The 288,358-nt window shown below is 37.3% G+C and overlaps 1 long non-coding RNA gene across 1 annotated transcript; it reads right to left on the reverse strand.

Moving 5' to 3' along the window:
* Positions 1-93,252: 93,252 nt before the first annotated feature.
* LOC129145444 (uncharacterized) lies at positions 93,253-199,649 on the reverse strand. The gene is made up of 3 exons (XR_008550981.1): positions 199,533-199,649; positions 194,171-194,288; positions 93,253-93,339 (listed from the first exon to the last, which is right to left on the reverse strand). It is a non-coding gene; the product is annotated as an uncharacterized LOC129145444 (long non-coding RNA).
* Positions 199,650-288,358: the final 88,709 nt, after the last annotated feature.

The raw sequence follows: 288,358 nt of genomic DNA on the forward strand, positions 1-288,358 counted from the left end.
TGCACAAGCTGCAGGCAGATTTGTCACTGACTTATGATTAGCATGAAACTGTTGAATAAATGTTGAATAAATACACAGATGGCTGAAAGGATAGATGGATGGATGGATGGATGGTCTAAGTCATTTTCAATCTAATCTTTAGGAAGGGAAATTAGGAAAGTGACCCAATTTATCAACTAATAATTATCAAGAGAAAGACAGGAGAGAAAATTGCAGATTAAAAAAAAAAATCAAGAGATAGTTAAACTTGTTGAATCACAATTCAATTAAACCTTCAAAAAATCCAGTGATAAGAAAATATGAGCACTCCTCAGGTATTACCTAATGAAGTTGATTTAGGTATGCTAGTGGTATTATGTGCTATCTTTAAGATGTCTGCTCTACAGTTAACCCAACAAAAAGATTTCCTAAATGGTATTTCCTGAGCAACTGACCTATGAGACTTTTTCTATCTATGATGTCTCTATAGTCATCTATAAATCAAAAATCATGTATCTCTATTATTTATATTTCTGACACAAAACCTGCAGCAGACGTATATATTATGCTTTCGGTATGCTAATAAATCAATCACAAGAAAACATTTTTTATTTGAAATAGGATACATGCAGTTATTTTTATTATTTTTAAAATATTTCCAGAAGCACCAGATATTGACCTAAAGTCATAACTTGAGACTGAATGGCAATTCACTTTGAATGCTCTCAGGGTGATTTTTTAAAATAAATCTGCTGACAGAATTTCCTTCTCCGAAGTTCAAACACATTACAGTGTCATTATTTATAATACTCTGCTGATTCACTGTCTGCTTTAAAGAAATTGGGACTTATCTAAAAAACAAAATCCCCACAGTCAAGCAGCTTGGAAGAACAAAAGGGGAAGAGGCAGCCAGAACTTCAGGGGGGTTGCAAATCACACTGATTCTAAGAGGAGAGATAGGAGACTGAAAGAGTCAAAACAACGCAAACTCCATGCCAAATCCAACTAGAGCAAAGTCATTTTGCTCAGTTCACAAAATAGTCGTCTTGATCATTTTTCCTGCTTTCTTTTTACCTGCTTCAGCTCTTCTTAGGTAAGGAAAAAAAAAAAAAAAAGCACTGACAGACTGTGAGGCTGCACCTCCTGACACTGGACACTCTGTGCCCACAGCAAAGTAATCAGAATGGTATTTGGAATTTTCCATCCAAATCACCCTACCCGGTGACTATTTATATAACTGACCTCATTTTCCAAAGGAGCCAAGTAGAACCTGTTGTGCCCAAGATCAGCAGACTCGGCGAGCATAGCCTCCAAGAATCCAAAGACAGCTGATGTAAATGCAAAAGGGAGTTTATTACCAGCTCGAGTCCGGGCCCTCGACACGCACCGATGCAACGGCAGAGGTCGAGAGCCCCGAACAGAGGAAGCAGGGGCATCTTATAGGGTCACGAGTGGCGCGAATTTTGAAAGAAGCTGGCAGTTACTCACTGGCTACTACAAAGGCATTTTGGCGCGCGCAGTTACAGTTTCAAACTGATTGGACGGTTAGAGATGCTGTCCCATTCATGGACAGGACTGCCCTCATTGGCGGCTGGGGTGGTCTGCTTTTTCTTCACCAAGTGGAGTGAGGGTTGTGACTGCTGAAACTATCTCCGGAATGCGGCTGGACAAGGACTAATATATCAAGGTGGAGGATATACAAAATGGCGGAACCTCGCGGCCTTCCGCCCCCACTCTATTCTTCCAGTGCAGAATCATTTCTACCCCATCTCATTTTCTTCCTTCTTTTTTCTCCCTAGCTAGAGATTTGTCCCCATATTTAGACCTGTATTGCCAGCTGCACACTCTTTTCATTTATCACATTCACGATAAACTTCCTACATTCCTTAATACGCTAAAAATATATAGTAAGTCACCTGATTCCTTTCCTGAAATCCAACACAAATTTTAAAGATGTATTTCTAGCATTTCCACTAAATATCTCACCCTCACCCCTGATCAAAACACCCGAAACTTGTCTTCAGCCTTAACACCACCACGCCATAAGTCGTGTGCCCACGAATATTGCATCTACTGTAGTGATACACCACCCCTGGACTTCATGCACTCAATCAGGCATTTTCTTTGGCAACTTTCTTTCCTTCAAACTCCTGTGTGCCTTCAAGTCAAACTCCTGCTACAGCTGGTCTTGTTGCTGTTGTTCCGGGTGTTATTTTCAGTAATCTAGAGCACTGTGCACCTAGACAGCCACACTCCACTCACCAGCAATACTGACAGAGCTCCAACAACCTGCAGGCTGCATGCTCAGAAAACACTCATTACAAAGATGGATAAAGCAGCATTTTCTGGCCGCTTGTGTCTATGCAAGTGTCCTTTAGTCTCCTGTCTCCCTCCCCTAACAAACCTTGTAGGGCAAGTAAACTGTCAGGCTTTTCTGCCCTCCCGCCATTAGGATTGATGATGGATCTGCAGTCCTGAATGCATGCCTGAGGGCGGCACCTGGAATAGCGTGTGGGCATATGTAGGTGGGTACACCTGGGCTGAGACTGGGCTTATAAGGGTGGCGTCATGGGGATGCCAGCAGAGCAAAAAGAGCAGAGAAGCAGAGGCCACAAGAGAACACTGGAGAGCCCAGGAAGAGTGAAGACTTGCTGGGGGCTAGGAGGCCTGCCAGCCTCCCTGCCCACCCCTACCCCACCTGCTGTGTACCTGGTAAACTCAATAAAACACTGCAAAAGCCACCAAGGGCTCCAGGACTCCTACTTTACCCCATTTGCTCCAATCATAGAGAAACCTGCACTGTCCCTTCCTGCTGCCACAAACCTGCTCTTTAAATATTAAAAGCAAACAAAAAACAAAAACAAAACAAAAAAACAAAAACAAAACAAAGATGGATAAGAGGCTTGAGCGCAGGTGCTCATCCTGCCCTCAGAGAAATACGGCAAGTGCAGGGCGCTGGGAGTGCGGAAAAGAGGGACCTTCCTGATTTCTTCTTAGCCTCATTCTCCTCAGTTGGCCCAGGGTATACAGTGAGCAGATCTATACAGTGAGCAGATCAATTGTTTTTCAACTGTTCTAGAACAGGTTCTAGTGAATAAAGAAGAGGGTAAAAACTGGAGGAAACGACAGCGACACAACATTTTAACCATATGAGAATTGCCTGTGTCAGGCACATTAATACGTTTTTAAAAATTCATAGCTAAATTACAGTATCTCAGAGATAAGAGAAGAAATATTGCTGTAAACAAATATTGAAAGTTCATTTTTCTCAAACTTAAAATGCCTGTTCTTTATAGAACAAAGATTATCCAAATTAATTGTATCATAAGATATGCTACTGTGTTGAAATAATTGTATTTATATTTGATTTTTTAATGAATTAGCAACCTTTCATTTCATCTTTATTTGACATTCCTTGAGAGGGTCATCTGTCATTCACATTTCCATATCTTAAGGTGAGGGCTCGGTGTTTTGTAGTAAACATCATTTCAAATATTTTTTGCTGTTTTTCTTCTCAGATCTTCTGGCCATCACATTTCTTTCACCCAGTTTGAAATCCTAGCTCCTTTCAACAGTTCTAAATGGGTGCCTTCCAAAGTCATTATCAAAGTGACTATGTTCTTAATTATCCTTTTTAAATAATGTCTAGAAAACACGTCAAAAGTTCAACTAACTTATTTAAAAGAGGAACTCAAATTCTGAACTCTTACAGGGAGGTATGAATTGTGATTTTTTTAAGAATCGTAAGTTACATATATCACATGATGCTCAGCTTGAAGGATGGATCTCAAGTCTCCTGGCTCATGTTGTTCAATGTTGTGGTCAAAATAATTCTGACTATCACACCTGGTGTTAACAAGTTTTAGTTAAAATATACACTGCTCCCAGGATCACCTTCCTGCCGTAGGTTCTGACACCTGCAAATGATTATTTGAGTTAATTAAGATAATTGTTTTCCCAAAGACTGCTTGGCCAAAAAAGGGAAGTCACTGGGGCAACTTCTATTTTTGGACTTATCTGTAAAATGCCATTATATATCAATTACAGTTCAAATAATTTGAAATTTCTGACTATGCTGTTGGAAGGAGAGCTCTCCTACAATGAAGAAGTGGCTGATTATTCCTAAATTTCACAACAAACTACTTTATTATATTTATACTTGGGGGAGAGTTACAAGTTTCTTTTCTAAAGACAGCATTTCAAAAAAAAAATAAAGATAGCATTTTCTTTAGCAACAGGAGATGTGTTCTAATTATCCATGAAATTATGTTTGTATAAACAACTGGGGAGATGGGAGATAAAGATAGTTAATGCCAGAAGAATGAGAGAATCCAAGGAATTATTATACATCCTATAGATTAAAACAAAAAAAAAATCAAGGATGAGGCTTATACCTAATAGATAGATAAATGGATGGATGGATGGATGGATGGATAATCTTATAGATGAACTTGGACAGGTTCATATGAGCACTAAATTAACTTTGAATTAATTCACTCCCTTGGCAAAAATTTCAACAAGCGCCAACAAATTCTTCCCCATTATTAATTATTCAAACCTGCAAAATATGTAGGAAAATAATTTTTTTCTGAATTTATTACTCACTACTTCCTTTTATAACCTCCAAATTCCAGTCAAACTTTTCTTTTTTAAAAGGATTTTTTATTTTTTATTTATACAAGAGTTGGGGTACAGGCCAGAGGTGTGGGAGGGTGAGAGCATTCACCAGACAAAGTGGGGAGCAGAACAGGCCGACTGACTGAAAGCACTGTTGAGGGGAGCAGCAGGCAAGATAGGAAAGGTCAGCCGCGCCATGTGGGTATTTCCCTGGCCTGCTGGGAATTGAACCTGTGCTGCAGAGGCTGCGGACAGCTTCATAGGGCTGTGCTCAACCCGCTGCGCCACCCCGCAGACCCCTCCAGTCAAACTTTTTAAAAAGTCCTATGTATGAACCATATTAGAGACTTTCATATCTTTACAAATCCTCTTCCCAGATTTTCACATCCTCATTTTCACAACCTTTGCACACCCAACACCAACTAAAAGCAGTATCCATAAAGCTTTCCCTAAAAGTCTCTCCCCATCACTCTCCTCTATAGGGTTATATTCATTTCACAGTGTTTCTTTAATGTCACACATCATGTTCTATTAATTCAAGCACTGAGCATCCTTTAAATGCCAGGCACTTTCCTAAGCATAGAAGACAGATCAGTAAGGATGAGTGTGCCCTTGGGTTTACAGACCTCACATCACAGCATGGAAGATGCACACTGGACATAGAATACTGAAGTGTGCTTGGCATTACGCTAAGGGAATTAAATTATGCAAACGAAAACCTAAATATTTAAAGCAAGCAAGAAACTTCTCTCAGCACACCTAAACCATAACTTGGTGAAAGGAAGGGTAAATTATAGTTTCGAATGGTCATTACCTTGTCAAAGAAAAAAGAATTTGCTGGAAGACGGAGGTTTGGCTGTGAGACCGGTGAGGTGAGCAGAGAGGCTAGAACACGCGGGTGGCCGGAGGCAGTGCAGAGTGACAACATGGGGAGCTTGACACAAACGACTGTTTGAAAATTCCGAGCAACTGAAAAAATTGAATGACGTGATGAAAATTGTAATTTGGGAACTCTAATTGTTTTTTTCAAGTTTATTAAGAAAAAGAAAAAAAAGGAACAAGACTCTGCACTGACTCAGACAGGCGGTCTTACAGAACAAGGGCTGCAGAAATCTAATTATAGTGTAAAGGAAGAGCTGGCAACGAGCTAGGGAGCCTTAAGACATGGGAATGAGGATGAAGAAAATTACTGCGATTTTTGTACATGTCTAAGATGTGATTTGTAAAAATATTCTTGGAGATTTACAGAATTTGGCAATAGTATAAATGTGAAGAGAGAGAAGGAACAGTTCGGGGTATTTGCATTTCTCTGTTGAGCAAAATAGTGCCATAGTCAGAGAACATAAATCATCACACAATAAGTGGAGGGGATAATTGGAGTTAATGTGTTTAGAAACAGTCAGACTGGTTTAAAAACGTTTGTGCTAGATCAAAGTGAAAATATTTAGTAGAGTGTATATATATATATATATATATATATATATGTACGTGTGTGCATGTAAATATATTTCTGTGTGTATGTGTATAGAGAATTATATACATAAAGAGAACTATATTGATATGAGTAATAATGTGTGTATATATCTTTCTTCTCTACATATATACACACACATACATATATACACCTAAATATCACAAAAGAAACCCGTAGAATTCTACCAAAAATTTGGTTAAAAATAGAGGAAAATATGGATACATTCAACTATACGCATATAAGAATATACGTATATAATGCAATGTACACACATTGATATGAAGAAAGACAAACAAGTTTAAATTTACTTAATACAATGAACCACAAACTAAGTAAGTAAAAAGCAATTCACATAAGAGGATTTCCAGGCAAATCTTTCTATGTTTGAAGTTAGATGCAGGAGCAACTTTGCAAAACCTTATGCAACCTTTTATGTGTTTAACACGGTTATACAAACATATGTAAAACGTATACAACCATTTATGAGTTGATATCAAAACAGGAGGAGTAATTCCAATTACAGAAATATAGATGCAAAAATTCTTACAAATTGTTAGGCAGCTAAAGCCAGTTACTTCTACATAAGATAATTATCACGGAAGCGTATTGTTCCCTTATCTCTCACAGAGAATTAGAACGACTTAGCGTTATGACAATTTATTAAAGTTTCCCTGCTGGTTGTTTGGCAGATTAAGTATTTGGGGATTTGACCTTATCTAGAACTATTAAAATTCTGCAGTGTTTTTGGATTGCTGCCTGATTACTTTTAAAAACAAAACCTTACATTTGAGAATAAATGAGAAAGAATCAGTTCATTTTATTAGTATTGATTTTTCAATCCCAAGTATCATGGAGTTAAAATTGAATAGCAAAATCGGTACAGTGTTAGAAGGCACATTGGACACCAGCAGGGTGGCAGGTGAGGTTACCCTCTCTCCTACTGGAATGTATATCCCCAAAGGCTGTAGAGGAAGATACTGGAGACATTCATCTTAATTTGGTTTAAATATTTAAATTCCTCAAAAGTCAAGCTGAAAATTGAGTTTGAACTAACATAAACTCTACAGGTTTGTTGAGTCTACCAGCTGTCTGATGTAAACACACATACACATTATTTGAATGAATGTACATTTAAAAATTAGAAGATTACTTCCTGAAAATATGAAGTAGCAGGGGCGTGCTATATTGTTATTACACCTTTAAAAAGTCTAAATAACCTTGAAAATGCACAAGAACTTGATTTTCCAGATTTTGGGTGTCAGATATGGATGCTAGCAGTCATTGAGAGACAGAACACAAAAATTCGAGACCCATGATGCCCAAGTTCACAGCCTGGAGTCCAGATTGCAGTGCAGGAAGATTCTAATCCTCTCACTGAGGTAACAAGCCAAAGATGGTGGCTGTTGAGACCAAGAAGGCTGGGAGTACAGAAACAAAGTACACAAAAGCAAGCTCCATGGAACTAAAGCTGAAGAGATATAAAAGAAATCCTCCTCATATCTCAGCCACATCTATAATCACATGAAATATAAGTAGTTTAACCCTGAATGAACTGGGAGAGAGGATCAGGTTAGATTGCAAAAAAGCAAAAAATAAATATATAAATAAGACCACCCAGTCCACAAGAAACCCACTTCATTTTTTAAAAAAATATTAATTTATTTATGTATACAAGAGCTGGGGTACAGGCCAGAGGTGTGGGGGTGAGAGGATTCACCAGAGACAGAGTGGGGAGCAGAACAGGTAGATCTACTGAAATTCAGGAGAGGTCTGCAGGGCCTATGGGTCAGGGATTGAATCTGGCCAGGGATCAAACCCATGCTGCAGAGGTTGTGGATAGCTTCATGGTGCTGAGACTTAACCCCTTGGGCCACCAGGGAGGCCCAAGAAACCCACTTTAAATATGAAAACAGACATAGGTTGCAAGGGGAGGAGATAAACAATCTCTACCATAGTAGCAATAATGAAAAGAAACTAGTAGGATCCACATTACTATTGGACAACATAGATGTCAAAGAAATAATATTACCCAGGGGCAAAATAGGCATTTAAGAATGATAAAGGAGTCATTTCATAAAGACATAATAATCATAAATATCAATGTCCCCAGTAACAGAGCTTCAAAATGCATACAGCAAATATTAGATGTGCTAAGTAAAAGAGACATATTTACCGCTTAATCAAATACCTTAATACTCCTCATTAAATAGGCCATAGGACGATCAGAGAGAAAATCAGAAAGTATATTGAAAATTTGAAAAACACTATTAATCAATCTGATCTAAATGAAAAGTGTCAAATATTTCACTTAGCCTCATTCTTTTCAGCATTTGGAATATTTAATAAAATATTCTGGGTCACAAGACACGTCTCAATAAATTGAAAATAATTAATGGTATACAGTTTATTACATGACCACTATGGAATAAAATATAAATTAACAACAGAAAATTATGTGGATAATTCCCAAATAATTCAAAACTAAACAGTACAAAAGAAAATGGGACTAAAACACATCAAAATTTTTGGGATTTGACCAGATCGGTACTCAGAGGAAAATGTAAATATATAGCAGCAAATGATTATACTACAGATCAATGACCATCTCAACAACAAACAAGCAAAAAAGCACAACAAAACAAAACATGAAAGCAAATACTACCACCACCAGCCTTGCCCCAAAACAGAAGTTGGTCAAAGTCAGCATTGAAATTAACTATGTGACAAAAGCTACATGTGGGGCTACGATAGTATTTCCAATTCGATCAAAATAGATAACAATTCAATCAAAATAATTAAGATTATTTTGGATTAAAATATAAACTAGGAGTAGAAAGCAACTTCCTCAACTTGATATAGTGCATCTACAAATGCCTTAAAAGCTATCCTCACATTCAGTGGCAAAACAATGAGCATTGTATTGCTAGAGTCAAAGCAAGTCCTTTCTATTCAGAGATTCACTGGAGGTGCTAGTCAATGCAACAAGCTGCAAGTACACACGCATGTGCATTCACACACACACATATCTCCTTTATAATTTTACGTTAGAATACACACAAACCATGTGTCATATCATATACATATCAAAACAAAATATAAGAAGAACCAACTGCTTCCTAGTGTGCTATTTATATTCCAATATTTTGTTCCTACTGAATGATACAAAAATAAAGTGAACCATTATTGTTATTAGTAGGCAGTTTAAAATTCCTTAAAATTACATTTGTGGTGTCTCCTAACAACAATGCAAATACAAACATAAATCTCCTGATCCTTAATTGCTTGTAGATACTACTGAGTATCAATAGCAAATTTTGACACAAAGGTAATACAATTTCAAAATATTTATATAAATAGACTGAAGAAAAGTGAAAAGAGAAAAAAATTACAAAAATAGATTTATAGCATTTATATTTTTCTTTTTTAATTCTTATACTGTTTAAGGTAAGCATGCTATATATAAAATTGCAGGGCCAAGAAAAAATACACACACATTTTCCAGTTTCTTTGGAAACCAGGTCAGAAAAACTATAAGTAACCTGTGTGCCACCTGTACTGAAAGACAGAAATCTCACTTGCAGATTTTAATTCTAACTACTTGCTGGAAGAGACAGGTGCCAGGTCCCAGGCCTAGTCTATTATTGCTCAGTCTTCAGAGAAAAAGCAATAGAACAATGTATTTAGTCTTTGGGAAATGCCTGAGTACCCATAATTGCAAAAGGAAGGTAATGTCACAATTATAGTGCTGTTTCCTCTTTGGCTATTGCAACTTTAACTACCAGAGAAATAGCAGACTGGTAAGAGCACCCAGTATCCATGGCAACAGTTGCTTCAGTATTCACTTTAGCCACATCTGCAAAGGTCATCCTTTGTTTTCATCGTTTTATGGTTCACAATAATGACTTTTAAACAGAGCATTTAATACGTATTAATGACAAGCCAGTTTCAACTATTATGGGTCCACATGGAATCTTTCCTTTGTTCTTTATTATATGATAATTTTGGTTCTTTAATATAAGTCTCAGTTTCACTTGAAATAAGTGAAGACTATGTAAACATTTGCTGTGTAAGGTGTATACCTCTCTGAAGTATCGGATTTTTGCTTTTCTTTTTGGCCTGACAAAAATGCACAACCTCAAGGAATGGAACGTAACTGTCTAAACAGTAAGATGCGAAGTCTACTGAAAATGGGGACGACTATCAAGTCAAAGAGGCTCATGTCATTCAGGGTGGACGGGATGAATAAGAAATTACTCAGAAGCAAACACATCATTAGCTTTATGGAAATTTATGTTTACTTAAAATTAATTTTTGACAGGAGTAACTTGGAGTCGCATAATGTCATCCATTGAATACTGATCAATCTGAAGATCCTTGAAGATACACTTTAAGCACATTAGCTCCTGCAATTATTCCCTACCATAACCGACTGGTAGGTAGGCCTTCTACCAGCATTTCTCAGTCAATGAACATGCGGTGTAGAATAGATAAGAAAGTGGACCAATGGGAGATAAGTAAAAGTTGAGTCAATGGTGAAACCAGGATGCACATTTCTGACCCCCAAACTGTGCAGTCAGCCCTTTTACATCTTTGCTTTCTTTGCTCAGTTTCTTCCTTGGCATAATCTTTCATTCATCTCCCTTTGCCAGTCAAATTCCATCTCAAAATCTTAATTCAACCTTTTGCCCTATTGCTCACTGTGATCACTTCACTGTTCTTCTCTACTAATTCAGTCTTCATTTCCTCTCTCCCCAACTTTTGAAGTCACCCCAAATTATCCCTGGTCCTTGACATTTTTCTGATTTATTCAAGCCATTGCTTTTTGTACAAATAGCAAACCTTCTTGATCCCCTGCTCTTCCCCTCTCAAAAACGTATTCCTTTTGATGCTTTTGATGTAATAAGACACACAAATTAATTCAGGAGAGATTATTATGTGAAGGAAAAAACAGAATCACAAATTGTGAAGAATACACACTTTCTCTGGGGAAAAGGAAGCCATTGAACTATGGCAGGAGTATATAGATTTAGACATATACAAAAGGAGCAGATTTGACTCCTAATCCTATTTTCAAAAATAGTTTCTAATACTCCACTCAGTATTGAGAGAGAGAAACTCACCTCACAATTTTAATGTACTGTTTTATCAACCTTATCCTTTCTCTTTTTATTTTTCTCCATCACTGCAGAGCGATACTGAACCTCACTGACAGGTAGCCTGTTAGCATGAAGGAGCACACATGAAGGGCAGCAAGTCAACAGGTTAAAGTACATTTAATGTACTAGTACACCACTTGCACTTTGACCAGGGATAAAATCGTAGCATCTTATGTGTAAAGGGAAACACTTTACAGGATTGACAATGCTCAGGTACCTCAGGAAAGGGAATGTGGCACAGAAAGGGTCTTGGAAATCAGGGGGTTGTCCACAGTTTACTTCTTTTGTATGGCAATCAGAGGAAGGATTATTAAATATTCTATTAGCAGCTTTACACTTGTTTTGAATTTAGAGTTTCAATCTCTCCTCTGCTGAGCCCTACTGGTGGTTGCTTTTAGTAAATTCAAAATAGCTACCAAAGAAAAGAAATCACGAATAGGTATTTATTTCCCAATTGAGATTTGAGGGATATTAACAGATACTAGTATTCCTTTAAAAATTCATAAATAGTTTAAAAATTACACAGAAAACTTCTATTATATATAATATACATTATTTATATATGTCATATATTCATGTCCTATTCATGACAGATAAAATACATTACATTCAATGTACTTACTTTGCTATGTATTTGCAGAATGACATTTGGATAAAGTATTTGAAATACAAATGAGAAAATGCATATAATTATAAAGCTGAAAAATGAATAATATTTAAATTATATTACAGTATTTTATAAATAAAAATGCACTTGAAATATTTGTGTTTTGGCATTTCAAAATATACGTACCTATATAAAATTTACCATCAAATATTCATTTTAGGTAGCATGCATTTGAGGAAACAATAATAGTGACTATTCAAAAATACAGTCATAAAAATAGTCTACCCATCAGGGAATGATTTCACTATTTGACTGACAATCTTTATTTTAGATGTTTTTCCTTTTAGTAGAATTTTTCTTTTCCTTGCATCTTTTACTTAATTGATCTCTGCTTTTCATCCACGACCTTTTTACCCAGTGGGATTTTTTTTACCACTTATCAGCTTCCACTCCCCTGTGTTAGCATTGATCATCCCCTTCTTTGTGTTTTTAGGGTCCCTTCATCACTAAACTACTTAGTGAAGAAGGTCACTGACCTGCTGAAGGGCAGAAATTGAAGTAGAATTTCAGAGAGGGAAAGAAGCTATTTCTTTTTCCAACTTCTCCTGCTATTTAAAATAAATATTTCCACTATCGCTTTCTTAAACATTCTGTAGGTTCTGTTCCACGAGACAGCAAATTAAAGAAACTAGCTTGTCAAACAGATAAAATACCACCTCTGCAAGAGACTTCCTTAAATGTGCTATCAAAAATGGCAAAAGTGAACTGCCTTATAGTTATCCAAACGGGTGATTTGTTACTTCTCTGATAGTTATTATGAAAACCATCATCTTTAGTTTACAGATTCTCATCATAGATGGGGGAGTCAGGTGTTGTCAGGTGATAAAATTTGGTTGAATCTAGATTCACATTGGTCTCATGTGTGCATACAACTGGATTCAGAGTGATTACTAAGAGATTAATCTTTTTCTACCTCAAGTCTGTAACGTACTATGAATAAAATGTACTTTAATCTTTTTGAACAAATATTGAACTCTGGTTATAGAGTTTTTTAAACATATGCCACTCATTGCAGTGGTATATGTTTTAAAAAATTACAAATCAATTTCTTGGTTCTCTGTGTTATAACGAGTTAATATACTGAGGTCAAAGTCATATTTCTCACTGGTGGAAAGAGATACTGTAATTATGGAAAGGACGAATACTCAAAGGTACCTTTAGTTGTCAAACCAGAATCAGAGGTATTAATTAATGTGAAATCATGGTTTTTAACAAAGGAGCTTTTGTAAACATCTATCAACATGACTCTGTCTGTTTCTACCTGTTTATCTATCTACCGAAGGTGTTAGATAGATAACACCTACCACTTGTAACATTTTCACTTGTGAAAGAAATAATTCTCTAAGAGAAGAAAGCAAAACTCCTTGAAGAGAAGATTGATTTAATGTCTGGGCCAGGAAATGCCTCGGGTGTGTCTGGACGCCCCTGTTCTGGCACAGGAGGAGCTCAGAATGAAGGGTGTACGGGAGGAACCAGACAGAAGGGACCCCGAGGCTAACATCTGGAACAAGTGGAGCATCTATAACAATGGTGGTAATGGATGAAAACATACTGAAAAAATGAGATTTCATATAATATAGTCAATAAAAAATGAGGAAGAATATAACTAATAAATAAGGAATAAATGGAGTTAGAATATATTGAGTGCTGAAGGGTGTGGTTAAAGATTTGAGGTAAAATGGGAGCTCCATTTAATATTAATTTATGAGTGGGCGGAGCAACATGGCGGCGAGGAGACGCTGCGAGTAAGATCTCCCATTAAAAAAAGTTAATAGGGAGGAAAAGCGGCAGGTCCCAGTGAGAACTGGGACACGGAAGATAAACGGACGACTCCAGCAAACTGCCCGAAGAAGAAAGTTGCCATAAAAGAGGACGAGAAGGGAGGGAAGCACAGAACCCTGCTCCCCTCCCCCGCCCACAGAGGCGGCACTCTCCGACCAGCAGAGGGGAGGAAACAACAAACCAAAACAGCCAACAAGAAAAACGGACACAGCAAGCGGGACTGTGAGTGGAAAGGAACTATTGCAGCCACCACACCCCGTGAACGGGAGCTGAGGCGAACCCTGCAGGATCCGCCGCGGAGGTGAGCTCCAGGCGCCATTAAAGAGAGCCCCGCCCAGGAGGAGACCAGCCCCAGCACACAGCCCCGGCCGCCCGATGACTCCTGGAAGAACCGGAGGGGAACAGAGAAGCCCACCCAAGATGCCGGCCAGTCCCAACAACACAGTGTCCCAACGCATACGGCAAATTAGAAAACAGACAGTAGGGAGGAGAAGAACCACACGCAACCTAGCAACTCTCCAGAGAAAAAGCACACCACAAAAAGAAAGCCAGCCCCCAGATTGCAAAGACAATAACTTGGAAGAATTTCTGAGCCTTCCAGAAAGAGAATTTAAAATTGCCGTGATTAAAAAACTGACAGAAGTCATAAAGGAAAACAATGATAAGGGAAAAATAATCAACGATCAGAAGAATGCAATTGAGTCCCTAGAGAGGGAAAACAATGGTCAGAAGAAAGAAATTGAGTCCCTAAAGAGGGAAGTAAAAGAAATGCAGGAGATCAAAGAATTAATGGAAGAACTAAAGAATTCTGGGAAAAGCAATGAAAGCAGAATAGATGAAATGGAAGAACGAATAAGTAATCTTGAAGACACAGAAATAAAAAGAACCAAAACAGAAAAGGAAAGAGAAGTACGAAGGAAAAAGAACGAAGAAAGACTTCGGGAACTATCTGACTCCATGAGGAAAGGAAATATAAGAGTTATAGGAATACCAGAAGGAGAGGAGAGAGATGTAGGAACAGAGAAAATATTCAAAGAGATAATTGAAGAGAACTTCCCAAATGTGAAGAAGGAGCTGAAAATTGATATACAAGAAGCAAGAAGAACACCAAACTTCCACGACGAAAGGAAAAATACAGCAAGACACATAATAGTAAAGCTCCCAAGAATCCAGGACAAGGAAAAAATAATGAAGCTGGCAAGAGGGAAGAAACAGATAACATTCAAAGGAAAACCAATCAGGCTGACATCAGACTTCTCCGAAGAAACACTACGGGCAAGGAGAGAGTGGAGGGACATAGTCAACAGACTCCAAGAAAACAGATGCCAACCAAGAATACTCTATCCCGCAAAGCTCTCCTTCCTCTTTGAAGAAAGAATATGGACCTTCCCAGACAAACAGAAACTCCGGAATTTCATTGCAACTAAACCCCCACTCCAAAAAATACTACAAGGAGTCCTAAAGCCAGAACCTCAGAGGGACGAATAACAATGAAAGAAGGCCAAAAAAAAAAAAAAAGTTATTAAAAGAATAAATAAATAAAATCAAAGGAAAGACAAACACAATGGCAAATACAGATGTTAACATATCAATATTAACTCTAAATGTAAATGGACTAAACTCTTCAATAAAAAGACACAGAGTGGCAGCCTGGATTAAGAAACAAAACCCAACCTTTTGCTGTCTCCAGGAAACACATTTAGCTACAAAAGATAAAAATAGGCTCAAAGTTAAAGGATGGAAAACAATCCTACAAGCAAATGGACCAAAAAAGAAAGCAGGAACAGCTATACTTATATCAGATAAAACAGATTTCAAACTCAAAAAGATAAAAAGAGACCCCAATGGTCACTACATTATGATCAAGGGGACAATACTTCAAGAAGAAATAACACTCATTAACATATACTCACCAAACGAAGGAGCACCAAAATATATCAGACAACTGTTGTCCTCTCTGAAAACAGACATCAGAGAAAACACATACGTAGTGGGAGACTTCAACACACCACTATCAACAATGGATAGATCAACAAGACAAAAAATAAGTAAAGAAACCAAAGCTCTAAATAAGGACCTAGAGCAATTAGGCTTAACAGACATCTATAGAACACTAAACCCCAAAAAACGGAGTACACATTTTTCTCAAGCGCACACGGATCATTCTCCAGGATTGATCACATACTGGGGCACAAGACAAACATCAACAGATACACCAAGATTGAAATCATATCAACCATCTTTTCTGACCATGAAGGCATCAAACTAGAAATAAACCATAAAAAGAAGGCAAGGAACTTTCCTACCTCATGGAGATTAAAAACCACACTACTGGAAGACCATTGGACTAATGAGGAGATCAAAGAAGAAATTAAAAAATTTTTTGAATTGAACGACAAGGAGGACACTAATATCCTAAATGTATGGGATGCAGCAAAAGCAGTAATAAGAGGAAAATATATAGCAATAGAAGCTCACATCAAGAAACAAGAAAGAACGCAAAGAAACAACCTCATCTCGAAGCTCAAAGATCTAGAAAAAGAACAACAAAAAAACCCAAAACCAGTAGAAGAAAAGAAATAATAAAAACCAAAGCAGAAATAAATGAAATTGAAACTAAAAAACAATCCAAAAGATCAATGAAACCAAGAGCTGGTTTTTTGAAAAAATCAATAAAATAGACAAACCCCTAGCCAGGCTCACAAAGGAAAAAAGGGAGAAAGCACAAATAAACAGGATCATCAATGAAAGAGGAGAAATCACAACGGACACAGCAGAAATCAAAAGAATAATCAGTAACTACTATGAACAGTTATATGGAAACAAGTTTAACAATCTAGAGGAGATGGACAAATTCCTACAACTCTACAATCACCCAAAGCTAGATAAAGAAGAAATAGAACACCTAAACAGACCAATTACAATTAGCGAAATTGAAATGGTAATCAAAAACCTCCCCAAAAACAAAAGCCCAGGACCTGATGGATTTACAAATGAATTCTACCAAACATTCAGAGACGAATTAGTGCCTATCCTTCACAAACTCTTCCAAAAAATTGAGAAGGAAGGGACAATACCAAACACATTTTATGAAGCCAACATTACACTAATACCAAAACCGAACAAGGACAACACAAAAAAGGAAAACTACAGGCCAATCTCCCTAATGAACACTGATGCAAAAATCCTCAATAAAATTTTAGCTATCAGAATCCAACAATGTATCCATAAGATAATTCACCACGACCAAGTAGGATTCATTCCAGGGGCACAAGGATGGTTTAACATCCGAAAATCAATCAACGTTATCCAACACATCAACAAAAAGAAATATAAAAACCATATGATAATATCAATAGATGCTGAGAAAGCTTTCGACAAAGTGCAACACCCATTCATGATAAAAGCCCTTGAAATTCTGGGGATACAAGGAACATACCTCAACATCATAAAGGCCATCTATGACAAGCCAACAGCCAGTATCATTCTCAATGGTGAAAAGCTGAAAGCAATTCCATTAAGATCTGGAACAAGACAAGGATGTCCACTCTCACCATTGCTTTTCAATATAATACTGGAAGTCCTAGCCAGGGCAATAAGACAAGAGAAAGACATCCAAGGAATCCAAATAGGAAAAGAAGAAGTCAAACTATCACTATTTGCAGACGATATGATATTATACATAGAGAACCCCAAAAACTCCACAGAAAAGCTAATTCAACTCATCAATCAGTTCAGTAAAGTGGCAGGATACAAAATCAACACGCAAAAGTCAGTAGCCTTCCTATACACAAACAATAAATCTGAAGAAGAAGAAATCAAAAGACCATCCCTTTTGTTATTGAAACAAAAAAAATCAAATATTTGGGAATAAATCTAACAAAAGAGGTAAAGGACCTATACAAAGAAAACTATAAAACACTGTTAAAAGAAATAGAAGAAGACACAAAGAAATGGAGAGACATCCCCTGCTCATGGATTGGAAGAATAAACATTATTAAAATGGCCATCCTACCAAAAGCAATATACAGATTCAATGCTATTCCAATCAAAATTTCAATGTCATTCTTCAAAGAAATAGAACAATTATTGATGAAATTCATATGGAATCACCAAAAACCCCGAATAGCCAAAGCTCTCCTGAAAAAAAAAAAGAAGGGAATGGAGGCATCAGACTCCCAGACTTCAAACTATACTACAAAGCCATAATCATCAAAACTGCATGGTATTGGAACAAGAACAGACATACAGACCAATGGAATCGAATAGAAAATCCAGAAATAAACCCACAGATTTATGGTCAACTAATCTTTGACAAAGGAGCAAAGAATATGCATTGGAGCAAAGAAAGTTTGTTCAATAAATGGTGCTGGGAAAACTGGGTCGCTACATGCAAAAGAATGAAGCTTGACCACCACCTCACACCATACACAAAAATCAACTCAAAATGGATTAAAGAACTAGACATAAGACCTGAAACCATAAAATATATAGAAGGAAATATAGGCGAAACACTACGTGATTTGCACATCAAAGACATCTTTACAGACACATCACCCAAAGCAGTGATAGTGAAGGCAAAGATAAACAGCTGGGACTACATCAAATTAAAGAGCTTTTGCACAGCAAAAGAGACAATAACAAAAACAAAGAGAAACCCCACCAACTGGGAGAACATTTTTGCACCCAACACTAATGATAAAGGACTGATCACAAAAATCTTCAAAGAGCTGATGAGACTCAACAACAACAAAGAAAATAATCCAGTCAAAAAATGGGCAGAAGAGCTTAAAAGAAACTTCTCTGAAGAGGAAATGCAAATGGCCAACAGGCATATGAAAAAATGTTCAACATCACTTGTCATCAGGGAAATGCAAATCAAAACTACCATGAGATACCATCTTACACCAGTGAGAATGGCACATATTAAAAAAACTAGCAACAACAAATGTTGGCGAGGGTGTGGAGAAAAAGGAACTCTTCTGCACTGTTGGTGGGAGTGCAAACTGGTCCAACCACTGTGGAAAGCTGTACGGAGATTTCTGGACCTACTAAACATAGAGCTTCCATAGGATCCAGCAATTCCACTCCTAGGTATTTACCCAAAGGACACAGAAACATCAATTCCAAAGAACACCTGCACCCCTATGTTTATAGCAGCACTGTTTACAATAGCTAAGCTTTGGAAACAACCCAAATGCCCAAAAGTAGATGACTGGATCAAGAAGATGTGGTACATATATACCATGGAATATTACTCAGCATTCAAAAAAGATAAACACATGCAATTTGCAGCAACATGGATGGCGCTGGAAGGGATCATGCTCAGCGAAATAAGCCAAAAAGAAAAAGAAAAATACCGGATGGTCTCACTCATAGCAGGAATCTAGAAAACTTAAATAAGGGACCAGGAAAATGAATAACTATAAGAAAGTGAAAATCAAAATCAACAAAAAACTATGAACCAGAGACACTTTTAGGGGGGTGGGGGTGGGAGGGGAGGGATTGGGGTCAGAATGGGGGGGCTGCAATTGTGTGGGGAATATAACAATAAAATTTATTAAAAAAAAAAAATAAAAAAAAAATAATAATATTTATTTCTCTTCAAATTATGTTGACAAGTTATTTATGACTTTATGATAAATTACTATTTACAAATAAAGAAAAGAAACAGAAATACATGCGAGAAAGCAAATAAGGCTAAACCTAAACAACTGATGAGTTTTGGGGGAGAGGGTTACTATTACTAGAATATTCCTGTTTATATCAAATAAAATATTATATTCCAGGTTCTGACAATAGCAGATTATTTGTTTCAGATAATTATCCATTTAAAATAAAATTAATAGCAAGGTAACATCCCACAAGTGTCATCAATCCATGTCCTTTACCATGACTCTTATTGAGCCGCCTAAAGATTTGAAATATTGTACCTGTCTTGACATTCACTTCTGAGTGTATCTCATCTCAATTCAACACTGCAGCATTTGCTATATAGAAATAATATTTTAATCTTTTAACATTCTAACATTATGTGTGAAGTGATAGTATTAATTCAGACTTGATTGTGATAGGTTAAAAATAGGCAGTGTGTAGAGTTACCAGTTAAAAAAGGACAAAATGGTAAACTACAAAATTAAGAGTATAATTAGAATGGGATCTATATATATATATATACACATACACACCTATATATAGATATATACATATACATATGTCTATATATACATATATAGAGATATATACACATATAGAGATAGCTATAGAGATATCTATATACATATACAGATATATAGATACACACACACACACACATATATATATATATATATATATATAGAGAGAGAGAGAGAGAGAGAGAGAGAGAACTGCAATAGAGTTTGGCAGACATGCATTAAGTGGGAGATTAGAGGGAAAGAAATATTGGACTGTATAGTGTCCTCCAGGCCAAATTCACCTTTACCCAGAACATCAGAATGTTATCTTATTTGGAAGCAGGGTCTCTGTAGATCTCACTAATAATACAAATGAGGTCCTGAGTGCAGTAGGGCGGGCACTGTGTATACAAAAGCAGAGAACAAGTACTTGCAAACTACAAGGAAGACGGAGGCAGTTTTGGGCCACCCCAGGTATTCGAGAACTTTAGGTGTTTGACCCCCATTTGTCCATATCAATTCTAAGATTCTAAACATCTCCTGAAATGGTTTCTGTGTTGGCATAGCAAATTTCCCCCAATTAAATATTTAGCATTTGCTGGACGTTCACTACCCTGTTAATCAATTGGTTCTGGTCTCTAGTATAGGAGCTCAGTCTCTTGCATGCTGTTAACCACAGTCTATAGCTTATTAGTCACTCATACTGTTTCACTGCATTTCTTCAATGAATTGATAACATCCCGCAAGTGTCATCAATCCCATTTCCTTTACCATTACTCCTGTTGAGGCTCCTAAAGATTTCAAATATTGCACCTGTCTTGACATTCACTTCTGAGTGTATCTCATCTCGATTCAACACAACACTGGAAGAATTTTTAACAACTGCATCGGTAGAGCATGCCAAAGACAATTACCACTGAAATTTGACCAGTGATGGGGTTCTTCATTAACACATGAAATTGGCAGTGTGTCCTGCTTCAGAGTCCTATTTTAGAATCAGATTGCTAGGATCATGTCCAACACCAACAGACTTAGGACATGGTCCTCAGGAAACAGAAATTGCTTACAGAAATTTTGCTCACGCTTGCCATATGTAAAGGGATGGAAGGGCAGGGATTGTGCATAGAGAGCAGTTGAGTTGCATTTTAGTGGTGCCCGAGGCATCAGTCAATTCTACGGAGCTTTGGGGCTGAGGTCTTCAGAGGTAGCCTGCACTCATAGAAGTAGACGGCCCCGCTGGTCCCCCTCATTAGTCAGTCATGGAAGGTGCTCTGCTGCCAGGTGAGGGCAAGAGGTTTGGTGAAGCAATTCCCATCAGCCCAAGACAACTGCTGGGAAGGACTTGACTGTGATAAGTCAGCAGGCAACACTCTGGAGCAGCTGCAGAAATCAGTGATGAGGAATTTAAATGGCGAAGTGGGAAATTCTCTACAGCAGTCATGAGAAAGGCATTAATCCTCATGTACTTCAAGCATATAAATGGCTGTGGCCATGCGGAGAGAGGACACATTTATCTAGATAACCTAGAATTCTGAGATCCCTCTGCACACTTACTGATGGGGGTGCAAATGGCAGGGATGAGGGGTGGTTGCTAGAAACGATTTTCTTCTGGGGAAATGCAGATGCAGTGAAAGAAATGAGGACGTTACTGCACTGATCCAGGAAATCATGAAAATATTTTACTGAAATTAGTGCAGCAACTAAGTGCTGTTTCTCTCATTTTAAAAGAAAAATAGGGCCTCCCTGATGGTGCAAGGGGTCAAGCACCGCACTGTGAAGTAATCCACAGTCTCTGCAACATGAGTTCGATCCCCAGCTGGCCAGGGAGAAACCCACATGGCACAGCAGACCTCTCCTGTCTCGCCCTCTGCTCCCCTTAGCAGTGTATTTCAGTCAAGCTGCCTGTTCTGTTCCCTGCTCTGTCTCTGGTGAGTCTTCTCACCCCCTGCATCTCTGGCCCGTACTCCAACTCTTATATGCATAAATAAATAAATCTTTAAATAAATAAAGAAAAAATCATTCTATATCAAATTAGAGTTGTCCATGGAAATATAGCTCATTCATCAGCTTCTCAGAGGTAACAATCTTTTCTTGAAGATTAGACTCAAATAATTCATTAAAGATGTATATAGACGTGTGGAAAGGGAATATATTTTTCATCTGCTGAAATTCACTCTATCTAAAGCAGGTTAGAATGCATCTGTTAGTCATTGGTGAAGAAAAAACAGCTACAGCTATTAGGAGGGTGTGTTTTGTTGAGAAATGAGCTAAACTTATTTTTTTGAGACATGAGATAAACTTTACTTATATTTCACTGTTCCACATTATTGGTAGGTAGACAAGATTGAAGATTCTAGTTTTCTCAGACCAGTGGGAATTTGGGTGCGTATGTATCTTCTTTGAGTAAGACAATTCCAGTTTTAACACCAAAATACATACTTCTTAATTTGTCTTTAACTAATGAGAAAGAAGGAGGTAGTAACTTTCTCAAATGTGGTGTGAGAATAAAATCATCTCGTTTAATCCTACATGGCGAAAGATCTAACTAGTTGAGTCTCCTCCTAAGCCCCTTTTATCATTCAGATACACTTGGGAGTAACAAGCACTTGTGACGTCAGCAGGTTGGGAAGGGTGTTACGTAGTTATTATCTATGCTACTTCATTGATTATTTCCTTATAGGCTCAAAGATGCTGACATGGGTTCCTTCATTTTGGTGTTTCTGAGTGCTGTGCAGAGGGTGTGAGTTTGCAATACACTTTGCTAGTTCTGTGTTAATTTATTTTGAGGACTTATTTTGTTTATGATGTTTATTCTCTGGGTCATTTGCCCTGTTGAAATGTGATTAATTTGCACTTTTGATGATGGGCCAAATTAAACACAATAAAATGCCAAACTAATAAATATATAATACACGTTGCAGGAGACTTGCACATACTCTAGCTCAAGCTACATTATTAATAGAACTTAATTAAAGTATTGATTGGAGAATGACTGTAATTTATTATTTGTGGATCTTATAAAGAGGAATAGTTCTCAAGGTCGTGTTGTGTTTCTTTATCCTTTCTTTGAACAACAAGCCAAGCAATCTCTGAGGATAATAGATTGCTTTAAATAATGAAGGACAATGATGGAGGCACATTTAGCCTCAAGGTCACTAACTTGCACAGATGACATCTGAGGCCTGGAAGGGGGCAAGCAGTTGGGCTTAAAACACCTACTGTTATGAATTTTCTGAAAGTAAGATATTTTAGTTGACTGAAATGAAAGTCTTAATAATAGCTAGATGAGTTGATCAGATAATCAAAGTGAGGATTTGAATCTGGGAAGCAGTCCAACAGAGTTTCCTGTGAGAAATGCACCAACCTTCACAAGTTCTGGGTATACAGGTAGGAACAGTGAGTCACTGATGTCAAAGAAAGTCATTATTCCTTTTGTGGGGGGGTTAAGTGGGGAAATGGGTAGACTTCTAGCTTTCATCTACAGACCTAGACCTTCCAATCTCCTAAACTAACTTGATTTAAAGGTAGTTGAAGCTGGGCCTCCCCGGTGGTGCAGCGGTTGAGCGCTGGGTTGCGAAGCTGCCCGCAGCCTCTGCAGCACCAGTTCGATCCCCGGCTGCTCCCCGGCCACCGGGCAAGGGTCCCACATGGCGCGCAGACCTCTCCTGCTGCCCGCTGCTCCCCTCAGCAGTGTACTTCGGTCCTTCTGCCTGCTCTGCTCCCTGCTCTGGCTCTGGTGGATTCTCTCACCCTCCCGCGCTTCTGACTGTACCCAGTGCTTGTATGCATGTATGTATAAATCAATCAATCAATCAATCTTTAAAAAAAAAAAAGGTAGTTGAAGCTATCCTTGTACAGAAGAGGATACATGCTGGAGTCTAATCACTGCCCTGATTACTAAAGTCACATAGGGGCATGAAATGTTGAACGGCACAAAGGAAACCTGGACACCAGGGCTAACAAGAAGCAGGTTGGATGCACCTGTGCTGACTCAGCAGATTCGTATCCCAAGGCTGAGTCCATCTGTAGGACATCAGGGGCTTATGTCCGCGTTCACTTTCCACAAGGTCCCGGGTGGGTTTGCACTGGCAGCTGTACATGGTCAGACATGACGCAGCTACATACCCAGAGGTGAGTTGTGCAGTTGCACACCAGGGGTGAGTAAAGGGTCAGTGGTCATGGGACCCCCCCGAGGTCCATCCTTCCTCATGGAAGCCTCCTCATGGTCTAAGATTCATATCAGGTACTAAGATGCATCCCAGGAACTGAGCAAAAGGCTGTTACTAAGGTCCCCAGCCTGCTTATCTCAGGTCACTGTGCTTCAAAACCCCGAGTGCCCACTGTTCATGCCTTCCCTGTCAGACTCAGGCTAAAGCCTCATTCACCCACAGGAAAATATTTTTTCTACAGCTGCTTCATAGAACAGGAAGTGAGTCCATTCTGACCTCAAAGCCTACACCGCTGGTAAGTCATCGGGGTGGGTGTCCAGAGCACCTGCGTTGTGTTCCTGTTTTAATTTGTGATTGTTTTCATTCTGATCTCTCCTCCATCACAGTGTAGCCACCAAGAGAATTTTTGGGACTTGGCTAAGGAGAAGTAGGTTGAGGTTATATATAGCTACAGTTATTTTATTTTATTTTTAGGATATTTTATTTGGCATACTGTGACTTCTGAAAAGATTAAGATATTGTTAGCTATTTCCACATAGTCTAAGGGATTCCAAAGAAGTCCAACCACACTTTGGGCCAACTCACATAGATGTGGGAGCTACTCTAGAATTTTCTTGTTCCAGGTGACACTCAGAAGTGACAGCTTTTCACTCCACCTAGGATATGGGTTAGAACAGTCTTTCTAGGTATGCAATTTGCTGCTTCTAGAATCCAAAGACTATCTCAGGCGGTTGTGCTTCCCTCTTTGCTCTAGACTAATCAAGATTTAGGAATTACTCTTAACCCTGGAGGGGGCATTTCAGTATGCTCCTGTTCGGAGATCCAGACACACTATCTAAATGTTAGGTTTAACGAAACATCATTGCATTTATCTCCCACCCTCTGCGAAACCACTGATTACCAAAGAGTCCAAGGAAGTAACCACTGTTTGCTCATATTGTCGGATCTTCTCTATCATTATTGAAATAGAGCATATGATCTTCTGCAAAACTCTACTAAGTTTCATTCTCTTCATCTTATATCATGACAGAGAGTAGTAGAGTTAATCAGTCTTGGGCACATTTATCAACAAATATTTTGTTTGAATGCAAACAAGTTTGTTTGAAATTAATTATGCTTTAAAAATGGAATGCAAAATAACATCTCCACCAAATCAGAGGCTGTATATTCTTTATCTTTATTAATCTGATCTTAGCACTGATACCATATAGGACAACTGCAATTGGGACTAGTATTTTAATTGGAGCTCATTTAATTTGTGGTCATTCTGGAAAATTAAGTGTGGATAGAAGAGCCCCAAGCCTATTGCTTTAGGTCCTAAATCGTTACACTAATCTCCAGAGCCACAAGAAAGCAGCATAGTCTTGATTGATTATCTTGGCTGGGGACAGGACAGTCTCAGAGGCTTATACTTGGCCTTCCCCTCACTTCCAGCACTCATCCTGCAGGCCAAAGACTCCAGGTGGGTTACTCCTACTGCCAGATATGAGAAGATGACTACTGGACAGGTGTATAGATCCAGAGGGCCATTGGAAGTTGGGATTTAGCCAGATATCTGTGGTTTTATCTACCCCATATAAACAAAATTTGATGCCTCTGAGTGTTACTGTCAACTCAGACACTGTGTTTAAGAGTCATCCAAACATCTGAGTACTTGGTTTTTTAAGTGTACATTCTACCTTGTAAATGATCTACATGTGTTTGGGAGAATTATAGAGTCCAACATTATAATATATACTTTTGGTGATGTGATAGGTGCCTTCCTATAAAATTGACCATTTAATTAGCCAATGGATTAAAATTCCCCCTTTCCTTCCAGTAACACTCATTCAGCTTATGGTCAACATATTTATTTTTATTATATTTAGATTTACATTTGTTTATATATCGATATGAGTGAAAAACATCTTCCTCTATCTGGTTTATTTCACAAAGAATAATTTCTTTTAGGTCTCTCCATGCTGATACACTATACTATGTTTTCTTCATCCATTTCTGAATGAGCACTTAGGTTGTTGACCATTCTTGGTAATTTTAAGTATTGCTTCAATAAACGTGGGGGGTGCATCCATCTCCTTGAAGATGTATTATAAGAAAGTAAATTGTATTATAAGGAAGTAAATGCTCAGAAGTGAGATAACTAAATCAAACTGAATTTCTATTTTTATTATTTTTTATTGAGGTATCATTGGTTTACAACTCCATATATGGTTTAGATAAATAGGAACACACCCTTCAGGTGGGTTACCACACCACACCTAGATCGTCCATCACAGTCCACTGAGCTCCCTCACCACTTCAGTTCCCCTCTGGTAGCCTTTGCTGGAAAAATTTCTATTTTTAGTTTTGTGAGCTATAACAATATTGTTTTCCATAATGGCTACAACAATTTACATTCCCACAAGGTGTCTAGGATATCACCCACAGGTATGAGAATGGCTGTTACCTGCATTCCTAACCCAACAATTCCTGCATTAGTAGATACATCGACTCTCATAGGACTACTATGAAGAAATGAAATTATTTAAATGTGCAAGATATTTTTGAATTTGATACTTGAGAATTCTGTATCTAATTATTCTCTTATATGTAGACACTATTTCTTTACTAGGTGACTCAGTCCATTTCTAGAGGTTCTTTCTTGGTTGTTGAGGTTAAGAGTAATAATTCAGAAGAAAGACTCAAGTTTATTAATTCTGACTCTTCTCCCATGGCAATAATGTCAATAAGTCAGTCTCTCTCTCTCTCCCTCTCTCTCTTATCAGTTGCTTTGTATGTTTTCTTCAGTGTTTCACTATATTTTGCTGTCTATTATTTCATTATACTCTTTATTCTTTTTTTGAGATTGTTAAAGGAAAATAGAACCCAATTACATAGAAGGTCAGGATTCATTGTCTCAGAAATGACTCTGTTACAATATGAAGGACTGATGCAGTGCAAGTTTGCCTCTGGGTCCAGGCTTTGTGAGGTCTCTTAATATTTTAATTTAAAATTGTATTGACCTCTTAACCCAATACCTTGCTTTAAATTCATTTTTTCTCAGATACCACAAATTACAGAAACATTTAGCTAATGCCTCACTGATATAAGATTGCACATAGCCCTTGAAGTGTATTCAAGTACTTATTACAGTAAGAGCAAAACATGAAACTACCCATTGTCATGCTAATTTATTATGTTTCACTTATGATAAGTACAAAAGCTAATTCCCTAATACAAAAATTTGTTAGACTTTTTGTCCACCAACTCAATAGTATTAATGTCTCTGTTGCTTCAACAGCACTAGAGAATTCTCTAGTGCATAGGAAAACCTAGAGACAAATCCATGCTACCAGATTATTGCCTATGTTATTTGGAAATACTTGTAAAGATATCAATATTGCTTTGGGCGGAGAGGTCTTCTATTGAGGATTTCTAAAATTTTAACAACCATTCCATCCCAGGTAGTGGTGTTTGTGACACTCAAGCATGGCCTGGTAACAGTACGTAGAAGTGTTGACACTCAACGTTTTTCAACCTCCTTATAAAGCATTAATATTTGGAAATTGTGTTGAATAATTACTATTTTTGAGTAAGTAGTCCAGTGACACGATGTGATTCATGGTATTTGTGCCAATGCCCCTTGCCAGAATTGGGCACTTAAAGTTGAATTTAACAAGCTTATCTCAAGATCTTCACCAAATAATTTGTTCCAACAACGGTGTACGACCTCATTCTGGCCAATGAGAAATGAGTTTTCTATGGATTCTGATATCCTGAGTTTCCTTATCTTTTTCTCAGTCTTGCACAGTCATTCATCTCTTAGACATGATTATTGAGAGTATCAACTCTTTAAAAGTAAACTAGTCAGTCTTACGAGTCCTACTTTGTGAGATGTCACTGAGCCCAGAGAGGTGGCTCGTTTTAGTCAGGGTAACACAGCTAGCGGAAGTCAGAACTGGGATGGACGTCAGGAAATCTGTTATAGGACAGGGAGAGGGGCAGCCCAAACCCCACAAACCTGCCTATTCTAAATGGGTTCTGCCATCCGTCGCATCAACACAAAACATAGGGGACTTTAATGGGAAGGAACTTTAATAAAACTAGGAAACAATACAGGTAAGGCAAAGAGTCTAGTTTCTAAGTGAAGCATCCAGAGTTACCCGTCCCCTCGTGGGTAAAAGTCCATCCAAATGGGATTGGCCCAGAGCAAGGCCCCAAAGCCTGCCATGAGTCTAAAGCATCTTCCAGTGGGGACCCACAGAAAAGGGTCACAAACAACCGGACAAGCCCGGAAGGAAAAGAGCAAAATCAACATCAAGATAAAAGCTGCCATGGTCACCTCCCCATGGGTCTCACCCACGTCTGTGTCACCCAGTCCACGACCAAAAGACAAGCGCAGTTTCTTCACGTGTCTCTAGGCTCCATGCGCCTCCTCCAGGTCTCCTGGCTCCATCCTGCTTCTTTCCTCAGTCTCTTCTTCTGCTTCTCCTCTTCCTGCTCAGCTCCACCCTCCCTTGGGTGGGGCAGGGAACCTCCCCCTTTCCTGGGGACCACCCTGTTACAAATCCAATGGCAGAGCTGCCACACTCTGCAGACAAAATACGTCGACATGTATTACTACCTCTTGAGCCAGAAACTGTACTGATTATTTTATATTGTCACATTTGCTCTGTAGCCATGAATCTCTGTCACCCGCAATTTGAAAATGAGGATAATGAGAGTAGGGCAAAACTGGCTTCTGCATTTAAGCCAATGTGTGTGGGAGGCACCCATGTTCAGTTACAGAACAGCCACACACAGGGAATCTCTGCTCTGGTTTCACACAGAGCAGATAGGATAGCAAAGGGATCCTGGGGAGGAGATGGGACAGAACTCTAGAAATTGGTAAGGAGGAAATAATATTGTCGTTATTTGTAGGAGTTATTATCATTTCATGAAAAATGAACTGTCCATTAAAACTAATTATAGTAGATCCCAGGGTATGAGGGCAACTTAAAGCAATCAATAACATTTATCACCACCATCAATAATCAGCTGTAAACATAATTATAAATAATGTATTTCTTATATTAGCAGTAGGGAAGTATAAACTAACATGGCGAAGATGCCCAAGGACTGCATGAAGAACAAAATAAAAACTCTACCCTATATTAAAAATACCATTGAGCTCCCTGCATGGTCACAGTTGTGGCAAACAACAGCAAAACAAGCAAATTCCTGCTGAATAAATATATAAAGGTGAAGCAAGTCAAAAGAACATTTTATGAAAAATGTAATAACTTTGTCCAATATTTCTACTTGCAAATAAGATGCTTGTTCTTTGAAGTACTAAGTGATTTTGTTGGGGCAGAATTAGGGGGACCTCAGGAGCCCCATAATAGAGACATCTCCTGAAAGGGGGGGACCCATCTCTCCCCCTTACAAGGGGTGGAGCTGAGAGTCTGGGTGGAGTTATCAGCAGGTGGGCTACCAGGGAGGAGGGGCGGGGGGTGGGGGTGAAGAGGCTGTGTTGCTTCCAGGCTTTGGACTTGCACCAGAGACTTGGGGGACACAGAATGAGACACAGTGAGGAGAGATGAAGAAACTTTGGAGTGAATGTGGGTGCGAGGCCTTGGGGAGGCTGACGATGGCAGCGGTTACCTTGACTTGTGTTTGAATTTGCTCCTTGCGTCCCTGACTTGCCTGTCCCCTTTCTGCCCCTTTCCTAAGGTGTCCTGCCAGAAGGTACCTTATATCTGGGGCAAACTTTTGGGCCTCAGCGGCCCTGCCTCAGGTCAACCCCATTTAGCTGGACATTTACCCATGGCGGGACGTGCAACTTTGGATTTTATTGTTTCTCCTCCCCTTTCCTCTCTCTGTACACTAATCCAGTAAACTTCTTTGCACTAAGTATGTCATTGTGTACATGGAGGGCCAGACCCTTTCAGAGCATGAAAGTTGGGGAGTCCCAGGGCCCCCCTCTGTCTGCCCACTTACACTATTGCATAAGCATCATGATAAATCAAAACGGGAGTTTAACAGCAAGAACAGACCATTAGAGGAGCTGCACAAAGATTTCAGAAATGAACTAACATTTACAGCAATTAATTAAACATCACAGAGACAGGCTGAAGCGGATGAAGGCTACATTATGAAATCATGTTAAAAACATGGGATCAATCTCGTATAAAGAAGTAAGACCAGCCACTAGTTAATAAATGTACTAAGCTGGACAAAAGAGGAGTTAAAAGCTACAATCGGAAATAAAAATATGAAGTTAAAAGAAAACAACCTAGGAGAATGGTGTAACACCAGGCACCTGGGGGAGGTACATGTTTTAAATACAAGGAGAGAAGTTCAGCCATAAAATAAAAATATGAAACTATTTCATCAAGATGATGGATTTTTTTCCCAGTGAAAGGTAAAAGGTCGATGCAGGGGCCAGGAATGAGGAAGCCCACATAGAAAAAGACAAGAAGGCCCTGACACCAGGACCACTGACACCGTCAAACCGAAACTGAAGCCATAAACAGGAGAAAAACAACTCGACTCCATGAAAAACAACTTTGTTCCGCCTAAACCTGTTTCCCCGCTGCCGACCCAGTTTTCCTGCCTAACCTCTCCTCACCCGATGAAAGGACATCTCCCCCCACAGCGGGCACGGCTTCACCCACCCCCACCTTGGGTCCATGAATCTCACCCAGGGGCGCAATAAATGTTCCCCGTCTTTGAGGAATTTAGCCTGGCTCCCCTTTTCTTTACCGCGCCGAACCTTTCAAAAGGACCATCAGAAAAAGAAAGATGAAGAAGTATCTCTGTAATATCTGAAGTTCACCAGGGAATGCTGCCGCAAATACAGTGGGAATTCCCGCAAAATCCAAGAAAAAAGCAACAGGGATTCTGAGAGAAAAGCGGGTGAGTGATAGGGTGGGCGGTTAAAGGCCCTGGAGGGGCTGATGAAACAGGCCCAGTGGGAAATGAAGCGTTTAATCTGGGCTCCCTTCAAAAGATGGGGGCAGGGCCCTGAGCCGGCTCCAGGGATGAGGCTGAGACCAGGGTACAGGCAGAGGAATTTGTTGACTGGTAAGAGTCAGTACTTTACAGAGAGAGAACAGCAAAACTCCTCTCAGAAGACAGGAAGGGGGGTGAACCCCAAAGAAGAGACTGGGTGTTGGGGGGCTCCAGCCAGGGGTTCCTCCACCCCCCTGCTCCAGGGGGTTGAGACAGGCAGAGTTTTCCCAGCAAAGGAGAAAAGCAACAGACAGAAACAAAGAATTCCTTTGTCTCAGGAGTATGTTAATTTCCAGACAGGGCACCTTAAATTCCTTATTTCTTGGGAGGTAATTTGCATGTGAGAAAGGCAAGAATTTAGGAAATAGAAGATTTTGTCCTAAGAAGAGTGTCTTGTGAGTCTGACCTCTTTGGGCAGACTTGAGGCTTCCTCGCCCTCCTGCTGGGGGCTGCTGAGGGTCTGGACGCCAGCCCTGGGCACTCACAGCAGGCTCCACTCCTGACTCAGCCCTGATCTTTCTTTGCCCCCATGTGCTCACAATTTTGTTTTCTTTCACCTATTGTTAGGGTTCCTGTGCCCGAAAGGGCCGGAGCAGAAAGCAGTTTCCCAGAAAGGAAGGAAACCCAGATTGAGCACCCAAGTGGGCCCAGGACCTGCAGTGGACAGTGGTCCAGCTTCCAGGGACAATGACAAGAAGCATCCATGGAGCATCCTGGACTTGGTGCCCCCAATCGCCTCCCACCTGCCTCCCACTGGGAGCACAGACAGAGGCCAAGAATTACGGAGTCTGTGTGCCCACAGGGCCAGCATCCTGGGGCAGCGCTGCCTATGCGGGTCCGACACTCCCACAGTTTTCTCTCTTTATAAATAATTTTACTTTATTCAGGTAGCATTGTTTTAGAGCACTGTGTGTCATTCAGAGGGAGGGGGTCCCCATATTCAGCCTTCCCACTCGCAAGGCACCCCAGTTCCCCACCACAGTGCCCTGCGCACGCTGCTCCCCACCTTGCACCTGCCCCTCTGCCAGGCGGAATTGTACAGATCCCTGGGGCTTGTTATTGCTTAGCATCCCAACATTTTTCTCAAACAGAACATACTGATCTTTATCCCCTGAATATTTCATATTTTATTTATCTTTAGGGAATACAAAACAAATAAACAACATAAACTGGATTTCCTTAAAAACTTAGCATATCCCTCTTTATGTAAGCATTGAAATTTTGCTCCAGATGACAAGCACCTCATTTTTTCATTTAATATTGACACATCAGGACATGCGTCCTTTAGATTAACAATATCCATGTTCACGATGACCCTTCTGTATTTAACCCAATTTTCTTTGATTTATTTTTGCTATCATGTAGGTTGCTTTCTGCTTCTTTCCATTATTTATTTATTTAAAAATTTTGAGGGGGTGACTGATTTTCTAGAATACCAAAAACATGCATGTAGATATATTTTGCTTCATTCTTCCAATCTATGACAACAGTGCCAGATATATTTTGCTTTATAATTACATTCAGGATTAAACTTGTTTATGTGCAGTAATAAGCAACCTCATTGTATGATTTCACCTATAAATGCATAAGCAATGAAAGCAAATTAACTAAGTAAAATAATTAAATAAAAATAATTAAATACCTTGGAATAAATTTAACCAGGGAGGTGAAAAAAATATGGACAGATAGCTTGTATTTAAGGATTCGGTGAATTAACATTGTTAAAATGGCTAGATCACCTAAGCGATAAACAGACTCAATACCAATTCTAGCATAATCCCAAGAGAAATTGAAAAAAAAAAATCATGAAATTTATTTGGAACAACAAAAGACTCCAAAACACTCCTGAGGGAAAAAAAAAAGAACAAAAAATGGAGGTCTCACACTCCCTGACTTCAAACTGAATGACATGGTAATAGTAATCAAAACAGAAGGGATTAGAAAAAGCCACTTAAGACTTGAATTGATAAAACACATAAGAAAACATAAATGATGCACTTGCTTTCTTTTAAAATTCAGGGATGCTGATTATTAGAACATCCTGTTTATGCTAGAAATACTTACCTGATTCACAATGTTTTGAGTTTTATCTACATTGTTTTTTGCATCTTCCTGTCCATAGACATGACACATTTCAGTTCCCATAATACAGATTTGTTCTAGGAACCTTGGATTAGACCCTGCTTGCCTCACCTTCCTGTTATCAAAACCCCAGAATGATAAGAATTCAGCAGATCACCAGGGAGAAACAGACCATCCACGATGCACAGGCTGCTGTCCTCCCCATAATGGCTTCCAAGAATCCTCTACAGACTCAGATGGTTAAAGGCTGACCTGGAAGTCACTAGCCTGCAGAAACATACTCCCTGGGTGGAGACTTAGGGAACAATGAGAAATGCAAGGCATGAAGACGCATGTGGCCCATCTGCAATCACCCCAGTGGAGACCAGCCTAAAACATGCCTCCCCATGCTGGCAGCCAAACCCCTAAAAGCAGGACATTCGCTGCTCTCAAGGAAGGTGCTGCCAGGCTCCTATTGTGTGAGCCACAATACACATCCCTCATTTGAAACCTATTGTTGGTTCTTTCAAAATAGGTGGGGGATTAATTGATGGAAGTCAGACAAAGACTGTCAGAATCTGCAACAGGCTCTTTCAAACATGCTTTGGTTACTCACTGCATGTCTGCGTAAATCCACTGCTAGGATGCATCAGAATATAAATGAATCTTCTTTAGAGGAATTTTTTTTTATGTTTCTAAATATTTTTGTATTACAAGTCTTCCTACAATGATTATATCTTGAAATATTTAGTGGTTCCATAGGATATATTGACTTAGCACACCTCTCTTCTGCAGCAACTGACCTACTCATTGTTAGCTGTCAATAGACTACATCATCACGGTCCTTTGTTCCGTCCTATGTTCAATACAGATGCAATAGACTCATCCAATGTCAGGTATGAATGCATTCTTGTTGTTAGAAACCAGGGTGCCTTTTCTAAAGAGCTGCGCTGGTCTGAGGTCTGTGCAACAATCATCTTTTTCTAAATGCCTCTCTCCCCTCTGACTTTCACTGCATGTTGCAGTTTTTCCAGACCCTGTTTGGAGTCAGACAGATTTATTTTTGTGGGAAATGACAATTGTTTTTCTGGCTCTATTTCTCTTTGTTGTTGGGACGTGAGTTCTGAGCAGGAAAAAAAAAATCAATTCTATTTTATCTCTGACATATTAAAACTGGAAGCTTTCCAGTTTCAAGAAACTCCTCATGAGCACAGTGAAATATGAAGGTCCAACAACCACATACACTCAGGTAATTAACCACTTTAATCAGAAGTGTGTTTTCCTTATTTATTTCTATTTAGTCCAAAAATTGACTAAAGTTCTATTTTACAATGAAAGAATGGTCAGGTCTTAATTTAACAATGATTAATATGTTTGGGAAAGATTGCACAAATAGGTTTTGTTCTTTTTATTTCTTTCATCTCAAGACTAATCAAATGGTTCTTTAGAGCCTCCATATTTTAGCAATAAGTCCATGCCATATTTCCTACATTCACAATGAAACTCACCAATATCTTGAAAAGATACAAGATGCAGGAAATTTCTTAATTATTGATGTTATTTGCTTACATACATAAAAATACAAATTGATGTTATTAGCTTACATGCAAAAAAAAATACATACATATAGGAATGGGCTAACCCCAATTCCAAATGTTCTACATACATTAACATTCAATTTTGCAGCCACTTATGTGATGTGTACAAATATTATCACCATTGCACAGACAGGAAAATGAGGCACAACTTCCTCTAAGACACAGCTCATAACTGGAATCAAACTAGACAATCAAATTCCAGATCCAGATCCATGCTCTCAAACACGTTCTCTAAGCACCTAGGGAAAAGTTTCAAAGGCAACGTGGACTCTCATTTGTCACAATGGAGTTGCATTTTACCGAGAGAAAGCAACTACTCTTCAGAGAAGTCAGGTAGCATATTTATAGTTACAGACTTTGAGAGCAAAACATTTTATGTCCCAATGGAATATCAGGTTCTGCTGTTTTATTGGCTATAACAGACCAGCGTCCATCCTACTCTGTGGCTGGATTACTTGAATATTTACACACAATCTGCCCCAACCTAGGGGAAAGTTTATATTTTTGACTGACTCAGATATTTATTTTATTAGAGAACAGAGAATGGAATAGATCACCCTAGGGTTCAGGTAAGTCTACTTAGTACTAACCATGAAGCTAACAACTGTTCAATATTTCAACATTTGCGTTGTCACATTTATTTTTTAATATCTGTAAATAAATCTGCCTGTGAATCTGAATATAACAGACAAATACTGGTGACTTTATTTATATTATATCCTTTGTTTGCAACTTAAGATCATCCCTTTGATCAAAAGTTTATCTTTTGAAAATATTGAGCACACACAGTGGATAGTGTTTTCTCTGTTTCATAATCCAAGAATGATCTTAATGATGCACACCTGAAACTTACATCATGCTATAATGTAATGCTACTCCAATTTTTTTTTAGTATTTATTTGAGGCTTTTCAGTAACACACAAAAATAGTTATTTAATGAAAGTGACTAGCCAGGTTTTGTACAAGAGAAAAAAAAAAGACAATCAACATTTTCACTTTCTGGGATAAAGTTTGTGGCAATATTTTTTTCCTGATTTACCATGCCACAGAGGTAGATCTCAAATATTTTTTTAGGAAACCACCTAAATATTTCTCAGCAGTATAAAAATTTCCTGACATGCCACAGACTTCCAAATTAGAAGGCTCCATGGCAGAATATAGTATAGTTCTCACTTCCCATCCTAGCCAGCCACATGGATTTAGTGGATGCAGATTCAAAAGAACTGAGATATTTTCTTCATTTTTATGTAAAAGGGTAATTAATTCCCTTTATTTAAGAAGAGCAAATTATCATCTTTATTGTAGTTTTGAAATATAGACAATGAAAATTATTCTTACAATTTAATATGATTACCTGATTTAATTGTGAATAATCAATGTGATTTCCAAAGAATCTTTTTGGGTGAGAACTGGAGCGCTCATACCTAATGACTACCATTTTTACTGACACTTACACTTTTACTAGCATTATCATATTCTTTTGTTTAAAAGATAATTAGATGTGAACATACAGAATTTAATCATGGAAATAAAAATGGATTTTTTGGGTTTTTCTATGAAAGGAATTTGTATAACTTCATGCAATGTTTCAAGATAATTTCTCATAATTAACATTTTTTTTTTAAATTTGGATTTGGTATTCTGGGATGAATTAACTTTTATAATTGATATTCAAAGGAAATCTTAAGTTTTTAGCTCCTAAGTGAATCTATCCTATACTTATTTGAATTATATGGATAGATGATTCAGGTACTAGGGGAGAAAGGAACTTCCATGTATGCAAGCATTGTTTGATCTGTAATGAACAGAACAAGGAAGAGGGAAGTTCTTTGTACTGATGAGTCTGCCTTTTTCTTTCCACAGATGCAATTATATAATTATTTCTCCAGATGATCTGCCAGATGACTGTTAGGATCGGTTGGTAGTTAGAATTCCACCTATTAATAAGATGCTCCTTTCCAGCTAATCACGGTCACTAAGAATGACAATTTACCAAAAGTGGGGTTCAAGTTGTAGGTGGGAAAGATTAATGTACAGTGACAAAGGGAACTCTAGGGGACTTTGAGGACAGAGAAGGCTAATTGGAAATGCTGAAATCGGTGTTCATTAATTGAATAAACTGAAGTGACTTCCATTGTTAAGAGTAGATTGCCTTACATTTCTTACCCCCAATGATGCTTGTTATTCATTTTGGAAGATTCATTTCAGATTTGGAAAATATCAATATACAGAATTTTAAACTTTAAAAGAAAGTGAGAGAGAGAGCGAGAGAGAGAGAGAGAGAGAGAGAGAGAGAGAGAGAAAAGCAAACTTTGAACTTCTTTCTAATTCTTGAACAGTCACTCATATCTGTTAAATTACATTCCTGGAGTCCATAATTTTTATGTAAATTTTGTTGTCAGAGATTTACAATGTCAGAGTTTTATTTTACAATGGTGAACTTAAAACACCAATTAGCAATTAACTGCACATTCCCAAAATATGTTCAAAAATGTTTTATAAAACAAGTTTCTGTGGTCAGAATATGGGGAACAATAAAACAATATTGTCTTCTACAGATTCCTAATACTTATGAGCACTCATGTCACTATATTTAAACCCAAATTTCATACCCTTCCATCCATGAAGATGTTTGCCAAATTACACCTATTAAGAGATGATGAAAACACAATTTGGCAAAAGCTGGCTTCAGAATATTCAAATTAGTGCAAATATTTCTGTCTTAATTTCTTTAGATAAATCTTTTCAGAGAAACAAAACAAACTTTTTGTTTGCTTCCTTGTATCTTGGTGTCTTTCTTAATTTTATTTCAGTCCTTGTAGTATTAACAAATATTACTTTTACAGTAAGAATTATTTTAAAAAAATAAAGAAAAAGTTCAGTTGAAATATTTGTGAACATGGGGTGGTGTCATGTAAATAGACTTTTTAGATAATTCCTTTCAAGTCAATAATATATTGACTTATTCTGAAATAATAAATAGAATACATAAGAAGCTTAGACTTACAAAATGAAAGTTTGCTAAAAGTTACATGACTTGTTTTAATTTTAATATATTTTAAAAGAATTAAAAATTGTACTAATCAATCAACTTATGGATAATATTCAATTCCTATCTGGAATCAAGACCAACTAATTAAATTCTTATATTGTTTTCTTTTGAATATATTGTTTGATATTTTAAAGATCAAATGCTATTTTCATTATCCAATTACTATACACTTACTCTCTTGAAATTCAGTAATATTGGATAAGCATAAGCAAAAGATATATGTCAAGGTGAACTGAGTTATACATATTAGATAACAAATTATGTCAAATAAAAAAGGTGCATAAATGTTGATATGTAAGATATTTTTTATCAAAGCTATTTGGCATTTTTCCTGTATTTGATCTTTTATTCATCTAGATTAAATTATGACTTACATCATGTCTATTGATTTTCTAGGCAAATAATCAAATATTAAATATCAATCACAAATGCTTTTCTTTAAAAAAAAAGCTTTTCTTTTCCCAATATCTCATGTCTTTAAATCATTTGCCTGTGCTATTTTTGGCTACTTTATCCCATTTATTACTGATGTTCATAGATAAAATCAAGTACTCTTGTTGTGGCTCAGAGTCTATGGTTTAATGTGTTATTTTTAAATTCATATTTTGGGGTATTTAATTTTTAGCAAGATAAGAAAGATAGTCTTCCTATTTTTTCCTAAGATTTTCAATAGAAATAGAAAATAATGTCTAATGCTTTTTTCTTTTTAAAAAACTTATTTAAGTTTATTGGCTTATAACACTGTTTTGATATAATATACATTTTTGATGTTTTTCTACTTCAATCTAGCATGTTAGTAAATTGTACTGCTGCATTATCCATGTTGAGACAACTGTGTTTGGCTGAGAAAAATCCCCCTTGCACAAAGAATTTGGATTATATTATTTTATAATTTTGAGTTTTAATTTTGTTAGTTTCATCAAGATATTTGACAGTAGCTTTTATTTACAGTTCTCTGAGTCTCTGTATAAATAAGAAATATTGACTCCTACAAATCTTAATGCAATTTAACTGAAGCAATTCCTTTTTAAAAGCTAGATCTTTATTTTCTTTTCTGCTTGTTGATATAACTCAGGTTTTCTATTTTCCCTTACATGCATGTGGCATTTGTGTGTGTGTTTTCCCAGAAAGAGGTCTAGTTCATCTTGATTTTAATGTTCTTTGTCTTACTTATATTGACAATGAGTAGTTCATTTTTTAAAAACAGTCAAGGAAGGGTTTTGGCTCTTACTAATCAACTATTTGGCTTTGCCCTGCTTTATATTTATTAATTTTCCCTAATTTAGGGTCTTTAAGTGTAAATATAAGACTTTTTTTCTTTTTTGATACTGTTTTATCTTTTGTAGTGTCTTAAGTACTGCTTCAGTAAATGTTATAGGCTATTGCTTATATACTCCGCTTTGCACAAAATCATTTTGTAACACCTACTAGCAATACACGTATAAATTCTCTTTTGATTTTCTATTTATCCCTTACCATTCCTTGTACCCTTCTGGCCCTTTGCGGCTTTCCCTTAGCAATTTATATTTTTAATATGAAGATATTTTCTGTTGTTAATAATTACAATTATGCATTTTAAGGCTAATCATATCCCAAGGATTATCATGTTGACTTTGGCCAAATTATAGAAACCTAAAGTTGTTCTCAACAGTTCTGTTCAGTTTTATACTTGTCCCTGCATCTGTGTCTCTGTTTTCATCTTAATTTATTTTTCTTTCTTCATTCTTTTGAGAGGAGTGTGGTGAGAATCTCCTGGGTTTAATTTTATCCCTGCTAGAATACATCTTCACCAGTTACTATCTAAAAAGATTTTGTTGGGAAATTTTCTGAGTTCTTATACATTTGAACATGTCTTCATAAAATAAATTTTGGTTGGATATAGGATTCAAAGTTAATAGTGATTTTCCCTCAGGATATGTGAGGATTGTTTGAGCGTCATGAGTTTATAAAGATACAATCCATTATATTTCAGCATAGAGCTTTTTCATTCCCTCAAAATATTCAGGAGTTTGTTCTATATATTTTTAAAATTTTGTGTAAGTTTCAATATTAAATATATATGTGTCTGTATGACACTTTTGATGCATGATGAGCCTACAGAATATTTCATTCTGCCTGTGCAACCTCTTGACCTGGCTTACTTGTTTCTATGAAGTCTCCAAACATAGCAGACACTAAACGGGCAAACTGATTGTAGTAATGATTTCTCTCTCCATTTTCCAAACCTAATATTGTAAGTCTGTAGCTGCAAGTGGTGATACCTCAGGGAAAAGTGGCTTGCAATGAAAAATTCGTATCAGGACAATTATTTTTCTTTGAAATTTAGTTCATCTGTTCTTCATTGTTTCCATAATTCTCTAATGCCATTAAGCACATCATTTTCCAAAACACCTGGTTTCCTCTAGAAAACCTGTTTTTCAGAAATAGAAGCTCTGTACTTTTCATTTATTGTTACGATGTTATGATTAATGTTTAAATTAGAGTTCTAAGATTTATTTATGCCCATATCTAATATTTGCAATTGTGTAGTGATAGTCCTAGGGAAACTGAAATCATGATATATTAAGTATTTCTGCTTTTTCTGTTTTTTTATTCATTTATTTTGCTTTGTGTGTTTTTTAAAAACTCTGCAATTTAGCTATCCAACCCATTGAAGTATTCAAATTTCATTGATTGAAATACTTTCAAGCTAATATACTAATAATCTGTTTTTAGAAAGGGGCAAATCAAAGGAGCCCCCCCCCCAATGTAAGGGCCTTTTTAAAAATTAAATTATGATGTAATTTAGAGATTGACGGATATAAACAGAAAATGAACAAGTATTCTCTTTTCAGTATCCCATATTATTATGGTTAGTTAATCACAGATTTTTGTGACTACACGTTGTTCACTGAAAGACAGTGCCTGACCCTTACAGCTCTTAAAACTTTTGGAGAAGAGATGCGATAAGGGCCCTAAATGAATGGCTAAGGTGCATGGAGATTTATAATGAGGCAAGTTTACTTTTTCTTGGCTGGCAAGTAATTCTTCCTAGAGAAAGTGTTGTTTAAGCTCGTTGCTGAAAAATACCATTGCTGAGATTTCACAGTTTCTAGCACCAGGTGTATGTTAAATATTTATTGCAGCCATCAATAGAAGTTACTCATACAAACTATGCACCGGATGGGAGTTAATGCATGGGGAAAAAGTGAAACCCAGCATTTAAGACAAACAATGCATGGCCAGACTTGGAAAGGAGAGGCTGGACATGACACATACACCAAAGGTAAAGGAGAACGGTGGTCTGGATGGAGGGCAGCAGGGAGGGGAGCATGGCTGAGCCTGAGGGCGAGGTACACACTGAAGCGTATGCTGCATCCTTGAAGCGCTCTTGCCGACTTGGAGATTTATTCTCAATAAGATGAGGCTGTATTGAAAAATGTAAGCATGGGATAGATTTAAGACCATTTGTAATTGTAAAAAAAATATTCTTATCACAGAGTATGGGAAAGAATGGAAAGAGGGAAGAGACTGTAAATAAACTAGTGCGGTGTTGCTGGGGATTGTTGATGGCATATTTGCCTGGAGCGTGGGCATGTGAATGGAGGGAAATGAATGTCCTGTGGTTGTTTTGCATTATGACTATGGGATTAATTACCTGTGAGTCAGAAAGAAAAGGACAAAGAAATTAATTATTATATTCAGATTTCTGAATAGTAAAAAGCTGATCAGTTTGCTAATAGGTTGAATTAAAAAGGAGCAGCTAAGCAGAGGGAAGAAGTGAATTTGGTTCTGGTCACCAGGTTGGGTGTCGCGGGAATAGAGCCCAATGTGCAGGTTGAGTGGTGCTGGCCTTGCTTTTTCTGAAGCTGAGAGACAGCAGGGCTAGCATGATTATAAAAGAGATGACAAAGGGCACCTATACAATGGCTACGGTCATCTAGGGAAAGAGACTGCTATAGAAGAGAAAATAATCAAGGATTCTGGAAGAAACTGAGCATTTAAGGGGTGACTGGATGAGAATCAAAGTGGCAACAGGTCTCAAACACTGCAGCAGCTGAATAACAATAAGAAGAAAACAAACCCAAACCACACATAAGGAGGAGATGAGAACCCTGGCACAGATGAGTGCTAGAAACTCAAGTTCCCGGGCTCTGTTCTCTCCTACACTCCTGTCAACGAATCCACATGTAGAATGTATCCCTTCATGTGGGTTGATCAAGCAGCCTTACATTGTCCTTACATCATCATTCCCGATAAGTCTCCAATCTCTTGCTAGACTTTCATCTTCAAATAAAGAGGCAAAGTTTTACCTTTAAACTCTTAAGAGTTTTCAGTTGGGCCTGAGAAGTAAACTGACATACAATAGGTTAATGGGCGAAAAGCATACATGTTCCTACAAGAGTCACATGACACAGGAACTCTTGTAAGGGAATAACCCCAAGTAGCAGAAATTAATGCTGCTACAGCAGATTAAACAATGAGCAGTAGTTCTGCAAAAGCAACTAAAACATGGGTGGGATAAAGGCAGACAAGGATTATTTTCATACAAAGTCTGTACAGAAATCTTCAGCCTCAACTTCTTATGCTAGATGATAAAAATATTGCTTCTCTTCTTGCAGAGGGAGAGTTTTATCTGCTGTTTGCAGGGAAAAAAAAGGGCTAGATCAGAGTGTTCATTTTGAATCTGCTGTTTCCCAAAAGCCTTTAGCTCCGAGTAATCCTTCACCCCAGAGTCACATTTAGAGGTGGCCTGTGCTGCCTCCTTCAGTCTCCCAACTCTCCAAATAAAAGCAAGAGTGACATTTTTAAAATACTAACCAATGTAAATCACATCCGTGAGTGTCCTTCCTAAGCCTGCAGTTCTTTCCCGAGACCACCATCCTCTCTGAAGGCTTTCCGGGCAGCCTGGACATACCGGTCACAGGCAGGGACAGTGGTGGACTGACTACATAAGCGGCTGTTATCCTTGTTCCTCTTGGAAACACAAACAGGGAATGTCTCTGCAGTTCATTTCATCAAGAGAAGGAGTCTGTTTCCCTCACCTATTGACACTGGGCTGACTTTCTATTTTCTTACTTTAAGAGAATATCAGAAAACTAAGAGGGGGGCGGCTCACTTGAAAATCTGGGCTGCATGAGGCTCGAAGGGTCTCCCTCTTCTCGGGCAGCTGTGAGAAGTGTGGTCATCAGTCACAACCAGGCTGCTGAAGGATGAGAAATCTCCTGTGGCAGAACAGATCCATCCTGGTGACCGCCACCCTAGGTAACCAGGGGCTAACCTGAAGCCTAAGGCATGCTGGTCACCCTGGAGGGCAGGTGTCCGAAGAGTCACCTACAGAGGCACACATTGAATGCATCCTTGATGTTTTAAATCACGGACTTTGGGGATGATGTCTTGCGAGGACACAGCCTGGGGATTCACTGTCCTTCTCTTGACAAGATGGTTTGCAGGCACTTCCATCTACGCCTGAGGAGAATACTCTCTCCACAGGAGCTGCCATCTGCCTTCTCCCACTTCACATTCCTTTACTGCACTCATTAATGAGCAACCTACTATGTACTTATTTTTAATCATGGTCCGTATTTACAAATGCAAATATAAGACTTAGTACTTCCCTGGCACAATGGAGTGGATTTAAAAGGTTTTATTTTATTTCACTGTTTTGAACTATATAATTCCATTCTTTTCATCTCTTTATGACTTATTATCTCATTGGTGAATTATCAAGGACAATACTCAGTGGTCCATACCATTGTCACTTAAATATCTCTCAGTGACACCATTAGACTAGGTGAAGCTACAAGGGGTGGGTCTCTGAGTTAAAAACTGGTTAGAACTGATTCTGTTGCTGGTTGAAGTTGTTCACACTTCAATATGTTACTGATCCAGCGAGCGAGCGATGCGTTGCCATTAGTCAAGGATCCTCATTTGTTTTTTAATTTTTCACAAAGTGCCTGAAGTGTCTGAAATGATCAATGAAGACTAAAAGCCAATAATTGACTTTACTGTTTTGCATTTAATCGGGGTAAGTATCACATTAACACTCAAATTTCCACCTCCCACAAGAAAGGCAACGCCTGATAAAGCACTTAGTATAGACACTACTATTGTGCACTGCTGTTCCTAGAGCCAGAGTCGCTACAGTATTAACTACAAATTTTATAAACAATGTGGGCTCTAACTGCTTCCACAGATCCTGAATGTTTTCTCTGATATATTTAAGGATAAATGTTCCACAAGAAATGAAACTTGAGAGCAACTAAAGTGAGAATAATCTGCTTGATCTCTAGTGAAATGAGATAAACAGGCTAGATTACTAATATATGACTTTTTAGGATAACAACTAGACAAGTCCCATCTTTTAAAAATTTTTCTTAATTTTGAGTAAAAGTAAGGTGAAACTAAAATGAAAAAAGGCTGTTTGAAGTCAGATAAACTCATAAAACTCCCAGATGGAAGTATAACTCTTGATGGTGGCAAACTCTACCAGTTACGTGGTAAAAACTCAGCTGTCTTCCTTAGTTGCTGAAAAACTAACTGCCTCTGAAAAGAGCTGTGAAGATTCCAGAAAGATGGTGTGAGGCCTTAGCAGAATCCTTCCCCAACAAAAGAGATAAAAAACAAAACTATGTAAGATAGATAAGTAAAGATGTTGATACACACATATGTCTATACAGTATGTATAAGACATTATGTATTATGCATTATATTGCATATATTATAATTATCTCTTTATAAATAATTATCTAATTATTTATTTATAGACACAGGAATATGTGGAAACTCTAGAAATGGTCATAAGAACAAACAGGAAATTAAGAAGCATGTATTATGAAAACTGATCAACTTTACACTAAAGGAATAGTCTGTAGTATATGAACCCAGAACATCCTCCACAACTCCCGCAACTGTCCTAAGTTCTGTTCCCTTAGAGCTTAGTTGGGAAATTAATCTCTCCTTATAAGTAAAATTAAATCATGTTATGACAGTTTATGTAATACAAGTAAGAGAAACATTTTCAGAAAAAGAAGTCAAAGTGTGATGTGGGAATTAGGGTCATCTCCAAAAGTCTAACAGGATAAAAATAAACTCCCTGTGACAGTAATTTTAGGAGAGACTCAAAATAAGTCCAAATATTTGAATTTTCCTGTACTCTCTATAATACTATCCTGAAACAGAAATAAAAACAAATAACAATTCTTATTTCAGCAAATGTTTGTCTTTAGAGCAAAAATAATTTTAAAGCCTACCTATCTCATGATTAACTTTAAATAACAACAAAATAGACCGCAATAACTGATCACTTTTTTAAAAAAATCTAATAGCTGCTATCTCAAGGCAATATCTCTTGAGACTAGAATCCTTCACCTGCCTTCTCTCAAATAATGTGTCTAATTCTGGATCCATTTTTAGACCTAATACTTATTGGTGCTCAACTATGTATTTGAGTAAATTGTTAGATCTTGTGATTATTATAAAAATGATTTCCCCTGTGCTTGTTATTTTCTATATTCAATAATCGTTTCAATTATTTCATGTTTTGCTATATTCACGGAAAGACATAAGGAACCCAATACATTTGTCTGTGCTTTGGCTTACTTGAATAATCATCGCAAGTAAAATGAAATTTTAAATAATTTTAGGAATTTGCTTTTCTCTGGGTGGAAAGAAAATTCAATATGTAACTGATAATTGGAAGAAGAGACATTTGTTTACTCTAATATACTCTTAAGTGTATTAGAGCTGAAATGAACCCTATAATCATTTACAATATTTTACTATTCATCAAATTGCATTGCACATACAGATAAACCTTCTTTTCTTATTTGTAATAAATTCTCTTTGAGTCCCAAAGCGAAGATACCCATGCTTTTGAGTTATTGTAAGGAAATTGAGTAGGAATTTAATTTGCCTGATAAGTGATCCCCTCTTGCTGAAACAGCATTGTATCACCAAGGATAAAACAAGTCCTATTAAATGGAGGCATAACCGAGCAGGGGAAAATGTCTGGGGGGTTCGAGATTAAAGTACACAATTCATTTTGCCCGGGAATTGGCATCCATCATAAGTACATAATTTGAAATAATCATTTTGTATAAGGTGGATGATGAAATAGGTGTCTTCAACCAAATGTAACTACTGTTTACTTGTTTGCTCTCTATGGTATCAGGTATTATTTTCAGCTCTGCTTTGAAACATATGCTTTTGTTGTAGATTTCATTTGATTCATCTAAGTAGACTGACAAGAGCAAATGTAATGGATTTATTTCTCAATGTTCTATATCCATGGGGCTTATTATTTTAGAGTATTTGGTATTTGGGAAGAAAGTATGCCTCTGGCTAATACTTAGCTTAAAATTGAATTTCTCAAGCAATTGTTCTACAAAATCTTTTCAGAAGCTATGGATAAAAAGAAGGGAGGGGGCCCAACGGACTGTGGTGAAGGATTTTGGGGGCTGTGTCTGTGGGTGTAGTGGTAATATGCAACTGAGGAAGTGTAGAAGTGTGAGTCTGTTCTCTAAATCATATACAGTGCTGTAAACAATGTTATCGCAACAAAAAGTAACAGAAAAAGAAAATATTAGTTCTCTGTGTGTGTGTGTGTGTGTGTGCAAGAGAGAGAGAGAGAGCGAGAGAGTGTTGTGTGAATATGTGTGCTAGTGAATATTGACATGTCCTTAGGGAAAATATTGAAAAAAATATATTATGGATAATCTCTTGTATATGGCACTATTATACCTGAAAATTGGGGAAGCATGATTGATTAAAAAGCATAAAACTGATAAAAAACAAATGAGAATATGTAAGTTAATAATAATAAATAATTTCCTTGTGAATTTTTCTACAAATAGTTCCAGAATATAATTCAGCTATTTCCTCTCATTTCTCATTTTCCCTACAGAGGAACACACTCTCAGCTTCCAAACTATGAGCAAAATAATCCATTTACAAGTGTTATTAGAGGTTTCTGTAGTTCCTTGAAATTGTTATACTAAAATTTTTAAGTTTTTAAAATGAAATAAATAAGACTATATAACAACAAGAAAATCTACCTTACAGATGGCATTTTGGACCTATTACATCATAAAACACAGCTCTCTTAATGACAGAACTTTCAGAGATGACATGCTACCTTGTCTTAAGTAGTAGGATGAAAACTTTACCCAGTTTACCCTGGGATCAGGAAATATTCCTCTGAGGAATAACATTTAAACTGAGACAAGAGGCAGGGGTCAGAGCCAGGCTGGGGAGGTTGGGGAGAGATTCTCAGAGGGGCAGCAACCTGGTGTGGGCTCCAGAATTTGCTATTCTTGGGGATGGAAAGAAAAACCTGTGAATATAGCATATTGCATGGAGGAGAGCAAGCTCACTGTCCAGAGTTTCTATTTCTACTCCCTCTCTGCTCTCTCCCTGAATCATTTAACCCATTTCTTCTTATACACTAAGAATCCCAGTTGGTATCACATATACACCCACATGTGTAAATACACACACACACACATAAGTGCAACAAATCCAAATACAACAAATATAATTTTTTTTGGCCTTTCTGGAAAACCATCTACATATCCTTAACTCATGACATCTAAGACTAAGCCCCTGATTTCCTCTTCAAACCTGTTTTCTTCACTCTTGGTATATACAAGGCACCACCCACTGAGGTTCTCAAACCAGAGCTTCCACGTTCTTTCTGAGTCCTCCCTCGCTTTAAATACTCATTGACTCCAGACCATTAGCAACCTGTTATTTTTATTATAAAATTCATCCTTGCCTCTCCACCCCCACTACCACCTCCCAACCTGATGCTTCCACATATTCCTTGAGTTTTTATAACAACTTTGTTAATAGGATCACACTTTACTCTGTTCTTCATAAGCACCCACATTACCCATACCAATGAATCTTGGGAAATTTTAAATATTTCATTTCCAAATTTTAGAATTTTCCTAGCTATTGTTATATTACTAATTTTTTTTCAATCTCTTATGTTCAAAAAATATGTTTAGGTGATTCTAAAGACCTTTCAAGTTTCTCAAAATGTGTATGCTGGCCAACAAGTGGTGTATCTTAGTGAATACTCCTTGTGCACCTGGAAAGAATGCTCATTCTGTGAAAATAGACCACTCTCTTCCACCACCGCCAAAAATCATCTCATCATGGATGATTGAAGACATGCATATAAGATTGGAAACCACGAACATCTTCGAGATTAACATAGGTGGTAAGCTCTATCACATGTCTTGGTGATAAATTTTTGTATCTGATACCAAAAATGAAGGCCAAAATAAGTAAAAATAAACAAGTAGAGCTATAGCAAATCAATAAGCTTCTGCATAGCAAAAGAAACCATCAACAAATACAAAGGCACCCTACTGAGTAGGAGAAAATATTTACAAATTATATATCTGGCATTGGTTAGTTAATATACAAAACATAAAATTCAAAAGGAAAAGTAGAAACACATCACCAAACATTCCAATTGAAAATGCACAGAAAATCTGATCAATTTTTCCAAAAGACATACAAAAGGCCAATGGGTCATTTATTTGAATAGATGCACAACATCACTAATTATCAGGGAAATCAAAACCAAAACCACAGTGGATATCACCCCACACTCTAGAATGGCTATTATCAAAGAGACAAACTCTAAGTGTTGGTGAGGATTGGGAGAAAGGATAAATCTTGAGCACTGTTGGGTATTTTTTTTTAACATTTATTTATTTATACAAGAACCGGGGTACAGGCCAGATATGTGGGAGGGTGAGACAGAGCGGGAAACAAAATAGGCAGACCAACCAAAATACACTGCTGAGGGGAGCAGCAGGCAAGACAGGAGAGGTCTGCTTGCCATGTGGGTATCTCCACAGCCGACAGGGATCGAACCGGCACTGCAGAGGCTGTGAACAGCCTCATTGCGCGGCACTCAACCCCCTGCTCCACCAGGGAGGCCTCGAGCACTGTTGATAGAAACTTGTGCAGCTATAATATAAAACAGTAGGGGGTTGTAAAATAATTAAAATTAGACCAAGATGAAAATGCATACATTGTGCAAAAATGAAAAATGATATAAAATATTTAAAATTAAAAGAAAAAAGAGAAAAATGCATATTATATTCTATTAAAAAAATAGACCTCAGCATACAATCCAGCAATTCCACTTCTAGGTATCTATCTGAAGAATAACAAGATGCTAATTCAAAAAGATATCTGCACCCCTATGTTTGCTGTAAACCAATTCACATTATCCAAGACATGGAAACAACCTCAGTGTGAACGATGGGTGACTGCATAGAAAAGATAAGCTATGGAATACTACTCAGCTATAGAAAACAACTAGGGAAATCTTGCCATTTGTAATCACGTGGATAGAACTTGAGGGGATTATACTAAGGGAAATAAATGAAGAGAAAGACAAACACTATGCTATCCCTTACATGTGGATTAAAAAAAGACAAGCTCATAGATACTCAGAATAGTTAGGTGGTTGCTAGAGGCAAGGCGTGTGGGCAAAATGGGTAAAGGAGGTTAAAAGATAAAAAATCCAATTATAAAATGCATAAGTCATGGTGATAGAATGTACAACATGGCCATTACAGTTAATACTGCACGATGTATTTGAAAATTGCTGAGAGAATAGATCTTAAAAGTTGTCATCACAAGAAAAAAATTCTAACTATGTGTGTGTTAAGGTATTAATTAAACTTTCTGTGGTGACCACTCTGCAATAGATATAAATTTAGAATCATCATGTTATGTGCATAAAATTAACATATGCTTATATGTCAATTATACACCAGGTATAACTCATTTAAATAAAGAATGTTCATTCTGTAATTGCAATGAGGAACATTCTAGAAATATTAAATATGTCAGTATGTCTGTTGTTCAATTCCTGGGTGGTTTTAATAAGTTTTGTGGCTTGTGTATTTATCAATTATTGAGAGAATGTGGTAAGATTTGTTACAAGGCTCATGGACTTATCCAGCTATCCCTTCACTTATGTCAAATTTTCTTCATGTTTTACATTTCTATTAAGCAAATCTGTTATAATTGTTATGTTTTCTTGGTAATATGTTGTTTTCGACAATTTGGAAAGTATATATCAGATGATGGGCTTTGTTTTGAAGTTCATTTTAACTGATGTTAATATAGCAACTCAAATCTTCAAATGCTTACTGTTAGCAAAATTGTTTTTCTACCCATTTCTTCCAACCTATTTTTACTTTAAATTTTATCCCTTGAAAGAATAAAATCAGCTCTTTTTTTTTATAAATGTTCATAAATCATTGCATTTTGATCATTTATTAGACTATTATTGCAATAACTAATAGGACTGGATTCTGTATCTCTCATTTTATCATTTATATCTGTTTACCACTAAGGTTTAATTCTCCTTGTCATGCCTTCTTTGTCATTATCTGAATAATGTCCAATGTGCCATGCTTACCCATCTGTTCGGCTTTTCAGCTGTATTTTTAATACACACTTTTAGTGATACTTCAAGGGAGTATACAATATACCTAATCTTTCCACAGACCACTAAAAATGTAAGTTGAAGGGATATGAATCACTGCATATAAAATGTAGAAAGCATTCATTGCAATCTTACCATCAATCATGTTATCATTGCCATTAGCACTGTATTTGCACACACCAAAACACCACTTGCTCTTACTGCAGTTTTTGTCTTCAATAGTCAAATTTTTTTCCTTCAAATCATCATGAATTTTCATTTATTTATTCATTTTTAAAGATTTATTTATTTATTTATTTATTTATACAAGCACTGGGTACAGTCAGAAGCACGGGAGGGTGAGAGGATTCACCAGAGCCAGAGCGGGGAACAGAACAGGCAGACTGACTGAAACACACTGCTGAGGGGAGCAGCGGGCGGCAGGAGAGGTCTGCGCACCATGTGGGACCCTCGGTGGCGGCCAGGGATCGAACTGGTGCTGCACAGGCTGCAGGCAGCTTCACAGCCCAGCGCTTAACCTGCTGCGCCACCAGGGGAGGCCCAGATGATCATGAATTTTTAGTCTTAAAATATTTTTCAGATACATATAACTTCCTGTGCTATGCTTTATACATTTGTCTAGGAAACTTTCTCCAAATACTTGATATTTCCAATGTATTTCTTTACTCTTCCCAAGTGTTGATTCATCTCCACAATCTGTTGTTTTTAAATAAAACGATTTTTCAAAACCCTCCTCCACCAGTTGTTACTGGTGACCCGCAGGAGAGACTGACTCTACTATTTCATCACCACCCCAATCCTGTTTCCATCCCCAGGGTTTTGATGTTTGCGTTATTATTTAGTTCTAAATATTTTTTCTGCTGGGATTTCTTCTTTGATCTGTGAGATTTTTCAGAACTGTATGGCCTAATTAACAAATATCTGAGGGATGTGCTAGTTACATTCTGTTGTTCTATTTTAATTCTATTGTACTCAGAGCAACTATTCTATAAAATTTCAATTCTTTGTCATGCTACATTTTAAAAACAGAACAGTCACTTTCTTTAAGAGTTCCTTGTTCATTTGAAAAAAAAATGAACTCTAGACTTGTTTCGTGAAATGTTCTATAGTTGTCGATAGGTGAAATTGCTTAATTTTGTTGTTTAAACATTTTTTATTAATGAATGATTATCTGCTTATCCTACCATTTATTCAGAGGCATGCAAAAAATATCCAACTATGGGCCTACCTGATGGCGCAAGGGGTTAAACACTGCACTATGAAGCAATCTGCAGCCTCTTCAGCACAAGTTTGATCCCCGCCTGGCCTGGGAGCAACACACATGGTGCAGCAGACCTCTCCTGTCTCGCCCGCTGCTCCCCTCAGCAGTGTATTTCAGTCAATCTGCCTGTTCTGTTCCCCACTCTGTCTCTGGTGAATCCTCTCACCCTCCGCATCTCTGGCCTATACCCCAGCTCTTATAGGCACAAATAAATCTTTTTAAAAAATCCAACTGTGATCATGGATTGTCTACTCCTAAAATGTCAAATCATCAAATTTTTCTACATACAATTGAAGTGACATTATTAGAGTCACATTAGAGTTACACACAATTGTGTCACAGGAGTATGACAACTCTCTGTTCATTGTACTCTACCATTACAAATGGTTTGGTCTAACTGGTACTTCTTGCCTTATTAACAACATTGGCTGACACTGGTATATACTTTTCCATCTTTTTTATCTTTAACACTTAGCATTCCTACTTTCAAAATTTGCCTTCTTTCTTTATACAACATAAAGCGATTTTAGTTAACTAGTCTGAAAATCTTTGTATTTTACCTGGAAATTATATTTTATTTAAAGTATTGAGTATTATAATTATGTTTAAATCTACAATCCTATTATGTTCATCTCATTTTTCTCTTATTTGACGGTAATTTTCAATGTTCTCTTTTGCTCTTTTGTAACAAATTTTAATTATTTAATTTTACCACATACATTAGTTTTATAAAGTTTCATACTTTTATTTTGCCCTAGCATTAACCCACACAAATATACTAGGCATTGTGATTTCTTAAATTCTGCATTAAATCACGTGTTACCTTTTTCCTGGAGGATATTTTACTCCACTTACTGAAACTCATCTGCATTTAGTTATACTTTTGTCATATGTCATTGTCAAATTGGATGTTGGCTGCTTCAACATTTACCTGGGTTTTAATGTTGTTGTTTGAAGAGGGTTACTCTTGTTGAATTTGTTCTAGCGCATACTTAATTGCAATCACTTTGCTGAAACTTAAGTTTGATTAGAGTGTGTATAGAGCACATTTATCCCAGATTTAATTTAGTTCCACACTACACTGCAAACTGTGTGAGGCCTCTACCCAAGGCCCACATACGATGAGGTCTTTCTACTCTGTCCAGGTGGGAACGTGAACATTCTCAGCCTTACATGAGCACCTGGAATTACCTGGCCTACTGTTTTCTGGTAGTTTCTCCCCAGAATCATGTACTCACCTTATACACTTGTGGACTGGTATTCAGACAAAGCCTTGAAAGGAGTCCACTCTCCCCACCGAGCTCTCTGGATTCTTTGCACAGCTCCCCCTTCTCCAGGACTCTCTTATAACAACTGCAGCTGGCTCTCCTCTTTAGAAAACTACTATCCTGAGCCCAGTGAGGCTGCTGGACTTGGTGTGACTTTCCCTTCCTACTGTATGGTCTGCAAACTACCCCCAACTTACTCAACTCTAATTTTTACCTCATTGGTTATTTTCCCTCGAGGATCATAGTTTTGCATTTGCTATTGTGATAGCCAGTATTTGAAAATGGTAGGCTTGTATATTTTGTTTGTCTTTCCAGTTGTTTATGAAAAGGATACATTCCACAGTTGTGGTGAAGGTAGAAAATTCTCAAATGCATCTTGAAAAGAACAGATCTGAGCAAAGACACTTATATAAAACTAAACACGAACACTGAGTCACTCATTAACGGATAGGATATCACCAATTGACCAATACTCTACTTTTTTGTTTTATTCATTTATTAATTTTCCTATGACAAAAAGTCAAATACCTTACCAAAAAAAAAATACAAAAAAAACACAACCCAGCCCAAAACCAGAGAATGTTGAACTAAATTACAAATATGTGTATGATATTTAACATTTCTTTGCTAGTCTCAACAGAGGAGTGTTTCTAGGAAATAATTAAAATTTTATACTACATAAAGTTTTGTCCTTTGTGTTATTTTAGCTCTATCTATGTGTCTATCTATCTATCTGTCTATCTATCTATCTATCTATCTATCTATCTATCTATCTATCTATCTATCATCTATCTATCTAGTTTTGGTTTACTTGGTTAGTTGGCACTGGCCCCAGATGGCATTAAACTGTATGATAACCGAAAAATACTCAATAAACTTACTCCATTGCTGCCTATCAAATGGGTGTGGTTCCTAAGAGGGAAAATCTTTCATGTAAATCAGAGCAAATGCCAGCCAGCTTCCATCATTCTGAGCACTGTGCCTGCTTTCTGAACATCTAAGAGTGGAAAATCACCTAGGTATTATTTTCAAATTGATCTTAAAAATCTAAATCCTTTTCATTTCAACAAACATCCTATTCTTTTCTTGAACTGAATTTTAAGAAGGGAAAGTAGCTTGATATCAGCAAATATAACATGCCAAGGATGCCAGCTTCTACCATCACCTTCTTCCTTCACCCCTTCCTGTGCACACAGCTACCTTTCCCACTTTCTTACAGATGACAAGAACCAAGCAACTGGTCTCTGGACACAGAGTTAGAGAAAAAGGGATATACTTTATTCCCAGCTCTGGCTTCTAAGATATATTGGGTTTTGCACTTTCCTTTTTTCCTATTGACTTATTCCTGTTGTCGAGTTAGAGACAGAAGAGCTAGTGGAGTGTCTGCAGGTAAATGATGAAGACACTCTACAGAATTAAGAGCCCAGTTCTCTGAGTGATGCAAGAAGTAAGCCCTTTGCCCACTCCCACATTTGTCTTTTACCATCTTCAGATGTTAGCTTATGAGTCGAGTGAGAAGTGAATATTTATTTCATGAATCTACAGAGATTCTGAACTGTGTAAATACTGCTTATCTGACTTGAATGCACAAGCTAGTGACATTAACTTTCATACATTTGTTTATTTAACAAAATTCACTGAATAATTCATTCCTTGATGGAGAGCATGGTAAGTCATACTGTGACATATGAGATATTTTTATTCTGTCAAATAGCTCACACATTGAGAAGGCAAGTATGATGATAACGGCACGCAGAAATATAAAATCCCCACGCATCTGTGTACAAGCTCTGGCCAAAAAGGATGACTTGTTTAACTCTGCTTTTGAAGGATGGCAGAAAAAATAACTAAGAAGCAAAGGAGTGTTCTGGTTATAAGTGATAAGGAGCCACAGACTAAAGGTGTAGAAGAGAAGGCATTTCAGTACTGAGAGAAAAGTTTGTGCGATTTCAGAAATGAAATAAACATGGGGGAACGCTATAAGCATTTTGCTGCCACTAGAGCACAGGACATGAGAGAGGAGGGAGGTGAACAGGACTGTCAACGGGGAGGTGTCAGGTACATGTTCTTTTGTCCATTTTCCACTTAAATGTGAAGAGATACACAGCTCTTTGCTGTCTGTCCCTAAAGCTGCAGGAGGAGTAACTAGCACAGGGAAAGCCATGGGGATGTCAACAACACTACAGTTTGTCTGAGTGATTTAATAGACGCATGAGGCTCCATGAAAATGTTATTCCAGAGTAATCTGGGGCTCTTTCCAGGATACATTCTTGCCCTTCAGGCTCAGTGTATTCTTAAGACTGGAATTATAAAAGTGGGTATTTCCAAACTACACAGAGAGAAATGTTGAAATCGACGCTTCTTTGCAGTTTAAAAACAGACACAAATAGTCCCTGAAAGGATTAAATGGGATCTGAGTAGAAAGCATCTCACAGAAGTATATACCCTATTCCTTCCACGGGTTATCCCCATGGCGATGCTTCTCCAGGAGGAAATTGAGAGGATTTATTTGTTTATGTACAGCGGCTTCGTCACCTTATTCATTTGATCTATATAACTTCTTTGTAGCAGAAAGAGGTACTATGGCCTCTTTAACTTGTTTAGCCACAAAATTTATTAAAAATAATTCCAAAATCCAGATTGCCTGAAGTATTACAGAGACCTGGATGATGTTCATGCATTAGTTATTGATATTGGGGCTAGAAGATATGAGAATCGTCATTTCTCTCTCTCTCTCTCTGAACTATGTTCACAGAACACTGCATCTCCATAAACATCACGCACTAGAGGTTACTGCAATATGATCCTAATCCTATACCCGACTCTATGAAGGGAAAAGGAGTAAAGTCTTTCGAACAGAAAGCATTGCTTCAAGAGTCTTTATCATGCCTCATTTTTTTTCTTTTAATATTCTTTTTTTTTTTTTTTTTGAAATTGCAGCAACAATGGTTTACAGTACTGGTATGATTCAGAGGTGCAGGTGCACACCTCCTCAGATGCATGTCAGCACATCGCAGCCACCACCAAGGCACCAACAACTTCTCCCTCAATCCATTGTGCCTTATCCCCTCCCTGTTCTCCCCTTCTGCTACCTACTCCTTGGGTAGTCTCAATTCTATAGTCAGATTTATAGGGTTCATTATTGTTTTTTCTGGCCTTTCATTTTGTCTCTCTATATTCCACATATAAGTGACCCCATCCAAGATCTGTCTTTCTCCTTCTGACTTATCTCACTTAACATAATCTCCTCCACAGTCATCCATGTGGCTTATGTTTGCCATAGCTGAGGAGTATTCCATCATGTGTATAACCACATCTTTCTGCTGCACTCCTCTGCCTTTCGGCATTTTGGTTGTTCCCACAACTTGGCTATTGCAAAGAGAGTTACAATGACATTAGGAGTATCACTCCCTATTGACATATTGACTTTTGGTCAGATAATATTGTCTGAAGTTATTTTTCCCATCTGCAAAAAACAGCAAAGCCTTTTTTATCAAACATGATCACTCTGCATTTCTAAATCATATACATAAAATCAAATTCTCTGTAAGCTGTGGTGTGCTTTACAATTATTAGGACTAGATATCAGTGCTTCTAAAATATCTCTTAAACTCATTGTGTGCTGGTGAAGAAGATGGCCTCTGGGCATCTGTTTTAATACATTGATTTGCATGGTAAAAAAATAATTTGTATTGCCAAGAATTTAGTGTCTTTGCTGAGAGAGGGAGATTGCATTATTTATCCTAAAAATGAGATCCCAGGCCTATTTCTGTGTAAGGTGGCCGAGATTCATGGAGACACTGCAGGATGTATATCAAGGAATTGTTTTCAGAGGGTCCTGGAGAGGAACACAAGAGTTTTAAGATGCAGGTGTGAGATCCAAACATACCTGGAAGGAACATGGCCCACAGCTCTAACAAGGGAAATGCTTTGTGCAGTAAAGCTGAAGAAAACATTAATAATATAAAACTTTCATGGCACCAGGCACTTCACAAGTTGGGTAAAATTGAAAGGGCCCGATCTGATGTGAGAGGCAGCAGTCTCCCCAAGCTACTGTCACTAAGATTAGGTTCTAGGGGAAAGTTGCGCTTAATCAGATTTTGAGAAGAATTTCCCACTGTGGGGAGTCCACCAAAGGTAAACAAATGATCACATGAAAATTGAACAAATCACAAATTCCTACTATATCTGGAGGGTTAATTCTACAGCATAATTTAAGTATAAATTTTATAAAACAAATGTAGGTGATAAAATGAAATAACTAAAATTTGTTAAGAGAAGGCAAATGAGAGCAACAAAACCTACAAACTGAAAAATGGTATGGAAATTGTAGGGTTGGAGACTTTAACCTAATTATATTTGTCAACACATCACATACATTTACACAAATTTAGATAATGGGAACTAAATATAGTCACTGAAATTTGTTGCCCCATGAAAGAGTTGAAGGATAAACATGAAGAAATCTGTGTAGGCGACATGCTTCTGGATCTTGGCTACGAAGATGGATTCAGAGACTTTTCATTATGTTGAATTTTTTATTTCATTATTTGTAGGTCCTTGTACATCACTTATATTTAAATAAAGTTCAAAAATAATAATTTATTTTCTAAACACAGTCCTTGGCACTGCATTTGAGGTGGATATACCTCCCTGTCCCACTGTCATCGCTTTGACTCAAATTTGGCCATGGTTTTGGTGAGAGAAAAGTGGGTACTACCACTGAGCATGAGTCCTTTACCTGATTATACCACTCCTTTTATACTGTTCTCCTAAAATTCTGCCCAAACTGGGCCAAATTCTAATTTTTGTGCTCTAAATTAAAGAGCGCATAGAGCTAAGCCATAGAAATTCTATAAAGTACAAACATTATAGCAAAAATGAAGCTTTCATATGATGTATCACTGATAATAGATACCGTGTCACTGAAGCATAACTTAGAAATATGTCCAAAATATCACATATGGATATTTAAATTATTGTAGTAGAAATGCAATCTGTATAGACACCTGGGTATACAAATATCAAAATAGGAGAAGTCAAAAAAACTTTAAAGAGATGACTTTTATGGTAGAAATACAATTTCCCTAGAAAATATGAGATTCATATTCCAATCATCTTTATACTTAAGTAAATATCTAACTTGAGTAAATCAATTAATACTATCTTGATTTCAGCCTCTTCCTTTTTAAAATATATTGATTGGGGGAGATAATCTCTAAAATTCCTGTGAACCGTAAATTTCAACAATACTGGAATATTAAAGAAAAGGGAAGTTTCTAGAGGGTTGATGATAGAATAATAAATGCAGCTTTCTTTCTATTGAAATCTAATTAACACGTTTTGCTATAAAATCTATTTTCTCTTTTCCCTTAAAGGTCAAGTAATTTTGGAAAGTATCAAACAAAGTTCACACAAGAAATTGTATACTAAGCACTAAAATAACATTTACATCAATTAATATGTTCTAAGAAGCATGAGATTGGATTATATTTTAATTTAGCATGCATAACTAAAGTGGTTGTTATTGTTCCTCATACTATAATTATTTTCCTCTTCATAGCTATTTTGAGTAATAACTTCTTAGAAGAGTAAATTTCACAGTTAATGTTACATGAGGTGAATATTGTATCTACGTGTATATGCTTGATTTGTATTAATTTTTCATGCTACTATTTTCATAGAGAATTCTATATAATCAAAGTATGTTTGAAGCTTTAAGGAAAATAATTCATGAACATCAAAGTCTCCAATGTCTAGTTTTTTTTCCTTAAAACATGTCCATGAAGGATTACACATCTCTAATTACTTAACACTCTGGACATATTTCTCTAAGTGTGCCTAATCCTACTTTATATCTTGATTTGTTTCATCTAATATCTCCAAATGCAGCATTCTTCTTCAAATTTTCTCACCATTTCTTCAAGCACAATGAAAGCTTTAAGGTACTGGAGATAATGGAAACCATTACTTGGAGTCTGTTTGCATTTAGCCAAATAGTGTCACATTTTTCTCTAAGAGCTGACTATTAACAAAAGTGCAGCCAGGGAGATAAGTCACAGACCTGAGGTTGAAATATTTACCCCACAAGATGTTTTGTCTGATTAGAACAGGTGTCCAGACAGCCAGAGTCCCACGGCTCTGCAGAGTGCCATGGCTGAGACAGTGATGGACCGGCAAGCTTAGTAACTAGCTAACTAGATGACTAACTAGCTAACTTTTCTAGAAGGTGGAAAGGCCCTTTTTTCATTTATATAAACATATACTTAATTGCATTCCTGATATTAAAAGGCAGTTAGAAACAAATCTAAGAGTTTAGGAGAGATACATAAATGAAGACAAAGTAGCAACGAAATGAATTAGAAAACCAAGCAATAATTGAGTCGATCCTGAAGTGTCAATATGGTTCTTTGGCAAGTAAAATTAAATCTATAAATTTCCAGCTAGCATAATAATAAAAAAAGAGTAAGAATATATACCCACAAAAATATTTTTCTCTAATAAACATTGCTATTGAATTATAACATATACACAAAGAAGTGCAAAGACACAGCGATTCTAGTTTTCTTCTTGACAGTGTCTGATCTCAGCTCTTTTATTCAGAGAGAAACCTATTCTGATTTTCAACATAGCAGGTGAATTTTCCTATTATTATGCTACATATTATGTTTTCATATTTATAATTTTCCACATAACAGTAGTCTATTGCTGCATGTTGTTTCCTTGAAGAACAGATGACAGGTTAGTTCTAGTAACTTGGCTTTACCCAAGCTTGGGTTACAATGAAGAGGAGGGCCTCTGGGAGGATACTTGATCACTTTGCCCAACTCTTACACATTTCTTCTGTGACTATTCCCAGTCATGACTACTGCTAGGTATTCTTAGGTATGTCATAATTTGCTGTCCATAGGGTAGGTGTATGTGTGTCTGTCAGTTCTTAGGTTTGCAGTTTAGTCTCTTCTAGCAACTGCAGAAAAAATTTTGACACTTATCTCGTTAAATGTATATTCTACTTCATTCTCTCTAACTCTGGGACTCAATTATGTACAGCAAATTATTTGATAGTATTCAACCACTTTTGCAAGTCTTCCAAATTTGCAATTAGTTGAGAAACATGACAGTGGGAATACAGCAATTTTATAGTTGGTAGGAGAATCAGAATCTTGAGGGGAATGGTCAGAAGGATATACTAGCGTTCCTTAGTCTGACCCACCTAATTTAATTGTCTGAACCACATAAGCTTTCCTAACAAGGACAGACTTTGCATGATTAAGCCTTGTAATTACAAATAAAACAAGCAAGAATACACTATCTCTGAAAGCAGGTAGCCGCAGAAGACACTGAAACTCTCAACTAAATGCCATTCCCTTACTCTCAATAGATGTGAACGAGGCATAAAGACCTACTAGGAGTGGTTCTCAGCATGGGGTAGTCCCTGGACCACTTGCATCAGAATCACTTTAGGGAGTTAGAAAAGCCAGTGCCAGCCCCACTTCACCCTTGCTGCAGAGTCAGCTCTCCAAGGGAGTTTGCAGAGCACTGGCTGACTTACACATTCTCAACCTGCCTGCATTGCACATCTTTGAAAACAAACAATTTCCACACCATCCCAGACAGATGCTATCACAGTGACTTGGGATAGAGCTCTGGATGTTGTGTGTGTGTGTCCAGAACCTTCACAAGGAACTACTACTGACTGTCGCAGAAGTCCTTGCCAAAGGGGAAGGCCAAGGGGTTAATGGTTGCCTCTAACTCAGGGTCAAAACATTTTTTGACCAAAATGTATTCAAAAGATGTGGGCAGACAGTCTCTGTCACTGCTATGCAATGTGCCGCTGTGATGTGTCAGCTGCCATAAACTGCACATAAATTAGCTGACATGACTGTGCTCTAGTAGAATTTTATTAACATGAACAGATGGCCAGCCATGGGTCACAGGGTGCTGAACCTGTTTGTGTGCATTGGTGACCACTTGACTGTCCAATATGGAAAGCCTTCCAGAATAAGGAAAGGACAGGAAAGTGGTACAAGGTGCTATTTTGGTGTTAATGCCCCATAGGTTCACCAATGCAAAATGCATTTGCCTGAGAGGATGTTGTGTTTCCATCATGCCTCAACAGTAGAAGCTAGAGCACAAAAGCCAAGAAATCTTTGAGGAAATCAAGCTACTTCTACAAGTAACAGAAACTTGTGCTCTTCTCTCCCCTGCTCTGATCCCTTTTACTCCCCTCCCCCTCCTTGGTGGCCCACATTCTTAACACAACAAAGGGGAAGTTTTGGAGGTGGTGGTGTACCTATTACTCTGTGGGAGTGGTTTCACAGGTGTGTGTACATGTACATACTCAACGTATATATTTAAATATGTGCAGTTTTTATGTCACTATATCTCAATAAAATGTTAAGAAAAACACAATAAAATAATAAAGACCCAGACATATATATATATATATATATATATATATATATATAGTTCCAATATATATATTGGAAGACAATTACTTTAAATATTATTAAGGTGTTTGTCTGAAATTCAAGGGTCTCCTGGCGCTTCCTTTTCGTGTTTTTATATTTAAAGCTATATTAAAAAGAAATATAGCATTTCATATTCAAAGCTAAAATAAAAAGAACCACAGGCAGAATGGCTAAGAAATCACATACTTTTAGTATAAAGTTTTAATTCAACCTATCAGGTAAAGGATCCTAAGAAAGTTGGGTGTGGGTTGGGGCAAAGGAACATGAAATAATGAGTGGAAGGAAGAATATGGTATAGCATTGTTTCTCCTCACTGGATAGTAACCAATTTTTTCCTCCTTTACACTTGACAAAATTTTTAACTAGTATCAATATTGGCTAACCAATATAGGTGAGATTATATCAAATAAGAAAATTAACATTATTAACCAAAACTGACCTGGTACTAAACATTGTGTTTCTTCTTTTGGGCAAGATGTTAAGGACACATTTTCATTTTTTAATCAACCATATTTTATGAAGCACAGTCTACATTCAATAAAATTTGTCACTTTTATGAGTACAGATAACTGAGATTTTCCAGATGCTTTCAGTTGTATAACCACCATCATAATCAATACATAAAATATTTTTATGACAGTAAAATCTCCTTCATGATAATATTCTTTAGAAAATGTATTAAATAGAAGCACATTAGATGATATCCGTATGATCCAGAGGTGTGAGAATATGACTTGTTGTGTATGTCCCAAGTCATGATTTCTTACTTACTATATGTTAAGCAAACTTTATATCTAGAGATGTAACAATAGCTCAAATCCCTTTTCTTTTCCTTTGTTTATTTGTAAGTTTTACCTTTTAACTTTCAAGATACATGTGGCACATGGTATTCCTTTCAGCAACTGCTTGGCAAGTTGAGATCATGCATCAACTAATATTAAATAACAAATCAATTTCTCAACTTAAAAATGTACTTTTTGTCATAATTATTGACAATAGTGTAGATGAAACATTTTTTCAAAATATAAATAAAAATCTCTTTAGTTGATACTGATATTAATAACTGAGATGCATACAAGCTCAATGTACTAATCATGGTATTATATTGTTTTTATCTATTCAATTTACTGTTATTCTAACTCATTTTACAACAATCTAATAAAGCAAATATTATATTTACATTTCTATACTTCAGTAAACAAAGACTCAGAGATACTACTGATCTTGAACAAGACTTGTTAAATGCCAGAGAGAGCTCTAAACATCTGATATTATTCTAAATATAGTTTCTATTAAAGATACTTCACTGTAAATAAGTCATTATTAATCATCACATTAAACAAAAAATGAAGTGCAATGTTTTTGTGGATTGTGTATAAGTCCGTGACATCCCTGATACGAAACGAGCCTCCTCGATGACTTGTCTTGCAAAATGATTTCAAGTCACACTCAGCACATCATTTATCTTGAAAATGTCACTGAACATTTTTGGAATTGGAAAAAGTGAATATAATTTCATTTCAAATCTATTATTGGCTATCTATTTTTCCAAGGACCTTCTATTCCCTGACCCTGCATCTTTTTTCTCCCAGTCCTGATCCTTAATCATTCCGCTCTCTTCATTACTTCACAGACTAGATTCCATCTGCCTTTGAAATTCTCAAGTCAACTTACTAACTGGGCCATGGAAACACCCTTAAAACTTGCTGAAACGTAATTATTACAAACAAAAATTGGGGCCCCCCTGGTGGCGCAAGGGATTGAGCACAACACTATGAGGCTGTCGCAGCCTCTGCAGCACAAGTTCGATCCCCAGCCAGCCAGGTTGCTGACACACATAGTGCAGCAGACGTCGCCTGACTTGCCTGCTGCTGCTCTCAACAGTGTATTTCAGTCGATCTGACTGTTCTGCTCCCCACTCTGTCTCTGGTGAATCCTCTCACCCTCCACACCTCTGGTCTGAACCCCAGTTCTTGTATGCATAAATAAATCAATCTTGAAAAATAAAAATAAAACTCCAGAAATGATTGAAAATAATATACATACTAGCTGCTAAGAATATAAAAATAACTCACATATAGTTATATTTGGAGAAATTAACCAATACCTCTGTTATTTTGGAAATTTTTTTAAAGATTTATTTATTTATACAAGAACCGGGGTACAGGCCATATGTGTGCGAGGGTGAGAGGACTCTTCAGAGACAGAGTGGGGAACAGAACAGGTGGATTTACTGAAATCCACTGCTGAGGGGAGCAGTGGGCGAGACAGGAGAGGTCTGCTGCGCCATGTGGGTTGCTCTGCGGTCGGCAGGGATTGAACTGGCACTGCACAGGCTGTGGGCAGCTTCACATTGCTGCCCTCAACCGCCTGCGCCACCAGGGAGGCCCTATTTTGGAAATTTTAAATGGAAGTACTTAACATAATCACACTTATTCTGCAAAGCTCCTTGTGCACGAAACTACTCACAGGTTCTGGAGATTTGGGTGTAGGCATCTTTGTATAGGGCACAGAGACATTTTTCTGCCTCTCATAACAAACCACAAGATGACATTCAAGTTGTGGTCAGGTAGTTTTTGTTTTGTATTGATTTGCAATAAGTGAAAAAAAGAGAATGCTGGGGTTGTTTATTTTCTTTTGTTTTGCTGTCCAAAAAGTCAGTATAAATGGATAATCCAAATACATGGCAGAGATTTAAGAGTCTTTAAGAGCTTTTCATTGTAATCTCAGTTTTATCCAAGAAAGTACAACTTCTCCGGAATCTTGTTTCAGTGTAACTAAGCTCAATGACAGCACTATTTTTAGAGCAGTGCAATCCGAGCTGACTATAAAGCATTATGGCATCTCCTATATAATCTTTGAACAGTTGCTGGATTTAGGAGACGAATGTTGAGGAGACCAATGTCTTGTCACGCAACATTATCTACTGGCTTGGAAACACAGTGATAGTCAACACTTCACAAAGGCAATGCCAAAATTGCCCTTGCAAGGAAGTAAGCTTGCTTGCTCATTTTTACTACATTCTTTCATTTGTGTTCTTAAGGCATGAAATGGTTCTGAAGGAGATGAAACCGTTTGTGTGCTTTCCATGTAGGAAACTCTAGCTCAGCAACTGGATGTCATTTATGGATGCTTCAGAGGACAAAGCTAGGACGCACCCCCCCAGAGAGGGATGACTGTAAACACAGCAATAATAAAGGCTCATGTTATTTCAATGTTTACTCTATAAAACACTGGGCTGAGTATTTTCAGGAACTATCATCCTTAGCTGATTGAACAATAGACACTGTCATCATCCCAATTTCAAATAGGAGATTAACATGTATCTCATAGAGCAGGGTCTCAAACATGAATGTCTATCTTGGCATGTAGGACCTTAATTTTTATTTTCTAACACACATGTGATGCATGTCTAACATGTAAACTAGCACATGCCACCAGCAGGCATTTTGAGAATTCAGTGTTCACCCCTGTCTCAGACCTTTGCACTCTGAGGGTAAACATCAGCAAGATCCTAGAAACATTAAATACAATTGGTTTTAGGGGCCTCCCCAGTGGCGCAGGCAGTTGAGTGCCACACTGTGAAGCTGTCCGCAGCCTCTGCAGCGTGGGTTCGATCCCGGCCCACCAGCAGGGGTCCCACATGGCGCAGCAGACCTCTCCTGCCTCTCCTGCTGCTCCCCTCAGCAGTGTACTTCATCAGTCTGCCTGTTCTGCTCCCCACTCTGTCTCTGGTGAATCCTCTCACCCTCCCCACATCTGGCCTGTACCCCAGTTCTTGTATAAATAAATAAATATTTAAAATATATATATTATATATATATAATTGATTTTAGACATTCTGAAGCTATTTTCTTTTACAAGACATGCACATTCATGATTTTCATTTAACTTTGTTCTTGTTTTGAAGTGAAGTTGGGCTGCTACCTTGGCAGAACCTCTGATTATACCAATTTAACTTGAAGGAAACCATGATTAAAATATGTCGATAAGGCAAAACACAGTAAATAACAAATTAAGTTATATCACCCTGTCTATAGATTCTGGGTGTCATGAGGGGCATTTTGTTAAAAGAGATGTCAAATGAGTTCCTGAAGGTTTGAAATATTTGGGACAAAATAGACTGGCTGGATGCCAAGATATCAGATAATTGAACTTAGCGCCTTTACTGGGAGTAATTAGCCCTAATTTGCATAGGTAAGGTCATTTGAACAACTTTCTGGTGGAAAATAAAGCTAATTGAGATTAATGACTCTTAAACACATTGCTTCTCTACTTAGCATATTAAGGCAAAATTTTCTGGAGAAAAGAAAATGCTACTGGAATCCTGTTAGAAAAGTAGAGGGAACAGACTTTTTATTATGACATTCTTTTGGTCACATTAGATTGCTCTCTGTGTCTATAATGTGTGCTAAGTATTTAATTAAATAATTTTTAAGAAGACTCATAAAAATAACCAATTTTTATATTGAAGCAATTATGAGGCCCTTTATGTTAAAATTTCCCTAAAACACATTCATTTCTCTCTATATTTAAATAATTGTTCCCCCATATAATGCCTTTAAGTTTGGTATACTGTTCTCTTTTAAAGATGAAGGCGGGGGCCTCCCCAGTGGTGCAGCGGTTGAGCACTGGGCTGCAAAGCTACCCGCAGCCTCTGCATTGCTGGTTTGATCCCCAGCCACCAGCGAGGGTCCCACATGGCACACAGACCTCTCCTGCCGCCCGCTGCTCCCTTCAGCAGTGTATTTCGTCAGTCTGCCTGCTCTGCTCCCTGCTCTGGCTCTGGTGAATCCTCTCACCCTCCCGCACTTCTGATTGTACCCAGTGCTTGTATAAATAAATAAATAAAATCTTAAAAAAAATAAAGATGAAGGCACTGATTCTGATGAAATGAAGTTATTATGACATGACTCACAACAAATAAATGAGCTCAGGATGCCAAGTCAGGTCTCTTCAATCTGCCAAACTATTCAAAGTCTAAATCAAATAAATCAGATCAGATGCACGCAATTCATCTATAAATGTAAAACTGTTACAAAGAAGAATGGTGACAGACAGTTGTTTCCATAAAAAGGGGAGATTTGAGGTCCCCACCTAAAGCAGGGTGGAGCTGAGCAGTGACTGGAAACTAAGAGAGACTTGAGGAGGCACTTGGAGCAGAGACAGGTAAAGAAAAAGAGCTGCTTATACCTCAGCTTTGCAGTTGCTCTAGGAACTTGGGCGCCATGGAAGGAGACACAGGAGCTGAGACTGTAGAGATCCCTGGAAGAGATGCGAGAGGCCCAGGGAAGGCTGACAAAGGCAGACACTACGTTGATTTGAGGTCCTATTTTGCTTCTTTCATCCAGACTCGCCTGGCCCCTTCTGCCCTATGCTTTGTGTGCCTGAGAGGAGGTGCCTTAGACTTGTGACACGCCTTATGGTCTTAGCATTGCTTTGGGCCAACCCTGCTCAATTGGGTGTTCACCCACAGGGGATGGGGAAATTCTGGGTGTCTTGTTGGAGAACTATTAACCTTCCTTCTCTTCTCTCTCCCTACAGACTATGCCACTGAAGTTCTTCCACACTCAGGGTATGTTTGTCTTTATGTGGGGGATGGCAGAACCCATTTAGAGGATGCAAGTTTGAGGGTCCTGGAGCGCCCCTCATGTGCCTGCTAGCTAATTTTTCTACTTGATTTATGATCTAATTGTTTTTTCATGCTAAATAAAAACAGGGAATAAATGCATGCATTTGTCTTAAGCAGCTGTATGTTATGTATAGACATAGAAATCACAACCACTTTAGAATAGCTTTCTAAAACTGCCCCAGAACCTCCATTTTGTTGAAACATCCAGTAGCCATTGTTTGGAAAGAGAGGCTAATGTATTTGCTCTAGTTACAAAGTTTGGATAAGAAGGGACTTTGAATGAACTTGATTCTCCACAGATGCATGTTGATTAATTGACCTGTCACTGATTCATCATACTGTAAAGATAATTGACAAGGAAGATAAATTAAGTCTCCGGGTCTAAAATAGGGCTACAGATCCTGCATTTCAGAGATCACTCAGAGGCAAGCTTCTGAAGTGAATAACTAAAGGTGACTCAATGATCACAAACAAAAAAACCTGAAGTTTTACCCTTTGTTCTGATATTGGATGAACTATGTTGTCCTCCAAATCCCTACATTGATCTCCTAATTCCCCAGCCTCAGATGGTGACTCTATTTAGACAAAGGCACTTTAAAGAGGGCTATTCAAGGGGCCTCCCTGGTGGCACAAGGGGTTAAGCACAGAACTGTGACACTACCCACAGCCTCTGCAGCACGAGTTCGATCCCTGGTCAGGGAGCTACCCACAGGGCGCAGCAGACCTCTCCTGTCTCCCGCTGCTCCCCTCAGCAGTGGATTTCAGTGGATCCACCTGTTCTGTTCCCCACTCTGTCTTTGGTGAATCTTCTCACCCCCCTATACTCTGGTCTGTACCCCAGTTCTTACATGCATAAATAAACAAATCTTTAAAAAAAAACAAAGAGGGTTATTCAAAACATGGCAACTAGGGTCATAGTCGATAATACTCTAATATAAACTACAAAGCTGCCAAGAGAGTAGACCTTAATTGTTCTCCCCCATGCCACTACACACAAAACCCAGACATTTTTATTGTATGAGGTGACAGAGGTAGGTGCTAGCTAAATCTTGATGGTAATCCTACCGTAATATATAATATATTAAATGAACATACTGCTCACCTTAAATTTATATAATTTGTATGTCAATTATGTTTCAATTTTATGGCAGTTGGCTCCTATCAGAGCAAGAACAGAGAAAATTCAGGCAGCAAAACAGAAGTCATAATTTTGGTGTAACTCAATCTCAGAAGAGGCAGCCATCACTTTTAACATAATCCTCTCAATATAATCAAGTTACTAGTTGTGCAAATACCAGGAATTGGAGATGACAAGGGAACTTTAGAGGCAGCATTTAGGTCAGATTGGGAATCTTTTCTATCTTCGCCTTACTAATGCAGCTTTTTTAAATTGTGAGGTGTTATTTCACTTACAAACAAATTCTCCATTGTTCTAACTGCTAAAAATGCTAATAAATGTCTAAATTCTACAGGTCACAATCAATTGCTAAATGAACATGTTGAGGTGGTGTAGGTACTTGTTGGGGTAGACACTGCCATGCTCATACAAAGTCGATGCCCATTTTGACACTTTTATGCCAAATACAGCAAGTAGAAGGCTTGATTCCTATGTATCCAGCCCAGAAGTCCCAAATTCCAAAGAACTCAAATAAAACAATTATGTCAGAATTTTAAAAATATCGAGAGAGGAATATTTCACACAAAGAAATATGTATTTTATCCAGTTACTAGATCATCTAGAGTAGCACTAACATTATAAAATAGCTCGTAAGTTTTCTTGACCATCAAAGTAATTCTGTGAGATTTGTGTGATTGTCATTTTTCAAAAATCAGAAAGCATCTCTACATAGATATTAAAGATATATGCTATTCCCATTTATATATTTTATATTCTTTTATACATTTTTATTCCCTATGGGAGAAAAATTAATGGACTCAAATAAATAAAAGGAAACACAACTGGTCAAAAACTGGTTCGCAGAACTGTTATCAAGGGAACTTTACAAGCAGCAACTTTAGAAGCAACTTTAAAAACTAGAGAAGTATATTTTCATCACATTTTCATAATACACTTCAAATTTTATAGTTTCAATGTTTCCATTAAATTAAATTACCTACTATGAAGTTTTCGAAATATGCTTCATATACAATATAGCTCTACTTGAAAAATGTCTACTTATTTTAATGAATGAATGAATTGGTTAATTTGTTTATTGTGATCCTCTTCACGAATGCTTTTCACTGGGTGATGTTCAATCGACTGCTCCATATAATTCAGCTCTCACTCATTTCCTTTTCTTGCACAACTTAGTAAAAGAAGAAAGTGGCCCACTGGGATCAGAGCATAATAATTTTGGTTAAAACAAATTCTAGCATTTTGAAAACCTGGCACTTATGGTCTGGGCTGCTGAGACTTCAATGGAAATAATAACATTTTATTGATCCCATGCTTGATTACTTTATATACTGTGTTGCTGTGTGTTTTTAATCAGAATTGAAAAGCCGCACTCTTTAAGTCCTCACACTGAGTAGCTCCAGATGTTTGAAGTAAACAACATTCCGAAGACATGTGGGCTACCTGTCTTTTATGTAAGAATTGGGATTCACTCTTTCTTCCTTAGGCATCTTGTGCCATAGGTGTGGATTAATAGTTATTATCCTCTTGCACCCACAAAATGCAAGAATAGCTGACAAAACAAGCCTGCTTGTTAAACTAATTAAAACATACCCTTTTCCAGTTTTGTCAGTTAGAAACAATCGAGCAGTAAATGATAATAACATGAATATGAATAAACTAATTGATAAAGTTTATTATAAGTTCAAACACAAAACTGTGTACCAGGCTAATGGAGATACCACATGATTTAACAACATATTTCACATGTGATACATCGTGAACTTTGAAGTTTGGCAGCTATGAAGTCAGATTGAACTAGTGCCTGGATCTGGCTCTGTCTCCTGAAAGTTAGTCATCATTAAATTAGAAAAGATAAGAAATTACGGAAAAACTATTATAAAGATAAAATAAGGGAGGACTCATAATCACTTAAGTTCACTTAAGTGAATGTCTTGTTTGCAAAATAATACTATTTTCTAGCACAATATATTAAGCTACTATGTGTTTATCAATATTAAGTTTAATACAACAAAACACAGACACCTGCCTTGGAAGCTTATAAGTACTTTATAAACAGCCAAATAAATGCACAGACATGCAAAAATGGTTACTGCAGTAAGGACTATATGATAAGACAAACTGAACGAAGTTACCAAATTTATGGAGATTTAGATGAAATGAATGGATTCAGGTGACAAAGTTCTCTCTCCTCCCTTCCCCAAACCCTCCAAACCCTGGGGGACATCACATTTCTTTAAAGTTACAAACTCCACGAACTCAACGGAGACATCTTTCTGGCTGCAAACATCAACTGTCCCAGAAGAAGGTCAAAGACATAGACACCCTATTTATTGATAAAAATAAAGGTAAAATGTATTATGAAACTAGGAAAATGCAGGATGTTCTTAGGAGTCTCTTTAAACACATATAAATTCAGAGGGCAATTATACACTAGATGAATAGTAAGAAGCTAAGACAAGACCCATCAGTGGAAAAAGCTTGATTTGTAGTCTTTAATACCAAGGTGGAGAGTCCAAGATCTATATTAAGTTCTCTTGAAAATCCATTTAACAGGTAACCAAATACAAAATTTAGCAGATAATTCTATTTAATGTGTGCAAAAATGTTATTCCCAAGCACACACATACACATACACATACACACACATTATATGTACAGTTTTAAACTAAAGGGTGTATATCCAGTAATGTTAAATTATGTTAAATTGTACAGGCAATCTTTATAGCATCTGTCTCACACAATTACTTTAAGGTGAATATATTTCAAAGCCAGTTAAAAATAAGTGACTAAATTTGAATTTTCTTGCAAATTATGTAATATTAAAATTAACCTAAACAGTTCTTACAAATCTTCTTAGGATTTATGCATACAAGAACTGGGGCACAGACCAGAAGTGTGGGGGTGAGAGGATTCACCAGAGACAGAGTGGGGAGCAGAACAGGCAGATCTACCAAGATCCACTGCTGAGGGGCACAGCGGGGAGACAGGAGAGGTCTGCTGCGCCATGTGGGTAGCTCCCTGGCTGGGGATTGAACTCGTGCTGCAGAGGCTGTGGACAGCTTCATAGTTTGCATCTTAACCCCTTGTGCCACCAGGGAGGCCCAGTTCTTACAAATCTTAAGTGAATTTTCTCTGACCTTTAAAATGAATCTTATACATTTTATTTAAAATGAAATTTTTTTAATTATTTTATTTTTGAGCTCCCTAAGTCTGTTTGTTTAAAGATTAACCAGATATTTTATGGACAACTATTTACCAAAAATATTGTCTACATTTAATAAATTTATATTTTTACCATAAAATTCAACCAGAAAAACAAATACAATAAATTAGAAACTGAAACTAATTAAAAAAATTAACCTGTCCCTGATCAATCATTATCTCAATAATTTAAATGTTAGTCTTTCAGTTTTATTGACTCACTCATTAAGTAAATTATGTTATGAACATAATTTACTTAATTACTGATTAAAAACAACCTACTAAGTGATTCAATAATCTTAAATATATAATTCATTTTGAAGATAATTAAATCTATCATAAATTATTTTGTTTCTTAATATGCCATGCTACTGAATAAAACTCATTGTTATTTATTTTTGCACAGAGTTAAAATAACTAGAAAAACACCATAAAAATAGGCAGTCTAACAAGTGAGAAAACTCTGATTTGCATAAAGCTTATTATAAATATAACGTTACTGTAAAAAGCACATATTTCAATAATGCATTATCTTTTAAAATCCTGCTACCATCAGGAAAAATATCAAGATGTCAACGAGTGTGATGTGAATTATGTGGAGAATTGGTTTATGGGCATATTAGAAAAAGGCCGAAGTAAGGGAAACAGAAATTGTATTGGATAAGTTTCCCCCCTTCATTGTTCTAGTGTCCCCAAGAACATCACTCAGTCCCCACAAAGACGGGCTTATCAAAGTCTGAAGGTTGGGAAAACTCCAGGGTTAAGACGACATCCTTAGGAATGATGCCTCACTAGCTTGGCAACAGAGCATCTCTGCTTCTGCTCACACTGCATGGAGTGGGCTCTTCACTTTATATCCACACTCCTTCTGTACCCGGACTCCCTGCACCCCCACATACTGAAGTGTCCACCCCAACCCACCCAAGCGCACATGACATGCTAAAAATACTCCTAGAAGACAGACCCAAACCAGTTATTCAACATCTTTAAAGATGTCATCTGGATGAATGCCATCATATTTTATCTACTTTTTTATTTTTAACTCCATTACCATTGGAATGATAGCCCTCTCACGTCAGCTGTCATTATTTTACTGCGTTATTACTACACGTTTTTGTTTATTCTTCTACCAGGCATCATCTCCCACACTCCTCTTGTCTCCTAAAAGAATCACATTAAATCTTCAGAAACTCATAAAATATTATCTGCAAAATCTCCTATATCTATTCTCCAAAATTCCCTGTGCTCTAACTGAAGCCAAGCAGCCCCGGGAAGAAGGTCTAATCTGCTCACGGAAATGCTAACATATGTCTCCCTCACCCCAGCACATACCACATGACATGAAGATGTGTTGGCTGTGCTGTGACTCCCAACTATTCAGGATCTTCTTCCATACCTCCACTTTTCCTTCCAATCCCCAAATGCCCTGTTGGGTTGAAATCATTCTTCATGACTTCAACGGGAGGAAAAAGATACAACCAGGGCCTTAGCACCCAGGTCCCTTTATTTCCTCATTTCTAAAGATTTCTTCTTCTCACCTCAGCCTCCTATATTTCCCTTGGCCATTTTCTACACACTCAGAAACAAATACAAGCAGACCACCCCGGGAGACAGCACAGCAGGCATATCACTCTCTCAGTAATACCACTTCACTTGCCAGTTATTTTTCACGACTTCTCCAAATTTCTTCAAATTCTTGGTGACTTTCAGTCCTTATATACCATCCCCTCATGATCTCTCTTCATGCATCAAATGTCTTGCTCTGCATAGTCTCTAACTATAGTCACGTCATCACAAAGAGCAGGTCTTCAGTGATTCCTTCCCCTGCTTCACATCAGCTTCATTTAAACTAAAGTCTTTATTCAACGTTGTGAAATACAGCGAGCTGGCCCATGCCATATCAGAGGAAGGATTTGTAGAAACACACAGCTCTGCAGACCACTCACAAATTCAGGTGAGCTCTGAGAAGCAAGATGTGCTTGCCCCGGGAAGCTAACTCCCTCACTCTGTAAGCGAATGTGAGTTTGGCATCTCAGAATCTCACTCTTTGTCAATGACTCAGTTCCCTGATTATGTCTCTCAGAAAACAAAAACCTAATTATCTACACAAGTAACTTCATTTTGGTACATTATATTCCCATATATTTTCTTTTTCACCTTGTTCCTCAAAAATTTCACTCTTGGATTATTTCGCTTCCTTATCACCATTGTTCCTGCTCTCCATGGTGCACATGAAATTTTCTATAGACACAAAATAATCCTCCATTTGTATAAAACATTCCCTTGACCTTATACTTTAGATAGCTATAAAAACTGATAAATTAACAATCGTGTTTTATTGGCAGAATCATAAAAAATGTTTATATTTACTGTTTCTACTTTCTGTGTCCAGTTCTGTATGTGTTCCTCTCAAATCAAGTTTCCATTCCTGTGACATCATTCTAATTACATCCACGAACAGCTACTATATGAACTCTCAAAATACCATTCTCAAGTCCACCAACGATTTGACTCTGTAAACACCATCTTTTCTAGTTTGCCGATGACTTTTCAAATGCATTTATATGTTGTAATCTTACTTGAATTTTCAGCTGCTTTGACAAAATCATCACTTTCACCTTATTGAAAGGCTTTAATGTTTTGGCTAAATGACCTCATTAAACTCACAGAGCCTTAGTTTCTCACTTATAAATGAGGATAATTATCTTGCAAGAGTGTTACGATGATTCAGTGAGGTAATATACATGAGGCATCTACCAGTGGCTGACTTTTAGGATGGACTCAATCAAGAGAGGCAAATGTAATAATCATTAATTCCCAGTATTCTCATCTAGACCTAAATCTAGTGTCTAGGTCTTATCTATGCTTTATGAGATGCAAGTTAGCAGGAAGCATTCCTATTTATACACTCTTTAAACCCCAAATATGTGCACAAACATAGCAACAAATCTGGAACATGGCAACAAATATTGTTAAAATAATGCATGGATTTCACTGCTGTCGGAATTTCCTTAAGAAGTAAACTGACCATTTCATGTCCTCAGCAGGAAAGGTGGAAATTTCCTATGCTCTCATATTAGGCAGAGTGGAGCTCCATCCTTGTCAATGTGGTCCACAACTCTCTTAGCAACCACCTGATAGAAATTTTGAAGATTTAATTTCTGGGAGAAGAACAGAAACTTAGGGTTGGAGACAGTATTGAAGCCCTTAAATACTTTCAGAAGCCTCTGCAATAAAACTGTGTTTATTTGAAAATCTTATTTTTCTATACTAAAAAAAAAAATATTACGTTAGAGCTTCCATTACATACAAATTCTCAACCAGCTGTCCACACATAGATGCACTTCCCAAAGAAGGAAATATCTAAAATCCATAAATACAAAGTTTCATTCTGTTCTCTCATTGATATCCTCCAGGACAAATGGCTCAATCTACCCCCAAATATATATTTATAATGGCTTATATCACCATATGTAGCACCACTTCTAATCCCTGTGTGCCAAGTTATGGATACTGGATGTCCTCTGTGAACATTCATTTCAGCCTTTATTATTTCTTAATAAAGGTCGGCTCCCTAGACTCAACCCATTCTATGAAATTATGCCTATATTTCCTCTATCCCTTTCAATCAATTGATGTGATATTCTCATCAATGCTGAAATAGGAAATTAGTTTTATAGAAGCAAAGTCATTATATGATAATTGTTTCTTATGAGGCTATAACCTTGAAAAGAGTAATAAAGCATCTTCATTGCTTTAAAATTCAACATATGTATTTTTTTACAGTGACCAATCTATAGCTTATTTAATTTCTGACCTAGCTTATCCCTCTGTTTTACAAGCTTCTTTTTTATTCACTTGACCTCAGATACAAGATACTCTTTTGAATTTCCTTTTTATTTTACTGGCAATACCATCTCATCTTTGCTGAATTTTACTCCATTATCTGAGCTTAAAGAATGGAAAATCTCGAGACTGCATCATGTTCCTTTATGAAACCACATCCACTCTCTGGCAAAGCTGACTGATACTCTCATTACTTGAAACAGCATCCACATGAGAGTGACTCATGAATTGCAATCTCCACCTCTGAAGCCCCTACCTGACTTTCAGGACCTGATATTCAGCTAAGTATTGACATCTCCACTGGGGTTTCTTATAGAAATGTCCAGATTAGCATGTTTAGATGTATACTACTGATCGTCTGTCTCTTCAAAGATACGTCCTACACCAGTGGCCCCTATTTCATCCAAAGGCAAGATGCCTTATCTAATTGCTCAGTTCAAGACATTTGATTTCATCTTTTTTTTTTTTTTTTACAGTCAGTGACCTATATCTCAATAAACGGTACCACCATTTACTCAGTAAATTCATCACCATTCAAGATGACCTTTCTCAGTATCCTAAATTAGTCTGCCTGCTTCTACATCTGTCTGCCCTCAGTAACCACGGTGATCCTCAAGAGTTTCCATTCACTTTCCCCTCTTGTTCTGTTCTAACCATAGCAGTTTGCTTGATTCTGGATCATAGAAACACATCCCACCTCAGAGTATTTCTTGTGCACTTTTCCTAAAACATCTGTCTACCAGATCGGGACTGCTGAGGACCAGTAAGAGCCATTTCAGGACACCCTCAATGATGGATATCCCCCCACACACATGAGCACACAAGTAGTAAAATCTGCTCATCTGATTTGAGAGGAGGCTTGTCCTGCCTCCCACCTATTTTTTGTCTTGTTTGTTTTTATATTTTTCTTGCTTCTTGGTAGAAATGAGTGGTCTGAGTCATAGGAAAAACACAACAAGAAGATAGAAACAGATACCTCCTCATGCTAACTGTACCACTTTGCCTCTTAGATTGTTTTCACCCTACTTGGGATCTCCAAGGGAACTGCGGGGATTAAAATGTGAGAGGAAAGCATTATGAGCCTTTGTTCTTGACTTGTTTATTTGGTTTAGATTGAACATATTTAGTGTCAAGCAGAAGCACCTAAATTCTACATACAGAGACAAACATTTTGGCCTAAGCCTTTTCCCAAAGAACACATTTTATTGCTTAGATGACCCACTGACAAAGTGAAATGCTTTGACTTGGAAATGCGCTGCTGGGATGCTGGGTAAACAGAGAATGCAAACAGTTTGCTTGCATTCAAATGAATGCCCCATAACAATGCTGCAATTTCCTGCAAACAGCCTGAGAAACACTAGAACAAAGAATCTTTTCATTGCTGTTTCCTCTTTGCAACCCTAAATCACTTATCTAATTCAAAAGATCCGCATAGGCCTGCGGGAGAGAATCAAGTGAAATTAATATTTCACCAGCAAGCTTCTGGCGGGGAGGGACCTATTCTAATTCATACCTTTTGCTCAATGTCATTACTTAATTTCTATTATTTGTTTGGATTATCCTTCCAACCCAGCAAAAACTATTATGAAAATTATTTCCAATGTAGAAGAGTAATAGTCCTTCACAGAGAAGACATCATAATATGATAATCCACAGCATAGTAACAAGCATTAACATAATTAAATATCCAAATGTATTCTAAATCATGTAGTAGTGATTATTATATTCTAGCAGTTTAATTTCAATACCGAATGAACCAAGATTCTGCTCAAATGCAGAGCAATCAATGGTCATCAACCAGGGATGAGTTTGTCTCTCAAGGGAAAAAATGTCTAGAAGCATTTTGAGTTATCAGGACTTGAGAGGTGAGGTAAAGGTCTTGTGGGTAAAGGTCTTCAATGGTGCTAAACACCCTAGAATGCATCCTATATACAGAGTTATGTGGCTGTAAATGCCAATAGTGTGAAGGTTCAAGCAATCTAGTCTGGATTAAGAAAATAAAACAGCACAAAGTTGGACATTAATAGTCTCTGTCAGAGATGTCCTTTTCATTGTTATGTTTTTGCAAATTAAAGTACTAAAACAATCTATTTAAAAGGATTTCAAAGACATTACATTGAAACACAATTTAAGGTCATTTTAAAAATCACGCTAAGTAAACATTTACATTTTATAAAAAAGTGAAAAGTTAAGCATGAAAGATTGTAAAATGCTTTTGATGCAGCATCATTTCAAAAATATTCTATATGGTCTGAAACAACATTGTGTAATAGAAATAAATTGTGAGCTATGTATATAATTTTTTCTTACACCCCCTTTGAAAAATGAAACAACTGAAACTAATTTTACTGTTAAAAATAAATTTGTGGGGGGTAGTGAGGTACAGGAGGGAGAGAGAGAGAGAAAGAGAGAGAGATCTACTTATTATTAAATTTTATGTAAACCCTATATCCAAAAGTTACTTCAATATGCAGTAAGTAGAAAATCATTAATGATATATTTTGTGTTCTCTTTTATATCTGTTAAAAATTTGGTGAGTGTATTAGATTTTGACCATATCTTCATTTTTACTTTACAAAAGCCTCATATCGACATACAGATAGATGGTACTTTGACTCCTCTACAGCATGAATCTGAAAGGTACTGTGTGAAGTCTCCGGGGCAGATTTTGGAGGTTTCATTTTCTCAAAGAAGTGTCCAATGGAAGGTTCTTCAGAAACCATCAGGACTTCGTTTTATTATTCAAATGGTTCCTACATGTTTTGATGATTGAATTCTTGAGTGGCCCAATTGTCTGATGACATCATCAGGAATAAAAATTATGATACAACAGCCATCTGGCTGACAGCTATTTTAAGATGTCATTTATTACAGAGATCTAAAGTGTAAAAAACCCTACTGCCAAAATTGATAAAATGCTGTAGTTAACTGACTCCCAAAGGGATAGAAGACTTGTTAAGGAATTGTATGGGTTGACTTTTCATTTCCTTTTCTCTCGATAGAGGAAATGTGCGCACATGTGTGTGGTTGAGTGCACACACGCATGCATGCACGGTAAAAGTGTGTGGGGAGAGAGAATAATATAATTATTTTCCTTTTGGATTAGTTCAACCAGGAGAAAGAATTTGGGGATTATTCCTAATTGACTCTTTAAAAAGGGATGGTTGTAACACAAATGTCTTCTTTTAATCACGATTATCACCAGTCTTCTTCCTCTTGGATTTCACTTTTCCCACCTAAAAGTACCATAAACTTTACTTTTTAGCTTAGAGACGAGTTCTTAATACAATGAAAATACTTGATAAATCAACTACATGAAGCCTACTGCATCCACAGAAGATCCTCACACAAAATTAAATATACTAATTTAGTTTCAGCAGGAGTTCTGGAATGACTGGATGTGATTATCAGGCAGAGCGAAATGCAACTCCTTTACCAAATGGAAACTCTTGAGTATTTTTTAATCAAATTGTAGGTATCTGCTCCAACTGAGAATCATATGTTTAAAAGTTGATATATTCTGGAAACTTCCACAGCAGAACAGACTTGAATAGGCAGAGAGATTTGAGCTGTTGAGTTTTTGTTTGTTGCTGTATTTTTTACAAAGGCCAAGGTATGAGGGGATATATTAATAAAATATTTCATGGTTTTTCTGTTCAAACAGAACAATGGTCTTTTCAAATCATTTTTTCTTCTTACATTTGGACACTTTTCATTGACATCTGTTGCTCTTAGTTTGCTTATGATTTAGCAGCAGTCACGTAGAACATACTTAAAATCATCCAGATATCTGGATAAATATATCCGGGTGGAAAACATATACACCCCCACACATGTGTGTATATATTCCTGTGTGTATGTTAGTATGTGTGTACACATACACACATGTACATATGTATCCATTTTACATCCATATTTTAGGGCTGACTCCCAGTTCATTTCTGTGAGTCATCTTGAAGTCACTTATGTAAGAGGTTCACTGGGGGAATCAATTACTTTTGTCTTTGGTTAGAAGCCTTTGAAAGTAAGAGGGGAAATATATCCTATGAAAATGACTATGAAATAATGATTAGTAGTATTCAAAAGAAACCATGGGTAGCTTCTTCCCAATGAAGTGTTTGTACCAAATTCCAGGAAGATATGGCTTTCATGACGCCAGTGTGGAGAACCCATCTTGCCTTGGCTCAGTCTCCCTAGGCATGCTGAAGTTGGTATTTTTAGACAACTATGAATAGCTTCCATCCACTTGCAGACTGCTTGTTGCCAGAGTACATGTCTGCCTCCCCTGAACACAAGTCTGTTCAACAGAAGCATCCACCCCTGGTCCCAAGGAATAAAGCAAGTGAGGGGTCTGTGATTTCTCTTCTTGCGATCTATGTCTATCATTTTTCACACCACATTTCTCTCTAACTTAAGTTGTGAAACATGGTGGAGTTGTCCCCGAGCTCCAGGGCACAACAGGGGGTCACCCAGAAGAGAGGTTCCCTAAAGCTATGTATGATACCTTTCCAGAGAAAAACATAATTTAAGAAAATTTTAAATATTAAAGATACTGATATTTTTGTTTGGCTTCTCTGATTCTCTGGGTTCCTTTAAAAAATAGAAAATAGCACAACATATGTTTCACGTGCCCATCAGTCAATTACATTGTTTGCTGCTTTAATTTGGGCTTAACATTATTCTGTTGATATATGTTGAAAATTGTGAGTTGTAAAAATCATGCCAGCCATCTGGAATATTTTCTACTTAATCCTTGTGACATCTGTCTATTTCCTAGACGTGTACAGAAGAATATGAAAGATGGAAGCCATTCATTAAGACCCTCAAGGCTATGTTCAATAATTTATGCCAGGAATCACTAAGCTGTACATAAAGTATATGTGTATATATACATAACACCTGGTGCTTCTTGAGGTTAACAAATTCAATACTGAGATTCTTATTCGAAGAACACTGTTTTTTCCATGCTAGTCTGCCTTCATCTCCTGAAGAAATACAGTGATAATAACACTCAACTCTAGGAAAATAGTAATAACAAAAACCACCCCCATTTTCTTCTCTTGCAAATATTTTATAATCAAGCATTGTCACCACTACCTGTGACTACAGCAACAACTAGTGATGAACCCTTGTGTCAACAATGACCTTCACATAACTGATTGAAACTCTGCAATTGCTTGAGTGTATTGCTGTGGTTTCCCAGAAGGAGAAAAAAAGGCAGCATTATTTACAAAACACCTTTTCCTCCCCACAGATTAGAGAAAGCTTTGTGCGTCCAATTGCCCTCTCCTTTATAACATTTCTTGATCACACACAGATACCAAACTGAGGCTTTGCCATTAATTTCAAAGGCTTTCATGAGAAAATGTTACTGAGTTTGACAATCAGGTGCTTCATATTCCATGCATACCCTCAGATGAATCAGCACCTGTGGCCACAGGAAATTTTATGACATTCGAATATGGAGAAAAATATGATGAAGACCATAATAAGAGCTGGCCTACAATAGAGGGATTTATTTAGAGTTGATTTCACTCTTGCAGTAGCAACTATTATTGCTGAATTTGCTATCAAAATATTTAGGTGAGGGTTTAATGCCCAATTCAACATATTTCAGGCTTAAAAAGGATATTTCCTTGAATCAGCAATGAATGGGCAGAGCATCACAAAACACCTGGATTGTCCCCCAAATCCCCAAGCAAACCACATCCAATAGTTTTTCTCTCTAACCTTATAATAGTGGACTGTCAACTCTTACATAAAATGACCTCTAATATCACAAAATTAATTGGCATCACTCAAAATGTATGCTAGTTCTCCACTTATTTTAATAGCTACAAATTTAAACAATTTTTTGGAACTTGGCTCCATAAACATTTGATGTACCATAACTCCATTCCCTTTGAGAGAATTTTTTTTTCTATCTAAATTTTCTCCTGACATGTAGTCCTCAAACTTCTGCACAGTTTCTGATTTAGTCTGTTCCCTCAGGCAAGAATTCTTAATGCAACCCTAATACAACTCTACTTCTGCTCAATGAAGAAAAGTTCTAGTCGCACCAGAAGCCCCTCCCCCCCAGCTATGGGGAAAATTCAGTCTTTTATTTTGAGGATTCTAAGGGAAACAATGTAATACACAAGATAGAAAATATTTCCCGCCAACCACAAATAGATTCGACATAAAGAACAAAGATATGCATATAAATTTTGTGCAATTGTGTCGGTAAGCTGTACACTACATCACTTAAGATTATGATGCAAGCTATGTCTTGATATATTTCTATTTACTGGAACATACAATTTTCTGTCTAATACTTTAACCAGCATTGAAAATGCCTGCCATGTCTGGCAGCTCTCTTTCTCTGGATTCCTGTTTGTCATTTTTTTGTAATTGTAAATTATGATAGCTAACTGAAAAATAAGACTTCAGGTTTTATTACATCCAATGGCCCAAATTAATCTATTTTTACAAGATTTTCTAAAACCTAAAATTTAATATATAGGACTATAGGGTATTATTTTGCTGTAATAAATTACCTGAAAACTATATTCATCAAGCTCATGATTTTGACCTTTATATGTCATTCACTTAGGTAGACCACGTAGTTGGGCACAAGACTCTCCAATTGTGGTTCCCGATTCTGAAGTTTAGATTGAACAGTTGGTTCATTGTGTCATGTTACATTTGGGTCCTAACTTCCTCTTATCTCTGTTATGACAACTTTGGTCATTTCTTAATATGCAAACATGATCTTATTTGGGGCCACGACTTCCAATTCTATTCTTTCACAGTGGCACTGAATTATACAGGAGAAAAAGCCTGGATATGATCCAACAGGATCTACAACCCATTTATTTTATCCAACTTTGACTAGACTTTGGGAAAATTAATCTTAAATTAGTACCTTAAAATAATCCAAGGAAAAAATTGGAGAAAATATCCACATTTTTAACTGCACAGCTTTCACTATCCATAAATACCTCATCCAATGTTTGTCAAAGAGATATGAGGCATATGAAACTCTGCAGGTTCTAAGCCCTTTGTATTATGTCATTCACAATCCTCTCTATTTTTTCAGGCCGTTATTGTAAAACATTTCAAAAGCTGTTCTGCATTCACAATCTATACTACCAATCATCTGAGTCACAGCCTATCAGACCCAAATCTTTCCTTCATCATCAAATTTCCCTACAGAAACCCCTGAATCTAATATTTTGTTTATTTTTGCAAATCATTTCTTCTAACTTTACAAGACAGCATTTCAGAAAGCATTAGCTTAAAATCATCAATGCCAAAGATGTGTGTTACAGAAATATTGCAAATCAGATATTCTAAAATTTACCTGTTACAAGACACATAAAAATGTCAGGACATTAGCTTAGCAATTCCTTTAAATGTGAAGATGAGTTGGCAAGAAGATAAGTCTTCTAAAAGCAGAAAACACATAGTTTCATAAGATGAGGAAGGCCAGTAGGATTCATAACACTTCACCAATAACTCAGAGTTTCAGTTTTAATGGCACTTATGTGCATCAGAAGATGCATCTTAGATATCTCAGTAATGACAGCACCCATCTAGGACACATATATTTAAACATACACAAATATACAAACACAGATAACTTAGAGCTTTTTGTTTAATAGTTTTAGTCATGAAACAGGTACAATAATGCAAAATTCACTAATTTGGGAAAGAGTTGGATCCAAATTGTGGTTTTTGGCGGCAAATAAGTTAATGGTTGTATGTTCAGATGACTAATAGTTTTACTAATATTTGTGGAAAAGATTTTTTTAGATTTTTCAGTCACCTAATTTCCAAGTAGGTTTCTTTTTATTGGTTCCTAGAAATACCAGGTAAAACATGTACTTCTCAAAGGCACAGAGAAAGGTAAGTTTCTCCATGAAGGTCTTTGTTTCCTAAATCCAGACATTTTACAATACCTGCACGCCTTTTGAGATTAACAGAGAAGGTTTTAGAATTGGTAAAAAAAGGATGGGTGGGCTTTAAATCATTTCAAGAGCCACATTTCTATTCTTGTCAAGACTCTCTTTGTAGGAAAAATAGAGTTGTTTTTAATCCCACAAAGAATTGGGTTGCAACCAGAAAGATATCAAAACACTGACACAACCATCCAACTACTTTATCTTCAATTTGCTTCTTTCTATCAAGGAGAAGGTTTTCAAATAAATGGGAAATCAAAAGATAATTATGCACTAGATTTGACACTGTGCTTTTTCAGCTTGTTTTAGAAAATTCTTCCACAGTGATTTCAGAATGTTTGCCTTTCCTTCTAGTTACACAGCTTCATTTTCATGTAGGAGAGAAAATCCACACAATAAGCTGCTATCTTTCAGGTTGAATCATCCTCCAATTTGCCAAGTAACTAGAGTTAATAAAAAAAAAAAAAAACAATTCTCAGATATCAGGGTTCAGCCAGGACAGAAAGAAAATATTCCTGGAAGTACCAAACAACAACAGAAGGGTCCTCCAAAATGGTGCAAAATATACTATCCTCCCAAACTCTAGAGCGGCTCCCAAAGAGAGCCAAAAGAAATTCAAGCCCTGCTGATGGGAGCAGCAGGCGGTAGGAGAGGCTATTGCACTATATGGGAACCTCCCTGGTGGCCAGGGATCGAACCAGCATTGTAGAGGCTGCAGGAAGCTTCGCAGCCCAGCGCTCAACCGCTGCGCCACCAGGGAGGCCCTTGTTACCTTTTCTTAAGTTGCTATTGTGGCATCCATCTCCCCCAAAAGATGAGACAATCTTTTGTCCAAATGTCCGGAGTAGGTTACAATAATCATCGCCTTTGCACATGAAAATGAAGGGGCATTGAGACCCTGGAAGCCTCAGAAAGTCTGTAATCCAAAGCCTGGTGGCAAAAGACAGGAATATGCAACAGGGTGACTGTGGCATGACTGGTGTAAAGAGGTGAGATTTTTATTTAAAATTAATGTTACAGCCATGTTGTTTAAGGTATTATTTTTATGGATTTTAAAGAATCTCTTTAAAAAGGATAATATACATATATATATATATATATATATATATATATATGCTTGACTAATAAAAAGGGAAAAAGGATATATGTCACATAATACAAACTAGACTCTGCTCACATGTCATAGTTCCAACCCCACCCCCAGAGGCAGAGGGGATGAGCTGTATCACCAACAGCTGTGTAGGTGATTTTGTGTCCACAGCAGGTGCTGTCCCTGAATGTGCAAACACACACACATGTGCAGATATCTAATTCGAAAACATAGAAAGTTATTCAACATATTCTTCTACATCTTATTATTTTCACAGACAGTACGGCCCATTCTGCATCAGCCTTTGTAGACCTTTCTCTCTCCCATCTTCTTATTCCAAAGTTACATTACAGTCCTTTGTGTGGATGCTTCACTATTAACTAATTTTCCTCTGATAAACATTGATGAGTTGCTCTCTCTTTTCTTAACCTCATCAGTCAAAAAACTATTAAATAATAATGTGATAGTGGCATCCTGACTTAATGGAAGTCCATCTAAAATTTCACCATTAAATATGATGATGGTTTTTATTTATACCCACAAACATTCATCCTGAAAAGGCAGTTTGTATCTCTTCAGCTGTTTCACGAGCACTTATGGTAGTTGTTATTTTTGTCTTTCTGTTTGTTTCTGTTTCGCTTGTGAATGTGAGTTGTATCAATAACGGCGACTGAATTTTATGAAACGTTTCATCTGTAACCATGGAGATGATCTTTCTTTTTCTTCACTGACCTACCAATTATGATTTATATTTGCAGACTTCCTCATATTCATATAAGAGATGAGATTTTATATGCTTCAAGGTTTCTTTTCTACTTCTTAAGAATTTTGCCAAATATACAAGTGTATATTGGTTTTCAGCTGTTTTTTTTTTTTTTAAATATTCCTTTGCTACTTTTAAACCATTAATTTTGCCTTCATTAAAAAACAACAAAGGTAAATTTTAAAATTTCTTCTATGGTAACTGGTCTGTTCATAATGCATGTACCTTTATGTGTTGTTGGGCCCTATTCTAAAATATCCTTAAATTAAAAAAAATAATTTGGAAAAAAATAACAAAACCTCATCAAATTATTTCCCAGTGTCAAATCAACCAATGATGATCTTCTGCTTTGTTTAGAACAAAATACAGACCACCAAGCACACGGGTAGCTTGTATTCTATCTCCTGTCCCCTCTCCCACATTATGAGTAACTTATAAAATGACTTTTAAAAGAATGATTAGTATCCCTTCACAAAAATCAAATAAATTAAAACAAAGCTAAAACCACTAATTTCTCAACTACAAAAAATCTTGAAATACCTTAATTTGTAAAACAAAATTAGAAGTTGATACTCTTGATTTTTTTCCATTTTGACATAATAAAAATGAAAGTCACTATTCAGCTCATCATTCTCTTATTGAGAATTGACTATTCTGCTTTTGAAAAAAAAAATCCAATACTGCAATATTATAATCTAAGATCCTGACAGGTTGCGTAGAGGCAAACTAGAACAGTAGAACAATCCAGCTCACATTTCAATGTCTATTTTACTTTAAACATGAGGAAATATCAACTAGGAAATTTGCCTGACAGAGTCAAAGAGAGGAAATACTATTTTAACTGCCAAACCTGCTAGGAGAGGAAATAGAATTTACACTCAAGGAAATAAAGATGCTGCTTTAAGGAGACAAGATAGTATTCTCTCTTTGCACTTGGATTTATTTAGTAAAATAATACTGTGGACATGATATATTTTTTTTTAACCTACTAACAGTCACCTGTGCTCCAGTGGAGGGAAGGATCACTTTTACCAGGATGCAATTTACTTTTAGGTTAGCCTGACGTCTCCTATGCTTTTAGTAGTTCCCGTGCATATATTTTGATTATATGCACAATATTTATTTTATATGATTATTTCTTCACTAGTAATCAAATAGTTACTTCTATATCCAGTCATATTTTTCTCCTTTGTCATCTGCCTATAGAAAGGAGTTGTATTTATTATTTAAGAAGTGAAAGCACTTCAGATCTTTCTCTATAATCTCTGGAGAATCCATACAACTATTTTTTTCCTTAGGCTAAACATAGTAGAGCATAGCATAGTGTAGTCTAGTATAGCTTGTAAAATATTGCAAACATTTAAATATTTTTTTATTATCCCGGTAATAACTTTCTGTTTTTCATTCGGTCAGTGATAAAAATATACATATGACATATGCTGTTCATTATAAAAGGAAATACATGGAGTCCTTTAATTTCTATAAAGCATTCATTCTATATTAGTTTTCAGTAATATTGATACTGAGCCATGTGTTAACCACTAAATATACCCAAATGGTTAAACTTGCCCTTTGGGATTTAACAATCTAATTTCTAGAGAACAAAGTGATTTTTGTAAATAAAGGGAATTTTTATTATTTACTCAACACCAATAGAAATACAAACTTAGTATAACTTGGTTTTCTATCAACAAGAACATAAAAGAAATTATGCAAAATTTCAGAATATGTACATAAGTCAGTTGTGAGAAAAGATGTTCTGTTTTACTCCCATTACTAGATTTTCTATACAGTAAAAACAATGTGAAAATGGATAGTTTTAATCTAGTACTCCACTTCAAGTCAAATAATTTTAAGTATTGAGAAAATCCCACTTGAATTGCCAGTGGAAAATAACCTGTATTCTTACTTCATTTGTGTTGGAGAAGCTCAACAGCAAAAATTAAACTGTGATTGTAAAATAAACCAATACAGGCCATCCCTTTCTTGCTAATATATCAACACAAATGCTTTACATCCCATAATAATGATTTCATATACACATTATAGAAAATGCTTAGCATATATTTCATTTGCCATTATAAACATACCAAGAAGCCTTGGATGACAGGTAATTCACAAATACAATATTCTATACTAATTGAACTAGGATGAAATAGAAGAACAGTAATCAGAAATGATTTCACATTCTGCTATTGAAAATAGCTTTCTGAATTGAAAATAGTATTTACCCCCAGGGGGGATATATTGTGGCAGTCTTAAACCAACAAGATCTCTATTACTCCATGTCTCATGAGAAAGGAGGAACTAAGAGCACAGTTTTCTGTTATCAAGCAAAAATATTTGTGAAGACAGGGATAAATCAGAAAAGAAAGAGGTAAAAATGTCAAGGATCAATAGGACTTCATGCCCTGTTTTAGCAGCAATGCGTGTGCTCCTGTTTAATCCTATTTTTATATATTTATTTGGACAATTTCCCCCTCCCCCCTCCATATTTTGTTTTCCCCCTGCACAGTCTTCCTTTGATAGATCTTTTGCAAAGATCCAAAAAGTATTCCATGTTGCTTGCACTTGCTGATAATGTTGACACTGAATCTCCTTATTTCGTATTTGTACCATAATGCAGACCTTATGACTGCACAAAGAAACTCAGAAAAGGGCATCCACATGATTGAGGGTTTCTACACTGAAACCTTACATATTTTGCAGAGCTAAAGCATTATTTTAAGAGGCAGGAAATAGTGATGAATAGATTTGCTAATTTCATTCCCTTGTCCTCAATCAAGACTGCTTTATAATGAAGACAGCAAGTGACTCTTCTTTTGTGTTTCTGAAAAATATTACAGAACTGCTCTAATTTTCTGAATAATGAGAATTTTAAAGGAACAAAATCTGTTTTGACTGATTTAATAAAAGGATAGAAGGAAATTGCACTTTGGAAATGTCTCAGATTGTAAGAAACTTGCTTTTTCCCCTTAGTCATGCAACGCCATTCGATATTTATTTTTATTTTTTAAAATTTAGCTATTTTTAATATTAAACCCAGAGTCATTAAAAATAAAGGGCCAACCTAGTTATTTCTAGCCTATTATTATAATATCAAACATCCCATTATTGTCTTAGAGATAATATATGTGGATTAAAAATCTCTCAATAATTATGACATGCTAATTTATTTCTGGACATTTATCTAAATCTAAATCTATCGCTTCTTCATATCACATATGGATGCAATATAACTAATCTAACAAAACAAATGTTGCCATGACAAATGTAGGAAGGAAAAAGAGGCAACTTTCCATAACATAACATATTCATATATCAAAATATTCCAGCAGTGGCTTTACTTTCCACTGAAAACATCACAGTGGATGTGTCTCCCCCAAAGAGTCAGGTCAGTATGCCCAAAGCAGTTCCCCTCCAAAAAGTGTCAATTTGACATGGAGGGGAAAAAAAAAAAATCATGTTCCTGTGAGATTCTACGAATCTGGTTTCATCGCTAAAAGAATGCAGATAATTTTAAATTAAGAGCAGTGAATGTCTAAAAATTAAGAAAAAATTTGACCTTGCCTCAATTGTTTGCCCTTTTCCTACTAGAAATCAAAGCTCCAGAGCAGAGAGTGTACTCACTGAACAAACAGCACTCTCATTGATAAGTCACAGAGAGAGCAAGTAAGGGACGGATCGGAGCCTCTACAGTGGAGTAAATGCACTGCAGGAGCATGGTGTAAACACACAGCTCTCACTTGATAACCTGTACACCCGACCTAGCTCAATGCCACATGAGCTTCATGAGTGAGTAACATTTTCTATGATTCTGTATGAAAGCCCCTTTCAGACTTGATCTACAGTCCCTAAAGTCAGAAAACACACCATATCGAAAATGGTAATGCCAGTAATCACAACTAAACAGTACTTGGCAGAGAATGTAGCATGCAGACAGATTTTGGAGAGCTCCTCTCAACACAGTTGTAAGGCAGACACCTAAAAGCATAATATCATTGAAAGACAAGCAAAACCATGGCAAAGATCTGGTATTTTTATGCCATTGCACTTAATAACAAGTGTCATGATATAGGCAAGTTACATAACTTTTCTTGGTCTTGGTTATAGTATCATACAAATTAAATGATTCTCCTTTAACTCTTAGGCGTATTATTGTGAAGCTACTCTTGATTTACTTAAGCTTCCTCCAGGACAAAATCACAAAGCAGAAACTAAGAGTCATGCAAATGGCTATCGTTTATTCAGTGCTATTACCACTATCACAAAATCTTTATTTCTAGTCTCACTTATTATTCCAGGCAGATCCATGGCATTGGGATTAGCGAAAGTAAAGTTCCCTTGATGGTTAGTCTTAGGAACTTAGTTTGTATCAATGAAGTAAACACTAGACAGAGACCAGGGACATAGAGTGCAAGTTCCAGTTATATCTTTTTACTAATAGGTGGACTCACAGGTGTCTGATTTATGAGAGAGAGAGAGAGGGAGAGATTGAATTTATTGGCATTGGCATTGCATTTCCTGTCAGATTTTATATTCCATTTTTGCTGATTTCGTTGCCACTTTTGTTCTCAACTCCAACCCCATTCTTGTTAACACTGCCCCTTTCTCTTTTCCTAACCTCCCGTCAACAAGATATGTTCAATATTCATCACTCATAACCAATGCAATCAAATAATTTGCAGATTAGTCTGAATGAATCACATCATAGTCTATAGTTCTATAAGAATAGCTGTCCACCCTTAGCAGATAAGGCTTTGACGTTTTCTACAAATTGCAGAAATACCTACAAGTTTGTGAAATGGTATGGGATGCTAGAACATAGATTTATGTTTCCATTCTTGAAAATGGTTAAATTCTTAGAAAATCATTACATATATAATGTAAGTTTTATAATATTAAGACAGAAGATATGTTATTTTCTTTGCTATTTATATCAAATTATATATTTTGAAGTCTCCACTCCTCCCACAAAGTCATCAAGGCATCTCATTTTTTGTGTGTTAAAAATCTAGAGTACAGACCTTAGTCTAGATGCATAATGTGTATCCTCAGTTGATGGCCATTTCTAAACTCTGGCCATATTGAAAGCTGCCCAACACAGATCTACTGATGAAGCAGATTTAGCCTTCACAAAAAATGTCCCTCTCCAAGGAGCTCATCACAAAACACGACATTTCCTCCCTGACCTTCGTCACAGTGTCTAGAAAGAAAACGCCACCTTGAGATCCTGTCCCTTTTGCTTTATCTCCTCACAGCAGCCCCTCTATTCTGTCCTCATTCCACAGCATGGGAATGAAACTCAAAAGCATTCTCACGGATAGACTTTTGTGAAGTGTTGGGGTGGCTCAAATTCTTGCAGTAGAGTGCCTTCCTGACATAACTCACAGTGCTAGACTCAAAAAAAATTCTATATTTGTTTTCAATGTTGAGGAAGGAAAGGGATAGAAACTTGGTATCCATCACAAAGGAGTAAGCCCAGAAACAAAGGCCATAGTCCTCTTCCAGAGGGGCATGGATCTCCCTCCTCCTTCCATGCACATTTGCAGGACACAGACTTCATATCCAGGGCAACGCACAAAGGAATCGACTACCTGGCAGCCAACCTCAGTGCCCCACTCTGCCTTCATGTACCTGCCCAGCCACCTGTGGGCCGGGTTGTTTTCCCAACAGGCAAAATCTCCATTTGCTTGGAAAGTAACATAATTCATTATATTGTGGAACTTAGCCTGCCTCCTCTTCCGATGGAATTGTTCATTAAACAACGCCTCTCACTGCCAAATTAGTTAATTTTTAAGGGAGTTATAGAGGAAGGAGGAGTCAGGAGATCCAGACCTGCCATCCTGCCTCTGCTGCAGCCATTCCCCTGCCCTCCCCTCATGCTCCCCTCTGTGCTGGTACCTTAGCATGGCCGTCCCAAGCCGTGTGGGGGTGTGGGGGAAAGAAGAGAGAGAGTCCTCATTCCCTGACCAGTTGAAGAGGGCTCAAGGATATTTCAAAAGGGAAAACTAAATTTAAGTCCTCCTTGCAAAGATGATGAGTTTCAGCAGGGGCTTTAATATATGACGTTATTTCAGGGGATACTCATGAGCTGCCTTGAGACTAACCAGGATTCTCTATGATAAATTTCATTTCTCTTTTTAATAAATGTGAAATTCCCCTTCAAAGCAGAATGCAATTATATTCCGGAGGCTACTTTTGTTTTGCATCCGTGCAACCTTGGCTGTGGAACACTTTAGACTAGAAATAGAAATGATCCTGTTTTCCAAGTCGCGGTTATCCTGCACGCTTGTCAATACGCGGTGGTCCAGGGTGATACCTCATGTGCAGAGAGATGGAGAGACACCAGTCTCAAGAATCAGATAGCTCAGAGCTGACAGTTTAATGCAATATTGAAGAAGAGAGAGCTCATCAGACGAGATGTACTCTGTAACAGCCCCGCTCAATATTAAAAAAAAGAAAAGGATAGTTCATCATATAGAAGAGTGTCGAGAGAGTTGTCTGTAGTTAGATGGAGGTGAACCGAGGGGTAGGCCAGCAGATTTCAGCTTTAAAATATGAAACAACTTTTGTGGTTTTCCCTTTAAATATAGATTTCAAACTGGTTTAAACAAGATTTCAAGTGTGGGAGGAAAAGCCACTGCCTCCTGCTCAGTATTTCTGGATGGATTAATCTTCTCAGTCATTTCGTAGATGGAATTCTTCTCACAGGGCACTGATAAAACTGGTCTAAGTGGTGTGCAATACAAAAAAGGGAGACCGCCTATACTTGGTGGGGTGACCAAATCTTATTGCAATTAAAAATAGAGTAAATCTAAAAGTATAAAAATTTTTTTAAATGACACTGTCTCACTTGCATTAATCCTTTGTACTCAGTTTAGTTGGTCACATTTGGGTTTATCACATGGAGAGAAACAAAATTTAAGACATAACCCAGAGCAGGTACTTTTCAGTCTCATTTGCTTCAAGATAAAAATCTCATAGGAAGTGTGTGCTGAGAATAGTCCATTTAAGGACAGGAGCACGGCGACCTGTCTTCTTCATCATTTCCTCTTTCGAGACAGTCCTTTGTTCCTTTAACTAGGAGTTGGGCCTGTGCTGTTGCTGTATTTTGCTTTGTGGTAAATTCTGGTCTCTCTGAGAGTCACGAATTATCTTGGGCAAGTGAGAGAACTGAATTGTTCCTTTCTGCAGTTAGCTGATATGACGGCTGATATCTGGTGGCGGTATGTAAAATCCCATGTTCATTCAACATTGTTAAATCTCAGCATTTCAAATTAGATTTATAAGCCCATTTTTCTTATCTTCTGCGTCTATTCTTTCGAACAATCATGTATTTATAAGACCCAGCATGCTCACACATATGTGTGTGTGCATGTGTGTGTGTGTGTGTGTGTGTGTGTGTGTGTGAGAGAGAGAGAGAGAGAGAGAGAGAGAGAGAGAGAGAATATATCAGGGCATAAGTCCTAACTGTTATTCACCTGGATTCATTCCTTGGGCTGGTATTGGCAGAATCCTCTGCAGTAGTTGGGAGAAGTCAATACACGTAAACCTTGATATTATACAGCTTGGATCCTCATCAATAATGTATCCCTCCCTTTCCTAGAGTCTAAGCTTTCAAGGTCAGGGGCTTTTCCTCCCACTACATAACACATGTGTGAGTTCTAAACTTGTTTGTTGACTTGGAAAGGTGCTCTCTGGAACAGAATACACAATTTCCAGAAGTGTCCACATACAATTCATTCTGCACGCTTCCTTCCCCCCAACAGATGTTTTGATAGGTTAAATAACTAACTCTTTTCTAAAATCTGGCAGCTTAAAAATGAGAACTGAGAATGTTTACTGGGGCTGGTATCATATTTTTGGAAACGACGCTCAAGCTGTTCCTGAGAGTTTTCCTTCAAAACCTTCACAAACTCTTGGTGGAAGGCAGCTGGTCTTTGAAAACTCCTCTCAGAAGTGGCTGGAAACTCCCAGCTCCTGGAGACACAGCCGGCCCTTTTGCAGCATGAATGACAAGGGGGCAGACATTCCAGCGTTTTTCAGCCCCAAGATTTACAGAGAAGCCAGAGCCCTTTGAGCAAGAACCCACAAGGTCAGTCCCCACTTCAAGTCCCATATTGGAGGTACAGAATTTAGGAGGGAAACATACTTCTAACAGGAGAGCGAGATCTCAACGGCCTCGAGGCTTCAGCTCCACACCGTATTTCAGTACCATAGACTCTCATCAAAAAAGTTACCGGGTTACTTAAAATTGTTCTATTTTACTCCGAGTTCAATATCTGTAGTTTTGGGCTTAACATAACTCAGAGCAAGATGCTTGGGGAAATGTCTTGAGCAAATTCATAAGAATAAGAAAAACTGGCTTCTGACAGATTTACTGACAGACTATAAAAAAGGCCACCGAAGGAGCCAGCCATTCTGACAGGATTTGATGCGGGAGTAGAGGGGGTCAGAATTTTGAAAGGTTCATGAAAAGCCAAATTCTTACCTTCTCGTCTTCACCACAGCCTCTGAGTGCCTGTTCATAACTGGGATAATCCACGAGACTGAGATTTCAGGCAAATAGTGGATTCTGCAGAAACTGCAAGTTCCCCCATTTAAGAGAATACAAAAAAAAAAAAAACAAAACACACAAATAAGTAAGTTGTGATGACATGTTATAATGTAAAGGTTTTCTAGAATATTTCATTAATTTTATTTCAGGGGAGAGCAGAAACACAGTCCCCCATTACTACAAAGAAGGCAGTTGAGTTTCCCCACATTTGGGGAAATAGCAGGGGTCAACAAGTCTTAGAGCAATGGGGGAGCCTCGCTCTGGGAGAGTGGCCTTCTCATCAAAGTGCCCCCCCCATCAGGCAGGTTTTTGTTTCTTCCTTTAAGAAAATAGTGCTGACTGCTGGAAATATATAAAGCAATAGAATCTCGAGACATATACTTCCCACCTCCCAGTGAGCTAAAGAAGTAAATGTTCTTTTTTTATGCCATGCTTCAGACATTCTTTTTTTAAAAAAGATTTGTTTTTTATTTATTTATGCATACAAGAACTGGGGTGTAGGCTACAGGTGTAGAGGGGCGATGAGAGGATTCACCAGAGACAGAGTGGGGAGCAGAACAGGCAGACTGACTGAAATCCACTGCTGAGGGGAGCAGCAGGGAGACAGGAGAGGTCTGCTGCACCGCGTGGGTCAGCTCCTTGGCCAGGGATGAAACTCGTGCCCCAGTGGCTGGCGATAGCTTGATAGCTGAGACTTTTACCTCTGTGCCACCAGGGAGGCCCCGATGTTCTTAACATCTTAATATTTTTCAAACAATGTGACAGATAGGATTGTGTGTGGCATTTTCATTATAAAACACTACTCATTACAAAGATGTTGCATTTTTGTTCTATATTTTTGTCCCATTCCAACCATAGCCCTTTTACGTTAATGGATATTGAGGGTCTGATATCAGGGCACCTTCCACAACTTTTATCCCGAACATACACTTCCATTCATGCATATATACCAATACAACTGTATCACCTTATGTATAATAAGACTTTTCTCTATATGTTTCCCCATCACTTTTTTCCACTGAACAATACTATACTTTAGCTGTACACATATTTACTCAATTATTGACGTCAATTATTATTTCTTTTTATTGTCAATGAAACCAAATATGCATTGACTTCCATACTAATGCCTTTAATTCTATAGCATAAATTTCAATAAACTAAATTAGGGCATAATTAAATAATAACAATGTAATATTCTAGTCTGAAAATCGTTTGTATGATCTTATTCTTTCTTAAGAATATATGTCAGATCACCCACACTCTTGATAGAATTAAGTAATCATGTAAAGTTAAAAGTTTTCACTTTTAAAAGCACAAATACATGTGCAGATGTATCCTTATATATGTCAAAAATTAGTCATATTAAGAGACAACACTAGCTTAAGTATTCAATAATGATTATATTAAGCTACATATACAGTTTGGTTGAAAATATTAGTTGCTTTATGTAGAAAACCTTATTGTGTGGTTCTTTTTAAAGTAATGTATAAAGGTCAGGATGAAAGATGAGAGTAGATATTCTGCTTGACACTGCCTGAACGGCTGAGACTGATTTCTTTACGTATCATTTTATGTCCAATGTAACATGACTATTTCTCGAAAACTACTTGAAATCATCAGTGTCAGAAATAATGCCCCTTTGGTCCTTTTGCCAATTTGTTTATACAAAAATTTCCATTAAACCTCTTGTAAGCGTCTTCATACTTTTAAAAACATTCTCAAAGTTACTTCTAAATGCTTTTATTAAATTGCTAATAGAGTAAAATACTCCTACAGAGGGCAAGTGGGCTCTTATTCCATAGGACACACAAAAAATAACCTCCTCCTGTCCTGAGAAGGCGTTTTTCACTCTTTACCTGGTGACTGGCATAATAAACGCACGACCTTTATAAATGTTATATTGCTAGCAACAGTTAACCTTTCCTGTGTCTGGCAGAAACCATGCTGGCTGTTCATCAAGTCACATCTTCCATTTGGATACAGGCTCTATTCCCAAATTCCCAAATGTCCCTTGTAATTAGAGCTGGGTTATGTGAAATGCTCTTGCGCTGGATTGTGGGCACAAGCAATGCAATAAGGTAAGCTGCATCTCAGTCCAGCGATTTAAACACCTGCCAGGCCTCCCTCTTCTGCGCTACCCGGCTCAGAGCTGCACAGGCATAAGAAAGAGGACTGTGCCTCCTATGTGGGCCAGAACACGGCTGAAAATGAACTTTCATGCATTAATTTGCTGAGATTAGGATCTTAGAAATGACCTTAGGGAGACCTATCTGCTCTGAATAACATACTTGGTTTGGAATATCTCCCTGTGTCTAACTCATGTTTATCTCCAGAGTCATTAAACAGTATCAGACCATGAAGTGCACAAAATCCTGAGTGAGTGCCTACCGTGTGGTAACTGCCACCTCACACTTTCCTCTCCTGATAATCTGGCATCATTGTCACTTTTTTAAATATCCATTTTTGTTTTCATTTTCCCACTTTCACCACTGCGAGGACAGGCTTGCTCTTTTTCACCTGCTCTGTGTGTCCTACCCGTTTGCCTCTACCACTCTGATTATTCTATAGTAGGAGATGGGTGAAGGGACTCATAAAAATAAAAACCCAATTTAGTCAAACAAAACGAAAATAGAACACTTCTCCTGGGAATCTTACTGGAAATCTAACTGTGGTGCTCCACTTGGGGGGCAGGAGGGGACAGTCTGAAAACCTCATCGTACAGTCATGCATTTTACTCATCACACTCATCACTTTTGATCTAATCTGACCATATTCCATGAGGACAGGGGTTGTATTAAGTGTGCATATTACTATAGTCAATGCCTGACCAACAATAGGTTCTCAATAAAAATGAATTGATTCAAGAACAGATTTTCATTTGCAATGAGCACCAGTACCTGGTGTTGTGTCATTTTCTTTCTATCTAATGATTCCAGATACATATCACTTCACAAAGCTCCCCCGTATGAGGGAACGGACACTTTTCCTTCCTTGTAACAACTTGCAGCATTAAGCTTCTGTATTTTTCTATAGCAACTCTAGTTTTGATTATAATGACACATTAAGATGACCATACACTGTAGTCATGTTTCAAGGAGAACAGAGAAATGAAAACAGGGAACATACACACGATTATGATGGGATTCAGCAGGGCGTTAGGGGCTGGAGGACAAGTTCTGCAAAGAAGGTATGCAAAAACCCATCTAGGCTTTTCAGACTACTCAGAGTAGGCAACCTTGTAAGATAATTCTATGGTAAATTAACAACTTAGAGAGGCCCTTTAGCCACACGGACTAACCAGTAGAGTAGGGACAAAGAACAAAGCAAAATACTATTTTTCAAAGTGGTCCTAAGAAGTCCTTCCTGAGGCTTCTGGGCACTACAGCCACAGACCAACTTTCACCATAACAGGGAACTTAAGTCTTGTCTGCTCTGAGGATTTCTCGGGCTGCTTAACTAAGTGCAATCCCACAAAGCCTGTGGTCTGTTCTCTGGATTCAGAGCAAGTGACAGTTGTTCCTAAAGTTTGCCATTGACTTCAATAGTCTTAATCCTCAGAACTTAATTTCAGTCCTGGTTTTCCATAACCAACTGTATTATACCTGAGTCATATGCAACTGAAATCATACCTGCAGCTATAACTTTTGCTTAAAAACAAAGTAGGTTTTGTTAGATTTATTGTGCTTGAGTTGTTATCAATAGTCTATAAATCTTAAGATATAAACCACAGACATTTGGATGGATTTCATTACAAATAAACTTATATATCACTGAGAACACATTCGGGAAATTGTCTTGTCATCACAGAGTATTTAGATCCCTCCAAGGAGAGATTCATAGATTGAAGATGCTCTGGTTTGACATAGTGTGACAAAATGCCGTGGTTATACAATATTCTCAGTGACTGTGAAATCCAGAAAAGCTGAACCTCTGACAGAGTTCAGCACCACATCCAAAATAATCACAACATAAAGATACAAAAATAAAAGATGCATACAACAACCAGAAGATGTCATCAAATGCATTATCTCTTTCTTACTGTATTGTTATAAATGTACTAGGTAATAACAGATAGAAAAAGACAGCACTAGCTCCTTTGTAGAGGAATAGGATTTCCTATTACTAACAAGTATAGGAAATTAAAAGAAATCAACTGATAAAAGTCATAAAAGTGGATTGTCATAGAAAAATAAGCACAATAGTTTTGAACACTGCAAAATAAAAGGACTCTACAAAATATTCTACTATCATACCAAGTCCAGGCTGCCTTCAGCGTCAGCTCTTCCTGAAAGAACAGGTGACTCAGAATGTGGGAGGAGGGAATCGAACATAGATCTATCTGCTGAAATACTGAATCAAAAAGTAATGCTAAGTCTAAGATATTAAGACCATAGTGAAATCTGAGACTGTAATAATCAAGGGCAAGAGACAAGACAAATGTTAGTACATAGAGTGGAAGGAGAGGAAAATAAGAGAGGGGATATGTGGGTTGCTTGGAGGTAGAGGCTGATTTCAAAGAAAAAGCATTTTGAGTATAAAGACCTCCATTTACTACTCTATGATATAGAAGAAATCAATCAATAAGCCTTCCTTTTCTGATCTGTGAAATGGAGACCGTGTTACATACCTTATTGGACTTGGTGAAAGTTAGCATGATTCTTTAGCTACTCAGTCTGTGGAACTATTGTTAAGTGCAGGACTGCATTCATCAAAACATATTCATAAAGGTCTGTACTATTCCACTCTGTATGTAATAAGCTTGGAAGTCACCTCTCCATCCTAACAACAGGTAAAGCAGAACAAACCGAAAGCAATGTATCTTGTTCAATCCTTTAGGGGAGTGAGGCCACAGAGGAACTACACATCCAACACTGACATTTGATAGGCAACCACAGAAAACAGTGATTTACTGGAGGAGAAACCCACCAGCAGACAACTAGACTGTTACTTTTTAATTATTGGAAGTTCGATGAGTATGACCCTAAGAGTTAAAACTCCAGGGGGACTCAGTCGTGGAGGGCCGCCATCTTTGTTAGCTTACCGCCAGGAGCCCTCCCTGGTCCTCACAGTGAGTATCAAAGGAGAATCCCCTCTAGATTCTGGCAGAGAGAAGCGAGAAGGAGACATGCTGAATTATTCAGGAGCATTCTTTCTTATTAAGATGTGTCCTCAAGAGAAAATTTTTCATCAGAGCCTTACCTGGTGAGGTTTTATTAGAACCTAGCTGCCTCGAGGAAGAGAAACACCCAAGTTCTGCCCACCCCGTAGTCATCCTGTTCAACCCAAGTGGGAGGAGATTATCACCAACAAGGATTCGTAAAGTGCAGTCACTAGCACAGGCTCAATAAAGTCTGAGATGTAATCACAGGGCTTTAGAATTCTCCCCTACACACCCACAGCCCCAAAGTCACTCTATGGCAAGCAAGCCTGTGTTATGTTGAACAGTCCCTTTTATCTGGTACACCAATGCTGTCTAAGAAGACAAAATTACAAGGCATACGAAAAGGCCAAAAACAAAAATGCTTAAAGACAGAACAAGCATCAGAACTAGATGCCAGCATCCATCATAATCCCAAAGTCTCGGCCCTGAACACCATCATCCCTAATGTTGAAATCCTGAAAGATCAAAATCCCTAAAGTTGAAAATCACCATCCAGAAGATGAAAACCCTAAATGATGAAATTCTGAAAGTTCAAGAGAAGTGAAAACACAGGTCAAAATTACAAGAAATCTCCCCTGCCAAATTATTAAATCATATAACATGTCTGGCCCTTTACACTCTGCTTTGCTTGCCTTCAAAAAAAAATGCCCTTCTCAGAAAATAAAAAAGAATCCAACAAGCTCAGTGACCTTCTGAAGCAATACACCTGCTGATATAGAGGTCTCTCCGGTGATACAAAACACATTAAAGGTGAACTCTTCGTGGTTAGGGATTTGAGTGTGAAGAGGACAGACTTCTTACATTCACCACTAAATCTAACACAGCACAACTAGCACGGCCTTCCCTCTGGGGAGTGGATGGCACTTTCAAAAGTGTCGCCACTGTTTTCAGTCAAGTATATGGAATTTATGCCCTGGATGCTTCTGAAAAGTCTATAACTTAACTGCTCATTTATGTATTAAGGGCTAGAAAAGCAAAACATTATTATGAAGGCTTTTTTTTTTTTTTTTTTTAGCATTTGGTGGACTTTACAGAAGAAAATGGATGTCAGTGGAATTCTCAAACCATAATGACATTTGAAATTAGGTGTTATCAGGCTTCTAAAACTGAAATGTAAGGCACGACTAATAAAGTTTGCATTTTCATTAGCATTGGGTGGAAAATTCAAATCAATGCATCGACCATGTGTGTGATAGAACAGAGACAAAACATTCAGCTGGAAGCCATGTAATTTGCTCCAGATTTCCTCCAGCTTCAGGAGCTTTTAATGAATTAAAGTCACGTTTGTCAGAAGAAGCCAGTGAAGTTACTGACTGGTTCGAAAATAATTATGTGCCTGATAGGATAAGAAGACACTGAAACCAAGGTGTTGCTTTTCCATCAGCACCGTATTGCCATCGTGTTTGGGTGGAATGGATTTCTGCAAGACAGAGGCAAGGCACAGCAGATGGAGAAATGTAATAGGGAATTCAGGTTGGTGATAATCAATTCACAGAAGAATTTCAAAGAGAGAAATACCATGTAAAAAATGAGTATAAACGTATTCTCCGAGGCGAGACGAGTCCTAAAGGGAAAAAAAGGAGGTATTCTTCACGACGGAAGACTTCAAAATACAGTTAATGATTGTGAAGGCAGATTTTATGAACTACCTCTGTGAAACTGACCATAATCTATCCCTGTAATATTTTTCATGTCAAATTTCTTTTTTAAAGCTTTTCCCCATTATTTTAAATTGTCAGAATATTTCTATGCTAATAAATGTATTCATATTTGCTACGCTATGTACTTAATCTTCAGATTATTTCCAATACAGGAGTTATAAATTGTGTAAAGACTTTTACACAGTTTAATTTGTTTTATAAATACTTTTGCAAATTTGACTCCTGAAAGTGCATTATCACAACACTGACTTTTTGTGCAAGCATTCTGCATGTTTGTAAAAATGTTGACAATCCCTCAATCAATGAAGAGATGTTCTTTTTGTGTGTCTACATTTGTGAAAGTTAAAATTTCTCTTGATACAAATTCTATTTGTGTAAAGTGATTTATTGGCTGTTCTGTTGTGTTTTCATGTTTCTCAAATAAATCCTCTTAAAAAATGTAGATAAATGTCTTTTAAAGAAATGTTTTCTAAATGTTTTTCAGAATTGTATTTTCAGAATTTGATCTTTCAGGATTGTGATTCTGGGGTTGTAGATTTTAGGAATGTTGCTCTTTTGGGATTTCAACATTTGAGATTATAGTTATTTGGGACAGTGTCTTTCAGGACTATGATCCAAACCTACCAGGTTCAGATAAGGCAAGGACGTTAAAATTTTTAGAGTTATATTTTATCCATTTCTCTTTTCAACTATTTTGTTGAGGTGACATTGTTTTACAAGGTTGGCTGAGATTTAGAGCTTTGGGAGCTCCCTCTCCAGGTGGTACCACACCCACAGCAAAAGTACCCCTGGTCTCCACCATCATCTGCAGCACTGCTGCCCCACCCCTCTGGTATCCTCAGTTCTAATCAGGCTAATCTAGGATTTATTTTTGGTTCAACTTTATTCAATCCTTTGTTTCGTTTCCTCTATTCTACATGTAAGTGACGCCATCCAGTATTTGTCTTTCTCCTGCAGACTCATCTCACTTAGCGTAATTCTCTCCAGTTCTATCCATGCAGGGACTAATGAAGAGTTTATCCTTTTATGTAGATGAGCATAGTCCCCTGTGTATATAGACCACATCCTTCTGATCAACACATCTGTTTTTGGGCATTTGGGTTGTTTCCAAGCTTGGTTATTGTAAACAGTGCTTCAGTGAAGACAGGAGAGCAGACAGCCCTTTGAATTAGTGTTTTCTGTTCTTTGGGCAGATACCTAGGAGTGACATTGCTGGGTCACGTGGTAGATCTCTTTGTAACATTCTGAGAAGTCTCATACTGTTTTCCAAAGGGGCTGGGCCACGTAGGCCACTGCCAGCTCCTTCTCCCGGTGGCGTCATCTGACGCGGCTGGAAAGCTGGGGCTGCAGGTACCTGAAGGCTTGCCCAGTGCTGGAGGTTGACGTTGCCTGTCTCTGCAGCTTGCACTGCACTGGCCTGTCAGTCAGAACATCTCTCCCAGCCCCTCCCAACAGCATAATGAGGCAAAAGGCCAGCACCTCCAGATACAGAATGTGCAAGCTGGAGTTTCTTCAAGGCCAGACCAGAGGATGGTGGAACATCAGGTCAGCTCTCCATGGGTCTAATGGTGACAGAGCCCAGATTCCAGGGATTATATGGAAGGAATGTCAGAAAATTCAGAGATATCACATTACAATTGCCAAGGGCCTTCTTCAGTCACTTGTTCATATCCCCCTTACATACAAAATGTACTGGTTCTCTGGAAATACTACCTGGATGTTTCATCCCATTGGGTACCAGTCATCTCAGAGTGGAGTTTAGGGCTTCGTCATCTGTTTTAGGTCCAGGTATGACGGAGACTCCTTAATTTGGTCTCTGGTAGAGCCCCTCAAAAGTACTCCCTTGTGGGGCCTCCCCTGGTGGCGCAGCAGCTGAGCGCTGGGCTGCGAGGCTGCCTGCAGCCTCTGCAGCGCCGGTTCAATCCTCGGCCGCTGGCGAGGGTCCCACAAAAAAAAAAAAAAAAAATTACTCCGTTGTGATTGGGAACTTGAGACAGGCATTTGCTTCCTACACACCCATCAAACAGCAACATTCAGAAAGTGGGTAAACGAGCGACAGACTCATCCCCATTTGTTCTCAGTGATTTTTCTAGGCTCTGCCCTCTGAATTCTCTTTATCTTTGTTTTTCTTTGTTTTGTAGTAAAACTCAGTTTTCAAGGAAGGGGCCTTTCCATTCTGTTTTCTGCCCATACAAGTTGAGAATCCAAAGATCTCTTACTCACTTGATACTGCTTATGTCACATTTAGTCCAAACTGGCCATGCTTCTGCCAGGGCAGGTTTCTTAAAAAAAATAAATAAAAATAAAAAAATAATAAAAAAATAAAAATTAAAAAAAAATCACCTTTGTGTTTTTATGAAGCTTTATGAATTTTTTGAACTTTATGAATCTTTTCTACATTAGACAAAAGCTACAACCACAGATATCTTCAAGAAGGCTCTTGTCTAAATCTCCTCGACAGTAAACCTGCAGAAGAAACCCTTATGATCTTAGAAGTAGGAGCACATTCTCTCTTGAGAGGCTACCTTTCTCCTCTGGCCAACTCACTGATCATATTATTAATGTGTCAACTTTAACAAGGTCAGCCTTTCTCTGCCATATCACTGGGCAAATCACCCAAGTCCTGGGCATTTTAGATTTAACAATATCAACAAGTCTAATAATCACCACCAGCAGAATTATAAGCAATAAATCTTCCAGGAGGTGGCTCTTGCCATGACTACCATTGTTTTACAAAATAGGGGCATTATGTATAGCTGGGTGATAGTTATCCAGTGCCTTTTTGACAACTTTTGGCATATTTGTCATTCCTTCTGCTATGCTCTGTGATAATCTCAGAGTACTGGGCCCCTACCCACGTTGTAACGGATGCATTATACAATGTGGTGTCATTATCTTTTTATATCTGACTCCCTAGTTGATAGTAAAAGGGAAAGGGATGGCATCATGTTTAATTTAAATCCCCAGTAGTTGCAAGGCGGCACGTGTGGAGAATAGGCACAATAACTCTGGAACAATCTGATTGTATTAATGGATTTTAAAACGTGTGTCTCAAACATGTCTATAGTAGAAATGAAACTATTGTTAGCATAATTGCCTGAAATTATATTTCCCTGATATGTGGTGATACACATATAACTTGAGTTGAATTATACTTTTAGAAAGATTTCGTGAAAGGTATGCAAAATACCTCCAACAGTGGCCAGGGCCTCACAGCAACATATTCTTATGATGTACTTCCACACAGGCTATAAGGGAGTATTTGCAAAAAAAAAAAAAAAGAAAAAAACTTCTTTGCAAAGCAAATTTCTTACATATAAAAACTTTAAATAGACTATGCTTACACTAATTTGGATTTAGCTATCAAGGTGGTTTATGAAGGAATTCCTTTGATAAATTTGATAACTTAAAATATAGATATTTATTATATGCAAGTATACATAAATATCAATAGTTATAATGGTGGTGGTATTTTCCATAATAAAATAATTTGAGAGACACATACAGCAAAAGAAGTTAATGGCACAAATACTCAGTTAATGTTTTGGGAATCCCTGACTTGAACTTTCTCTACAGTAGAGAAACAGTTTATCATGTAATATTGCAAGATTCATTAGCTTTCAGATTTCTAGCTTTGTGGGGTTATTGTTCTTCAAAGTTAGAAGAAAGTCAGTAGCATCCTGGAATTTCTATTTAATATTCAAAATGTTAATTAAATTTAAGGTATTGAACTCTAGAACTTTAGCAGTTCTAGATTGAATAATTTACCTTGATGCTATTGATTTTAAACCATTAATAAATATTTTATATGTCAACAGAAAGTAAGTTCATAAATGAGAGAAATCTTTTTTAAAAAATAAATATGCCTTTATAAGTCATTATATCATAAATTCAAATGACTTGAAGGCCTAGATACCACTAAGTGGTAGAGTATAGCTAATTAAATGAATGCAATGGATTACTCAAATAATTCATATTTGTTTTTAAATGTTTCAAGAAAAGAAAACATTGTTAGTAGTTGATGCTGGCCCATATGTCACCAGTTACTGAATCCTTACTTGGCCTTAAATCTTTTTCTAAATAAATTGTGTACAAATGTACATATTTGTGAGTATACTATGTATTTGCATATTTCTATTTACACGTACCGTCAATTATTCTTGATTAATCATTTAATTACCATGTGATAATTCCCAAAACTTCTAACATCACAGATTAAATCTACTTCAACACTTTTTAAAAACTTAAAAATTAGTGTTATAATTCACGTATACATTTAAATAATTCAAATAAAACTTATTAAAAATGAAAAATTTTGCCACAGCCAGTCTTCCATATTCTTAATCTTTGTTTCCCCTTTTTAATTCTTCTTTTCTTATAAAATTATTAGTACATATATTTCTAAATAGGAAAATGATAATAAACAACAACCTATCCACCCACACACATTTCTTCTGCTCCATACCTATAACGTAAATTCATTACACGTTCTCTAAATAAATATTTAACATTTACCTCATTAAGTTTAGAAAATATTGTTCATAACTTGCAAAATATTTTCCCATCTCCATAATTAATAATTGCATTTTGGGCCAGTTTTATGTGTACATAGCTTTATTTTCAAATTATTCAAGCATTGAAATTAATATTTTTCTCTTCTTTTTTAAAAAGATTTATTTATTGATGCACACAAAAACTGGGGTGCAGGCCAGAGATATGGGGTGTGAGAGGATTCATTAGAGACAGAGTGGGGAGCAGAACAGGCAAATAGTCTGGGAATTCCTTTTATTAATATTTTTTGTAATGTTTTGGAGTCCATCCATGATTTCTGGATCTCTGTAGTTTCCTGTGTCTTGTTTGGAGGTTTGGTCTTTCTTGAGCTTTCTGAATGAGACAGCAGGGGAGGTAAATCTTTTTTCTGAGAATACTTAGTCTCATTTTTCTTCATATCTTTTTGATGTAAAATAGATATGTAATTTAGGCTCAAAGTCACTGTCTTCTGCATTTGCTGTTTTGGGACGTTTGCTGGTTGTTTGATTTTTGTAAATTGTTTTTGACATTTTTATTTTCATTAGTTGGTGATTTCCATTACCATTTGTTTGTTGTTGGCTATTTTGATGGGCAGTTGATTGGTTTTGAAATTTTATTTTACTACAAATTAGATCTTAATATCTTCTCTGATAATAGCAGTTATAATTACTTTTCTTCTTTTTATTACTGCTATTGTTTCCATTTTATTAGACTTTTTTTCTTTTTTACTGAAAGTGCCCTGTGTATAGGTGGGCCTGTTAACTCATACACCTCTCTAGGAGTAAGCTGGTAGAGACAGCATTTCAACTTGGAATCTGTTAAGAAATTCTCCAACACAGGGCCTCCCTGGTGGCGCAGGTGGTTGAACGCTGCACTGTGAAGATTTCTGCAGCCTCTGCAGTGCAGGTTCGAACCTGGCCGGCCAGGGAGCAACCCACATGGTGCATCAGACCTCTCCTGTCTTGCCCACTGCTCCCCTCAGCAGTGTATTCTGTCAGTCTGCCTGTTCTGTTCCCAGCTCTGTCTCTGGTGAATCCTCTCACCCTCCCTTGTATCTGGACTGTACCCTGGGTCATGTATAAATAAATCAATCTTTAAAAAAAAAAAAGAAATTCTCCAGCATAATTGTGGGTCCATGTTGTTGTAGCTGATAGTGGAGGGTAATCAGGGAGTGTAAAATGTGTCTAAATAGTCCAAATACAAACATTCACTGGAGCTTCCACTTTTAAATTAATTACTCACTCCTGCCTGTAGCTGTCCTTGGAAAACATAGAGAATCTGTGTCAATCTAGAAGAATCCAGTGGTCTGTTTGTATTAGGATAGAAAAGGGGTCATCACTTCTGCAATGGTTAGCTGGTATTTTAAAATTGATTTTAAAAGGATCTTCTTATTTAAAGTAATACCTCAGCTTCTGTCTTCTCATTACCTCATCTTTCTAAATTTCTATAGCACAAATTTATTTTTGTGATATGCTGTCTCAGTTATCAGCATTCCATGTTCCTTCCATTATCTACTTTTTCCCTGAAATTATTCATTTAACTTATTCTGTGTATTGGTTAATTCTCTGTTCTTGAGGATTAAAGAATCATAGCTTTAACTGTCAATCTGCCAAAACAGTTTAAACAGATCTGGCAAAAACTGATAATAAATGATGACCATTTATTCAAATTTACACAGGTCTAGTTAAAAGAGTAGATTGCATTTACTAAAACTAAGAAAATGAATTTCTCTATCTTAATTCACTGAGAAAAAAAAGTTACCAACTCTGTCTTCTCATTTCCCAACCAAATAAAAATTATGACAAAAACTGATAGAAAGCAATGTTAAATAATGCAGTGAATACTGAGAAGAAAAAAGTATTTTGATGCAGGAATAAATTGATATGTGCAAACCAGTTTGTACACAATGAATTATCTCTTAGCAAGAGGCAAGATGAGAACTGAACTTTAAATTTAAATATCTTTGCATTATATTTAGTGTTTGCTCCTTAGATGACCCCAGTGTCTCATAAAGATATAATCATTCTGATCAAAATGATCACAAAAATTAAAGCAGGGGACCTGTTGTACCTAAGGTATGGGAGTAAAATACACAGAATTAGGAAAATCTGACTACTTAACAAAAAAGAAACAAGGGAAAAACCCAATCCTTACATTGGAAACTGATACAATTCAATGCATAATTGATAAGCATTTGCCTCAGGTCCATAGAAAGGCCCTATGAAGATAGTGGTAAATAAGTTAAAACCCACAGTGGACCTCGCTGCTAGTCTGCCAGAGTGTAACAAAAAAAGCTAAGTTACAGGACCAAAAAGAAAACTAACCAGTTCAAGAGGAAAAGTCTCCTTGAAAAAAACCGTGTTCAAGCTAAGATTTTAAGCATGAAAACTTGCGAACTTTCCACCATTTCATATTACCATATTATAAATTAAGCCTAGAAAAATGAACAAAACCGAGTAAGATTTATACAGATAAAATTTTGCAAGCAGTGAGAAAAGAACAGGATGAATGACGATGCGAGACTGAGGACAGTGGTCTTTGCTCCCAAACTTTCAGATGTAGAATCACACTGACCATAAAATTAAATTGGCATGACTAGGGTGATCTCATCAGCCACAGTCAGATTTGTCCCTCTGACCCTCGGTCATCAATCAGGCATGCTTTCCTATTCACTTCCAGATCACAGCTCCAAGGACCTCAGCTCTAGGCAGTAGCGGAGGAAGGAAGATCATATCCTGTAATGCTGGAGACAAGAAATAGCCTGGAGACTTGTATGCTACAAAATATGGTTTGCCATATGTACCGTGTTTGAAGTGTTTTTTATAATAATAACAATAACAATAAAAAATGAAGCAATCTATTTGATACATTCCCAGTGAAGCAAAAGATGTAGTTTCTCTACATAATAGAAATAGGGGCAGGTAAGTTCATGGGTTAAGTTGTTAACAGAGAAGAAGAGTTAGAAGATAATAAGAAAACAATGTTTAAAAATAAAAATAAAAATTATAAAGCATAAAATAAGCTCAGTGGTATGAAAACTTGAGAAAGTTTTTAAGTGAAAAGACAGAAACTAAGAAAGATTGAATTGGGATTAAAAAATAGAACATTAATAGAACAATAATACCATAACTTGTTTATTCATAATACCTTGTTTATTCATAATTGAAACTTTTTTTTTAATTAAGAAAATGTCCTGCCTATAAATCCAAGACATTAACTAGTTTCAAGCAACTTTTTGTATCTCAAGGTTAAAACGAAAGGGTAGCAGGATCCTCTCCTGATTTTCAACAAAAATCTCTCTTAGACTAAAAACAGTGCAATTAAGCTCTAGCTGCCTCTGTTCTTGCTTCCCCCTAATATTTCCTCATGGTTAACCATTAACTGGGTCCAGCTGTATTCCTGGAAACTTGGACAATTGATTGTGTTATGTCCCTAATAAAATTATCGGCACCCCTCTGAGGTTGATAGTGGTTTCAGAAACAAGTATCTGCTGACTGTTGAGAAAACACCTCACTGGGGAAATCAAACCCCTGAGTCACATCCACCACACTGCCCAGCACCTCCTGGGACTTGGAAACCATAGCTCTGAACTTCCCTCAAGTTCCTCCCCCCTTAGCAGGATCACAGCTCTCCTGCCATTCCTGGAGCTGGTTTTGGTGGGATAGGTATCCCACTGAATCCCTTGATGGCCACCCCAAATAAACTCCTCCTCCTTGTAAACAAAATTATTAGGTCTAGAGTTTGGCTTTCTGGGCAAAAGCAAAAGACAGGTTTGGTAATTTCAAAAGGCTGCCATGAGCACCCAGGCAGAATGTAATGGAGACAGGAGACTGAATTCAGAATCTTTACACAATCACTGCTAATATAGTGAGAACTTATTTAGGATCAGGTACTCTAAGTACTTAGGCATGTTAACTCAAGTATTAGCTCATCTAACTTGCTGCGATAAAGTTGATCCCCTCATTAACTCCTCTGAAAAAATTAAGATAGAGTTAAGGAGAAGTTACATGACTTAGTCATGGAGGACAGGTACTTGGTCAATCTGGGACTGAAACCCAGCCTTCCTCTCAAGAGCACAGGCAACTCACAAGAATGCTCTACTCAACGAGGTAGGAAATAAAATGAGCCAAAATAGTCCATTACAGATGACTGTAAAGCAAATATGACAGCACTTAGAAAAAAAATTATTTACCTTCCTTGAAGGAAAGGGATTGAAATGCACTCTTTTAAATAGAGATAAATTAAAATTAAGAAATCAATATTATGAAAGTAATGGCATAATAATATTGGAAAGGACATTGAAAAATAGAAATTATTGCAGTAAATATAGTTAAATGAATGCAAGAGCAAAATAAATTCTTGAGAAATATAATTTGCATGTTGAATCATAATAATTATTTATAAGCTGCATCTCTAACTCTCAAATAAATTAACAGTCATTGTAAAGTGGAGGGAAATATTTAGGGCTATAAAAATGCACTGAATTTTTTACTGAGGGAGATGGGTTCAATTCTTTTTTATTTTGGTAATTATTTTTACAGAAATATGCATTTACCTATGCAGCTGATGAAATTATAACTGCACTCATAATTAAACACAAGATTTCAATCTTTCAAACTTTTGCAGAAGAAACATTTGTCTCTCTGAATTGCAAGAAAACATAGTAAGAAAAAATAAAGCAGTGCAAGGAAAAATAAATCCAGAGATACCAAGTATTAAAATAAATAATAATGTTAAACACGCTGAACAACATGTAAAAAATTGAAGACCAGGTTAGTGACACCACAACGCTGTGTTAGTTTGCAAGAAACAGACATAAGTCAAATGATATCAAATGCCTAAAATTATTCTCAAAGAAACAGCAGGAAAATACAGAATAAAAACATGGGAGGTCCAGCATTCACATTAGCAAAAGAAGAATTTAAAGTGAAAAACAAAATATGATTTGCCATCCCAAACATAAAATTCAGAACATTCCATGGATTCAGGGAATAGACATTAAGCTTAATAAGAACAAACTAATTCTGAAATTCTTTCTGTTGATAGGAAAGACCGTCCTTGGTAATGGCTAGACTAAAAAAAAAAAATTAACAACATAGAAGAATGAAATCAATGCTTGTTAACTGAAAAATATTCTGAAGAAGAGCTTGATTTGGGCCTCCCTGATGGCGCAAGGGGTTAAGCACTGCACTATGAAGCAATCCGAGGCCTCTGCAGCACAAGTTCAATCCCTGGCCTCCAGGGAGCTACCCACATGGTGCAGCAGACCTCTCCTGTCTCATCTGCTGCTCCCCTCAGCAGTGTACTTCAGTCATTTTGCCTGTTCTGCTCCCCGCTCTGTCTCTGGTGAATCCTCTCACCCCCTAGACCTCTGGTCTGTACCCCAGATCTTGTATGCATAAATAAATAAAACTTAAAAAAAAAGTTTATTTTGATAAAGTGAGGATTCAAAGCCAGAAAGTCCGACAGAGCTTCCTATGTGAGAACTGCTCTCAGTAACTGTAAGTCTGAATCTAGTTGAATTAGCCAGAAAGCTTAGTAGCTTTTATATATAATTTTATAGCTCTTCTCATATATATATATATGTTTATATATATAAATATATATGTTTTTATATATATATATATATATATAAACTCGTGGAAAGAAAATTAGCTGATGCTTTTCTTCTCAACTATGTGATTATTTTGTTAAGGAAAACAAAGTAATGAGGAAAACAAATGTGTGTGTGTATAATTTGCTGGTATGCACAGGGAGACCCCAAACAATATTAATTGTACAGAGGACTGGAAATTCCTGATAATGTGAATACACCAGACAGCGTGAGCCCGGCACCGTGCACCACCTTAAATGCACTGAGGCTGAGGCACCCCGCATTGCACAGAGTGCCCGGGTCACCTGGGTCTCTCCTGGACCCTGGATCTTTGGTCTGGCTTGTAGACAGCATCTCCCTTGGGCTCCAGTCCTGAAAATAGTGTTGACTGGGCAGCTGGTATAGACAGGGCTGGAAAACAAGAGGCTCCAGTCCGGCCGAGCAGGTGGACGGGCAGGCAACTGAGTTGGCCTCTCCCCAGGGCCAGCTCCGGCCAGCACTGGCAAGTTCTCCATCCCAGAGCCCGCACTGGGTCAGGGACTGCAACATTGTCATTTTATTTATTTATCAGCAGCATTCTGGGACACTCTATCACAGTCTACCACAATGAAAAATTGGTTTGAACAGTGATTGTTAATGGGATTTTTACTTTTCCCTGCGGCAGTTTAGGAATGTGTGTGGCTATGGGTGATTGACACGATTAGAAGATATATTTAAACTTAAAAATATACTACCCCAGTTATTCTTGCCGGTGGAAAATGTGCTCGTAGTTATCAAAATCTAGAACATCACTGCTTTAGGAGGTACCAATTATTTGTACATAGTTTTAGCAGATGGTGGAATTATTAGGAATGCAACTACCATGTAAATTGAGGGGAAACCTCTGCCTTGTTTCAGAGTTTTGCTATATTTTAATTTCTGAAAATTAAATCAATACTGTCAATACAGCTTTTGATACGCCAGCAGATCACACCTGCACTATTTGAAGCTATTTCATCCAAGGTTCCAAGGTGTTTCTTCAAGGAGGCATGTGGCTCTGATAACTTACAATCACCACACATTCATTTTTATTTTTTTGTATATTAATTTTATAGTCTCCATTTGGTAGCAGAGTATTTATATATATATGAGGATATATGTGTGTGTGTGTGTGTATATATATATATATATATATTCATTCTTCATTCTTTTTTCTTGGAATAAGTTGCCAGAGACCATTTATTTACCTCCATCATGCAGTCACATCTTCTCTTAGTAATAGAGTATCGTCAAATACAATAGAATATTGCCTACCTACACAGATTACATTACTCAGAATAATTTACATTTTGTTCACTTTAAGTTTTCGCCAATGGGATATGAATAGAATATTTACATACAAGTAACATCAGGTTTCATCCTTAAATGTTCCAGGTGTGCATTCTTTCTTCCCCCAGAAATTTGGAGGTAATGATGGAAAGTTAACTTTAGCTATGTGGATGAGGGCACCAAACTGCAGGTCAGGTGTTTAGGAAGCAAGATATGTATATAGCCCATGGCTTCTCAATACACGCCCTTGTCATTGGACAAGGTTGTTTTCATATGGTGGCTATTGTCAATAGTGCTGCAATGAACATAGGAGAACATGTATCCCTTCAAACTGGTGGTTTTGCATACTTTGGAGAGATGCTTAGGAGTGGAATTGCTGGGTCATATGGTTTGCCATTGTATTTTCACTTACTAAACTTTACTTGAATAATCCTCAGCACCTCTTCTACCATGGGTAGCAAATTTGAGCATATTAACCATTGGGTGGGCACTCTTAATTTTTATTAGGTGATTAGAGATGAATAATAAATTTCTCAGGATAGTAAAAATAAAAGGATACTAAGATATGGAAAGAAAAGCTCCAGGTTATAAAATATTCAAGAACTTGTTAGGCAGAAACTACCGACCCAAGTAAATTTATTGGTGCTTGCTTCCTATTCAACATTTAAATTTGAAGACAACAGACTTAATCTAAGAACATTAACAACAGAGACTAATGCAAAACAAATAAAATACTGTTTTACTGAAATAGTTCCTATACTTTGGGAATCTCTTTGTAATCCCAGAAAAGCACATTAGGGGAAAAAAGCAAATGGTTGGTGTTCATTTCATGGATGCAGAAACAAATGGGCATTTACATTTTTTTTTAAAAAGTAGTTTATAATTTCTTGTAAGATTTGTTGAAAGATAAGAATTTGGAAAGTCTGTCTACATAACTATAAGTAATTTCAATGAAAACTTGCGTCATCATTGCATGACTTAATTACAGCATTCCTATTCTGATGACAAATACAAGTGGTTTAAAAAACATCATTGTGATCTGAATTGATTGCATAACAGAAATAATGCTGCTTCTCTCTATGTATACTTAGAGTCAACAAGAAGACCTAGAATAAGTCTGTGTGTTGCTTTGGGATTTACCTTTCAAATGTAATTCATCGGAATCTGCAAGATCTGCTACTTTCTCTCTGGGGTGGTAAGTCTCCACGCAAAGTGACTCATGCTGTAGCTTTCACTCAGTGCATGCCATGTAGGATGCAGTCAGTCTCACACTTAAAAAGAAATGCCCCTGGATAAGAGATCGCTGTAAACAGAATGTATTTTTTTCCCTTAAAAAATATGGACACTGTAAATGTGAATGTTTTAATAAACTACTTGCTTCATTTTCACTCATACATATGTGGCGAAAGACAGGACCACAGAAAGACAAGTAACTACCAAATACATTACCCAGGAATGTCTTTTCAGTCTAATTGACAAAATTTGAAAGTTAGTAATTAGATTCTTGAATATAGCTGAATGACTTGGAGGGACTATTCATTGACTATTACTCTATTAGTAGATTAAATGCAATAGTCCCTGAATTATTATACCAAGTCATAACAATGGGAAAGTATTCCCATTTGCTCTCATTTCTCAGCATATTTCACACTTGGGAATAAGGACTTCAATTTTACATTAAAGGCAAATATGCTTTATATTACAGAATAAACACTAGCCATTTCCTTCAAAGCTTTATAGACTGTGTAAACAGATATGATTCCAAATAGACTATGTTGTATGCTGATGTCCACTGCTACAAAAGTAGAGGCACACATTTTCTTCTCTGAGAATTGCACTGTAAAGAGGGGATGCTTTTCACTGTTCAATGTGGAATCCCCAGACCCCTTTCTTCTAGGGGATATTGCCTTGGAGTCCAGAGTTCCTGCTTCTCAGGGGGCCTCTCACCAAGAACAAAAGTCCTGGCGTGAGGAACATCCTGGGAAACCTACATCTGCTGAAAACAGCAGGCGGATATTGAAATCCAGACAATATGCTTGTTTTGACCAGCAGGGACAATGGAGCCCTCGAGGCAATAGCCCCTGGTCACCTGACCCTAGTTCACATCCCCAATAACTGCTTCCCCCATGCACTTACACAACCTGCCTATTTGCCCCACCTTTGTACCTGATTCTAATAAAGAGGAGACTACCCCACGAGGTGAGAATTCAACAGCTGAGATCATGGATTCTTTGAGAATTTCAGTAACTTGTTTAAATTTGCAAAAATATGAAGTTCTAGGTCAGGACTTAACCCCAATGTTCCCTTTAGTAAGATTTATTAGCTTAACATTTTTCAATTGACCAGATCTCTTATCTCAGAAATAGATAATCATGTTCTGTGAAGCTCTTTAGAATTCCCTCAGCATCCTGCAATGAATTCTACGAGCACACAGGCCACACTCCAGGTTAACAGTTACAGGACCTCGCGTCTGTTAGGGAGAATAGAACATTTTTATTTGTATATTCAATTTACCAATACTGAGAATGTGTTCTTTGGGAGGAAAGGTGACTTCTGGCTTTCGGCTACTACAGTAGACAAATTTTCACACATGTAAATATCTGCAAGTGAACTGAAGTCATCTCTCTTGATTTCAGATTAGAAGCCAACAACTGTAACTAATAAGGACTGATGGGAGAGGCACAGTTGCTAACTGGAAAATAAAAGCATTGGTGCATTTAAAATAAGTCACCTGGCAAACCTTTGTTATGCAAAATGCTGCTATTTAGTTAATGTTTCTGTTTTATTTTCATATCTATAGGAAATAAAAGTGTTTATGTGTTTAAACTTACAATTATTATCTTGATTAGCTGAGTTGTCAGTTACACAAAGAAAAGGTAAATTACAAGGTAGATTTTAAAAAAGAAATTAAATTTGAAACATTAAATCAACAAGCATTTCGCTTTTGCTGTAGTCTTCCCATCCAAAAAAGAAAAGTTTCAGGCTTCCCTGCTGGCCTAAGGGTGAAGTGTCAGCACTATCACTGCAAAGGTCTGAGTTTGATCCCCAGCCAGGGAGGTGACCCACGTGGCACAGCAGACCTCTCCTGCTGCTCCCCTCAACAGTGGATTTCAGAGGATCCGCCTCTTCTGCTCCCCATTCTGTCTTTGGTGAATCTTCTTATCCACACCTCCCCCAACCTCTGGTCTACAACCCAGTTCTTCTATGCATAAATGAATAAAAATACATCTTTAAAAAAAAATCATTCACTCTAGTAAACAAAAAATTCCTGTTCTTGGGCCTTCCAGGTGGTGCAGCGGTTGAGCGCTGGGTTGCGAAGCTGCTCGCAGCCTCTGCAGCGCCGGTTCCATCCCCGGCTGCTCCCCGGCCACCGAAGGAGGGTCCCACATGGCGCACAGGCCCCTCCTGCCGCCCGCTGCTCCCCTCAGCAGTGTACTTCGGTCCTTCTGCCTGCTCTGCTCCCCGCTCTGGCTCTGGTGAATTTTCTCACCCTCCTGCGCTTCTGACTGTACCCAGTGCTTGTGTAAATAAATTAATTAAATAAATAAATAAACCTAAAAAAAAAAAAAAGTCCTGTTCTTGTTTTGTGTTTTTCTCCTTGTCTTGTCACTGCTGCTTTCTTAACCACAAATTTGTTTTAACACTTGAAAACAATGATGAGTAGGAGCTGCTGCTTATTAACTTTGTTCCACCATTGAAAATGTCGCAATGATTCAATACTTTCTCTGGAAGATCTTTTACAATTCAGTCTGTGACTATCTTCTGGAGAAATGGTATATTCACAATCCAGAAAGATGAATTACTCAAGTAAATACAGTATGTTACAGATCATTTTTTAAATTTGTATTGAGGTAGCATTGCTTACAACACTGTGCATTATTTACTTTTTTAAAGATTTATTTATTTATGCATACAAGAATTGGGGTACAGGCCAGAGGTGTGGGGTGTGAGAGAATTCACTAGAGAGAGTGGGGAGCAGAACAGGCAGACTGGCGAAATACACTGCTGAGGGGAGCAGCAGGGAGACAGGAGAGGTCTGAGCGCCATGTGGGTAGCTTCCTGGCCGGGGATGGAACTCAGGCTGCAGTGGCTGCTGATAGCTTCATAGTGCTGTGTCTTAACCCCTTGTGGCACCATGGAAGCCCCAACACTATATAATTTAGAGGTGTAAGATCACGGCCTTCAGGCATTGGGGACCACATCCCACCCATCACTAAGGCACCCACAATTCTCCCCCTGTCCACTGGGCCACCTCCAGCTTTGCCCTCCACCCTCTCTGTTCTCATAGCTACGAGAGGTGATTACATTCAGCAAGCAAGCAAGAAGAACAAATACCAAATGGTCTCACTCACACGTGGAATATAGAGAAACAAGACAAAGATTCAGACAAAATCAAACCAGAAACAAACCCCAGTAATCTGTAAATTGTTTAACATCCTATCAATTGATCATCCTGAGATCGGGGCCCTGACTTCTCATCAGATTATGGTAAGTAAAGTAAGGATTCTTACTGAGCACATTTTAATATTTCACCCACCTGAGTGAGTATCAAATGCAACAGGAAAGCTGGTAGGAAATTAGTCAGGATACACTCAATCAAAAATATGACACATGGTTATTATACTTTGCCATTAATTGCATTTGATAATGAACCGAGAGGAATGTAATCATCTTTTGATTTGGTATCCTTCCTTGGACTTAACTATAGAGACGGACGGGAGCTAACAGATTCAGCCACTACTGTATTGCAGTACCTTTTGCCAGATTCTTGTAGAAATGCAATGGAACAAGTATTCATTGATCACTTTGCACAAGGCTTTGAGCTTGTTTATATTAATCTCTGCTTAGCTTCCACAGAGGCTCCCTCCTTAGGTATCCTGGATATAATGAACGCTGAGGCCTGATTCGTGCTGAATAAGTCAACTCTAATGGAAATTCAGAAATCTGTTGGTACCACCTTATAGAACCAAATAAACCACCATCGGCACAAAACAAGGCTAATTTTGCAGACTGAATGAGTCTTACTTTGGCTTTAAAAACGATCCTGACATGCAGAAGAGTGGGGTGTTTATCCCAATAATCTTGTGCTTTTTCAAATAAACATTTGCATATAAATTGCCTTGAAGAATATGTTATCAAGTCAGAAGGTTGAAGAGACTGTGAATTAATTTTAATCCTACTTGAACTTTGCAGGTCTGAAGTTTACTGCTGAAACAGAATCTCTCAAAAACTTTCAATTTGGTGGAAATAGTTCTGAGTTCAAAGTCTGAAAAATTTCCACAGCTTCAGTCCCACAGAATAACATCCTCATATGTATGCACTGCACTTCTTTCCTGGAAAATATATTGGCATTAAAATCTAATGCTTGCAGAGAAGGAATACTGTGTTAATCTTTTCATGTGCTGTGAAACTAAATAAGGTTCTGGAATACTAACTGTGTAAAATCTGAAAGCTGAGTTTTTCAGATGGGCCAGTTGAAAATGAGTCCTATGGATCCTGGTAATAAAACATTACAATTTTTTTCCAGAATTTTTTAGCTAGTTTATGATTTTTATTTATGCCACATGATACCTTTATTGTATGCTAATGATGTGTGACCGGGAAGCATAAGCAAAACTTTTGAAAGAAATAAATTATAACAACTTCATTATAGTCAAAAAAGCTTTATGTTCACTGTAAGTTCTTCTAACATTTTTTGCTAATTATGTTCTGTGCATTTTTGCTTAACCTAATGTATTTTTCATCTGAATTAACTCTTTTAGCATCCCTGAAAGCCCACTGAGTGTATTTTGAAAGGTATGGAACTGTATCCAGTGAGCTAGCAAAGGACAGGTTGTTGTTAGTCTTTGCCCATGATGGTTTCTGTAAATAATGGGGCATTGGAACTTCCCTTTCCTTTTCAATTTTTTTTATATATTAGGCAGGAAGGATTTTGATGGTGGTGGCTGTGGTTGGTTTAAGTCAATATCAGGAGTGTAACTAGGGCAAATTTTAAAATATGCATCTTGATTCACAGGTCTTGAAAATTCGCCACATCCTATAGTCATCTCTCTCTCTCTCTCTCTCTCTCTCTCTCTCTCTCTCTCTCTCTCTTTTTTGTTTTGGCAGGGGCAGGAGAATACAGGGACTCTGGTGATGGATGAGGATGCTTTGGCGGTGGGAGAACTCCAGTGACCACAGCCGAGGGACAAGAATCATAGACTGTCCAAAAATTAACAACAGTGTAAGAACAAACTGCTTCAAAATGAAAGATTAAAATTCTGCTAGACTAAAATCCTGTGAGGTCAGAAGCTATTTCTAGTTTGTTTATGATGGTTACGTTTAGCATCTAGCACAAGGAAAGACAGTATTTCCTTTTCTAATATTTCTTGGTTTGTTTCAAATATTTACATAATTCCTTCTGAATAAAAATGATTTTAGATCTCTATGGAAAAATTAACACCAGTTATAGTAGTGATTAATACCTTTTGAATAGTCTTGAAAGCATTTCATATGCATTATCTTATTTGAGCCTCATAATCCTATGAGCAAAGGAATCCTTATAATCCTGATATTACACATTTAGTTATTAAAACTCAGAAGTTAAGTCATTGAAGTATCTCAGAGCTAGTGAGTGATACCAACCTTTTTGTCACTTTGTCATTTCAGTTTCTTTTTCTGATTATAAAATAACTAAAGGATGTGTTTTAAATAACAGGATCATCACTGTAGTTTATATATGAGGGAAGCATGGATCCCAGCCTCAGAATCTCTACTAAGAGTAGTGTTTTACTTATTCATGTTTAGTAACATCATGAATGGGAATTTCTGATGGATCCCTCTAATTAAATGCCAGATGATGTATCTCCTCTTGGCTAAGCTGGGTGTGGTTTTCAAGAAATTACCCCAGACAAGAAAGGTAGACATAGCCAGTGATTCAATGAAAGTTTTTGTGGGCCTCCACTATATATATATATATAGTGGAGCATATATATATATATATATATATGCTGTCACTGTAGTAACATGGGGTTAGTCATTATATATATAATTGCTTATATTTCTGTCTGAGTATTGACATGATCCTATTAAAAAAGCAGTTTTATAATTTTAAACAAATAATGTAAACTATGTCTCATGCAATTAATGCAGTAACTTTTGGAGAGTATTTACTTAAGCTTTTTTCTTATTTAATCAAAGATTAAAAGTTTGATGAACTTCAGAGGAGCTAGACTCGAGTAAGCACAGTAAGATCTCATAGAAAAAAATTATGAAAGGGAGGGGAAAAAACAAGCTTTCAGTGTCACACAGAAATACCAGCAGCAGTACCTGTCTCAGGTGACCAAGGAAAACATGGGCTAGGAAAAGGATTTTACAGATGTTAGTACAATATAGCAGACAGGGAACAAGAATAAAGCATAACAATGTACACCCACAAATATATAGCATGTGTGTATGTATATATGCCAGATGTATTTCCACTTGGTTAAGTGATATATGTATATACATGTATGTTGCAAAAGTTGCCCTCAACAGTCAAGATGAGATTTTCACCTAAATGTAAAGTGCTAAATTTTATTTATGATAGAGAAAGTAAAGACAGGGAACATGAGCTAAAATACAAACAGGTCATTAAGTGAGAAGCAAGTTTAGACTAGTGGGCGACGCATTGCTTCCTATCCTTTGATCAATCACCGATGTCCATTTGTATCAGAGAGTTTTTGATATTAGACACATTAAATTTTTCTAAAAATAGAAGAGTTGGTCACTGTTTTGAGCCTGCTGTGTGAGAATAAATGAATCAAATCAATCAGTATTTTGGGAGTAAAGAATCCCAATTTGCACTTATTCTGTAACTGCATGGCTTGAAATCAGCTAAAATATTTGCTGGAAATGTTCTTTTCAGTCGTTTTATCATAGCTTCAGTCTTCTGACACAAATCTCAGATTTGCTCTATATCAATTTGCTGTGGATTTTAATGTAAAGAGTATAAGTGTCTTGAAATTTAATGGCCCATTGACAACACACCACATAACTGGAGCTCACTTTCCATGTGGAGGGAGAGGTGGGAAGAGGCGGGGGGAGGTAGGAGAGGAAAATCTGTCTGATGAATAATTCTGTGGAATATCTCTATCTTTTCACAGATTCTGAGTGTTTGTATCAATCTTTATATTTGACCTAAATGGTTCCACACTTACTGATCATTTGTCATTCACAATTTCTGGAATGCCAACTAATATCATTTGTTCATTCTCTTGTATGTGTTTGTGTCTTTGATTTATATTCACTAGCTCTTCGCAAAGTAAGGTATTAGTATTTCACCTGTTGTGTCTTTAATCTATTGTTTTCATTGAACTAAGAAGTTTTTATCAATTTTTTTTGAATTGTAAGGAAATATAATTGTAACTTTTTAGTTTCTAAAGGTTTTAATTTTTCTATTACTTTGAACAATTTTCCCAAACCAAAATAATCCTCTTTTTCTAAATATTACTTTCAAATAAATGTTTAAAATTTAATCTATATGGAAATGACTTTTGCATATATAGGGGAGAGCCAAGATGAATTTTGTTTTTGTTATAAAATAAAACATGTTTTCTCAATTTATTGAAAGATTGTTTGCTCATATTAAATTCAAAGCTATACTGTTATCTATTTTGGTATATTCTCTTACACTGAACTATTTAATTAATTTTTAAAATCATATTTTGATTATAATAACATTATAGTAATTTTGTATGTACTATTCACACCCATTCTCCTAATTCTGTAATTTTTGGCTGTCCCCAAATATTGACTTTTTTCCATTTAAATATGAAGTATATTCTACTTATTTACATAACATATAATACATATTGCATAATTTCTTAGTTTCTATTATCATTGTATAACATTTTATAAGTGAGAAAATATAGGCATTGTACAATGCTCTGTCTTTTTTTCCATGGTATTTTAAAATCCTTTAATAAGTTTTAAAGCATTTTTCAAAGTTTTAATATTCTTTTAGACTTAATCACAAGTGGGTTTCTTTGGTCACTTTGATTTCATCATTTCCTATTTATCTGTATGGCATTCTCCTGGAGATACACAGGAGAAAAAATCTATTAATATTGATATGGCTTTGATTTCATAGGTATTATTTTCTTGCATTTATGTTGATAAGTAGAAATACAGAATGCCCAGATTTTTAAGTCAAATTTGGATTTTTTAAACTATTTTTTCTAATTTTCCCATTCTCTCTCCTCAGTGTTTGTGTTCTAATTGCATATTGTCAGATCGTATGATTTCAGTTCATTTGTTTTAAGTTCTTTATTTTTCAGTTTTTTTCTCCATTGGTTATACATACAATGTTCATATATTTTTCAAATTCACCACTGTGTTATGTACTTAATGTTCTAGTCTAATCTATTGTAAGATCTACTGTTGAAAATTGCAATTTATATTGCAATTTATATGTTTATATTAAATATATATTTATAATTTTAATATCCATTTGCCCATTTTCAGTGTTCAGTTTTCTGCTAATAGTAGCCAAATTTTTATTCAATATGATTATATTTCCCATAAGCTCTTGAACAGCTGGTTGACAGTTTCTTTAAAATTCTTCTGTAAATTCTTACATCTGAGTCATGTGGGTGTAGCTAGCTATTGACTATAACTGTGATACATTCTCCAGTTTCTTGCAAGTCTAAAGTTCTTTATTATATACTGGACATTATGAATATCATGTTGTCAAAACTCCTGAATATTATTGATTTTTCTATAACTGGCAATTAACTTTGCTGGACCAAATCTGTAAGCTCTGCTGTCTCTGAAGTGGAGCAGCATGTAAAATTTTTCATTCCTTCAGCATTTTCAGCTGTTGTCTTTTTTTGGTGGAGAACTAGGCTTTTTTCTCACATCTGCATAAAATATCAGTCATTAATTGAGCAGAGTTAATATTCAAATTAGAACTCTCTTTTTATAGCTGCATTTATCCATGATTATATTCTTCAATTCCAACTTGCTTTTGCATCTCCATGCTCTACTTAGTCCTAAGCAAGCAACTGTGTGACTTTATCCTGGAGTACATCATCCCACCTTGTACCAAATACAGTTCTCCAGGTGAAAAGTCACATATAATTAAATTTTACCTAGTAAATGTCAGCATTTTATATGCTGGAGAAAACTGACCAACACAATATAACACTAATATTACCAATAAAAATCAAAATTAACATAATGTTAAGAGAATTCACCTTCTTCTCAAACACAGAAAATTTTAACAAGTGATCAAATGTTTAATCACCAAGAAAACATCAATAAATTCCAAAATTAGAAGTATAACAAACCACTCTTTTATGATTCAGTAAAACAATACTGAATCATCTTAGAGTCATGTCATCTTAAAGACAAAGGCCTTTCTTCATTTCAATTAAAAATAAAAATTGTAGAAAAAAATCTTGTATTAACAACTCTTTAATAGAAATGAAAATAGAATCCAATATTTTAGGATTTACAAAAATAATGACCTATAACATATGCTGCCCTTTATTGATATTTTCTATTCCACCACTGCATTTTGTCTTTCAAGCTAAAATGTAAATATTTGAGAGCATGTACATTATATGTAATTGTTTTTGAAGTTTCATTTCCTGTAGCTTACCTCCATTCTAACTTGTACTATTTATTATCATTAGAGAGTATGAAGTAGCTATTAAGTTTAAAGAAATATAACAACTTATATATAGTCTTTTTTCTTAAAGATTAATTACTAGCTAGGAACATTCTCAGAGATAAAATAACATGTATCTTAAAGATTTTTTTTAATTTCCTGCACTATAAATCTGAACACTCACACAATCTCACAAGTTCTTATTTTTTCTTTACCAATTTTCTTTACAAAATTATTTATGTACAAATTTGAGTAAAACTGTCACCTATAAAACTGTTAGCACATCTATTTTTGTTCAAATTCTAGTCTTGAGAGGCTTGCATCCCTGGTTTTCTTGTCTATATAATTATTAATCACTGTAATCATTAAAATCATAAGTTTATCCTTACTTTACCAAACAGAAAATAGAAGTGAAATATTTTGTTGTATGAACTCATTCAGTGATAATGAGTAGATGATCTGGAACTTTACCCTAGAATCTGGATGTTAACCTGGGTGCTGTTTTTTACCATAACACTACATTACTCAGGCCTCCCCTGGTGGCGCAGCGGTTAAGCACTGGGCTACGAGGCTGCCCATAGCCTCTGCAGCGCCGGTTCATTCCCCGGCCACAGGGGAGGGTCCCACAAAAAAAAAAAAAAACCCTACATTACTCGTTGCAGTAAACCACCTGTCCAAACACATTTATTGTCCAAATTCATGGAAAACCAAAGTTGATGATGATGATTTGTTTTACTAAACAGTCGTTCACAATACCAAGAATTCTCAAAGAATGGGTCAGAGTTGAGAAGAAACTGTGACCTTAAACTTGGTAACAGATTCAAGAGGATGTGACCTTATATCCTGGTTTCAAAATCAGTCATTTTGAAATAACGAAGATAACCTACTACAAACCTGTCCAAGATTTAACATCAAAGCAGAAGTCACTTATTTACCTTCCCACATCACACAGGCCCTTCTACTACATCTATTTATTTTATACTCGGATCATTAATTCTAGTATTCTTAATATTTAGAGTTACTTCTCCTATAAGAATGTTATTACTTCCAGGTAAATTATTTAGAGTATGTTTCTTTAAGTAGCTCTTTCAATTACATACATATTTCCGATGGTGCTACCTCTATGGAAGAGAAGCAATAATGATTATGCCAAACCCTTCCATTTATGCTATCGCAAAAAAGAAGTTGATTTTTTTTTGGATGAGATTATTCCTAATAGTGTTGCTTTCAATCACTCAAATATTACTTTGCAATCAAAATCAGGATACTATCAGAAACTAACAGATAGTTCTTGATCTCAACAGAGAGGGAAGTTGAGCCAGGTAGAAAAGCAGAGGGCCAGGAAAAGCCTCACCAGCTCACCAGCTGAATTCCTTTTCATTGGTGGATGGTCGGAAATCTATGAAAGGCAACTATTTAAGTTAAACAATATACAACGTGTCTATGTATTTACACTGTTTTTTATTTCTTTTCTCTTTAACTTGTGGGACCTGGCTGACACAGCAGTTGCCATCAGTCCCACTACATAGACAGGCTATTGACATGGGACACAGGCAGTGCTAATACAGGTCTCTGAACACCGCTGAGCATCTGAGCATCACTGCAGGAAAAAAAAAAAAAAATATTCACTTGCTGAGAGCTCCCTAGTTCGTGGTCATGACCTCCTCTAGAATGGGCTTGTGTTTCGACTCCCTTCACATGAGACTCAAGAGGCCACACTGAGTCTCCACCAGTGACAGGCAGACGCCACACTCCGTGCTCCTCCATCTCGCACAGTCACTGTCCTCACAAAGGCTCACCACCAAGGGGTGAGTCTCACCCCCCCCGGGAGACAGAGAGCTGGCATGATGGGATAGCTAATGACATGTAGCAGACAAATGGTCAGGATACAACAAAACAAATACAGAGGAATAGACAATCATGAAGTAGCTACCAGAGCAGAAAAGGCACGGCCTGAAATAGTGGCCCAGACCCTCCTGACTAGCTTAGGGGAAGGATGCATGTGACTGTATGAAACAAGCAGGGGTTAAGCTGATGCAAAATAGGGAAAGAGCAAAAATACTAAATAAAGAAATAAAATGAGAAGGAAAATTCAAAGAATGAAGAAGAAACAACAGCAGATGGCAAAGCAAAAAGAAAGGCGACCAAGACTATTTCAAGGAAAACAAATAAATCCATGAAGCAGAGTCAAGTAAAAGTGCACAACAGGGAACAAAGCAAAGAACCATGTGAGGAAGGAGCTTCAGTTAAACATGATGAATTTGCATTATTTCATTCTTGGCTCTTCTGAGCTGGTTTTGTAAGGAAAGGACTATTGTGTTAGATTAAGATTAATGAGGGACATCCTTGAAGTTTATGCAGAAATGTGTCAACAGAAATCCAAATATAACTGCTCTGCTCACATGTCTTGAATACCTTAGCATAAACACAAGTATGTGCAACATGGAGCAAGTGATAAATCCATGGTGGGGCCATTGTCCCACTAATGACAGTTCAGTTACAATGGGAAAGAAACTGTTTCTTTGTCTCACGTGGGGAAACAAATCTCTAAATAGTGGCAACTCTTTAGAAATGATCCAATTAATACCAAGTTATTTTAGAAATGTCAGTACAAGCTTATAATAAACATTCTTTGGAAAAAGCACTGGAAGTGAGTTTGAAAATAAACAGATGATATCAAATCATGTTTATGATGTAGTATTTGAAAGCCTGTCATCATAATTTATATATCATATATTGACAAGGTGGAAAGTAATAAAAATGACATAAAGAAGATAAGCTCAGATTAGGTGATAATCTCTTAGTAAGAATTCAGCAAATAGTAGGGTGATTTTAAAGTTATTTACAAGCAATCACTCAAATTAAAATAGTAGAAATCCAGTGATCATCTAATATTTATTATATTAGATCTTTGTACACAAAGACTTAAAATGCCAAATAAATTATGGATCTACCTTATCAGTGAACTGAGCTGGAATAGGCAAGAGTTGCACAGTGAAAACATAAATTCTTCTGCTATCAATTAGCTTTTTGCTATTGCTAAAGGAATTATAGTTGTTTTAATTATGAATTTGTTTTATGCCTGTGAAGGTGCCTGTCTTCATTTTCTAATGTAATATTTTTCCACAAATTTAGTGGCTTCAAACAATTCAGTCATTTAGGTAAGAAAATTTAACTAAATTATTTGTTATATTTGTTATATTTCTTTATAATTTGTCTGTTCAGGTTTGTAATGGCTGAAAGGAAGGCATCAGCTGGTCTGAATTCTGCTCTAGAGGGCTGGTTAGCTAAGAGTCCACTACTAGGCTCACTCAGGCTGTTGTCAAAACTCAGTTCATTAAGGCAGCAGGACTGAGATTTTCCGTTACTGATTTCCTGTCTTAGAAACCACATCTCTACACAAGGGGAGGTGAACTTCTTCAAGCACAATGGGAGTCTGTTGTTGCTTTAAGTTTCTTTAAAGACTCACTTGATTCACTCAAGTCAATTGATTACAGACCTTAGTTAACCCTTCCAAATCCCTTGGCCTTCCCAATAGTGGTCATCGTGAAAGTGAGACTCCATTATATGTACATGTCCCACTCACATCCAAAGAGAATGGACCCCACAATGTTGTGGACCACTGGGGGTTACTTAGGTTCTACTTACAATGATGTTCACATGGCATCATTTTAAACCAACCTAGTAACAAAGCATTATCATTTATATGGCCATAACCAATAGCCATAAATGGAATGCTAAAAACAAATGTGTCATCCTACAGTTCTGGAGGTGAGAACTGAAGAGTCTCACTGGGCTAAAATCAAAGTGTTTGAAGGGCAGTGCTCCTCCCTGGCACACTAGGCGGTAATCAGTTTTCTTATCTTTCCTAGTATGTAGAAACAGCCTGTGTTTCATGCTCAGCTTTCCATATTTTCATAGCTAGCAACAGTGTCTTTCTCTTATTGCTTTTCTCTGACTCTGCCTTTTCTGCTTCCCTGTTCCACTTATCAATGAAACTTGATTACATTGGATCCCATGATTACATTGGGATCATCTGAATTATCCAGGCTAACCCTCTTGCTGTCAGCTGATTAACTTTATTTGACCTTGAACCTTAATTATTCTTGTCATATGACATAACAAATTTAGAATTTCTGAGGGTTGGGGTGTAGGAATCTCTTGAGTCCATTATCCTGCCCACTATAAGCCTGTGTATCAATTTTGGGAGAATTTACCATAGACATGGTAATTCACATCATTAATTTAGGATACTCTGTATATTCTATTGTCAGAATTTTGCAATTTTATTTAAACATTCAAATATTGTACATTTATTGCTGAGTTTACACCTCTTGTGCAACCATCCCAGGCTGGGCAGTTTCATTGTTGATTTGGGCAGATGAAAGGGGAGTTTGGGAGCCCTCAGTAGCAACTATAGAGGCTGGAAGTGGGAAGTGATGAAAGGCCTGAATTAATTCCATTTTCCCTACAATACCTCAGTACCTCTCTTTTTTGGAGCAATTGTAATTGGCCCTGAGTCATTCATCATGGTTGTCACATGTTCAGTTTATGATTTAGCAATGCGATTGATTTTGTGTGTTCAATTTTTGTTCTGCTATCTTGCTGAACTCGTGTATTGGTTCTAGGAGATTTTTGATAGAACACTTGGATTTTTTTCTGTACATATAGCTATTATGTGGAAATATGGAAGCTTATATTTCTTTATAATCTGTATTCTTTTTATTTTCTTTTGCTTATTGAAATGTCTAGAAATTCGAGTGCTAAGTAGAATATGAATATTTGTGGGTGTTCCAACTTTGTTCTCTATCTGGGTAAATAATCATCTGTCAGCATTATGTCTCATGTTAGCTTTAGGGATTTTATTACCACAATTAGTTAAACTGAAGTAATTACCCTCTAATCTTACTGAGATTTTTTTAAATCACAAATGAGAGCTGGGTTGGGTCAAATTCCACATCAGAAAAATGGGGGAAATCCAAATAAAGTCTGTAGTTTACTCATAGTGTTTTATCAATGTTAATTTCTCTGCTTAGATAAATGTGCTCTGACTGCATAAGATGTTAATATTAGCAGAAAGTTGATGAAGACTATATGGGAACACTCTGGCCTCTATTTACAACTCTTGAATTTCTAAAATATTTCAAAATAAACAACAAAAATACTTGAAAAATACTTAGCAGGTCACTACGTCCCCTTTTAGATCATTGATTTTACTTTCCACTGGGAACTTAAAAAACAAAACAAACTGCTTAGCATCTGAATTTTGATGTTATTTTTAAATGGGTAAAAAGAAAACAACTGATATTTTACACATTCTCAAGGTCTGAGTGTTGGCTAGAGTGGCATCTGGGATCCCAAATGAGACAGTCCAGGTAGAAGAGATTCCAAGTTGACAAGGTAAGTGTTGCCTCAGGTCCTGTTAAATCATGGATTGGTGAGCGCCCCTGTCTAGACAATTTGGCCCATGGCACTGACCATGAGACACCGATAGACAAATAGGGTTAGATTCTAACTAGTGATTATCTCACAATTTCCTCGAGGGGAAAGCCTGAGGCCCACATGAACCACTGCAACGTGACCCATCTGTACACATCCAGCCACAAGTTATGATGCTGCTCTCCTGCACACCACCTCATGGGCCTGCCTTTTAGATATGTCCCCTCCCAGATCCCTTCAAGGAGCCTGGCTAATTCTGCTTTCTTTCATTTTGTTTTAAGATTTATTTATTTATGCATGTAAGAACTGGGGTACAGGCCAGAGGTGCAGGGGGTGGGAGGATTCACCAGAGAGAGGGGGAAGCAGAACAGGAAGATCTACTGAAATCCACTGCTAAGGGAAGTAGCGGGGAGACAGGAAAGGTCTGCTGTGCCATGTGGGTAGCTCCCTGGCCAGCCGGGAATCGAACCACATGCTGCAGTGGTTGTGGATAGCTTCACAGTGCTGTGCACAACCTCTTGCGCCACCAGGGAGGCCCCTAATTCTGCTTTCTGGCACTGGTTCCCTCATACATGAGTGTCTAATCAAGTCTTGCCTGGAGCAGCTACACCTAGAGATTCCTGGTGATCTCTTTCTCCAGAGGGCTAGCATCCAACTTTTTGGGGTTCAGGTTGAAACTGCTTTACTTGCCAGTTTCCCCCCAAGAGCTTGCATAACCTGCTCACAACAAAGCTGAAGGAAGGCAAGGGACCTCTAGGGAGGCACTTTCAGTGGGGTTCTAAGGTGCCCTGGGATTTGAGGGCAGGCTGGAGTAGCTGTAGGTGCCCATACACTTCTGGATGCTGCATGGAAAGAGACACACATACAACCTACCCAGGGCCCCAGCTCTTCTCAGTTAAGAAGCAAAAGTCATCTGTTGCTGTAGGAAGAGCAGGCAGCATTTGTTCCATATCAGAAACTGTTCTCATTTGAGGTGGGGATTCAATGGCACAGGAGGGAAGACAGAAATCTACCCACATCCTGGCCCCAGGATCCTGCCCCTAGGCAAGGCTGGCTATTATCCTCCCCTGAGATACTAGCCAAATGCCATTGAATAGTGGGAACCAAAGACAGAAAAACTCTTAAGGGGTCAGGAAAAGTGAATCCAAGCCATGCTGCCTCTGAAGGATTGGCCATAAATGGGCTGGACATGAGACTTGCTCATACAGGTCAGAGTCTCCTGGGGCAGGAGAGTAGGCAGGGAATTCTCCTTCCCCTGAGTCACTGCCCTGGGCTAGAGCAGAGCACTGACAAACCTGGCTCTGAGGTTCAGGCTACAGGGTCTGCCTTGGAAAGATGGGAGAAGCAGAGCCAGGAACCCTCAGCTTCTTTCTTGACACATGCTGGCATTTACCTCACCGTCACCCATAAAGTGAGGGGAAAACAATGAGGGAGAAGGAAAATTGAAGATATACTAAGTTAGGGTTTCCAAAGCAAATGAAAGACAACAAACCGCAGATACTAGAAACACCAAGAAGCTATAAGAATGTGAAAATGAGAGGCCTTTTTCTAGTTCTTATTACTCTTTCTCGCCCTCCCAATTTGTTCAGTGATACCATCTTAATTTTTTCAGGGAATAGAACACTTGCTGTGTTAACTTTTAAATACTACATCCAAATTCACAATGACTTTGCCTTATTTCTCCAGTTAGGTAGATGCACTGAAATCTTATTTATTTTTGAATATTTTGGAATAGCTTGACTTTGTTCACCTAGAAAGTTCACTAAGAATTTCTTGAGAATAATAGTCCTCTATTATTTACACAATCATTTTTTTTTTCTGTTGCCTTCATCTACTGTGGGAAGGTGTAAAATCATCCTGTCATTTTCCCCCTGAGGATTTAAGACTGGTTGTTCTACTGTTATTCAGCTTTGATGACTGTTTTGGACAATTCCAAAACCAGCCATAATTGATCTAAGTCTTTTTAAATAAGATATTATTCATGTCTCACAGCACAAGCTATTTTTATGTAATTTTGGTAACAATATTAACTTTATAGCAAAGATCATCGAGTTGATTCTACTGGATTCTGATGCATTCAACTCTTCTTTATTATGGGAAAGTCTTTTTTTTTTTTTTTTGGAAATAGTTATGTTTCTGTATACTTTTTCCAGATACTTTGTGCTTTCTGTAGGTACTCCAGTTACACCAGAATGGAAGAGGGTTCCCTGGTGGTCTGGGCACTCTCCTGAGACCAGGGTGTTTACGTCCAGATTTGTCGAGTTAAAGAAATTCATTCCTATTTTAAGCAATTACTTTCCAGGTCTTTGCTGCTTCCACTCAATCCTAATGCTGACAGGTTTCTTTTTATTCATATAGCTTCATTGTTAGGTCATGGGCTATTTTCTGTATTTGTAAATATTCGTCATAACTGTCAGGAATCGTTTACAAGACCATCTTTCAAGGCACATCTTTCAGGAATTTGCCAAGGACGGTTTAAGGAGAGATTGGATTATTCTCACCGGAATCCATGCGTATGATGAGTCTTAAATTCCAACCTGACAATGGGGAAAACAAAACCATGACCTCATTTTCACAAGTAAAATAATCCAATTCCCTCTACCACCAGCAGGATGTTTCCTGTAGGTGGTGATGACAGGGCAGCAAGGGAATAAAGCATTAGGCACATATACTGACCCTTTAATTCTGGTTAAACTCTTTAACCTCTGTTTCCAGATCCCGAGACAATCACCAGGAACTTGTTTGCAGAAACGGCCTGGAGACGACCCTGCGAAGCTGAGACTGATCGCCCTCCCCACACCAAGATGTCCAGTTCCTGAGACACCTCACAGAGTTGTTCCCTTTCACTCTGTACCTGACGTTCCTCCCCCAGACTCTAGCGGGAAGCTTTCCTTGCCTATAAAAAAACAAAATGAAACAAAACAAAAGAGATGGGCTCCCTTCGCCTCATTGGCAGCATCTCAATAGCAAACTGTTTTCCTTTTTCAAGCACTTGGGTTGCAACCAGCGCACCAATCCCTTTGGGAACAGTGATTTTCTGTAAGATTTCTAATTCAGGCCCACTCTATGCAATATAGATCCAAATCCACTCCTGCAACCAGTATTTGCATTTAAAAAAAATAATTGTTGCAAACAAGAATTTGAGATGGCAGGACCTGCGGTGTCCCCCTCACTGTAAACAGGTGGGGCTGCTGCTCCTCAGCTTTTGCTGCCTTTTCTCCAGATGCTGATCTATAACTAGTTGTCTATTTTCCAGGTTTGCCTTGGGTTTAGCTATGTCCTGACCTTTCTTCCCATTAAAAATGTGACTAACTGGAATACTTCTTTTTCTTGTTTTTTTAATGACCTCTAAAAGGCAAAAGTGGGGCCTACTGATTTTGTAGCAGTTCAAAATTACAAAATAAAATGGTACTAGAGTTGTCTTAATTTTAACTCAGGACCAACAAAATTATCCAAGTCAACTAAATTGCATGTTCAGTTATGATTTTTTGAAAGGCACTTAAGATATACTTGCCAGGATGCTATTATATAAACTCTTTGTGATTTGTAAGTAACACACACACACACACAATTAGCTATTGCACGTTACCCTAAGCAATATAGGATCTCCTCATGAAGCTGTTTCCATACACTCTAGACAGATACCAGAAGAGCCAGGTGAACTCTAGGTCTATTTCTCAAACTATTACTATTTGTAAAGAATTCTATTCGAAGGCAAAATAAATAATAGAATTGATGCTGGTCTTATAGCCTTTCTCTCATCTTGATTAATACATGAGTGACATAAAACTTAATTTGACTGAACCCTCTCCATACTTTAAGGCTGAACTCATTTCTTTTTATATTTTTCCTATTATTCCACATCACTTAATTCTAATTCATTCTATGCCCAAAGCTCTGACAATTTTTCTCGGAGAAATCTGAACTGTATTAATGATGTTTTAAGACATTTTCTCCATGACATACTCTTGACCAAGAATTTTAGAATCTCATTACCCTGAGAGACCCTCACTGTGCCAAGCCCCTACTCCAGCCTTTCCGAGAGTCCTCTCCTTTAAGGGAAATGTGAATTTCTTTAGTAACAAATGGATGCCACAAATATGAAGTAACATGATGATAATTAGCACCTTCTCCAGCACTGGATATTTTATAGAAATGAACTGTCACCCATTTCCACTATAGAAATAAACATGGAGATGTAGTCATTCAACAAATACATGTTGGTAGTTTCCTATGTGCAACTCAATGTGTTCAGCATTTCGGGTATACTCAGAGGAAAACCTGCTCTTGCTCATGTGACTTATCAGCTGGAGAGGAAAATTAACATTCATCAAGTCTTTAAATAATTGCACATTTATTTATTGAGGTAACACTGGTTTACATTGCTGCTGGTATTTGGAAGTATAGGGCACCCCCCTTCAGGTGTAGTCACCATAACATTCCCACCATCAAACAGGCCACAGTCCTCCACCATTGTGCCAACTCCTTATTCTCCTTTCTTCCACTCTCCCTCATCTGGATGCTTCAGTTCTTTCCAGAGATAGTTTTTGTCTTTAGTGGACCCTAGGTTTGGTTTCCCTACATTCCATATAAGTGACACCATCCGATACTTAACTGTCTGCTTCCATCTTATTTCACTTAACATAATCCCCTCCAGCTTCATCCATGCCACCATAAATGGCATGAGTTTACCATTTCTGATCACTAAATAATATTCCATTGTGCATATATTTTTAGTTGGAAAAATGTAAAAATAGAACAACAGAAGAGCACTGGCATTTAGATTTGATTTCATGTAAGTTATAATTCAACTAGAATCATGAAGATGAATAGATAATAGCTAGGATGAGAAGGTGATAGGAAGGAAAGGCATACATTTCTTACCCACTTGTCTATATTTGTTTAAGGGTTTAGACATTATTGCTATAAAACAAAAACATGCCCCATATTAATTGCTTCATATATTATTAGAATAAAATGTTTAAACAGTTGTGTAACTTGGAACAAAGTTTATCAGTTTATGGTCTTCGATGATGACGAACTTTGTAACTAATCAATGATTACAAATGGGTCAATTTTATTCTCAGAAATATGGTTCTCAAAAAAAGAGCATTGAATCAACAATGGACAAGACTGGTCCTGGCGCTATTTTCCAAAAGTGATTAAATGAACTTCCAGTCAATTGCAGTAGCTTTGGTTCTATTCAAACATCTCTTTGTTTATCTTCTTTCTCTGAAAGCTGACTGAGTGTTTCTCTAGGTGGAGATGGAAGACTCCCCAGAGTCCGATCCAGTAATGACTTTTCAAACTTCCCTGTCTGGGGTCATAAAACAACCAATGAGGGAAGAGTGTGGCAGATTTAATACTATATCTCATTTTCTATTCTTAGTGTGCAGCAGTGCAGTCTTTTTTATGTTGTTTTTTTTTTAGATTTTATTATTTTTTTATTTATTCATGCATACAAGAACTGGGCTAGAGGTGTGTGGGGTGAGAGGATTCAGCAGAGACAGAGTGGGGAGCAGAAGAGGCAGGTCTACTGAAATGCACTGCTGAGGGGAGCAGCGGGGAGACAGGAGAGGTCTGCTGTACCATGTGGGTCCCTTCCTGGTCAGGGATTGAATTCATGTTACAGTGGCTGGTGATAGCTCGATAGCACTGAGACTAACCCCTGGGCCACCAGGGAGGCCCATTTTTTTTTTTTAAAGGAGGAATCACTTTAAACATTTTTCCTGAGTAATTTATTTGTAAGTCTTTGTCAAAGATTCCCATTTTACATATCAAATTGTGTCACGTGTATTTTTCAGGTTATTTTTAATGCTCCAGGCAAATATCCATTGAATATCTATTTCTCTCTCCTCCCCTCTGCTTTCGTTCCTGTCTCTCTCTTCTTCCTGCCTTTCATCTATCTCTCCATCTGTCCCTCTTTTATCGGTCACCTATCCACCATCCATATCTTTCTATTTCTCTGTCATCTAGCTCGAACACTCAATCTTCTAGCTATCCAAAAATGTATTTCCGTCAACTTCCCAGCTTCCCAAATGCATTTGAAATATAGAGGTGGAGTTTTCCCAAAATGAAATGTTATAAAGAGTGCAATGAATAAAATTGAAGTTTTATATTTTGAGATAACTTAATTAAAAAAATCATGAATTTCAGGCTCTCTGCTCTTCCCTGTGGGACAGACAGCCTCCACATGCAGTGCCAGCATGTCCCTGGGATACAGTGGTCAAGGACTGAAAGCACAGATGTGGTGTGGCAGGCCCCAGGGGGTCCCTCAGGTGATCTTGGGCTGCACTGAGCACCAGGTTGCCTCCTGCAGTGCTAACAGTGACACCCACCCCTTCACCTTCGATGACATGGCCCTCAACAAACACTTTACCAAACTCATTCTCTGGTTCAGCAACAAGGCGGCAGCCCTCATGGTCCACATGGCCTCCCAGGAGTAATGAGCCCCTGGACCACCAGCCACTGTGAGAGCACAAGAGGAAGAGAGAGGTCCTCAGCTATTGGGGAGCCTCCCCACATTCATCAAACACACGGGTAATCTGCTGACCTCATCAGGGTTCCATTCTAGAACCCCTGCATTGGGAGAGAGGCTTAGGGTGCCCCCACATCATCATGTACCATCAAGGAAGTACAGTGTACCCAGGGGGAGAAAGAGAAACTCATGCCAAATAATAAATGTTGTATTTTAGGACTCTATATAAGGCAACACACATGCACACACCCCTGAAAATAAATCATAGCTCTGGAATATTTTTAAAACATATTATATCAAGAATTAAATAATTGTACTAGTGAAAAAAATCAACACATTAAAAGCAAATTAAAATGTCCTCCAAAAAGATGGGACACATTTCAGGATAGTCGTCAGAAGTGTAAGTGATCAGTAGGGACACACTACAGGGGGATGACATGTTAAAGACACTACAAAAGGTGAATATTGAACATAATTTAGAAAAAAATATAATTATGTAACAGATGAGATTGTACTGAAAGGTCCTGATGAGGGACTAAAGCCTATTCATTATTTAAAGGGAAAAAGAATAAATTTTGTGCCTTGAGCTCTGCCAGCCTCTTAAAAAATCTGTATATCAGGCCTCCCCTGGTGGCGCAGCGGTTGAATGCTGGGCTGCGAGGCTGCCTGCAGCCTCTGCAGCACTGGTTCGTTTCCAGGCTGCCAGCGAGTGTCCCACAAAAAAAAAAAAATCTGTATACCACTGGGTATTTAAATATAAGCAACATGTATGTAATGAAATTATAATAATTGATGTTAAAATACCAAAACCGCACAAGTGCAGTTAATCACCAGTATTATTCATATTTCACATTTCTCAAAAGTGAAAGATTTCATTAAAATTTCTGAAAAAAATGTTAAATTTTAATTATAAACTATGAGACGACTAGAAGAAAATGCACCACATTTATAGTAGGCAACTATAGTTCCTCTACTTCTTCCTTTAATTTTATCTTACAAAAATATCTTGAGCATGCATTTCCTTCAAGTAGTACAAACACTTCACAAAAATGAAAATAAAATAGACTGATGACATGGTATAAATTACTAACAAAGGTTAAGAAATCAGTAGCCCTGGAAAGTGGGAAAAAAAATCAACAGAAATATGACTTATCTAATTCACTTTTATTTTATTTTAAAATGACTCTATTATAAATTGTTACTGTACAATAGCTATTACCTAACTGTCCAAGAAATTAGGAAGACTTTTACTAATACAAAGAATGAGGCAAAAATGATTAACTACAACTCACCAGCAGCAATTATTTTTGAATTGATGTAACCACCATAAAAACAGATATCTTAAAAAAATGACAAAGTTGGTGAACACGAGGATCATCTTGGCTTCTCATATGCTGTCAGAGAGTGAATTATCATGACCAAGCTCATCTACGCTCAAGTTCTTTTGCATAATCGATTAAAGTTAAGTCAGCACAATGTATGACCTAACAATTCTAGTCATAGATTTGCCGAATAGAAATAAAAAAATAAATAATAATAGCAAAGACACATATTAGAATGGTAATCGTGGTGCTATTTGCAATAGTCCCAAACTGGCAAATTATCATATGCTCATTAGCAGTAAAATGGATATGAATATTGCACACAATGGTATCATATGTAACAGCGTAAGGAAAAAAAGGACCCACAGAAGATGGAACAATATGCCTGCAGCTTGTAAAATGTGTACAGAAAGTTATTAAAATATTATTGAACATACCACATATATAGAACTGAAGGAAGCAATACTTGTATCAATAGAGATCAGAAAAGTTATTTTTGGGTTACGAGAGAAAATAACTGGAAGACAATACAAGGACTTCTGGGATGTTGATATTAACTTTCTTCATCTGGATACAGATCTGTGGTGGTGTTCACTCAGTGAAGATGTATTGAATTGGAAAATGATATATGCATCTTCCTATTGAGACCTCAGTAAAATTTTAAAATCAAAAGTTCTTTTCTGTAACTGTGCTCTCAAGTGCATTTTATTGATAAAACTCAATATGTACATCTTCCTTCAAGATGAAGATATTGAAACACAAGAAAAAAAATTTGGAGATGATCATCTGATGCCAGTATTATTTTTTCAGATAGCATCCGTGTATGTTTTACTGGAAAAATAGAGCATATTTTTTTCGCAAAATGATTAAACTTAAATAGCACAAACATATCAGGAGAAAATGACTACCTTAAGTGCATTTGTATCTTACTTTATAATGAAAGATAATTCAAAGAAAAAAATCCATACTAGACTCATCTTATTTCATCTTCTCCATTGATTAAATCAGTCAGACAAATGTAAAATCTGATTTTATTTGATGGTAATGAATGTTACCTAAAAGTCTCAATTAAATTACACCAATGGAAGAAAGAACATATAAATGAATCTGGAAATGAGTTTATTGTCTACCAATTACCCCAAATCAATTGTTCCTCATACATTTGTGTGGGCTTACCCTTTGTACACTCACATGACTTCATAGGTCACAGGTCAACTCTGTCTCCTTTGTCTGAACTATTACCACCATTATCAGAATATATAGAGCAAGTTCTCTGACTCTGGCTTCTATTATGGCTATTTTTGTATGGCTTATCTTCTTTGTGACACTGTTAGCTTCCAAGGGTCAGGGACTATGCTTTGCTTATCAGTTTTATCTCTGCAAGAGCTGACCTGAAAGCCTCCCAGTTAAGCAGCACATTGAATGAAGCATTTTCACTTTAGATAAGGAAAAAATTGAGGTCTCAGTGGAGACTTCAGAATTTCTATTTGGAGTTTCCTGGGAGCAGCACTCAACTTCAAATGGGGATTTGTTTTAAATCTTTTTTTAATATTGCATTTTTTATCAGGAGTAGCTTTGGAGAGACTGATAGAAATCATGCTATACTAAAACATTCCTAACAGGGCCCTTGACATCTCTCCAGTGATATCTGTGCATTTTTTAAAGCTCTTATGTAGAGAAAAATCAGTGTCACAATCGAACAGTATAATTCCCGGAGAAAGGGGCGTTCCACGTTCCTTGCCCCACCTATTGGAGGATGTTGCTGAGCTGAGAGGAGAAACTGAAAAAGACTGGAGAAGACAAGGAGGAAGGAGAAGATTTGGAGGAGGCACTTTGAGCAGAGACACACATAAGGATGAAGCTGTGTTTGCTTCTCAACCTTGGAATTGTCCTGGGGCTTGGAAGACATGGAAAGGGACGCTTGGAAGACATTTGCGTGAGAGATCTGTGGGGACGCCAACAATGGCAACCTTTATCTTGACTTGTGTTTTGATTTTGCTCTTTTCCTTCTAGCTCATCTGACCCTTTCTGCCCCTTTCCTGTTTGGGGGCAGGATGTCAGCAGGCAGGATGGGGGGTGCCCTGGGACCTCCTCACCTGCACATTCTAAATGGGTTCTGCCAGCTGGTACATAAAGACAAAATGCACTTAGTGTAAAAGACCATTAATAGAAAATAACTATAATAGAATCAGTGGGAAACAGAGGAAAGAAATAATATAGCTAAAATAGTTTCCCAATGAAACATCCTAAGTTACCCATCCCCTTATGGGTATGCCCAGTCAAACTGGGTTGGCCCAAAGCAGGGCTGCGGAGGCCTGACAGCCTGCCACAAGTCTAAGACAAGCTGGTAGGGACCCATAGGAAAGGGGCAGAAGAGGCAAGTGAGCTGGAGGAAAAAGGAGCAAAATCAAATTGTAAGTCAAGAGAAAGGCCACCATTGTCAGCCTCCTCACAGGTCTCTCACCAACTGTCTCTCACCCAACTGTCTCTCTTCCAACTGTCTCCTTCCATGTCTCCCAAGCCCCAGGCACAAGTCCAAGGCCAAGAAGCAAACATGTCTTCTTCACATGTTCTCTCTGCTCCATGTGCCTCCTGCAAGTCTTTTCCTTAATCCCTTCCCCAATCTTTTCTAGCTTCCCTTGTCAGTCCTGCTCAGCAACACTGTCCCTGAGGTAGGGCAAGGAACCTGGAACCCCACCTTTCAGTGGCGGTTACACTGACATAATAGCTCTAAAACCTGAAGACATGAGGTCAGTACAATATGGTCTTACAGCACACAGTAGATCAGTGCATACATGTGTCTTCATGTCTCAGAAGCAACTAAAACGAATCTGTGATTAGTGTGAGATGACTCCAGAGGTTTCTTTTACCAGGGTGAGTCTAGAAAACCCCGAGGGCTTTAAATATAGTTGGTGAATAGAACTTGGTTTTCCCGTTTTCCTTCTATGAATAACCTGAAAGTTAATGAGCATTTCTAAATGACTGGCTGAGAAGGAACAATAGGACAACTTTCTTCCATTGACATATTGCTAGAGGCTAACTCACTCCAGGACTGAAATTGGATGACAGCTGACATTTTAAATGAAGCATTTGCTCATATAATTTGCTAAACATGACCATATGTCCAAGGTACATGATTTAGATTCCAAAGCATCAATATTATTACAAAGACAACAGTAATCAAAATGCCAGTGATTTTTAACTTGCTATAATCATAATTTTAGATCAAATACCACTGTTTGATTGAGGCTAACTCACGATTGAACAGATCGATGATTTGGCTATGTCTACATAGCCAGCAGGGAAAGCTAGTTCTTGAACTATATGAAAGTTATCTTACAGCTAGACCAGAACATTCCTATGGTTGTCTCTGAGGTTTCCTGGAAGTCAGATAAAAGCTCTAGTTTATGATAAAGATGCAAAAGACAACAAGTAATTTTAATGTCCTCTTTAAACTTTTGAACTCCTCTGGCAGAACCCAGTACTGTTGTTAGGGAATGGGTACATGAAGGGTTGATATCTGGCAGCCTCATTTCCCTACATGTTCCAGACACATTAGAACTAAGAAACAAATCTAAAATGCTCTTCATGGAGCTCTCTTAAAAGGAAGATCTTAGAGAAAAGTTTTGGACTCACACAATTGATAAGGGACTGATTACAAAGATCCACAAAGAATTCACATGACTCAACAAAAACAAAGTAAACAACCCAGTCAAAATATGGGCAGAAGAACTAAAAAGACATTTCTCTAAAGAGGAAGTGCAAATGGCCAACAGGTATATGAAATAATGTTCAACACCACTCATAATAAGGGAAATGCAAATGAAAACCACAATGAGATACCACCTTACACCACTGAGAATGGCACACATTAAAAAAAAAAAAAACTGCAAGAACAAATGTTGGCGAGGATATGGAGAAAAAGGAACTCTCCTTCACTGCTGGTGGGAGTGCAAACTGGTCCAACCACTATGGAGAGCTGTGTGGAGGACCCTCAAACTACTAAAAATGGAGCTACCATTTGACCCAGCAATTCCACTCCTAGGAATCTACCCAAAGAACACAAAAACATAAATTTGAAAGGATACCTGCCCCCCTATGTTTATTGAAGCACTATTTATAATAGGTAAAACCTGGAAACAATCCAATGCTCAAAATAGATGACTGGATCAAGAAGATGTGGTCGATATACACAATGGAATACTATTCAGCGATCAAAAAAAAAATAAACTCATGCCATTCACAGCAACATGGATGGAGTTGCAAGGGATTATACTCAGTGAAATAAGTCAGGAGGAAAAGGAACAAGAGCAGTGGTTTCACTTATAGTAGGAATATAGGGGAACAATAAGGGATCAGGAAAAAAAATAAATAAATAAGCAAAACTAGCAAACAAGTATAAATCAGAGACATTCTGCAGGGGAGGGAGATCAGAACAGGGGGTGGGAGAACAGGGACTTTGGTAATAGTTGACAGGGGACTTGGTGGTGAAATTTTATGGGGACTATACCTGAAAGGAGAAAGTAAACACTGTACAAAAGTGAACAAAGATGTGTTATTATAATGATGTGTAATGATGAGTGTATATCACACAATGATGCATAAATATATTTATTTATATAATATATATATATATATATATATATATACAAAAAAAACTAAAACTCTGGAATTTTAGGCAAATTTCTGAAAGTTGCAAACAGCAACCTAAATTCAGGTCTTTCATGTTTTACATTAAAAAACTCACACTCCGGATTACTTGCACTTAATAAATACTGTCATCTGCAGCAGAAAGCTTAATTAACTAAGTACAGTAATCTCATGCCCAACATCATCTCTGATAATTTAATGAGCCTGCAATTTAATATCAGTTAATTTATGCATCCTGAGTTGACACTGGGCTACCAGAAAACTGTATCTCATTTTCTTTTCAATATATTCCCTGTCTCCTGTAAAGTCAGATTGTTTATTTTTCTGAATGTTACAGTAGAATTGGCTTCATTCTATTTTTTCTAAAGTTTGAAATGAAAGCTCAGGTGTAAAATCAAACAAGACACATAATACGAAAAATTAAATTGGTCTGAGTCCATTAAGGAAAACTCAGATACAGATATGGGAGAAAATGCCAATATCACTGCCTGAATTCTTAACTTTTAATATACTCCACAATACCTGGCAGCAGTATTTCAGGAACAGTAGATTGACAGGTTAATTATAGAAGATGTAAAACTATATGTACTGATAGCAAATAAAACGCATATTCAGTCACTTGGCTCTCCACCAGAAAATAGCAGACAACTTTCATTTGAAACTATTTGAGGATACAAATCATATAATGCATGACATTGAAAATTCCCATAACAAATGCATAGTGAGGCTGCCAGCAAGATTACTGATTCATATTCAAACACAAATTTATGGGGAGGAAAAAAACACCTCAATTCACTTCAAAGTAAATGAATCCGCCTATTAGGATGAGCTGTACTATAGGAAGCTGCACAATATCCTTCAACTTGAATGAGATCACCTTCAAGTTTTACCATTAACCACACTGATGTCTTGACATAACTTGAAAGTTATATTCTATCCTTTGTCATTCTGCACCAAAGAGATGCACACATGGGCAAGGAATTTCTTGATTCACTGTCTTTGGACCCACAAAAAAAAAAAAAAATTTATCCACAGTTATACAGAGAGGTTCACCTTGCTTTGAAGTCAGTCCGAATTTCTGAAAGCAGACATACGGGATTCTTGTTTGCATAAATCTATCTTGAAATGAAGAGACCTCAACATAGTAAAAGAGGATTATTTCCATGTAAGATTCTTGGGAATGTCGTGTAGTAATCTCGGTTGCATTGTTTATTGGTCTGGATAGACGTGACCTTGATGTTTTCTGCTCATTGGCTATGAATGAATCTTAAAGAAGCATGGGCATATTTCACAAGAGTTAGAGCTGTTCTACTCTCCTAAGCCAAGATCTTTTCTCCCCACTGTTTCGCCATATGTTCTGTGCAGATTGTCTTTTTAGCTACTGCTATCAGCTCTGGAAATGGTCTCATTTCAGTGGGGGAATGATCCCTGTGTAGAAAGGCGCTTGCAGGGCACTCTGGGAACACACGGATGAGTGCAACTATTTCACCCTCTGCTGCCGTTATTAGTCTGAGAATGCTTTCAAGTCTTTGGCAAATCTACAAGCAGGATTCATGAATAAATTCAAATATGGAATCTTTGGCAGAAATATGGTGTAAATATCCCTTTCCTTTATTATAATGCTTCACTCTGCAATTTAGACTCTGGATAATTTTCATTGGACAGAACATAACTTCCCAATCCATCTGTGTTTGCTAGCTTCCAAAATCATCAATGGCTAATATTCACTGAGGGCTGGCTGTTTTCTAGGCCCTTTCTAGGCCCTTACCTGTATGTATTAATATTTTCTGCTTGACATATACCTATGGCATGTCACTCTCTCTTTATTATCATTATATAGATGAAGAAACTGAGGTTCACCTAAGTTGAATTTATCCATCTGAAGAAATATTTGAGTACCTAGAAATTGGGTTTGCTGGGAATTTAATGAAGATCATGCCTCAGGGCTGTTGACTTGTAGGGATTTCTTCCAATGCACTGATAGGAGACCGAGGATAATGTTCAGATGGTTGGATATCACATAATTTTTACAGTGTTATTTTCTTTTTCTTAAGGAGGGTTTCCCAACTTATATAAACTTCTGTTGGTACTACATTGGTTATCCTCACCTAACTGCATCCAGAGCTCCAGTCATTGTCCTACTTATGAGATGTCTCATCAAACTCTTCAAGTTCTAACAGTATGTAGAGGCCATAGCCAATAGCCAGAACAAATGCAAAAATGATATAGTATGATAGTTGATAAATTCTATCAAAGAAGAAGAAACTTGGGGAATGGACTATGGATTAAGCATGATAAGTGATTGCAATTGTAAATAAAATGTTTGGATTGGCTGATCAAGCTGATGACATTTAGGTAAAGACTAGAAGGAAGCCAGAGGGTCTACATGGGGCTGTCTAGTGCAAGTACTTTCCAGGGAAAGGGGACATTTACTGACAAGGCTTAAATACCTCCCGAGGTTCAGTCAGCTAGGAAATATCAGCTGTAATACAAACACAAGTCGTCCAGCTTCAGAAGTTGATTTTATACCAGGGTACCCCATGTCTACATAGACAAATTGATGGGATAGATCAATAAATAATTGTTCTTAGTAAACCCATGAAGCTAAAGACAATAAAGTTGCATAAAACATAAGCCCTACTCTCAAATACTTAGTAATTTCATTAATAGGATGTAACTCACACTTAGATATATGACAATATAAGGCCTGTATGCCTTATATCATTACTGATATTGGACTTAAAGGTGTTGTCCAGAATTGTGTAGAAACTTTCCTGGAGACTAAAAGTGGGCTTTGAAGGGTTGATAGGTTTTGTAGAAATTAAAAGGAGCTCCAGAACAATGAGCAAGTAACTGGATTTATACCCCATGCTTGGGTTGTTCCTTGGCACAAAGATTTGTTTTGTTGTTTTGTCATTCTTTAAAACCTTTTAGAGATATTAAAAATAACTTGTCTCCTGAGCAATGGGGAATCCTGATGCAAGGAAGATACTCTGAGATACTTTGAAGATCACTTTACCTTGTCAACATTGCTTAAATTTCTGACTAGGTTCAGAATTTGACACAAAATATGATTGCTTTAGTTTAATTTATGTTAAACAGGAAAGGGTATAGTCATTAAATCCAATGAAGTCTTTCAGTCTTTCCGGGCATCAGCCCGCTGGAGGTGCACATGTGCACACATGTGTGTTTGTGTGTGTGTGTGTGTCACTGCTTGAGTTTGCAGTGTGTGTGCTCTACTCTTCTGAATTCAGTAATAAATCACACAAGGCATAAACCATTACAAACAGATCTGCTGAGCATTACGAAAGTTACAGTTACTTAGGTATAATAGAATGATAGCAATGCTAACACCACAGTATCTTGTTCAAATTAGTCATTTAAATACTTAATTATTAAAGCAATATCTGCATCAAATCCTTTTCTTGTGCATGCAGTAGCAGACTCCAACCTTTAAATGTATCGACCAGTAAAGCAAGTTTTGTTCATCTACTTTACAATGTGAGATGGCCAGTCTCCATCCTGGACTGGCCATCTAGGCTACCCACTTTCCACAACCACACCACTGCACGGTCCAGAGCTCTCACCCATGGGTGATGTAGCCCCCTCCCACACCAGGGGACAGTATGACATACATGGGAACAGATTTGGTTGCCTCTGCTTGGGGTCACCGTAGGGTCTACAGCCAGATATGAGGCTTAGCCTCCCACAGTGAACAAAATACTCACCAAAACAAAGCATTTTCTGAACCCCAAACTGTTAATGGTGTGAGGGTTTAAAGCACCACACTTTCTTTCCACATTGAGTAGGGTTCAGCCATGTTACTAACAGGAGATCATCTAAATGATGGTGTATGAGTCTCAGCTATGGTCACAGGAGACAGGACAGTAGGGTTTTCTGTCTTGATCTCTTTTATGTCACGTGCTTAGGAGCAGCCAGTAGCTATGTTGTGAAGACTGTCACACGGCCACATAGACATGATGGGAACCTGACACTTTTCACAACACACGTGTGTGATCCCCCTTGGATGAAGAACTCCAACCCCAGGAAATTCTCATGATTACTTGCCAACATTCCAGACCAAAAATGGCATGGTTCCTCAAGGAGGAGCTACCAATCTCTGCCACTTATGAATTTCTGAATCTCAGAAACTGGAAGATAGTGAATGTTTATTGCTTTTAAGTCACTAAGGTTTGGGATACTATTTTAGGCATGTAAATAAGAAATGCATACATTAAATTCTAACATAAATAGTATGGTTCTTTGAGCCAAGTAAAACTTCATATTCCACTGTAAAATTACATCAGGTTTCACTGTCCTCTTTGGGTATTGGGCGAGATTTGTTTGTCTTTCTCTCCATCAGTGGCTCAGAGCTAGTCAATTCTTTAAATCCTTCCTACCCACAGTGTGGCCTGCAGTACAGAACATTAGCATCACCTGGGAGCTTGTTAGCAATGCAGAATCTCAGATAATATTCCAGGAGCACTAAATCAGAACTTGGACATTCACAAGATCCCCAGGTTACTCAAAGGCCCTTTAAAATTTGAGTACTGTCTTAAAAGACTAGAAAAGGAATGAAACCAGAAGTGCAACTAGACTTTGCTATAAGTAAGTAATAGTTTTTGTAGGTTGAAATGGAATTTAGCCAAAATATATGATGTGGAATTCTCTATTGATAACTTAGATAATTCCTTCTTAGGACGTTCTGTACATTTTTCAAAAATAACGAACAGTGAAATAATTGAACCTTTTTTTTTTTTTTTTGGTGATAGCATTGGCACAGCTATTTGTTTTTCCTAATCCTTTGGTTAAATGTATTATTTTTATGGGTCATTTTTTCACAAATGAATCTCAGCCCTCCAGTGTCTATGTAGTGGATGTGTGCCTGGGTCTTCACTCTATGAACTGGCATTAAGACTGGTTCTATTACAAGGATAAAGGACCATTCCTCAAAGCAGTGAGCTTTTAAAAATGCCAGTAAATGTCAGGAACTTGGCAATTCTAATCTTCAAAGGGTTTTGGTAGATTGCTCTGCTGTCAAAATCTTAGAAACTTCTATCTAGTAGCAGAGTGAAATTTCCTTGTAACCAAAAATAAAAACCAAACTGCTAACAGAGGTTCTAAATTGAGAAACATGTCTTAAGTAAAATGCTATTTGTGCTCTGACAAGAGGCCTTCATTGCCATGTGAGGTTGTTAATCATTTATTTTTTCCTTACATGTCTACAAAAGACCTTGCTGGCCATTTCAGGGCTGAAGTGTCCTTGTTTTCTGGACCTCTGATGTTGACCTTACTCAGACTGCACCATTACCTTGTCTTCCAGTTTGACTGGCCCTAGGTCATTACTAGCAATGTGCTCAGGAGTCTCCTCTATAAAACTCTAAGCCAGACCTGCCCTCCAGGCTTCTGTTTCATATTATCTAATTGCCTCTATAAACACTTCCTCTTGGAATCTTATAGATATCTGATAGTGAACACATTCAAAATGTAATTATTGATTCTCTTCTCACCAGCAAATATCTGTTCTTCCCTGGGGCTTGAGGTCTCAGTAAATAGCAGCAAGACCCACCCATGTGCTCAAGCCAGAAAGACAATCCCCACCTTTACTCTTATTACTCATCCACCCCAACTGCACATCCCCATTCCCATGTGCAGTTACTTGTTCTGATTTGGAAATGCACCTTTAATCAAAGGACATTTTCTATTTGCCTAAACTGCTACAGTCACTCACCTGCTGTTGCCCATAAATGCCCCCCATCTGCACCCATGAAGAACAACTTCCTGAAACACAAGAAACACATTTCTCTGCAAATTCTTAGTAGCATCTCACACTGAAATGAATACAAACCTAGGCTGGACTACACATTTGACTTCATGGTTGCCACTTTCTGAGAGAGAACAGGAATTTAGCACAATGGCTGCCTTCCCAACATCCCCCATGCCAGTATTTCTGAAAAATTGCTGTGCACATTTCAGAACAAAGTGACTCAAACCCTATTAGTTTATCCCACACAAGGTGCTGCTACATTTAAAACTTCTATCTTATCTAACTAACAGGAGGTTAGAGGTCATCAGCACCCCTGGGCCCCAACATTTCTACCTCTTTGCTTCCATCATAACATATTACATGTACCATAGCTCACTAATTAAATAAAATCACATGCACTGTACCCTTCAAATAAATTATTTCTGAAAATAAAATATGAACATTGTATTGGGTTTTTTGAATTCTTTTTGAAATGTAAAAATAAATATGAGGATTTGTACCTGTTTTGAAATGTTTAAATGATTTGATGATAGCATGAATTAAAAAAAATAATTCATGTAAATCTCAAAATATATATCATGCATCGTGTCACTCAGACTCTGATTTATCTAATCAAAACCATAATTTTTAGTAGCACGTTTAGCCCTCAATGATTTATTTTTAGAAAAAAAAAAAGATTATGTCAGTGTTATCTTGGAAACTGATATCTGCCAAACTCTGTGTCTGCTTTTATATGAAATCTGTTGCTAAATTGAAGAGCCTCAGTTCTGGATGACTGTGTTATCTCCTTGGTGAGAGGATTTCAGAGCCTGTATTTCTCTCCAGTAAACGTCTCGGCTTGTGTGTAGAGAAGGGTACTTCTGCGCCAGCTGGAAAAAACACATTAAGTTGTGCACTGTCTATGCTGCTGCCTAGAAATTGCAGATGCCCTCGCCATGTTCCTTGTGCTAAATGCTTCCATCAGTCTAATCACAACCAATCTTGTCCACTTCTTACTTATAAGGCTACGATTTAGGGAGAGAGAAATTCAGTGCTAGAAGAAACTTTCTTTCAGTTGGAATCTCTGAAGGAGAAAAGTCTGACCAGACATCCCAGGCAGTATTTCATGATGTCCCGCCGTGGATACAGGCACTGCTATTGCCTAAATAGAAGAGCACCCAAGGTAAATGTTTATCAGTTTATGCTATACTTATGGATGATTGAATATTTTGACAAGAAGTCTAGAACAGACTTTTAAAAAAATGTTAATGATGCTAACAACATAAAACTATAAAAAGCATCATCTAAATTTCCTGTAGCTTCCTGTGTCACATAATTACCACCTCACTTTTACAGAGAACTGCATGAAAAAAGCAAAGAAATTATTGCTTTAATCTGAGGCTGCCATTTTTCTTCTTGCAAAATCTCTACAGTTCCTCTCAATTCATTCTGTGTTACGTTCTATAGGCACTTTGCTAGTGCAAACCATTCCTTTGTTATTATTCTTGTCATCTTCACAATCTGCCTACTTCAGATGTGAGTTTATTCATTTTAATTCTATGAAGTATAGTAATACAGGGGTCATGCATGATAAGCAGCATTACTCTCTATTCATAGGATATTTGGCTTCTATACAATTTCTAGAAGCTATGATTTATAAGTAACTCATAAGGTATTAAAAAGAAAACTGAGTCTGTGCCACAGTCCATATGCCTAAGAAATACCCATGGCGATTTCAAGTTTATGTTGACTGTGTCAAAGGGTATGGCTCGCAGAACCACAAGTGCTGGATCATCTTCCAGTTATATGAAGAGAAAGGAACTTAGAACTAGAATCTAAAAACCCAAATATATTTCCAATAACTGCTTTCACTACTTCTAATGCAATACTTTAGAAGCTTCCTCAAAACATACAGAACTATTGCAATGCCATTCACTTGACTCACGATGATAGTCTATAGGAGTGACTGTTTCAAGGAACATTAGCTTTGCGATAACCTGACTCCCACTGAGCTGTAAAGATTTGAGCAGTGGCTTTCTGCACTGCACACTAAGCATTGAACAAAATCTCTTGTGCATGTATTAATCATCAGATCTGGGAAGAATACTCACTTCTAATCTCCAAGGGAACAAACTCACCACAGGTATGCACTGAGTGCTACAGGACATAGCTAATAAATTATTTTAAGATAACAACTCCAAAAAGACTCATGGACCCTCAGCATGAAGGAGTTTTTGATTCACAAATCTCAGATGGCAAATCGAGATGGGATGCTTGATCTGCAGGTCTTCAGACCACCGTGCTTCTGCTCATAAAGACAGGTCTGAGCCTGCCCGCCGATTACGAGAGGAATCTGCCATTTTCACCAGCTCATTTTATCTTCCTGATAACACGCTCCAAGCCCTCATATACTTTTCCACATCAGATTTTGCTTTCAAGTTTAGATTCGATATCTGTGCTGTGTTGTTCCCCAATCAGTTCCTTTCACAACTACAATGTACATGCTAAACTTTCTACCTAATTCTGCAATGAAAGTCAGCACCATCCCAGCTTCCTGCAAACACATTTCAAAAGTCCAAGACCAGTTGCAGAACTATGTTAAAGGCACTTACTCTCTCTATAGGATCTCCAAGTTCACAATTTATATTAGTCCACAGGCTGAAAAAGGGGCTACAGTAGGGACAGAAACACTTCAAAACTATTTTCTTCTACCCTGTTGATCGGCCAGGCTGCCATGGTTCAGGGCTCACTCCCTGCCCCAAGACAAGTCTTCTATTTTGGCATATGTGTGACATGTGCAGAAAGGCAGCCCTCTCTTCCATTATATTTAAGACATTGTCTTTACCTTCAGGGAACTTAATTGTGGAGATACCTTAGTAGTTGATATGGAACAAAAATCAGACTAGGTTGTAAAGGAAGATTTCTTGGAAGAGGTAACATTATTTGGGTTTTAAAAGACAATGAAGTAAGGGATTAGAGGACAGTTTATTCCAGACCTAGAATTCCTAGAATAGACGTGTACGTATTCAGTGGGATTTATTAGAGAGAAAAGGAAGGAGGCACAAGTAAGGGCTACATTAAAGGATACTCTATTATACTAATGCCCTATTTTGACTATTGTGAATAGGCTTTGAAGAGGACTGAGTAAGAGTGCACGTTACAGTTGGAATCCACAAAATTCCATGGGGGGTAAAGTAGAAAATAATTTACAAGTGATTCAAAAGTAAGAAGAGCAGGAGAGAAGCCAGTTAGCAATCATATGGAAGAAAAAGATTGGCGTTTATAAATATTAAGGAAGTAGACTCTGACAGCGCCTTTCCAATCTCATAGGAGATTCTTCAGGAAATAGCCTTCTCATTGCCCGTCATTTTCTCCCGAGGTATCTCTTCATTGTATCTGCTAGCTGGGACTGAAGGCTGTGAGCTGCCTCCCAGAACTACCATAATTTTAATACATTAAATTCATTCAGCCTAGATGGACTGACCACCCGCACAGGCGAGGCTCAGGTTTGTGATACAAAAAACAAATTCATAGTGTGGGACAGGATGTGATGCTCATCTTGTAATTCTTAAAGTATAAGAAGAAAAAAGATGAGACTTGGGAGCAAGCACCAGCAGTAGGGAACAGACTTAAGAGGGAAATTCAGGATGGGCTTTACCTAAATTAGTAAATAGGAAAACTTTATCCTTTTAACAGCACTTAAAAGGTGGCAAGTTATCAAAATACAAGGAGAAAAAACAGTGTTCTAAAACAAAGTGGAAGAACTATGCAAGGGAAAAAGGGGTAATTGTAGCAAAATTAACTGAGCGCAGGCTGTGTGCTAGAGAATACTGAGACTTACTGGAGATCTCTGGGATAGAGTTATCTATGATTCACAGTCTGGCTTTCTTCAGAAAAACTCTGCAAAGATTTAATGGGTACATCAGAGACCTAAATATCATATTTTATTTATTTATTTACTTATTTATTTATTTTGGTAGAAAAACTGGGATGTAGGCCAGACGTACAAGGGGTGAGAGGACTTACCAGAGAGAGAGTGGGGAACAGAACAAGCAGAGCTACAAAAATACACTAGTGAGGGGAGCAGTGGGGAGACAGGAGAGGTCTGCTGCGCTGTGTGGATCAGCTCCCTGGCAAGGAATCGAACTCAGGCCTCAGGCTGTAGAGGTGATAGCACTGAAACTTAATCCCTAGGCCACCAGGGAGCTCCCTACATATCATACTTTACAACCAAAAGCATAGTACGGTGTCAAATTCAGACTTCACAGAAAATATACAAGACTGAACATATTTAAAAGATATTTTTGACATTTTTCTGGCCTATGAACTTCTGGTGAAAGCATTTTTTTTTTTTTTTTTATAATTTCAGTTTCCCCTGCCACCAAGGTGTGTGTAGATAATCGTAAAAAACCCTTAGTGGAGGATGAAATGCAAGCATAGCTCAAGCTACGTGCATATCTGTCTGTCCTTCTAGAGCAATAGGTGAGCTATTTCACCAGGCGTGGGTGCATGTTCTTTTAGAGCTGCTGACTTCAGTTAGAAAAAGCACATCAGTCTAAGGTCATCAGGAAGACAGTGTTTCCTTAATGTCAACTACCAAGGTTAAGGTTTAGGATTAGAGGACTTTAGGATTAGAGGACAGGAAAAACAAACAACCAACCAAAAAATGGTGATCATTTTTGGTTCCTTGTCTAAGGACATCTAAGCCCAAGGGAAGAAGAAATTGGGTTCTCACTGTGTTGTTTATATATCATTTAAATTCCATTCAGAACAAAAAAAGGCACTGAGGAACCAATTTCTTTGCAGCTCATTTCATGTTTAAATACTCTGCCAACCATTTACTCCATATTTCATTTAAGGTGAAGCTGAATATCTCAGACAAAATCACTTCAGCATGGGCTTGATGCTAATTAACTTCGTTATGTTTCCTTCTTTCTTTCTTTTAGCTAAAGTGATCTGAGGTACTAGGTGCATACCAAGTCAGTCGTACACAGCAATATTGTTTGTTTTTGAGCAACCATTTACTCTAGCTTTAAAAAAGAACATATTGTTAATGGGCTTTGCCAATACTGCTTCGGATGTCATTAGGTTTACATGGATAATGGCCACATGGATAATGGCAGAGTATATTTGGATTAAAATAGCAAATCAAGAGTGTGTCATTATTTCGCTACATCCATGTTTCTAACTTAATTTTTTCCTTTACCATAACAACAAATTGACAATGCATTAATTTAAACGTTCAATTTAAAACCAGCCTGGGAGTTAATGCATTTAAATTGGTAAAAACAAAGATAACAGCAGGCTAAAAGCTTTGTGAAAATTGAAATGCTATCAACCCAATTTAAATAATTTTGGTTCTACCATGATTTGTCTTCCTTATGAAAAACAAGACTTATCCACCTTCACTGCTGCAGATTTGGAATATGTGAAAGCTGACTCTTTTCTTTTTTTCATGCCAAGGAAAATGCTGGGAAAATTTGCTGAGATGAGTTCAATATCTCCCAAAGGGTAAAACAATATCGTTTTTAAATAAGATAATCAAGTTATGTTTTAACAGTTCCTAGTCAATTTTATTTTATTTTGTTTTTCTTTTTTGTGGGACCCTCGTCGGTGGCCGGGAATCGAACTGGCGCTGCAGAGGCTGCGGGCAGCCTTGCAACCCAGTGCTCAACCACTGTGCCACCAGGGGAGGCCCCAATTTTATTTTCAATAACATTTCAATTATAGTAAGTTATGCTGTAGATTTTATGAAAAAAATCTAATGTAAAAGTACATATAAAAATATTATTTTTTAAGAACAAAGCCAGTTATATAAATTTTATAATCTAAGTTGAATACAAAGTTTGAAAACATTTGGAAGTGCATTTTGAAAATTGTAACTGAGTGTGAGAGAAGTTTCTTTTTTGAAAATCACTTGACCTAAAATGACTTCTCTCACATTTTAACTCAAACTCATATTGAAGACTCTTAGGACATTACTTAATCTCAAGTACTAGCCACATTGGTGGTTAGGGTTTCAACTAAAAAATATGTGTGTGTGAGGGGAAACAATTCAGTCCACACCAACCAGGGAGTGCACAGAGATAGAACACCTCAGGAAGTGAACCCATAAATTTGTTTCTTTTCTTTATTAACTCTTGATCTTACCTCAGCATGACCCATGTACATGTACATCTTTTTGCAATTAGAATACTTAGGGAAACTAAATGTAGACCACAACCAAAGTCCTTGACTGACCATTGGGTGGTAAATATGTGGGATGAATTCAAGATGCATTGGAAAACTAAATTGTTATTGGAACTATACCCCATCAAGAGTGGTTAGAACTGATCCTGAGACTTAACAGGGTAACCACCCACTACAAGACAAAAATATAATCATTTTTAGAATTTAAATGTGACTCAGTCTTATAATAATACAATACTCTAATGTACAAGCTACAATTTTAAATTATTCTTTATGTAAAGAATAACAAACAAGGGGCGGAGCAACATGGCGAGGAGACGCTGCGAGTAAGATCTCCCATTAAAAAAAGTTAATAGGGAGGAAAAGCGGCAGGTCCCAGTGAGAACTGAGACAGGGAAGATAAACGGACGACTCCAGCAAACTGCCCGAAGAAGAAAGTTGCCATAAAAGAGGACGAGAAGGGAGGGAAGCGCAGAACCCTGCTCCCCTCCCCCGCCCACAGAGGCGGCACTCTCTGACCGGCAGAGACGAGGGAAACAACAAACCAAAACGCCCAACAAGAAAAACGGATGCAGCAAGTGGGACTGTGAGTGGAAAGGAACTATTTCAGCCACCACACCCCGTGAACGGGAGCTGAGGCGAACCCTGCAGGATCCGCCGCGGAGGTGAGCTCCAGGCGCCAGTAAAGAGAGCCCCGCCCACCAGGAGGAGCCCAGCACCAGCACACAGCCCCAGTAAGCTTGCGCTAAAGCAGCGCTCGGATTGCAGCTGCCCAGGGCCCTGCGCCTGCGACCTAGGCTTGCGGGGAGACAGCGGAGGCCCTCCCTGAGTGAGCAGGAACAAGGTGCCCAGGCAGGGGAGCGGGATTCAAAAGGCGCCATTCCCGCGCCACTGATCTGGGCTATAGCCCGCGTCCTGGAACTGAGGGCTTTGGAACTGAGACCCGGGCTGAGGCCCTCCCTGAGTGAGCAGGAACAAGGCGCCCAGGCAGGGGAGCGGGATTCAAAAGGCGCCATTCCCGCGCCACTGATCTGGGCTACAGCCCGCGTCCTGGAACTGAGGGCTTTGGAACTGAGACCCGGGCGGAGGCCCTCCCTGAGTGAGCAGGAACAAGGTGCCCAGGCAGGGGAGCGGGATTCAAAAGGCGCCATTCCCACGCCACTGATCTGGGCTACAGCCCGCGTCCTGGAACTGAGGGCTTTGGAACTGAGACCCGGGCGGAGGCCTCCCTGAGTGAGCAGGAACAAGGCGCCCAGGCAGGGGAGCGGGATTCAAAAGGCGCCATTCCCGCGCCACTGATCTGGGCTACAGCCCTCGTCCTGGAACTGAGGGCTTTGGAACTGAGACCCGGGACACGAAATTAGGGGCGTGGGTTCCCCACGACGGTGGGGCACAAGGCAGACACAGCACCCCAAAGCCGTTGAGGTGTACCCTACCATCCCCGCTCTGCTCCCTGTCCCACGGGGTGGAAAATCAGCTCCCCAAGGGCTCTAGGAGAGATCTCTGGAGCCACCTAGCGACTTGACCCCAGCACAGGCTACTGAAGGAGCTAGTGGCCAGCTGGGGAGTTAGCCCACACCGGGCCCCTTCTGAACAAGTAGTCTGAGCCCACAGGGAGAGCGAGCACCCACAGCCGGGGCAGACCAGGCGCGCAGAATAGTGTGCCTGAGACCAGAAGCGCAGGGAGTGTGTCCCACATCACCATTTTAGAACAGGGACATTTCTTCAGTAAAGACTACCTGCAGAAGGCTTCCTCAGGAGCCAGAGGTGAGCGGGGGAAGTTCGCCCACGCCAGACCCCCTCTGGCCTGCAGTCCAAGCCCAGAGGGGAGCAGGAACCCACCGCCGGGGCAGACCAGGCGCACAGGGGAGTGTGTCCCCACATCGGCATTTTAGAACAGGGACCTTTCTCCAGTAAAGGCTGCTTGAAACTGACAGATGACTCCTGGAAGAACCAGAGGGGAACAGAGAAGCCCACCCAAGATGCCGGCAAGTCCCAACAACACAGTGTCCCAACGCATACGGCAAATTAGAAAACAGACAGTAGGGAGGAGAAGAACCACACGCAACCTAGCAACTCTCCAGAGAAAAAGCACACCACAAAAAGAAAGCCAGCCCCCAGATTGCAACGACAATAACTTGGAAGAATTTCTGAGCCTTCCAGAAAGAGAATTTAAAATTGCCGTGATTAAAAAACTGACAGAAGTCATAAAGGAAAACAATGATAAGGGAAAAATAATCAACGATCAGAAGAATGCAATTGAGTCCCTAGAGAGGGAAAACAATGGTCAGAAGAAAGAAATTGAGTCCCTAAAGAGGGAAGTAAAAGAAATGCAGGAGATCAAAGAATTAATGGAAGAACTAAAGAATTCTGGGAAAAGCAATGAAAGCAGAATAGATGAAATGGAAGAACGAATAAGTAATCTTGAAGACACAGAAATAAAAAGAACCAAAACAGAGAAGGAAAGAGAAGTACGAAGGAAAAAGAACGAAGAAAGACTTCGGGAACTATCGGACTCCATGAGGAAAGGAAATATAAGAGTTATAGGAATACCAGAAGGAGAGGAGAGAGATGTAGGAACAGAGAAAATATTCAAAGAGATAATTGAAGAGAACTTCCCAAATGTGAAGAAGGAGCTGAAAATTGATATACAAGAAGCAAGAAGAACACCAAACTTCCACGACGAAAGGAAAATACAGCAAGACACATAATAGTAAAGCTCCCAAGAATCCAGGACAAGGAAAAAATAATGAAGCTGGCAAGAGGGAAGAAACAGATAACATTCAAAGGAAAACCAATCAGGCTGACATCAGACTTCTCCGAAGAAACACTACGGGCAAGGAGAGAGTGGAGGGACATAGTCAACAGACTCCAAGAAAACAGATGCCAACCAAGAATACTCTATCCCGCAAAGCTCTCCTTCCTCTTTGAAGAAAGAATATGGACCTTCCCAGACAAACAGAAACTCCGGAATTTCATTGCAACTAAACCCCCACTCCAAAAAATACTACAAGGAGTTCTAAAGCCAGAACCTCAGAGCGACGAATAACAATGAAAGAAGGCCAAAAAAAAAAAAAAAAGTTATTAAAAGAATAAATAAATAAAATCAAAGGAAAGACAAACACAATGGCAAATACAGATGTTAACATATCAATATTAACTCTAAATGTAAATGGACTAAACTCTTCAATAAAAAGACACAGAGTTGCAGCCTGGATTAAGAAACAAAACCCAACCTTTTGCTGTCTCCAGGAAACACATTTAGCTACAAAAGATAAAAATAGGCTCAAAGTTAAAGGATGGAAAACAATCCTACAAGCAAATGGACCAAAAAAGAAAGCAGGAACAGCTATACTTATATCAGATAAAACAGATTTCAAACTCAAAAAGATAAAAAGAGACCCCAATGGTCACTACATTATGATCAAGGGGACAATACTTCAAGAAGAAATAACACTCATTAACATATACTCACCAAACGAAGGAGCACCAAAATATATCAGACAACTGTTGTCCTCTCTGAAAACAGACATCAGAGAAAACACATACGTAGTGGGAGACTTCAACACACCACTATCAACAATGGATAGATCAACAAGACAAAAAATAAGTAAAGAAACCAAAGCTCTAAATAAAGACCTAGAGCAATTGGGCTTAACAGACATCTATAGAACACTAAACCCCAAAAAAACGGAGTACACATTTTTCTCAAGCGCACACGGATCATTCTCCAGGATCGATCACATACTGGGGCACAAGACAAACATCAACAGATACACCAAGATTGAAATCATATCAACCATCTTTTCTGACCATGAAGGCATCAAACTAGAAATAAACCATAAAAAGAAGGCAAGGAACTTTCCTACCTCATGGAGATTAAAAACCACACTACTGGAAGACCATTGGACTAATGAGGAGATCAAAGAAGAAATTAAAAAATTTTTTGAATTGAACGACAAGGAGGACACCAATATCCTAAATGTATGGGATGCAGCAAAAGCAGTAATAAGAGGAAAATATATAGCAATAGAAGCTCACATCAAGAAACAAGAAAGAACGCAAAGAAACAACCTAATCTCGAAGCTCAAAGATCTAGAAAAAGAACAACAAGAAAACCCCAAAACCAGTAGAAGAAAAGAAATAATAAAAACCAAAGCAGAAATAAATGAAATTGAAACTAAAAAAACAATCCAAAAGATCAATGAAACCAAGAGCTGGTTCTTTGAAAAAATCAATAAAATAGACAAACCCCTAGCCAGGCTCACAAAGGAAAAAAGGGAGAAAGCACAAATAAACAGGATCATCAATGAAAGAGGAGAAATCACAACGGACACAGCAGAAATCAAAAGAATAATCAGTAACTACTATGAACAGTTATATGGAAACAAGTTTAACAATCTAGAGGAGATGGACAAATTCCTACAACTCTACAATCACCCAAAGCTAGATAAAGAAGAAATAGAACACCTAAACAGACCAATTACAATTAGCGAAATTGAAATGGTAATCAAAAACCTCCCCAAAAACAAAAGCCCAGGACCTGATGGATTTACAAATGAATTCTACCAAACATTCAGAGACGAATTAGTGCCTATCCTTCACAAACTCTTCCAAAAAATTGAGAAGGAAGGGACAATACCAAACACGTTCTATGAAGCCAACATTACACTAATACCAAAACCGAACAAGGACAACACAAAAAAGGAAAACTACAGGCCAATCTCCCTAATGAACACTGATGCAAAAATCCTCAATAAAATTTTAGCTATCAGAATCCAACAATGTATCCATAAGATAATTCACCACGACCAAGTTGGATTCATTCCAGGGGCACAAGGATGGTTTAACATCCGAAAATCAATCAACGTTATCCAACACATCAACAAAAAGAAATATAAAACCATATGATAATATCAATAGATGCTGAGAAAGCTTTCGACAAAGTGCAACACCCATTCATGATAAAAGCCCTTGAAGTTCTTGGGATACAAGGAACATACCTCAACATCATAAAGGCCATCTATGACAAGCCAACAGCCAGTATCATTCTCAATGGTGAAAAGCTGAAAGCAATTCCATTAAGATCTGGAACAAGACAAGGATGTCCACTCTCACCATTGCTTTTCAATATAATACTGGAAGTCCTAGCCAGGGCAATAAGACAAGAGAAAGACATCCAAGGAATCCAAATAGGAAAAGAAGAAGTCAAACTATCACTATTTGCAGACGATATGATATTATACATAGAGAACCCCAAAAACTCCACAGAAAAGCTAATTCAACTCATCAATCAGTTCAGTAAAGTGGCAGGATACAAAATCAACACGCAAAAGTCAGTAGCCTTCCTATACACAAACAATAAATCTGAAGAAGAAGAAATCGAAAAGACCATCCCTTTTGTTATTGAAACAAAAAAAATCAAATATTTGGGAATAAATCTAACAAAAGAGGTAAAGGACCTATACAAAGAAAACTATAAAACACTGTTAAAAGAAATAGAAGAAGACACAAAGAAATGGAGAGACATCCCTGCTCATGGATTGGAAGAATAAACATTATTAAAATGGCCATCCTTCCAAAAGCAATATACAGATTCAATGCTATTCCAATCAAAATTTCAATGTCATTCTTCAAAGAAATAGAAAAATTATTGATGAAATTCATATGGAATCACAAAAAACCCCGAATAGCCAAAGCTCTCCTGAAAAAAAAAGAAGGGAATGGAGGCATCAGACTCCCAGACTTCAAACTATACTACAAAGCCATAATCATCAAAACTGCATGGTATTGGAACAAGAACAGACATACAGACCAATGGAATCGAATAGAAAATCCAGAAATAAACCCACAGATTTATGGTCAACTAATCTTTGACAAAGGAGCAAAGACTATGCATTGGAGCAAAGAAAGTTTGTTCAATAAATGGTGCTGGGAAAACTGGGTCGCTACATGCAAAAGAATGAAGCTTGACCACCACCTCACACCATACACAAAAATCAACTCAAAATGGATTAAAGAACTAGACATAAGACCTGAAACCATAAAATATATAGAAGGAAATATAGGCGAAACACTACGTGATTTGCACATCAAAGACATCTTTACAGACACATCACCCAAAGCAGTGATAGTGAAGGCAAAGATAAACAGCTGGGACTATATCAAATTAAAGAGCTTTTGCACAGCAAAAGAGACAATAACAAAAACAAAGAGAAACCCCACCAACTGGGAGAACATTTTTGCACCCAACACTAATGATAAAGGACTGATCACAAAAATCTGCAAAGAGCTGATGAGACTCAACAACAACAAAGAAAATAATCCAGTCAAAAAATGGGCAGAAGAGCTTAAAAGAAACTTCTCTGAAGAGGAAATGCAAATGGCCAACAGGCATATGAAAAAATGTTCAACATCACTTGTCATCAGGGAAATGCAAATCAAAACTACCATGAGATACCATCTTACACCAGTGAGAATGGCACATATTAAAAAAACTAGCAACAACAAATGTTGGCGAGGGTGTGGAGAAAAAGGAACTCTTCTGCACTGTTGGTGGGAGTGCAAACTGGTCCAACCACTGTGGAAAGCTGTGTGGAGATTTCTGGACCTACTAAACATAGAGCTTCCATATGACCCAGCAATTCCACTCCTAGGTATTTACCCAAAGGACACAGAAACATCAATTCCAAAGAACACCTGCACCCCTATGTTTATAGCAGCACTGTTTACAATAGCTAAGCTTTGGAAACAACCCAAATGCCCAAAATAGATGACTGGATCAAGAAGATGTGGTACATATATACCATGGAATATTACTCAGCATTCAAAAAAGATAAACACATGCAATTTGCTGCAACATGGATGGCGCTGGAAGGGATCATGCTCAGCGAAATAAGCCAAAAAGAAAAAGAAAAATACCGGATGGTCTCACTCATAGCAGGAATCTAGAAAACTTAAATAAGGGACCAGGAAAATGAAAAACTATAAGAAAGTGAAAATCAAAATCAACAAAAAACTATGAACCAGAGACACTTTTAGGGGGGCGGGGGCGGGAGGGGAGGGATTGGGGTCAGAATGGGGGCGGCAATTGTATGGGGAATATAACAATAAAATTTATAAAAAAAAAAAAAAAAATTAAATATACTAAGCCTATCAAAAAGATTAAGCCTATGGTTGTAATAAGAAATGACCCAACTTGTTATTATTTAATTTTTGCCTGATACATTTCTCAGACACTCTCGTTAAATTATCCTGGGTTGGTAGTCAGTAGGGAGTAACAGTATATAAGAAAAAAGTAAGATAGAGTCCCAACCTGTTGGGATACTTTCAGTGATAGGACAATTTGATTAACTGAGGAGAATGTTTATTTAAATACCTTAATTTTCTAACTGCATGAATTAGCAATCCATTATTTAATTGGTTTTAATTATTGATTTTTTAATAATCTAAATTATTAAATAATTGTTTAAATAATTAAATAATTATTAAATAATCTAAATTATCAAAAAAAAAAAAAAGAATAACAAACATATCACATTATGTGGGAAAAGAAAAGATGTAAGAACTGAGATCACACAGATGATGGAATGAAATGACAAATATTTTTCAGAAGCTGGTTCAGAAATATTCAACGAGCAATCGTTTTCTTGAAAGAAACGAAAATGAAATGTATCAACACATACTAAATGAAAATTTTAGCACCGAAAAGCACAATAATTAAAATTTTAGAGAGAGAAAATCTGATTGGATTGACTCAATACCACAATTAGAGATTATAGAAGAGTCAACGAACCTGAAGGTAAGTTTTTTTTTTTTTAAGATTTATTTATGCAAGGAAGAACTGGGGTGTTGGCCAGAGTGGAAAGGATTTACCAGAGACAGAGTGTGGAGCAGAACAGATGGATCTACTATAATGTACTGTTGAGGGGGCCAGCAGGTGAGGCAGGAGAGGTCTGCTGCACCATATGGGTCAGCTCCCTGGCTGGGGATCAAACTCAGGCCATAGTGGTGATAGTACTGAGACTCAACCCCTACACCACTAGGGAGACCTTAATCTGAAGGTAGATTCATAGAAAATACTCATGCTTGCTAACAAAGTGAATAAAAAAGGAAAAGAAATGAACCTATTGGGTGACTAGATAAGAAAGTCTGCCTTGTGATTCTTCAGATTCAGATTCAGAAGAAAATTATTGCATCATCTAATGAGATCTTTAAAGTGCATAGACATAGCACATAGACAGCTGTCATATGGAAAAGCAGATAAGGAACCCAAATGAGGGTAAGATTTCTATGTAGAGTAAGTAAATATTAAGAACACATATCATAGTACCTAGAATGATGACTGAAAACATTATGCATATTTTTTAGAGTTAAAAAATCCTAAAGCTAACAAATATAGATTAAATACTTAAAGAAATTTCATATAATCCAAAGGTTTTTAGGAAAGGGGAGATAAAGAAATGAGAAAAAAAAAGAGTAAGAGAATGGAAAACAAAATGAAAATGCTGTGATTGCTTTGGTCAAGATGATGGCAGGAGATTCCTGAACTCATCTCCTCCCTTGGATCCACAATATCTACAGCAACACATGGAGCAACAACCTCTGCAAGAAATCCAGAAATTACTGGAGAGACAGCTATACATCAGGCAAAGGAGAAAACACCCACATCAAAATGGGTAGGAAAGCCTGAGGCACACTTCTGCCATAATTCCCATCCCTGGTGAAGCAACATGCAGTCAAGGAGGAAACTGACAACCCCCAGGTTCTCCCTAAGAGCAAAGCATTTGGACTCACAGTCTAGTATGCTGACTTTCAAGATCTCTACCTGTGGGATTGGCTCCTAAAGCACACAGATCTGTAAAACAAGAGGTCTGCATCCATGAGACCCATAAGACTCCAACAAACAAAAAAAAAAACAGTTCTCATCCTCAGCAGGAGATTTCAAGGGGTCAGTGGAGAGCAAGCAAATAGAATTTCCCATCTCCTAGTATCCCTAAAAAAGGGCTATTTACGAACTTCAATAGTTATTATCTGAGCATCTAGGTTCAAACACCATGTTTCTCTCTTTCTCTCTCAATACCAGTGTTTCCTCTCTTGCCTGCCCCAGGTCACTATGCGTCCCTGAGTAGAGCTTGTCTACACATGTGCTGCTTTGCCTTCTGCAGTTAAAGCACGAGGGACATACCTTTTAATCACCTCACTTCTGTCAGCAGGGTTTGAGCTCCATATCCCACTGTCCATATCAAAAAAATATAAGAAGTAGTTCTTAACTGACTATCCTCTCTAGGACTCAGTACAGAGGAAGCAGACAGAAATGCCCATTTCAATTTTTTTCCCTGAAATAGATCTATTGGCATACTTTAAATGTTGATGCTGATGAAGCTTCCAATTAGCCTGGACAATTAGCTAGTCATTTAGCATCTAGGTGTACACTGATGATCGCACCTTTAGGACACTGACAGGTCTTGGCACAACCTCCAGCTCTTGGGACACACTAAGAACAAAGGTGTCACCCTAGAAAATCACAAAGGTTTGACAGAAAGCCAAGCGTTCAGACCAGGCTGAATAACAAGTTCCATCATAACTAGGAGAGGTGGGTTTTCATCTAATAAACAGAAATAAACAGAGTCAAGGAAAATGAACATACACAGGAAGAGTTTACAAGCAAGTAAAGCAATAGAAACTTCAGAAATGCATCTTGCTAGAATAGTGTAAAATTATATTCCTTTTAAAGAGATTTTTTAGAAAGATCATGAGGTTAGTAGACTAGAGCATGAACAAAGTGTGATGTTCAACAAAGGGAGAAAATATAATTAGAAGAGAAAATAGAAAACAGAAAATGTAAGTATTAAACAGTGACAACAAATCTGAAGATAACGGTGACTGAGCTGAAAAATTCTATACAGGGGATCAACAGAAGAACAGATCAAAAATAAAGGAATTTGAAGTCAGGGCAATGGGATTTATCCAACTGGGCAATGAGAGGAATGGAAAGAAAAAAAAAAAGAGTGGAAATAACTTAAGGGATTTATAGGATTCCATGGAGTGACCAATATTCACATTACAGAGATACCAGAAGTAGAAAGAGAAAAAAAAATAACAGATACCTTATTCAAAGAAGTATGAGTGAAAGCTTTCCCACTCTGAGGAAATAAGTGGATACAAGAAGCCTGAAGAATTCCAAACAGATCCATATTAGACACATTATCATTAAATGATCAAAAATTACATAAAAAGTAATTTAAAAGCATCAAGAGAAGAACAGCTTGCAAAAGGAACCATATATGAGGCCATCACCATATTTATGAATAAACATTGTAGGTTGACACTTTTCAACAGGTTGAAAGCAAAAAAAAAAAAAATCTGCCAATCAAGAATATTCTATCTAGTAAAGAGGTCCTTCACAATGAAAGGAAAATTAATATTTTCTAGACAAACAAAAGCTGAAGGAATCCATCACCACTTGCCAGGTCATATAAGAAATCTTAAGGAGAGCTTTTTAGTCTCAAACAAAAAAATATAGTCTAAAGATGAAAATGCAGGGCCTCCCTGGTGGTGCAAGGGGTTAAGAGGCAGCCTGTGAAGCTGTCCTCAGCCTCTGAAGCATGAGTTCGATTCCTGGCCTGGCTGGCCAGGGAGCAACCCCACTTGTTGAAGCAGACCTCTCTTGACTTGGCCCACTGCTCCTCTCGGCAGTGGACTTCGGTCAATCTGCCTGTTCTGTTCCCCACTCTGTCTCTGGTGAATCCTCTCACCACCACCCCCCACAACTCTGGCATGTACCCCAGCTCTTGCATGCATAAATAAAAAATAAATCTTTAAAAAAATAAAGATGAAAATGCAGAAAATCATTACACCTGATCAACAAGACAAAAAAAAAAAAAGACATTTGGCAAAATTAAAATTCTATTCATGATAAACACCTCAGTAAACTATCAGAGAAATTCTTCAAGCTGATAGTGATCACCAAAAAAATATAGACTACAGTATACCATACATAATATAAAGGAGATTGAAGCTTTGTTTCTAAATTCTGAAAAAAGGCAAGTTTATCTGCACGCTCCACCTGTAATTCCACATTATATTAAAAATCCTATTGGTGAAATAACTACATTAAAAAAGGGTAAAATGTATACAGCTTGCAAATGAAGAAGTAAATGTGAACTTATTTGTTGAAAATAAGGTAGTTTACACAGAAAATATAAGAACAAAGCTCCTAGAACTAATAAATAATTTTAGCAATGTTAAAATACCAGGAATGCTTACACATTTCTGGTACAATTGGAAAAAAAATTGTATTCACTTAAGCAAAGAATTTTACACTTTCTAATAAAGTTACCTGTACATTGCCTCTGTCCCAGTAATCCCACTCCTATTTACTTACCCTCAGAAACATGATCTTATATTTACACAAAAACCTATATACAAATGTTTAGGCTAATTCTCTTTCTAATTCACAAGAGAAACAACTCAAAGATTTTGGAGTAGAACTGAATGGTTGAGCAGTGTCATTAACACAATGGAATACCAATGAGAATAAATAGGAGAATTCTACTGATAGCACAATATGAATGAATTTTTAAAGTTGTATGCTCAGTGAAAGAAGCCCATCTCAGCAGATTGTGTATCATAAGATTTCATTGTAGAACACTCTTTACAAGACACAAAACTATTCTTATAGAGCACAGATCAGTGGTTGTCAGCATTTGGGGCTAGGTAAGTGCGGGGCTAGGTACAGTGGTATGGACGGTATGAAAAGATCTGTGGGAATGGTGGAACTTCTCCATTCTGACTGTAGTGATGGTTATGGGAATCTACATGGGTATTAAAATTCATGGAGCTGAATCATCAAACAATATTATTTTTATTGTGTGATGACAAGACATTATTTGAAAAGTATAGTAAAAACATGGAGAGCACATAAATGAGAGAACAAAATTCAAAATAGTAAGTGGTGATTTACATTTTTAAACTCATGCAATTGGCACTAATTAAATTTAGATTGTTCAAAAAAGATTGGTGTCACATAAGAGGCTCCAAATTTTGAGTTGGGTGCATATGGTAATGATAATTATAGATTGTTAAGCTCAATATTGATGCTAGTGTAATTTGAGGAGAAAGTAGAAAGGCGAACTTACTGTCTGTGAATGATTTCGAAATAAATTTGTTATCAGTGGACACTTGTGTCTAGTTTACAAATACGTTGTTATTAGATAGTCTCAATTTATTTTGGGTACAATTTCTAGGCTGATAAATCTGGGGAATGTAATAGACACAGCATATCTACTTAGCCTCCATTAATAGAAGTGACCCTCAGAGAAATTCATAGTATTCTATTACATATGGAAATACCTAGGTTATTAGATTCATGGCTCGATACCACATTTTCAAGAGACAAATAAAGCCAAATGTGCCTTTAGAGTAACAGATTTCTAAAGTTAGCAATATAATTATAAAAACCCATAACAATAACCCATTCATAGGATTATTGTAAGAAGTAAATTCACTACCAGATACAGTGTATAACATTCTATAGTAGCATTTTATAGTAAAGGATTAATAAATGCTAATGTATTTTACAGAACTTTGCAGTTGCCAAGTTAAACCAAAATCCAATGCATTTTCTATTAAATCTTGCTTTAATAAAATGATGATTAATAGAAACAGACATATAAGCTTGAGGGAGAGATATTATTTACAGGGAGGGGGGTATATAAGTTGTTGCTAAGTATTTGCTGAGATGGAACAAGAAAAAGAATTTAGCTATTTGACTATTGATTTACTCAGAGAATGATGACTATATATCTTCAGGGAGTTAGAAACTGAGGGAGATACTAACAATGAAATAATAGATATGATAGTAGCCAATGTGCAGAACAGGAACAAAAAGGTATTTTCTAAAAGAATTTTGTGATCAATAACAAGGCTTATATCTATAAAAATTGAAATTGCACAAAAATGATGTCTATATCTTTTAACATCTGGATTACCTGTTTCTGGCAATTTAGATATGAAGGGAAAAATCATACAATCTACCTGACACCCTTTGAAGATGAGAAAAATATGTTTTTTGTAATTTTTAAACTGATTCCATGTGTGAACAATGGTGATCACATAAGATGCAGTGGAGGTAGAATAAAAATGTCAATCTTCACATTTATTTATGATTTCAACAAATATCCCCAGGGGACATATTTGCAAATCTTATGTTAAATTCTACAGATACACTTTGAAAGGACAAACTAAAGTCTAATATTCAGTGTAAGATACCAAGTATAGCTGATAGAAAAAATAATTTTTTTGATATGCAGAATTGAGTGCTACCATGATTATTATTAGAAATTGATAAGAAATAACAATAATACCTCCACACATAGATGCCTGGGAATGCTGTATTATGCTCAAATTTTTGTAATACACTCAAGTAATTAAAGTGTGCGGTTATGAACACAAATGATTAAATTATATCCTGACAACTTGGAATTCAAGTCAGTTGTCTAAAATAGAAATTTGCAAAAATTCACAATGCAAATAACCAGTAGATCAAAGAGACTCAACACTTTAATACCCGATCTAGACACATTTAAGAAGAGGTCCATTTCAAAGACAAATTCAACTTCTCCCCATACTGGGGTCCCATGAGACATTGAAGTTAACACCAACTCATAGAGTTCACAGTTCACTACAAGTTATGGAACCAGCCAACACTGAATTCAGCACATACTTATCCCTATGGTTCTTCATTGGCTATTATTACTCTCCACATGATGGTCTCCTTCCACACACAGAACTGGAGACCCCGTTATCTTCACTCACAGGGACAGGGAGCTGAGCTCACTTGTTCCACCAAAACATTCATGAGTTTCTGCTTCTGTCTGTACTTCATAGACTTGTTGCTTCTCTGTCTAAAAACTACATAAATTGGCTCATTTGGTCATTTATGAGGCCCCATAACTTAGGGATCTCCCTGAACACAACATTAAATTTCCCTTTTCTCTTTAATCTCTCTTTGTCATCTTATTATAGGGTCAGTCAAAGGAATTATGGGGTTGATCTCCCCAAAAAGGTCAGATAAGCTTTTCTCAATATGCCAGTGTAGCCTCTTCTACTTGAATGTCATCCTGATTTGGGGACCCAAGTCAATTCAGCCATCAGTGTTTTTGTCATCATTACTTAAAAAAGGCAGATTCTTCTGAATTAAGGACATCATAGTCCCAAAGGCAGAGGGAAAGCTTTCTTTCCTTGTCACAGTCTTTTTCCCTTTCCTAGAGAAAAAATAAATCAGAGCTAGCTCCTTTAAAAAAAATTAGGAAAATGTAGCCTGTGGGGTGTCATCTGGTGTGGGTTTACCACTGAACATAATCTGCTGACCTGAGACATTCACCTATTTACTCTCAGAGTGAAATTTTCCCTCCTTATCACCCTCTCCGCTCTCCTGGGTAGCACAGGATCCTCGACTTCGGATTTATATTTGTTTTCTCCCTGGCCAAAATGGGACCAGCACACACACTGTAGCTCCCTCTTGGAAGTTACCCAATTGGCTTTCCCCTTGCTAACTCATTCCCCTTGCTAACTCATCTGATGCAGTTTCAATAACTTCTTCAGCCAGGAAGAGCCCAACGGATAGAATATTTTCCTCTGTACCTCAACAGAACCAAAGGAGATTAGTGGGTGACACCCCAAATATTCTCCCCACAGGTCCAATTCTTTAGGGTCTTTGGGTAATTTTAAGGACATTACTCTTGATCTTAAGGATAATAAAAAGTTACTGAGGCATCTTAATGTTGAAGTGGATGGTAAACCAGGTCATGACAGTTGCTCATTTGCCATTTCCCTACAAACTAAGCAAGAGATACTGGTAATTTATAATTAGAGGCTTTATATATATAGAAGCAATTCACCAATAATACTCGGTAAAAATGCACGAGTTTTATTTGTATAAGAAAATTTAATAATAATCAAAGAAAGTGATGTTGGTTCCTAAAAATTCTGCTCCTTAAAAAATACAAAGGCTTGGGCCTCCCTGCTGGCACAAGGGGTTAAGATGCAACCTATGAAGCTATCCACAGTCTCTGCAGCACAAGTTCAATCCCAGGCCAGGGAGGTGACCCACATGGCATAGCAGACCTCACCTGACTCGCCCACTGGTCCCCTCAGTAATGCATTTCAGTAGATCCACCTCTTGTGCTCCCCACACTGTCTCTGGTGAATTCTCTCACCCCCCACACCTCTGGCCTGTACCCCAGCTCTTGTATGCATAAATAAATCTTTAAAAAACAGGAAAGCTTTTCCACCAGGAAAATAGTGAAGATTTGCATAATTTGAAGTGTGTTAATTTATTACATTTCTGGAACTTTCCTGGAGCCTTCCCAGGAGCCTAGATAATGACACCAATTGCTTCTCCTCTCCATCATGGCACACTCCATAAACTTTGTGGATAATATGTCTGTTCAAGGTCTAAATATCTGAAGAGCTGAGTTTAAAATTTGCTATTCTTCATATAGTTCTAAGACTGCTTGAAGTTAACTGTGATAAACTAGCCATTTTAGTGAATGATCTGAACAGTAGTCTCAGCAGCACTGGGTGCAAATTTATTCAAATTGACACTAAGGAAGTCATAGATCTCTCATTTGAAACACTCTATAGTATTTTTCCATGCTCCAAGAAAGTTAAAGAAGATAAAGGTTTGTCTAGCAAGCCAGCATGAGTGCAAAAATCAACAGCACAGCAGCAATTTATGAGATGTGCTTGCCTGGTGCAGGAGGGGCATAGCTAAGATTTCACAAGACTGGTTTCTGGTGATGGGTTTTAAGTACTTATAAAAGGACATGGAACAGCAAGAAAAATGTCAGGAGAGAAAACCAGAAAAAGCACTGCAATACCAAATGGAATGAGGACAGCTGACAGAAGTGATTTGAGAAGAAGATTTAAGTTTTCAACAGTGTTGTATCGATTACTTTAATAATCACTGCAATCCCTGAAGTAGGTGTTACTACTTGTCTCTACTCTATAGATGAAGATGTGTAGAAGTAATTTGCCCAGGTGACAGAATTGCAATTTATAAATTCGAATCAGAACCAGTTAGCTCTCTGAAATAAGAATCATCATTCTAAATCATCGCACCTTCCTCTGAAGGGTTAATTGGAAAGTCAACTCCAACAATGTCCTCATTCTAGAGAATGAGATAATGCTTTGCATGTCCTTTTTGGTATAAAAAATAAGATTTTTAAATACCTCGATTTGTTAAAAGAGGTGCATCTATATTTAATCAGCTTCCAGATTTTTTTTTTTTTTTTTTTTTTTTTACTTTTTGCCTTAGTAGTGGTAAAAACTGCTGGGGAGTGAGAAAATACGAACAGCAGCACATCATAAATACATACTTCCGAGTGCCCACTGATTGCAGCTAGAAACTGGAAGTTCAGGACAAAATTCAGTAATTCAGACATTTCAGGAAAACATTAGATAAAAGGTGGCATTGGCACTGTCCCTGCCTCGGAATAAGAGGTTGTTCTGAGAGCACTTACTTGACATCAAACACCAGACAAAAAGGACAACAAAACATCTCCTTGTGGGTAAACACCCCACCAGATAGGGTTGGCCTGGAGCAGGGCTGCTGAGGCCCAAAAGCTTGCCGCATGCCTGGGGCACCTTCTGGTGGGAAACACAGGAAGGGGGTAGAAGGGGCCGAGCAAGTCAGGTAGGAAAAGAGCAAACTCAAACCTCAAATCAAGGTAGCACTGCCATTTTCAGCTTCCCCAAGGTCCCACACATCTCTTCCATGTGTCTCTGCCAAGTCCCCCAAGTGCCTGGTGCAAGTTCACAGCCAGAGAGTGAAAAGGCATCTCCTCTCCATTGAGCTCACCTGCCTCCCATGCTGTACAGCTGCACCTGGCCGCTGCAGTAGGTCTCTCACTAAGGGGGGCAGTGAACTTGGCACCTGCCCTTCCACGGATCCACCACACCACGCCCACCTGCCCACCCGCCCACCGAAGGCGTCTTAGGCCATGTTTGTTGGTTACCTGTGTTGGTCTCTTTCCTTACACTCAGATTGAATGTTCACCTCTCACCTCTTCTATCCATTCCTAATTCACACTTCTCAATGTGCCCATACACTTCCCTTATCAAAACAGCTCTTCTGGATTGTTAATTTGTGAACTAATCTATGACTATATTTAGAAAAACTGGTTAGATCAAGATACACCATGCCTCTCATATTTTTTCCTTTTTTTACTAGACCATTGAACATGAGAAAATGTGCACATCACAGAACTAGCTCGCACACACACAAAGACAAATAATATAGATACACACTAGACACAATATATAAGCACTTTAGGTGCTTATTTAAGCAACAAAATATAAGTGTTATGTATTGAAAAGGTCATGAGTAATTTAATTGCACCAAGTTATTGAGTTTCTGGGAAGATGTTATCCTTAGAACTAGTAGTCAAAAGCCTAATTCAGCATAACCAGCAAGAGTCATCGGGATAGAGGTTAAAGTATTGAGTATTTCTGGGGGTCAAAGAGCAAGGGTAAAACGGATTACATGTGTTATTTATGTTAATCATAGTAGTTGGGTAGATTCATCAATTTTTGTACTTTATTGTATATATTTATAAATATATGTATTTTATTACATATACACACGTAAGTTATTCAATAAATAGTTTAAAGAAAAAAAAAAGACAGATACAAGATGTATGCATACCATCAGGTGTTAATTTCCTGTGGCATCCAAGTAACCTTAACATTTCTCCTAAGCTTTTTGACTTTTTTGAAAATTGTATCTTTCTCTCTTTCATCATATAAAAGCTATTACAGGGCCTCCCCTGGTGGCACAGCAGTTAAACACTGGCTTGCGAAGGTGCCCGTAGCCTCTGCAGCGCCGGTTGCATCCCCGGCCACCGGCGAGCGTCCCACATGGCGCACAGACCTCTCCTGCCGCCTGCTGCTCCCCTCAGCAGTGTATGTCGTCAGTCTGCCTGCTCTGCTCCCGCTCTGGCTCTGGTGAATTCTCTCACCCTCCCGAGCTTCTGACTGTACCCAGTGCTTGCATAAATTAAAAAAAAAAAAAAAAAGCTATTACAATAGAGCTGTTTCATAAAGTTGACAGAGAAAGAGCCTCTGATAATGAATTAAATTCTCAATAATAATATCATAGTCAACAGTAATTCTGCTAATGTTATATTAAAGGAAATTACGTTCATCAATTTATTTTTCCTCTATTCCTTTACCCCAAGCTATACACACAAGCTAAATGCAATTTCCATTTAGAAATATATATATATATATAATATCAAGTTTTTATATAAACACATATATCAAGTTTTTATAAGAATATATATATCAAGTTTTTATAAGAATATATATATTATATGTATCAAGTTTGTATTGAATATTTATTATAAGCAGAGGAAAATCCAAATTTTGGGACTTGCAGTTCATACCAATGCAAAGGGAAGGGCTACATTTAAATAAAATGAAAGAAATCTGAATTACTATTTCCACTAAAAATGTATAAGAATACCAGTAATAATTTTTAAACATTATGAAAGTCAAAAATCACAAGTCTATAAAGTTTTAATTATCTGATTATTCTAAAAACTAATATGGTCTAGATTTTCATCTCTATACTTTTTGACAAATATTATATTATTCCTTTAAGGCAGAAAGGGAAGAAATTACTGCCTCTGGCATAGTTTTATTAATTTTTTAATTATTTATAGCTTAGAAATTTCCCTTTCATATTTATAACAATTGACAACCTCGGTTATATTTTTTTTAGGATTGTCAAATTGGGAAAATATTCTAATATGTAATTTATGTACTAGCTGTGAGATTCTAGAGAATTTCATGTTTTCTTGCATATTTGCTTAAGTATTTTTTAATTAATACTCATCACCTGTTTATCATCCCTTTCTGCTCTGCACTGGAATATTTAGGTTTTATCTTAAGGTCATCAAATCCTGAGTTTTATTTTACATAAGCAAGAAACTTAAAATGTTTCCAAAGTGTCCATATGAGTCACTTCTTTTAATTAATTTGATTATCAAACAATACCATTTATTCATTCATTCAAATTTTATCTTTTTCTAGTTAGTTTTTACTGAATTAGTATTATTTATTATTTTAAGATTCATGTCTATATCAAAATAATTGACTTTTACTTCTTTTTATTTTGTTTTTTTATAATCTATTTTTGTCAGTTTTCTGCTTGATTATTTAATACACTATTTAATAACAGTTTAGGTTTTCTTTATATGTGTAGGGTATACACATATCCACATGTAGTTGTCAATTATTTCTCACTCATTTTATTTAAGTGTCCCCAAAACATTTTACCAGTTTGCACTTTAAATGATTTATCAAGCTTAAATGATATTTCTTAATAGATATTCCTTAATAGGCCATTGAAAGGGGGAAAAATATGCACCTGGTTATATGCGTATATGTTTAGGATCAACTGTATTTATAACAAGTGGCCATTTCCATTTTTAATGCCATCCATGATGACCGAATCTACCAGTTACTATTTTACACATCTAATGGGAAGAATTTGCATAAGCTAACTTACAGCTCCATGCATTTCAAAATCTGTTCATCCTCTCCTACACTCACAGTCAGAGGATGTTAGAATAACACATCTGGCTTTGCCTCACCCCATTTCAATGCTGGCTGAATCAGCAGCAGAGGGGGAGGAATCTGTATTCCTGAAAGCCGCTTAATACTACGATGACTAGGAATAACTTAATTACACAGGAAACTGACTGTGAAGCAAATGAATATATTCTACAAAACTTATACTAAATATGTCAGCAAGTGAATTCTGCTAGCTAGATCATAAAAATGCCTGTAGTCACTGCAATCACCCAACAAAAAGGGCAATAAGAGGTGTAATAGAATGGAAGTCAAATTGAAAAGAGGTAGCACTTAACTGAATGGGATTCAAATATCTTTTGTAAATTTTATTAAAAAATATGATTCTGGGGACAGATATCTGGGTTCTTTCTTACTACTACAAATAGTTTCCATTTTTCAAGGCTCTGAAGCTTTATTAACTTCATGGTTCATTTGCTTGTGATTGTAAGAAGGATACAATGAAACTGCTTGCTTCAGTTCTTTTAAAGTTTGCATTTTTGTTAATTTACATTTTGACTCCTCCTTCCAATTTACATGCCACACCAACCATTTGGTATGCCATACCAACCATTTGCCTGTTTTATAATTGTTATTTTGCCCTCATTAAAACCATTCCAATATGAGCCTTTGGATTGCCAATTCCATCACAATGTTTTCTAACTTTTAACTACAGCTCCTATTCATTCTGTTCAATTTTAACTCGTGTGTGATTATACCAAACTTGTAAATTGTATGATAACCTTCCAATTTAGGTGATATTTCCTATTTCCACCCTGCTTACATCTTTTAATGTTCTCCATTGAATTAGGTAAAAGATACTGAGCCAGGTACCAAGGTCCATATTATTAACTTGACTTTATCTTTGCAAAAAAAAAAAAAAAAGTGGCAAATAATGAATGACTACAGTACATCCCTTGAGACCAAAATTTGTTATTAACTTTTTGGAATTCTAATCTGAGCTTATTATATTATACATCTTCATTTTTTGGTTTTGAATTGAAGCAAAATCATCCATAAGTTGATAACATATCTCTATCTATTTCAGAAATTGCATCACCTATAGCAACACCTTGCAGCAAACTGATGGAAATCGATTCTGCTGGACCAACAGGGAGTTCCTTCAATCTGGAGCCCAAAACTTTCAGGGATTGGAAGTTACCTGGCATTGACTTATTACCTCTACTATAATCTCTGAGTGTGGGGGGGTGGGGGTGATGGTGTTCTCATCTCTACTTCTAAAACTCTTCTCTCTCCACTGCAATCAAATTTCATAAGCTCTATTTTTTAAAGGGGTTAATCATTTTGGGTAGGATTTAATAGTCATTTGAGTTGAGTTTTGTGAGTTAATCTCATTAGTTTTTATTTTCTTTTTTTTCATTGCTTACAAATAGACATTTGTTGATTTTGATTTTTACTTTGTATTGATTAGTCTTTTTCCTGGTCTCTTATTTACTCAGCAATCAAAAAAGATAAACTCATGCAGTTTGCAGCAACATGGATGGAGCTAGAAGGGATCATGCTCAGTGAAAAGTCAGAAAGAAAAAGAAAAATACCGGATGGTCTCACTCATAGCAGGAATTTAGAAAATCATTAGTTTTTCTTTAAAGTTTAAAGTTTTTCTGCAAAGTTTCTTTCAAGTTCTTTAAACATCTTTCAAGTTATTTGATGTGCTTTTCTAAACTGACTTTTATAAATCTATTTTAGAGGAAAACAATATATTTCTTGACAAACAAAGCAATTTAGTAACCAGCATGAAGCATCCATGTTCTTAATTTACAGATACTAATTGTATAGTTTGTAAGAAGAATCATTTGCTTCCAAACACATCTGGTTAATTGTGATTTTTTTTTAAACTTCTGCCCTTTCAAACAAGCTTCAAATTATATTTATCTTGAAGTTAATGAGTACCTTCTAAAGTTCCACTCAAAAATCACTTTTTATTGAAAATGTTTGTTTCCTTTTCATTTTGAAGATGAATCTTCCTTTAAAAATATATAATTCTTTCAATGATCTGTCACATTTCCTCCCAAATGCCATCATTGAATTATAAAGTCATCTTTGAATGATAAAATAGCATGAAGATGCTCATTAGTTTTTCATTCATTCAATTTTTATTTATTGCTCAATCATTACTTGCCAGACACTGAAGAAGGTACTCAGGAAATGAAAGATATGACTCTTACCCTTTAGAACTTTCAATCTAGCAATGATCTGGAGCAAGTTAACATCAATTTTAATACAGTGTGATAAATGCTATGAAATCACAGAGGGGATGACACAGAGTGTGAGAATTTATAATGTAATTTTATGTGGGAGACTCATGACAATGGAGGCCTGAGAGCTCTGTTTCCAGAAGCATACTTGGGAAATAATGACACCTCTCCTACTACCCATTTCAATACCCATCATTCCAATACTTGCTTACTTTATGCCTTTAGAGTAAAATTCTCTCTCCCCTCAACTTTTAGTAGTTTTTTTCACTACTTTTGTGTAAAATTTCCAAAAAAATTCCAGATTTTTTGGTATTAAAATCAGTAAACCAGCAATCTGAGGTTTATATTTCAGAAAATTTCATTATTTCTTTGATAATCATCTTACATTCATATCCCTTTGTTCTCAGTTCTCTTCAAAAGTCCTATTTTTCTCTGTTTTGTTTAAACGTTCTAATATTGTGGCGCAGAAAATCTGGATTGACCAGCTTTGAGAAATGAAGAAGTAGATTTCAGATTCTTTTAATTTTCTTAACTGGATTACCTCTTTGAAGACCTCAGCTCCAACTACAGTCACATTAGGACTCCACCATATGGGTTTCAGAATAATACAAGTCAGTCCATAGTGCCCTTCATGAATGCTTGCTCTCTTAGCTAGTGATTCTGTTTGTTCTTCACAATTGTAAACTCAGCATCGGTGATATTCCACGGGGCAAATTAAACCCTTGATGAATACCCACTAATTAAATAAATCAATAACACACACACAATGGGCCACAGAACCAAAGGCCATATCTCAGGCATTCCAAATGCTAGGATTGTGGTTCTGACACCAAGTGATCAGTCTCTGAGTTATTCACAAAAAAAGAGATGGACTGATAGATGTCAATTGCATGAGCTGATTAGATCATTGACTTAAAAATGTTTCTTAGACTTTCATCTGTGTTTACATGGAATGTCGGTTTAAATGAAGTAATTTGATAATTCTTTGAAAAACTGATATTGACATTTTGGAAGATATTTTTAAACTATTCAGATTAAAGAAAAAGCCTACAGTACAATAGTGAAGGTTTTGAAATTTATTTTTGAGTGGAAATTTTAATTTCTGTAGCACTTTACATTGGGTTAATGAATAATTTTATTACTTTAGAAATGAAGGTGGGTTTTATAATTCCACTCAAAGTTTAGTTCCAATTTATTACTTACTAAATACTGCTGAAATATCAAAAACTCACTAGAGATTGTGATTTAATTTCATGATGTATTGGGTCAAATGCATTATAAAGATTCATCTGCATGTAAAAGATATTAGGCAGCTAGATTGAAGATGCTCTTACAAACATAACCTCCATAACCTTAGTAAAATGCTGTACTGTGGACTGAATGAGATGAATATTGCTTAAAATAATACATTTTAACACTCTTCTGCTAATAGAATAACATCTCTATTAGACAGATGCTATAATTGGAAATCAATTAGTACATAGCTCTAAAGTGACATTTTTCTCTTGGAATTAAGGATAAAAATAATATTTCAAGTAATTTTGTGTCTACTAGACTCCACTCCATGGGAAGCTATTGTTAATACCTTACTTAAGTTTTTCTTTATTTTTTGAGTCATAAATCATTTTCAGTGGCATTTCCTTCTTATTTTTTTCTAGTTGTTTAGTTCGAACCACACCTGGGACAAGATGCTGATGTATGAAGAAGGTTATAAGGTAAACTAAGCCTAAGAAATCTACAAAGAAATATTGCTAACCTATCACTCTTCTTTTACTCAATTTGGCCCTGGTTCATCATCACCCATGGAAGAAAACAAGTGTGGGGGTAAAGGAAAAGCATCAGCTTCTGATCCAGCCTATAACTCTGGGTCCAATTTTTCTCTCAAATATCTGCTTCTTCCAAATAAGTAATGGAATTGTATTATTCTGTGACTTAAACATTTCAATATGGACATACAGTAAAAACATTTGGTAAATATCTACAACTAAAGAACAACAAAAATTACCAATATAAAGGTCAGTGCCAAACTTGTGGACCATCCCTTAAAAAATGTCTAAGATTTCAAGAAATCCATTTTGCTTTCAATTGTAGGGAATGAGCAAAAATTCCCTCATGCCCTTCTGCGTTCTTCAAGGGCTGGTAGAGTCATCAAAACAGCATCTGAAGTTTAGCAGGAGATAAGGATCAATGCAATAATGCACATTTGGGGAATCTAGATAGGTTATGAAAGTCCCATTTTTATTTGGGGTGAAGCAGGCATACATCCGGGACTAAAGAATAGGGTTGGGGTATCAAGGAGAGAGGGGAGGGGTTGTCATGTGGTGGGGAGAGGGTGACCAGGTGCTCTGTGGGTACATTTGCATTTCTGCTGCCAGTAGACTTTCCCTATAGCAAGGCCGATTCTGGAATAATCCTGTATCAGAATAATATCCCTATTCTTCAGTGTTCCAGCTAACTAAAGTAGTAGTTTCTCCTGAGACTCCAGTGCCTCAGTTGACCTCAGCTCTAAATAATTTGCCAAAGTGGCAGGTCCTGAGGAGATCTGTTTGAGTGTCATGGGAAGGCCTGTTGTGAACATTTTGGAAATCATTCTTTTTTCCATTTTATTCTCACTCTCAATCTCATAGATTTACTGTTTTAGCCTTTTAAATGTCTACTTTCTCATATATTGATTGTGCCAAGCTTCATGTTTAATTATTTTTTCATCGCTGCTTTAATTTGTTTGTATAAAATTAAATAAATATGCAATGATTTTTAATATCCACAGCACATACAATGGAAGTCAAATGTATTATTTTAGACATAATCGTACATCTAATTTTAGAATTTATTTCTGTAATTAGTGATAATTTTCAATAAAGCCATTATTCATTTTCAAAGGAAATAGGAATAAAAGTAATTTTGAGGTACATAATGATTTTTTACCAAATAATACAATAATAGCTTAGATATAAAAAACAGCTTTTTTCCCATTTAAGAGATAATTTTCATTAGAAATCACCAACATAATTCCATTTTAAAACTTGTTAAATTTTGGTGATTAAATTAACTCATTTTTACTTCCTTGTCAATATTATCACTGCAAATGTTACATTTATTAAGCATATTTTGAAATTGCATAAATAATACATTTAACATTCCAACAGCCTTTTACATAAACTTTTGAGGATATGGATCTGACCATTACACAATTAGCTAAGAACAACTATTCTCTTCTAAAATTATAGACTTTCTATTTGACTTTAGAAGGCACTTACTGCTGTGACAGTATGATTGTGATAGATTATAAATATTCATACTGTAGATTTCACAATCAAAGGTAATGAGATATAAATATATATATATGTCCATTTTAAACGAAGAGTATGATAAATTAATTTTGGACTTGGAAGTCATAGCTCAAGTATATAAAAGATATTTTGTATTCTTAAGTCTATTGAAAAGATTTTATGGTTCTAATTATTGCCAATCTGAAACAGCTGGTAAATTATCATTTTGTTCATTGGAGAACAGTGAGGAAAGTTCTTGTTATATTTGCTTTTGGCATGTTTTAAAACAGTTCAATTCCATGCTCACTTTTCATACTCACTGGGACCATATGTTGCAATTAGCCAAGTGAGGTCACAAAAAAGGCAAGGAAAGTAAAATTCAGCACCAAAATATTTCATGAGAACTTTTTGTGCAATGTTTGGAGCATTGTTAACGAGGTCAGGAACGCCAATACCCTTAAACAGCCCTGAGAGTTTCAGTTGTTTCAACAATTTTTACAAATAGGTAGAGAAATACGCTCTTTGTTCTGATTCTAGATGGGATGTGAAAAAGAGAAAAATCAGAGAGCAGAGAGTAGATATCAGCCACAAACTAGAGGAAGTAACTCTTATGTCACAAACTGCTGTCCAGATAGTCATCGGATTGTGGGCTATTATGGGATTACTCAGGAAGAAGAGGGACCATCACCCACATTCAGGAGAGCATGAAGACTTTACATGGTGCCTGTGGCTGTTTTATCTCAGAACTATAACAGGTTTCATCTCAGAATTACAGAACAGAAATGAAATATATTTTTTCCTTTTCTCATCCCTTAGTTTTCTCAGTTTACACTAAACATTAGAAAGACTGAAATCTTTTGGAGATTGCTCAGTGTGCTAAGCTCTCAACGGACCATAGAAAACTCAGGAAAGGCATCTCTACTGATATCATGGCATAATGTTACATGTTAATAAAGCTTTTTGCTTAACCATTTTCTTCCATGAAGGAATCACTTGAGGATTTCAAATGCAAATATCTTGGGCTCTTTTTTACATTTTAAATGTAAAAAAAAAATAACAAATCTTATATTGCTTACTTTAAAGAAATGTTTTTACATGAATTAGAACTGTCATTGTGTCATGTTTAATGTACTTTCTCTTTTCCTAATTTGGGACTTTTAAAATACTGTGCTATATAATTTGATTTCAATAATAACAGGTACTATGTTTAATTTTTTTTTTTTTTTTTTTTTTTTTATAGAGGCATGTTTTTATTTATTTATTTATTTGTTCGTTTGTTTCGTTTATACATGCACTGGGTACAGTCAGAAGCGCGGGAGGGTGAGAGAATTCACCAGAGCCAGAGCAGGGAGCAGAGCAGGCAGAAGGACCGAAGTACACTGCTGAGGGGAGCAGCGGGCGGCAGGAGAGGTCTGTGCACCATGTGGGACCCTCCTCCGGTGGCCGGGGAGCAGCCGGGAATCGAACCGGCGCCGCAGAGGCTGCGGGCAGCTTCGCAACCCAGCGCTCAACCGCTGCGCCACCGGGGAGGCCCAGTATGTTTAATTTTAAGAATTCAGATCAATCAGTTACTTCCTAGTTCCTTTCCTTTCTCTTCTTTCTTAAATTACATACTTCTAATTCTTCATAATATTAATACTGTGGAGACAATGTTGAAAAGGCATGGAGATTTAGAATCCAGAAGATGAAAAATGAGACACAAGCATCTCAGAGGTGATCATTCAACAAATTCCAAAGTAGATTTCATCAGTATGATGTGAACATAGACACAGACATCTACAATCATAAAGGATATTAATATACCATGTTTGTATTGCCTTAAAAATGGTTCTACAAGATAGCTTATGAAAAAAAATTCCAAAATCATTCTCCTCATTGTGTTCATCTGCAAAGAATGATTATGTTACATAGCGAAACACTTAATTTTCTTTCTTTTCTTCTCCTTTTAAGTTTTGCTTGCCAAATGATCCTTTAATGATTTTTTTTCTTTTATTGTTCTTCAATAGCAGTAAGATTGATAATCATATGCAAACTTTGAAACTTTTGCTTCATTATGAAAAGTTTCAGTTATTCAGAGGCATAAAAATTGGTTATTATCTTTAGACTACAAAATAAATTTGTGACATATTTCAACATGGGCATTTTAAATGAGTACACTTATCTCCCAAAGTATTTTGTCAATTACTTTTATGGTTTATTAAAATATTATTTATTGAGTATCTGCTATGTAATACAGACTCAGGAGCTTCAGATGGACAAATGAGCAGATGCTGTTCTTGATGGTTTTATAATATAATGTATTCATTACAATTAAAATTACATTAAACAAACAAGCCAACACACTTGGAACAGTTGGGTCACAATGACCATCAGGAGAAAGCTGTAGTGGGCAGAACAGGAGTTAAGAAAAGAGCTAAGTAAAATGTCAGGATTGGGTAACAAGAATTGGAACTCAAGACTCCTACTTAGAGCATAATTATTTAAAAAATAATTACAACACCACCAATAAAAACAATAACAACAAAACCACCCTAAGCTTTCAGTAAGAACTACAAAGAAGTTATAAACTTACTTGAAAAGTCAGAAAGAGAAGATTTTTATGAAGACAAAACCAAATCAGCTCAATACTATACGGAATTATGCTGTCTACCCTTATTTAGCTACTTTATGGGACAGAAAACAAATCCCTTTAGAGAAAACATATATTCATGTAGAGTAGGCATTGCTAAGACTTTTTTAAAAAGCCAGAAAGTATACATTCCATGTTTTGTAGATTAGACTATTATAATGATTCATCTTTGCTGTATAGCACAAAAGCATCCATAGATATATGCAAAAATATACTATATTTTATTTCACCAATATATCATTTACAAGAGCAGATGGTGCATTTCAGGCCATACTTTATCAACTAATGATTTAAACACTGAAATTATCACTGTGGTCTTCATGGAGCATACTCAATGTTTAATCAAAAATTACTTTACGTATAGCAAAGAACAAAAAAATATATAATAAGCAGGTACTAGAAAGTAAGCCTTAAATTATCACAAATTATTTTTTCTATATTTGGGTAATATGTTCCGGTAAATAATAGAAAGATGACACTAGAAAATTAAAAGCTATAAAAATGAATCAAGTACAGGTTCTCTCTTTAGTGATTGCAATTAAGAATATAGGAGATGATTTTGATAGCATGTTAGTTCCTGCTGAGAAGTTAATTGGAAAAGACAGGATCACCAAGTACAGACAGACCAGAGCATTAAAAGAAAAATAAAGATAAAAAAATTAGAGAAGGTATAACATGTTTACCTAAAGTGGTAAATAATGAAGAAATGTTACCTTAGGCAGAAGGAATATTTGAAAAGGTTAAAAAAAAAAAACAAACCAACCTTGTCCCAAACCGACAAGACATCAAACCACAAATTCATGTACACAAATTCATGTAGTACAGACCACAAGTAGAATAAATGCAAAGACATCAAAGCCTAATTGCTAACTCTGAACAAAAGAGCAAACATCAAAATAGAGAAAAAGAAATACTATTTAAATGGAACAATAACATCACTGACAGTTTTCACAATTCAAATTTCAGATGATTAAAGACAATGCATTAAAGTAGTCAAATTGCTGGATAAACTATACCATCAACACTGACATTTATACCTAGTAAAAATATCCTTCAAAAGAAACAGAAAAAAACAATACATGATGATTTGATCTCACCTTGAACATGGTCAAGATCACTGGAGGACAATTAAAAATCTGATGTTCTTTGTACTCCAAACACCATTTGAATTGATGTAGGGAAATGTGGTTAAAATGGCATCTTTGTTCGGGAGACAGATGGCTAGGAATGCAAGGGATAGAAGACTAAATGAATTTTGATTTTAATAAAGTTTTATAAACCTTCAAAAATAAAAGCAAGTATCTTCTACTCCTCGGCGAGATAGCATATGGCAGACAATGTTCCCCCAGTAATAACTAGAATTCAATGAAATCAGTTCTAGAAGGGAAAAAAATGGTCCATGGAAAGTGAACAATGGGAGGTAAGTCTTACAAGGTAAGTAAATATTCATATAGTGGTAAAGTGAAGGGTTTCTGCATGGTAGTGGGTATGGAAAATTGATAGGATGTGGAGGATTTGTACCTCACTGCTAAGGAGCAGGCTAGAAAGAAAGAAATTGAGCCATCAGCTCACAGTGGGTAAAAATCTGTATGATTTTGGGATTCAGTACAAGAAGACAGTTACCTGAAACCAATCAGTTACTCTGAAACCAATTTTAATAAAAGTTAAAGTGATGATTTGATTTCATGTGGTCTAATTTTTTCTGAATCTAAATGAGTTTGACTCCCCAGTGGAGAAAAAGGAAGTGTCACTTACTGGGTCCTTCATACTTGAGTGGGTGATGAACTGACACTTTTTAGAGAACAGAGTGGTGGCCTTTGAAGAGAAAATGCATATTCAAACAAAGAGGTGTTTTGTAGGAGAGGTCTACAGTATTTTGACCTAGGTGATTAACAGTACTGGGATTTTACATTGCAGCTGCAAGCTAGTGTGCTTCTATCATTTTTGTCTTACAGATTTATAGTTGCCTTATATTTGCTGTTCTTTGAGTAGTCAAGGTCTTAGTACTTGACCTTGTAGTATTTTGATTTTAGTGACCAAAGGTGAGTGGTTATTTTTATGTAGGTTCATGCTCTTATTTTTATAGAGCTGTTTTGTTTGCTTGTTTTTTTTTTTTTTTTTTTTTTTAATTTATGGTCATTTTACCTTTGAGCCAAACATTGCAGACCTCAGCATACTTCAGTTCTGATAGGTTATTACAGTTTGAACACGAACTACACAAACACACCTCAGTCTATAGTTGTGAGAGAGACTGAGGCAGGATTAAATTACTTTATGAAATGATGGATGAAACAATATTTGCTGGGTTTAAATTGAAGGCATTTATGTTCCACATATTTATAGAGCATTCACACAATTCTGGTTTTAATTATTATGTCAGACCTAGGTAAGTAGTATAGATAAGTTTTCCATAAATTTATTTTTTAGTCTTTAATTAAGGTGACTTACAAAGGACTAATAATGGATTTTAGTGATTTGACTATAAACTGAATTGTCAACTAACTCAAGATTATCTCAAATAGACTCCAGGTTTTTTTTTTTGTTTGTTTGTTTGTTTTTTAAGCCATATATCCTAACTATTGTTTTAGACTTCTCTGAGCTGATAGTTGCCTTTCACACCAGAGGGTGGTGTATTTACTGGTAAGCAAAATAAGTAAGAAGGGATAGCTGGACTTATTAAAGAGAGTAAACTATACTTTTGAGTTGAAGAGGAAAAAAAATCCTATTGTTATTGCAAATATAAAGTCTATTAATATAAATAAACTGTATATAGTAATTATTTTTCTTCTAAAGTAAAAAAAAAATTCTAAATAGCTTTGAACAATATATTTTTGTTATACTTTGAGCAAAAAAAAAAAAAAAATGCAATTAAAGTATTCTGGTTGCTACCAGATGAAATAGTTTGTCCTAGGAGGAAGGTTGGGTTTTTAGAAGTACTCATTTGACAGAAACATTGTAAAAGTGAGTTCTAAAAGAAAAAAAAAAAAGGAAAAATGTTCTTCAGGGATTATTATAAATAAAAACGCATTTTTAAGTTTGTCAAAAGAGAGATCAAGACCTCTTATTATAAAGTAAGAGACCAGAATGCCTTAGCAAGTTGAAATAATATCAGAAGGAACTCAGGATTCAAGAAACTATTGAGAAAAATCCTTTGAAATGAAAAAAAAATAGAAAAGAAATGCATTTTAAGAGACACTAGAGACAAAATTGGAAGAGTAATACCAAATCATTTAAAAAAAGTATATATTTATAAGATTAAGGGTAAGAAGAATAGCATACACTACCAAATAAATCACTAGAAGAATTCTTAGGTGATCTAGGAATTATTTGTGAATTTATAGAACATGTTTAAGAAAACTTTAGAATTAGGACTCTATCAAGTATTTAGCAAAGATAAGACATACTAAACAGGGGTCAAACAGGAGTACTATTGTAGTATGTGTAGTAAGATAAAAAATGTAATATTTTTCAGATAACATTTATAAATAATAAAGGAAAACTATTACTTGAGAGTTCAGTAAAGTTGACAAAGATTGGCAGACTTGGGGAGGAACATGGACCATCAGAACAGAAGTTTCCCCTGTGCCAATATCACCCAGAATCAGCTCTGTTTGTGGTGCAGCTCAGAAGAGTTGAAGACCCAATAAACCAGAAGGACAGGAAAGTAAAGACAGTGTCTAAATCTCACATTCAAAGGATTGAGAAATGCTAGTAATTACAGGCAGAACCAAGGCATTCAGTCAGAATAAACCTCAGATGTTATGTCACCAGACTCTGCTGCAGAAAGAGGTGTCAGAAATGTGGATTCCAAAGAAAATGTAAGTTGAAAGGTTCTAAATATTCTAGACAATTAGAGAAGAAAACCCCACCTGTATTATAGTATTATAGTTAGTCACTGGGCTTTCATCACGCAAAACTACTTGCAATCTGCAAGTAGGTGACACTGTCTCTAAGGTAGCTGTTATTTTTCCTTTTGCTACATCTAAAAGAAGTTTGATTTACAAACTGAAATGGACACATTTTGACATGTTTTTAATAATAATTTTCTAAGTTATTTAAATTTTAGACTTAAGTTTTTTCTTGACAAGTTGACTTCACAATTTAATATATTATACTTTGCAACATGTTCCAAAAATGTTATTATTGGGCTGCCTTAAATAGACTTCACTGCATTTCACTGCAGATCATTCAAAGAGCCTGCATGGGAATGCACCTGGACATAACTGGGGATGGGAAATAGAATGAGGGTTGAATTTTCAGCCTTGTAAAAAGTGCAGTCTCAGAATTAATTAGTATAGTATTCTAAGTCATTTCAGAAGCCTCTGGGGGCAGAAATCACCACATCCAACCTGACTCCAACAGGATCCACAGAGGGGACATTGAGAACAGGCATATCCTAGTCCTATCTACTGCAATTTAATTCCTCTCGAGGGACATGATGTTCCTGGTTGAACACAGGTTGAATAGGTGGGAATTGTTAATATGAGGATGCTTTCTTAACACCCTCACATTTATTTTCTGGTTTTACTTTTGAGTTGCAGATAGAAATTAAACGTGCGTAGAGGGAAAGCTGGGATATCACAATTGTAGTTATTGAACAGTTGTGGTATGAATATACATTCCTGAGATGGTAACAACGTATTTTTAAGAAAATTTCAGTTACCAGTATTTAAGCAAATGCTGAGAGCACCTGAGTGAGGCAAGCAAGCATTCCTGATGCGAGAGATTCGGGACAGAGGGAGCATCAAGCCCAGCACAAGGAGCCCAGGGCAGGGATGTGCCTGCCATGCACAAGCAACAGTGAGTCCCCTGTGGCTCGAATTGCATGAAGTGGGTGTATCGCAGCGAGGAGGCATCAGTCTAAGAGGGAGCTGAGTGTCAAAGCAAGAATTCTGGACTTTAGAAAAAAAAAAAAAACCTGATAGATCCTTTGGAGGGTATATAACAAAGGATGCCATGCAAAACAGACTTAAAGTTTTAAATGATGTCTCTGCTGTTTTGAGAACAGTGTGCAGAGCTGTATTTAATGACCAAATCATGAAGACCAATTAGGACACAACTGCAATTATCCAGGAGAGAGATTACAGCAGCAGAAATGAATTCCAGAAGAACAGTTGTGGGAGGGAAGTGGTCAGATCCGCGGGCTCTTATGGAAGCAATGAAGAGAAGGAGCATTGTGGCTGGTGAATCACAAGTATTTTCTTGAGGGTAAAGAAGTGAAAGGCTGGAATTGACACCAACTGAAATTGAGAATATGGGGGGCAGTGCAGAGTAAAGGGGGGGGGTCAGGGAGAGCTGTACTGATGAACATTTAAGGCAGGTGTGGCACAGAGATGTTCACGTCAAGACGGAGACCTGGATGGGGAGACAGAGGGTGAAGCTGTTGGCTCACCCAGGGGGGTTGCAGCAATGCTGAAGCCACTGACAGAGTAAGTAGAGGGAAACCTGAGACCCCACATTCGCGGTGAGAAAAGGAACAGAAATGTTCTAACCAGTTAAAGTGAGAGAGGGAAGAGAGATCATAGGTTTTTGATTAGTTGTTGTGAGCATTTATACACACACACACACACCAATGGGATACTATTCTGCAATCAAAAAGGATAAATTCATGCCATTCACAGCAACATGGATGGAGCTAGAAGGGATCATGCTTGGTGAAATTAGTCAGAAAGAAAAGGAGAAATATCGAAGGTTTCACTTATAGCAGGAATGTAGGGGAACCAGTCAAGTGATGGTTTGTTTTTGAGGTCACACTGGTTTCCAACACCACGCCTGCCTCAGCGGGGAATGCTCACTCCCTTTCTGATATATGTTTCCACCATCACGACAGCCAGCACTGAGGAAAGTGGGGGAATAGGCTGTGCAGGGGCCCAGTGGACTTCGGTGGAGATGGTGGGTTTTGAGAACTGTGGGGAGTTGTGATCTCTGTACTCAGGAGGAGGACAGCATGCATGCAGTAGCACAGGGTGGCGGGATTTTACTGGACTTTTTGCAGTTACCCTGTATATCTCCTGAATTTAGAAGACAGATCTGCAAGGATGTTTCTCAGCCTTAAGGTGCTTGGCTAGAGGTTCATCAACCTCCCTGAACTGGGATAGTGGAGGGAGAGAACTGTTTTGGTTCAAGTATCAGAAATTCGCCTCTTACCGAATTTTTACAAACATTCATGATTACAGGATTCCCCATTTGTTGCATGTTCTTAGTGCCATTTCAGAAGCCCCAAATATTTAAAAAATATTATTTAAAAATATTTAAAAAATAATTTACAGCAGGGAAATGATTTTCTGGGAAAAAGGTCCAGATAGACAGATAGAAAGAAAGAGAGAGAGAGAGAGAGAGAGAGAGAGAGAGAGAGAGAGAGAGAGAGAGAGAGAGAGAGAGAAAGAAGGATGGATGGATGGATGGATAGATAGATTTAGGGCACTGCTATTACTTTGGATGAAAGGACAAAAATATATTGCTCTTTCTGCCCCAAAATTTCTACACGTGTAAAAAAAATTCAACCCCACTCTTACTCATAAGTCTGAAATTGAGCACAAAACCATACTCTCTCCACTACAAACTGCAGACCTCAAAAATAGTCTCAAGCATGAACAAATTTCTGGTGATGAGTACAATTTTATATCCTGCTTCTGGGATTAATGAACACACCAATGAACTTTTCCCACCAGAAGTGTATTTGGTAACACGTGTGAAGAAAATTAAGAGTATTTAAAACAAATGAACCTAAACTTCCAGTGTAAGTTTATGTGAAAGAAATAATTAGCATGACTTTGACAAAACTGAAGCTTTATTGGCAAAATTAAGCTGATTATCCTAGCCACTGCTGGCTTATGGGCTCAATATTCAAAAATGGGAGAATAACTTAAAATACTGTTGTTTGTGAAGTTATTACAAACCTTGTTTTGGATAAAATTGTGCAAGATGCTACTGCTACAGTATTACACAAAAAGCAGTATATAAAATAGAATATGCAGTTCAATATCAATTAGAATCTATCTATAGCATTCATAGAAATCACTAATCAAAAATATGTGTGAAGTTAGATCTCATGTAAGCATATAATACATATGAAGAAATAACACAAATCTGGTAAAAATTCTAGAGAAATATTTTCATGAATGAACAATTATTTTCTATTTATTTTTCCTTTGAGTTTTTTACTTCATACAGTGAGTATGTATTATAATGATAATGAACAATTTGAATAATACATCAAAATGTATTTGTGTAACAATAAACAAAATGAGAGCTCTATGTAGAAAATTCTCCCAGTGTATAAAAGCTGAAAAATATTAAAAACTGAATATTGGAGTAGATAAGTGTGCAGGGGAAAGGAATGAAAAAAATAAGAAATGATAAAATATGTAATATTAATGAAAGACATGCAAAATATTTAATCACTGTCTTAATAGAAACAAGTCAATATAAAAATGCCAAGGACAGATTCATTTTCTCTGTGAAATTTGAAACATTTCTAAGTTTTTAATCTAGCTTTCTTTGCTGCTATTTAGAGTTTACAACTTTCTGCAAAACGATATGAATCTCATAGCAATATAAAACCTTTACATTTTATGTATTTGATTGTTTAAATTATTGATGAAGCAAGTCTGCTCCTAGAAATATGAATAAAATAGCATCGGGGCATGCAGATAAACATTTATATCTAGTGAAATATTACTGTATATTTCATAATCCCCTAAATTGAACCAAATGCTCAGTATATGTCACATAAAATGAATAATGAAAAATACTAAGAATTAAATGTCCAGAGATACTTAATGGCATTGCAAAATATATGGATATAATATTATGCGCAAAGAACATCAGGAACTTCCAAGATCGTGGAGTCATCAACCCATTCGATAAAAACTAAACAACACTTTCCTCTTGGACAAGATTGAGGTTTCCTTTTCATAAATAAACATGCAATGCTTTTCATAAGAAAAAACTTCAATATTAATTTAAATTGGGGAACTTTTCATTTGATTTTATTACTTAGATAAAATAGGATAAAACTTCCTAAGAGCACATATAAATATCTAAAAATCTTATCTTAACCTATCTAACATCCTAAAATAAGTGTCCTGCTTAAAAACTCCTCATTTGTCAAGTCACACTGATTCCCCATCCTGAAGTGTCTGTAATTCTCCTTTATACATAGACTTTTCTCTTTTTATTTTCTCAGCAATCATCTTTATGTGGCAATAAAGGCCAGAAGATCCCCTAAATAAATAGACTCCTTGCAGGTGGATAAATACAAGCTATTCAACTTTAGCAGCTATACTGCAATCTTGAAATTAATTTTCTTTTAATTCCTCTTTTGAGAAAAACATTCTCAAAGACACCAAATTGCTTAGAAACACAAAGCTTAAGACATATATTTTCAAATGTGATGTGTATAGATGAAAGAATATTTTTTTGTCATTTACTGCATTTGAAACAAAATCCTCACCACATTAAAGCAAATTCTTGTTAAAAAAAAAAAAAAGTTAAGTGGAAATACCCATGAGAGAAGTTATTTTATCCTTTACAATTAGTTGAAATTTTAATCGACTACAAAAGGCAAGTTTTTGGATTAACTGCATTTTGGATATTCTAAGGCTACTCTCATTGGCTATTGGTTTGACACCAAGTCTATAAGCACAAGACTTACAGTTTTATATTTTTGATATAAATTACAGTGAATAATAATTTCTGGCTTGAGAGTAAAAGAAATAAATAGAAATTTCCTATAATAGTCAGTGAAGTCAGGCAAATAATTGAGCAAAATCTTCCCTCTTTTAAAATCTTTTGTGTTTTGATTTTTCTGTGTAGTCTGCTCCAGGATGTCATTTCCATTTTTGGCCATTTCTGTCTGTTGTTAACCCCTCATTAGTGTCATCTTCTGAGCTTACACACTGATGAGGTCCAGTAGGCTTTGGACCTTACTGGCCCTTTACATGTGTCCTCTCTAGTCCCTGTCTAATCCCTCACTTGCTAAAGTGACAGAGCTTAAGATCGACGATTTCTGGTCAATTAGGTATTATGCTGATATTTAAAGTGAGAAATAATGGAAAATATGTGTACAGTGGTCTCCTTCCCCTTTTCCAGCCACAAGGTACTGTCCTAAGTGATAACTTTTATTCTGACATTTGATCTTCAACTTCTTGTTCCTGGCACCGACTTCCTAAACCCTTTGAAATCCCCTGGATGACAGGACATCTTTTGTTCTCATGGAATATTTGTTGGGCTCGTGATTGGAGACTGATCACCAGAAAGACTAAGCCATGGTAGAAATTTGGAACTTTCAGCCCAAACTCCACCCCCGGATACAGGATTGGGGCAAGAAGAGACAGTAATCATCTATCACGGCACAACCCTGTGTCAGAAGTGTGGCGATATGAACAGAGGGAAACTGCGTTTTTCTTTATATTGTAAGTTAATTGTGTTTGACAAAATTCGTCCTTCTCTATCTTAATCAGTTTCTTCCCCTATCTTGTCTTTTGTTATTGGTGGAGGTGGTTGCATTGCCATTATTCTTGTTATTTTTTAATCAGCCAAGCATATATCTTCGGGGTTAACTTTATTTGCTTCCTCTCCATTGTTGGCAGATTACCAGGTCAAGCGTTCCTGACCTAGTCATGTCTGTTCTATCCAGGGTGTCCTCTACTCTGAAGTTCTTTAGCCAACACCGATGGCTTTTGTTTTTCTTTTAACCTGTGACCAGGGCATTTCACTTGACATTAATAAGTGCTGCCTTGATCCGACAACTGATGCTTCATGGACCAGCACATCTTCTGCTTTAGCTCTGATATTGGGGTGTGCTCAAGAGACATGTTCAATGTAGAGGAGCAGAGAGCTTCAAATTCAGTCTGACACACAGCAGCCTCACTTCGCCTCTCAAATAATAAGGTCTTTGGTTTTACCTCAGTGATGTCATTTGAGAGATGTTTTATGGCTTGAGTTTTGAGAGTAACAAGGGGGTATTATTTCTGGTGGACAGCCTGGGGACCCTCCTTGTCACCTGCAACACTTTCTCCATAAGTGATGTCATCCAGTCTCATACTTTACAATTTAATCAATATCCTCTACCTGAGGCCAAACTCTTTGAAGTCCAGAATCATACACAACTCAATCTATTTGACATCTCCACCCGGGTGTCTTATATGATTTCAAATATAACATGTTATTGATTTTTGCTCACTACGTAAAATCCAGTGTGTTATGCTTCATGGTTACCTCATATCCTGGGATGTCTGTCCTTATATCAAGACATGCCTCCCTGAGAGATGAACCCAACGCAGACAATTCACCTAAGATGTATCCAATAGAAGCCTGATTGATGCTCTCCCTTGGTTTTGTAACTACAGCTCCTGTCAATTCTAACTCCTTTCTTTACGGGGTGGATAAAATGAACCTGTGACAGCTACCTGGCATCTTTGCCTCCAACGAAATCTTTCCTAGAAAGCAGCCAGTGTTACATTTTAAAACTACAATCCAGAACACGCAGTCCATTTGTAAAATCCTCCAAGACTCTTGTTTCTGAATTACCCGCCCCTCAAACAATTGCTTCTAGTTCTTTAACCAAGCTTTCCTTTAGCCATTTGACAATATTTAAGTGGTTTCAAGCCTGAGGCTTATGGTTCTTCAGAAACAGTTTCTTCCACTCTATTTCCTACCTTTGAATAAGCTATATTTTACTGTGTCTCTATATACCTTATAATTTTTTTGAGAACTAGGTATTTGGGGAAAAAAAAAAAAAAAAAAAAACAGCCGCCACTCCCAGACTTTGCAGACAGGCTCTGGGCTACAGCAATCTGTCAATAACTCATTTAACATGCTCTGAGTCTGGGATCAGCCCGGGTTAGAGCTTAGGGTCTGCTCGGGTTATGTTAATATGCATATTTGCCTGGTCCTTGAGTGGCCATTTTCAATCACCCCACATAAGTGCCTGCTTTTAAACCACTTAATGCCACAAAGAGTCTCATGTCAGCTCTCCTTGGGGTCTCAGTGGGTCCTCTGTACATCTCTGCCAATAATCTCTTGCCCCAGATAACGGTGAGTCTGCAGATCCCCTGGAGTTGTTTCTTTTTCCTGGTATCCATGTGAGGTAGGACAGAGATCAGTCATTCAGGTAGCCACCAAGTGGTTAGACCACTGCAAAGAAGGTCTGCTACGCTTGCTCCTGCTTGAGGAGAGGAGTTGGATCTGGGCTGCTGCCACCTCAGGTCAAGGCCACAGTATGCCTGGGATATTGTAGGAAAGAGCAAATAAAACCATCACAGTATTTCCTAGCACTTTGAATGTGCATTTTTCTGATTTGGGACTCTCTCACTTGCTTGTAGACCTTTGACAGCTCACCATGTTCCTCTTCAGTTATTTTCCTCTGGTCTAGCTGGTTTTTGATGTTCCCAAGGATCATAAGACCATGGAGCTTCTTAGTCAACAATTTTGCTGATGATTCTCCCCTGCATTTGGAATATCACTCTACCATTCATTTTGAAAGGCACCGGTGTGGTGGTGAGAATAGCCCATAAACAAACAAACAAACAAAAAGCCTGGCAACAACAAATGCAGGTGAGGATGTGTAGAAAAAAGAGCCCTCTTACATTGCTGGTGGGAACACAAACTGGCCCAGTCACTATGGAAAACTGTGTGGAGGATCCTACAAAAACCTAAAAATAGGGGCCTCCCTGGTGGCACGAGGGGTTAAGATGCAACATGTGAAGCTGTGCGCAGCCTCTGCAGCACGAGTTCAATCCCTGGCCAGGGATCTACCCACATGGCACAGCAGACTGCTCTTGTCTCCCCGCTGCTCCCCTCAGCAGTGTATCTCAGTAGATCCTCCTGTTCAGCTCCCCACTCTGTCTGTCTCTGGTGAATCCTCTTACACCCCCTGCACCTCTGGCCTGTACCCCAGGTCTTGTATGCATAAATAAATAAATTGTTTAAAAAAAACTAAAAGTAGGTCTACCTAATCATCCAGTGATTCCACTCCTAGGAATCTACCCAAAGGGCACAGAAAAAATAATTTGAATGAAAACCTGCACTCCTATGTTTACTGCAGCACTATTTACAATAGTCAAGATATGGAAACAACCCAAATGCCCCAAAACAGATGACTGTGTCAGGAAGATGCAGCGTATACACACAATGAAATACTACTCAGTGATCAAAAAAGATAAACTCATGCCATTTGCGGCAACATGGATGAACCAGAAGGGATTATGCTCAGTGAAATAAACCAGAAGGAGACACACACATACCGGATAGTGTCGCTTGCAGGTGGAACAAAGGAAAACCAACAAAGGGTCAGGAAAAAGACAAAACTTACAAGCTGACCCTAGATCCGAAGCATCCAGGGAGGAGGGGAAGGGGTCAAAAGAGGGAAGGGAAGACACAGGGGGCTGTGGTGATGGTTCAGGGAAGCCATGGAGGTGGGAAACTATGGTGGCGACCCCTGAGGGGAGAAATAAAATACTGCACAATAAAGAACAATGACATAAAAAATATTTAAAAAATGCCATGGTGTGGAAATATTTCATATCTTCATCATTATTTTTATCATTTAGCCTCCAGTATCTATTTTATCACTAACACTCTGAATTCCTCCCTGGATAACCAACACTTTTCCACTAAACACTTCCCCAGGTTCTTGTGACATTTCTGCAAAGTCAAAAAGATATTTGTATCAAAACTTTGCATCAGGTCATCCCTTTAAGCTGTTAATATCCATTTTATCAGAAAATGCAATGCTCCAGTTATAGTTCAGTTTCCTTACAGTGTTTCCCCCACCAACAGAACATTTTTTTTCCCCATTGACATACTCATGATAAGCTAGTGTTTATCAAAGCAAACTTTGGAAACATTTTAAAAAGATAGCATCTACGATTCATTTTTATTCATCTATCTATAAAATAGAAGTGAATTATCTACTTATCTGTCCCAAAGATCACTTTGTTAGAAGTTTTACAAGAAAAACATCCAGAAGCTCCCATTAATCTATTTGCTACTAAAGATACACTGGAATCCTCTAAGAAACAGGGCTGAATATATTCTACTTTGTAATATACCTGTGCCTTTAAAATACAGTAAACATCTTTTGTGTGAAATTCTTTAAGACCATAGGGACAAATTGACTTGTAAAATATTTTTCATAAAATCTAAAGGCATTTAAATAAAGCAAACATCTAGTTTTCTCAATAAAAAGTAATTATTTCACAAATGGAAGAAAGACATATAAGTTTTAAGTCTAATAACATTTATTTATTTGCAAAATAAGTGTTTTTCACAGTAAGTGTAAAACTTCTCAACCTAAATCTCAAGGATCAAAAACAAGTGTTCAAGGTTAAAAACAGGGCATCCCTGGTGGCACTAGGGGTTAAATCTCAGCACTATGAAGCTATCACCAGCCACTGCAGCATGAGTTCGATCCCCAGCCAGGGAGCTGACTCACATGGCACAGCAGACCTCTCCTGACTCCCCGCTGCTCCCCTCAGCAGTGTATTTCAGTGGATCTGCATGTTCTGCTCCCCACTCTGTCTCTGGTGAATCCTCTCACTCCCTACACCTCTGGCCTACACCCTAGCTCTTGTATGCACAAATAAAAAAATCTTTAAAAAAAGTTAAAAACATTTTTCAGGACTGAAAATTTCACATGCTGAAATTTATGTGAAAAAGTCAGTAAGGCTCTGGGGTCCTTAATCCAAAGTAGAAACACTTGAGTGTTTCTCATAAGGACAATCTTTGATGAATTTACCTTTTCTATGTATTTGTCACCGTTTGCAATGCTTTCAATAACAAGGAAATTAGACATTATATTCAGGTTTCTATGCCAGACATGCCTTTCCTTTGTGGACACTCTAGTATGTCATTTATGTTCTTGACACTTGTGAATAATTTCTCAAGTTTGTCTTCTTTCATATAAACCTTGGACTCTTGCCTTCCAAATAGCACACACCATTTGCATGGATTTATACTGTTAATAAATTAACAGAAAAAGGATCTCTGAGCTAAACCTAATCTATTTAACAAAGCTATCAATTAGGAAAACGCATTGATTAGGAAAAGCAATAAAATTCCTATTTGCTGGTACAGATTCGGTGACTTCAAGCCCTAATAAAAATGTCCTGCCAGTATTTTCTTCCTCCCAACAGAAGATATACATTTAGAAAATGGGAAAGTGAGCTATTTTAATAAAGCGATCCCAAGAGAACTGAGTAAATATATATTGTGTTTATTTGCTATTCAGTCAAACCCAGGTGATATTTCCACTCCCAATCTTTTATTTAATATCCCCCTGACCCTCACTTGCACCATATTATAGATCTCATCTCAAACTCAGTTAAATAAGTAAATCAAATTCTCGTAGCCCATGCACTTTGGGGCTATTCTTTGCTGCTAGTCAATCTTACCTTTTATTTTCACTTGTGAGATCAGGGCCATCAGCTGCAGCTCGGAAACATGGGTCTGCCCCTTCTCAGGACCATCAGCCATAGTTCACCCACACTTGGACATGATTTGTGAAGACAGCTGTTGGTTAAGAAAGGAAAATTATTTCAAATTTAATACCGCAAAGGGTGGGGAGAATTGAATTGGTTATAAGGCAAATGCCAGACTGTTCTCTCCTGCGAACGCCAATGAGAATGAGAATCAGAAGAACCACTTGATGTGAAAGGTGGGGGAGGGTGTTGTCATCGTAATTTAAGGCAAGGAGAGCAGCACCAGCCACACCTGACACCACAGTGAGGATGAAGGCCACCCCGGATCAATGGCCTTTGACTCGGAGTGCTGAGGAAGCACTAGGGTATTTATGGCACCATCTCTGTGAAGTTTCCACAGACTCCCAGGGTCAGAGAGATACGGAAAATGCTGGTAAATCATGTTAGTTCAGCGTACAGAAATGTGCTTCGTGCTGGAAGCAGAACTATGCAAACTTTCAGCCAATGACTATAAAAGAATGGACTGGCCTCTGTTCACTTGTATGTCTTTTAATCTGAATATTTAAATTCACCATTCAGCATTTATCTGCAGATAGTCAGCTTTACCTCGTTTTTGTCAAGATTCATTTTCGCATCCAGCTATACATTCAAATAGTTTTCATATTGTTTAATAGTCAGTGCATAGAGGTAGTGCATAGAGTGGATTTTTTTCTATTTACTCAAATATGACTAATTTTTCTGTGCTTTCACACCTATGATAAAGTCACATAAAATGTGATAATGTAAAAAAAAAAAGAATGCTGCTATCTAAGATTTAAGTCATTAACGCAAAAATTGCCAACTCTGTTATGCATTTACTTATTTTAATTGAGTCGTTGAATTAATTTCAGAGTACTTTTCTTTGTGATAACTGTAACAACCAAAAGGGTAGCAGGATTTTATTTTTAATAGAAAGTTATTGGTAATAAACGATTAATAAATATGACATATTTAAAAACCCAATGTCTATACGTTAGCAGATGTTACTGTGCTGGTGGAGCTAGTTTTCTGTAGAGAAAAAGTTAGGAAAGACATTTTGCATTCACTTCTTAGGTCTAACATCAAAATACCACAGGCTGAGTGGCTTAAACTACAGAAACTGATTTTCTTCTGTTTCTGGAGACTGGAAGGTCAAGATCAAGTGCTCATAGGCTTGGTGTTTTCTAAGAGCCCTCTCCTTAACTTGCACGTGGTCACCTTCATTTGCATCCTTGCACTGCGACTGCTCTGTGCTCCTGCCCCTGCATCTGTAACCCCTTCTTCTTACAATGACACTGGTCATATTGAATTAGGGTGAACCCACATGGCCTAATTTTACATTAATTGCACTCTTTAAAATTCCTGTAAGGGGCCTCCCTGGTGGCACAAGGGAGTAAGTTTCAGGACTAGGAAGCTATCGCCAGCCACTGCAGCATGAGTTTGATCCCCAGCCAAGGAACTGACCCACATGGTGCAGCAGACCTCTCCTGTCTCCCGCTGCTCCCCTCAGCAGTGGATTTCAGTGGATCCACCTGTTCTGTTCCCCACTCTGGCTCTGGTGAGTCCTCTCACCTTCCACACCTCTGGCCTATACCCTGGTCCTTGTATGCATAAACTTTAAAATAAATAAATAAATAAATAAATAAAATTCCTGTAGAGATGAGGGAAAGAATTTGCATAAATTAGGTAAAGGCGGCCATAGTATGATGAAGAATAGAATTGGGCTTTTCATGCTGAGCTTCATGTGGTATATATAGATGTTGATTTAGATGATGCATAGAAAACGTAGGATGCTACAATGAATATTACTTTGAAAAAGGCCTGTCTCCAAACACAGTTCAATTCTGAGGTACTGGGCCTTTGAAATTTGAAATACAAATTTTGGGGGCAGACAATTCAACCCTTAACACATGAGGAGCAATCGTGAATGCATTTCTGTCTTTAGAAATAATTTCTATTTCTTTTGAGTAAGACAGCATTTCTCAAGAGAATATAGGCTCTGAAACCATGTTTTCTGACTTCAAAGCTTCTCTGCCACTGCTCGTTCTGTCCTTCTGTGTCAGCTACAGAACTTCCCTGGGCCTCTGTTTTTGCCAATTTCTTCAGTAGAAATAACTGTAGACAAATCACAGATTTGGTGTGTGGAGGGAAATGAGTTAATTCATATATTGCTCTTAGAAGGACATCTATAAATATTCGGTAATTCTCAGACAATATTTGTACTTATTTTACTTATTTCCTTCTGTGGAGGTATATCACAAGTATATCCAATGAATGCAAATAAAAATCAAAGAGAAAACTTTTAATGGTTTGCCTCTATAAAGAAGTATATAACATGTTATATATGTAATTCATTTTCACTCTTGATCTTATATACTGTGTTTAATTATTGTCCAAAATAAATGCAACCGGGTTATGTACAAAGGAATAAATAACCCTATAATAGACAGTTTATGATGCCGTTGGTCATTACCAATTTTATCTCTAAACCATCAACTTATTTGTAGTCTCCATTAACTAGTCCCTTATTTATTAATAAATTGAACTAAATATTTGAAAAGTCTTATTTTATATTCGAACGTGAATCATGATTTTGCCTTTTTTGAAAAACATTTGTAAATTATATTTTCTAGCAATTTCAGAAAAATAAAATTGTGATGATCATAATATAGTTGGAGTCCTCATTGGGAGCTTTACCTGGAGCTATACTGCTTATTTCAAAAGTTGTTTCAAAATTTCAAAGACTAAACATTTAAAAACTTGTAACATGTTTATTGAGAGAAAGTGAGAGCCACCTACTAACTGCAGAGATAGAATGGCAGTCAACTGTTCCAATTTCTCCCTTTTTTACGGGGCCAGAGTATACAGAAGCATCAAACTTCCATATTAAAATCTACTTCAGGCACCTTTCACAAAATTTTATGATTTTTGTAAGTTGTAGTGTGTAACGTGATGTACATAGCCCAAACTCCAGTTGAACCATTTGGATCTCAAGAATAACATATAGACACCCAACACAGATTTGCATTTCCTTAAATGAATCCACACTGATATAAGAATATCTGGATCTAAGAGACACACTGACGATGATCGCCCAAATTTATTTTATTTTTTTAAAGATTCATTTATTTATTTATACAAGCACTGGGTACAGTCAGAAGTGCGGGAGGGTGAGAGAATTCACCAGAGCCAGAGTGGGGAGCAGAGCAGGCAGAAGTACCGAAGTACACTGCTGAGGGGAGCAGCGGGCGGCAGGAGAGGTCTGCGCGCCATGTGGGACCCTCCTCTGGTGGCCGGGGAGCAGCCGGGGATGGAACCGGCGCTGCAGAGGCTGCGGGCAGCTTTTCAACCCAGCGCCCAACCGCTGCGCCACCGGGGAGGCCCAAATTTAGTTTATTTTAAAGAAGGCCTCTTAAATTGTAAACCTTTCCTGTGCAATTGAATCATACTATTTAAAAAATCATTTGTTTCCCTTCAGTATTCTTCATTAATAGGAGAGAATAAAAAAGTAAGAAGAAATTGAAGTATTTAATAGAAGGTTGCAATGTTTTTGAAGTAGGAGAGTGTCATATCAAATTTTGTAACATTAAATAATTTAAGAACCCCACCTACACATAATCGCTTCTCATGGCTGGAGAATAGCTAAGAATGAATATGACAACTCCTGTGTGTCTTATAGTAGACACTGAAAATATATTCAGAACAGCTGACCTCATCAGCTGCAATCATACAACATTAATTCTTCCCCCAGAATATTGGATTTTGGAATGACTGCAGCACTGCCCTCCTCACTGAACACCACCTCCCTATGCCTCTGTTTCTTTCTATTTAAAGGAAAGTACAGGACGCATTTCACAGTTCTGGGACAAGATTAGAGACAATGAAAGAACATGAAAAACCGAGAGGTTGTTCTGAGTATCATTCCTTCACGATGCATCATAAAGTTTGTTTGACTTAGACTCTGGCACATGAGACCTTAGGTAGTGAATGGGCCTTTCCACACCGCAGAAAAAAACACTGAAATCTAAAAGTGAAACAAAAAAGTGGACATAATTGAAGACACCTGTGAGAGCGATGCAACCAAAAGCCCCGGAGCAGGGTTAGCTTGCTCGGTGAGTGGCTGCTGAAGGACTCGTGACTTCTTCAGCATTACCCAAACTTCTACTTCACCTTGGTTTTAGAGGTTATTTTTAATCACCATCATTGAGAATTTACATAGTGCTCTTCTGTTCCTAGAGCTGGACTTAAACAAAGCTTAAAATAAGTAAATAAAACTCCATCCCAACTCACATTACAAACTGAACTAAATGATGAAAACATTATTGCAAATGTTGGAAATAAAGTTATGCCTTGTTAGAAACACATTAAATTCTATTTAGATGAACTAATAGGGACAACTTGCTCTCAATTGGAAAGCATAAAAAATTATATGATTTCTATTCTTTTGAAAATGTTGTAAAACACACTATAAGACCTTTTAACTAAATGTGTTGTTAGTGTCACATGGCTGAAACTTGTTGGAATATGCATTTTGCTGCTGGAATGCAGGCAGGAGACTCAAGTTAAAATGAGGAGAAAGTGGAAACTATGACAATTGCAGAAATTTGCAAGTTGAAGGGCTTCGCTGTCTTCCAAAAAGTTTCAGAAATAATGAGAGTGAAGGGATATTTTAGTGTTCCCATTCCTTTAACAGACGGCCCCATTTTGAGGTAATCACAAACTAGAGTGTATTTGACCAATTAGCAAACGAGCTCAAATCACAGTCTTCTGACTTCTGGCACAAAATGTACCTTCAGGCAAACATTTACAACTTTCACTTAAATGTAGTTGGTTTATTTACCAAATTCCATAAGGACTGGTCGGCAGGACAGAACGTGATCAAGTCAAATCTGGCATTAAAAGCCAGCTTCAGAGTTACCTGCCTGTATCTTCGGTGGAGATTCTAAAGATCCATTAAGCTAAACTTCGACATTTTGCCGTCGGAGAAAGTGAGAGGCAAAGAGTGAAAAACGACAAGTAACATTTTGCTGCCTCTGGAAGGTCATGTGCTCTCCCACCCTTCCTAGGGAGGAGTTTCTGGAGGATTCCCTGAGGCTCCGTTTACCCAGCCCCACGGAGGAGGAGGGAGAATACATAATAAATTTGATTTGAGGTAGTTACTCACAAGCATGCCTTAAAACGTCTTCACTTCTGGATTTGTTTTTCAAAGAACTATTAAAATATCTAACATAAATAGGCAAGACCATCTATCTACTGTCGGATGCCAAAGATGGCCATCACTATTAGAAAGTTCAAGAATAGAGCCCAAAAAACTTACCTGAAAATCACCACCTGGGATGCAAGCCAGCCCAGGAAGGGCTAGGGAGGCAGAGGGACATGGGGTGGTGGGGCTGGCGTGCTGCCAGCCTCCTCACCACGACAATCTCTGAGTCCTACCTCCCTCTCCTCCCTGGTGTTTTCTCTCAGACTCCCTCTTAATCTTGCCTCATTTTGCCTCCTAAGCCTGTGTCGGTATTTACAGACACATGGGCCACGCCCTCGGGCCTCTCTGCCCAGGTGTCTGCAATTGCAGGTGCACCAGCCACAACAACATGCCTTAAAATGTCTTCACTTCTAGATTTGTTTTTCAAAGAACTATTAAAATATCTAGCAAGCAAGGCCACAGGTGCCAACCATAGAGGCCAGCTCCATGAAGGTGGAAAGAGCTGGTTGCAGTTCATTTCCCCTGCAAGGCCATAAAAGAGTAAGTGAGTAGGAATATGCAGTAAAAACCCACTGGAAATTAGCAAGGGCCAGAGAGGAAAGAAACACAGGAGCCAGGCATGCTGATGCTTAGGAGTCTTCACCCCTCACCTTCCCTCTATTGCCAGCCACAGAGCGTCTACACACCTGTGTGAACCAGCTCCTTCACTCTGGTCTTGCGTCCTATTTCCTCTTAGGATCAAGATACAAAGACACAGTCACTCAGATTTTGCCTCATGCCTGCATCGCTGATTATTCTGTCTTTACCAGTTAATTTGCACCAGCATAAACATATACAATGATTTTTCCTACAGAAAAAAAATTAAATAAATAAATAAATAAATAAAGCAAATCATTCCCAGCAAAAGTAAGGAATTCCTGGAATCAAATAGGGTAAAATTCAGCTAAATTTCAATCGCTCCCAGAAGGACAATCACAAAATAAATGACAGGAAAGCAAACAAAATAAATGTTTTTAAAAAGCATTTTTAAATTGAAGAAAAAGGAAGACATTCTTTGGAGGCCAGAAATAAGAAGAAAGCAAAAATCCCCAAAGGATGACCTAGTGTTGAAGCCAATTTTTGTGTGTTTGGTCTTTGGAGTTTCTGCCAATCATTGTTGGCCCGGAGCCTTGGTTTTAACTAGCTACGTATTTGGATGCACTACAAAGGGTAGGACTGAGATTTGGAGGTCAGCGAAGAAACCTAGAGCTGAGATTTTAGAAATTCAATCCCATTGACTCCTGCTGAAAGGATATGAAAAGAAGTAAAGAAATTGCTGTTACTTGCAGATGATAGGATTGCATATGTAAAAAAAGTAAAAAAATAATTTATGAGTTAGTTACTATAATTAAAAAGAGTTTAGCAATTTTGCAGGATAAAAGACCATTTCCAAATTTTAATTGAATTTCTATATTCTTGCAACAAAGAATTAAGAAATACAATAATCTCCCTCTCTAAGTATATACATCTTTATAGATCTCTCTCTGTAGCTTTCTGTCCCTCTCTCGCACATGAACATATATACACATACATATATGTATATAGAGAGATTGATAGGTATGTAGATAGATGCTATTTAAATATCTAAACAAGATGAGTAGTACCCCCTTTATCTTTCCACCCAATTCATCTGCCACTTTGTGGGGATGACACCGATAAAATTCCAGCTTTTCCCAATATACTTGTTTTGTTAACAGCAGCAGACATTCCACTAGGGTAAGATGAGCTCACAGACTAATGTGATATCAGGGAAGTGTGAATGCTTATAATAGAAAGAAGAGTGAAAAAAGACAGATAAAATAAAGAAACTGTTTTCCTTACTGTTTAATGACATTGCAGAACTGCTGAAGTAATGGGAACCATAGTTGCCTAGAGTCAAAGAAAATAGATGATATTCTGCACCCACTTTCTATGGGGGTGGCATTGCACACCCATAACATAGGCAAAGGTTTGGCTTTACCAGGCACTAATCGAGGAAATGGAGGCTGGGCAGGAAGAGCAAACAGCAGAGATTTTTTTGCAGCTGCTTAGTCTAAGGAAAACAAGGTAGAAAACTTGAGGGGTCTTAAATACATGGCTTCCATTCGTTACCAGAAGGATTTCCATTACATTTGTCAATTTCCGAAGCTGCATGAAGGAAATGAGTAGCAATCCAAGTTGATGACCTCGTCAGGGGAGAGCAGAATTTTTGTTCATCTGAAGGTGCTGAGGAACAAAGATCAAAATTCACAAACTACCAAAGGAAAGACTCTGGTAAAAACACCTGATCTCACTTGAAAGCTTTAGAAGGGCTCGTCCCCAAAACCAGGATTGAGCCAGAATTAGACCGAACCTTAACAAACCTTGAGTCTGCTCTCAATCGGCTCAGTGCATGTATTAAAGGCCATCAGTCCACATTCCTTCTTGGAGACAAATCTGCCCTTCACTCAAGAAAAATTGAGAAGTTTGAAAATGCAGAGTCTGGCAACATATAAGGATGACCAGGAACTCATTCATTGCTGATAGAAGAGCAAATTGGTGAAACTACTTTAGAAAGCAGTTGGGTTATTTCCTGAAATTGACCTAAGACAACAATTCCACTGATAAGAATGTGTCAGTCTTACACAGCACCATGCTGGAAATTTTTACAAAGATGCAAAAAAGATTCACAACAGCAAATGCCAAGACAATCAAAATCCCCATCAATTGATCAATGAATGAAAATACTTAGGTGTAGTCTCCTGGTGCAAAATTTAGCATTCAAAATAAATACCTCAGCCACACGCAACAACATGGGTGAAACTTGGCAATACCGGATAAAGAAAATACCAAAAGATCACATAAAGCACAGCATCTTTTTTTATAGCTTAAAACACATGACCTTATTAATTATCTATTTCAGATATACAAAAGGATGTAACACAAGTCTATTTAAAGACAGAAGAGGATCATTCCATGTGGGTATCATTCATAATGAGGTAACATGGAGCATTTCAGTGCTGCTTACACAGGACATAGATCTATAGGAGAAAAGAATGATTAACATAACCTAGAGTGTTTATGTTTTCTCGAGCAGAATTCTCTGCCACTGCGGAAGGCCACTGGAATGTTACAAAACTGGTAATTGGTGTTCAGTTTCTTGAACTGGGTAGTGTTCAATGGGTGTTTCACTAAACTGCCTCTTTCTAATCACTATTATGTTTGTCATTAAGTATTCAGTTATATGACATGATGTGTTTTGGAGATATATGTCACAATTTTTTTTCAAGATTTATTTATTTATGCACACAAGGGCTGGGGTACAGGCCAGAGGTGACAGGGGTGAGAGGATTCACCAGAGACACAGTGGGGAGCAGAACAGGTGGCTCTACTGAAATCCACTGCTGAGGGGAGCAGCGGGGAGACAGGAGGGGTCTGCTGTGCCGTGTGGGTAGTTCCCTAGCTGGGGATCAAACTCATGCTGCAGAGGCTGAGAATAGCTTCATAGATTGTGTCTTAACCCCTTGCACCACCAGGGAGGCCTGATATATTTCAAAATTGTAAAAAAGAAAAAAAAATATTAAAATCTCAACCAGTGGTGAATTTTCTCTGGGCCTCAGTTGTCTTCTCCTAGTAGCAACAGAAGTTCTGAAAGTCTTTTCTTCATGCTGACTCCTATTTTCTCTCATCCCTTTCTGTTAAATTCATTTCACTTAAACTGCAGATACTTCCATTACAGAAATTGGTCTCTTCAAGGTCACTATGACCTCCATTTTGCAGCTTCCCATCATCATTTCTAGTTCGTATCTTATTGGTACTCTCAGACACACAGGGTCTTGTCACCTTGCGCTCCGTCCTGAAACACATTCTCACCTGGCCTTTGGGAAACACACCTCTTATCCCACTTTGTTTATTTTCAATATTTTTGTCTTATTCCTCCTCCTCATCTTTCTCCATGATTAGTGGAGTGTTCAAATGTTCTGCACTTGAAGCTTTTTTTTTGTTTGTTTTTGATCAATACACATTCTCTAGATGTTCTTTCTGCCACATGGTTTGAAACCTACCAAGTTTCACACCAGCATACCTCACCTCTACAACATCTCTGAAGTTCTGTATGCCAACGGGACACTGGACAGCTCTCTTTTCTTGTCCAGTTGGCATCTCTAAATTACTTTATCAAGAATTAAAACTGCATTTGCCTCCTCAAACCACACACACACACACACACACATGCATGCAAACATACATTCAAACAGTGCATCAAGAAATCTGTTGTTATGCCTTCAAAATAATTCCAAAACCCAACTCTTTTGCTCTTTTGCTCTCATTTCTCACCTATCGGTTGGTCGTCTTAGTGGAACATTCAACATCTTTTTTTTTTTTTATTTTTAAGATTTATTTATATGCACACAAAAGCCAAGGTACAGGCCAGAGGTGTGTGTGTGTGGGGGGGGGGGTGAAGGGAGTACAGGCCAGAGGTGTGTGTGTGGGGGTGAAGGGATTCACCAGAGACAGAGTGGGGAACAACAGGAAGATCTACTGAAATCCACTGCTGAGGGGAGCAGCGGGGAGACAGGAAGGTCTGCTGCACCACGTGGGCCAGCTCCCTGTCCGGGGATCAAACTCGTGCTGCAGTGGCTGTGGACAGCTTCATAGTGCTGAGACTTAACCCCTTGCACCACCATGGAGGCCCTCAATAGCTGTCTATTAAATGTTTTTGCTCCTAGGCTTATGCTATATGCGACAGGCAGAATAAAGGACCCCCCAAATATGTCCACATTCCAATTTTCAGAAGATATGGACATGCTAGAAATTGGTAAGAAGGAATTAAGATAGCAGATGACATGAATTTAACACTGATGACATAAGTTGAACACAACCAAGGCTTTACCAGAGTAGAACCAATGGAACCACAGCTCCCTAGAAAACAGAACAGGAAGGCAGAAGAGAGAATGAGAAAGATGTGAGAAGGATTGGGCCCAATGCAAGACAGAGGAAAGAGGCCAGGACAAGAAAAGAGGGCAGACTCGAGGGGCTGGAGAAGACAAGGAAACAAACTGGATTCTTCCTGAGAGCTTCCAGCAAGGAATGCACCTGTCATCACCTTGATCTTAGCTCAGTGAGAAGAATGTCCAACTTCTTGTGTTTTGTTTAGGTCACCAAGTCGGTGGCGATTTGTGACAACATGCACAGGAAACTAACACAAAAACCGACAATTTTCTCTCAACATTGTTGTTAATTGTCTTGGGGAAAATATTTAAAAGGTCATATAGTGCCATTTCTCTGCTAAAAATCTTCCGATGACTATTTTTTCATTAAAAAATAAAGTTCTCAAGATGGTCTGTAAGACCCGCATAACACGAGCCCCCAGTGTCGCTCTGAACTCACTTTCTTCCTTGGGCTCTCATTTGCCTCTTACTCTTTCTAGAACAGAAGACATGGACCCACTTTGGAATTTTGTAGCTACGATCTTTCCAATTCTCTCTCAGCAGCCAAGTCTATCACCTCCTTTCCTTTATTTCCCTGCTCATAATTGCTTCATAGGGAAATCCTCTCTGCTTAGCAATACATCAATCTCTCAACAGTACGCTTTCTCCCTCTCAGCCTAGTGTGATTTTTTTTTTTCACTTCTTTGTTTTCCACTGGGCATATTCTTTACATATTTTTGAACGTATTTCTTTCCCAACTCCCTTGCCTTCTGGAATGCAAAGGAGAGAAATTGTATCCCCAGTCTTAGGGAGATTTCTGCCACCCATATGTTTATAATGAATATTTTAGAAATGGATAAAAAAAAACACATGAAGGGCACATTTCAACCTGAGAAATGCACAGGGGACATTACATAGGATTCATGCCCGGCACGCAGCCGCCTCAGATGTCTTCAGTGAGAAGGCAGGCGAATGCTACCGTTTACTTTAAACATGTGGACTCCTTATACTTAGAAAAGTTCAGTGTCACAGTCAAAGGCAGGTTACCTCCCAAAGCATCAAACACCAGCAAAAACAAAACCACGATCCCAACAATGATTTATTAATGTTAGGAATCTCTGTGCTCCAGTTTTCTACTGTGTCTGCCTTTTCCTACAAATGTCACAGAGCCTTATGTTTGACTAGAAAAAGCAAACTTTAACAGCTCTAAAGAGTGCCACTGTCCCCATGTATCTCTGAAGGTTTTTTTTTTTTTTAAAGATTTTTTTTTTTTTTAATAGAGGCATGTTTTTTTATTTATTTATTTGTTTGTTTGTTTGTTTTGTTTTTATACATGCACTGGGTGCAGTCAGAAGCGCAGGAGGGTGAAAGAATTCACCAGAGCCAGAGTGGGGAGCAGAGCAGGCAGAAGGACCGAAGGACACTGCTGAGGGGAGCAGCGGGCGGCAGGAGAGGTCTGCGCGCCATGTGGGACCCTCCTCCGGTGGCCGGGGAGCAGCCGGGGAACGAACCGGCGCTGCAGAGGCCGCGGGCAGCTTCGCAACCCAGCGCTCTACCGCTGCGCCACCTGGGAGGCCCTCTCTGAAGGTTTTAAAGTAAGTTTTTATACAATTTCGTAGCCTCCAAAGTTGAGAACTATGTTAGGAATAATTCAACAATGAGAATGAAAAGGATATTTTACTGGTTGTATGAAAAGGCTTACTACAGATTGTTAAAGGATCATTCTTAATAATTAGCACAAATATCTCCCCATGTAACAGATTTTTTGAGAAAAAGGAAAATTCTACAAATATCTCATTCATTCCTGTGTGATCTTAAAGGTGTTGAAACTAAGAAAATCTGAGACTTCCATAGATTGCTTGGTGATTAAAAAAAAAAATGTTGCCAAATATTCATGCACCTGATGACATTGAAAATTGTGCAAGCTTTTACCCCTAAATTCAAATCTAGGATTCATCTAAGAACATAATTTATTTTAACTTTAGTAATTTTTATTGAGGTAACATCGATTTACAATATTGTATATGATTAAGGGGTGTAGGTCCTCAGATGTATGTCACCACTGCACACCCACCCCAAGGTGTAAAAAGTATTATGTTTCAGGAATATAGATTGCGTCTAATATTTTATCCATGAAAATCATTTTATTTATTTAATTTTAATGGGCTTCTTTCTTTCTTTATTTGTTTTATGCATTCATTGAGCATTGACACCCAAATTGTAGTTCCTATGGCAACCCATCTGTCATCGTCATCAGTAGTTGAAGTAATGTTGGTTTCCAACTGTTTATATTTTGGGAGTAGAGGGTCCCCTTCATGTGCTATCTCCATAGTGTTCCCTGGACCAGAACACCTAAAATCTACCATCTTAATCCATTGTGCTCCCTCCTCATTTTATTCTAATCTTCCCTCTCTCCCACTCTGGTTCCTCAGGTCTATGGTCAACCACTAAACATAACCACACGAAGGGTCTCACAATTTTATGTTTTATAATATGGGCATAGATTTCTAATGTATTTGGGTGAAGGGACAAGGTAAAATATAATTGGGATTATCCATTTTTATAGAATATGAATATGTGTATTAAATATGTTGCAGGAATAATTTCAAAATTGAAATTTGTGGTGTACTGGTTAAAGAGAGAGGAAGATGTTTCAACCAGAAAATTAAACTAATGAACTGCAAGACTAATAGGATAAAAAGGGACCAATGAAGATATATATACACACACACATGCATAAGTATATATACATGCATCTATATCATATATAAATATATATTTCTTAGGTTCAATTATAATCCAATAAATTACTATTAATCATATAAACCAAATTTTATTGAACATGACATTATTTTCCCAGTATATTCAAATAAGAAATCTCACTTTCACAAGTAACCTTCCAAGTTTATATGTCATTATTCACATTACAGTTAATGACACTTGCTCAAAGATTTCCAAAAAGGCAAATTTATTCAGAAAGTGATAGAGCCATGATTTGAAATCCTTAATCTGCCAGACTTTTGAATTATCTGAATCTAGAACCTATCGGTCAGCAATGCTTTTTGAAATATCAAGGTTACTGGATATGCAATAACACTGAGAATTCAGGTTCCAAATTATTTTATTTGTCTAGATATTTTGGACATGCCAAGTTTAGGGGGAAACAAGCCTAATCTTTGTAAGCAGTTATATAAAATTTCTGGCTCTTCTACATAGACACACAATTTTTGTTTGATTGTATGTTGATTTTGAGAAAACTGATGTAAGAAAACAGTAGATCTGTGGTTAGTTTGGCAACAAAATATTACCCTTAGAGTAATAGTTTGAGCATTAGAGGAAAGGGAGAAAAAAAGAGATTATAGCGGGAAGGAAGGAGGGAAATCAAGCAGCAAGCTCATGTGTGGCCATGGGGATTTTTCTTTGGGGGACATATCTACATTAGTAAGATAGCATCACACACAATAACGCCCATCAGCCGAATCCAGATCAAATTCATTTAAAATATTCTCTATTTTCAGAACTTGTATGTTTAAGGAATAATAGATACTTTCCTCTAATATTGTAACAAGCAGGACATGCGTACAATGAATAGGGTAACCCTAAAAATACAGTTGCTTAAAATATTGCAATAAGTTGTAGTACAGAATAAGCTTAGTAGCCAAGTGATATTTTAAGACAGGCTAGAAATTAAAAGCCAAATCTTTTAAAAAATGAAATTGAATCAAAATAAATTTTATTCAGTAGTCTTATTACACTGTCTTCAGTGTAAACATTGGAATTTGAAATACCTACTTTCATTCTTGTAACTAGTCTCCAATATTTTAATAACACAATTAGATCATAATAAATGGATTCAAAGATTTCTATTTTTCTGAATTTTCTAAGTAATAAAGTTTCACTCTCTGAAACTGATAATGGCAGTACAACAATCATAAACCTTTGAAATATAACAAAATAGGTAAGAAAATATCTAATGAAATTACAAAGAAAAATGATGTCTCATAATATAGAATAATGGACTCTCCAGTGAATATAAGTGAAAGCATCATGCCAGGGAAGAAGCTATATCTTCATAATCTCTGATTATTCTCTATTTGGTACAACTTGTTATTTATTCTCAAACCGATCATTTTTCTCCTTTTCAAATGACACATTCAACATAACCTACGCAATTTATTATATTTAGTGTCTCTGTTGTCATCTTGAAATATTGTTCATTTAAATGAGGTTTTAGTGAATTATCACGAAAAAGATATAACTAAAAAGTTCCTCTTGAGTATGTTTTGAGAGAAACAGCTTTGCCGTTGTTATTATTTTGTGTTCTCTCTGAAGGAAATATTTGGACTGATGGCATCAATGTAGAGAATCAAATTTGGGGATTAAATGATTAACATCCTAGGATTCAAGTACTTACATCAAGGACCAAAAGGAAGTGGAACTCCTAAAGCACCTTGTCTTTGAGTCACTGTTCCAAATTTTGCCCAATTTCATAGCCTTAGTGAGATGTTAGCATCTGGCAATGGGCCAATGAGACCAGTCACTTCCCAATAACAATGACAGTATATGAGATCATGTGACAGGGCCTGCATCTGTGATATGTTGGATGGATGGTGAGCCTGGTTGCGTGTAATCCTGGATGATGAAGGGGAAATGAATTATTTCTAAACTGCGATTTAAAAAATTAAGTTTAGAGATATATTACAGAAACAGAATACAATTCAGTAATTGAAAGAATCAGCATTGAAAATCTGAAAAATTTTAGGGGAGCACTGAAGCCAATGATGTTCCCGAAGTCCCTGAGATGCTGAAGAGTAAAAGGGAAGGGAGCACTGTTTCCAAGGTTATCCAAATGCTCCCCCTCATGCTGAGCTATATGGTGAAAAGATTCATTTACCCAAATCTATCTGTATAAACATATCTGTGATAAATGGAGACTTAAAAACATACGTCAAATTAGGCAAAGCAAACTGCTTACCAGGGATTGCAAATATCAAAAGATATTCTCATTAATCAAAAAGCTCATTTGTTGAATAGAAGCAACAAAACAAATGCATATAGAATAAGTAATTACATGAAAAGAATTATAATATACTACAGACATTTTTTTAAAAAGGTGTCTGATTTATTAGCCGGTCACCAGGTCAGGAAACAAAGGTCTATACCATCTGTCCTACTTTAGCACCACTTTCTCCCTCTTCCTTAGCAAGAGTCAGTCCATCTCCTTCTCAAGTAACAAGTGAGAGGATGATTTGGTGAACATGAGCAGCATGAAAGAGCCAGGTGTGCTTTGTGGGAGCCTTCCTCGGGACCTGGTTAACTTCTGTCCACCTGCATCATTGTGCTCATGCTTGTCTTCTGTATTTGCTTCAAGTGTGGCTTATTTAGTAATGTCCCCTTTGTGAAATTTATTTAAATTTATATAATGCCCCTTTTTATGCACAGATTTTGCCCAGATATTTTGTTAAACCTTTTATTCCTCCTCAGCACTTAAATTTAAATTATATATTCACTTGGGTGACTAATTTATATTATGTCATGTTGTGTTATATTATTATCTATCTATCTATCTATCTATCTATCTATCTATCTATCTATCTATCTATCTATCTATAATTTATCTATTCTGCTAATAAACCATACTGGTGGCTCAATAAGGGAAGAAATCTCATGAGTGTTTGCTCACCCTCAAATCACCAGGGGTCAAGAAAGACCAAATGCAACATTGGTATCAAAAAACCACTTGGTGGGCCTCCCTGGTGGCGCAAGGGGTTAAGCACTGCACTTTGAAGCAATCCAAGGCCTCTGCAGCACGAGTTCGATCCCCGGCCGGCCAGTGAGCAACCACATGGCACAGCAGACCTCTCCTGTCTCACCCGCTGCTCCCCTCAGCAGCGTATATCAGTCAGTCTGCCTGTTCTGTTCCCCATTCTGTCTCTGGTGAACCCTCTCACCCCCTGCTTCTCTGGCCTGTACCCCAGCTCTTTCATGCATAAATAAATATATCTTTAAAAAATCCACTTATTTAGCCAATGATTAAATATCATATAATTTCGATCGCTCTATTGGCCAGAATCCAGTGTTTTATCTCTTTTGTGTGCTAAACAGTTGTAGAATATGTACAAGGACAGGTAAATTAATGAAGCAGATTGATATAGCCCTCTGATTTAGAAAGTTAATACTATCCTTAAACATTAATATGTGTTTGAAGATACACCTTTTCATAGTGAAACTGAATTATGGTGGTGATTCTTTTAGATTCAACTTTTCCTAACTATCAAGGAGAACCTTTCACATATTTTTAATAGCTTATGTGGCCTCATGCATTCATAAAAGCAAAACCAGTTATTCAAAGCAGATACATTAATGTAATGTCTAAATTCATGATGATCTTTACATTCTGGTCCAGCCCTGAAATCTTACAAATCTACATGACACCTTAAGTTCTCGAAGTACTTTTTCTTAACTCCTTGACCCTGCCCTTCTTATGATTTTAATTTGTTCTGACACTGGAACATCATCTCCTTTCATAACTTGAATCAGCAGTCCCTGAAAATCTTTAGGCTGATGCCAAGTCCCATTAACCTGAATGATGAATCAGCAGAGTAAAGTCGAGCGATGTAAAATATTTAAGATTAAGTTTTTCCCTCTTCTTGCAGTTTATCTGAAGGCCTTTTAAGGGAATGTCTGATTTAATCTGTTGATGATTTTAAAAATATGCAGCACTACCACACATTCTGAGGCCTATGTTGGTCCCCTCTCCATTACTGGAGGTTGATGTAATTTCTGTATGTGATGACTATAGCATTTCAAAGGCAGAATTCTTGAAAGCTTGCTTGGAGGTTCTAGCAGGGTGCACAGCGACTTCTACACCCTTAACCAAAGAATGCCCACCTCTGCTCAAGGAAGGTTGTCCTTTTCAACATTAGGCACATATGATTAGAAATTTTATAGCATGATGCACCTCTCCCTTTTGACTTTGACACTCACTGAGAAAGTTTAGGATTAATCCACCTTTTATGTTCATTCCAAAACATCAATGCTGATTCTACAGATACTTTTCTGGAAACGTTGGCTTTAGACAGACAGACTGTGATAATGTGAAGTAGACACACAGGATATAATTCAGAAAGCACTGGATTCCCTCAGTAACCCCCAATCTCTTGCAATCTTTGTCTTCGTCTATTATTTTCAAAATGCCTCTCACAGTGGCCTGTATAATCCAATCCAATTCAAATGAAATAATCTCAATTTCCCTAGCTATTTCCTGTTTTATTCGATTCTGTACCTCTCACGATTTTAGTCTAGTCCCTGGTAAAACATAGAGTCATTCGTATACATTTAGTGAATGTGTTTATTTCTACCAGACGCAGTGCTATAGATTGTTTGAGACACAGATATTATCTTTTATTTTTGGTACTACTCCAAAATATCTTTTGAAATATTTTCTCCATAGATAATGCAAATAAGCAGATTCATTTGAGTTAACAGAATCTTGTAGTACACTGACAAGTTCATTACTCTCTGATACACAACACTGATTCCAAATTTCTTCTCTCCTTTGGTGCAGCTACTCCATAAGACTCAAAGTATATTTCCCCTCCTTTTCCTCTGGATGCTATCTCATTGATATTAAGACCAAGCTTTCCTCTGTGAACCTTTCATTACTGCTCTTGGATTAATATGTTGCTATCTGGTCAGACTTTCCTAATCATTTGTCACATTTTACTTTCAATACTTGTATTACAATGTCATCATTTGATCAATATTAGTCTTTGCTAAAATCTGGGATCTGGGACTTTTAAATGGGACTTTAGAGTCAATGTTTTGTTCAGTACATGACACATAGTAGTGAATTAGCAGAGCAAATTACCAACAAAAGGAGACACACAGCTCCAGAATTTCAACAGTCTGAATTGATGGGACAGGAAACGAAGATAAACAGCAATGCAATTATTACTGACAAAGTCCTGTGGTTGCCAAGCAGACATTCTTTGTTCTATTACAACTGATAAGAGGTAGTTCAAGCAAAAGTACAGAGAGATACATAGAACTGTTTTTGGTAACTTGATAGACAAAAGTGGACGGTCAGATCTGACTGCATCAATAGGTAAAAGATAAATACATAAAAAGCAAATAAAACAAGGGCTAAGTTTTACCTATATTGTTACTATACTTGAATATCATGAAAACAGCGATTACCTCTCATGCAGTTGTTTTTTTTCATGTTTTTCTTCTGTTTGACTATATAATTATTCAATATAACATAACATATCGGTAGCTTTATGTAGAATTACAAGACCTAGTTCAAAGAAAATATAACATTTATGTGATATTTATCAAAATCCCAATGACATTTTTCAGGAAAATAGAACAAATAATTATAAAATTTGTATGAAACTATCAAAGTCCTAATAGCCAAGAAAATCAGAAATAGTTTCTCACAAAAAAAAAAAAAAAAAACAATCTTGAACTGCATGGATGCCATCAAGATATCAGTGAGGCAAAGTTTCCCAACTTCAGGTCACAAAACATCCCTAATAATGATACTGAAATAAACCCTTTATTCTAGGCTATTCTACTTGCCAGTGGTAGTTAGTGAAGGACTCTAGGTGCTGGGTAATATAGAGACAGCGGAAAGTGTGGGCTCTGTGCCCAGGGACAGTTTAGGAATCCATGAGGCAGTGACCAGTTCTACTGGCACATCTAGAAATGGTTCACCTTTAATAAAATCATGTTATGAACATGTAAAAACTGAATTAATAATTTTTTATTAAAGATGCTGCAAATATATTCTTTTTTTAAGTTTTTTTATATTATTTATCTATTTTAAGATTTATTTATTTTATTTATTTATACAAGCACTGGGTACAGTCAGAAGCACGAGAGGGTGAGAGAATTCACCAGAGACAGAGCCAGAGTGGGGAACAGAACAGGCAGACTGAGGAAGTACACTGCTGAGGGGAGCAGCGGGCGGCAGGAGAGGTCTGTGCGCCATGTGGGACCCTCGCCCAGCGGCTGGGGATCGAACCGGCGCTGCAGAGGCTGCGGGCAGATTCACAGCCCAGCGCTCAACCACTGCACCACCGGGGAGGCCCTGCAAATATATTCTTTAAGAAACATTAAACAGTCATGTTAGTAAGGGTGAAACTTACTGAATCAAAGGAATTTGTTTTGTTTTGAACCTTTCTTTATTTATTAAGAGTAGAAATAAATACATATATGTATTTAATCTTTAGTAAGCAATTTAGAAAGTTTATTGGTATATTATAGATTTTTCTATTTTCATTTTAATCTTACAATTAATAAGTCACTATTTATAAAAATTGTATAGAAGGCTAAAAATACTTAATGTGTAAAAAAGCATGTTAAGAAAATTAATGGAAAAAACTTATCTGAATAACAAAGGAATGCCAATGAGTAAAAGGTCTGACACAAAGGCTTTATAATAACTTAAAGAGATTGTGTTCTTTAACTTCAATTTCCCTACCATCTAGATGTTCATTTAAATACCATATTTTCACCTAGACAATAATTCTTCTGCTTAAAAGACTTTCCATGTTTAGATTTTTCTTTCATTTTAGTTATAAAAAGTCAACACACTATAAATCTACTTCTTTAAGTAGGATTTAAAAAATGAGCGTAATGTGGTTTAATCCAGCATTAGACTTTACTGTTTTATAGCCTGGCTCAGGTTGCTTCACAATCGACTCTTCAATCTCTCTTAATCAAATTTTAGAAAAAAAGAATTCTGGTACCTGTTTGTTTAATTTATAAATATTAATGAGATTTACTAGATTAAGGTTTTTGTAATCTAAACCCTCGGCTACACTTGAAGGTCATAACTAAGTATCTGTTTCCCACAGATACTTTATCTGCCACCTGTTACCCCCTCAGGGACGGATGCCTACCTGAGGGAAGTGTGGTCAACAACGTGTTCCCACCTTTAAGTTCTCCCTCAGCTCAGAGTCACCCTCCTGAGCCTCTCTCTGTCCTGGGTGAGCCCACATTCAGGGACCACATGCGGTGGAGCTGTCACAATTCCCTCACCTTGGCCTCGCCACAGAAGCACCTAAAAGGAAGACATTTGCTCCAGTGCTCCTGGTGGGCTGAATGGTATGTTCAGCGAGCACTATAGATCCAGTTCTCTCCTGTCTGGTTCCACCTGTCCACCATCCTTCCACAGGTGTTGCTGACGAGTAAGCACATAGCACTCCAAAGTGGCAGAATACCTGCTCCTGCAGAACCTGATGGGTGACAGTTTTACCAGAAGTGGTTGAAAAATGCAGGTGATGAGGTTTTATAGCTAATTCACCAGCCACCTGGCTGGTAGCACATGCCTCGTCATCCTTGGGGATAGGAGCACAGACAGTCCCTGGCACAAGGTGGCAGTTCAGATGTGAAAACCAGAGATGGATCTTGATGGTGCATGGTCGAAGGCAAGACATTCACTGACTTGCCAGGCATTTGAGACACATGAAAGAGACAGTAGCTGCCCACACTAGTGTCATATAAGCACGGGTAAGCATGCTTAATGCTGTCTAGAGAGATGATGAGCTTCTGAGGTAAAGAAATTTGAAAACCAGGGCCTCCCTGGTGTCACACCAGTTGAGCACTGGGCTGCGAATCTACCCGCAGCCTCTGCAGCACCAGTTCGATCCCGGGCCGCCGGCAAGGGTCCCACGAGGTGAGCAGACCTCTCCTGCCGCCCGCTGCTCCCCTCAGCAGTGTGCTTTGTCAGTCTGCCTGTTCTGTTCCCTGCTCTGGCTCTGATGAATTCTCTCACCGTCCCGCGCTTCTGACTGTACCCAGTGCTTGTGTAAATAAATAAACAAATCTTTAAAAAAATATTAAAAAAAAAAGAAATTTGAAAGCCAGATGTGAAAGCCTGAAATTTGGTTGCATGTAAAGAATCTCTAACCTCCTCAAGGGAAGGGCAGAGGAAGCTGAAAACCAAGTTCAGACTGTGGTTAAATGTCAAAGACAACCAGGCACTTCAGTAAAGTAAGTATATGATGCCCAGGCCAGAATTCTGGTCTGGAAAAATGACATTCTGGCATAGGGATAAGAGCCAGGAATCCATTGACAAAAGGTGGATCTTGGTCCCGCAAGGCGAGCATGCAAGAAAACCTAAATAAGGGACCAGGAAAAAGAATAACTATAAGAAAGAAAAAAATCAAAATCAACAAACAACTATAAACCAGAGACACACTATGGGGGGTGGCGCGGAAAGGAGAGATTGGGGCCAAAATAAGGGGGGTGCAATTGTATGGGAAATATAAAAATAATTTAAAAAAAAGCAAAAAAACACATGAGGACTTCTAGCTTCATGTCCAGCATGCAGGACATACAAGTTGCCACTCCATCCCAACAAGTAAACATTTGAAGACACTGAAAAAATCCATAACTCTTTTATGCCCATCAAAGAACAGAAGACACAGGAAAAAAATCCCCAAATCGGGGAAACAGACAGGCACAGAGAATCACAACTTGCTGGAGTAGAAAGCTCAGTTAGAGCCAGGGCTAGGGTAGGAACATTTGAGCTGTAATTGATGACTTGCTAGTGGCTCCGTGTAGTAAATCTGAGAGTTAAAATCTCCAAAGATCCCAACCCTAGGGAGGGTTTTCACACTTGTGTGTGAATTTTATCTCCAGAAACTCCACTGGAATAACACAGTCAAGTTTAAAAAAAAAAAAAAAATCCCCTCATGTTACCAGAAAAGGAGGTAAAAAAATAACTACTTTTAAATACACCAGAACATCTGTTCTTCATGACAAAGGCTGCTCTCTGGAGAAATGATTTATCGGAGCATAACCTGTTAGGGTTTTATCAGCAGCGCCTAAGCAACTGGGAAGAAAGAATATTCCTTCTTCTGTTGCCTCTCTATGCAAACCAATTCACACTAAGACCACGCTTTTTCTGCATGCAGTGGGCGCAGAAGCTCCTTAGAGCGTGCATGTGCTAGCTCTGGGCTGCCCTTTAGTCTCCTGCTAACAGAATACAAAGCTTCTTAAGCACCACGACTTCTGTCAGGAAGCAAAGGCCCATTCATCCACTTGACACATTTTTTAACATCCTCAGTGTTGACCTGACATGAAGTGGAAAGTCACTCGTGTAAGAGATTTCACTGTAAAGCAAGTTTGGAAAATGTCTTGGCTGGCGTGTGCCTGTTCAAGTTTGAGAAGCATGATAAGGCTGTGCTAACATCAGGCAGCTTGAGAATGGAATCCTCTAGATAGAAGAGGGCATCCTGCCATTTCCTCAAAATCCTTCCCTCTCAAGTATGATTTTCTAGTGTCTTCTCCTGGTGCCTCTGCCAAGGTGTTTTCATTAGGGCCGAGGTTGCTGACATGATGGCTGGGAGCCTGTGGCTGGGAGCCTGTGGCGGGAGGGTGGACGCAGAGACATTGCACTGGGGTCCTCCAGGTACCGCCAGGCTAGAAAGCTCAGCGATTCCAGATCCCTGCTCCCTCCTCCTTATCCATAGGAGCAGGGAGGGCAGCAGAAAGCATCCTGGTGGGGTGATAGATTTGAAGTTCCTCGGGAAAAGAAGCAGCGATAGGCAGAAGAAATAAACATTGCCAGCGTGTAATTACAGCCTCTGATCAGGAACTTGTCCAGAACACGGGATTATCGCTCTTCCTTTGCAGACAAGTTGTTGCAGCGATGGGCTTTGGCGGGGGACAGAGTTGGCAGCAGGTTATTCACTGGAGTAATCAGGGGAGGCTCCACATTTCAATGAGGCTCTAATTTCTGTAATACCATATTCTATGCATTTATTTATTTCCTGAGTTCTTCCACTGTACATTTTATTTCCCTACGTGATTTAATAATAGTCTCTGTGATTAAAACAATGATATTTATCATTACATCATGCCAGGCAAATACATCCGTTTCACATGGAAAAAAGACATAAAAGTGAAATGAAATTGTTAAATTACATTCTGAAATTTATAAACAATATGAGAAGTTAGCATCTACAGTAGCTCCATGCTTTTGGATAGGAAATGATATCTTAAGCAAGACCTTATAAGTCAATATTAAAATAATTGTTATTCCTATCATGGCAGCACAACAAATGATTAAACCAGAAAGATTTTCATAACACACACTACTCTGTTTAAACACCGAACTTGTAAAAAATTCTACAAATCAATAAATAAAATTCCAGCGACTCAATAGCAAAATGTACAAAAGCATAGAGATATTTCACATAAAAGAAAAATATATATAAAGGGCAATTGCCCACAGACACAGACCAGGAGTAACAGTTGAACAGGTGATCAAGGAGATGCAAATTAATGCGAATGAGATAATACACTGACAATCCATGTGAAATTGGAGAAGTCAGACCTTGGTAAGTGTTGGCAAAACTGGAGCAACAGCAACTGACTAACTACTACTGTGCCTGGACTAGAGACAGGGTCCCTACGTGCCGTGTGCTGGCAATTACTCTCCCAAGTGTTACGCCGTGAAGTCCCAGAAAACAGGTAAAAAAATAATGGCACAACCGCTACACACAGGCAGACTCGATGCGATGACCAAAACTCTAATCAATAGGCGCTTGTTTCATTTTGCAAGACACATATGTCAAAATGTCCTCTTTGACCTCTATCTAATTTAAATGGCTATTTCAAAAAGAGAGAAACATTACTTGGAAGAAAATGAGGATCCAGGGGTGCTTTTGAGAAGGTGGTAGACATTGCTGCATTGTTAGAGTCTGATAGAAATAATGGAAAAGAAAGGAGAATTTGATGGCACGGAGAAGTGAGGACGTGATTACTGACGTGATTTTTTTCAGGGCAGAGTGGATGGGAGAGCGGGAAGATGAATGTTTTATCATGGAGATAGGGGCATACATCCTGGACCTGATAGACAGATGGTGGCGATCTGGAATTCCTCTTCAGGTTATTTCTATTTTGTCTTTTGAAACCGAAGGTAAGTGAGGGTTTCCCTGCTAGCACAGGGGTTAAAGTCTGGGCACTATCAAGCTATCGCCAGCCACTGCGGCCTGAGTTCCAGCCCCGGCCAGGGAGCTACCCACATGGCACAGCAGACCCCTCGTGGCTTCCCGCTGCTCCCCTCAGCAGTGGATTTCAGTAGATCTGCCTGTTCTGCTCCCCACTCTGTCTCTGGTGAATCCTCTCACCACTGCGTACCGCACCTCAACCTACACCCGAGCTCTTGTATGCATAAATAAATAAAAATGAATCTTAAAAAAAATAAAAGAAGTTGAAAGTCATGACCTGCTGATAGAGAAGCCATGCAAGGAATAGGATCAGTTTTGGGAAAACAATTGTGGGGTGACCAGGATGATGCAGCATTTAGTCCTCAACATCACTTGGATAAAGAGAGATTTGTTGGAATAGTTGTGGGTGTATTCTCAGCATCGTTCAGGGTTCATAATTCAGACTCCATGTAGCATTTTATGGATTTTTTTTTTCATTTGGAAAAATTCAAGCTTTTACCAATAGGTTTGCACTAAAAAGAGGATGTGCCATCTATTAAATCTATTATCTGGGGGCCTCCCTGGTGGCGCAAGGGGTTAAGTCTTAGCACTGTGAAGCTATCAATAGCCACTGCAGCATGACTTTGATCCCCGGCCAGCCAGAGAGCTGACCCACAGGGTGTGGCAGACCTCCCCTGTCTCCCCGCTGCTGCCTTCAGCAGTAGATTTCAGTAGATCCACCTGTTCTGCTCCCCACTCTGTCTCTGGTGAATCCTCTCACCCCCTACACCTGTGGCCTGTACCCCAGCTCTTCTATGCATAAATAAATAAATCTTTGAAAAAATCTATTAGCTGACCCATGTCAACCCAGTACTAGTTGGTCAAACAGAGATGAATCCTGGGATCTGGAGAGAGAGTAAGAGAGATTTCCAGATGCCATAGCTCATGTGTAGAATATACAGAAACAAAACAAAACTTCAGATAACACCAAACCCAAAAGAAAACGCTAGAAATCTGACTGTAAACTTAGGCTACCTGTGGGGGGTGGGGGAGGGAAGCAGGAAGGGGCCAATGGACTGCGGTGGACCTGGGTGCCTTGGTGCTGGGTCTGGAGTGGTCAGACACCTGAGGAGGCGGGATCCTCTATTCTTGAGCCATTCACAGTATTATTAACCAGAGTTACTTTAATAAAATTGATGATCAATCATTCCTGCTTGTACTTTTTTGAGTGAACGAGATGGTAAAGATGACAGATACAGCACAGAGACTCACATGCGATGATTTCTACGTGCTCTATTTCTGACTGCTCGTGTTCCCACTCCGGGAGCTCAGCCTCTGTGGAGTCTCGGGTGACTCATTCCTGGAGGCACCAGATGTGCTTAACACGTGACACGCTCAGGTGTCGTGTGGCATCACCATTTACGCCTCTTTTCACGCCTCATTTCCCCTCCTCTGGGTCCACACTGCATCCACCAGGTATCCAGAGGTTTCCTCTGTGCACGGCTGTTATATTCTCCCGACCCACAAGACAACTCTCTTTCTAGCTGAAGAGGCTCTGACACATTGGCATCCTCAAGCTGCCAGATCTCAAACACGAAAATTACAAAGTGGGAGAGAATGTTCCTCTCTGGTTTTATGAGCCTCTTAGACTGTAAATAAAATGGTGTTGTGTGTGCTCCAATCAATACCTCAGATAATTTTGAGTGAAACAGAACTTTCATTTTCATTTAGACTCAGGCCAATGTCTCTTGAGTGCCCTGGGACCCAACATACATTCTAATTAGAGTAGGGCTGGAAATAAGTCTACTCTGAGGAACACAGCACACTCTGTGTCCAGAATGGGCCAAATCTTGCAATAACAAAATGCGTTGCTATGTCCTATTTGAAATGTCCCGTGTTTTCCTTTAGCAGGAGTATCATCAAGGAGGTGCTTCAGATTCACTAATCACCTGAAGAGGAAGCCGAGGTACTCATACATCAGACTGGCCTCGGTTGTCTCATGCCACTGTGGACACAGCTTAAATTCAAGCCCAGCTCTCGACAGACAGCAAGGTTTTGTTTTCCTTTAGCCACACTGATTCTTGGAATTTCATACCATTCTTGATATCACCACTTACTGGAGCAGCGCAGAGGACAGCATCAGCCTCACCTTCTCTACTATCTTCTTGGCATCCTCCTACCAGATTAGAAGTGTCTGATTTTGTTAAGTACGCAGAACGGCCGAGATAAAAGATAGTAAATGATGAGGAGAAATTAAAAGCGCTGGAAGGTCACATTCTGTCCATTTATCTGCCTTGTCAAATATTGACATTTCAAATATAGTCTCGTATGGCTTCTAAGTCAAGTAAATAAAACTATAAAGAGTAGCGAACAATGTATGGTGGGGAGATACAAAGAGGAATAGGACCAATAGTCCTTGGTCACAAGAGTTTGCAAGCTGAGGATAGAGAAAGGTATAGAACAAGCAGCTTGGAGGGAGAGCAGACCGAAAAGGAGCATGAACACAAACTACATGTGACTCTGCTACACACACACACACACACACGTATAGACACACATATACACACTTAGGGCTTTATACCTGTTGAAGAGCAACCCCCACGCCCTCCCGCCTCAGCCCCCGGAAACTGTCATTCTACGCCCTGGTTCTGTAAGTCTGATTATTTCAAATACCATGTAGAAGCGGGGTCACGCCACATGCATCCTTCTGTGGCTGACTTATTTCACTTATCCTCATTCCCCAAGGTCCGTCGATATTGGCACACGTGGCAGGAAGACTGTCTTCCAGTCCTGTGTGTTCTACAGCTAATCACACAGTTTTCTCTTGACGTGTTAGACAGTTGTGACTAACTGCCTCCTCCTCTTTCCTCCTCATGGCCACCGTGCCTTGCACCTGGCACGCGTGCTGTTGGCCGTGTCTAGTGGCTCCACAGTTACTGCCTCTGGAACACACCAGCAGAAGGAAGCCTAGTCCAGAGACCATGCTCATTTAGGAAGCGGGCCTATGAATCCCATGGCAGAAAACAATGTGTATCATTGAAAACTCCTGTTACTGACTTTTGTGATTTTTCCAAAGCCATAATAAATATGCCAAGTTAAAAAAAAAAGGTGAGAAATGAGTATTTATTCAAAATATTTCATGAATACTGGTAGGTTTTTAAACTTTTGGATCTCAGAAACTGTCTGTACTCTTATTGTTAAGATATTGAGAACTCGGGCCTCCCTGGGCAATCTGCATCCTCTGCAGCACAAGTTCGATTCCTGGTCAGCCAAGGAGCAACCCACATGGCGCAGCAGACCTCTCCTGTCTTGCCCGCTGCTCCCCTCAGCAGTGGATTTCAATAGAACTGCCTGCTCTGCTCCCCACTCTGTCTCTGGTGAATCCTGTCACCCCCTGCATCTCTGGCCTGCACTCTAGTTCTTGTATCCAGAAATGAATAAATCTTTAGAAAAAAAGATATTGAGAACACAAAGACCTATTATAGATATGTTGTATTCATCAATCCTTGCCATGTTGGAAATTCAAATGGAGATACTTTTAAAATATCTATTTAATGTTCTGAAAATAAATATATTACATATCCTATATGGACAATTCTATTTTCAAAACAAATAATTAATGAGAAAAGTGTCAATTATTGCATTTTTGGAAAAGTTTTAGGTTTGGTTTAATAGCAGACAGTTGGATCCTCTCATCTCCATCCACATTCAATCTGTTCAATCACAGTGTTTTGTGCGAACTACAAGGGAAATATAGTCATGGGTATGCATTTTACAAGAAGGGCCTATCCTATTGATAAGCTTTTCAGAACCTGATGCATATTTTTCTTAGATACTACACCAAAATTCAGCAACAAGCTTAATAGTGGTTTCTAAAAAGTGTAAATATGGATTCCAAAACTTTATAAATAATTGTTTACACAAAAATACATTGTTTCCTTTTGGAAGATGTCAAATTCATAATGACAAAGATAATTTTCCAAATCAATAATTTTCAGTCAAGCCTAATTTTATCACTGGCCATGTCAGTGTCCATTGTTTTGCTTGAAATAACAGGTTCACTTCATTTCTTTTCAAGAGCATTTCAGCTAAAACTCAAAGTGTGAATGACTATAGTTTGTCAAAAGATGTCACACAAAGAAAGCAGCCAGTTGAACTCACAGCTGTTGTGCAAGTGCGTCTGGTGCACCTTGCGTTTCACCTCGGTGCACAAAACTGCTTTCTGCACGTATCTCTCGTTATTCACGGAGATTATTGAAACGGTATGTGTTCAAGGGGTAATATCAGCAACAATTAAGAGGTTCTTCTTGCCTTAACACGGGCATTCTTCAGTAAGTGTTCTTGCTTTTTTTATGTAATGTGTTTATTGTTTATTATTACTTTTTGTGAGGGTGGAGGTGAGGAATACGAAGATAATTGATCATGATTTCTTGTCTTTAATTCGTGCTGCTAAGGCACCATTAGTCTTACTTACCAACATTGCTTTTGCACAACAGTGCAAATGCCTGCAGCATGAAAAAATAAATGAGGTCTTGGTAACCATTGTGTCACTGCTGTTCCCTGGAAGGATCACTGAGACCCACAGAGGTCTGTGGGACAAACTTTGCAAACCACTGGTCTTGTAGTCACCATTAATTCACCTCCTTTGATAATATACACAGAAGAAATCATACTTTGACCAGATACTGAAAAGAAGCTTGGACTACTTCAAGGGAAGAGACGGTATAATAGAACATATATTAACAGTCAGAAGAACCTAGGTTCGAATTCTAGGCATGTGACTTATGAGCTCTATATGTTCAGACAAGTTATTAAATCTTGTTAGTTGCTTTCCCCTCATCACTAAAACACATGTTTAGGGATGGTGCAAGAATAAAATGAGACTATACAGAAATGCACGCAGACGCACATTATATCAGGCATATAGAAAATGCCTGATAAATAGAATTTTCTATTATTTTTGTTGTTGCCAACAAGGCATATGATTAATGGTGTTGTGTTAGTTTTGATCCTTCTACCCCACATTTAGTAAGATCAATTATAGATGAATGTAGCTTTCACTGAAAGAACCAATTTTAACATATGAGGCATGACAGGTGATTCATTCTAAAGATAATAGCACTGGAGAATTAATGCAGATAGGATTATATTATTCAACTGTTCTGAAAATAAGAATACAATTGCATTTCATCACTGTCCTTCCTTATTGGGCATCACTGTTTCGAGAACTGACTTTATGTGTGAGTCACTGTGATCCAAGGAGGAAGAAAATGCCACAAGAGTCAGGAGTCAGTCTAGCTAATTAGCAAGTCCGTGACTTCACCAAAGAACAATAAAAGAAATGGGCACTTGTTTCCTATTTTAGGAAAGTTCTTCATATATAAAAATAACTCAACTGTTGCAAGAATTCAAGGAAAATTGAATTTTTATCTTTGTCCTACATAAGAACCTGAATGTGTGAAAATAAGAATAGTACAGATGTATCAAGATTGGGCTTCCATTCTGTTTAGGCCTATTTCAGTTGCTATTAGCATTAAAAGGAGATTTCAGGAGATGATAAAGAACATTTGAAGCTATAGTGAAAAGACTATTAACTTTGGAGTCAGATAGGCAGATTCATGTTCCAGTTCTGTTGCTTGATCCAAGTCTGGATACTACTGTAACTCCCCTGAGCCCTGATTTCCTCAACAGTAAAAGGATTATAAAACAATTATTTCATGAGGGTTCTGAAGAATTTAATGAATTTAACAAACATAATATCATCAGGTGGAATGAGTGTTCACAAAATAATATTTTTTTCCTGTTTGTTGCTATAAAATTATTAAGTTGACGGGGTGCTCTTTCTTAATGTATGATCTTCCTGCTCTGTTTGCATACCTTGTTACAGAGTTGACCTTGGAGTATAAGGTTTTCAACTCCATTTCACCAGGAGTAGCTGATTTAGTCAATTCAAGAAATACATATCTCAAATTAAGGAACACAGCAAAAGATAATGAAAGTGGTTATTTTCTTCTCTACGGAACTGAGCTGTTATTAAGACTATTTTAATTTTAAAAAGTAGTAAGGTTGACCTCTGGTGGCGCAAGGGTTCAGTCTCAGCGCAATCACTCTATCACTACTAAGGCCTGAGTTCGATCCCTGGTCAGGGAGCTGATACACAGTTGGTGAGGCAGACCTCTCCTGTCTTGCCCGCTGCTCCCCTTAGCAGTGTATTTCAGTAAATCCCCACTTTGTCTCTGGTGAATCCTCTCATCCCTGTACCTCTGGCCTACCTCCCAGTTCTTCCATGCACAAATAAGTTAAAAATAAAATTAAAATAAAAAAAGTAGTAAGGTAATGATGATACCTTTGAATATTGTTCAGAAATGTCAATCAAAGCAGCAAGAAAATAACATCATATTTGATATTACAATACACTCTTTCCCCAGGGAATGCTCCTACCTTACTCCATGTTTTTGTATGTTCCATTGTTTTCATTACAGTCCTTGGGTACTATATTATGCCCTCATATGTGTTGTTTTTGGTTTATTCTCCCCCTGCTACAACGTAACTGGCTTAAGGAGAGAGGTCTTGCCTAACTGATTTAGAAGTAACTGATGGAGGCTTGAGTAAATGGTTTATGAATGAGAATTTTGAATGAATAGGTAACAAAAATTGTGTGGGACAATATTTTTGCTTCATGCTTGTCTCAGTCAACTCCAATCGCTGTAATGACATATGGAAGTTTATATCTCATGTTTCTGGAGGCTGGAAAATCAAGATTAGTAGGTGAGAATTGCAAGGTTCCAGGAAGGATGCATTTCCAGGCTGCAGAGGGCTGTTTGCTCTTTATATCCTGACCGAACTCTCTAAGGTCTGTTTTCTAAGTCCCATTTATAAAGCTCCACTATCACAACCTAATCGCCTCCCAAGGCCCTGTCTCTTGATACCATCACTCCAGGAGCCAGGATTTCAACGTAGTAATTGGGGCAGGGGACACGGACATTCTGTCCATGCCAATGCTTCCTCCGCCTTAAGTTTCCAGAAATGTTCACTCATTACTCTAAAAAAATACTACAAAAATGTCATTATTCTAAAGATAACAATTAGAACTGGAATCTACTGAATATTAATCCATTTAAAATAATTAATATTTCTTTATGCATACCCTGGGCAAAGCACTATGCTTAATAGATGATGAATCATCTGACATTAAAGCTCAAAGAAGGTAGCTGGATAAATCTGTAACCTAAATTCTATTTAGAATGGCAAATATAAATTTATTCCCACACCTCAGGGTTCATCTTGATGGGGGTATGTGCTACATTTTGGAGGGACCACCTGTCTTGTGTACTAAACTTTCTCTGGTTACATCATATTTGAAACAATCCCTTTCTAACCCAGAATCACATACAGGTGAAGCAACTATTTTGGAAGGGTTAGTGAAGACTTTTGAAGCTAAATTAGTCTGGTAAATTTACATCACTGAAAAGTATCGTTCAAGTTCAGGTTTTATCTTTATCCACCCTCAAGATGACATTATAAGGCCAGTGCCCACCTTGTGTGGTTCTCATTTACTTACAATATGCTGGGAAGCAGAGTGGGGAGCAGAACAGAGTGGGGAGCAGAACAGGCAGAAGGACCGAAACACACTGCTGAGGGGAGCAGCGGGGAGACAGGAGAGGGCTGCTGCACCATGTGGTTAGCTCCCTGTCCAGGGATCAAACTCAGGTGGCCGTGGCTGCAGATAGCTGATGGCGCTGAGACGTTAACCCCTGCACCACCAGGGAGGCCCTGGAACCTGATTTCTAATAGGTAGAAACCATGAAACAATAATACCGATGCAAGAAAATAGGCATAGTAGAAAATTACATACAAGGGCAGAGACTATGAACTCTATTGGGAGCAAGTGATATTTCTAGAAGATAATTATTTGGAGAATTTCAGAGATACTAGTGAGGAGAGAACATTTCCAGTAGAGGAGACAGTTTGTGATGACATCTACAAAGATGCATATGTGTACACTCTCGGAGCACACCGGGTAGCTCAGTTTCGTCCTGTGTTGAGAAGAGACAGATGAAGCTAGACTGTGAGGTGAGGGTGATAATAGGAAGGACGTGGTATGTCACAAGCAGGGAAATTGGGGTAGAAGTGTTTCAACAGACTGTCTCACTTCTGGGCTAATTCCAAGTATAAGAAAACCTGACAAGAATATATAATTAAAGTCCTTCATTTGTAATAATAATTTTTAAAAAAAGTGCTCCGTAGGAGTACAGTCATTTTAAGCCAAGTTTAGATTGAATTAATTTATTTTGGGAAATGAAGCTCTGCTAATTGGGTTTAGCCCTCAGGCCCATGGCAAGTTGTCAATATGGATTTTGGTGTAGAAGGCCAGAGCATTCCTACCAGCCTGTGGGAAATCTTACCTTAACTGCTGACTTGTAGAAAAGTTACCAAAAGCTTTGCCTGTCTACGTTGGACAATTAGCACAAAGGGAGCTGTGATAAAACAGGCCAATTTTATAACACGCTAACAATTTACAACTCCAGGTGTTTTTCTATGAGCTGAAATCTCAAAATACTCCTAAACCATGGAGAAAGCATTTTAGAAAAATTGTCAGTGTGTTCAAATAGTTTTAAAACACAGTGCTAAATTTTTGAAAATATTGTATATCAAAGAAATGGATTTACTATGAAAATTATTTATTTAAAGATGTGAGACAATCTGCTAGACCATGAGTCGATGTCATGTATTTTGTATTTTTGAAAGTGGTTTATATAATTCCAAAATGAAAGCTTGTCCACAAAAACACCACACAGGTGTCATTTTCCTGTCTGTCCTCTTGCTCATCCTTTCAGCCACGTGTTCTTTGTTATTTCCCGCTCGAAACTTCCATCAAGTCCTTCCAAGGAACTGAGCTGTAAATGTCCTTGGCTTTAGTTAAATATTTTTTATAGTCACCAAGCCTTTCATGGGTTTCCACAACTCTGAAAGATGGCTTGATCCCAGAAGGTTTGCACTTTGATTACCCTATTAGTTTTCCTTTTAGTTTGTGTCTATCGGGCTTTTGATTCACTGATTTAAGTTGATGTTTGTTGAATATTTCTTTCCCAGTTGCTTACACTCTCCTCAAAGGAACTGATTTGTATTTAAATCAGTCTAATCGCAGGTGATTAAATAAATGATGCTAAAATAAAAACAACTGGTGACCAGCCTTGAAAATTCTCTCCTCGTCATATAAACATCTTTACAACAATAATCCCTCCAGTCTCATCCCACTATCTGGTTTGAGTTCTCCCTATTTGCAAACTGCCTTTTGGGATAGGCACAATAAGTTTTACTAGTTACTATTTCAGTGGGTTACTTATTTTAATTTTGCTATTCCTGAAATTTTGGCATTCAGCCTTACACTTAGGAATATTGTGGATGAGTTAATGAGTCAGCATTTGGGAAGGTGTGCGCTGGGCATTTTGTGTCTTCACCACGTAGAGGCACCTGAGGGCAGATCTGGCTCCTGTTGGCTGCTTCATTCCCATTGACCACTCTGGTCTTGCTTGTTGCTCGGCATACTCTCATCTTTAGGAATCCTCCAAGTTTGGCTTCTCATAAGGAAGTCTGACAACAACATGACTCCTAACTTCCCCCAAAGGAGTGTTCTAAGTGATTTAGGTGGAGACTGAAAACTTTCTATAAACTAGCTTTGAGAATCTAAAATATGCATCTAGAACTTTCTATAGGCCACTGGTATCAGCCCAGATTTAGGGGAAGGAAGAAGGAGAAGTAATGTCTAGTGGAGAAATGGACATGCATTAAGGGGGTAGAATGGATGTCTAACGTGTGGTCAGAAAATAAACGAATTGGGGGGCAAATGCAATTAAATTGATTTGAATATTAACTAATAAAATTAGAAAGAATAGTGGTAATTAAAAGCAGTTGAATGGAGGGAGGTTTTTCACTATTATCCTCCAGTCCATATAGAGATTTCAGATTCTTGGATGTAGGTTCCACATGTAAGAAGACTAGAAGTGCTACTCTACCCTAAAAACAAAGAAAAACCTGAACACCGAAAAATCAGCTATTCTGGGTTACTGAAGAGAAGTGGGGGGCACAAGGAAAGCTGTCCCCAAGATTGGAGACACAGGCAGGAGATACAGGCAGCCAGAGCACTGAGCAGAGACCCCAGGAGAAACCACAGCAGGGAGCAGTGTCCAAGAGGAAATGATAATGGACATATTGTGAGACACGATATGGACATCTCTGAGAGTTAAAAACTCCAGGAGTCCCCAAAATAAGGAGGTGCCCACAGTATAGTGAGGTTTACCTCCAAAAGCTCCACCAGGTTCCCATAGTAAATATTGGGAAAAATAACCCTCAGGTTACTGCACAGAAAGTTGTATGGAAAATGTGTTAGGGCAGGGAAGGGATTATAGAGAAATTCTGTATCTTACACCTAATTTTTCTACAAACCTCTAAATGTTCCAAAATTAAAATGTGTTATTTATCTTTTAAAACTCTAACAAATACTTATTATAAACTTTATAGTACACCTATAAATAATGCATTAACAAAAGAAGAAATCAGCCTAGAAATCTGAATATAATTTGAATTAAAATTATATATATATATATATGTTGAAATGTGGAAACTTTTAGTGGTGGAGCTACAATTGAGTTTGAAGAAATGTATAACCATAAATTAGCATATTAAAACAATAAAAACCTGGATATCTTTTGCCTAACCTTCCAAATGAAGAATCTTGAAAAATGCCAATACTAAAAAAAGTGATAATATGATAACCACAAGATCAGAAACTAGTAAAATAGAATTTATATGTATGCTAGAAAGCAACTAAATTATTTTAAAATGTTTGTTTTAGCATTTTAAAAGACACATCTGCATTAATAAAGATATAAAAAGAAGAGCCAAAATAGAGGAAGAAAATAATTTAATTAACTCATTTATATAAAATTCTTAGCAAACAGACAATAAGACACTTAGCATGTACAAAATACCTAGAGCCAGCCCATATCATGGCTATTTAAAACTTTGCCTCAATACTGAGGCGACAATATGTCCTTGAAGAGCAGTTTTAGTCCATATTATAGTGAATGACCTCATCTGTGCAGTGAAATAAGCCAAAAGAAGGAAGAAAACCTAACCCTTGAAATGAAAGAAATGAAAATCAATTATCTGCCAAGGATACAATGTGTACTATTTTTTTAATTTTAATTTTATTTTTATATCCCCCATACAATTGCAACCCCCTTATTTTGACTCCAATCCCTCATTTCCCCACTCTCCCCCCCCATAGTGTGTCTCTGGTTCATAGTTGTTTGTTAATCTTGATTTTTTTCTTTCTTATAGTTATTCATTTTCCTGGTCCCTTATTTAGGTTTTCTAGATCCCTGCTATGAGTGAGACCATCCGGTATTTTTCTTTTTCTTTCTGGCTTATTTCGCTGAGCATGATCCCTTCCAGCGCCATCCACGTTGCTGCAAATTGCATGTGTTTATCTTTTTTGAATGCTAAGTAATATTCCATTGTGTATTTTAATTAAAAAATATGAGAAATATACACAACAAAGGAAGTCTGAATAACAAAAGTCACAAATACTGAGCCTTTACATAGCAGACAACTTGAATATATAAAATATTTAAAAAAAATGGTGGGACACCAAACATCCAGTGGGTTCTGATATTAAGAAGAAGAGGGTAGGAAGGGAGAAGATGGTAGAAGGGTGGAGGGTAGAAGAGGGTAGAAGGATGATAAAAGATGGTAGAAGGGTGGAGAAACAGAAAAGCCTTTGTAGAGCCTCTCTGGTGCCCACTGAGGGGATCTAGAAAGATCCATCCAAGATGGCATTAGCTGCTCAGTGCTTCAGTGTGAAAGACCTGAACACTGGTATCAGAACCAAACCTTCTACTCTTTGCGGTATATTATACATGAACATGCATAATGACATGAATACAGTTTTAATTCAGTAGGTGGAAAGCAGTCATTCTCAACAAGCTCTTTTGACATTTTCAAAATTCCCCAAGGCGAAGGGCTTCTTCTATGCATTAGTGCATTATTCGAATATTTTTTCTTTTAAATCCTATAATGAAGCAGGCCCACTAGCATGTACAGGAACTGATGTAATGAATCACAAACACATGGGATCTGTTTTTATGGAACCAGCCATCAACTGAAAGGCCAACATTAACCTGGAATCACAGATATTTAATTGATTATCAAATCAAAATATAAAATCATTTCCAATCAGGTCAGAGTTAAGAAGCTGGTAAGTTTCAGATATACAGATCATTGGTACCTATGACATATATTTTGAATGCCAATGACTTCATTTTGCTTATATATTCTTTGCATGCACAGAAGTATTTGTAGTCTTTTTCTTAAATTAATTTATTTTTTAAACTGAGGTAACATGAGGATTTCCCCATCACCTAGTAGGGAACCCACCACCTATGTTACTTGTATGTACAAGGCCTTAGGGCCTCCTGGAGAAAATCATCTTAATCCACTTGCACTAATCTGTAGATGTCACAGACAACACATTCTGTTGCAATGATGTTAAAGCAGAAGTGCGTTAGCTTTAAAAATTTTTAAATAAATAAAGCTTAGCAGCTGTCTTTGCCTGGCATTATCTTTAGAGAAAACTAACAACAACAGAAAAAGTTATATTGGGATGCAGCTATTAGATGTAATTCTACTTTTTATATGCTGAAACACCTGCTTAAAAAGATGCCGTTTCTGAGTTAATATTCTTTTCCATCAGGATATAAACAACAGCTTGTTAATTCCCTTCTATAGAAACTAGAAACGTGTCTAAGAAGGTTACCTTCACTTAGTCCTGTTAAAATTTTAATGAAATAAAACCCATGTCACTCTAGTTGTGCTGCAGCTAGAGGTTATTTTCTAAAAATGCTTTTAAAGAAAAATTAAATGGGGTGTGAATTGAGTATTTTAGTATGCCAATTATATTTAGGAAGGAAACAAAATGCATTGAAGTTGTTATCTTGTCTTTCCATTCTTTGAGAGGACTAACCTCGTGAGCTCATCCAATCCACTCTGAAAGCGTGGGGACAGCGCTCTGTGATTGTTTCTAGGGACACATCTCTCCTCTTGATTTGGATTTTTATTTCATGTTGTGTCATTTTTGTGGTTTGACAGCTTGTTGCTACAGGCATGGAATCCTTGAGTGGTTCTTAGCTCTCCTTTGCAACACTCTGCTATAGATTGGTAAATCACACCGACATTCTGACATGATTTGGTTCATTTCCTTGCTAAAAATCTCAATGTGTTAACATATCTCCTATCCGTTCTGCTACCGGATACCTTGTCCACACCTGGCCACAGCTTTACCGTAATGTGAATAAATAAATCCTTGTCTCAACTTCAGCAAGACAAAGCAACTTGCAGGCTTCTTCCTTGTGGCGACTGAGTTAATGTGAATGAGATGAATTTGTCAGAAAACCTTTGTTGAAAAGAAAAGAAAAATCTAAGTACTAATAAAAAGCTAACTGGGTGGCAGTTCTAAATCCAAATCACAAAAGTTAGTGCGATTTCACTTAAAATTCTACGTATAAAATCTAAGCAGGCCAAGTAAAGCTTACAACCTAAAGCTGACAATCCAAAGGGAATGACTAACACGCAGGTGAGATACAATATTTCAAATTAATTTTCTAAAATACAAATGCTGTTCGTGAAAAATGAGAAGTCGAGATTTTCTTTTTCTGCTGCAACTGGACCTTTATGACTTATTTAAACTTGGGAGAGGATTAAGACAAGGAGTAAATCTAACCACGGTGGGTCCCTTCTCCAAAAAATACCCAAATCACAGCTTTAGTCACTCCTAGTGAAGGAATAACCTGAAAGTGATGGAGAACTTGTAGGTGTTTTTAAATAATCAGTGGAAAAAGAGATTGTGAGTAAAGCCAAGCCAGAATCGATACAATACCTGGAGGACATTGTGTGAAGTGAAATAAGACAGCCACGGAAAACAAACTCTACAGGATCTCACTTACAGGGGGATCAATAATGAAACCAGAAAGTACACGGTGGTCCAGCGTCTGGGGGGAAGAAGATGAGGAGGTCTTCAAGGCTCACAGTTTCATTTGCACAAGATGAGTACGTTCTGGGGGTCTAACAACTGCAATTAGCAATGCTGAGCTATATGGTTGAACTGTGCTAAAATGATAGAGCTTATGCATTCTCACTCCACCAAAAACAAGAAAAATGAAGGAGCAAGAAGACATGCTAACTATAAATATGTGAGTTGATGAATTTGTTAGGATTGTCATCATTTCACAACGTATTTCAGAATGCCAAGTTCTACCCCTGATGTGTACAGCACACCCAGTTATACAGATCCCAAAGCACCATCAGGGACAACATTCTGCACTGCTGAACCTCTGTGTTTTCCCCCACAAACTGCTGTGCTGTGGTCCACTGTTTCTAGGAGCTTATCCATAATGAAAAGTCCCCCAACCTTTGCAGCATGCTTCACTGAAGGCAAGAATATCTAATTCGCAAAGAACTGGATCATGCTTTGTTTCTCATCTCTAATGAGAACACAGTACAATGCTTCTCAAATTTTACCCAAGGACAAAGGAACTAGGGCAAGCTCATGCCAGAAATGGGATGTTGCTGCACATTTTTTAGAATCTCTTCCATATGGCCACTGAAATTTCCCATTTTCTTGGTTATTATGAAATAGAATAGCACAAATAATGTTCCATGTTTCATTTCCTGTGTGCATCTCACTGCCTTTTAGTCCATTTTGTGAAGAAACATGAAGGTCCAATTGGAATAGCCATCTAAGAAAGGCTACTAGAATGAACTGAATTTATCGGTGACATCTATTCCAGAATGCTTCCCTGTTCTCACCAGAGCATATATTTTTTTTATGCTATGGAGTTTTCAAGTTACCTTTTACAAATGCATTCCCTATTCTGCATTGGTATTGGAAAAAAGTTTACTTGACAAATGGCCAGTGGCATCGTGTTGTGGTATAAATAAGTAAAGAGAAAGCATAAAATGTTAAAGAGGGAATCTGTCATTATTACATAGCACAGGAGAAGTTAAATCTTCATAGACAAATAGACTGGGAATTATAGAACGAAGGGTCCCTCGTGGTGCTTCATTTGGTCAGAGGATGATTGGTCAGGAGAGCATGGGGTAGTGCACTAGATACAGACAACTCCATGTTTTGTTACATCATGAGACTGTCAGATCTCCAGATTTTATGGTAGTTTTATTTGTCTAATTTCAAAAGTAGTTCAAACTCCCTCAGGATGCTGCTGCATTTAGAGATATGATTATACAAAAGCAAACTGAAAATTCAGATTAGAACTTTCTCTGAAAGTTTGGCTCATTTGCTGACACAATGGACATGCGCCCATGGGAAGATACACCCACGGTCATGATGAAGCTGGTGTTTCTCCTCCCTGTGCAATAGTCTGTAGCCAAGAAGGCAGTTAGAATAACTACATTTTAACCTGGAAACTAGAAATGGAGCATTTACAAGTGAGCGCTTCTCCTGACACCTGCCCAGGCACCCAGTACACGCTGCTTAGCAGGACTTTCTCTGAAGCTCACGCTGACTCCCTTCCGCCCCCTGCTCATTACACCTGTGAAATCACAAGCAAGATACTTAAGCATTTTCTTCAACAGTTTTCTCACTGTAAAGTCTGGCAACTCTTAGTACCTACCTTTCATGCTATTAGATTAGAAGAAGCTTCCTTCAAAAGCGCTGGGGATAGTAACTGGCCATAGAACAACTAAGTAAGTGTTCGCTACTACTCATGATTTTCTGAAAAGACTGGTTTTTTTTAAAGATTTATTTACTCATGCATACAAGAACTGGAGTGCAGGCCAGAGGTGTGGAGGGTAAGAGGATTCACCAGAGACAGAGTGGGGAACAGAACAGGTGGATTGACTGAAATACACTGCGAGACAGGAGAAATCTGCTGCACCATGTGAGTAGCTCCCTGCTCGGGGATCGAACTCATGCTGCAGTGGCTGCAGATAGCTTCATAGGTTGCGCCCTAACCCCTTGTGCCACCAGCATGGCCTGAAAAGACTGTGATTCCTCACACATCCTACTACACAGATATGATGCACTCTCAATACAGTATTTGTAAGCTAATATAGATTAATCAAAACTTAGTTGCCATTCATTTACTTCGAATGTATCATATGCTTTATACTTTTATTTATTATTTTATGTATTGAGGCAACACTGGTTTACAGCACTGTACATGATTTAAGGGCACAGGCTCCTACCTTCAGGTGCCACACTATCACACCACACCCACCACCCAGGACCCACAGTCCTCCACTCTCCTGTTCCACATTTTAAATAACCCTGCCACAAAAAGAGTGTTTCTGCCCATTTTGAGCATTTCAAAAGGAAGCAATAAAATCAAGGGCGTCCTCTCAAGTCCCACAGCTAGTGAGCGGTGCTGTCTCTGACTGAGCTGATAGTTAAGAAAGGAAGTTTGAGCGAAGATATTGTAATTGCAACTAGCTAAGTGACTTTAGAGATGTCATTAAGTCTGTGGACTTCAGTTTAACCATAAAAAACTATTACTGTGAGATAGAGCATTTCAAATGGAAGATACTATAATGAAGAGCTCACTGTCTATATGCAATACATTGCACTGTAACACATTTTAATGCAATACATAGTGCTTTAATATTCAGTAACAGCATTGTCTTGTACTTCTATACTTCTACCCAGACAATGATTCAAATAATGGGTCTTTCTTGCTAACTCAAATATTCCAGCTTAAACATCATTTGAAGTCAAAAAGCACTATAAGCTTGACACCACCCCAATACACACACAGGCTGCTTGCTTTGCTTTGGAAAAAAAAAAAAATTCAATTTAAAGAATTTTTTTTTGCTTAACTAACTCTATGTTTAACATATTCAGGATTTTCTTTTTATAATCATTTTACAGGTATCAGCTCATTTCATCCTTATCCAGTCCTTCAGGTCGGTACTGTTATTCCTCCCATTTTAGAGGGTGAAATGAGGCACAGAGAGGTTACACAATTTGCTGGGGTTCCTGGGGTGAGAATGGATTCACATCCAGGAAATCTCACTCCTGTTTCTCACTTTTGACAACTCTGCTAGAAAAATCATAGAGCTAACGCTCTGCCAGAGGAAGCAGTGGCATTTTATCAGACATACAGCGAAGTCTCGCTGCACAGGCTCGACCGCATCCTGGGAAGGGCTGATTAAAGGCACACCTGAGGGAGCCCCCCTGGTCATCAGCGGTTGCTATCAGTCGTTATTGTACCGAGATTTTATTTTTGGTGCAGCTCATGGCTACTTAATGGGACTGAAGATTAAGCTCAACAAAGCCACCATGTTACTTTTGAATTCTATAGGCGAAGTCTCTGTTACATGAAAGGAAAGTCATTTTCCAACAGGATGTAGCTTTGTAAGCGGTGACTTGATTAAACTACTATGGGTAAACTGTTATAGGGCAACCCACATTTGAAATGGGTGGCCTGACTGTGGGTCCTCACCCACAGGCTTAAAAAGGACATATAAGATGACTCAACTGCAGGCACAAAATGGTTAATAAAGGTTTATTTACAAAAGAAGGGGAAATGAAGAAATGAATAACTCAGGGTGAAAGAGAGGGAGATAAATTGGTGAATGCATCCTACAAGTTCCGCTGAGCTGGAACCCCAAGAGCACACTAAAAGCCGGCAAAAACAAGGGACCCCCAAAGCCCACATGTCTGATTAGACATCAAACCTGGCTGCTTAACTCCACCCTCAGTTCCCAGCATCCTCCCTCTGGTGATGATGACATTATGGGATTTGTAGTCCTGGATGTCTTGGAAATCTTTGGTCTGGAGAGGGGGTGGGGTCCATAAAACCTATTTGTGGAGTTTTTTCCAGACATCCTTTCCCCCTAACAGTCCCACATGAGTTATCCTTTCTTGTTAATATTCAGCATGGCGGATTGTGATCAAGTACTAGCTAAACCTGTAAGGGAGGCATAGTGTTTCCATCAGTGTTGCCAAAGATTCATTATCAATTCTGACTGAATGAGTAAGTATGCTATGTAATTAGATATAAAGTATATACACATATATATAAATTATCACATATGTAAAGTATCATATATATGAAGAATATATATAATATATAAAGTATCATATATATATAATTTCCACAGATCTTCCTCAATTGCAGTAAAACCATTTTTTTTGTGACAAAATTCACATTTTTTTTGGATAAAGATTATTCTACTCTCAAATAGGTTCAGTGAAAGGTGGGTATTAATATTGAGTTTTGCTGGGTGAACTCTGCTGTTGTCAACAAACCACTATAAACCTGAAAAGTGCCAGATAAATGTTATTGTGTCTGCAAGCTATTTTAGCAAATGCACAGACAGTGAAAAATGGCATCGACTACAGGTAGTAAATCTAGGTAACTATGGATTCACTTTTTAGCAAGTCCTTTTGGAAGGAGCAATCAATGCTCAAACATATATGTTTTTTTTTTTTCTTATTTACACTGTAAATTTTTTATAGCATCATTATGATGAAGAATCGAGGAAGACCAAAGATTCGATAACTTTTTTATTGGAGGTATCTTCAAATATTGTTACCACTTTTACTTTCCATTCTTGCTAAGCCATTAAACAACACAACTTTTTTTTATATATTTCCAGAGTTCTCCACAACCATCTGCTTTTTCATTACCAATAGATGGAAATATAAATCTTTCTTAAAGCTTTTGCATGTAATTTACTTTTTTTATTTTAAATCTCTCAGGACCAATATGAATTTCATGTCAGCTGCCAAATATGCAGAGATCTACTGAAATTAGATGACATTTAGCAATAGTAGTAACATTTCTGAATCTCTATTCTGCTTCAGTTTAAAAAAAAAAAAGATATCAGATTAAGTGATTACATCTTGCAAAACTTCCTTTAAGCTATAGCATGGAGAGAAAAGTCACCTTTAGTCAACCTGGTTATGAAAATTGAAATAAAGGAAGAAATGTTCAGAGAATAGTTAAACAAATAAAATGAGATCTAGAATTTGAGGGGTGTGTGAAAAAAATTGGATCTCAATGGCTGTATTAAAAAGGCAAATTCTTTCAAGTATAATTGTTATGTTGATCAACAAACAGCTCAGTTTTTACTACATGCATTTGCATTTGGGCTACTGAGAGAAAAAAAATCTATATTCATTTAGACACTGAATGACAAAAAAAAAAAATCACTGAATTAATTTCAGAAACATGAATTGTAGGATTCTATACTTGAAGTCCATAAACCTCTAATTTGGACTGTGTAGGTGAGCTTGAACCTAATTTGTAGGAACATGTCAAAAAAATTGGCTGCTACCTTTGTAAACGGTCCATAACAATTCTCATGAAGACAGTTTTACCCAAGTAGGTAGAGTCTAGTGTTTTCAATTTATTGGGAACTTCTACTAGCCCTGTGATTTTTGTCCACTTTAAAATAGATATTCAAAATGTTGCTTTATATATTTGACCACTAACTCACCTTCTGCTCAAAAACAAATTAAATGAAAGGTGAGGTCCCCAAAGGGTTTACTTACTTTCAAGCTGTTTTATGTTCAGAGTACAATTTGTAATTAGGAAATTTTTACTTTTCACCAGCTTGCCCCATCGATGGACAGACTCATTTCCAACTTAATGTTAAGATTTGTGATAACTTAGCTGTTTCATGAAGCTAAAATTTTAGACCAAACTCATTTATCTCATTTATGGAGAAAAAGGTCATCATCTAAGAATTGTTTTCCAAACCACACTCAGTTTTAAGGACATGTTTAACAAAGTTCAGAAGCAGATTTTTTTTTTTTTTTTTTTGGTCACCTCCTTTGCTGGTGCTGGAAGGAGCAATCGTCAGGTATAAACTGCCTCTCATGGTTGGCACACTGAGAGGAAGGAGCCAGGGGAGAATTCATATCTCATGAACTCACATGAAGAAAAGGCACTCTTAGATTTCACTGTGAATTTATCCCATGATATTGCACAAGTGGTCATGACATTTAAAAGTGTTTTTTTTTTTTTTATTCTTGGTTGCCTAAGCTCCACCTGAATTGTCAGAGGTAAACAATTATGCTATCATTTTTATGATAAGATTTTCATTGAAAATACTATGCCAAGAAGAAATTTATTATCAAGAAAATATCCACTAAATTGTCAATATATATATATAAAAAAGTCATGATTTATTTTTTCTATGTAAAAATGCCTCATGACTTTTACAAAAAAACAAGTATGTTGTTTTGAATTGTTTTTTGAATTCCTTTAAAGAAACTACTAGGTATTAAAGCCTCTCTGGTGGTGCAACGCATTAAGTCTCAGCATTATGAAGCTATCAATAGCCACTGCAGCAGGAGTTTGATCCCTGGCCAGGGAGCTCACCCATATGGCACAGCAGACCTCTCCTGTCTTGCCCAAGGCTCCCCTCAGCAGTGGATTTCAGTCAGTCTGCCTGTTCTGTTCCCCACTCTGTCTCTGTGAATCCCGCCCCCCCCCCACACACCTCTGGTCTATACCCCAGCTCTTGTATGCATAAATAAATAAACTATTAGGTATTAATAATAAATGCTCCTTGGAGAAATATCTAAAACCAGCTTCACTTTGATTTCCATTTAGATGTTAATTAAGCATAATATGTAATTCTTTTTCTAAAGATTTTATAGCTTCACAAATTAAAATAACAGGTCATGTTTTAACTACTTAAACACTGTATCAAAGGATGTGGGTTTCAGGAAATATAGGAATATATGTATATATATATTCATGGGCATATTTTGAACTATCAGTGTTTATTCAAATATGTATGTGGAGATTACTAGAGTAAGGTTAATTTTTTTTCCCTCAGTAAATTGCAATATTGAGGCAAAATTAAAAAAACACCAACTTTAATCTAGACAGAGATAATACAATAGCTAAACACAATATTGTCAAGATGGCAGAAACTCTATTTATGACATCATTATGACCCTATTTAGACCGAAAATGTGATTTATAGAGATCTACCTGGATCTTGCCTTTGTTACCTGTATCTGAGTGACTCTGGCCAAATTTCTTAAAATTCTTATCCTGATAATATCACCTGGACACAAGATCCCACAGTGCTCAGTTGGCTCATGAGTATTAAAAGAAGAAAGTTATGTGAATGTTGCTGAGATAAGTTCTCAAATAAAATATAAAGTTTGGTTAAAAATTAAGACACTTTTCTTAGCCTTTTTCTTTTACTTTAGGATCTAGCAGTCTAAAATCTAGACTTCTGAAAACAAACAAGTGACAATGAAGTAAAATAAACCTCGTGTTTGTTTGAGACAATGATATAGCCAGAATGGCCAAGAAAAAAGGAAATTTTACTACTAACTCAAACTATTTTGTAAACAAAATCTAAGAAAATTATGAAAGTATAGAACACATAATGTGCTATTAAAATATAGTCAAGATAAAGTCCAGATCAGTGAAACTTTGAAGGTTTCATGATGGAGATGACATGTGTAGGACTTTGAAATATTAATAATTTATTACCATCAATGCAGAAAATTCCAGAGGAAGATGTGTGCATCAAAGTTATGGAAGTGCATGATTGTGCCTATCATATTTAAAACGTCAGACCTCATGGGTAGTATTTAGGTTTGATGGGCTAGAGTGAGAGAAAACTAAAACAACAGAGTAAATAAGATGCCAATATTTGCACATACAATAAGGTCTATCTATAACAAATCATTCAAGAAAATATCCAAGAGTTCAGTCAATGAGTTACACTGTTGCTTTATAACCAAGTAAACCACAATATCTTCACCTTCATACTTGATCATTTAATAGATTCACTGGATTAATGTCCGTTGTTAGCAATCTCTGGAAAATAGGCATATGACAATGGCAGTATTTTCGATAAGTGGAGTTCGAGATATTTGGGTTGCAGTCTAACCCCTTACTGTTGTTGAATAAACAGTCTGCAAATTCAACAAGTTTATGCCAATGTAGATACTGAATGATATCCAGTTTTTATTGCCAGATAGTGATGAATAGAAACTCAAGAAAATTATTAGATAATTACAGACTTTATAATTGCAATCATACAACAGCACTGAGTTAAACAGAATATAAAAATAAAACATTTTAGCTTAGAACTGATGGTTCTCGGGATTCATTTTAGCTAAGTTAATGGGCAAAGTCTCTTTCTGCTAAACTTTCTCAAAGAAAATCATAGTTCCAAAATATTCTGGAAGTAGGGAACACTGAATTAAAAGAAAGCAAACTAATTCTATCAAAGATCATAGGTTTATTTTTAGTAGCATGTATTATAAATAAAATGTATGTGTTACAGGACAACCATGGGGATAATGGAGGACACACACACACACCCAGACAATTAAAAAATTTATTCCAAAATCCAGATGATGAGCATGCACATCATCCTCAGACATTTCCACATGCCCCTTGGTAATCATTTTTTGCCGTTCACCCTGCCCACTGTACAGCTTCCCCAAGCAAACTTGATCCTCCCTGAAATTTTACATGTTAATTTTCCAGTTCAAGAATTTTTATAAGTGGAATCAGAGAGAGTGTGCTCTTTCCTTGTTTTGTTTTTTTCACTTAGGATAAAAATTTTGAGATTCACTGTGTTATTTTCTGCACCACATCTCATTCTTTTACATGGCTGAACATTATTCCATTACATAAACCATCCTCCACCTCTCTGTCCAGTTAAGATTGTTGCATTGTCTAGTATACGATCTACCTTGATAGATTATTTGTATGCATTAAATATGAAAGAAAATTATTCTGCTTTGAAGTGAATTAACATATAATATCAATTAGTTCAAACTAGTTGATTTTGCATTTTAACTCTCTTCTAAGGCATCATAAAAAATCACTATGCAAAAGGAAACTTCTGAAATAATGAAACTATCTTTTATTGACAATAAAATGTTCTTTAGTTTCCTGATGAGTACCATTTCCTTTCAATATGGTAACTAATTTCAAATTTGCATCTGAATGTTATCCAACCTGATTAGGCAACATTTGAAGCTACAGTGAATTGAAGTTTATCAGGGATTATTCATGTATTGAAGTCCAAGTACTGAGGATAGTAGATTTTCTTATAATTTGAGTGAACTAGAAATTGTCTACCTATTTAATAAACTTCCATTCCTTTCTCAAGCTTGGTTCATATCTCAAGGTGAGGTGCTCTGTTGTGAACAATTGACTTAAATGGGTTGACACTTGGCTCTGGCATGATTTTGAATGTGAAGATTTCCAGTAATGTGCAGATGCTTTTATTTACATAGACGCTCACTGCTTTGTATCTCATGGCGTGTATACTATTGAATCTGTATCTTACTATTCCCCAGATTTCTTAACATCTATTCTTCTATTAAGCCTTATCAACCTAAATTGCTTTACACTTCAAGATTGGCATTTAATGTTTCTATTTGAAAAAATGTAAAGTATAAAACAGAACATGTGCTGTTTTCTACTTTAAATAAAAGCAAAAAATATGTGCCTGCCTAGGTGAATGAAAAGTGATACTGAAGTCAGGCTAATTATTCAAAATGAGATTTTTAAAAGCATATATGTAAATTCAAAATTTCTACCTTCACAGTATTTGAATGTAATTCTTTTTGAATTAGGTGTTTATTATTCTCCTGAATGTACAGACTAGATTGGATGTGGCCACAATATTGAATCATTTTTTTTTACCTTTCAGTATATAACATGAGGATTCATAAAATGCAGCTATACTTCAAAACAGATGAGAGAAATTAGTAAATATTAAACTTAGAAATTATCAGAAATGCAAAAGTTTAGTCAGAATGTAATGTAAAATTATCAAAATGTAAGCTTTCTTGATGAATTTATTGTTTGTGTACAGAAGCAACAGATAAAGGAAAAAAAAAACTGGTTTATATTTTTCCTGTTTGATTTCTACAGAAACTTGCCAACAATAAAAATTAAATAAACAATTAAAGCATTACTACAAAAGAAATTTTTTTTTCAAAGTAAATGAATGCTAAATAATTTGGTAAGAATTGGAAGAAAATGAAAGTAGATCTACAAGACTTAAAAACACAAAAAACATTTTTTATGCATTTAATAGTACGGCTACTCTTCATTTGTTCTAATACTATGCAAAGAAAGTCAAATTAGAAGGTTAAAATAACACTTAGAGAGGTGGAAAGAAATAATATCACTCCCAAATAAATATCTAACATTATTTATATTGTTAACTCACAACAAGGCGTGTGCACCCAAGGACCCCAAGCTATTAAGGGTTACACACTCTGAAACAGATTCAACCATCCCTGAGCACAAAGGCCAAAAAAGCTACTCTTGGTGTGGTAGATTTTTAACAAAATTAGTGTGCCTCTAGAGATCAAAGAGAAGAAGGGATATTCCTAATAAAACTCTGAAAATTACCCATCAACATTTGGGCAAATGCCCAAACAGACTTGGCCTGAAGGGGTGCCAATAAAGCCTGAAAACTTGCCCCAAGTCTAAGATATCTTTTGTCAGGGCACTATAAGAAAGGGGTTAGGTGTTTCCAGAAAGCTAAGACAGAAGGAGAGATGCAAAAATCAAAATCAAAGTGGAAAACAAGATAACAGCTGCCATTCTGGCTTCCAAAGATAGCCTCCCCTGTGTCTGTCACCCACAGATGTCTCCCAAGTATCTCTTTGTAGTGTCTTTACATGTCTCTCTTCTACATGTCTCCTTCTAACAGTGCTAGGGTGCACGTAGGACTATGGAAGCCAGAGAGACAGGAGTGCCTGTCTTCCATGTTATATAAGTCCACCTGGCTTCTGAGCTCTGCTGATAGATCCCAGTAGCTCCCATCCTCAGGAATTCCTGTTCATGGCATACTGGGAATTGTAGTCCAGGATGGCTGCTTGTGAGTTGGGGCAGGGAAAATGTTGTTACCCTTTCATGGCAGTATATATCCATAACAATACTTCTGTAGTTATCATGGTTATTATTTAGATAATTTAATAATATTATTGATAATATTGATGACATTTATGAAGGTAATTGCATGATAAGGCTGATATAAACTCATGAAATTATTTACCATTTTAGAATTTGTTTTCACCTTACAGATGAAAGTTCATACAGTTGATCAATGCTTATACCAATCACTAAATTGACAGGATAAAATTATACCTGAGGATTTAAAATAAAAGATTCTTTTGAAAATATCAGTTTACTCTCTCACATGGAGTATCATCTGTTGTGAACTATCAGAGTGACAGTGTTATAGCACCTTTTGAACTTAGATCTTGCTTGAATAGACTTTCTGTTATTGAGCCCCCAGGAGAATAGGAATTCGGTTAAACATCAGTAAGAAACAGACCTGAGCCTCCCTGGTGGGACAAGGGGTGAAAATGCAACCTATGAAGCTGTCCACAGTCACTGCAGCATGAGTTTTATCCCCAGCCAGGGAGCTACCCACATGGCACAGCAGACATCTCCCATCCCCCCGCTGTTCCCCTCAGCTGTGTGCTTCAATCAGTCTACCTGCTCTGCTCGCCACTCTGTCTCTAGTGAATCCTCTCACCCCCACACCTCTGGCCTGTACCCCAGCTCTTGTATGCATAAATAAAAAATCTTTATTAAAAAAAAAGAGAAAGAAAGAAACAGACCCTCCACCTTGCACGTGCTTCCTACTTTTGAGCAATGGCTCCAGAACCAACTGAAAGCTGATGGCCTCTCAGAATCATATGGAAGAAGACTGACAAAGTTGTTGCAGCAACAACAGTAGGTCCTGAGTGAACTCCAGCCACTGATGTTTTAAGGATTCCACCCCCACATCCATGACAAAGAGACCTCAGGGCCAAGGACTACAACTCCCATCATGCTAGGGATCTGCCCTGACATTTGACTCCCTGAAGGGGGAGGTTTTGGGGGCTAAGGGTGGAGTTAACCAGCCATACTTGGTATAAAACCAAACACATGTGGGCTTGTGATCTCTTGGCTTTGCCTCATTTCATTGTGTACCAGGATTCCACCTTAGACAGCATTACAGGTAGGAGGTACTGACCAATTAATCTCTGTGTGTGTGTTCTCCCTCTTCTTATATCCCTTGTAAATAAACCTTTTATTAACTTTTTTCTGCATGCCTGATCTTAAGTCTTCTCCTGAGTCCTTACAGATGGTTGAGGACTCACATCCAGGTCACCCTGTTTTCCTTTGGGATGGCTCTGTAAAAGTGTGACCTAGAATTCATTAGTTTGCTAAAACATCCACCCCTGGGTGGAGACTTAAGATGCTAGTGAGACATCCACTTGTGAAGAATCATGCCCTAGTGTAGCCCAGCTTAAAACATGCTATTTTGCAGCCAGCCCCTTGGCCTTGGTAACCAACCCCCCTTATAAAACCAGGACCACAGCCACTCTCAAGTTGAGAGCATGACTCAGGGTCCTGCCACCCTTCTATTGTAGGATCCACAATAAGCAGACCTTGATTGAAAACTATTTGTTATTTCAAAATTAATGGGGGATCAATTGGTCAAGCTAGACAAAGATCTTTCAGAATCCATGACCAGAGGAAGAATTTTAGCCCTCACCATTTTTTGATCATTTTCCAAAGAGAACTCGGATGAGTGTTTTCAAGGTTGATATTGATTAGTAAAGCTCTAATATGTAGCTCTTTGGTCCAACCTTTGCATTTCGGATCAAGCTAGACTCCAGTCTTAAAAATACCTCTTATGTTTTAAGTATAGTGGCGGCACCCTAATAATTGCATCACATCCAACTGAATAATTAAAGGGTCATTATTCTTATTGAATTAGGCACCTGTTCTCTCAAAAGTCTAGACTGTACTGCTGTGCTTGCCTGGGAGAATAAACAAAAGGAAGTGTAAATCCTGTGTGGTTTGTTTCACTAATTCAGACCAAGTTTTTCCTGAATGGTCACCAACTTCAATAAGGAAACTTCCATTCCACTTATTTATTCCCTATACTCTCCTGGTTTCTCCTTAAGACTATAAACTTTAAATTTGCTTTGCCTCCATTATTTTCCTCCTAGCAGACTTTCTTATTTGACCAGAATGTCAAGAAATGATAAATCTCAGCTCTCTATCAGTGTAATGCCAGCTTTCTGATACCTACAGTCTGAGTTAACAAAATATAAGGCTGCTGGATTTTATTCTGATTAATTTACTTTTTAAGTCAAGTGTGGGGATAGAGAGTGGCATTCTCACTGATGAGCTACTTGTAGCTTAAAGGCTTGTGGATTTTCATGTCTGATGAGATTTGGAGTATACATTGAATTTCAATAACTGTCTCCTCAATTGTGAGGTTGCCTAGAAATGTGATATTCAAAGGAAGAATCCAGCTCAAAATTTACAGACTGTAAGGGAGCAAAAATCTGCCACCCCAAAATATGTCTTTTTGTCAAAAGTTTGAGGGAGGGGCTCTGAAGGATTTTGCTATCCATATATTTATGTAAATTTCTCTCTGTAAGGAAAGCTTCCTGGAAGACATAGTCTTATCTCTTTTTCTTGGTGAGCACAGAATTAAATCTGCAGGCTTTGGTTTGCTGTTCCTGCCCAGATAACCTCCCAAATCTTCCTCCTGCTCCCCCCAAAATCCTTCCTGTGTTAGTTGAGATGATTAAAATGTCATCTAAGGCCATGGCCAAGTTACTCAATCACATTAGATTTCTCCTGCATATACAGAAGGTAAACATGCTTTTATTAAACTTCTTTTTGGCTTTTATTTTCCTTACAATTGGGCTTTTACCCAATCCATCAGATTCTTATTTGATTTTTGCCATCATAGAATAACCCAGATTGGCATGTAATAATCTCCTCTGCACCCCAAAAAGACCCAAAAAGTAATTTTCCCGAGATGTCTGTATCTCCAGATACAATAGAAATATAATTCACGTCACATACATAGTCTTGTATTCTGTAGGAATCACATCTTAAGTAAAACTAAAGAGGTTAAGTTTATTTTAAAAAATACATTGTTTCTAACTCAACACACACACAAAATTTTGTCATATCAAGGACCTATTTTTTAAAGACCATTGAGACATGTTTCCATCTCTTTTTCATTCTATATATTCCAGTCTTTGAAATATGGCATATTTTTACATTGGTTTCACATCTCTCAAAAAATACATTTTTTTCAGTGATTTAAATGAAATATTATTGTACTAAAAGAATAAAGCTGCACTTAGGAGAACATTTTATACTTTGTTGCCTTTTAAATTTAAATTAAGTAATTTGCACTGGCCTCTGTTCAAGTAGTCAATGACTTGTTACACCTGTGGCCAGTGGCTTAGGTATTATAGATGTTTCAGTTGCATTGTTGTTGTCAGGTGGAAGTCTCTGTCAGAGGAAGTAGCTGGGGTCTGGGCCAGCACACTGGGGTGGAGGAATTGGTCCCACACCCCCTGACATCTTCCTGCACCTCCATCTCTGCATACCCAGCATCACAACTCACAGCCTGTCACGGACCCGACTTCCTGAATGGGAAACCGTGGGGAATAAGGTCCAGCATTGAGCAGCCATGTTGGACTTAAAAGACTGAACACATATGTGTTGGCTCCTTTTTTTCTGGTCTGGATACTTTAGCAAGTGGATGGTCTGGCTTGCTCTGGAGACTATGGCAGTTGCTATCCTGATCCTCGGGTGGATTCAGCTTATGTGGCACATTCTTGACTTTGGTTCTTTTCTCCCTTCCTAGTTCTCTGAGTCCTGCACAACCTCCTGCTTACGCACCTGCCAGGAGGTGCCTTAGATTTGTGTTTCTGGTGCCTTTGCTTTGGGCTTTAACCACCTCGCTCTGTGCCCTGCCTGTGTGGTTGTGTTTGCCTGTGAGGAAATAGGTGATTTCAGAGCTTGATAGAGCTCATCTTTTGACATCTTTTTCTCCCATCTTTTCTGTTCCCACTCCCTCTGAATCTCTCACCAATTAAATATCTCTGAATACACTAAATCATGACTTTGCTTTGATATAGACACATGACATGAACTCGTAGAAAAGGTAACATGGGTTTTTGTTGTTTTTTTTTGTCTCTGAACAGTTTGGGGTTCCTGGGTACACCTCAGTTTTGCTCAATACCATCTCCTGTCAGGAATCTAGTTCACAAATGTGCTTCATCAATGTACTTCCAAAGGCAGAACCCACTTTGGGTGTAAGGGCCACTGTTCCTGTCAAGAAATTCACAATCTGATTCAGGTGGCCAGAATTTTCATTTTGCAATAGCACTATAAATTATTTACCTAGTTTTATCCCCAAGATGTGTTTGATGACCTTGCATTTCAATCAGCAATTAATCCTAGCAATCTACTATTGATATATAAAGATGAAATGAAATTTTTATGGGAAACACAGACTCAGTTCAGGCTTCTGGCTTAATGGAACTGAGAAGTCTAAATTCTAGAGAGATTGAGCTACAAAGGTGGTGGGTTTTGGAATAATTTAAAATACAAAGGAAGAATGATTCTTTGAGAAGGAATTCTATGTTTAGAAAAATAAAAATTCAAAAGACATTCCAATAAGAGTCTAGTACCTTTCTCTGCCATACTCTTTTCAATTAGTAATGACTGGGTAGAAATGATTTATAGTTACTATATTTTTTTGTCTTCTTGAATTGCTTTTCTCTTTTCTGTGACTACTTGAACAGTCATCTGGCTCTTTATCTGAAATAGCTTCTGATAAATTTGTCTTGCTAACTGAACTTTGGGATTATTACCAATTTTTACCAAACATTATTACCAAATTTTTCTGGTTCTTTATTATGTCACTCTTGGGAAATCCTATCAGTGGAGGTTAATCATTCCCAGGGGCAGTTGGTTGGAAAAGACTTTGACTTCAGCCTTTTGATACCTCTATCAAGGTTATTGATTCATATGTTAATACAAGAATTTTCCTCTTACTGGCTTTTATCTTATAGCATCTCATAGTCATTGAAATTTCTCAATGTGCTCAGCTGCCACAGGAAGTTTATTACAAAACCAAGTCATACATTGATATAATAAAGTTTAAGAATAGTATATATATTTATTCATACATATCCTTTAAAGAATATATATTCTTTTAAAACTTTATTAGATGTGATACAAAACTAGTGGATTATTTTTAATTACCTTCTAACAATACCATTCATCTGTTTATATATAACTAATTAAGTGAAACAAATATAACACAGTTAAATGTGCCCTAAAAATTGAAAATGCCAAGAAATCTATTAAATTTTACAGTAGGAAATAAATTAATTAAATGACATAACAATTACATAATCCTTTCATTTCTACCACTTCTTTATTACATGACCAATTACGAACTGATTACTTTGAAATTGTGAAGCTTCATTTTGGGAAGAAACTATGATATAGGCTGACAGTGTGTAAGCATACCCATATATATTTGGACATATTTAGTCAAAATAGAGTTAAGATATCCTGAATAGAGAAAAAAATAATAAATCCTTGATTGAAGTGTTTTTACTTATAAAATGTGACGTGGACTCTTAAATAATCTTTATGCACTATAAATTAAAGTTTATGTACATTATTTCTTTTTCCTCCCAATAATCTTCTAGGGTAAGAATCAATGGTATTCTAATTTTATAGATGATTAGCTTTATAATGTCAAAATTTAATGACTTACTTAAATTTGCACTGTCAGAAAAAGGTAGAACTGGTTCTTTGAAAGAAGAAAAGTTAATGTGGGTCATTACTATGTTATAGACTGTTGGGGCCAAATGTTTCAGAATTCTCAATTTTGTTTTTTTAAAAGAAATACTGTGCATATGCCATATGTTGTTAACATGAGTGGAATATGAAAAAAATATATTGTAACCAAACATATTTTGGTTGTATAGCAAAATGTGGATACCACTACTCCGTTAAAAATACAGAATACAAATGATATATTTTCATTATTAACTTTTATCATTAAATGAGCATGGAAACAAAATAAATTGAATTTCTGTTTTATCCAGATATTGTTTTGCATTAAAAATGCAAATAGGTGAATGTGACCTCTGCCAGCTGTATTATAACAAGATATAAATTTTAGTGACATAGCCAGTTAAATTATGAAAGTGCGTTGGGGCAGATGCCACATACAGGATGCCAAAAATAAAGCTTCTTTACTCATAACATAGTTTATAATTATAAAATAAATCATCAACACTTCTATCTAATCAGTAGACATGGAATGATGTGGAATAATAATGTTGAATTTGGAAATTTGGGGCATAAAGGAAGATTGAGCAAACTGATTAAGATTTCTTGCATGAAACACTAACAGCAGGAGCTAATGAGAAAATCCTTTGAGTCGGAGTGTTTCCGCAGGCTTGACAGCCTGAATCCAAGGGTGACAGCACTCAAGCAATGGAAATTGGCAGTAGAAACAGCTGAGAGTAAGAATGTCCGATATACTGTGTAGACTTAGCACAGAACTAAAATCTTTTGAATATGCGTCTGTAATAGAGAAGGTCAAGTATATGCTTAGTGATGGTGCATTATGCGTATTTGTTTCTCCTTTATTTGGTAATAATTTTCTATCATGTCATAAATTATATACTTGAAACAGAATAAGCTCTCTTAATATTTGTGAGGATATTTACCTAGTTTTCTAACTCCAACAACTTTAATACGTTGTGTTGCTAATTAGATTGAGTGAAAATGCTAACATCCAGAAAAAAGGCAATTTTAAATGCACTGGTAATTAATTATTTCTTTGGGTCATTTTAACATGAGAATTTAAAATGTCAAATATATTGATAGTATAATGACTTAATTATTTACCCAAAAAATATATGAATGAAAATTATACTCAACAAATACATTTTTAGGACAAAAGAATGTAAAACCACACACATTCCTGAAAATAGGATATCATTAAATATATTATACTTAATCATGTCACTGAATATTAGAATATCATTACAATTTTTAAAGAATTTAGATGATATGGGTAATTTCCAAAATAAAACTAGGAAGAAAATGGATATAAATGTATATGTACATATCTGGGAATAAATCATATAAGAAACAGTGAGCAAAATGAAATCATTTTAACTACATTGAATGTACATATGTCCAAGTGATATGTGTTTTCTATACATACACAGCCACACACAAAAACATGTATGAAGTACAACACCGAGTTTTTCATTATGAATATTTCAGACTCACAAGTGAATATAAATAACAGATACCCAAGTCATCATCATCTAACTTACTAAATAAAATACATATGAAATAAGTCCATTTAAATTTGTCCTTTCCTCGAGGTGAATTGCCACATGAAATAAATGTGCTCTGCCAGATATCTATTTTTTAAAAGGTAGAACTGGGGTACAGGCTAGAGGTGCAGGGGTGAGAGGACTCACCAGAGACAGAGTGGGGAGCAGAACAAGTGGATCCGCTGAAATCCACTGCTGAGGGGATCAGCGGGGAGACAGGAGAGGTCTGCTGCGCCATGGGGGTAGCTCCCTGGCCCACTGGTGATTGAACTCATGCTGCAGAGGCTATGGACAGCTTCACAGTGCTGCTACTTAACCCCTCGTGCCACCAGGGAGGCCCCCTACCAGATCTCTAACCTAATAAATATCTTTCTAATGAGGATCACTAAGACAAAGGTGTGGAAGAAAGGACAGGTGTGAGCTCAACCAGGCATGTTATACAGTGAGGGTCCTGTATAGCTTAGTTGGAAATCTGTATGTGGGTTGACATGAGCAAAGGGACTTAAGAAAAATGAATTTAAACCCTTTAGTTCTAGCCATTCACAAAAAAACTATAGTCACATGAAATATTTGGATGGAAAGAGAAAGAACTAAAACTTTTAAAAGACGTTGTTCACATGGGCAAGATGCACTAACGTAGCAGACAAAGGTGTTCACAGAACAGTAACATTTGGGCAAAATACATAGACATAATAAAACTCTGTAAAATAAAAGGGCTTAGAGAAAACTTAAGGCACACAGGGCTCGAGGGCGATTGTCCACGACAGAGGACAGCATGTGCTGGGAGCGCTCAGGTCGTGTCCACTTTTCCCACCCAAGCCCTGTTTTTCCAAGTCTCAGCACCAAGAGAAAGGGGATGGAAGTGGAAAGCAGATGTCACACTGGACTGAGAAATAAAGAGCATAATGTGGAGATTGCACAGTGGCTGGGATGAAGGGACGGCATCCTGGGGAAGTGGACACACCCAGGTGTCCCCTCTTGCAGGGCGCACGGCCTTGTAGACCAACAGCAACAGGCGCTGCGCGCGCGTCTCCATCAAATGGCAGGAAACCCACCTGGACAGCAAGACGACGTGAGGGCAGTTTCAGCCCTTGGCGGGAGGAGAGAGATGGAAATTCTGACAAAGTCGCAGGGACTTGGTAAGTTCGCTTTGCTTTTCTCTGAGCCGGCACCTAGTGTGGGCCCTGGAAGAAAGGCCGGCTCGGAAGGAAGAGCCAGGCCCCAGGGCGGTGGGGCAGACAAGAGAATACAGAAAGCACAGGCCAAAATCCAAAATTTAAATTCTTTGGAGACAGGTGATTTATTGAATGTCTCTCTTTTTCAGCTACAATATTTAGCCAAAAAAAAAAAAAATATTTAGCAATCTTAACTGACAAAAATAATCAGAAAACAATAAATTCAAGAATCAACAAGTCATGAAAATGGTTATACTAATTAGTGTAATTTATTTCTACAGCATTATACATCCATAATTTCAAATTGAATATGTTTTTATTGACATGAGGGACATTCACCGAAAGGGACCATGTACAGTGTCAAGAAGTGATGAAGTACAAGTTTCAAAGAATTAAATAATGCCCAGAATGTCTTGTTACCAGTTTTTTAAAATAATACGATACTTAATGAACTATCAGTAGAGAATTTCTCAATATATGGAACTTACGTCAAATACTTTTAAATAACCATGAGACCATGAAATACAATATATTTCAAACGAAATAATAAAAGAAAAAGTAAAACTTGTGGGAAGCAAATTTGATTGAAAAAATATCTACAGTTTAACAGAGAGAAGTAAAAGGGTCATGATGAAATGTGTTATTGAGCAAATCATTTGCTTATCTGGCTCCAAGTATGGAAATTTATCAGCTTTATTAAGAGGTTTCTCAATAGAAGCTTTGCTTTGTTATATGGCAGCTTTCTTTTTTCAGGAATTGTATGGTCTAGAATTATTTTCCAAACAAACTGTAAAAAATGTTCTTTTATTTGTGTTCTGAAAACATAAGAAAAGCACCAAAAGCTGCTGCCTACAGCTATCTAGTGCCTGAGAAGGGGGTGCATGTGAATGCCTCTGAATTTTAGGGCATATGGAGAAAGAGATTAGAAATCAATTGACTAGTTTGCACTACTTGGTGGGTGGAGTCACCTTGTGTGTGGAGGGGATGAGACCCTGCTTTTCTGTTTTCTTTTTCATGGGAAAAAACTAATAAATTCAGTCATTTTCTATTTTTCTGGCAAGTTCTGTTTCTATGAAGTCTCTTTTCTGTACTTTGCATTATGTGATATTCCTATTATTTTTATTATTGCCTATTTATTACTTCAAATTGCAGGCATATAATTGCTTTACTATATGCATTTTATTTATGCAACAAAAATGTAGAAGTGTTAATGCTTGCAACAAACAATTGCTTTTATTTCCTTCCATAATATAATGTCTTAAGGGCATCTGCACAGAAAGTACAGCTGACATAATACCAAGACATGAGAGAAAGACGACTTTCCTACTACATTCTGGAGCAAGAAATGGAGGTCTCCTCTCCTACTTTTTCTCCCTGTTTCTGATTTTTGACTCTACTGGGCAGATTGGCTTACAAGAATCTAGCAAAATAGTACAAGGCTTGGCTTTTTAATAATTATTTCTAATATTTCCTTCTAAAAATAGTCCCTTTAACATTTATTATGATAGACTTCCACTGGTATTTCATTGTTGCATATTTGTTAAAATTTTGAAAGTCTATGGAAAGATTTTAGAATTCACACATTCTTTCATTTTCTAACAGAGACACACTAAACACTAACAGAGCTTCTCTGATAAACCTAAACAGTTACAACTTCCACTTTTCAAAATACACCACTATTTCCTTATGGAAAATAAACTGCGAGCGCATTATACAGCTTAATAAAAACAAGGCTCTAAATTTCAGAAAATATTGCCTGGAGCCAATGTTAAGTAGTATTTTCTACCTTGCAATCAGTGCATAAAAAGGAAGGACATCTTCGTTAGTCTTGTAGGGGAGAAAATGGCATGAAAGTCAATAATCTTGTGGAAAAGAAAAGCAGAAAAATCCAGCACATGTCAAAATTTTATTGGCTTTATTTAAGCAAATTTATACAAGGAAAATGAGTTTTATAAGGAAAAATCATCCTGGCTAGTGTTTTACACATACAATGACTTTAGGAGAACAGATTAATAGAAAGAGTAGCGTGCCTCTGAGTAGTTCTTAAATGTCTTTGCTTTGGCATTTAACTTCAGAGATGATGCAAGCCATAAGTTTCTCAAATTATAACCAGTTTTAGAGAAGAGTCACCTTATGTGATATTAGAAAAACAATTTAGCACATATCTGTTTATTGTTAGCATATCTTTTCCAATATTTCATATGTTGGAAACACTCGAAATCTCTTAAAGGTTTTCAGGGTATCTACATTTATTTTCATATTGCTGAGTATATTCAATATGTTAGCAATGTGATAGAGTCTTCAATAAATTATAAGTGCACTGGAGATGTCATAATGTTTAAAAGTTTAAAAAAGGAGGGACAAATGCACTGATTTTTGAAGACAAGAGCCATGACCTATAGCAAATAACAAAACAAAACAAAACAAAAAAAAGGTAACAGAATCAGATTAAAGATTTTATTGGACTTTAAAGCTTGCATGTATTTTTTTTTTAAATGAGAGTATCTATCTGGAAATTGATATAATAATGCCACAACTTTAATTATAAAGGAGTCAACAGACCAAAAAATATCAAACTATCACAGACACTCCAGGCCCTGCACTATTCCCAGGTACGGGCTTTGTCGGTACTTTTATGGTTTCCCTCTAAAAGCAATTGGGCCTCTGTCTGAGGATTTTCCCTCGTCACTTAAGTCTGTGGGTGCATCAGCTCTTGTGCCTCGTGGTACTGGCCATACTAAGTCAGATTACACTCTAGACTTAGATTTAGGGAGGTGGACTTCACATTTTTGATGGGAGAAACTGGAAAGTCATATTGCAATAGGTGTAGAGACAGAAGTGGTTGGGGAGGTGCAACTGGCTCACAAGTTCAAATCCTGACTACACTTATTCACGGATGTCTTACAACTAAATGTGATCAATCTCATCTCTGGATTGCCACAAGTCACTTCCAATATTAAAAGTAGTCTCCATGACCCAATGTTCATAACCAAAGTTGGGGAGATCATATGAAATCCTGTTACTATTTGTACTTCTGTTGGTATACACATACACATATATACACGGTGGTGAATTATACTGGTGTCTGCTGGTATCAGATGGAGGGCAACACAATCACAAACATAAGCTCCTTATGTTTATGAAATTTAAGAAAAAAATTATGAATCATGGATGTAATAGCCAGCAAAATATTAAGGCTATTTCTGAAAACACAGACGTCAACATTGAATTCAAACAACACAGTACTCAAGAGTTGCCTTGAGGGATACACTACAGAATGTCTCCCTCCAACTAAAGGCAGGGTGGACAAACATCAGCCAGGTAAGGAGAGTGAGCACTGAAATAGAATTGTGACTTCAACACAAAGATGGAGAAAGAGATAAAAGAAAATATTCTAAAGTTACAAGATCTGAGAAGTGGAGATCATTAAAAAAATAAGAGGTCAACAAAACTGGAAAAATGGAAGAAAAACATGCACAGTGATTTTCGTACAAATGGTAGTTTCCAAAAGCAAAGCAGACAGTGAAAAATCCAGGTAGTAAATCTGAGGGTCACTGATTATATGGACTATAATATACATACACACATAGGTATATACACATGATACCCCATATATTATATATATGCGTGTGTATGTGTGTGTGTATATTTATATACAGGATTCTGTAATGTCACAACAGCCTAGCACACAGGGTACTTTTTTATTGGGTAAAAGGGAGTACTTACATTATTCAAAAGATGCCTGTTGGAGAAGTCTGAGAGAACACAGACACCACATAAACTAAGGCTGTTCCTCCCTCCATTTTAGAACAGGTGTCGTGAAAGCCAGGTAAGAACTAGAATCCTGGCCAAAGCCCACTCTGAAGTGATGCCATTTTCTGGTTATTTCCTCAGTCACTTTGTGGATAATGAGTTGGGAAATACTTAGGAGCTCATAAAAGCCTACTGCTTGTTCTCTGATCTGTGAAGGCAGAGTGAAAGGAATCAATAGAAGACCTTGAGGTACCTCTCTTCAAAAGCTCAGCAATGACTATACATCAGAAGCAATCCCTGGGGGATGCTCAGAGGTATCACCACCCTCCAAGACTAAGGGAGACAAAGGGGGTTGCCCCATCATGCCTGCATTCAGCTCTCTCTTTCATCCCTTTCTAATCTAGGTGGATCACGGAGTGTGGGTGCTGTGGTCAGTGTCCCTTCTTCACAGAAATAGACCAACGCAGCTTCTGGTCCTAAACATCAGAGGACACAAATGATTCATGAGAAGGGGCTCATTTGCCCAGATCAACTGCCTCTGCCATGGCATCATCTTCCCTTCAATTTGCATCTATTGCCTTACAAGGCATCTTCTATGATCAGTTTCTGGGGGTTAGAAGAAAAAACAATTATTCTGCTGGCGGAGGATCCAAACTCTGCTCATCAAGGGGAGGGCGTGTGCTAGTATACAATGGATGCAAATGGGAATCGGACGTAGTTAATGAGATTCCCTGTCGCTCTTATGCACAGTGCAAATGGCCAATAGGCAGTTGCAGGAATGTGGGATAAGAACAAGACAAGGAGTCAGACCACAGAGACATGAAGGATTAAATCACATAACCAGAAGAACACATATTTCCAGCTGCGGGCTTTGTTGAGAATTATGAGAAACTAGAAGAGATGGTGGAGAAACAAGATATTATTACCTCCTGTGGCAGCAATAGAGTCTTCAGTGTGTCTCTTTAATGATCATGTATTAAGTCTTCTGTAGAGATTGTACTCCCTTAAGACCATTGGCACAGGAATGTTTATACGCAGCATGAGCAGGAAAGCCTGGGACAAGTTGTTGACCACTTCAGTACCGGTGAGGGCTAGAACTGCATCCTCTCCATCTTGTCTCTGATTTCAGGCATTCTGGGATAGCTCTTTGAAGCTTAGATTCACTTTTGCTTGATAGCAGCTTGTCTCCTGAGTATGTGCTGTATGTCTGCCTCTTACTCTAAGGCTCTTGGACACTACAGATAGTGCACAACTTGCACAAGCAGCTCCCAGAGGCATTAACATCCCAAGGGCTGAGATTCTGCCAGTAGGAGATAAGTCATGGACAAATGCCACCACCTCCCTCTGTTTACTCAGAATATTCTGAAAAATATCTTTATACATTCAAGAAGTCCCAGAGCAACTGAACCTTGCTACCTAAAGACCATTTGAATAAAGTCCTTTGCTATCAAGGTCTATATTATGAATACTGTGGTGAAATTGTCAGTGGGTTTGTCTACCCTAGTGATAATCTGAAAGCTGTGTTTTCATGAGTTGAGACTGAATCTAATTGTGTTGCTTTGATACACTGGAAAAATAAGATATTTGTGCATCCACCTCTCTTCATTTCTAATGTGAGGATTTCATTTGCTCAATTTCTTCCTTGGTCTTTCTTCAACATTCTGCCCTTTGGTCGTAAGTCTGCCGTTGGAAGGAGAAAGCTCTTTGAAGACAGACTTCTTTGAAGACAAAAAATTTCTAGTTCTCCACTTCATGTGTTGAACTCTCACCACTTCTTACTCTCCCATATCACTGCAGTGCAAAGAACACTCCTTGAGTTCAAAGGAAGCTTAACCACACGGATGAAGACAAGCAGAATGCATCCAGGAATGAGAATCGAGTAGACATACAAGCTGCTCTGATTTTCCTTTTCTTTCTCTTCCTGCAGTATCAGTGGGAGCTGTTTCATCCAGGGAACAACACACATTAAATAAAAAAAAAAAGAGCATCCTGAAAACAAATCAAAATACTCTCGAAAATTTTAATCCATAAACAACTAAGAGATGATATCATTTAGAATCTCATTTAATCAAAAATAACAAACACATATTCATTGACATCTTCCAGATCTTTAAACACTGTTAAGTTAAACATTCTTTAGTGGGAAAGTGAAGAAAATATTGCTGATCAAACCTGAAAGACAGTATTAGGTAAAAACTGTGAGTCTTTTTATTTAAGGATAAATTATTTAGTTATAAGCTTAGTTTTTTTTTTTTTTTATTGAGGCAATATTGGCTAACAATACTGTAAATGACTTAGGAGAATAGGTTCACATTACTTCAAGGGTATGTTCCCATCACACCCAGCATCACCATACCCCTCTGCCTCCCCAGTAGCCTCAACTCTGCAGTCATCTTTCTAGGATTTGCTTTGGTTCGTTTTTTTCTGTCCCTCTGTTTTGTTTCTGCATGGTCCCCATATGGGTGAAATCATATGGTATTTGTCTTTCTTCTTTAGGCTTATTTCACTTAGCATGATCTCCTCCAGTTCCATCCATGTTGTGCAAATAGCAAGTATTCATTTTTTTAAAAGATTTATTTATTTATTTATTTATTTATTTATTTATTTATTTATATAAGCACTAGGTACAGTCAGAACCATGGGAGGGTGAGAGAATTCACCAGAGCCAGAGCGGGGAACAGAACAGGCAGACTGATGAAGTACACTGCTGAGGGTAGCAGCAGGCGGCAGGAGAGGTCTACGCGCCATGTGGGACCCTTGCCATCGGCTGGGGATCGAACCGGCACTGCAGAGGCTGCGGGAAGCTTCACAGCCCAGCATTCAACTGCTGCACCACCAGGGGAGGCCCTTTTCTATTCATTTTTAGATTAACATTTTTGTCATCTTTTTGTTAAGTTTTGTGATTTCTTTGCAGATCTTGGATTTTAGTCCCTTGTCAGATGTATGAAGTGTACAAATATTTTCTCCCATTTGGTAGGATGTCTTTTCATTTTACTGATGATTTCTTTGGCTGCACAGAAGCTTTTTAGTTTGATGTAGTCACATTTGTTTATTTTTGCTTTTGTTTTAATTGCCATTGGTGTTGAGTTTCCAAAGACATAACTGAAAACTGGAAACCATACATTAAAAAAAGGCAAAACAGTCCACAACATTGGAAATGCTACAGGTATTTCTCCCATCTAAGTACTAATCAGGCCTGACCCTGCTTAGCTTCTGAGATAAGACAGGATCAGGTGTGTTCAGGGTGGTGTGACTGTAGACCTACTCTGATTATTTCCATAGTACTTTCCAATTGTCATTATTTTATCTCTAAAATTAGTATTTAATTTAATCCCATTATGTGATTCCAGGATTCTTGGATAACTTAAATAATCTCATTTGAAATAGTCATTTCCACTCTAAATGCTGAGTCTTCTACAATTTGTCCAGCATCCCTCCTCTTAGAATCTATAGACACACAGAGAAGGTAACAATCTACAAAAACAGAAAAGCCCTCAAAGAAACCAAACTTCTGACAACTTGATCTTGGACTTTCAGCCTCCAGAGCAGCGAGAAGTTAAATATCTCTTGCATAAGTGACCCAGATTGTGGGTTTGGTAATGGCAGACCTAGCAAATCAATACATCTGGCCTGATGTATTTAGTGATACACATCCAATGTGAGCCACCAAGCCCATTAACATTCTACTTGAATTGCAGGAACTTGTGTCTGTCAGTATTACTAGTTTTGGAGACAATGTTGGCTTCTCAGAGCTCTTACACACTGCTGATGAGAATATGAACTTGAGAAATATCTGGAAAATCTAGGACACTCATTCATTTCTATTTAGAAATTTTACTTCTACACATCTACTCTAGCGAAGTGTTTTCAATTGAACAAAAGGAGACATGCTCATGGAGATTGTATCACAGCCATCTCCTTGTTTCTGGTAGCATCTCCTTGTTTCTGGTAGCAAGATGCAAAAAAAAAAAAAAAAAAGGAAAGAGTTCCTCAGTCAGAATTTCATCATGGATTAATTTGAAAAAAATAAATATATGCAATAATATAGACACATCTCAACCCCAATGATGACAGGAGGAAGGGGATAATAAAATCAGATATACCAGATGATGCCATTTCAATAAATTTAAATCAGATGATATGACAATTTAAATTGTGTTTTTAGGTTTCTACACCTATGAGAAAATTATCCCAGGAAAATAAAATAAGTCTGTAAATGCTTGAGAAAAGAACTTTCCCAGGAAGCAGGAGAATGTTTGTATTGATGGGCATCACAGGCATAGAGGGGTACAGTGTGTGATTAGCTCTGTAAGGACTTTGGATTTTATTCCCATTTGAACATCAGTATCAAGAATCTTTTAAGCAGGAGTGAAACTAATAAAGACAAGCTGTGAAAATATCAGTTATATTGCTGTTGCTCTGTGGTGGGTGGATAGTAATGGTCTGGGACAATATTGGGTATTTTGTCCTTTATTATTTTATTTTAGGAATTATCTCTTTATTTCCTTTACACATTAGGTAGAAGTTGTCTGTTGCTTTCAAGTAAAAACATCTGAATTTATGCACTCTGTAACATACCTTTTGTTAGCCAATTTATTCATTCTTCATTAGCTGTCAACGTTTAGATATGACAGTTATCTACATTCTCTACAATCATGTAATATATATATTGTTTATAATCATGTAAATAATTTAAACATTTTATATAATTATTAAATGCTGAGATGAGGTCTTTGTAACAGATTTTTTCTTACTTAATTTCATAAGTTTTATTTTTTAAATGTATTTATTTCTGCATACAAGAGCAGGGGTACAGGCCAGAGGTGTGGGGATGAGAGGATTCACCAGAGACAGTGGGGAACAGAACAGGCAGACAGACCTAAGTACACTGCTGAGGGGTGCAGCGGGCGAGTCAGTAGAAGTCCGCTGCACCATGTGGGTAGCTGCCTGGCCAGGATCGAACTCATGCTGCAGAGGCTGTGGATAGCTTCATAGGCTGTGTTTTAACCCCTTACACCACCAGGGAGGCCCTTCATAAGGTTTTTTGAACATGAACACATGGCTAGTAAATCCATACATGTATACATTATATTCACTAATATAGTATAGTGTAATGTGGTCTAATATAGCACTATATAACATACTAGAATAGAAACAATATGCAGATGTGGTTTACCTGTTCTGTGGATGTGTATTTGAGCTATTTTTATGTCATTGCTGGACCAATGCACTGAATCAGTCAATCCCATAGACTTTGACACAAGCCTCATTTTTCGAGGTGCCCCCAGCTATCATGGGGAAGTTTGAATCACTGTTGCTATTTTAGAGGGCAAGGTAGGCTGAGCCTTGCTCTTCTCCTTTTCTTGGTTTGGGAAACTTCCTTCTCAGCTGTTATTTTTTTCTTTGCCAATGTAGATGCTACTAGCAAGGGGAGTTTGTAGGAAGTTAAAAAGTCTACAGTCTCCTCTCTCATGTTACCATTGTGCAAATCAATTGTTCATTCCCAAGCTATTTGGATACCAAAAAAGTATATTTTGAAAGAAAATTAAATGTCTAAAAAACTTGGCAATGGAGTATAAACATTTTCCCTCACAATGCTACCTCTCCCTAGACTGAACCAATTTTATGATCTTAAGAATTTAATAACATGTACACAAATATTTATAAGTGTTCAGTATCATTAGACAGAAAAGAAAAAAAAACTGGGAAGGCACTTGCATAGACAATCACACTCACAGAGTAACGTGTTTATCTAAAATTGCTTTATATAAAAATATTCTTGTGTTTAAAGTAAGGAGAATTTATTACATGGTTAAATCAATGTTAAAATGTATTTGTAAAGCCATATATCAGATAAACATAATACAGCTAATGAAATTCCGTAGCAGCAAAACTTTCTGCCTCGTAGCAATATATTATTTAAGGTCTGTGGAAACTAAGTGCTTTAATGCACATAGTGCTGTTGATCATTATAGGCTTTTGACATCTTAAAAACAGGTTCTGTTTACATCATGGGGACATGGAGATAAACAAACACATTGAAACCTAAAGTCTCCTCTGAAATACAAGCTTTCATAGGTGTTTATTATGAACAGCAAGCTTTCTACAAATGATTAGATGCAGGCCGGAATGGCATTGAATGACTTTTGCTTGAGTTTACGGGGCTGTTAAAAATGTTGACAGCTTTTTCCACTAAAAGTACACTGGCGTTCAAGGAGATGACAGGATGCATTGTCTCTTTTTATAGTCACAACTTCTCTTACAAATTGTGCATGTGTAAGAAAAAGGACAACTTGAGAAATGTCACACCTTTTTGCAAATTCTACACTCCTTATGATCTACTTCTATTCCATTACACTTTCTCCATCCTTAGGACAAGAGCAACCTATTTGTTATCTCTCAGTTCTGCTGAGGACTTATATCCAAGACAACATATCAGGCGTTGGTCCAAAAATGAAGAATTCATGGTACCCATACGAGGTTTCTATATAATCACTGGAATAGGCACTTATACTCACAGACAATTTCTTTGAAAAGGGTGAATAAAATGAGGGACTCATGCCTAAAGTGTATAGAATGGTGCTTTTTGGAATGAGTAATCTGATTTTTAAGATAAAGTATTAATAACTGATTCTGAATTACTCTCACCCACATGCAATATGGAGACTTGAGTGTGTAAGTTCTTTCTACGAAGAAGTGAATAATTTAAAGAATTTCACATGGAAATCAACTTGAGGAATTTCATGGAAAACAGATATATTGTTTTAAATATAGGTTAAAGTGACATGTTTTCATCCCATCATGTTACCATGCAGACCACTCACTCTCTATGTGCTTGTAGAAACTAATTACTTAAATAAAGGTGTTCATTTAATTGGAAGCTTGATAGAAATGAGTCCAGGAATAAGATAAAAATGTGCATTCTAGATAGAGAGAGGTGCAGGGACCATGCTCCCACATAGTGTGTCACGTCATTACAAAAGATTAATCAGGCCCTCCCTGGTGGCACAAAGGGTTAGGTGTCAGCACTGTGAGGCAGTCTTCAGCTACTGCAGTGCAAGTTTGATCCTTGGCCAGGAGCTACCCACATGGTGCATCAGACCTCTCCTGTCCCCTGCTGCTCCCTCAACTGTGTGTTTCAGTAGATCTCCCTGTTCTGCTCCCCACTCTGTCTCTGGTGAGTCTTCTTACCCTTCCCCCCAGCACCTCTGGCCTGCACCCCGATTCTTTTATACATAAATAAATAAATCTTTTTAAAAATAGATAAATCAGTTTAAGGAGCCACAGTTGGCAACACATACAACTTGCACAGAAGCATGATTCAAATATTCACGGGTTCCAAATGTTCCTTTAAATACTAAATAACTAAAGTTTGTAGATGGGCTCAGTAAAGAACAGGAACATTTTCTAGAAATGCCCTCACCATCCTCTGAGTTACACAACATAAACATAAAGAGAATACTGCTGCTGCTGATTACAGGCTACAGAGTTACGTAGATAACTATGACCTACAAAGACTGTAATGTGCTAGTCCATGAATGCTCCAAGTAATAGAGCAAATAACCTTTTAGGTGTACAAACATTTCTATGAAGACTTTCACTTTAGGAAAGTGAGTGAGATGAAACTCTGTGAAAAAAATTGGCTAGAACAATGGCATTGATATTGCTGGTTGCTAAGTCTGTCTCGAGGGAGTTTCCTCTGCAGATACTATGCTACAGTAAAAGCAAGAGGAGCATCAGACATGGACATAATGCACTCACTGAATTTTGTGGTAATCCTTTGACAATGATATGATGTGTCCGAGTTCTCAGAACTAGCAAGCAACCGAAAGAGAATTTAATCCACAAATCTCCTAAGTTCTACGGTGTATAGAAAGTTTAAAATAATACAAAACAGAAAACACAGTCCTTGACTGAAGAAATCAGAGGAAAATATCAAGGCAGATACAGATTTTAAAGCTGTAGAATTAGACAAGAACCCTTTTAAAGAAGGAAAGATTTCATCACAAGAAGGCAAACCTGGCCTTTCAAAATAAGTAAGCAACAGTCAATAAGGAAAGCCACTGATGTCACAAGTTAATTCAAGATTCACCAGAACAAAATGGATTGGCACATATGCAGGGGGGTAAACGATGCATACAAGAAACTAATTAGAGTAAAATTTTAAGGATAGAGACTCTATAGTGGGTAAATGAAAATTCATTTTTACAGTCTTTCAGTTGTGCTGCAAGACTGACATTGTTCACAATTTTTTTTTTTATATGGGATATTCATGAAGAAGAAAAATTAGTCTTTTGACTGCATTTCTCTACAGTACCCTATGACTTTGGGGGTTCATTGCTTTCAACATTTGGCAGTTTCTGCACCTCACCTGCTAAGCCTCCCTGATACCCCATCCTTACTTGGTCTAGGGCTTCAGCTTCCCTGGCGATGTCTCTGTTCAGGTACAGTTGTCTCACCTGTGTGATGACGTTGTTCTTCTGCTACTCACTGTGCTGCAGGCGATGACGCACCTTCTCCCCAACGTGCTCCAGTGGACCAGTGCCCAGGCCTGGCTCAGCAGCATCAGAGCTGTGCAGCCCCATGAGAAAACCTATGAAGCAAAGAAAGACGAAATTGGGCAGATAGTTGTGATTTCACAAGGTCTTGATTTTGGAATCAAAATGTATACATTTTAGAAAACTCTAATGATAGATTGGAACAAAGCATCTTAATAACTTTATGCAGCGGTGGCCTTTCAAGGATTCTCACATTTGGCCACACCCATGCAGGACTCTTTCTCATTATGAGTCCCTATTAATTTTAATTTGGGGGTAGAGGAGTCTAACAGTCAGTGGCAGATTGATTACCACTATGTGTTGTTCCATTGTTGCAATTCTTACTGTGATTCAACATTTATTAAGAATCTGCCATATGGTAGGTTACCTACTCCAAATAATCAGATGTTTTGATGTATGTTCATGACAGATTTTAATTTCCTTCTGTGTTTGATGTTATTTCTCTTTTTTATTAAACAAAACCCTGTATTTGCTACTCTTAGTTTTCTGTTTGTTTTCTAAAACTACAATCAGTGATATGTGATGAACAGAACTCTATTACAGGAGCCAGAAGAAAGAATTTCTAGGAAATACAGCCATGTAATTGTGTAGATATTTTTAAGGCTTTACAAATATATAATTTAAGTTCTCTATTTTTATTTTAATTTTCATTGATAAATTGAGGAGGCTATGGATGATTTCTAATGGTATTTCCAATTTCATCATTCTATCTCTTCGGTCATAACTAAAACCCTTCATTTTGTGAAGCAAGCATTAAGCATGTAGACAAAAAAAGCAAGAACCAAAGTCAAATTCTATTTGCACAGCAATCTGCTTGCCTTTTTCTTCATTTTGATGATTATCAGGCAGTTTTCTAGTATTTTCTTTTATTTAGTGTTACAACTAAATAAAGTTTTGGAAGATCATTACTTTCTAAGAGTGATATTTTTATGATCATGCATTTGAACATAATTTTTGGGGGGCGATGTGCAAAAGGAGATATGTAAATAGCTCCTCATTCTGGAGTCCCACTGAAATAATGCAAGGTTCTGATTTTCCCCACCCCAAATTGCAAGGGAAAGAAAAACACAGCTTGCCACACTAGAAAGAGAACCGTTTGCCTTCCAAGCCCCACTAGAGACTGGATGCTGGGTAGCTTTAGAGTCACTTCTCTAAACTGTTATAATAATGACATCAACATCTCTTAGCTTAAGTATTGAAAATATTCTATCGGGGCCTCCCCGGTGGCGCAGCGGTTGAGCGCTGGGTTGCGAAGCTGCCCTCAGCCTCTGCAGTGCCGGTTCGATCCCCGGCTGCTCCCCGGCCACCGGAGGAGGGTCCCACATGGCGCGCAGACCTCTCCTGCCGCCCGCTGCTCCCCTCAGCAGTGTACTTCGGTTCTTCTGCCTGCTCTGCTCCCTGTTCTGGCTCTGGTGAATTCTCTCACCCTCCCGCGCTTCTGACTGTACCCAGTGCGTGTGTAAACAGAACAAACAAACAAACAAATAAATAAATAAATAAACATGCCTCTATAAAAAAAAAAAAAAAAAAAAAAAGAAAATATTCTATCTATGAAATATTTGACACTGAGTGTCATTCCATGAAATAAAGCATTAAGATCAGTGCAGAACTGGAAAATGGTCCCAAAATCAGGTAGTAACAACAACCTCAAAGCAAAGTAATATTAACCAAAGGAAGATAAGACTGGTTTTTTTTTAAAGATTTATTTATGCATAAAAGAGCTGGGGTACAGGCCAGAGGTGTGGGGGGTGAGAGGATTCACCAGAGACAGAGTGGGGAACAGAACAGGTGTATTGACTAAAAACACTGCTGAGGGGAGCAGTGAGCGAGACAGGAGAGGTCTGCTGCATCATGTGGGTAGCTCCCTGGGTGGCCTGGTATTGAACTCATGCTGAAGAGGCTGGGATAGCTTCATAGGTTGCATCTTAACCCTTACACCACCAGGGAGGCCCCAAGATAAGACTGTTTGAAAGGACAATGCCAGAGGCCTTCAGTCAAGGTAAAGCAAACTTACTAAGTCAGAAAGTCAGGCTCTTGAAATCCTTTCTCTCTTTAAAATATTATTTAAGCATGCTCTAAATAGATACTTTCAAATCCCTTTGTTCTATTAAGTATTCTTGCATTTCACAGTGGATGTGATTAATGCAAGGACTTGATGATTTATAAACTCAAGGAGAGGTTGGTCTTTATCTGCAGCTACTCCTTTTCTTCCCAACAGTTTACACATGCTATATTTGAAACTTCTTGACTCCCCCCCCAATGTATTACACTTCCCTGTATTTGATAATGCATTGCCAAGCCCTCCCCAGCCCCGGAGCGTATGGCTCCCACAGCCAGGTTGTTCTCAGTAGTCCTTTCCCTCACCCACCTAGTAGGACACATCACTCAGTTGTCTGCTTTAGGTGCCTTCTTCCCATTTACCTGCCATGCATTAAGGTGAGCCTGCACGTCAAGCCTTTCTGAACGTCTCTGGAATCACTAAGACCCTGTAAGCCCCTGATATCGGTCCTTTCCATGGCCATGCGATTAAGATGACAAAGTATGGCATTTATTAAAGGAATAATGATTTCACATAGCACACTAGCAATATATTACTATTAATGATAAGGAAACATTTGAGTATTATAAAAATATGTTCATAATGGAAAAAATTAGAATCTCTGTAGCCTAGTTTCCCTACTTTACACTTGAGAACCTAGAAATCTTGTATGATTTTAAGAAAATAAATCCTAGTGGATGAGCTTGGTAGCACTGCCATGATACTGCACCACTGACTGGAATGACTTCAACAACAGAAACTACTTTTTCACAATTATGTAGTCGAGAAGTCTGAAATCAAGGTATTGATAAGTTTGTATTTTTCTGAAGCCTACCTTCTCCTGTGTCTTCACACAACATGTCCATACCCTAATCTCTTCTTCTTATAGGGACACCGTTATAAGTGGATAGACCTATATGATCCCAGTTTCACTTGTGTTACACTTTAAATTTTTTTTAAAAAATATTTTTATTTATATTGAGGTTATATTGGTTTACAACATTGTGTGAGTTAGAGGTATAGCTTCATACTTCCTTGGATGTATGTCACCACACCCAACGCCAAGGCACACACAGCACTCACCATCATCTGTTCAACCCTTCCCTTCTTAGCTCCTCTGCTCCAATTCTACAGTCAATTTTCTAAGGTTTGTTTTGGTTTAGTTTTCCCTGTTCCTTTGTTTGTATTCTCACAATCTCAGGTATAGAGTGTTGGGAATCCAACCTATGGATTTTAGATGGACACAGTCAGCCTATAATATCTAAATAGTTAGCAGATCATTTTTATTGGATTAAAATTCAATTTCTAGGAATTATAGTTACATAGTTTAAAAAATTAGAAAAAAATTGTAAAACTAATTTCCAGAAGCTGAGGATAGTACAGATGTACACTGTGTACAAGTGTGACTCTAATATCAAGTTCAGATGATGGAAGGAATAGAGGTCTGTGAGATGCAGTACAGACAAGAAAATTTGGAAATAAAAGTAGAAAAGAGTAGTTGAAATTTTTGGATATTAAAAAAATGAAAGGTAATCATAATTAGAAGAGTTTAGTATCATAGAAATAAAATATTGATCAATGGGAAAGAGTAAATATTCCCAAAATAGAGGACCGGCAAAAAGTTAATATTTCAGCCATGGGAGAAAATACAGACACTTCAACAAATATTGGGACAAATGGTACACATTTAAAAAGTACAAATCAGACTACTCTGCTTCAAAGTCTGAATAAAATTTAATGCATTTCATTTGCATTAATAAATGTCTACCTTCAAATCTATTTATTACTGAAAATTAAGGGAAAGTCTGCAGCTGACCAGGGTTTCTGGTCTCGCCAGTGGTCTAACTGGGGAATTATCAGTTTCCAGGCTCCCTCATGCTGCTGCCAGAAATTCCCCCCTGGGTGGCTGCTGGTATGTACAGACCTGAGGGTTTGTGTTTTCTTATTTTCTTTCTGCCTCTCAGAGTACCTCACTGTGTTCCAAGATATGTCCCTCAATTCCTTGTTATGTGACCGCCTCTAAATGCCCTTGGTGTGTGTGTGATCCTAGACATCCAGAATCATAGTGTAATCAGGGAGTGACATTCATTCATCTTTGCCAAGTACCAGTAAGAAGCATGTGGCAGGTCCTGCCCACACTTGAGAGGGGGGATTACATGGGATTTAACTGCAGAAGCCACCATGGTGTGTGTCTAGCCATGGCACCTCTGGCCTCACCTTCTGCCACGCTCCCAATGGGGAACACTGTACTCCAGCTAGACTGGCCTTCTAGCTATTCCTTCAGTTGCAAAGAAAGAGGCTGCTTTAGAACCTTCTTGCTCAGCCTTCTCTGGTGTAAAACTCTAAGAAAATGAATCTGCATGACCGAGGCACTTTTTTGTCTTTGCATGTGCCCACATGTAAGCTTGTCAGCAATGACATCCCTACAACCCTATAAAATGCTGCCACCTCCAGCTTCCTTACCCTGTATCCCTGCAATATTTTTAGCCATAGAATGACACTTCCTGACACTTTATTTGCATTTAATATGGTGATTGCTTATCCCCCACCATGCTATCAAAAAATTTTTGTCTGCCATTGAATTTGTAGCACTGAAGTTATTGCTAGGAAGAGCTCAATAAATATCCATGCAATTGAAAACTGCATTGTTCCTCTGCTTTCAGAAGAGGCTGAATTGTAGCAAAATAAGGAGGTCATTACTGAGACGGAACAGTGCATCAATGAATAGTCCCTAATATAGAAAAAATAACTTGATTATTTCATTTTTATCTTCATTGTATGTGAATTTCCCTCTGATTTGATTGAAGCTTTTGAAGTTTATCATCTACAAGTAGACCTATTTATTGTGCATATACTGGGAGGTAAGAACCTTGTTGGATTTAAGACAAGAAAGTTTATCGGTCCTGGTGGAGATTGACTCACAAAACTTTACAGAGAGCTCAGCACAAGATAGGCATTCAATAAATCTTCACAGAAATAAATAGCATCTACAATAGCATGATATTTGCAGTTCTGTAATATCCAATCTTCCAGAAATGACACACCGTAATCACATGAAGTGGCAAAATACGCCTACATCGTATCACATTGATTATATGCACAGTAGTTCCTCACATAGACCATTGCTGTAGAAGGAGTGCTACTTAGATCTTACTCCATTAACTTGAATAGAATTTAAGTGCAGTGTCAGTTTGGAAATGTGAATTTATAGTTGTCTGTGCTTTATTTTCAAGAAAATTTAGTATTTCCTCCTCAAGAAATGTCATCAAGTTACACATGTGCAAAGGTGCATCAAGTTACACATGTGCAAAGGTGCATATTAAAAAAAATTGAGATTCCAAAGGGAAGTCATATTATGATAATGAAGATAATAGAAAATCCAACGTGTGCTTTAACAAAAAAAAGGAACCCTGAAGGAAATAATTGGGATCAAGTTTATGAATACAAAAAAGATTAAATCAAAGTATTAAACACATGATGGGTCAAGATATTAAAATATGCCACAAAATATATTTCTTGGTGAAAATGAAACTCTGCATCTGTATTAAAATTATCCATATAAAAGGATCTCATAAAACTAGAAAAGAGACATGATTATTTGATTTAATTATAGGTTATATTGGTGTTTACTTGCCATACAAAGAAAGGGGATGAGGGCTACATTTTTCTTAAGATAATCAAGAAACAGAGAAAAACAACATCACAATAATTACAGCACAATCTTTTGCTAATAGGGTTACTGTAAGTAATCAACACCACCCTGATGGTCCAAGCAATTTAGTGTACTTCTCAAAAACTGTTTTTTATGGAATCCCAATCAGCTATTTAAATATGCTCCATGTGGAAAAAAATAATATAAACAGTTTTTAAAGGTCTTCACCTTGGGACGAGACACAAAAATATATGGTGGTACCTGCCCACATTTTTTATGCACATATCCTTAAAGCAGCAATTCTACCACTATCAATATTTTCCACAAACACAATAAAGAATGAATATATATTACAATTTGTTCACTGCAGCAATGATTGTAAAAGTGGAAAAAGGCTAACATGAACATAAATAGAATAAGCTTGAATAAAACACAATAAACTCTGAAGTAAATGTAATATATTTAGAAATACAGTAAAACACATTGTATTGATCTAGAAATATCTTTACTTTGTGATAACAAAACAAGATATAAAATCACTCTGTATAATATAATCAAATTTGCATATATCCCAAAAGTATGTACACACATACAGTAATATTTATACTTACTAGCTAGTCACATATAATATGCACGCATGGTATATACATGTTCATTCATGGTCATATGTGCACCCATATATTTGTATGTGATATAAACTAAAAGAGACTCTATGTGGTCTGTGAAATACTGACATCCTCATTTCAAATACCACCTTTATGACTTTGGGAAAGCTTCTTAATTGTTTTATGCCTCAGATCCCCATCTGAAATATTAGATTTTAAATTTAATATAATGTGAAAATAAGAATAATTTTTACTTTAGGGGTTATTTGAAGAGTAAATGTTAGTGCATGTGTTCATTTAGAACACCATCTAGACTTTATAAGCAGTCTATAAGACTCAGTCATAATTATTTTCACCATCATCTATATCATTGGTATAATTTTGACAAACTTTCTCTAGAAGGTTATAATTAGTGGCACCCCTTTCTCCTTGGTTTTCCTTCCTGCAGTTTCAATTATGTGCAGTCAGCTGAAGTCTGGAAATTTAACATACAATCAAATATTTTGAGAGAGAGACCACATTCACATATTACTAAAATTATTCTATTTTATCATTGGTTAATATAGTTAATCTCTTGCTGTGCTTAATTTATAAAGTAAATTGTAGTAGAGGCATCCCTATGTAGGGAAAACAAAAACATAGTGTATATATAGGGCTTGGTATCTGTAGTTTCGTCATCGTTTGGGTTCTTGGAAAACATCCTTCACAGAGAAAGAATAGGCTTCTCTTCCTTTCTCCAACCTGCCCTGCCCTGCCCCTATTTCTATGGTTATTATTGTATTCAGGTTTCTTTTCTCTTTACTTTTCCATTTTGGATGCTCCTATTGTTCTATCCTCAAGCTCTGAGATTCTTTATTCAGCCATATTCAGAAGAGTGACATCAAAGGCATTCTTCAGCTGTTGACTGTTTTTGATCTCTAGCATTTCTGTTTGATTTTTCTCTTAGAACTTCTACTCAATGCTTACATTATTCATTCTTTTTTGTAGGTTTCCTACTTTTTATAATTAACACCTATTGCATACTTAAAAAAAAAAAAAAAAGAAAAATCCTGGTCTGATAATTCCAACATCCCTGCCATATCTTACTGTGTCTGTGAAGCTTTTTCATTCTCAGATAGTTTTTCTGTCATTTAGTGCTTCATCGTTAAACTGAAGATACTGTCTAGCTTTAAAAAATTACTGGAGCAAATAGGCCCTTAGTAACGCCGTGTTAAGAACAGGGTGGAGGGCCTCCTCTGGTGGTGCAGTGGTTGAGTGCTGGGCTGCAAAGCTGCTCGCAGCCTCTGCAGCACTGGTTCAATCCCCAGCCCCTGGCGAGGGTCCCACATGACGTGCAGACCTCTCCTGCCATGCCCACTGCTCCCCTCAGCAGTGTACTTTGCCTGCTCTGCTCCCGGCTCTGTCTCTGGTGAATTCTCTCACCCTCCCGTGTTTCTGACTGTACCCAGTGCTTGCATAAATAAATAAATAAATCTTAAAAAAAAAAAGAACAGGCTGGAGGGCCTCCCCTGGTGGCACAGCGGTTGAGCGCTGGGCTGCGAAGCTTCCCCCAGCCTCTGCAGCGCCAGTTCAATCCCCAGCCGCTGGGCGAGGGTCCCACATGGCGCACAGACCTCTCCTGCCGCCCGCTGCTCCCCTCAGCAGTGTACTTCATCAGTCTGCCTGTGATGTTCCCTGCTCTGTTCCCTGCTCTGGCTCTGGTGAATTCTCTTGCCCTCCCACACTTCTGACTGTACCCAGTGCTTGTATAAATAAAAAAAATATCAAAAAAAAAAAAATGAACAGGGTGGAAGTGGAACATTCCACAGTCCTATAATGAGGCTTCACAGTAAAATGGGACATGATGGCTACAGAGGGGGGCTGGGTCTGGGTAACCCCTTTCCAGGCAGGTTTCTCCTGAAGGTATGCTGTGTTAAGAACAAAAAACTTGGTATATTTCAAAAACGGTTACTTCCCCACTGGAAGTATAAAGGGATTTTTTTCCCATGTTCTCTATGAATCTGTAGAACCCTAGGAGGCAAAACTGACAAATGCATGGGGCACACTGTATTACTGTGTCCTCCTGGAATTTTAACCTCTCAGACCTGTCAATGCTGAGCCTCCAACAATTCACCAATTACAGATCGGGCTTTTCTATTCATGTGCTGGTCCCTGCAGAGGCTTCTGCTCTGTGAGATGAGGAATGCATGACATTAAGAGTGTGCAGAATGTACCTAGAGCCATGCTGAGATAGGAATCTATAGCCCTAATGCTTATTTTAGGAACATGGACATCTGAAAATCTATGATCTAACTATTCCTATCAACGGTTAAAAACAGGAAAAACTTTTACTCAAAAAAGACATAAAATTGAAGACATTAATGAAAATAATAAAAAAAATCATATATTTTTGAATGGAATGGTTGTTCCATGAATTTGAAAAATTAGGTTAGTTGAACAAATTCATAAAGAAAACAAAATTCAAATTATTAAAATTTTATATCTATTAAAAATTTAAATTATTCCACTTGACAGTCTCTATTAAAAAGTAAACAAAAGAACCAAAGGCCCAGATGTCTTCAACTCTATATTACAAGAAATATTTAAAGAATAGCAATGCATGCAGAACATAACTAGCGAATGTCTCTAAATTATTTTGTTAGGAAAATTTTTATCTTGCTATCAATACTTTATAACAATGGCAGATAGGAGGGAAACTGCAGGAAAAACTCTTCTTAACACTGATGCAAAAATTTCAGACCAATTATCAGTAACAGATTCCACTATGGCTACCTTGATGGTGGGTGTGGGGACATCTGAAGAAGTGTGGATCTTTACCTCTGAATCATATACTGTGGTATAACCCAATGTTATGTTAACGATGTAAAAGGATTCCAGACATATTTCTAAAGTATATTCCAAACAAGTTAAATTTATTTTAACAATAAAAAGATTTTAGCATTTAAGAATAATCAATAAAGACAATTCTATTAGGATACAGGACGCTCAAAGTGGCTGTAAACCCAAAAGCAATTTTGCTTTTCAATAGAACAGAGAAACATTCTGATTGCATGTGACTGCATCAATCTTGTCAAACTTCTCTCATATAAATGTATCTGCTGTGTCTATCTATGTGTGCGTGTGTGTGTGTTTCCTAGCTAAAGGTACCTTAAACAAGTTAGATAAATTAGCAAATATTTCCTGTGATACCAGGTAGAAGACACTTTATAAATACTGCATTTGAAATACACTTTCATCTGTGAAAAACATTGCACCTAAATTCTCACACCTTCAAGTCTTTATTATAATTAGAATGCTGGTCAACAGGCTTTTACAATGATTGCTAATATTCTCCTTTGTTTCACTTTACATTAAGTGTGAAGAGTTTATTTTCTACTCTTCATTATTCAAATAAATCACATAGTGAGTTTACATTTTCTATTTCATGTTTTGAATAGAATTAGCTTTAGTTGTCTAAGTGAAATTTTTACTAATATTTTTTCATTGTCAATTATTTTATAAAGACCACAAACTACATGAAATCTGTAGCTTAGCTTATATATAAAAATAAATTAGAATCCCACCACAATGAACTGGCAAAATTTTGCCATTAAAGAAATGTATAGGAGCCGTATCAACATACTGTGGATGGGAAATGTTAAAGAGAAGTAGCATCCCATGGTGTTGACAGTGATGAGACTACATAGATGCAGATGAATGAATATACAACTTTGACAATCAGAACCTGAAGCGACTGCAAAGAGCAACTCAGCCCTCACGAATGATGTGCAGGTTGTGCTGTGAAAGGTACATGTATATGACCATATGACTTTTGGTGTATGTTAGACACTATGCTCAGATTATCATACTGTATCCTGATTAATATTCACAGCAATATAGTAAGGCATGTAGGTTATTTCTCTTTCATAGATGGTTCTTGGGAGCTTGAGCTATATGACCCAGGTGGCATAATTAATAAACTCCAAGTTGAAATTTAAACTCACGTCTAACTGTATGATTTCAAAGATATTTCCCTTTGTAGAATGCTGCTAAATCCATAATGTGTTCAAAAGGCCCCTGCTAATTAATATAGGTTATAAAAGATTGGAGGAAGAGGAAACATAATTGGTGAGAATAAAAGACAGTATATCTGGAGCTTCAGATGCAAAACTGAGGGAAAGACTTTCAAAACTGTATCTGACATACACGCATGGCATATATGAGTGTCTACTATCAAGCAGAAGCTTTGAGTTAAATGAATCACAAATGCAACTGTCACATCAAATCAAAACAAAGAAAAGTGAAAGAACAGATGACAGCACAGGTTTAGTTACTTTAATAGTCTACAATCATAAAGTCTACCTAAACAATTCCCTTGTATCCATTTTACAGAAGCCGCAAAATTCTATTGCCTGAATTTTCTTAAAGGATTTTTTTTTTCTGACAAACCTACTGGCTGGAAACAAAGCAAAAGCAAAACAAAACAAAATTAGACTGTTAAACATAATTGGGGGTCTTCTTATACTTGTTGAAAACACTCTAAATTACTTCAAATAACAACTTTAATGGCCATAATTTACTTGTAAGTATAAAATATAGTTTAAAAATTTGATTCAAAATAACCTTTTCAAATTCCTGAATACATTAAAGAGTTTAAGAAAGAGGCAACATGAGGCATGTAGAAATTTATCAGGAGACACCTGTGAAAAACTTGACTGCATTCATAATTTTACAAAAATGATGGAATGGTTTATACAGAATGAAGACAGACAAAGCCAAATGTTCTTTCAATTATCTTGCGGTCTTAAAGAAGCAGCCAAATGCAGACTTGTGGACATATGTGGTTTCAAAGATGTGAGGCAGTTGGTTTATTCACTCACTTGGCAAATGATTATTGAGAGCCTCAGAAGAAGCATGTTTCACAGTAATGATAGATTAAGGAATGAAAGATTTTTATATAAGCATGCCTATAAGTAGATTCACCTTGGCAAAGAACAGTTCTGTTCTGTGTTCCAGTAATCAGTACTCCTGTGTATTCTCATATATGCTAAAGTTTGCGAATTAGCGAGTGAAATTGAACAGAAAACCAAATAACTATACTAGCAAATTCAGAAGATTTTCCCAACTGCAGCAAGAAGTATTGAAGTTGCAGTATGCTTGTCTAATGGAAGAAGAAAACTGGGAAAGTTCAGAAATTACGCACATTAGGTTATTTTTGTGTTAAGATATCCCTGTTTTATTGAATGACAAAGGGATAACAGATAATGTCAATATATATTTATTAAAGCAAAAAGGTAATCACAATAAAAGATCTCAAGAGGAAAGGAAAAGGGATAGAAGAAAAAGCACAAATTAATTATATACCACATATGCATTATCTCCCTTGAGTTAGTAAGGGCAGTGATACTTCATCACCCAATCTTACAGTGACTTCAGATATTAATATATGAGGCTATTCAATGAGAAATATTAAATGAATTTAAGATCATGTTAAATTTTGAATATTTTAAGATCATGTGACAGTTGATTTCCAGAAATGAAATATGCCAGAATGCCTTTCCTAAAATTGTGGGGAGGGTATTTAGGATTTATATTAAAGTGAAAACCCATTATAGCTCAATTTATACAGTCCGGATTTGACTATCAGTGTTTCATCACAACGCCAGCCCACTGCAGCAGGCAATGCACACCAATAATGCATCCTCCAAACTGGCCAAACTTGACCGCTTTACACCCCACTTACAGTCCTCTGATGGGGTTTGCTATATTTACAATTTCCTTTGAAGCAAATGATGCAAACTGAGCATACACTTAAGTGAAAAAGAAATCTACTAAGAGATCATCAACAGACTCAAAGCAGATGAAGAAGTTATCCCCTTAAGTATCCTTCTCGAAGAGGCTGACCCGGAGTCAGGGATTTGGGTGCAGAGAACTTTATGAAGACACAGTTCCAGGAGAAACCAGTGAGGAAGTAGGGAAAAGAAGACAGGAAATTCTTCAAAAGTGTGATTTCTGGTTGCATCCAGACTCAGACTGACCCCCAGGGAACTCTGCAGTCTACCTCTACCCATCTCAGAATGCTTCTCATCTCCGAAAGGGAGTGAGAGTTTGCACCCTCACATCTGTCAAGCATTAACCATAGCAGCATCATTTGTTCTAATTGTATTTTCCTCAAGGAATCCTAGAGGGAGGCTCCAGAAGCCAAAGACAATTCTCTGAAGAAGACAGTGGGTATGAGCAACTGGCAGGAAGACACAAGACGCTGAAGGATGAGCAAAAAAGGATCTAGGGGGGTCGTGGTGGGAACCAATCATGACTGCCTAAAGAGAAGGGAGCATCTGAGTCTTTGAAACACCTGGGACCAGCTGATGGGATGTTTTGAGTGTGTCTCCATGTCCACACTGTGTGACAGAAGTATTGCTGGTGCTGGACAAGTGCACTGTGGATCTAAACTACACCACTAGTGGCAATGCTATGGATTTGATATGCTGCATGGAATCACCCCAGAAAAGCTCCTTGTTGATATGAGTTTAACCTGCAATCCTAAAGAAGAGTCTTCCTATTTGGCATGATTTGGTAGGTTAGAATTTTTGGAACACTAAATTTCTTTTTCATATCAGTTAATAGTTATAGTGATTCTAGAACTAACAAATAATTTGCAAATAATACCAGATAGGAACATTAGACTTTCCCATAGCAGGGAACACCTTACCTAAATTGAAAGAGAAAACACAATTAAATATAACAATGAAGGCTATTTTTTAAAGTAATAGCATTTAAGTATAAATAGGGAGGGAAGAGCAAGGCAAAATCTGCATCTAATACTCCAGGGTAAGGATGATAATTAAAATTACTATTTCATAACAATACACACATGTATATACATGCCCTGTAGATATTAATATTTTCAAAATTTTCCCTCACTTAGTTTTGAAATATTCTACTTTCCGGCACATGAAATAGCTTGTTAAATAATTATGCATGCCTGTTTGCATGCTTAATTATCAAGACGGATATTTAAAAGGCTCATTTTTGGTTCACTCTCTCAGTGAAAAGCACTGGTTGAAATTGCTTTTACTATAAGAAAGTAATGAAATGTTATTTCCACGCCAATGAAAATAACCAGTGTCTTTCAAAAGTCTTTCAATTGCATGTGTGTAATTGAAAGAATGCTGTCACATTTTCCCGTGATGACTTAAATTCCTCTTGCAAAGTCTTAGTATTTATAAAACATGGAGGAGAGCTCTCCTTTGAAACTATACTTGATTAGTCCATACTATTTTCAGAAAAATGCATCAGTTAAACTATGCCCAGTGACTGACAATTCAAATTGCCCTCCATAACTTAGATCAATTGCAAAATAGGAGGAAAATCAGAAATACATTTTGCAAAATGAAGAATGTTTTCATTATAATGTTCTTCCCCATGGCCCTTCAGAAAAGGAAACCTAGAATCTCAGCACTTTAATATGAGACACTACAAATAATAAATGACATACAATAGCTAGTAGACACTATCCTATATGAATATTATATGCAACAAATTAATAATATATTACATATATTCTGCCATGAATTAAGCAGGAGGTAATTCTCCATGGATAAAAGTCGAAGAGTGTGTTTTATATGTTTCAGAAGTTTGATCAAGTGACCAAGTCTGTTTATAATTGTGCTTGCTATAATTTGATTCATGAAATAAATTTCCTTTCTTACATATCAATGTTTCCAAAATGTAACTTGAAATATTTCTTAGTACAAATGACCTCAAAACCACAAACATGTCATCTTCAATGTAACTAAAGTACAGAAAAAAACAATGATTTGAATCTGGACTTCTTTAAAAATACCCAATGGATACGCAGTAGGTTTTATTTTAAATACACTTTGTTTTAGGACAGCTTTAGATTTATGAAATTTGCAAAGGCAGGAAGGAGAACCCTGGTTCTCCTATTATTAATATCTTCCATTTTTATATCCGTTACAGTTCATGAACCGATTCATGAATTCTAGTCCATACTGCATTTAGATTCCCTTAGTTGTTTTTTTTTTTTTTTTTTGTTAATGTTATTTTCCTGTGCCAGAGCCCTTACAGGGATCCCAAGGCTCTTAGCTGTGACAGCTTTCCACACTTTTCTGCAAAAAAAGAAATTGATGGTGTTGATGATGTTGACATAATCAAGCACCAGTGGTTATTCTGTAGGGTGTATCTGGTGTTTTTCTCTGGATTCGGCAGTCATTATGTGTTTTGGACAGGAAGACCACCAAATTAATGTGTGACTTTCATCACATTATATCAATGAAACATACCATCAACATGACAGCAATGTTGATGTCAGATTGATCTGAGGCAATATGTCAGGTTTTTACACTGTGAAGTTATCCTCTCCCCTGCCTTTGCACACTTATGGAATAGATTTACACTCCCCCCTCCTTTAAGGGAGATTATCTATGCACAGCATTTGAAATTCTTCTGCATGTGAAATATATGTCTCCCCCATTTATTTATTCATGCAATTATTTATTTATGTTAGTATGCACTTGTGGATATTTATTTTATACTTCAGATTGTAATTCAACATGGTATTAATTTCATTGGTCAAAGTCTTTGAGTGGTCCATTGGGGGCTCTTTCAGTGGGTTTTTGTGTCTCTCAGACATACCTCCATTACTGCTCTTTTTCCCTAGCTCTGCCTTACTTCTTGACACTGTAAGATGTTCCAGACTCATATTTTATATTTCTAGTCCTACTTACTGCTCAGAGTTCTTTTTTAACTCATTTTTAAACAAACATGACTAACTGAAGTGTGTATTTCTGTTTAAAGTGTTTCCCCCTCTTTGGGTCAATGGAAGAAGGAAGAATGAAAGAAATTAAATACTGAATAAAATTCAACAGTGTGTATTTAAATAGATGTTTTATGAAAATCATATCAGGTCATGAAATCAACTATTATCTTACTAAGAGAAAATAAACAAACTGGAAAGCTTTCAATTATATTATCTCTCTTCAGACTAGATAGTTATTCCCTCTGTTAAAGCAACTGAAGAATGTTCCATAAATGATACCAGTCACAGTAGGAACATCCTTTGCCACTGAAATCATTACCAACCATTTGGGAAGCAGGAGCCCCTGACACTTAGCCTTGACCTGTTCTCATCCCTGCTGCTAAAGCCTCTTCCAAACCTGCTTTTGAATTTACCCAAATTTCTGTACCCTGCCTGAGGGGCTGCAGGAAGAGCGGCGATAATGATAGTGATGATAACAAAAGCAACAGTTCACATTCCCTAAGATCTTCCCATTTAATAATTCTATGCCAAACAGTGTATGTACATCATCTGATTTAATTGTCCTAATTACAGAATGTGATAAGTAAATTTTAGAATATCAGCTTAAGCAATATACTTAAAGGCACAAAATGAGGAAGTGATAGAGCAATTCACTTCTCTTAATAATAATCTATTTCAAAGGGATCCTATGAGAGATCTTGATAGGTTTTGAAATAGTTGGCAGGAGTGATCAGGGGGAACAAAAACTTAGTAATATCATTGAGAGCTTAAGTGGCTCTATTTGGAGTAGACTATAATTATTTTTGTCTATCTTTTCCATATTACATAAGACTAATGTGTGTGTAGACATGACATAATTTCTGAGAAATTGCATTTTAAATAATCAAATGTTTGTTTTCTGAGACAGAATCTTTCAGCAATAGCAGAACAGATGACTCACAGGTTTTGAGTGAAAAATACCTGGATTCAAATTCTGATTGCATTGCTTATTAATTCCAAACCTTGAACACTTGAATTTCTTCAGTCTCTGTTTCTCAAATGAGAAACAGAGGATTTCATCAATACCAAAGAAGTATGATAAAAAACAAAATAACTTGATAATATCCAAGTTCATATGGTCTTCTTTCTTGAACTGTCTTCAATGAATCTATAGAAGACACTCACTAAACACACTCAGAACTATCTAGTAATAGTTCATTTCTCTGCTATCTTGGTCACAACATCAGCATCTTTATTCTGTATGTTCTGACAAGTTTTTAGAATCATTATGCATTTTTCCCCAAGAGATAGTATTCCCTCAGAGAAACAACTACCTTACCATTTTGGAGGTTAAGAGTCAGGCTTATCCTGGCTTCCTTAACAACTATATCAGCTGGCAGGCAGACTATGCTTGTACTTTTGGAATAAAATTTAAGAAATTTTTCATAAAACCAAACTGAAAAAAAATGGATTCTGACAGCAGAACTCAGTGATCAAACGAGCAGGAGAGAGGCAGCAAAGGGTGGAGGGGGTCAGTGGACTCTGGTGGAGGGTTATTGGTGCTTTGGTGTTGACTATAGTGCCTTAACAGACATTTGAGCTGTAGTGAACCTATAATCCTAAATCATATGCAGTGTGGTAAATTTATGCTATCTCAGTAAAAAAAAAATAATTAAAGAAAGTTTTGATAGAGGAAGTTTCAAAGCACGAGGTATATCTGAGGTTGTCATCTAGGCTGAAATACAGAATGGAATAAATGAAAGCTCAGACAATAGATGAAGTGTTGCAAAGCAGAGAATACCAAAATTCCAGGGAGGTTTTCAGAAGGTTGGAATTCTGCCAATTAGAGAAGTAGCAAAAGTGTGCATATTCATATGAAAAAAAGTGTTCTTTTATCTAAAGATATGTTCTCATTTAAATAAAAATAAATAATATAAAATAGAGCTCTGGCTATATATAACATACTTATTAAGTATAATTATACCAAATACAACCCCCGTCCCAATGCAATTCATTATTCAAAGGTAATTTATATTCCAGGTATAATTTTCAATGCAATTTCTCATGAAGGCACCCAATTTTTATGAGGTAGTGTGGTGTGCCCAATGAGAAAAGCAAGCAAGAGCCAGTCTAGAGAGTGTTCTTTATTTCTCCATAACTGCTTACCATTTATTGAACATGGTATACTTTCATTAGACAGGATTAAATTATGAGTGCTTGTCCCCTGCTTTTGTGTGCTCTGAGATTTAAAATCATATCATCTTCTTATAAGTTTTCCTCATTTTTTTCATCAAGCTTTACCTGAGGCACATAATTGTACTGCCTGATTTTACTCCATAACCTTGCTATTCATAAATCCCAGATGGGACTTGTTGAGACTAGATATCTGGCACACTTTGTCTTTTATTCTTTTGGCAATGAGAAATGTGTCTGCAAAGTCAAAACCTGGCTTGTTATTTCACATTATTTTGGGGGATCAAGTTGATGTAAATATATCTGCCAGTTATGCTTATAATATAAATCAGGCTATAAACCAGGAAAACAAACAGTAATTGAGAATCACTACTCCTTATATGCAATAATTAACTAAGAATCAAAAATCCCATTTGAAAAATCAGAGATCTGAGGTTCAATATAAACTTGATAAGTGCACATGAATGAATTTCCTTTTAATTTCAAACTTATGTTCTTTCCATCAGCATGATGCTTCTGGCATTTTTTGTATGATTTTTTATTTTTTACAATTTAACTATCACTATAATAAAGAAGTGCAGATGTTACAAAGTGGAAACTAATGTTCACTTTAGACACAGAGCCTGTATTTTAGTACTAATCCCTAAAACCTGACTTAATAAAATTTGGCTAGTTATTTAACCTCCTTAATGTAATGCATTGTATTCCCTTTCACCTTAAACCTGATCCTTTAAACAGGGTTAGAAAGTCTTTTCTTAAATGCCAGATATTGGACATGGTTGGTTTGAGGGCAGATGGTGTCTGTTACAACCACTTGACTCTGTCATAGAAGCGTAAGATCAGTCATAGGCAACATGTAATTATATGGGTTTGGCTTTTTGTCCTCATAAAGCTATATTTATGGAAATGGGTTATGGACCAGATTTGGCTCATAGGCCCTAATTTTCCTACCCCTGTTTTTAATTGAGTTCGGTTACATTAATAATGACGTTCCATTTTATAGTCTATGCTCTTCCCTCCAAAAGAAATATGAACAATGGGCACGATTTTAAATAAATTAATCTGACATATTGCAGCAGGGAGGAGATAAGAAGACCATCTTAATAACTGTCAAAAATGTGGCTTCTGAGAGCAGCAGTGAAGAGCAAGGTCTCTGGAGTCAGAGCTGCCTGGGTTTAAATCTTATATTCTCTATTTACAAGTCATGTAATCATTAGAAAATACTTTACCTTTGTCTAGGGAATTGTGGTAATTTTAAAATAAGTCTGTAAATTCCTTGACACTTCTCCCATTGAGAAGTGTGGTTTATGTCTCATAATCTTGACACCGAACTGTCCATTGCAATTAGCTTATAGCTAACAGAATGTTCTGTATCTGCTGAAGCTAAGTCAGAAAACCATAGATTTTCCCATCTGGTTTCCACAGCTCTCTGCACAAGTCAGTTCACATTTACAAACTTTGACTACCCTGGGGCCCACCTGCTTTCACTCCAGTCAACAGCCCCATCTGATTCTGTAGTCCGTAAGCAGCATCCATTATGAGCCAGGTAAAAAGAGCCATTTTAGAAATCTGGTCAGTTGAGGCAACAAAAGTTGGGAACCCTAACTGTATCTGACTATGATGGCACGAAAAACTCCAAGATTCAACTATGTAGGTGAGCCCTTACCAATGTCCTAACTCACAGCATCATGAGCTAAACAGAATGATTGTTGTTGTGTAAGATTACATTCTGGAGAAAATATTTATGTGACAACAGTGATGAAGCCACATGATGAAAGTAATACCTTTTCTTGTGTTCATTATAAAATTTAAATCACCTAATAATTTGAGAATAGGAACTATATTTAGACCATTGGGTACTCAGTCTGCAATTTACATGAAGGTATTTTGTTGTTAGTGTGCATTGCACAGCATTTGGAGGATGCCTTCAGGATTGAAGTAGGAGCTATGATTTCTTTAGCAGAATGAAGTATAGGTCATTTGTTTATTCTTCTGTGTTGATTTTAAATCATTTCTAAAAAAAAAATTAGCAATCCTGAATACATTCAGTGCATTTTTGCAGTAAGCTTGGGTAATGATGAAGGAATAGCCAGAACATTTTATTTCTAATAAAATCATTCCAGCTATTTCACGTAAATTATAACAGGTATCTGAGAAGTCTAAAAAGAATCCTGATTTAGGCCTCTCCAAAAACAAATGATAGTCTGCAACTCTCCTTGATTACTATTATTTTTAAAATTTTCATACCAGGCACTTACACACTATTGCTTTGAGAAAATATTAAAAATAAACCTTACTGCTGTAAAACTTATAAATTACTTTCCAAAGAAAGAACCTGAATGTTTTATGGTATTTCTTGACTGACAATACAATTCGATAACTTAATAATTGAAGATTTGTTACCAAATATTTTCTCTCCCTGAGCTTCACTTTCTTCCTCTGCCGAATTGAAATAATTAAGCCTGTCCCATCTGCTGCAACATGTGTTTATGAGGATGACGGAGGTGGGGGATACTACACATGAAACATTTGAGTGATAATATAGCTGAGCAGTCTTGGTAATTGTAGCAATAATAGCAGTACAGTTAATAGCAAGAAAAAAGGTATAAACATCAGGCCTGATGGCATGTTACAGAAAATTGGGATTTATAAAGAAATCCTCACAGGTATGAGTTTATATTCAAAACCAACATTAAACAACATGTGCTGGAAACAGCGCATACAGCCCCAGGAATGTGAAAATTAATAGGAAATGAATTTAATATTTAAAGAGTCTTTACTCCAGAAGAGTACCTCTATATAAATAAGTATAAGGGTATATAAGAACTTCCATGTAGAGCATTAATTTCCAGTTATTAGATTTCATAGCTAAAAAATATCTTTTAAATCAAGGAATTCATAGAGTTTAGATTTATTTAAGAGCATTTATTTTTTTCATCATTATATCTAAGGGAATTTTAACATCTCAAAGGGAGGACCATTATTATCTCAAAGTATGATTTTTGTCATGATGAATATTTTCAATTTCACAACATGTATACTCAGTCATTGATTTTATTCATTCTACTTTTATCACAGGATTTTGAAATCCATGCATAACAAACATGGCTTAAAAAGTTTGGAAATCAAAATTTCAAAACACAGTGACTATAAAAAGAGGCATGGACAATTTATTTCACGGACTTAGTGTAGGAATCTTTTAGGAAACTCTTCATGAAAGAGGCCATCACAATCTGCATACTGAGATCTAGCTATGATTGATAACAGAGGATGGAACAAAGATGGAAAAACATAAATCATACGGCAATGTCATTAAGGATTTGGTTTTATGTCAGGAATGAGGTCAAATACTGACTCTGCTCTGAAATTTTGTGCAAGTCACTGAATCTTTTCAGCACAGATTTACTTAAAATGATAATTTTAATGTGGCTTTTGGATCTCTCTTTTTATTTTTAAACTAAAACCAGCACATCTAGCACATTATACTATATATCTAGCTACTATTATAGTTACTACTTAATGTGAATGACTTGTCATTATTATTATTACAATGTTTTTTAAAGATTTATTTATTTATGCATACAAGAACTGGGGTACAGGCCAGAGGTGTGTGTGTGGGGGTGAGAGGATTCACCAAAGACAGAGTGGGGAGCAGAACAGGCAGATCTACTGAAATGTACTGCTGAGGGGAGCAGTGGGTGAGTCAGGAGAGGTCTGCTGTGCCATGTGGGTAGCTCCCTGGCCAGGGATCAAACTCATGCTGCAGTGGTTGCGAATAGGTTCATAGGTTGCATCTTAACCTGTTGTGCCAGCAGGGAGGCCTACAATGATTTTAAAGGAAGTAATTTGAAAGGTGGGTTGTAACTGGATTCTGGGTTCTTGAGCTCGCCCCAAAATAGAAATAATGGAAGCTCTAGTCCAGCAGACATCAAGCAAGACTTGGTTAAAAATTACGCAGTACAGCATAAGGGCGTCTGCATCAGGGGCAGGGTCTGTGTGCTGCTGCTGTTGAGAAAAGGGAGGAGGCTCTATTTATAAGCAGTTTTGCCTCCGACTATTCAAAGGCTGGGGCTTTCATTGTTTATTCCATGAGGCCATTCATCTCTTTGACCTCTTGTAGTACCTCAATGGATTCTGTATCAATCCCTGGAAGGGTTGTTAACCTAGAGGGTTGATTAGTAGTCACACTATTATTTTATCTAAACTATGCATTGGGGAAGGGTTTCCTTCTCAGAGCTAAGGGCAGTCACTATCAGAGTTTGGGCACAGGACCTGCCTTGCTCCTCCAGTGGACAAAACACTACTTTTTACTTTACAATGACTTGTCGGCCTCTGCCTGAGCTAATGTCCAGTATCATGGAGCTTCCCGAGACTCACTGGACCCTGTCTCCTGCCTAACACAGCATAACTGATAAGTATATTGCAGAATATACTGCATATCTCTGGACCCATGAGCATGAGAGACACAATTACATTTTGTTTAAAGAGCAGATTGGATGAGGCAAGAATTGCACTGTGAGTATTACGTGGAGCCTGTTCCAACAGTCCAAGTGACACAGGATGTGGTGCACTGAGATGTTGGATTATTTGACAAAGGGTGAAAGTAGTAAATCAAACATGTTGGGGTGTCTGTGAAGGAGACAGAAAGATCTATGATTTCACTATTCTATATACCAGGATGTAAACATGTCTGTGTGTGTGTGTGTGTGTGTGTGTGTGTGTATATATATATATATATTATATATATAAACATATGTGTGTGTATATATATATGAATATGTTTGTAAATATATATGTTTGTTTAGACCTATTTGGAGCTTATAGAGATGTCTTATTTTTATTTTTTTTTTTTAGATTTATTTATTTATTTATTTATTTATTATTTATTTTTTTTTTTAAATATTAATTTTATTTTATATTCCCCCATACAATTGCAAACGCCCCATTCTGACCCCAATCCTTCCCCTCCCGCCCCCCCACCCCAAAAAAGTGTCTCTGGTTCATAGTTTTTTGTTGATTTTGATTTTCACTTTCTTATATTCATTTTCCTGGTCCCTTATTTAAGTTTTCTAGATTCCTGCTATGAGTGAGACCATCCGGTATTTTTCTTTTTCTTTTTGGCTTATTTCGCTGAGCATGATCCCTTCCAGTGCCATCCATGTTGCTGCAAATTGCATGTGTTTATCTTTTTTGAATGCTGAGTAATATTCCATGGTATTATGTACCACATCTTCTTGATCCAGTCATCTTATTTTGGGCATTGGGTTGTTTCCAAAGCTTAGCTATTGTAACAGTGCTGCTATAAACATAGGAGTGCAGGTGCTCTTTGGAATTGATGTTTCTGTGTCCTTTGGGTAAATACCTAGGAGTGGAATTGCTGGATCATATGGAAGCTCTATGTTTAGTAGTCCAGAAATCTCCACACAGCTCTCCATAGTGGTTGGACCAGTTTGCACTCCACCAACAGTGCACAAGAGTTCCTTTTTCTCCACATCCTCGCCAACATTTGTTGTTGCTAGTTTTTTTAATATGTGCCATTCTCACTGGTGTGAGATGGTATCTCATGGTAGTTTTGATTTGCATTTCCCTGATTACAAGTGATGTTGAACATTTTTTCATATGTCTGTTGGCCATTTGCATTTCCTCTTCAGAGAAGTTTCTTTTTAGCTCTTCTGCCATTTTTTGACTGGATTATTTTCTTTGTTGTTGCTGAGTCTCATCAGCTCTTTGCAGATTTTTGTGATCAGTCCTTTATCATTAGTGTTGGGTGCAAAAATGTTCTCCCAGTTGGTGGGGTTTATAGAAGAGATATAAAGAAATGGAAAGACATCCCCTGCTCATGGATTGGAAGAATAAACATTATTAAAATGGCATCCTACCAAAGCAATATACAGATTCAATGCTATTCAATCAAAATCTCAATGGCATTCTTCGAAGAAATAGAACAATTATTGATGAAATTCATATGGAATCACCAAAAACCCCGAATAGCCAAAGCTCTACTGAAAAAAAAAGAAGGAAATGGAGGCATCACACTCCCAGACTTCAAACTATACTACAAAGCCATAATCATCAAAACTGCATGGTATTGGAACAAGAACAGACATACAGACCAATGGATCGAATAGAAAATCCAGAAATAAACCACAGATTTATGGTCAACTAATCTTTGACAAAGGAGCGAAGACTATGCATTGGAGCAAAGAAAGTTTGTTCAATAAATGGTGCTGGGAAAACTGGGTCGCTACATGCAAAAGAATGAAGCTTGACCACTACCTCACACCATACACAAAAATCAACTCAAAATGGATTAAAGAACTAGACATAAGACCTGAAACCATAAAATACATAGAAGGAAATATAGCGAAACACTACGGGATTTGCACATCAAAGACATCTTTACAGACACATCACCCAAAGCAGTGATAGTGAAGACAAAGATAAACAGCTGGGACTACATCAAATTAAAGAGCTTCTGCACAGCAAAAGAGACAATAACAAAAACAAAGAGATGTCTTATTTTTAAAACTAATTAACCCCATTTGATCCCCAATATTCAAAGGAACAAGTGTAGCGACTAAAATTGTCCACAAAAAGTTGTAGAAATCAGGTCTAAAATGTCTATGGCACTTGGTGTAGAGGGAATTGAAATGCTGGATGGCAAAATCATTTAGTACCTGCATTATACTCTAAAGTTTTAAAGGTGAGGGTATTGGCTTAGTCGACAATTGTTATGTGAAGTTTATTGATCTAAAGGGATGGTTTTGTAATAAGGCCAACCTCTGTCGACAACAAATGCAAGCACTGCTCAAAGTAAAATGCAAGGAGCACTGGCTGACAGGAGAAAATATGCTAAAGGCAGATTTAGTTAGGGAAATGATGAATGGAAGCTTCAAGTTCTGGCCTGGAAAATAACATTTTAGCTTTGCAAATAGCAGTGTTAACTGTTAAAAAGAAAAGACCTTTGTATTAAAATTGACTTTTATATAATGCCTCATGTTTGTCAATTCATACAGTGAATTAGAACTTTAGCAATGGTCTAAAAGGCTGGGATAAACACACTCTAGTTATTTGTTGTACTGTCTACACACTATCACTGTCATGCAGGTCAGTGGTAATTTTGACATTTAATAGACA

This window comes from Talpa occidentalis, unplaced genomic scaffold, assembly GCF_014898055.3.
Source record: "Talpa occidentalis isolate TD23 unplaced genomic scaffold, MPIMG_talOcc4v2.1 talOcc4.12, whole genome shotgun sequence".
Classification (NCBI taxonomy): domain Eukaryota; kingdom Metazoa; phylum Chordata; class Mammalia; order Eulipotyphla; family Talpidae; genus Talpa; species Talpa occidentalis.